Source organism: Panicum hallii, chromosome 3 (assembly GCF_002211085.1).
Source record: "Panicum hallii strain FIL2 chromosome 3, PHallii_v3.1, whole genome shotgun sequence".
In the NCBI taxonomy this organism is placed as follows: domain Eukaryota; kingdom Viridiplantae; phylum Streptophyta; class Magnoliopsida; order Poales; family Poaceae; genus Panicum; species Panicum hallii.
In genome coordinates, this window is record NC_038044.1 from 6,271,601 (window position 1) to 6,530,824 (window position 259,224).

The window sequence follows — 259,224 nt, forward strand, 5'->3', positions numbered from 1 at the left end:
GTCTGACCTGTGACATTGGCATTATATTTACGTGATTTATATCCTACTACTTGGTTTCTCAACAGATAACGTAAATTGTTTGACACAAACAATGGTGGGTTCAGTGCAGGCAACAAGCCTAAGGTTCATTACCAATACGCTCATGCTAATTCTCCCGACATAGGGAAGTTAGCATCATTCTTATAAGGGCGCGGCGAAGCGCGCTGTTCATCCTAGTTTTCTTCATGGTGCTAGAAATTGGCTATTGAGTGCATGTTCAAATGTCACTGCCAGCGGTAGAAGGAAAAAAAATGTATAGCTCGATGTGTGCTACTTTTTAGTTTTAAGAAGTAATATATATTTACATATAAAACTGTGCATACTTAGTCGATATAAAACGCTGACTGAAGTGCGTTCTGTTCTTTTTTTTTAACGAACAGCACACGTGCGTTTCTATTGATATAGCAGAAAAGAATAAAACTATAACCCTAGAAGGCCATAATTAGGAAAAATAAAGAGAAACTAAAGAAAAACAACTAACAATCAGCTGGTCGGATTGGGACATCAACACTGCACCACACAGACAACCCTAAAAGGTTGGATTGGGGCAGCACACCACCGAAACCACTTCACGTCGCCATCGCTCGAGCACGAGCACCAGAAACGCACCACCATCACCAGGCGAAGGCCCTCAGAAACGCACCACGAATCACCAGAGCAAAGGCCCTCGGAGGATAAACTATTGTCACCTTATCCCACGCTGGACTAGCTACTGTCATACAAGATTAGCCGCCGTGATCCGCTGCAAGCTACGTAGCTACCAGGCCATCGAGTTCGCTTGCGCCTCTGCTTCACCCCCCGCATCGCTCCCGCATGGGCGACACGGGCGGGCATCCCGCTGCCGCCGCCACCCCCTCCCTCTTCTCTTCCCTTCGCCGCGCCGCAGCTCGAGCCGATCGCTGGAAGTCCATGCGGCCCACAAGGATGGCGGCGGCGGGGCAGCCCTGTTCCCCTTCGCGTTCAGGCGGGCGCGGCCACTTCGGTCGCCGGAGGGCCACGGCTCGTGGCGTCACCGGCGGGGAAGGCCGGATCCGGTACCGACGAGTGTGGATCTGGTGTCGCCGCGACCGGATCCGCCGGCGGTGGCTGCTCCTAGGCGCGGGGGCGATGGCACGGCGCGGGATCGACGCCCGGCGATGAGTGAGTGGCGGCGGCTTCGACGCGATGGCGGCTTCGGCGTGACCGCGCAGCGAGTGGTGGTTGCGTGTGGAGGTGGTGTGACGGCGCAGAGAGTGGAGGCGGCTTGGCAGCGTGAGAGGCTGCGCGGTGTTTGCGGGCGCTGGCGCAGCAGGGCTGACCGGTGAGGCGGCCTGCCGGCCTCGCGCCAGCGCGGCTGGGCTGGCCATGCGCTCTCGGCGGCGGCAGCCGCCGCGGTAAGGCGGGTGTGGAGCTTGCAGGGAGCAGAGGCCGTGTGCGGGGCGTGGAGGTGGTCACGTGGCAGCAGTGTGGGGTGCATGTGGGGCGTGCGGGTCGCTCGGTGATGCCTGCGTGGCGGCGGCGACAGGCAGTCCGGGAGGCGAGGTTGGTGGTGGTGGTGGCCATGGTTGGCAGTGAGATGGGCTTGTGGCGGCTGCGGACAGGTGGTGCCGGGAGAAATCCTGCTCGGTGGTACGCTGAGCTGACAACGGCGACGCCTTGGTCAATCTTAAAAACACGTAATAAAGCACATCTCTGGCAAAAAATTTTCGATTGCAGTTGATTTAAAGCCATTCATTTTCAGAATAAAATAGTTGATTTAAAGACATTTATTTTCGTATCAATCTCAGTTACTACTGAATAGATAGTGAGCTACTGATTTAATATATTAATACCAAACGAATAGTTATAACGTGAAAGAATCAAAGTTTACAAAAGTTCTCTAGCCAGTCTTGGGTTTGGGAGAAGAATTTTTTGTTTGCACGATGGATAACCAGTGAACATTCTTTCTTGAAGATAGCTTCACAAAAGCTTCACAACTCTGTGTTGGGGGTGCCTTGTTCCTGACAAAAAAAAATAGTTTCTTTGTGATCCAGATGCTCCAACACATTAGCATAATGATTTCCATGAAGAGTGGCACTCCCAGGCTGGTTCTGAAACTTTCTAAGAACTCAAAGGGCGTTGCATTTAGCATTTAGAATTTAGAAGGGCGTTCCTTTCTCTTATCATGTCAGCATTAGTCGTGGTTCTTGAATTGGGGAGATTTCATCGATGCTGATGAGCAGGAAGAAGACTTAAGGCAAACCAAATTTAGATGATAAACGGCACCATTTATATATGCAAGCATCCTGTCCATGTATATGTACTTCGACTACAGGAAGTTGATCAACAACGGTATGATTGGACGTGACCTGGGTGAAGCTCATTACTTGGACACGCCAACCTGGAAAGCCATGCTGCTTCTTCTTCCTGGACTCAGGAGACATACATCTGTGCGGCTGGGCAATGGTGTCATGACTTCTTTCTAGCAAGACCATTGGTTGGGATCAACATATCTTGCAGACCTTATGCCAGCACTCTTCTCAAATGCTCAACGTCCGAATATGTCCGTTAACTTAAATCAGCTGCACAGGCGCAACAGTGGGACTTATGCTTGGCGCCGAGACTCTCCTCGGTGGCGGAAGAACAGCTCCAGTTTCTCTACATGCTCTACAGACTGTCCACCTCAATGAGACCATTGCTGATCGACGTGGTATGAGGACGACCCTTGCGCCTTTCTCCACTGCGAGCTTGTACCGGGCCATGTCGCCGGCAGCGCCTGCCGAAGCTTTTGCGGTTACACTCTGGGACAGCTATGCTACACCCCAAGCCAAGCAATTCCTCTGGCTCGTCCACAGGCAGCGGCTACCCTCCAGAGCTCTCCTCTTTTACCGCAACATTACTGACTCTGCGGAATGTGCTTTCTGTCAACATGAAGAAGACCAAGCTCACATCTTCTTCCTTTGTCCTAAGGCTGCTCTATGCTGGAGTTTTCTGTGTCCCGGGCAGGATTTCTCCGATTCTCAGGTTGGCAGTCTGTGGGGTCATGAGTTTCTGGAAGGCATGGAAGACAAGATCAAAACCACTGTCATTACCTGTGTTCTCTGGAACCTTTGGAAGAGCAGAAATGCATACTCCTTCGAGGGGCAAGACCTGCCACCTGCCGTCACCTTGCGCCGGGTTGTGGCTAATCTTTTCAGTGGTCACACAGAGCGGCCCGGGTATAGGGTTTAGGGTGATCACGGATCGATCATGTTTAATCTGTAATAGGCTAGTTTGGTGTTTCACCCTTCGAAATCCTTATATGCCCCGCACATTTGCATATTAATACATCAGTTCAGGTCGGCAATTTGCCTGCCGTAGTTCCTCTCAAAAAAAAAAACAACGGTATGATGTGACTGAACCTGCATTTCCTGTTGCTTCTGAAAGTTGCATCTTTCAGTACCACTTGGTGATCTTGATTTGCTGCACCCATGAGATTAAAGTATTAAACACAACTTTCAGCCTTGACAACACAGGAAAGAAATCGCAGAATTTTTTAAGGCCAGAGCATGATCACAACACAGGTGGTGCAAGAGATCAGATGGACTTCAATTTGAGAAGTTTGGCCTGCAGAGGCCATGAGTTATCCTAGTTTTTTATGTTATGTTTCCAGCTTTCAGAGTTTGAGTTTGTTAAGTTTGTATGTAGTATTAAATTTATAAGATATTGCATTCTTCTCCTACTTATATGACATAGCAGTGCTCCTACTTTTACCTTTAAAAAAAAACTTTCAGGCTTCACACATTGAATGGCCTTGCATTCCCTCCACCGGTCGACCCCTCGCGTAAGGACTGAAGCTGATATGAAACAGACTATAAGCAGGAACCGAGACTGATATGCACACATGCATGTTGACAGGGTCAGATTAAAGGAGATCAATGGATGGAGTCATGGTAACGATGAAAATGGGAAGGTTTCATCGGACACATACTAGCAGTGAAACCTGATAATCTGAAGCACTGAAGAAAATGCGCCTCGGCATCCTAACGTTGCAGACAATCACGTGCCTCTACCCTCGCGTTCGCAGCCGCGCACGTTCTTGGGGGAAGACGAACCCGATGTGCGAACCATGGCCGCCATGGCGCCCATGCCCAGCCAGTGCTTGCACAAGCGCGCAGCCCGGACACGCGAGCCTCTGGTAGTCTGGTGTCGGGTAGTTGCGGGAGCAGAAGAGTGGAAGTCGGCGATTGGTGGGCGGGATAGGGCCTTGTGATTCCGGCGGGAACGGAGGGCGGGGCCGACGGCAGTGGCGGCGGGCAGGGCACGACGGGCGGGAGGGAGGAAGGAGAAGCCGGGGGTTTTTATCCCATTTGCGAACGGCTAAAAACATGTCGTCAGTTTGTATCCCATATATATTTGAGAACGTTTTAACGCATATATTTCATTTACAGGAATCAGCACAATGGGTGCGCATAACTGCAGGCCCCAAGAAAATTTACAGGATTATATACGCATGGCCAGCTCACAAGTTTCACTCGTAAGAGATCGAGGAGGAACATGTCCCAGAAGAAATTTCGAGCCCACGAGCACATGCCGACGTGCCGAGCAACACCAGCAGTGACCAGGACCTCACACAGCCAAGGGTCCCACGATCCAGAGACTACTTCGAGTCCTGCCACTTCGTCTCCACTACCACCCACCAGCTACTCTCTTGTGCGGCCAGCTAAGCACAGGAATCTGCGTTCACCTTCGTCCGGTTTAGAGATGGCTCACCGGCAACAGCAAATGCAGGTACCGGACATTGACCTTCATGACATTTTTCCCCCTTGGCTTTCATTTCTTCCTGAGTTCTGATATCTCTCGTCACTTTCTTGTCCTGCAAAGAGCGTGCTAACGATCAAGGACCACCGGTATCAGAAAGGCATTCAGATCGATTAGTTCAGTTAATGTAGGGAAGGTGAACTCACACAGAAGACGAGCGCGGGTTACCCGGCTGAAGAACTCTTGAGCTGAAAGTGGCAGGAACAGGATGCTGCAGCGGGCGGCGAGCAATGCCTATTCGTGGTGGTGGGCAAGCCATGTCCGCACCAAGCAGTCCAAATGGCTCGACAACAACCTCAAAGGTTTGGCTTCCTTGAGCACACCATCCAATCCATTTACATACAAGCACAACACAGTAACACCTGGGTCAAATTGCTCTGTCTTTTTTTAGCAAGACAATGCATACTGATTCATGAGCAAATTTACCTTCATTGTGGTGTTACGGGTGTGACCAGGGAGAGAGCGATTTATCTCAACCGTTTCTTTTCTTGGTCAAAACTTGCCTAATTTTTTCTGCAAAAGATGCCAAATATATGAAAAATACAATGTATGTTATCTGCACCAGGATTCTACCAAGAACATCTGGTTTCTAGTAAATACACATACCCTAGTCCAGGTGATTATGCAATTCATGAATGTATCAACTCACTTGCCAAAGAAAAATGTATAACGATGTCTGGACACACAGAGCAAAAGATTCTATGCATTTCATGCTAGTTTGGTTAGTGTCGGCCTAGTAGTGATATATGCTATGCACATCATTCTGCACGAATAGAATGACCACAAACTTCAAGGCAGCTAAGTCCATCAAAAGAATGAACTGAAACCTCTGTTCCATATGAACCCCATATCATTTACAACTGCTTAAGTCTACACATTTTTTTTTACAGGGAGTACAATGCAAAATCCTTCAAGATGTATTTATGCAATCCTGCCAATTTAGATAGTGATTTTTTAGCTTTTTCCCCCAAACATTCAGCATCTCCACAGGTTTCATTTGTGCTTCGGTTTTTCGATCATTAAGAGATTGCAGTCTGTGCAGATATGGAAGACAGGGTTAAGTGCATTCTCTTCCTCCTTGGGGAGGAAGCTGATTCTTTCGCTAAGAGGGCGGAAATGTATTACAAGCGACGACCAGAGGTGATCAGTTCAGTGGAAGAAGCATACCGGGCATACAGGGCCCTTGCTGAACGCTATGACCATATGTCAGGGGAGTTACACAAAGCAAACCATACCATTGCAGCTGCCTTCCCTGACCAGATTCAGTATTCATTGTTAGAAGAGGATGATGACAATCTCCCGAAGGCCTTTACCACAGTTGATCCTCGCAAAATCCACAAGTCAACAGTGGAGGGACTAATGAAGAAGAAGCATGCGGACAAATCAGGACTGAAGGATAGAGGCAAGAAATCTGCAGCTCCAGTCAACAAGGATAATGCACAAGCCGAGATTGGCAGGCTGCAGAAAGAAATATTAGTCCTTCAGACTGAGAAAGAGTTCATAAAAAGCTCTTACGAGAGTGGAATTGCAAAGTACTGGGATCTTGAAAAGCGAATTAATGATATGCAGGAACAAGTTTGCTACTTCCAAGATCAGTTCAATGAAAGTGCAGCGATAGAGGATGATGAAGCCCGGGCTTTGATGACAGCAACTGCTCTTAAATCTTGTGAAGACGCCATTATCAAAATGAAGGAGCAACAGAAGTCATTTTTCAGCCAAGCAACGGTTGAGTCCGAAAGAGTCGAGGTTTCCAGGGAGAAGCTGAAGGGTATCATGAGAGGACATGGTAAATCCCTATCATATTCAGAAAATTCCTCAGATGAGAATGTTAATACTGATGCCAGTGCTAGGAAAGATGAATTGTTCTCCATGGAGCTGGAGAAAATTGAACCACAAGAACTAGTAGAAAAGATCAAGGGATACTTTAAGATGAACTCTGATCTTTCTGTGGTAGAGATTGCAGAGAAAATTGATGAGCTAGCCAACAAAGTTGTGGATTTGGAGCTCTTGATTTCAACACAGACTTCACAGATAAATAGGCTGTGTCTAGAAAACAATGAGCTGGAGAAGTCACTACAGAATTTGGAGGAAGAGAAGACAGAACAAAGTGACTCGGTTGAACTAAATGACAAGCTCAAGGAGGCAGAAGAGGAGCTTATTAGAGTGCATAAACTTGAGAGATCCTACCATGCCGAAGAAAGAATAGTCTATACAAATTTCACCGAAACAATAAATAGTTTCTGTGATATTTCATGCATGCTGACTGACGAAGCAACATCATCCACTGACACTGAACCATCAGGTGAGCATGGCAAAACAAACCCATCAGATGATCCTGGGATGTATGAAGCTGCAAGGAAGCCACACGGTGGGGATGGATTTATTGATCAGTCCGATACACCAGAGCCATCTATCTTCATCGATGACAGTCAGTCATCTAGTGGTCACCATGAGACTAAAGCAGAGAAGCAATGTCATGTAGATAAAACAGAGGATTTGTGGTGTTGTGAGTTTGATGGCAATTTCAGTGCAGCTGCATCAATGGACGTGGGAACAACAGAAACTGCAGGTCATACTTTGTCTGATGATAATAACAAAGGAGGATCAGAACATGTTCATGAATTCGTCAGTAACACTGAAAGCAGTGATTCATTAGAAGTCCTGCATCACGTTTCCTCCAATAGTCCAGGAGAAAATTTGAAACAAGAGGACAATGTGATTTTCTCAACCCCATGTGAAAGCATTTCAGAAAGCAGTTCAGAACAGGAGACGGAGATGAACAAAGCAGAAGATTCACATATCACCAGAAGTCCTACTCCTACTAGTGGAGAAGTTGCTGATGTTGGAGACCAAGAGGATGGCATGATTAATCTGCAGCAGTTGCTTATGAATGATCTCCAAGATAAGGAAAAGGTATTACTAGCCGAATATACTTCCATCCTCCGGAACTACAAAAATATAAAGCGAAGGCTTACAGAAGTGGAGACAAAGAACCAGGAATGCTTGAATGAGATGAGAGCCATGATAAGCGAACTAGAGTGTGCCAATGGAATGAAAGATGCAGAGATTCAGTCACTTCGTAGGTTCTTGAACTCTTTAACTTATAAAGATGCATCACACAGTGGTCATCGCATGAATTCAACCATGTCACTAAGTGAGAAGAATGGAGCTGTTAGGGGCCACCGAAGGACTCCAAGCTTTTTTCCAGTTCATCAAAGGGCACAAAGTGTTTCCTCTATCCCCAGGAGAATAAAACATAGTCCTAGCCTGAAAAATAACCTAAGTATGGATTCCGATAAGGAACCTGATGCATCAAACGATGCCGTTACCAGTCCAGAAGCCACTATTCCGGAAGACCTCACATCAACAAATGTTGTCGAGATGGAGAAAGCATCACCACTTGAAGAAAAGTTCAGAAGAGACATTGATGCGCTTCTGGAGGATAACCTAGCGTTCTTAATGAAGTTCAGCATGTCATTACAACAGATAGAAGGATTTCAAACTAAGTATAATCTGCTACAATCTGAGGTCGGCAAGCTAACAAATGAGGACAGGTTAAAGCCAAACAAGGATCATACAAATGAGCACCCTGCAAAATGGGAAATGGAAGCAACAGAGAAAAGACTAAGAGAACTCAAGATTGAACTGCGAGTATGGTTGGAACAGAATGCAATGTTCAAAGGGGAACTCCAGTATAAATTTGATTCCCTATGCGACATACAAGCGGAAATCGAAGGAGGCATGGAGATGGATGCAGGCATGGAGGACGGAGCTAGATTCACTTCATATCAGGTTGCAAAATTCCAGGGGGAGATTATGAACATGAAGCAGGAGAACAACAAAGTTGCTGATGAACTGCAGGCTGGTTTGGATCATGTGAAACGACTCCAAACAGAAATTGAAAAGGTTTTGGCAAAGATACTCAAGAGCACTAGCTTATCTGGGCCCAAATCTAGCAGCACCTGGAGGAATGCACCCTCTAAATCAAGAGTACCGCTCCGGATGTTCCTCTTTCCAGCCAAGAAAAAGAAGGCATCACTGTTTGCGTGTGTAAATCCAGCACATCTTTCAAAGCAGAATAGCGATATGGCATTCTTCACTAAGATGAGCTAGGTATGCATGAATGTTTGCCCGAATGCCGAAACTTTCAGCTATGTTAGTGTTGTGATTTGGCATAACATGTTATTATGATGATCAGGTCTTCCAGATGGAGCCAAATTCATCATCGAGCCAGCAAAGTAGCAAACAGAATGCTAATATAGGTTTTGTCCTGATGCCAGAATGCTATGTTCGGCGTATGTTAAGGTTCTTGCAATGTACTCATTGGGATTAATTAGCGTATGTTAACCAGCTGAGTCTATTCAAATGGGATATGCATACTCTGTAATTTTGACATCTATAGCTTGTCAAATACCTTAGAAAATAGAAATTTTTAAATTGAAGAGCAGTGCACTTGTGCTCTGAAATAAATGATTATTTTGTACTATTGGCAGTTTGTATCACATGACGAATTCCACCTGTGTCATTCATTGAGGAGCAAAAGTAGATGCACTATGACAGTAGGTGGTAAATGATAGGTACCTTGTAATATTTGAGACCACATACGCTTGATCACTAAACTGGGGGAGGGGAGAGCGAAAGTACTTCACACTGAACAACCCAGCCGAATTCAGGCTTCCTGCATGGCACGAGCAGACTAAGCAGAGTACAAGAAGACAGAAGAGCATTCAACAAGCTCAGTCATACGAAAATTTGCAAGCAAGACACGAAGGTCTTGATCCTGGTAGACCCGCACGCACCTGAGGGGAAGAACCTGAAGCTGAAGGTGGTGTCGAATTGACGCCGCATTCCATCGAACGGATAGCCGGCACATCAGCATCTGCCCTTAGCGTCGTGGCCAAGGAAGGTCCAGGGGAATAGGGTATCGCCTTCCCAGGGCAAGGGCAATCCTTGCAACATTCTCGTGCGAGCTCGCCATCTTCTCTCTCACTCCGAACAACTTGTGCGGTTAATTTGGAGCCCGTTTGGCAGAGTTTCGACCGCGTCCGATTTCTCCTGACAAAACACTGTTCCCTAAAGCCTGTTTCCACTCTTCCCAGGAGGAGGGGAGGGGAGACAAGCTCTTGATCTTTACCGGCGGGATGGTAGATGGCGGACTGCGGTGGGCCAGCCAGGCCATCAACACATACAGGCGGGCTAACATGACCAAAAAATAAAATCCTCCTTCACCATGCGAGGTCAGGTCTGAACGGCTGGTCGACTAGCGCGCCGGGAGGTGGAGGACGGCCGGCGAACGGAGTGAGACGCTCGGATCCATTGGGGCTAACATGCAAAAAACTGGACCCGGACAGGGGGTAATGTCTAAAAATATCGGATCGCGATTATTAATCGCGATCCAGGAGGTTATATGAAAAAATTATTTAGATTACTTTTATATAATCCTTAAATTAGATCGTGATTAATAATTACGATCCAAACTAGGAGGTCACGTGCAAAATTAGTTCTTGATTATTTCCACTTGACTCTAAGATCGGATCACGATTAATATTCACGATCTAAAAGAGGGGGTCAAGTGAAAAAACCCAGGGACTCCGGCGAAGCCCCTGGGTGCGCCTCCTTCAATAGCGGCGTCGGCGGCGCTCCGGCGAGGCCCCGCTGCGGCGGACACGGATCGGAGAATGATCCTGGAGCGTCTTCCGGGACGAGCGTCGCTGGTCTCTCCGCGGAACTGCGGGAGGAGCTCCGTGAGGGCTTGGTCGCCGAACAGCGATGATTCAATTGAAGTCTGGAGCGGGAAGGGAACTGAAGAATGCATGGAGATGGATGCAGGCAGGTTTGGATCACATGAAGGGGGATCCAAGAAGAATTCGAGAAGGTTATGAACAGGAAATCGAGAAGGCAATCCGGAGGAATGCACCCTCCAAATCAAGGTTTCAGGCTTTGAAGCTCCGAATGCTCCAAATTGGTACCCATCCTATCTGAACGATTACTGAACTTTCAGCTATCTTCCTGTGATGACTGTCTTTTAGATGGAGTATTGGAGTGGACACAATGCGCAAAGCAAACAACGCTTCAGATTCGGTCTGCGCCAGCTTGATTCTGAAGGTTCGTGCAGTGGCAGGCTTGCCGCGCACCCGCTGGGACAGAAAGTGTTTAGCGTCTGTTAACCAGGTGATTCTATTCAAAGACGATGGATATATTGCATATTTTGTGCTCGTTGACATCTGTGGCTATAACTGCTCACTGGTTTGGAAAAAAAGAAACAGGATGTTTTCAGTTAGCATGGCGGTGTAACTTGTGCGATCAACAGAATGGTTCTTTGATTATCTGGCAGTACTGCATGAAGGGGGGAAATCAGCTTGCGTTGTCCAGTAAGGATCAAAATGCGTGCAACCTGGCCTAGGAAACCTTTTTGCTTCATTTGTACCGCGAAGCTTCAAAGGTTACTTCGGTGTGTGTTTCTAGTCCTTTGCTCTCTTTTTTTTTTTGAGGGAATTCTAGTCCTTTTGCTGAATGCTGATAAGCAGGCAGTTCAGGAAAACAGAGGGCAGCGGGCTCATTGGCAGGCAAAGCAGAGCGAGCAACAAACGAGGCCCATCTCGGCCCATCTGAGCTCTCCTGCCGAGCCTTGCCGCCTTCACGAGCCGAATGGGTCCAAACGGGCCAGATGGGCCGTCGACCGCCTCTCCACGCGTCGGCGCGGCGTGGATCGCACGCAAATATCTGCGTCCGCTCGCTGACCCGAGTCACTGCCCGGTGGGACCGGTTGGTGGTGGGGATTCGATTCCTTCGTCGCGTTGCTTTCCTCCCACCGTCCTCCTTCCCTCTCCGCGAGACCACACCACGACGCGCTTGCTACGCGCACGCCTCCCTCGCTGCCTCGCGGGTCGCAACCGAAGACGTGAGCTCCGGGCCCGCATGGCAGCGACGTGGCGGCCCGGGGTCAAACCCTATCCATCCACGGCGGGCGCACCTGCCCCGCGAATAACTGCGCCTCTGGCCCCCACGCGTCAGTGAGACCCCGCGCTGGCGGCACGCGTTTCCTTGCCGAATCCTGCGAGTACCTTTCGCCGTGTTGCGTCCTCGGGTATATAGCCGGGGAAGGGGGCGCGGCCAAACCATCACGCGTCGCCCACAGAAACATCGCCTGAGATCGGCTGCTTGTGTTTGCTGATCGCCGGAGTTCTCGTTGTCGTTCGGTATGCCGCCGAATCTCTCAGCCTTGAATTTGTCTTCTCCTTATCTCTACCTGTGCGCGATTCCGTAGTTTTTTTGTTCCACGATTTCTGGGGCGCATGTGGTGGTGGTGTTGCGTGTTGTGCTCTGCTTTGTCATACCTTTTCAACTCGTCATTGATGGCGGTTTCGGTGAACTGGGGCGTGGATGGTGAGATCCGTCGATCTACGGAGCGGGGTTGTGATGATCCTGGAAACCCCCTCTGTTTGGTGGAGTTGGATTGGAGGTGGGGATTTTTTTGGGTTGTGGGGGTGCGATGATCAGGATGGGGAGTTCGGAGTGTTTTGTTTATTTCTCGCAATACTTTACAAGTTGAATTTGAATTTGGGCAACCAGTAACACCTAGTATTAAATTGGAGATCTCTGCTAGTTTGCACAAAAATAAAGCCTCGAATTGAATTTCCTGCTTGATCATAGTTCATCTTATAGCAAACAAGATCTATTCGGTTAAGTAGTTGGCCGCTCTTGATACAGTAGCATGCTGAACTAATGCGCGGTACCAAATTGGAGATGACAGATACTTAGATTGTTTTTGTAGGGCTGGTAGTCGATCTTTGTTTTGTTAGGAATTGATTGTGCAAACGCAGAGTTGCATGTTGTAAGGCACGGTTACATCTTGAAGGCATCATATTTTTACCAATTACGTATCATTGTTTCCCTGTGGAACATGTAAAGGTTGATCAGAAGTTGTGTGACGAATGGGGAACAGACCACTCGTTTCACTTTTGACAACGCATCCAAAATGAAGCTAGCCACTTTGGTCCCTGTGTTGTCTCTTCGTTGAATGCAGTTTGTGGATATCAAATGTTCCTACTAGTATACCTTCCATCCTGTTCAAATTTATGCTGTTTGATGTTCTCCGTAGATCACACTAGCTCATTGTCTGACACCGCATCCAAAGGGAAGCCACTCCCCTGTTGTCCCTGCACCACCTGCTTGCCGCAGCACATTTTTGTGAATATGTTGAAGATCTGCTTAGTGCAATTTTCTTGTTTCATTCTGCAACATTCAGATTCAGTTGGCTCACAGTTTGCCTTTGCATCTTCTTTCTTCAGGTGGCTTGGGGGGACAATGGGAGGAGGCAAGGACAAGCATGGCGAGGGTGACAAGGGGCTCTTCTCAAACATAATGCATGGCGTTGCCGGTGGTCATGGGTACCCGCATCAGGGATACCCTCCGCAAGGCTACCCACCACCGCCTGGGGCGTACCCGCCTCCCCCTGGGGCATATCCTCCTCCACCAGGGGCTTACCCCCCTGCACCGGGGGCATACCCGCCACAGCATGGGTACCCTCAACCGGGTGGTTACCCGCCACAGCATGGTGGCTATCCCCCTGCTGGTTATCCCGGCTCATCTCACCAGGGTATGAATTGCTCTTACATTCTATGCTTATTAGCTTTTAAAAGTACAGAGCCATCAAAACAGCTATCAAGCATTCCTACTGAAATCCATCAAGTGATTGTGCTTTTTTTTCCCAAAAAATTCCAAATAAAAAATGTATTTGCTCATTTTATATTACATTAAGTTTTAGATCGGCTGGATTGTTTCTTGTTCTTAACTATGCTGTGCTGCAAGATATAATTTAGCTTATCAGTACCACATCTCCTATACCTGCATCAATGCTGGTCTGATGAAATTGTTCTAGTTCTATATTATGTTGAATTGCGCTTTGTTCCTAATTACATTGTGCTGCAACATACATTTAATTGTTCAGTACTTCTCTCCAACAGTTGCATCAGCTTATCTGAGAAGCAGGTAGTCCTATTGTGTCAAGTCGGCCAAATGGTGGTTCGTGCTCATGGGATCTTGTGGTTGCAGGTCATGGCAGCAGCCATGGTGGCATGGGGATGGGGACGGTTCTAGCCGGAGGCGCCGCCGCAGCTGCAGCTGCTTATGGAGCACACAAGCTCTCTCATGGGCATAGCGGACACGGTGGACATGGGGTCTTTGGAGGCTACGGCCACGGTTACGGCCACGGCTACGGCGGTCACGGCAAGTTCAAGCATGGTCACGGCCACCACGGCAAGTTCAAGCACGGCCACGGCAAATTCAAGCATGGCAAGCATGGGCACGGCATGTTCGGCGGCAAGTTCAAGAAGTGGAAGTGATGTGCACCCAATGGCTTGATCATACTAAACTCCTATGCAGGCTTCCAGAACTTCTGTTGTCGGGAATGCCTCTGCGATGTATTTAGCAGGGTGATCGTTCATCCTTCCTCTATATGTTTGGCTACTGTAGCCTGTGCGCGAGTGACAAGATGGTTTGCCAATAAGTAACTGAATAACCTTGTCGATTCCCTGCGATGATGCTGTATTTTTTGTGCATAGCTGTTCTCTGAAGATTATTTCTCTAGTGGAGTGATGCTGATACCCTGCGTTTATATGGTCCACTGAAATTCTTCTCCTGATGTGAATTGATTCCGGCATTGCGTATTCCTGCCGCAATTTAAACTTTTCTGGAGATTATTCTCTGATCAGATTGCTTCGAATATTAAGCAATCATGGGAAAGTAATACACAGAGATTCTATGAGGACCAATTTTTGGACATCACTGCAATGCAATCTTGCGGTATTTTTTCTTCCTTCCTCCTTCCTTCTCACAATGAAGTTGTAGAAACGCCCACGATTACTATGCAACGCTTCATAGTCACTCGTCAGCAAAGACTTCCTCTTTAAGCTGGAAGGCCTTGGTGAAGGAGGTCCAGCAGAGATAGGAGGAGACGATGCTGCTGACGGTGTTGGCGGCCATGACCATGTTCTTCACGACGATCTGCAGCTGGATGGCCTCCAGCGGCGACGCGCTGCCCATGATGAGCCCCATCATGGCGCCGGGCAGCGCGATCTGCCCCACCGTCTTGGCGTTGTCGATGACGGGGGCCAGCGCGATCCCCAGCGACCTCCTCACCTGCTGCAACGTCGCCTCCCGCGGCGTCACGCCCAGAGCCAGGGCGGTCTCCACCTGCACAGCAGCAGAAACATGAGAAGCTGATGGTGAATCTTTTGTTATATTGAACTCTAGTAGTTGCCAAAGAAATTTACAAAGTTTCTAACATCAAATGGTTAAGTTCTTAATGAAATGCAACCAAGCTTTTTTGTGCGTTCCTGAAAAATATCTATTGACTCCTTTCCTTGTCAAAAAGAAGGTTGAAGTCCGAACACCCTTCCAGCATTATCTAAAAAAAAAAGATGATGACCATGATGATTATTGCTCAAATTCTGCATTTTTTAGGACTCCAGTGTCTTTTGACTGTGTTATACTATGTGCATTGTGATTTTTTTTTTAGCCAAGCAGAGATGGTTCTGATGTAACAGCAGCTGACTTTTTCTTTCTTGAACATTTTCTTTTTGATATATACTGTTGGAATAAGAAATAATAAGCAAGGGAGAAAATAAATAAGCCTTAAGAAACTAAAGTTGGGAGGGTACGGGATTGGTCGATTGGAGCTGAGAGCTGACTGACCATGTTCCTCTGAATCTTGACGTCCTCCTGGAGCTTCTTCATGGTGACCCCAGTGACCGTCATGGCGCAGCCGGCCAGCATGCCGGCGACGGGGATGATGTACCGCGGCGTGAAGGGGAAGACCTTGAGCGCCACGATCACGAGCATGGTGACGGCCGTGCCGACCAGGATGGACACGAAGGCGATGTACCTGCCGCGGGGGACGTGCTTCGCGCGCTGCCCCGCCGTGTAGCCGGCGACCGTCACCTGTTCGATGGCGGGCCAGATCAAGAACAGCAACTAATTATATACGTCAATGACCAGAGAGTGGCTGGCTGTGTGAATTACCATGAAGAGGTATGCGAGGAGGATCCAGAGCGCGTTCTTCTGGGTGAAGCTGAGCGCCACGGCCATGGCGACCACGGCAGTGGCGGTCACCGGCTTGAGCATGCCCAGGACGAAGTCCCGCCAGAACCTGCTCCAGCAACGCCGACGCGTGCTCCATCGGTCGTCAGCTGCCACTGGAGGGCTTCCGTCAGACGTGCGCCGCCGATCGCTGCCTTTGCATTGGTCAACGCCGATGAAGTTAGCAACTCGCAGGTCGCAGCTCGCCTGCAGTTCTCCTGCAGAAATGTTTTTGTATGGCGCGTGCGAGTTTTTTTAGAGAGAGAAAGGGTTGCATTTTATTGATACAAGTCTATTACATCCAGCCCCCTAACAGGGCACTTCTGAGTAAAAGAGAAAACACAAATAAGTCCTTGAACGGAGCACCCACTACGCGTCGCCGCTGCCGACCGTCGTTGCCGCAGTCCGGTCCTCCTCCACCTCCCGCAATGAAGAAGTAAAACCAGAATGAAGCTCACGGCAGATACCTAGTTCGACGAAGAAACAAATTTCAAGCCCATGAGTAACACACTGGAAGCGTGTTTTTTGTCCGTTGAACGTCCCGGGCAATCCCTGTACACCGGAATCTGACACCGGTCGCTTCACCGGCCAACTCCAGTCAACAAGCAGCAAACCCGCAAGAGGAACAAAATACCACCAGCCCGTACATACGAGCAGATGGTAAACTTAACCTCACAAGGTAGCAGCAGACTACGGATCCACCTTGGAGGGACATAACAATCCTCCAGCCTTCAGCGACCATGTCTTTGGTAGCGAAGCCAGCATCTCTACCGATGCGGCGGGCACAGCTAGCAAAGATAGACGCACGGAGAAATCGAGTACCGACGCAAAAGAAAGCAACAGAAAAAACCTCGTCGATGCCGAATCCTCCGCATAAAACTCCGGCGTCATGCTCCGCACACCTCTCGAGCACCACCAGACTCCACTCACCGCCGACAGCACCGTCATCCAAAGAGCCATGGAGGAAACAAAAAACTCCAGGCGAAACGCTCACCGGAAGAAGATCCAACCCTAAACCTAACCTATTAGTAGGGCAGGGGATATAGACAATCTCCACCGTATCCACGCCTCCCCCAGCTCTCCAGCGACACAGAAGCCGCCGAAGGCCGAGGGAAGACGGTGGATCCAGCAGGGGAACGGAGGTCGTCTGGAAATCGCCCGCTCGCTAGTCGCTACTGTTGGGAAGAGTCGGGAAAGGAGGAGGGCTAATAGCGAGGCCTGTTGGATGATACTTGGCGCGTGCGAGTTATTTTTTTATTTTCAGGGAATGGGCCGGGTGGCGCGTGGGCTTACTTCCTGAGCCCACTAGTAGGCTCCTTATTATGGCCCATACGTCTATTGTTTCTTGTTCAATAGGCCCGCCTGTACAAGTTCTTTTGTCGGGCCTAGAAATGTAACCAACACGTGGGCCTGTGTTATGCTAATTTTCTTCATCAAACATTTGTCATGTTAGTGCTCTAACCACTAATTAATGTTGAACAGTAAATACAAAAAAAATCAATTATTTAGAAAATAATGCTTATATTCTTTAAGGTGGAATCTGCGTATCCTAGTTCAAACCTCCGACTAAATACGATGCTTGTATTTCTGGATAATTATTTTTTCAGCAGTAGATGTGTTTGGAGAAAATGTCTAAACCACCAATTCTTTCTCTCTAAAAAAAGTGTTTATAAAAGGTAGAGTATGGATGTCTACGTTCACACAGAGGGTGAGTGGCCTTCATGTCCAAGGGTTGAGGTGGGAGGGTCGGGGAGTCCCGACAAAGGCTATTAGGAGTCCCACGTGTGACTGGCAACTAAAGTGTGGTACGGTTATATTTTTTAAAATCGTATATCCAAATTAAAATCCGGTTGTGTCACCGTGTTCCTTGCGACAAAATCTTCAAAACAAGATCACACTTGAATAATCTTTTTGTGGAATATTGTTTTTGAATGTGGAATAATTTTTTTGTTGCTGGAACAATTGTTCCAGCGGTATAAAAAAATATTCCGCATATGTGTAATAGTTTGACTGCGAGTCACAGTATTTCCGGTCCTCACACTACTGCTCCAGGTCAAGGTCAAGCATAATCACAAAACAACAGCGGCGTCGCTGTCCACCTCCTACCTGCTGAGAGAGTCAGTCATATTCTTCACCGGCGGCAGATTAGAAAGGAGAAAGAGAATATCTTTATTTCATTATGTTGAGAGATTTCTGTTCGGTTGGACTGCATTTTTATTGGCCGGTCGAACTTTATCTTTTCTGGTATCTAATCCCGTTACTATATTATATTATATATATGAACACCAAACAGAATACTCCATGCAATAATTAGCTCCACCGATGACCCCGTTGTAATCTGAACTCTTTTCCATTTACATTAGGGCCCATTAACCAAACTCCACCGGCCTGTGTGCGTGCTGAAGCGGCCGATAAGAAATTAAATTTCTCTTGTGCATTGACGCTGACACTAAGTACTGATGCCCCCAAAAATAAAAAAGTTTGTGAGTTGGTGGATGCTGGTGCTGTGCATTGAGTGTTGGATTGCTGAAAGATCATTAATTCGTCATAGTTCATAGGTGTAGGAATACATGTTCACACGCAAGTCTCTAGTCGAAATTTGATCATTTCAAAGATGAAGTTTCAAATCTTAGGTGCAATAGTACTATATGACATCGAAATTTATCTATTTTGCATCTTTTTAATGGCAGGCCATTGGGCAAGAAACGTATTCGATCTAATCCATGCCTTCCGATGTATCATACACGTTTCACATAACTAGAACTAACCATTCCTTCCAAAGGAATGACGATTCCTTAGGTAACCAGCGACCCAGCAAGACTTGACCACAGCAGCCAGAGCATCTCCAACAGGAGTTCTAAATTGGGTCCTATCTTAAAATATAGGGATTAAAAGAAAAAAATAGCCTCCAACAGGAGTTCTATTTTACAAAAAACTGGCAAATCAATTTAGAACTCAGTCTCCCAGGTCCTAGATACAGAACTCAATTGGTTGGATCCTATCTCCTTTTTGCCACAAAATCTAACTGACAGAGATTTCTTTCCCCAATGCCTCCGCTCCAATCTTTCCCCAATTAGTTGTAAATGACATGATTTGAGACCCCGCTGTTGGAGTATAAGCTTTTTTTTTTGACCCTAAACACATCAAATATATCCCTAGTACAAATTATAGAATCCAAATATAGGATTCATGTTTGGAGATGCTCATAGATAGGAAAGAACCATAACGGTATCATTTGGTAGTAATCCGAGAAGGGAATCCACTAAGAAAAAAGAAGCGACACCGTGAAGCACGGATGCAACACAAAGTGTTTGCTACCAGCAACTGCAAGCATCTGAGAAATCTGTTCTTTTTTTCCACAACAAACATCTCTAAGCACCTACCTGTCCAGGCCCGCATGTCACTTGGGCCCGAAGGACACATCTACCCAGTCGTCCGAATACTATCGAATCCAACTAAAGGAATATTTGTTGCGAATATTATTACTTATTGCCTTGAGTTGCGATGCCTGCTCACGAGTATTTCTATATACTCCATTTCTTCTCATGGAAGAGAATTCGGAGCCAACGGACACGTTAGCCGAATAATAGATACTTGTTGCCTTGAGGTGTGATGCCTCCTCACGTGTATTATTATATACACGTTAGCAAATCCAACCCAGTAAGGGATTATTACTAGTCTTCATGGAGATTCAACGCTAGCTAATATAGTTTCCATCTTTTCTAGCACATACTTCCTCAGTTCTAAATCGTAAATATAATTATCCTGGCTTTGATCTAAGTTGAATATGTGAAATTAGCTCAATAATTAATCCTTCTAATTACTTAGCTTCCTCCGTTTCAAACTGCAAGTCGTTTTAATATTTCTAGATATAAAATTTTTACTATATATCTAGATATATCGCACGTAAATAAAGCTATGCATGTCTCGGTGAAGCACAAGCATGACTGGTCGTAAGTTTTCACTTTAGCCGGAGGTCTCCGGTTGGCTTTGCTTTGTGTTAGTCCTTGGGACAGGAATGATGCGTGGTTTGTTCTCATGCATGGTCGACGTGATTTTTCGGTTTAACTTCCCGGTGCAGGTCTCGATCTCGATGCTCTGCTCGTATTCGGTCATCGTCTTCGTCGGTCGAGATTATATTCTAGTCTATCCATCCAATATATATAGCAGGCAGGTAAAATCTTTACACTTGTCTGAGGCCGCGTGAGGCGTCGTCGATGGATTGCATGGACGGACCCGTCGCCGGCCTCCTCGCTCGCTCGCCTATATATAGCAAGCCAGTCCGTCCTCCATGGCACACCACCACACCACAGCATCGCCAACATCCAGAGACGTGGGGTCGGCTAGCTGCAGCCTATCTTGTTCCTCCAAAGCCCAAAGAAGTGAGGAACGCTTCCTCGCTCCCTCGACCGGTATGATGCCTTGATACTGCTGCATCATGCATGCAGCTAGCTGCATCATGGTTCTTATGGTTTTATGCATGATTTTATTGTTATCAACATTATGGTACTGCATGGGAGAAAACATTATTATGCATGGTTATGCTTTATATACATGTTTAGCATACAACATCCAAGGATAAATACATACGCATGTTGTTTAGTCTCTTTGCATTGGTCGGGACGACAGAGATGCCCAAGGAGAAGGATGTCTACTTGGCCGGGAACATCGGGAACTACTGCACTGGCCAGGGCAAGCAGGATATGCGCAAGCAGCAGATGAATAATGGCCAAAATGGTCAGCTTCCACCGGTGGAGCACTACACCGAGTACTCATCATCAAATTCATCGTACACCACCGCTGCAGCATACCCACACCGCCCTCCTCCACCATACCCACCGTACCCTCCTCGGAAGCCGCCGGCGGCGTACGGGTACCCTCAGCCTCAGCCGGGCTGGGACGACGGCTACCCTCCTCCTGATTTGCCCCCTCCACCGGAGCCGTACGGTTACCCTCCTCAGCCAGGTTGGGGTGGCTACTACGGCGGCGGCGGCTACCCGCCACACCCAGGTCTGTGCTACTACTAGCTGTTCGTTCACCAAATATATATAGGATGAGCGAGATTATTCGGACTAACGAACTGGGGCATCTTGTACGTGGTACTAGCAGGAGGTCACTGGGGCGGCCACGGCCACGGCCACGGAAGGCACATGGGGTGGATAGCAGCCGGAGCCGCCGCCGCCGGAGCTGGCGCTTATGGAGTGTACAACCACCTCCACAACCACCACGGCCATGGTAGAGGCTATGCTGGGTACGGCCATGGCCATGGCCACCATGGCAAGTTCAAGCAGGGGCACCAGGGCAAGTTTAAGCACTACGCTCACCACGATGGCAAGTTTAACAAGCGTGCTGGGCAAGGCAAGTTCGCTGCCAAGCCCCCCGTCACAGCGCTGGAGACATGAGGTCCAAGACCACCCTGATGGATATTGGCCTCTACTTGCTGAATATTAGGATAAATAAACTCCGATATGATCATCCTCTGGTGCAGCCTGCTGCTTCCCTTTCAGGACTGCCCGATCGATCATGTCAGGGAATTAAAGCCTCTGCCTTTGTGACGTGTTTTCTAGCTACTATTCCAAGCAGGGAGATCGTGTCTGCATGCTTTGTTTTGTTTTCGAGAATACGCAGGAAAACTGCGTGTGTGTATGTTTGTGTACCACTCTAGAGGTTTGTGTCTGGACCATCACATGGTTTGCTAATAAGCAGCACAGAACTGAGTAACGTTGTCTTGATGATACATCCACTTGCACCCTAAGCTAGTGTGTTTATCTCGAGATATTCTTTTATTTCCCCGACACGGTGCAGTGGGTGCTTAATCATGCTGCCTATAAGTAAATTTCTCAATAAATGTTATTCTCTTTGTTAGAGAATATATGGAAAGATCAACCCTTAAAATTTTTTTGGGGTGGCTGTTGGCTAGGTTGATCTCGACCACTACAACGAACTGAATCAGGGGCGGATGACATGGGTGTCCACATGTACATCCGATAATTTTTGCCAACAAATTTTTTTTTTGAAGTTTAGCAGGTAAATATATGGTCAAATCCCAATACAAATAGCATACATCAGGGCTTTGGGTGTTCTACTTCGCACAGCAAGAAGGGAAGGGAAGGGAATAAACGGGCGTACCTGTCGGATACTCGGATGCTCGTCGCCGGCGAAGACTTCTCCAAGAGTGGCCGCTCGCCCTGTCGCCGCCGGAAGAAAGGAAAGCAGCGGATTGCCGGACTAGCGGAGCGGAGGAAAGAAAAACAAAACTGGGCCGTCCTGGGCCGGAAGGCAGCGAAGGACTTATTTCTTTAGAAGTCAAGTCCATTTTGGACCGGAGTCTTGTCCACGTCAGCTCCCGAGCCCACGTCATGCCGTCATCTCTTCCCCACATCAGCTTGCGTCCCCGCCGGGCGCCGGCCATCCTCTCTCTCTGCCCTTCTCTTCCGATCTGTTCCATCATCCCCTTCGCCATCCTGTCCCGCGCTGCGCCGCCGTCTGGACGCCGCATCCTGGGCGCATGCGGGGAGCTGGGTTTATGGATTTGGAGCTCCGGGAGGGGGCCGGAACGCGCGCCCCAGGATGCCGTGATCGGCGGCATCCTCGACGTGTAGCCGGCGAATTCGGAGCTGCGCGCCTGATCCTGGTCGTAGACGAGGCGAGTGGCCGGGTCAGAGAGCAATGTGTAGACTTCGTTGAGGACGATTGCCATGTCGTGGTCCTCGGCGGCGCCGGCATCCGGGTGGAACCGCTGCTGCAGCGACCGGCCGGTACGCCGCCTTGATTTCCGACTGCGGCGAGGATCACTTCACGCCCAGCAGGTCGTAGTCGGAAAAGGAACAGTCATTTACAAATTCTACTAGCATCCACACAGGCGCTGGCAATCTCTAAACTGCAGTTACAGCTCAGTAATTCACCATCAACACTGACATTGAAAGTTACAGTTTTTTTCACACGAAAACGCAGGCATTTGATTGGCCTTAACCCACTTCTTGTCTTCTCCTTTCTCGGAAGAAAGAGACTTCATTCCCTAGTGTTCTGTTCTAGTCGGCAAAGACCTTCTCTTCGAGCTGGAAGGCCTTGGTGAAGAAGGCCGGCCAGCAGAGGTAGGTGGAGAGGATGCTGCTGACGGTGGAGGCGCCCATGAGCATGTTCATCACCACGATCTGCAGCTGGATGGCCTCCAGCGGCGACGCGCCGCCCATGATGAGCCCCGTCATGGCGCCCGGCAGCGCGATCAGACCCACCGTCTTGGCGTTGTCGATCACCGGCGACAGCGCGATCACCAGCGACCTCTTCACCTGCTGCAGTGTCGCCTGACGCGGCGTCGCACCCAGAGCAAGTGCCGTTTCCACCTGCAGACAAGAGGGGGGGAAAGGAAATACTAGTGAATCTTCAATCTCTAGTTGCAAACAGAATACTGTTAGACTCTAATCATCACCAGGCTAATGTAAGCTGATGGTGTTCATCACCCAATTAAAGTTACCGATTTTGTTAACTCATGCATAACACTCTATCGTGCCATTGTATCAGCCTATTAGACTATGTGCATTATGAGCCAGTCAGAGCTGTTCCTGATGCAACAGCTTCTGACTTTCTTGTCCTTGTAGTACAATCTTGGCGGTCTCGCGACGAAACAAGCAAATGGGTTAGAAAAAAAAACAGGAATTAAGCAGCAAACAAATGGGGAAGAGGCTGCAAATAAGGTCGGAGCTGACCAGATTCCTCTGGATCTTGACGTCCTCCCTGAGCTTCTTCATGGTGACGCCGGTGACGGTCATGGCGTTGCCGACCATCATACCGGCGACGGGGATGATGTAGCGGGGCGTGAAGGGGAAGACGTTGAGCACGACGAGCAGGAACATGGTGATGGCGGTGCCGACCAGGATGGAGACGCAGGCGATGTACTTCCCGCGGGGGACCTGCTTGGCGCGCTGACCCGCCGTGTAGCCCGCAACCGTCACCTGCACGGCGCGTTGATGAATTGTCAGGCAGGCATGTTGACGCACAGGGCTATGCTGATATGAGCAATTCCATTCCATGTGCCCATGCAGAAATGAATTTGAATTCAGGCCAAATGCAGAAATCATAGCGACCAATTGTTGAGACTGTAGCATGGAAAAATTGGTGAGCAAAGTGATGGCGTGTCTTGAATTGGGGAATGCATAGAAGAGGCGTCTTTAGCTGCTGGCAGTGGAATGGAAGAGCATGCCTGCTTCAAAATTCTCTGCTTGAGGCTTTGGTCGGTGTCAAATTGAATTGGATGGAATTGAGAGGATGCTCGACCATTTCTAATCGAGTGTGGATGAGATCAGTAACGGCACCAGCACGAAGAGGCGGCGATAGATGGGTTGGTTACCATGAAGAGGTAGGCGAGGAGGATCCAGAGCGCGTTCTTCTGGGTGAAGATGAACTGGAGGACGAAGCCGATGACGGAGAGCTGGAGGAAGGCGCGCGCGATGGCGTAGAGCATCTCCCCCTCGAGCCCCAGGCGCTGCGAGAAGCTGAGCGCGACGGCCATAGCGACCACGGCCGTGGCCGCCACCGGCTTGAGCATGCCCACCAGGAAGTCTCGCCAGAACCCCGGCGCGCCAGGGTCCACCTGCTTCGCCACCATCTCCAGGAACGCGCCCGCGTGCTCCATCGCCGGGCCCCGGTGGGGTTGATCCTGGGAACGGACGGCGCTGCCTGTTGAGCTTCCTCCGCCGACGCGTCGCAGGCGGTCGCGGTGGCGGTTGTCAGGCGAGCGAGCAGGCGGCCGCGGTGGCGCTGTGGGGTCTTGAGTAGGAGGTGGCGGCGGCGGGGAGGGGGCAAGTGAGGCAGGCGGCGGTGCGGTGGAGGTGGAGGCTGGTGAGGCGCGGGACCGTACGGCTTTGTACCGTGGTCCAGCACGCGCTGCCCCGGGCAAAGTCTCCCTTCCCGGCGCTACGTGGGGAAGGCTGGGGATCCCGAGAGATACGGGCCTACTACGCCCTACGACGGATGTCCGCTTCGGCCCCACATGGCGGCCTGATACCAGATACTCCTACCGTCCGGTCCGGTCGGGGGGTCTGGTCCAAGTGAAGGTCAACTCGGCGTCGCCGGCGAGCCGCGCCGGCCGGAGGCAGGCGACGATGGACACGTGCCACCACGTGTCCTGACCGGGAGGCGCAGTGTCCACGCAACAAGGGGACCTGGCTGCCTCGGTGCCTGCGTGCGTCAGGCCGCCGGTGGCTTTTTTCCCGTGCAGAAAGCTGATCGATCCATTCAATCAACCATCTCAAGCTTTGGCGTCAAAAAACCATCTCAAGCTTCAGTGGAGGTCACGATAAAAAAGGCACTCAAGCAAGCAGGCCAAAAGGACAAGCTGAGAATCTCAGATGCCTCTGGCCAGTGGCAACTTGCAAAGAATCCTCACCACAATATGTGGGATACCCACTTTCCTAGCATCTGATCTGACTCAGGGGCACAAATAGACAAAACTTGGAAAACAAATCAATCAGTCCTGGACATCCCCGGTGGCCCTGTTTAGTTCCCAGGCCATAAACGCAAAAAAAACTGTAAACGCAAAATTTTTAAAGAAATCTTAAATGAAGTCTATTTATAAAACTTTTTGCATGAATGGGCTGTAAATCGCGAGACGAATCTAATGAACCTGCTTAATCCATATTTTGCAACAGTGATGCTACAGTAACCATCCGCTAATTATTGCTTAATCATGGATTAATTAGCATCATTAGATTCGTCTCGTGATTTACAACCTATCTGTGCAAAAAGTTTTATAAATAGACTTCATTTAGTACTTCAAATTGGTAAGATTCTTTTGCAAAAATTTTTTTAGATTTACACGCAACGAACTAAACAGGTCCAATATCATAAAACCTTTGATGTGCACAGCCCCAGCACAGGTCAAGAACCCTCTTCTGGTTGAGGTTACGTCTGCCGTCAAGCTTTTCAATGCTCCTGCACATGCAGCCGCAAATCCAGGCTCATGGGCTCCACTTTCCTTTTTAAAATAGCAAAGACGCAAGACAGCAGCCATCATCAGATGGGACACTTACATTAGACTAATCACGATGCAGTCAGTGCCTCCCTAGTTAAGCCAGCATGGATCATGACACTTTCATATTTCATAATCCAGGTGACGCCCCTTGCAGCTCGTGTCCAGCTGCATCACCTCAAAATCTGTACTGCCAATAGACAGGATCAAGCTGGGGAAAGAGCATTATACGTGAGATGCACTTACAGTATGAGATTTTCCTCTCTTCTAAAACAAGTAGACAAAAGGTATCCCGAATCGAGTTACTATCCCTCAAACAAGAACCCAAATACTCTTTCAACAGTTAGCCTGCTAAGCCGGGTGGTTTCCTAGACATGATGGAGTTTGATGCTATTTGCTATCCTTGTTCTTGTCGTTGCCAGGCTTCTTGTACGATTCTTCAAGTTTCTTCCCCCTGTCCATCATCTCCATTACGAGTTTCTTTATGTTTGGGACGTTGTAGTTCTGAGCGATGTAGATGCCGCAGCCGGTGCCAATCAGCAGCGACAAAGTGCTTTGCAGGAACCCCATCGGGACTGACCTGCAAAGGGGAATAAAGAAAGGGTTGTAAATCAAATAAGCAACTATGAGATACTGAGAGCGCAATCTTAACTTGAATAATCAATACGGAACATCAAGGACTCCCTAAATACATAAAATAGCTCTGAGAATAGTTAGGATTAGGAGTTAAGCCTGTATACACACTCAATTAGCAAACTCAAAATAGTGCGCATCAGCGCATGTGAGTACCATGGGCGGACCTAGGGGTGGGCCGAGTGGGCCGCGGCCCACCCTAAGATCCAGCCCAAACAACTCTACCCCTGTGTATTTTCATCCCAAGCAGGCAGCCAGCAACTTTTAACATCCACGATGATTGCTTCGCAAAAGAAAAAAATTCATGTATATTGGACCAACCTAACATTAAATTCTGGATTCACCACTGGTGAGTACTATTTCAGAATAAATAGCATGACGTGTAACCAATAAAATTTCGTAAAAAGCAATATTTTGTTATTTTGCTCCTATTATTAAAATTTTCCATACAGTTAAATAGTTCGACACAAACAAGACGTTTATGCACATGACAACATATTGTCTTGAAAATAAAAGCAAAACTAATCAAACATAAGTTAGACTGTTAGAAATTGATCGCTCTGATCATACATATTAAGTTTCAGAGTCAACTAAAACTTATCATCATAACTATAAAGGCTAGAATTTTAAAGATGCAATCTTAGCAGCAAAAATATTGTTCTGACAGAACAGATGAATCAAACACAAACAGTAGGACGTACATGCTCACATAATAGCAACTATGTGCTTCAACCATATATATGAGAAATCATGAAAAGGCCTGCCTGAATTCTTCACACTCTATGTTAAGGCCTTGTAACATCTCAAAATTCACCTTATAACAGACCAGGGACAAACAATGCATGACAGAAAGCCAGGAGGCAACCAAACTAAATTAATGTCTCTCCCTGCCTTCCCCATGTTAAAAACTCCATGAGAATCTGGATAGGTTCCCTTCTTCACTGGTATATACGTAGGGATATTTCAGTACGTCAATCAAAAAGTAAGATGCAAGTAAACTGAACCAGGTTCAAAGAACCTCCTAATCAAATCAACTTCATTAACTTGAGCAATAAATGCCTGACAAACGTAGCGCCTCAAAATTTCAATGTGAACCAGTATGCATCTGTTGACTCCCAGTCACAGGCTTATACATCTATTCCTTACTGTGAACCAAACTAACAGAAACACTCAGGCATCCATGAATACCAGTTTAACTACGCTGAAGCTCAAATACCCCCATCTTTGAAATCGATTTCACATTCTCAAACCAGATCTACACACACCAAAGGACCGATAGCCCATGATCAGGATTAATCTGCAATATTCTAATCCGCATTACTCCTTGCAAGAACAAACAAGACGTAATCTACATTGCAGAACTGAACAGAACAAGTGCCCAAAGTACTAGGGCAAAGCTAGCAGATGACAGTCAGCTAGGAAGGAACTGTTTGGGAGCTCCTGGGCCACAGCCTGCAGAACTGTTTGCTAGATTTGCACTAACGGCTCACCAGATCAGTTAAATCATGGTGCATAATGGCAAAATAAGTTCTATGCAAGTTGAAGGAGCCCACACAGTGTCTCACAAAAAAAAGGTGAGCCCAAACAGTAAAAGCACCAAAGTAAAGCAGGATCAGGGTATGCGTAGAAGTTGTAATTTGTGTTACTCATTAATAAAAGAGACTAATCTGACAACAATCAGCTAGGCTGTGCGCTCCTATACCACATCCTGCACAGATTTTCCCAGGCCTCTATAAATCTATCGCTTATGGTGAATCAAACTAACAGAAAAATTCAGGCATCCATGAATACCCGGTTTAACTAGGGTGAAGCCGAAACCGATATACCCCCATCTGTTAAATCGATTTCACATTCGCATACCAGATCTAAACAAGCTGACAGATCTTAAAAACCAAAGGACCAACAGCCAAGATCAGGATTATTCTGCAACGTTCTAGTCCGTGTTACTCCTCACACAAACCCAAGTGAAACGCCAAAAACAAAACACGAGGGTTATTATGCATAGAAGTCCTAATCTGCGTTACTCCTCCAAAAAGAGGACTAATCTACATTGCATCACCGAACAACAGAATTGCCAAAGGGACTAAGTAGGACTAACTGGCTAAGCTGCCAGCCAGACAACAATCCGGGTGCTCCTACACTACATCCTGAACATGTTTTAACTAGATTTGGACAAATCGCTCGCCGCATCGGCTAAATCGCACGAAGGACAACTGATTGACTTAGAAATCAGCAGCTGAAGCTGAGCGCACCAAAAATCGAGTTCCGCCTCGGATCAATTAACATCTACGAGCGCCCCCCCGGCCCTACAAGGGGAGGAAAGGGGTGAGGTTTACCTGGGGGTGAGGAAGAAACCGGCCGCCCCGGCGTGCGGCGGAAGCGGGGGCGGAGGGATCGGTCGACGAGCGCGATCGAGGACGAGGAACGGCAGCGGATTGCGCTAGGCAAGGAGGAGAAGAAAGAGGAGGAAAGGGGGAAGGGGGGGTTTGGTGGTGTTTTTATCTGTTGGAGCCCGGCGGCCATCTGCCTTGTCAGTTGTCACCATACAAACAACCTCCTACAACAACATGGGCTGTAACCGGGCTTGGGTTGGATTGGCTCCCTCATGGGCCACGATTTGCGTTCAGGTGGGCCGAATCGACTCGTGGCCTTATTCATTGCTGCAGCTGTTTGTCTGACTTATATTTTCCTCCTCTCTCAGAAGTCAGAACAAGACAAGCTGTATTTTCGTTTTAAAAGTGAAAAGCTGTAATTTTTTGACTTTGGCAGTCCCCCTAAGACTAAAAATTATTTTCCCAGTAATATCTGTTCGAAAACATGGAAACTTTATTTAGATTGAAATGAAGCTCCGAACAATCCCAACCAGCCAAACATGTCGTCCGTGATGATGAAGCTCCGAACAATCCCAACCAGCCGAACATGTCGTCCCATCGGTCGCTGCTATTCGAAATGCATGCATGGCCCTGGATTAATTGGAGGCATCCTACAGCAGCCGCACATCTTCTGTGTACGTAGTAGTATAAGAACAATTCCTTTTTTGAAGATCTGTACGTACGCGAGAACATGCACGCATGGATATGCCATGGTACGCGCGTACGCACGTACGTACGTACGGTGCGAAATGGCGCGAAATGCTACGATGCCCGTTGCACGACATGACTCCGCCGGCGCTGTCGTGTCGTCGTCGGGTGTATACACGCACGTACTCGGCCCGGCCGGAGACGGATGCCGGATATGCGTGCGTGCTCGCTTTTATATATTACCCAGGATATTTGCCTACGGGCTGCATAAAAAATGATTCGTAGCAACGTCCCAACATTTCTTTTTTTTCAGGAACGGATTAAAAAGTAACCCATTCTTACAAATGGAGCACGGTTAGCATCCGATCTGTTCCTAAAATAGTACTTTTAGATGCGGGTGATGATGTCACCCGCCCCAAGAAATGCCACCATTTTCAGGGACAAGTAACAGCGTCACCTGCCTCTTAAAATAGTATTTTTAGGGGTGGATTATGCCACTGTCCACCCCTAAAAATAGTGGCCATTTGTAGCGGCTCGTCACCCGCCTCTAAAAATATATTTTTAGAGGCAGGTGATGGTATCACCCGCCCCTAAAAATGCAATTTTGATATAATCTCGGATAAAGTTAAACTTTATACCAAAGTTGTAGAGGTTGATGTGATCTAAAACTTTATAGTTGATAAGTTTTTCATTTAAGATCATTTAAGAGTTCAAAATGTTATTATAAATTCTTATATGTCTATGACTATATAGTATCTCATACAACTAGAGTCATACTTTGAGGTTTGCATAATCTTAATTTTTATATACAGTGAAATATACTTAGTATATTTTTTTATTTTATAGTTCACAATAATCATAGTGTAGAAGTTTTACCTTTTTATTTGTTTTGCTATATGTAAAGATTTAAATGAATTTTCGAAATAAAATAGAAAAATATTTTTAGGGTCTGGTGGTAGCGTCACCCGCCCTTAATAATGGATTTCTAGGGACGGGTGATGGCATGACTCGCCCTTGAAATCAATTTCAGAGTTAATATAAAAAAATAGCATACCCCGTAGTGTCACAAGTGCAGTGTGGTGGAGAGAAGGGTACACGCGAGGCTGGAGGTTAGCGGTTCGAACCCGGTTTACGTAAGTGTGCATATTCTATCAAAAGAATTATACCTCGGTAGTAGCGGTAGTAGCTGGTTGGCGGGGATATTTTTTTATTTTGCTGTTTTTGATTTTTTCCATTTTTTAATATTGTGGATATTGATTTGCAGGGGCGGGTCATGCCCTAACCCGCCCCTACAAATTGATTTCTATTGGCGAGTGACGCCGTGACCTGCTCTTAGAAATCGATTTCCAAGAGCATGCGCATTACCCGTCCCTACAAATAGCTATTTTTAGCTGCGAAAAATAGGGACGGTTATCGCACCCGCCCCTAAAAATACCCGCCTCTAAAAACCTTTTTTAGTAGTGGGTATATATTTTTTAGATTAAGGAAAAAATCCAATCTTGAACAATCATAAGTGACTGTCTATGATCATAAGCAAAGTCAGACGATACACGAGCACTTAGATACTGAGCCTCAAATATTTTTTCTCGAATACGTAGGAGAGCGCGGAGCAAGAGCTCACGTCAAGACACAAGAGCACCTTCCAGGTGCAAATGAGAACAGCACAAAAATGCCCAAAAGGGCCAACCCTACCGTGTACTACTCCCGTTTTAAACAACCTAGACGACTAGCTCCCGCCTCGATCCAAAGCTTGATGTCGAGCTTGATCCGGTCTTGGAGCTCCTGCACGGTGGATTCTTGCCGCTGAAACAAGCGGTTGTTTCGTTCTTTCCAAAGCGCCCAGATGATCAACATGAAAAGAGTGTCAAAACCCCTCCTTTTCTCTTGCGCTTGAAGCTTTCGGAGATGATCCCACCAAGTGTGCAGCTGCAAGGATTCCTGGGTGAACGAGCAGGGACAGTCCATCCAGGACAGCAGGTTCCACCAAATGATCTTGGCAAAGCTGCAGTTGCAGTTCACCAGCAGGTGATCGGCCGTCTCAGGGTCTTTGGTCGCAAAGCCAGCAGACATCGTGTGCATCAAGGCCATGTCCAAGCCTCAAACTGAGGAACACAAAAACAAGAAAGAATGCTAATTATATATACAGGAGGTAGCCTGCGGGTATATATATACAAAAAATATTGGGGTGTAAAGTACATCGCGTACCACGTACATGTACATGTATTGGTATAATATATACTAATGCTAATTAAGATGGCAGGAAAAAATGACAAAAGCTAGCTAGCAAAAGTATAAATGTAGCCTAGCCTAATTTGCAGGAATATATCGTCGTGGTCATCGTCATTTTAGCTACCTATAGAGCAGAGCAGAGATCACGCGGCATACCGTTGCGCACCTCTCCGCCTCTATCTCGCCGCAGTCACCGGTGTTCAGCCCATCGAACTTCCCACCACCCGCGCGGGATGGCCGCCGCCAGCAACGGGGGATGGTTCCCGGCCGGTGCACAGCGCGCCGGGCGAGCCAGGGCCTCCGAGAGGCCGCACGGCGTCCCAAGAAGCGGCGGTCGCTGGACTGTGGCTACCGCCCCCGCGGTGGCGCCGGTGGAGCCGCGGCGGTGCCGGCTGGAGAGGCGGCGCCGGAGGGAGAGGCGGGACGGCGCCATCGGTGTTTGATGGTCATTCGTGTTTGATGGCCGTGTCGCCGTCTAGATCCGTGGTGGATCGTTTGATGAAGCTAGCTAGTTAATCTTTCTGAGCATACTAACGAATCTTATGTTTTGGTGCTACTTTGTTTTAGTCCAAAAATATGTTAATTAACTTCTGAATAATAGCATAAATGCATAATTTTAGCCATAAATATCTAGCTGCACATATAAGAATTAGCTGGTAGATATTTGAAACAGAGTTCATGATGAAACGAAGGAGAAACATGCCTGGAATTGAAGCATACGACTTATCGCTAAAGGGCCCTAATTACTCAACAAGCAAATCCGTATGAGGTTGATTGTACAATGTGAACTTAAAACAAAAGTCAACACACACACACACACACAGAACTGTAGATGGTACGGAGTTGGAGGTTGGGAGTTGGGGGGACCATGGCAAGGAACATTCCATTCATCATACACACTAGTTTGATCTCCATCTCCCACCAGTTAATGAGCTCTGCAAAGCCTAGCGAGGAGCTACCCTGCTAAAAGCTCCACAAGCTGCAGCATCTCATACCGCATGCCTAGCTACACACGTACGTACGGTCACATTCCATAACTCACTAAGCAATCAATGCACATCATATCCCGGCCTCTTCTACTCTAGCGGCTACTATCCAGTCCAGTAGACATGCACTAATCTCTAAGTACATCCTCTAATCAAACTCATAAGAAAGAACAAGAAGAAGAAGACGTCGACGACAACATAGCTAAGGAGATGGAGACGAGCTAATGAAGAAGATCATGTCAGTGTACTACTGCATGACATGACAGATTAATTATATTGACTAAGGTCGCTAGCTTGATCGCCGCCGCTAATGCTTGATCAGGCCACGTCGTGCTGCTCTTCCTTGAGCCCGCCGGGGAAGAGGTCCAGCGTCTTGAGCGGGCGGCAGAAGGCCGCCGGCGGCGGCGCCACCTCGAACCCCGGCGGCCCCATGTCGACGGCGGCGGCGGAGCTCATCACCACATCGTCAAGCGCCACGCCGAAGTTGTCCAGCTTCCCCAGCGAGTACTCCGGCCGGCCGAGCGCCTCCACCGGCGCGATCCCTCCGCCTCCGGCCTGTACGTTGTAAAAGACATCGTCGTTGCATGGGCGGGTCAGGTAAAGATCGAAGCTTTATTTGAACTCCAACCTGACTACCTGAGCTGTCACAGGATAGTACCTGATAGTGGAACAGTTGGGTGGGCGACGGGGGAGTGGCCGCGCCGGCGCACCTGCTCGCTGGAGCAGCAGCGAAGGCCGCCGTGGCGGGGTAGTAATAACCGTAGGCCGCAGCCGCCGCCGCCGCCGCAGCGGCAGCGGCTGGGGTGGGCGACGTCGGGGAGAGCAGCTGGCTGGCGGCGGCCTGGTCGAAGACGCTGCAGCCGTAGGGCGCGGCCGGCGGCGCGGCGAGGAAGCCGTGGCCGTGGCCGTGGTGCGCCGCCGCGTAGTACTGCGCGCAGGAGAGGAGGTGGTGGCTCATGCAGAGCCTGCGGCGGAGCTTCTGGCGGTCCCGGGCCTTGTGGTTCTGGAACCAGTAGAAGACGTTCTTGCCCTCGATGCGGCCGTAGCAGGCGAGGTGCGCCGTTATCTGCTGGATCTGCGACGCGCTGGGCGTGCGCAGGCCGCCCCGGTACATCTCCTCCAGGATCATGAGCTGCTCCGGCGTCGGGCACCACCGCGTCGACCCCGCCACCACCGGCTGCTGCGGCTGGTCCTGCTGCGACGGCATGTCGTCGTCTACCTCTAGCCAACTACTATACTTGGCTCTAGCTACTATACTAGGAATCTTGCTGTGGCTTTGACTATTGGTGGTGTGATCGATCAGTTTGGCTTGTTGCTGTTAAGCTCGTGGTTGGTTGGCTGGGCGTGGAGAGACAAAAGGGGTACTAGGAGGGAGGAGAAGAAGCAGATCGGCGGGTGGAGAGAGTTTGTTGGTAGCTGCTGCAGCTTGAGGACTGAGGAAGAGGGTGAAACGAGCGAAGCATATAATGGAGGGCCATTGCTTCCTTCCTGTCTGCGATATATATATAATGGATGCCGACACTATACATACACTTACACATGCACACCACCACCACCACCGAGTTCAGACTTCAGACATGCATGAGAGAGAGAGAGGGAGAGAACAGTACTAGCAGTGGCTGTTTATTTGGGGGGGGGGGAGAGAGAGAGATGTGGTGGCGATGGCATATGCAAAGCGAAGCGACCTGTGTGCTGCGGTACTGTTCATAGGTAGCTCGCGAGTCTTCTCCCTCTGTCTCTGCATGCCCACAGACACAGAACACAGAGCAGCAGCCAGCTAGGCAGCTACTACTGTGTCGTAATCAGGAGTGAATAATGTGTACTGTTGTGTGGTGGATCTCCTAATCCTGATGGATTAACACTAGGATTTAACACCACATCCAAGATATTTGTACCGGCCGGCGATCATCTAGGCATCGACCGTTGCGATGATGATCGAGTGTGCATGCGTTCAGAATGTGTCTGTTGATGTCTCTGAAAGTCTGAATGCAAGTGAGAGGAAACACAGCAGTTGGATCATCAGTTTTCTTGCTGTATTTATGGCTAGGCTACACGTACACGTACGCTGTGTCGTTCTTGATTTCCTGCTTGAACGCGAGCGGTGGTACGTACTCGCGTGTGCAGAGTTATTTGGTCACTCGTGGTACTCAATCCTCATCTACGATCGTCACGCGTCAGTACAAGCTAAGTAGCTATACACTAGTATACATTATGCAGAGCTTGCTCTTCTACATATATGTTGCTAGTATATAGCACGGATTTTTTAGTTGAACTAATTCTATGTCATGTTGGTCAGGAGATAATAGGAGTAGCATCTACAGTTACGAAGGTAACTTCAGTGTGGTTAAATAGTTGTTGCAACATGAACTGAATCACAGATGGTGATTATTCAACTAGGTACAGGGATTAGGTACCTCAAAGTAAGCCAGGTGATGGTGCATGATATTAGGGACTACTCCCAATGCACCGAGTACCTATTTGTCTTTGGTAAGTTATGGGCGTCCTAGTACTGTACATTCCTCTTTAGAAAATGTCTGATTTCCAATACTGCCTGCGAACGCCATGAATGGTTCCTAATGGCGATTTATTTAGCACGTCGAGTCTTCTGCACCCGTCTGCAACTGATCTTTCAGAGAGCTAGCCCGATCAGTGGTGGCTCTGGCTCAGAGAGAGATGCAAAGCAAGAGAGAGAAGTCGGGGTCGTGCATGCGTGCATTTAAGGATGGAATTACACGTCGGATTGTGGAGATCTGTCTAGGATTTCGGATTGAGTGGCCAGAGAGGAGAGAGCTTGTGCTGCAGTGGGAAACTGGGAATTATGAGGTGATGATGGCCCCGGCCCTGCATCTGCGTACACTTGCACTGCATCGTGATGCGTGCTCCTCTCCCTCTCTCTCTCCACTCTAGCTCTATGTGTCCTTGCAAAGTTGCAAGGCTGACTAGCTAAATGGCGCTTTTGGGCCTAGGGCGCCTCTGGACTCGGATCCAAGCCTACCGATGTAGGGAACTGTAGAGGATCAACAGATTTCAGTGAGTAATTACTTCTATCCTTTTTGTATTTCCTGCATCCCTACCTATACCTAGTTGGCTACTCCCTCCTATACATTTAGACATGGTGGGGATGTACATCATTTACTATGTTTGCTTTTTAATCCCGTCCTAGCTGCAGTACTCCTACAAATAAAGAAAGAATTGGTCGTAGTATACTGTAGGAGTACAGCACAATTGAGATTGCTTAAATTTTCGTCTTTTGATTAGTAGTAAAAGACTTAATAAACTGTTAGAGCGTCTACAATGTTAGACTTAAACTGTTTAGCTCTGCTAACATGATATTTTAGAGAAAATGATCCTGTGAAGTGATTTTTTAGATGAAATAAAGGTCTAAGAGCTAAAAGAACTAGAGCTTCTCCTGATTTGTTTTCCCGTACATAATCACATCCTCCTTAAAATTCAACTTAGATATTAGAAACAGAAGAAACTCCACCGTAATGGCCTTAAAGTCAACTTATCTAACATTCTACCTGTAAGATCGTCTCTTTATTATTATTATTAACGCTTGCATATAGTAATGCTTGCATATACTCCCTATATCCAACGATCGTATAGTTCTACCTGTAATGGTCTTGTTGGCGTTAGTTGGGAAGCCCCCTATATCCAACGATCTGAACATTTGCAACGATTATACACTTATACCTTTCTTGGGCCCTCTCCAACAGGTAGCTCTAAGCCAGCTGAGAGAGTTTTTTAATTGATAAACAGTAAAAAAACTGATGAGCTAGCGCTCCGCTCGTCGTCTGGCTCAAAAACTTCCCTATGCATCTCCCACTCACAGGCGCGTTTCCTCTAGCACCTGCTTGGTGCTTGGCCTGTGTGCTACTGTGCCCGTGCTGGCTTAGAACTATTGCTGGCTCTAACCGTTGGACGCGGCCTAGGACCATCATTGGCCCAAAACTAGCAACAATTACATATACTAACCTATCAACTCGTGCTCATGCACGGACTAACTAGAATTAATATAAAAATAAGAATTAGAGCTAATAATTGTAATAATCTATATCATACCCTCTTTCATCTATTAAATATTCTAACACATACTCTAAAATATACATTTATCATTATTTAGTTGCGATAGATTTCATTTTGTATCACACCTCTATGTGTGTTTGATATATATTTAATTGCACCATTTGTTTGTGAATTGGTATTCTTATCTCTTTCATCATACATGAATAAATGGCGACACATATCGTGGGTAGTAGTTTATATAAATAATAACATAAATAATATATTAATAATGATAGAAATAGTAATTTAGAATTCTATATTGGTGCACTTTAATATTTTATTATAAATATAATTTAGATTCAGATTTAAGGGTTACTTTAACTTTTAATAATGACATAATTGGATAATTTATATACAAATTTAGGAGGTTATTTGCATTATTTTTATAACACCATAGGTGAGTAATTTACACGAAGATTAGTGTGTTACTTTATAATGGTAGAGGTGAGTAATTTATTAAGAAAGATAACAAATCCATTGACTATTATGATTAGCGTTGCCGGATTGATGGCCGGATGTTACTGATTTTTGTGAGAATTTTTAGAATTTCTCTATATTTTTAGAGTGTCCACCTATGATCCTAGGTGGCTTCTGAAGCCTCCAATTAGTAATACTAAGATACTTTTTCTATCTCAAGCCTGGTTTCTCTCATCATAACAACACTTGAGTGTGCGTTTCAATTGATATAGCATAAAGTATTTGTGCAATTATACACTTCTGCTAGCTTGTACAGATGCATTGAAAGAGTATATAGTTTGTTGATCCCCACCATGCATGGTTTGATAGATACATGCGTGTGGTACCATTTGGTGCTACAATTGCACAAGATTACGTTGGCCTTAGCCCCAGAAGCTCTTCATTTGCATTCACTCCCCGCAGATATGCGCGACACGTACAGTGACCACAGCCACAGTGCATGGTGCCGCACGCCGTAGCGGCACACCGCCGGGAAATGTGGCAAACAATCAAGGGTCGATCGGTCGGTCGATCATACGCGGTTCAGGATCGGATGCGAGAGTACTCGATCATCAGGATACAATGCAATGCATGGCCCACTGCAATTACTGAACGCTGTCCGCGTGTTTAGCTAGCCATTCATTCATTCGTTGCGTACTTAAACTTTGGAAGAACGAATTAATAAGCTATAAGGTATGTGAATCTAGCTTAATGATCGATGAGCCAGTCGCCGATCGATCCGGCCTGTGTGTGCCCTACAGGTAGAAAGGCTGTGTGTACTTGCAAACACGGCAGCTGATTGCAGAGGCCAGGACGCAGAATCAATATACATCCGGTGAGTAAATGTGTGCAAGAATGTGCGCCAATCGTAGCTAGCTAGGTGGGCGCTGCTTGCAGGAATAAATCAAGTATGGGCAAAATGTGATGTATGGATGGATCTAGCTTAGTTGATAGTTATTAGTTCCCTTTTTTAAAAGGAAGTTTAAAACACTACGGTAGCAGCTATATGATATGGCATTTTACAAGAAGGAGGCGTGATGCCTATTAGTTCGAGCTTGGGCGTAAGAGTGGCAAAATGGACTATGGCGCTAAGACCCCTTCACAATCCAACTCAACTCCTAATCGTATTCTTACCTAAAAAATATATAAAATATAAACCTAGCCCTTTTTAAGTCTGATCCTTGTACTCCTATTGTCCATATATCGTGGAGTTACTTTCTCCTGTGGCAAATACACAGTTGTTTTAGGTTTGTTCTAACTCAAAAAAAAAATCTTTGACCATGCATCATTGCTTTAAAATCCAATAGCTTTGCGACATAAGGTTGATGCAATCAGATCCATAAAGAAAAAGCAATTTTATAAAAAAATATATAAATCTTTCTATTTGAACTACACAGTTCTATCGGTTCAAAGGAAACTTAAGTCAAAGGGCTCTTTTGGCCCTACTATGGCTAACCCTTTGTAAACGAGCAGTGGATTCAAAGTTGATGTGACGGGATGAGCAGACAAGAAAACCGGGCGATCGACACAGGGCCGGAGCTAGAAAGCGTATCGGGGCAACGGTGCTGAGGAGTAAATAGCTAGGAATGGACGGCCGGCCGGCCCGCCGTCCGGCCTGCAAGAAATGTTAGACACGGAATCCAATTACTCAGGAATTCAGAGCATGGCTGCACGAGCTCGAGGTAAATACTACTACATACATGGCATAGGCCTGCACTGCAAAGTCTGCTAGGTCCACGTTAATATATATGCTCCTGCTGGCTGCCGTTAATATATATGTGCCTGTGCGTGCGTAGTACATGTAGCTCAAGGCAACTCAGGCAAGGCACATGAACGCATGCTGCTGCCACGCGCGCATACGTCCATTCCATCGATCGAAATGCGACGTGCTGTCTCGCCTGGCCTGGCCCTGAACCCTGAACTGAACGGAGAAGCACAGCAGCAGGCCGGGCAGCCGATGCGCGACGTCGCCGGCCGGCCGGCCGCGGCCGATCGACTAGTCTTGTTGCAAAGTCAGCCAGCAGTCTGGGCGGCCAGCGCGCGCCCAGCAGCCGGCGTCACACACACACACACACACACACTACTCCACTCCACACAAACTGGCCGCAGCTGCGGGTGGTGTGAGACAGAGGGAGGGGATGGGTCGATCGGAGAGCTAGCTAGGTTTTGACAAGGACGTAGGACGCGATGCTTCTGGGCTGCGAGAGTGACCCGGCCGGCTGAATGCCTTGTCCTCTCTTGATGCGTATGTGTCCATCCATCCATGCATCTTACCACTGCTGCTCCGATCCCTGCAGGCACGTACGGTGCTGCATGGCATGTGTGTACGCAGATCGATTTGCGAAATTCTTCATAAATTCGTTTGTGCGTTGCTAGTTATATCTGCATGCTGCTGCCTGGAATGGACGATCTCCCTTTTCGCCACATTCCTTTGCTAGCAGCTAGTAAATGGGTATAGCTACTCATTGGTACATCATTGCTCCATCCTTCTGGCCTGCTTGCCTGCCTGCGTAGCAAACTTGAGATTGCCGTGCTGGACACTTTTGCATATTATCATTGTGTGCAGTTTTACTTCAGCTTCAATACTCTATGAATATACAGTTGGCATATTCTAGGTAAAAAAAATATCCTGAAAATTTATAAATCAACAAGAATTTTTGAACCAGAGAGAGAGAGAGCGCGCACTTGCTCAATTTATTAGTTGTTTGCATGCACTTAAGCTAGCTACTAGTTTGATCATGGTGGATAGAACATGCACTACATGCGTGTACCTCAAACTTAGATCTCTGTTTGGAGTCGACATTACAAAACGGCGCGGTATGTACTGGCCTCTAGAGGATCCTATGCGCTTACTTGCGAGATTTGCACCACCGCAGGTTGATCATCGTGCCTCAGATAGCCAAAATGGTACCACGACCCTAGCTACTGCGCTTTGATTCATGAGATTTATTTCCAAATAAAATGGTTGGATCAGTGCTCCTGTTTAGAGTAACGTACACACGTTAGCTGCTAGGCATGCCCGTTTTAAATTAAAATAATACGGTACCGCACGCATCTCATTACTGTGTCGAGAATTAAGAAGACTCAGAGAGATTCATATATACCCGCTCACTAATGCACATAATGCGTGTACCGCCATGTAGGTTTTATGTCGATCCCAAATCCATGGGTCACGTCCAGACACATTAGTTGCAGCGTGCGTGTTGTCACCACAAAAACAGGACCAGCAATCCAGCATGCAATACAAATACATGTAGTAAACGTATGCAGGATGACGCAATACGTGTGTACGTATACGAGAGAGTTCATCAGGGAAGACGCCGGCCGGGGTAACTCCGGCCGGCCGGCCGGTGCTGGGCCTGAGGCACCGAGCAGGCATGGATACCGTGTGGGCATGGCATGCATGCAGCTGCAGCCGCACAGTGCGTGCATGTCTGTGATGTGTCGTCGCTGCGGCTTCTTCGTTTCATACATCCATCTACTACATACGGCCGGGCGCGTGTACCTAGCGATTCGGCCCTTATATGTAATCGGAGGCCTGCAGATTTGATAGATCACAAGCCGAGTTGACCGAGATGCCACCATACATTTATATATATATATATATATATATATATATATATATATATATATGCATATATGTATACATGCATGTAGTTGCAGCTAGATCCTACGCACGCTGCTGGCCTCCTCCTCCTCCTGCTACGGCTGCAAAGGGATTTATTGTTTGCCTGGTGCAGCAGCGGTGGAAGAAGCATCTCTCTCTCTCTCTCTCTCTCTCTCTCTCTGGGGTTTCTAGATGTCTGGGTCTCGGGAATACGATCCATGTACAGCAGCGGCAGCAGTACTGGCTGGGCCGCTGCTACGGTCTACAGTAGCAAGCGAGCAGGACGCCGGTGTCACACGCAGCTAGAGGCGAACGTCATGCTGCATGCTCCCTTTCAATTCGGCCTTTTTACGCGGAGACAATAATTCTATTCGTTCTTTTCTGCCTTCCTTGGCTCGACAAAGTTGACAAAGTTATTGCCTGTCAGAGACTGTTTTTCTTCCACCTCCGATCCACCTTTTCCATCTCTTTCTTCCCGCTTGTCTTCTTGTTCCTCCCTCTTCAAGCAGCCCATCTCCTTGCTCTTGCAAATGTTCATCGATCAGCTGGATGGTTTTCCTTTAACATGATCATTATATAGCATCATGCTAGCTGCTACTATATATGAACTGAACCTAAATACTATATACCGGCATAACAGAGATGCCATTGACATTAACAATACCAGTACTATCTTGTAGCGCAACCCCATTAAGCTAGGAGATGAAGCTGCGAGAAATGAAGATGAGCAGAGACAATTTCGAGGTTTCAGAAAGTACAGCAGCAGAGAGGAAGATTGAACAGTAGCTAATGGAGAAGTTAAGCATGGCGCAGGCCTCCACGTGACGATCGAGAATCTCCAGCCGGACGCGCACTGATCTTACCGTAATTTTATGCTGCTGCTGCACTAAGAGCTAGCCGAATCAAAATTAAACGTTCCTGCGCGCAGCATTAATCTGATCTGACGGATGATTCATCTCGAAGAATATTATAGTATACCGCGTACACTAGCTGTAGCACAGCTCCGATCGAGAGCAGGCTCGCAATTGCATTGCGGCATCAATTCCTGCCCAGAGCAATTGCAACACCAAGGACCAAAGGACACACTCGCGCACAGTACTGTGGTACTGCTGCTAAAAAGGTTTGAAATGTTAAGAACAGTACATGCATTGCATGCACCGTCTATCTATCTATCTATCATTCTACCCAAAGCGCGCTCTCTCTCTCTCTCTCTCTCGGTTTCTCTGTCTACTATCTGACCAAAGGAAAGCTGGCTGGCCTGCAGCCTGCATGCGTCTGCGTGCAGTAACTCCACACAACACAACACAGCGTCTCCTACAAAAGACATATACTACAGTGTGCCACTAGCAAGCTATGGTACGTAGCTGATGCTAGCTAGTGCATGCAATAACTTGACAAGAACAAAACATGGTAGTGTGGATCGGATCAGTAGCCGCTGCTGCTGCTGCTGCTGCTTGTTCTCCTCCATGAATCCTCTCGCGCTGTATGCTCCTGCACTCCTAATAACTAGGCAGGCATTGATCTCTGCCTCGCCATATGCATACACAACCCTTTATTTCTTCGAGAATTCAGCAGTACTCCTACTGATCAGATCAGTGGCCGGAGTGACGACTGGGTGAGACTGTGAGAGTGAGTAAGCGTATTGACTCACTCACTGGCCATCTATCTACAATTCAAAACAGACTCTTTTATGGCCGGCCCGGTCCTGCGACTGCGAGCGTGCTGCTGCTGCTGCTAGTAGAGCTGCTAGCTAGCTGTGCGTTTGCATGTATATTCAAGTCATCTGCATGTGAAATAAACATCTTGTCCCTCTCGATCCATCTCTCTCAACACATTCAATTCATTGTGCCCCTTGCGCTTTCTTTTGTGCATTTCATTCATGCTAGTAGTATGCTACTGGTTTAATATATATACAAATATGTAGCTTTGCATGGCTTGGCATGCAGAAGCTGCAGCCCTACGCTCCCCATTGTCCAGTTTGTGATGGCGCAATTGCTAGTAATATGTACATGCATGCCCACAGCTAGTTTTCTGATCGGTTGATGCACGTACGTGTAGCTAGGTATTAGATGCACAACATAGCCTTTTGGTTTTGTATATATACATATATGTAAGTAGTGTACAGACTACAGAGAGCGCAGTTGCCTGTTTCTCGGAAAGAGGTCTGCAGCTACCCCCTGCCGTGAGAGGGACTGAGATCTTGCATCAAAGTTTCTAAAAGAAAACAGGGACGGCCGCATGCTGCTGGTTGCTGGCCACTGACTTGAATGAGATTCCATCTACACCGTGCGCATAGTAGACCATAGAGAGGCAGCAGCAGTTAGGCCGGTGCGTACCACTGCTGAATTTCCTTTCAGTTTTACTCGTAACGGTGGTGTCTGTCAGTCCCTTCCATCTACAGATCAACTGGTGGCATGCATCCGTGCGTTCTTAATTCCCGGTCCAAAGTGACAAAGATGTGCCGCTGGTCAATAACTCAATCTATAGCACACCCTAAACCAAGTTCAAAACCAGTGTCATCGCTGTCTGTTGATGAAGCAGTAGTTGAGGTTTTATAGATCTTGTGACTGGACAACACAAGAGTTATTGCCAATGCATTGCACGCCATGCGTGGAAAAGAGAGAGCCCAGGCAGCAGCCATGGACACACCGGATAAAAAAACTTAGAGAGGGAGGGAGGGAGAGATCGAGGAGGGACAGAGATGTCAGTGGAAGGTGACGGTACAGGCCAGCCAAGGAGAGTAGAAGGGAACCGAAGCCCCAAAAGCTGCACAACAATTTGCACATATATATACATACATACCCATATTGTTGGTGGTTTACATGTACAATAACGCACGTGACGTGTTGTACTTGCTACTACTACATATATGTAGGTGTGCGCATGGCGACTTATATGGCCACGCATGCCTGCCTGCCTGCCTGTGCGCGCGTCGTCGCCGCATGCACGCTGCAACTGCAACGCCGCTGCGTGCATGCGCATGCGGACGTAGGCGCGGATCGATCCTGCACAGCGCAGCTAGCAGCTAGCGGCTGAGCTGCGGCATCGATCGGTCGATCCGATCCTCTGATGTACTGATGCGTGGTGATGTGACCACTCCCTCATCATCTCTTAAATCATACCCATCTCATTCCTCTCTCTGCTGGTCCTGTTCCTCTTCTCTTCTCCCTCACGCCACACAGAGGCCGGCCCGGCCGGCAGCATCTCTCTCCCTCTCTCCCCCTCTGTCTGTCTCTCTCTCTGAATGGAGGGAGGGAGGCAGAGGGAGGCCGGCAGAAGAGAGCCTGGCTGTGGCATGGCGCGCCGAGTAGTTCAATGCCAAACCTACTGCACGGCTCTGTACATGTATCATGTATGTGTGTGTGTGTATCTGCATGCATGTGTCTGTGTACGCGACGCATGGCTGCCTCCTGCCTCCACTGCACGCGCGCAGAAGAGAGGAAGAAGAGAAGGGTAGAGAGAGAGAGAAGTTGAAGGACCACTCTGCCCCTGCGGCTGCATGTATGGACGACACTGCTGCTGCGGACGCAATCTTTAATGTTTTGTCTTTACCCATAACATTCCAAGTGTTGTCATCTCCCTCTTACACGCGCAGGCGTGGTGTGTGGGCCCGCACCGGCCGATCTCTTCCATGAAGGTCGTCAGGCAGCAGGCCTACTCGTCGAGCGACGACGATCGAGCCTCGCTCGTCTGGCTCCACTGACCGATATATGAAGCGAGAATTATTAACAATACTGTCACGCATTGACTTGGGCTTGGATCGATCGAAGGCAGCTGTAGCTCAGTTAAGTGTGACCATCCGATCCAGCTAATGCAACACGCCTACCAATCAGTGGGGCACACGGATTGTACAATGAAGCACAAGCGGCAGGGTACAGTAATACAATTAAACAGTGGAATAGATGCTGCCATAACAATGTGTACCAAATTCCTTAGATGTTTTCAGTCCCTGCGTGCATGGCACCACATTATTGCTACGAACGCCATAATGATAAAGGTAATTAACGAGACATATCACGAGATAGTAACGAATACAAGCCAGCTGTGAGAGCATCTCCAACAGATTACTCATACCTTACATCCAAAACACACACTCTCTCCACTACCGATAACTACTTTTGTATTTTTGGTAATGGTTGCTGCAGCAGACTACCTAAATTCAATCACCAAGAATAGAATAGAGGGATGAATCCCTTCATTTAGGTGGGTGGGAGGTGTGTTTTGGTGATTATTAAAAAAAAGGTACTGGGGATTGGATTGGTAATCTGCTGGAGCACCTCTAATCACCAAAATATCAATTTTTTAGTATTAGAGAGAGCGATAAGTAATATATTGGAGATGCTCTGATTAATATATCATGACCATGGTCCTCTCAAATTACTGTTTTTCACTAGTGTGTGAGCTGCCACCATCGTCGTTTCGGTTGCGTGGGTGTTGTTGTCATCATTCTTCTCCAACAAATGTCAAGGAGGACGGGGACGATCCTTGATGAATCAGTGTCTACATTGCTTGCCCGCCGTAGTTTCCCTAAAAAAAAATCAGTGTCTACATTCGTCCAATAACTCCATTAGGCTAGGCTCGACCTTAGGCTGGGCCGTCCAGCCTTTAAGGGTTAAAGCAATTGATTTAATTATTTCAGCTGCCTCTATTTTTCTTCAGGCGATCAAAATTAGCATAATCCCGGATCTAAACCAACGTAGGGTCGAGCTCGGCCTACGGGGCTCGATCCTAGCCTATTTTGCCCAAGTCTAGAATTCATCCTTCGAGAGGATGACCTTGGTAATGGAGGAGAATTGAGATCGGGAAGAAGAGGACGACAGACGAAGCATTGGGCCTTACCATGCAAGAACAGGCTGTTGCCAAACGAAGCATTGGGCCTTACATGGATTCTGTAAGGGCTCGGTCCCTAATTGGGCTGATATGAACCATGGGCTTGTTTTTGTGGCCCTTTGATCCGGCAGACTGGGAAAAAAGGATCTTTTTTAAAAAAAGGGTTAAAAAAATTTAAATTCGAAAAAAGGTGCCGGTTTGGAACAATTCGGAAAATGGGTACCTCCCGCTCGTTGATCGGGCGGGAGGCGTGGAGCCGAGGACCTCCCGCCCCACCAGCGGGCGGGAGGTTCGAAAAATATTTCGAGGCCCCTCCCGAGGGTCTCTTCGCGAATAAGAAAAGTTTCTTATTCGTGAAGAGGTCCCTCAGGCAGGCATCCCGCCCGGCCAGCGGGCGGGAGGCTTTCCGCCCGGCCAGCGGGCGGGAGGCCTCCAGCACGGCCAGTGGGCGGGAGGTCCCCCTGCTGCTTATTATTTTTGTTATATTTTATTGGAATTGTTATGTTGTGTTGGAATTTATGGTTTACAAACTATTTGAAATTCAGAAATTTTTCAAATACAATATTTATTCGCCATACTCTTTTGTATACATATAAAATTTTAATTCAATTTTACGAAGAAGAGTACTGTATCCCTCGTATGAAGATGATTAAACGATAACGTTTTGCAACGTAGAGTCCAAATATTACCATAGTACGATACGTCAACCAATTAAAAAGAAAATAGTATCATACAAAAATAGTTTAAATATAAAAAGTCCACCGCATCAGGAGTATCTACCCCGCCTGTCCCGGACCTCGCGCTCTCTTCGTCCTCCCCCCTAGTCCTAGCCCGTCGGCGTATGTGGTCCTCCGAGTACGTAAATGCATCTGGAGCACGGTGAGGACGAGGCGCAGGAGGTGCAGGTGTGAACGGGTCATCCTGGGACTGTGCACCTGGAGCGTCATACGTCTGGGAGGGACCAATGATGTCAGGCCCGGCGCCGCCGCCCACCAACTCCGACCAAGTGGCGGAGCCGCCCTCCCAGTCGTCCCAGTCCGGCACACCCAATGGACCACCGTGTGCAGAAGCTCCCATCGACCATACATGCTGAGTATAGTCCTGAGAGTACGGAGCAGCTGGCGTCGAACCCGACGGGAGAGACGTTCCTGGAGCATAGGCGCCAAACGTCTGAGGCTCCATTCTTGCAGGAGGAGGTCCCAATGCTCTCGAGTGCATGACTATAGAAACAAACGAAATTAGTCGTGTAAATTAAAGGTGATCGAAATAGCAATTATAAAGGACTTACAGCTTGAACTAGCGGCAGTACCGCTGGACGCTGCGTGCGGTGCTGCAGAGGTCGACGGGCCAGCTGTGTACACGTGGGCAGACGCATGAGATGAATTGGAGGCCCCCACGTCGTCTCTGCCGCGACACGTCAGTGTACGTAACGCTCGCGTCAAATTGTCTTGAATCTTACGCAAGCTGTCTTTGTACTGTGCCTCCGGCACACGTACTCCACGTTCAAGCAACGTGATCTGAGATGAAGCTTCGACCTTCGCGAAGTTGATCAGATCGATCTGCATACGTAATGGGAAGCAGAGTAATATTGTTATCGATCTTTTATAAAAAAAATTTAATAATTCAATTTGCGAAAGACGTACCGCGCCACGCTGTGCCTGGTCACGGTATGAGGGATACGTGTCCGAGATGGTCGGCTGGTGCTGATGCTCGGCGTCATCAATACGTGAAAGAGTACCGTACGGACGCGTGCGAAGGAGGTACCAGCTGAGGTATGCGCTGTATGACACCTCCGTGTGTGGCTGCGGCTCGTCCCACACATCGTCACGTGCGTCAAGCCACCCTTCTACGTACTCCTGCAGCTTGACGACCCAGTTGACCTTGTTAGCATGATATCCCCTGCGCGAATATCTGTTGCAAACATTTGAAAGACAATATTACTTTATGATAACGATTACATAATTAATACAAAACGAGTTATCACAAACTTACTTGTGTACGTTGCGCGGCACGGCCTGGAACGCTCGAGGTAGGAGAGGGAAGTGCTGTCGTCGCCCGAACTGCCTCATCACTCGCTCGACGCACCTCATCACTCGCTCGACGCAGTACGGCTCGACGATAATATCGAACACTAGGTTTGCCTTTGTGAGCCAGTACGCCTCGTCACGCGTGCAGAGAGAGGACAACCCGTGCGGCGCACGTGTCTTGATAGCCGCAGCGGTGTACGGGGTCCAGATGACATCCTGTGGCCGCATCCGATCAAATTCGGACACGAACTGCGGGTATGCTTTTCGGACCTGCCGATGTGCCCAGCTCATCTGCAAAATTACACAACTGCATCGGTACTTTGCATATACAGAAACGTACAACAGTTAATTAAAGAGCTTACCCGTCGATCGGTCCAAAGCGAACCCATCGTGGGGCTATCCTCGTGCCACATCCCATACATCTTGGGCGGATAAGGCTCCTCGCTGATTAGGAGGCATGCTATGGCGAATCGCTCGTACGACCATAGCTGCAGCAGAAGTGGGCAGCTTGTGATGACGGCGGTCCTCTCCGTCTTGAAACACGCCTGGCAAAGGCCTCGGTACGTGGCAGCAAGCACTGCCGATCCCTAGCTCCACGCAGGTACCTGGCCCGGCTCCGCATCCGCAATCGCGCGCGCGTACTGGATGAGAACCTTATCCACATAATTCCCGCTAGAGTTGCAGAAAAAAGTCCAGCTGAACAACTACAACAGATATGCCTCCAGGCAGCGCGACACCTCGTACTGCCCAGCCAGAGGGTGGAGATCCTGAGCCTGAAATATATTTGTTCAATGCTTAGAGGTAGTCACATATGATTCAATTAAATTAATTAAAAAATATTTGTACTCACCCTAAATTGTATTACCCAACTGTTGGCGGGGCCGGGCGCGACCGGTACGTTCACAAAAAGTGGCGGGTTCACTGGACCAAACCGCTCCTGAAGCTCCGCCATCCAGAAAGGTGGCACGACAATCGGGCCAACAGCTTCACCCGCAATGGGAAGCCCGAGCAGGTATGACACGTCCTGCAACGTGGGGGCCATCTCCCCGCACGGCAAGTGGAACGTGTGCGTCTCCGGACGCCACCTGTCCGCCAATGCCGCAAGTAGAGAGCGGTCGAGCTGCATCCGCTTCTTGGCGCCACCGTCTTGGCCGTCGCCGACCTGAAGCATACGTGCGAGTGGCAGCAAACCAGCCTCACGTAACCTGTATATTTTGCATTGTATATTTTGCATTGTTGTTACAATTGTCGTACAAGCTATACATTAGTTCCGTAAAAAAATACAAAGTATCACCTGTCAAGCCACCGGTCGTCCAGGTGCAACAACTCCTTTGCTACACGAGGGCGCAACTCGTGAAGCTCCTGCCCCTCCACCGCTGCCAGGTACGATATGTGCCGTTCGTCGGTGTTCGCGTCAAGGAGCTCCGGTGTCTACGCCATATCTACATGAAAAATATAAGTACCGTAACACATATTCGTACAAACAATTGAAAATACTAAAAACTATTCGAAATATAACTATCCTAACAAATATATCTAAAAACAATTGAATTACTAAAAACTATTCAAAATATAACTACCCTAAGAAATATTCCTAAAAGCTATTGAAAATACTAAAAACTATTCAAAATATAACTACCCTAAGAAATATATCTAAAAACTATTGAATTACTAAAAACTATTCAAAATATAACTACCCTGAGAAATATTCCTAAAAACTATTGAAAATACTAAAAACTATTCAAAACACAACTACCCTAAGAAATGTATATAAAAACTATTAAAATTACTAAAAACTATTCAAAATATAACTACCCTAACAAATATTTCTAAAAGCTATTGAAAATACTGAAAACTATTCAAAATATAACTACACTAAGAAATATATTTGAAAACTACTGAAACTATAAAAACTATTCAAAATATAACTACCATAAGAAATATATCTACAAACTATTGAAAATACTAAGAACTATTTAAAATAGAACTACACTAACAAATATTTCTAAAAAATAAATATTTCTAAAAGCTATTGAAAATACTGAAAACTATTCTACGTATAACTACCCTAACAAATATTCGTAAAAACAATTGATAATTATACGACTATAACGAGAATATACCTCCAAACTGATGTGTCGACAGGGCTTCGCCGCTTCCTCTCCTCTCTTTCTCTCCTCCCTTTCTATTTTTGTTGATTTTTGCTGAATATTATGAGAATTAGGGGTGGGTGGGGAGCTTAAATAGTGGGGGGGGGGGGGGGGGACGTCCCGCCCGTTGGGAAGGCGGGATGCCCCTCGGGGGAACCTCCCGCCCGTTGGGAGGGCGGGATGCCTCCCTCCCGCCCGTTGGACGGGCGGGATGCCGCGTCAGGGGCCTCTTCGCGAATAAGAAAAGATTTCTTTCGCGAAGAGACCCCTCCCCTGGGGCCTGTTCGCTTTTTTTCGACCCCCGCCCGTTGCCCGTCCAACGGGCGGACGGCACCTATTTTTCGAATTCTTCCAAACCGGCACCCCTTTTTCGAATTTAAATTTTTTTAACCCTTTTTTTAAAAAAAACTCGGGAAAAAAGGTACAGATGCAACCGTAACCAACATTGGGCTAGGGCTCCCATGAAGCTGCCAGCCGGTTTCTACATCAGGTTGTCAGCTTGGAGAATGAGTATGTTTCCACTATACAGGCAATCAGTTGAAATGATATGCTTACAAGTGTGTGGATCCTTCGTAATCTGGCTCAGTAAACCATTGCCGCAACAGCTTCACTTTCCAGCATCCAGTAACTGGCGAGAGCGAGATAAGTTCCTAGTGATTACAATATCGCTCAAAATGTTTACATGTGTACTTAGATATCATAATATCAGTATTTCTAGCAGTTGAACCAAGAAAAAAGATTTCATGTTGGTTCCTATACATATATAAAGTATAAATCACTTGCCATGCCTGACAGTACTGTAAGAAGACACAAATGATGGAAGCAGGGGGGGGGGGGGGGGGGGAGCAACACTGATCGAGAACAAGTGCAAGGTTTTATGTCTCAACTCTGCAGATCAGTATCCTAAATGGCATGAGATCCTACACTCCATGCAACCCAAAATATGATCTGGAAAAAAAATCGCTGAGAACAGGTGCAAATTTCTTTTCTTTTTCCAACAGGAGCAGCTGATAGGATTTAACACTAAGACAGTACATGTCCTGAAACATTCGGACAGGTAGGAGTAGCAGAGTACCCTTTCCGAAAAACAAGTCTGCAAACGGCACTGATATCTTAACTCTTAACCCTCATCACAGAGGGTTTTACATCCGAAGAAGAAAAGAAGCTGGTCCCAGCCGGCACTCGGCAGTTGTCTTTTGAAAGTTCATCCAGTAGCTTGAGCTCTAACTGATGTAAACTTTACTTCATATTTTGCATCAGCCCGCTTTCAGATAGATTTTTAGCGGCTTTCAGTTGATTAACAGTACTCAACTTTGCCAGGAGTAAGGGTCTTCCTGTTAAATTTTTCCCTGACTCTAATAACATAGGTAGTGTTGTTGCCTTGAAAAAGAACCCGCATTGTCATCTACCAATACTGTTTGCCTACATGGCCATTTAGCCCGTGTACACATCGTGTAAACGCTACATGCTAACTACCGTGTCCATTTAATCTGTCGTTTAGTCCGTTTAATGACCGTTTAACCTGTTTAAATGGCCGTTTAGCCCGAATAAATAGCTAAATAGTAGGTTACATAATAATAAAACCGAAATTCAGATACTGTCAAAATGTAACTTTTAGATCTTGATCACTGCTAGAAAATTGTGGCACAACTCCGAACCTGATGCTAAGCTTTAGTCTACTGGTGATCCAACTCAATCTCTGCCTCTAAATTCTAATAATACATCACTACAATTCAAGCTCTCCAGCTAGTTATTTTAAAAACAGTAAAATAGAAGTGCCTATGGTGTTCCTTGAATATCTGAGCAGAATGAAAATAGCAGTCAATATGCAACTTTGCATCCACTAGAGAACCACATATAGTTGATAAAAATTGAATTTAAACCTTGATCAACATTGCACCCGATCAAGCAAAACACAACATACAGGTTCACAATTGCTCCATGAAGGCATGGACAGAGCTTTGGAACTTATCTCCTTCCACCAGCAATGCAGGCGGCCAAGTCGACGTCGTCGTCCACCTCGAAAAAATGCCAGCTCGTCTCGTTGAACGCGCGGGCGAACCAATCCTCGTCATCCAAATCCCCAGTCTCGCCGACCCGCTCCCCCCACGCGAACCGGCTGGCCGCGAGGACATGCGCTGCCTTGGCGGCGGGGGCCGAGCGGTTGTCCTCGGTCTGCAGTGCGTACCGCCGGAAGCTGTTGCCGAGCACGCAGACGCGGCGGAGCTGAGCGGGTGACTCCCAGTTGGCGGCGAGGAGCGCGTCGTAGAGCGACGCCTCGCAGTGGGGCATGTAGAAGAGCGTGGGCTCCTCCACGCGGCGTCGGCACCCGTCATCGAGGCTCGGGACGGAGAACCCGAGCTCGGCGGCGGCCGCGCACTCGACGGCGGAGAGGACGGGATCGAAGAGGTCCGCGGAGGCGGCGTCAGGGAGGAAGTCCCTGCGGAGGAGTGCGGCGAGCGCGAGCTGGAGGCGCGCGGCGGGGGAGGACTCGAAGCTGCCGACCCCGAGGAGGGAGAGGCGGGCGGGGGCGAGGAGGGCGAGGCGGCGCCGGAGCGGGGAATCCGGGAGGAGGAGGCGGCGGTACAGGCGGGAGTCGGCGACGCGGGAGATGGCGGCGTGGGCGCGTGCGACGAGACGGGAGACGCGCGCGGGGTCGAGGGAGGGGTCGGAGGGGACCCAGGGAATTGGGGTCACGGGGAGAGGCGGAGGAGCGTCGGGCTGGCAAGCGGTGGGTGGGGCCTCGCCTCGTCGGCGGCCTCGGCGGCGGACGACGGTCCAGTCGCCGCCGGCAGTGGGGGTAGCGACGGCGACGGCGGGGGCGACGGCGGCGGCGGCGGCGGACATGGATTGGATCGAGACGGAGAATTGGGATGGTCTGAGGCGGAGACGGGGTATGGAGACCGTCTGATACGAAAGCTCAACGGTCCAGATTTGGCGCGAAGGATTAGTTGGTGGTTTAGGGGAGAGGTACATGCATTTATTCAGCTACTAGCCTACGACACAAAACGGTCTTCATCATTGCCTTAATGTCTTATGTATCTCAAGTAATATAATAGAGAGCATTTCGCTCTAGTGCCATAGAATATTTACCATAGGAACAAAATAAACTCATTAGATAACTAATTAAAATCAGCAAGATATTCTCAACACAAAAATTTCAATTAAAACATCGCAAGATATGCTCAACATAACAGTTTTAATTAAAAAAACTTTTTCGGTTATCTTTAAAAAATAAAATGCTATAATTTACAAATCATATTTTTTTTAAGTGTTTGGGATCCACCGAGCTTTAGCCATGACATGCTCAATTATCTTATTCTATCCCTACACAAAATTTACGTAGGAAAGGTCGTGTTAATTTTCTTCACCTATGAAAATGGTTTTGGGTACAACCGTTTGTTTTTAAGCAAATGGGACATATACGACGAAGAAAGAAGATAATCGAGGTTTAAATTGAAGTCATGTAATAGTTTGATATGAGAATATAAGATAAATAGCAGAAGGATGAGCAACTAGAGTGATTTAGAAAAACCAAACAAATTCAGTGTCTTATACACCTTTTGAGGTACAAAACCATAATGGCACTCACTCGAGATAACTAAACGTTTGTTTCGCGTTGATCTGCTTGCTGGCTCCGTGTCAACCGTAGTTCCCAAATTACCATCAACCAAAGCAGTAGCACGCGATGCTTAAGTTCCCGCGCAAACCCGGGAACCCGGTAGGATGGTCATCGGGTCCCACCTGCCAGCCTACCCGGGCTACCGGGCCCTGCGCCCGCTCGCCGGCTGGCGGGCTTCCCCTTCCTCTCGGTCGGCTCCCTCTCCTCTTCCTCCCCTCCGTCTCCTCCTCCGCAGCGGACCGACTAAAACACACGAGGACACTTTTGCGGCCCGCCCCCTGCCCCCGCGCCCTATTCCCACCCGCCGCCACCCCCACCCCGCGGCGGCTCCCCCCCGATCCGACGGCCCCCGCGCGCGCCACGTCGCCGTCGTCTTCCTCCCCCACCCCACTATTTACCCTCCGCCCCACGCGGCCGGTCGCCCCACCTCCCCCCTTTCCTTCCCGTCCCCTCCGAATCGGCGCGCTAGGGTTAGGGTTTCGCTGCATCCGCGTACACGCGTGTTCCGCCTAGGCCCGGGTGGTTCCGGTGAGTTTTCTCTCTCTCCTGCTCGGTTCTTGCGCTCCGCTCGTTTCCTTCCTGCTGCTTCTTGGCAATGGAGTGGATTGGGGGCTAGGGTTTTAACTGTTTGGCTTTGTGGCGGTGTCTTTTTGGTGTGGAGGCGTAGGTGGGAAGCCCTATGGCGATCGTGAGGACCGGCGCCGGCGTCCGGCTCCCGAGGCTTGACGGCGGCGGGGAGGGCTCGCCGGAGGCCACGGAGGACGACGAGGAGTCGCGGGCCACGCCGTCGCAGGAGTCCGGGGCCGACGGCTTCTCCGGCGGCGAGGAGGAGGAGGGGGAGGAGGAGGAGGAGGAGAATGGCGGCGGAGGTGAGGAACCAGAGGAGGCGGAGGATGAGTTAGGCGAGGAGGAGTTGGAGCTGGAGGAGGAGGAAGAGGAGGGGGACTCGGGGATGGGTTCCGACGAGCTGGAGGTCACGGAGCTCGGGGAGCCTGGCGCCGAGATGTGCCAGGTTGGGGACCAGAGCGTTGCCGTGCCGCTGGAGCTCTACGACCTCGCCGGCCTCAGTGATGTGCTTTCGCTCGACGCCTGGAACACCCTCCTTAGCGAGGACGAGCGAATCCGTCTCGCCGCCTTGCTGCCCGACATGGACCAGGAGACCTTTGCCCGCACCCTAGTTGAGCTCCTCTCAGGACAGAACTTCCACTTTGGGAGCCCCCTCGCCGCCCTCTTCAAGCAGCTCAAAGGGGGGCTGTGCGACCCCAGGGTCAACCTGTACCGCCGTGGCACCCGCTTTGCGGAGCGGCGCAAGCATTACTACTGGCTGCAGAGCTACCACAACTCAATGGTGCGGGGTCTGTGGGAGATCAAGGATTGCTGGAAGGGCCGTGAGGGGTACAGCCTTGATGAGAGGCTGAGGATGTTGGATGCTTTGAAGGCAAAGCAGCAGCAGAGAAAAGCTTTGGCTTTGGCTTGGCGATCTGGGTCAGAGACTGATTCGGGGAGCAGGGAGTCTGGGAAACAGGTCTTAAATCAGCTGAAGCTAGATAAGATTGGACAGAAGAAGGCAGGGAAGTTAGCGAAGGAGAGGTCTAAAGGCTTGCTGCGGGTGAATATGCTGAAAGGAGTTGATGAAGAGTATGGGGAAGGGTCTGGCCGTGATGCTGCAGTAGCGCTTTCTCGTCAAGACAATGTGTATGGATATGATTCGGGCACACATAGAGGGAAGCTTCATAGGAGCATAGATGGCCTTTACTCGGAGGAGCTAGGATATGAACGGGATTCGTCCAGAACTCGGTTTCCGAGGCTGCTGCCGAAGCCAGTAAAGAAGAAGGAATTGACTACGAGCTATGATGGCAATCTGTACGGAAACAACTACCATGATAACAATAATGCTTCTCCATACTACTATGGCAGGAATCCCGGTCCTAATCAGGGAGTCACTCTAGCAGCAGCATATGATCCTCCATATTTTGACACCAGAAGGAATGCAAGGTACTCGGAGAGGGACTGGGTACAGGGTGGAAAAGGTGTGCAGAGTAAAGCACTAACAGGGGATGAAATGCACTGGACTGCTAGTACCCACACTGGCCAAGTAGATGACTGGCAAAAAGGGAAGTTGGCAGGTGATTACAGGAGCAGGAAAGATCAAGCTGGCTATGGTCTGAAGGTTAAGTCCTATAAAAGCATCGAGCAACAGACTAATGATGCTCGCATTGGGTCAGACCCTAGAAGCAAGATATCACAGGTGAAGATGGCAGGTAAATCCAGTAGCCAATTTGATAGGATTAGCCAGAAACACTCCAGGGGCAATGCTGCCTATTCTCAAAGTGAGGAGACAGAATCTGATTCATCAGAACAGTTTGAAGATAGTGGGGACGTGCATTTTCTTGAACGGAAGCCAGAGCATCACCATTCTGGATTTCATAGACAAGCACATGGTGTCAAAAAGTCAAAAAAACTTTCTAAAGTGGTCAAAATGAACTATCCTACTGCTGGTGCAGATTTAGAACCCTCTCGGAGCAAAGGATTCAAAGGAAAGGTTTCAGAGGCTGGTTATTTACGTGATGTGGATGTGAAGATGACGGAACAGATTAGTGATGTCATGAAACCTCCAGCAGCCAGTGGTGAAAGGAAGCGGAAAGGGATGGCAAATTTGGAAACACATGTTCATGATAACTCCGAACTGCATGAAATCAATGAAAATGCCAATGATTCATTCAGGCTAACAGAAAGTGAAAGGCTTGCCAGTAAATCAGGCCATGCAATCCAAGATTCTAATGGTGATTTTGGTGGTACTGAAAGAGTAAGTGGTAGCTCTGGGTCCAAAAAAACAAAAGGAAGAGTTGAAGTTCCTAGCCTGGATGAGCACAGTGAGCATGTGCCATCTGGTCCAAAAATGGCCGACAACATCAGTGGCTCGAAGAAGAAAAGCAAAAAGAAGCCAGAGAGCACCACAGACGCAGTTACTGTAGCAGAACCAGCTGCTGATGTGCCGGAAGATAATGTAGTAGCAGTAGAGCCTGAGAAGATTGAGAAGCCCAAGAAGAAGTATGTACCAATATCACCAACTATCCATACCGGCTTTTCATTCTCCGTTGTACATCTTTTAACTGCTGTAAAGAAGGCTATGGTCTCTCCTGCTGAGGATACTCCAGCAGCAGCGAAGCAACCTGATGGAGAGGACGGCAAAAAATGGTTCAACAATGAAGAGCAAAACAAAACGCCTCAAGAACAAAGTATGACAGAACAAGCTCAACAGGTTCTTGATGGTGCAGATGCCAGTGCCGCAGAGCAGAATGTACCAAGCAATTCACTAGCACTTACTGTTCAAGAGATCGTCAATCGAATTAGATCAAATCCTGGAGATCCTAGGATACTTGAAACCCAGGAGCCCCTCCAGGATTTAGTTCGAGGAGTATTGAAGGTACTGTCATCTAGAACAGCTCCTCTAGGTGCAAAGAGCTGGAAAGCACTAGTTGCCTATGAAAAGTCAAACAAAAGTTGGTTCTGGGTTGGTCCAGTACCTTCTGTTTCATCATATGATGATCCTGATGAAGAAACTTCTGCAGAAGCATGGTGTATACCGCACAAGATGCTTGTGAAGTTGGTTGATGCATTTTCTAATTGGCTGAAAAGTGGTCAGGAAACCCTCAAGCAGATAGGATCCCTTCCACCACCTCCACCACCAAATCCTGCAAACTTGGATTTGAAGGAAAGATTCAAGGAGCTTAGAGCCCAGAAAAGTCTTAACACAATAAGCCCAAGCTCAGACGAAGCAAGGGCATATTTCCAGCGTGAGGAATTTTTGAGGTACTCCATACCTGATAGAGCCTTTTGCTATACTGCTGCTGATGGGGAGAAGTCTATAGTTGCTCCCTTGAGAAGAGGAGGTGGAAAGCCCACTGCTAAAGCTAGGGGTCACCCCATGCTCTTACCTGATCGTCCGCCACATGTTACTATCCTCTGTCTTGTAAGAGATGCTGCTTCTAGGTTGCCTGCAAGAACTGGAACTAGAGCTGATGTCTGCACACTACTCAGAGATTCACAATACCTAAACCATGAAGAAGCCAATAAAGAGGCTGCTATTAATCAAGTCGTCAGCGGTGCTCTTGATCGCTTGCACTATGAACGTGATCCTTGCGTACTGTATGATAATGACAAAAAATTGTGGACCTATCTACACAGGGGTAGGGAGGAGGAAGATTTTGAGGATGATGGCACGTCATCTACGAAAAAATGGAAGAGACCGAGGAAAGATCCCTCTGATCCGGCAGAGCCAGGTGCAGCAAACGATGATTTTGATGATGATGGCACTGGCACCCCTTTGGCGAACAATGCAAAAAAGCAAAAGACAGACCATGGCGATCCTACAGTATCAGGAGAAGCTAACGATGAGGGAGATAATGCAACTCAGAATCCATCTTGTGGTGGCCTCGAGGGTGATCCTGATCTTAATGTTCCATCATCAAAAAATTACGAAGAATCAGTTGGAGTTGTTTACATTGATGCAAGACCAGATGATGCTGGTTCGAATTCAGTAGATGCAAAACCAGGCAGCAGGGCTGATGATAACCCAGCAAGTTGGCAGTCAGTCCCAGAACAGAATAAAAACAGCACGGCACTTCCTGAGAACACCAGCATGGATGCTACCCTGTCATGAATAATAATAACATCATGGCTCAGTGAGCAGCACATGTGTTGAAGCGTCAGCATAGGTAATTTCTGCAGAAATCACATTTCACCTGTGCCATCTATTCTTAGTGCTTCAGTTGGCTATTATTATGAGAATTTGTTTCGTTGTTACTGTTGTTTCTCTCTCTTTACACTGCAGTAATGTAAACTAGAAATGCTTAGATGGTTTTATGCTACCCTATTTTTCTCCTAGCACAGCTCAGTCTGTTTTATAGTGAAATTGTTATACTTTCTGCTGGATATCATCTTATAATTCAGTGCTTTGTGTCCAAACAGATTTTCTAACACTACTTTGGTCCGTAGCTATCATAGTTGGGCCTGTACTTATAACGATTGTTGTGAAATAGGCAACATTCTTTTCAGATATTGGTTACAGTTTTTTCAGTGAAAGAGGGAGACTATTCTATCGATATGTTACTTGAATTGTATTATTTCCTACATAAAGTTAGCATTGAAGTGATATCTCCTATGTCGTAATTATATGTTTGATGCACTATTGTGCAGGCCACACTTAGTTATAGTCAGGATGTGGTAGTCCTGCTTCATTCTGAGATCTCTATTCTCCAGTTCATTAGTTAGTGTTGCTTGGAGCAGTTTAAGATCATGTAGTTCCCTGCAAATATATGTTTATGTAGTTCACATGATGATTACAAATAGCTCGTGCAAATATCAAGTGGGGGAAGGACTTCTCTGATTGCATCCATCCTCATTCTGCTCACTGTCATTTGAATAGATTTTTATTTTTTTTTCATTTGGTTGGACTCTTTACCTACTTAATTGTTTCCGAAAATATTCTGAAAACTGCACGTGTCTTTTAACCATGAGACTATATAAACCCTGCTGCCCATGTGACAGCTTCTTTTGTTTTGCAGGGTAGAAACTAGAAAGCAGTGTTCATCTTGTTGCTATATGTTTGGACATGGACACCATAGCAAGCATCATTATATGAGGCCTCAGACTCCGCCAGAATCAATCTTTTGTAGTTGAGATAGCCTGTACATTCTTGTCATAATTTAAATGAGTTTCTGTAGTTTATTACTCTCTTTTTTCTAGTGGTCTTGTGCAGCTGCTATGCCGCAATTCTAATGTGAAGTTGTTAGGCATCTCATGTACTTTGTGTGTTCATGTTCGGATGAAATGATATAGAAAGTTCAGTAGTGCACATACGAATGGCGCTGTCATGAAAAACCGAGGTAATGTTAACTACTGCTGAGAGCAGCAGCTGTCACAAATTATGTATACTTTGTTACCATGCTGCCTCGATGCCCTTGGGAAGAGCAGCCAGCGAAGCGACCGTTACCGTCTGATGACATTTCTTCTCTAGCTTACACACTGTAAGACACGAGTGCCAATTTATGAGGTCGATAACAAGTGTTAGTTTGAACAAATAAATTGTGAAGTCTATAGTTATGGAAATATTAGAGATGAATGTAGCATTTTTATGTGTCACAAATTCACACATTTTTATGACGGCAACCATATGAATGACTTGATGCCATCTAGAACTAACACGTAACCACTGACAAAGAACTGACGACACCTGATGAACTCTCGCATATGTTACATCAGATATTCAGATTCAACGATGCGATAGCAGGTATATGCCACACTATACATGCAAGCCACCCTAAGAACAAAAAGCTCGACCACCAACAGCAGCAGTTAATCCAATACCACTATCAACAGCAATATGGGAAAAAGGTAATCTAAACAAATGCCTTTCTTTTTTTTTTGTACAAACTTTTCATAAATCTAATTTCTTCCTATAAGAGGTTCCAGCGCTGCCTCTGGCAAATGTCTGCTGCCTCCATTTGCCTGCTTCCAGGTACCTCTCGACTCCCGGAACGATTTCAGAAGCTCATCGTAGTCCGGGGTCCGCAGCTCCTCTATCGACTCCACACTTGGCAGGTCGATCTGCCTTTTCCTCGGTGTCGAACACGACGGCTCATCCACCTGTCATTTTTCAAGGTACAGTGGCAATTTCATCAGTTGGAGATCAGGAGCACATGCATTTTCCTAACTACCTGTTGCTTTTCATGACTGCTCACCAGATACTCTTCCTCCAGGCATTTCCCGGCGTTTTCACTGATCTCCACAACCTTGTGGTGATGTTCCCCCTTCAGCTCCCTCATTTCCCCGTGGCACGGGGTAAGAATCGCACCAATGTTTGCGCATGCATCATGGTCAAGCTTTAATGAGCCTGAGGGCAGGAATTTGTCATAAGAAAAAGGGAATCGTTCCTGCTATGCTATGCACTTTAGTAGGCAAAGTTAGTGTGGTCTTACTGTCGATGGAAGAAAGGAGCGCCTTGTTTGCAACATCAATATCTTCAAGAGTTGACGATACTGCAGATGACAATTTGGAACGTAGCAATTGGTTGGCTTCTATTCCGGTCCTGTCAACATACACACAGCACTTCAACACATTCTGGTTGCCTACCATTGAATTCAAATTCAAGAGACAAATTTGAGATACCCCTTGTCAGTTATTATTCTGAAACCTCATACCTGACTATAGAATCTACAGACTCCACATTTCCTTTGCCAAGGCTGAAAAGAGAATCCTCTGCATTCTTCCACTGTTGTGCGCCCATGGTCGTCTTCGCCTTGCTGCAACAAATTTCCAAGTGAATGTAAAATTTCAAAACATCCACAATTTAAAGCACAACGAACCACCATCACATGATGATGCCGTACTGACCATTCTACAAGCACTTCGGCCAAGCAAGACCTTCCACTATCAACTGCAGTGGTGTCCTCAATGTAATTCTTCTCGGTTTCTTCCATGTAAAAGCCCCACTTTTCCCGCACTGATGAGGTGAAGTCCTGGGCCGTCGAAATTTCTTTCTGCAGGTGACTTGTCCTGTTTACAGCACTCTCTCGAAGGCTACTTACGGCTGTTTGGACCTGCAAAGCATGCCCATGATCAATAGTGTGTAGCAGTGGTGTGATAGTTAAGGCTATCCATCCATCAGAACACTCCTTTTCATGCACATCAGACACTAGATTATGTTAATCCGATGGGCAGAAAACAAGGGAAGCAATGGATAATCCTCACCAGCTTCTTCTTCCGTGCGTTGGAACTTGCAAGCATCTCCGCCACCTTCTCTAGAAGCTGTTTTTCTTCATTAGCAGCACACTCCTGTTAAAAAGAATAAAATTATATTATGTTGCAAAATCATATCCTCCGATGAACTGCATACGGTCAGTGCAATTATCACCTCAAATTTCTTTTCAAGGTCAACAAGTTGTTGATCTTGCACACTTTGTGTGTCTTCCAAAATATTGGTGAGCTTAGATGCATGAACATCTAGCGAGTGGAAGAAACCAGCAGTGATCTTAGAGATGGACCGTGATGCCTCCACAGCTCTCAGGTGTCCCTGTGCCCAATAACAGAAGTTACAACAGAAAGTGGCTTAGGAGAACAGCAAATGATTCCACGCTTCCACAAGATACAGACCTCCCTCTGCTTATTTGCAAAATAGGCCAGTCTTTCTTCTTGTTTCGCTAGGCTGCACTGAAGCTCATTTAATAAGTTATCTGCTTCTGAAGCAATTCCTCCAAAACACTGTGAACAGATAGAACAATCAGAAATGTTGCAAAATCCACTGCATTCTCATTAGGATGAATGAAATGAACTTACTTTTTCTAGGGCTGACGTGCGTGATTGTACTTGTGAATTTAGTCTCTCGAATGTTGTCCGAGAATTCATGTCAATTTCACCTGCTAAACCATCCAAAGCAGTAATACCCGAACCATGCAGGACTTTGAGTTTTTGAACTCTCTCCCTGAGCCCTTGTGCTGCCTAAAAATGGGTAATTGATGCATATCAATAAATACTCTTGCATAGAGTTCCATACACAACTAATTAGGCAGTGAAAAATATACCAAGGGACTGAAGTACCTCATCTTTCGAAGACACAAAGGATTGCATATCATGTTCCATTTCTTTAAGGTGGTCCTCCTGTTGCATGACAGAATTGGAGACGGTTTTATGCAAGGCATCTAGCTGATGGGTGAGTTGAGCCCTAAATCTCTGCACGAGCGATCTGTTCCCATCTTCTATCTTGTCTTTATGTTCTACAAGTAGTCAAGAATAATGTCCATAACAGTCAGAAAGCTGGGTTGATCAGGTAGATCCCTGGCCTAAAAAATTAGTTAAGGTCCCCAACCTATTTTTGAGAATAGTCCAGAAACATCTGCTGCTGCATTTTCTAATTCCGCACGAAGGTTATATGCACAGTCTACAAGCGATTTTTCTGCAGAAAAAAAAGGGTTATTGAATGATTGTAAAAGAAGTAAGCACATAACTGTTTAATTGAAACCAAGCATGGAGGAACCATGAAACCCTTGAAAGGTTGTAAATTGAATATCAGTTGCATACATAAACTTGCCAAAAAGTCTCAACAAAACAAATGAGCAGAACAAAATAAGACATGATCTCAAGAAACCTGATTTTAGAAGATTGAATATAACATATTCCTTTTCTTTAATAGTAGACTTTGCTTCATTGTATTTTTCTTCTAGATCATGCAGAGCACTCTTGGTGTCCTCCAGGTCTTTCTACAATCAAGAGACGTCGGAAGTGATAAGAAACATATTTGCTAAGATAATGTGAAACCATATGACTGAGACTAGAAAGGTACCTGAGTCTTTCCAAGTTTTTCACCCAACTCTGCACTCAAAAGTTGTTCAGCATCATAAAGCTCTTTTAGTTCAACCAATTGCTGGTCATAGATTTTGCAGAAATATTCTCATTTCAGTCATTAGTAACATAACTGTTTGTTTCCATATGCTAAGAAAACTAACCTTATCCCTAGCTTCTAAATCAGCTCCCAGTCGTTCAATTTTCTCTGTCATGGCCTAAGTGACAAAGGTAATTTGAAAAAGATGAGATGATGATGTATAAAATAAAGCTAGGTTCAGTTTATCTGAAGAAATCCAAATACAGGTTTAATTGGAAAATCAAGAAAAACCTTTTTCTCAGCTTCCTCTTGGAGGTAGCGCTCTCTTGGAATGTATATACCATTCTTCTCTCTTGCAGCAAACACCTCTGAAGACATATAGGAGACCGAATGAATGGATGATGTATGATACTTATCACTTCAAGATATAAAAAAACTTGCAAGAAGAAGAACCTTGTTTGAGACGGTCAATTTCATAGTACAAGTCCTTTATCATAGCAGACTTCATCATCCTTTGGTTTATCTGATTTTAACAGTAAGCACAAGTTAGACTACAACATCAATTGTGAAGTTTTTACTGTCTGAAACAATGAAGCACAAATAGGACTGACTTATCGAAAAAAAGGGAGATGAAAACCTCAGGTTTGTTCTTGATATTTTTTGCGCGGTGTGCATAATCAAGTGTGCTCAGTGTCTCTTCTAAGCAATATACTGAAGGTGATATTGTAGCAATAATGCAAGTCTTTGTTTTCCCTCCCAATGAATCTCTCAGTAATCTTGTCAGTTTACTATCTCTGAAACGAATAGATATAAATATAAGTTCGCTTTAGGAATATGTTACTAAAGTTAAAACTGTCAGGGGATTTCTTTACAATTACCTGTATGGGACATGTCCAGAGTGCTCAACGAGAGCATTTATAACACGACCAAGCGTAAGCAAACTCTTGTTGATTTCTCCAGCCTCTCTCGCTCTGCCCTGCAATGCAAATTCATTCTCAAAAGTGCTTCGTTGAATTTGAAAGATCAGGGGATGTATTTGATTATTTTTAGTTTATGATGAAATCCAAAAGTTACTCACATCTCTAGCACCTGAGCGCGATATATTTTCTGAACCAGCTAGATCGACAAGATTAAGCTTCCCAATTTTGATCATCTCCTCACCCTCATGAGTCAGTTCCTTAATATGAATTGTGATTGAGAATATGGAGTGCGACCTACTGCTTTGCTTGTTCAGCAATGTCTCTGCAGTGCGCCTCTTTGCAGAGCCCTTGTCAAGAATCTTGTAGATTTCGCCAGCGGAGTACACAACTTCTTCTTCAAGCCCTCTTACAAAAACAAACCCCTTGCCATCTTCCATAAGGGCAATAGGTTTTTTCGTCTTGTCCTCAGGAACAGGGAATTTCGGTTCCTCAGGTGCTAACAAGTCAGTGATTTCTTCATTGTAAAGCTCAAGAAAGGTGACTTTCATGCTATACTCTGCGCATTGAGCCTCAAGAATGTCAAAGATTTGCCTTACAGCCCTTGGGATAACTCCAGCATCAGTCGGAAGTTCACCATTCTAGATGTTAGAAGAACTAGTTAATGATAAAAAATATGCACATCAAAGCTACAACTTTGAATTATATGAATAACGAAATATTTACCTTGACCTTTCTTGTTCCACCTCCCTCCATTGTGTATGTTTTCCCGGTACCAGTTTGTCCATAAGCAAAAATAGTGCAATTATAGCCCTCAAGGACCTCATTTACTATTGGTGAGATGGATTGTTCAAATAAGTCTTTCTGCCTGGATGATGGGCCAAACACCTAATCAAAATCAAAGAGATCACTCAATTTGAGTCAAAACTTGCAAACATGAAGTTAAGAACACTAGGTAAATTCAAAGTGTCAAATAACTAAGCACTCGGGTAATTTCCTAGCAAAGTGATACTAGAAAGGTGATCTAGTACCTTATCGAAGGCAAATGTTCGATCAATCTGCTTATTGGCGATAATTTGAGTGGCAGCAACCTCCCGACGGCGCTCATTGCACGAAATCACCACTGGAGTATTTGACTTGGTCTCTTCATCACTCAAGGGCCTGAATGCATCAAACTATACATTGTGAGAACAAAAGTAAAATTACAAGGAACTTCTAATTAGAACCATTGAACCCTCTTCACCTGCATCTAAGGATGACTTGCACATTGACACCCTTCTCCTTATCACCTTTCGGGATAGTGTTAGTATTGGTATTTGCGCTGCCATTGGCCTCCCCGGATCTCAATTCTCTTCCGGACTTCTCAGTCGACCTTGGTGATGGTGATGGAGGGCAATTCCTCTTCTCCATCTCCAATTCCTCTGAACAATAGCCCGGCCACTTTCAAATTCTGCACGGGAGGTTCGTCGGAAAAAAATCTGCACGGAAGCTTAATTTCTTGAAATGCAGTTGCCAATTGCTCGAACAATTGAACTAAAAAAATCTAACAACTGTTGTTCAGAGAGCCAAAAGACAGTGACAGCAAGGGACTGGTTGTCAAAATTTGTCCCAGATCAGGGGAGCAGCACGAAGAGCCAAAGAAATGCCGGCCACTAGAGCAAATGCAGAAAAAGACAACAGCATCGAGACAGACGCTATGCAGATGCAAATCTTGGAGAAAAAACGCCGTGAGATCTTTACTGGAGTAGACCGAAACCAATTAAGATGCAATTGCAGCTGTTTAGCAGATCAAAACAAAATCTTTCCGACTTTCTCACTCTACGAAAGGGGAAAAACTATGCCCAGAAGATTGAAACACCGAACAGATAATCAGAAACAAGGACGCAAAACGATAAATGAATAGATAATCTGCGAGTACTCCAGAAATCCAATAAGAGCGGATACTTGAAGAAAAATGCCCAGGAGTATCTGCCGCTGCTTAATTAGCTGCCGAAATCAAGCTAAAATAACTCGCTCGGACCATCAAAATGAGATCTTTCTCTCAGGAAGCCGCACCAAACCACTCCGTCAATCAACACCAGATGAAGAAACAAAAGCAGTGGCTCTAGAAACACAATCACAGAAACGAATCATGAGACAGGGGGTACTCACACTGTCCCACACGCAGACGGGAAATCCACGAAGCAATGCGATCCAAAACTCCTGCAGGACTAGGGGTGTAGGAGCAGGAGCAGTAGGTAGGGGGCAGCGGCAATGGCAATGGCGAGATCCAGGGAGCAGGTCCCCCTGAGCTGCGGCGCGGTGACTTCTAGAACAGCTCGTGGTCTCTATCAATGGCCTCCCTCTCTCTGCTCTCTCTCTCTCTCTCTCTAGCTTTTCCCTTTTATCTTTGCCTTTTGTTTGGAGGCAGCTCAAATTCGTAATACTGACGCGCTCAAGCTGTTTGCCATGTCTAAGCAGGCAGTGACCCGTCAGGACAGAAAAGTTTACGTTGGATGGTGACACCAATTTTACTACCGATAAAAGATTGTAATTTTTCATCAGTTGATTGCACTGCTATAATGCCCAATTAAAACTCGGTTTTCTCTATGTAGCGTTTTCTTTCTTCCATTTATTTTGGATTTCAATAAGCCAGTAACAGAAGTAAAAATAATAATCAGCAGTAATAATCGTTGTTGCAATTTTGAATGGATTTTTTTTAAAAAAAGGGCTAACATTTTGGCTCAATGTCTTCGAATCAGTATGATTTCAATTTTTATCCCAGGACTATATTAGTCTATTCGTGTTCCTTTTGGCAGGTGTTGATTGGATTTGATTATTGCGTTGAGTACGCTAGAGGAGATCTATCCAAATGTACATGTCTTTATTGATCAGTGGAGTAGATTAGTGTACCGACTCTTCCCGATGAGCTGTTAACGATCAATCTCAGCCTCGCTTTTGACCCGGTTTTGATGTGTTTGACCAGTCAAGAATTCAGATACCATCAAGAAGCTTACTAGGTGGTAGTTCGTCAGAGAAAAGAAAGCTTAAGAGGTAGTAGTAACTATTCAAATTTGATGAGTGTCCAAAATAATGAACTTGATTGGTAGTAGGTGAACTAATAACTTTTAGAAAAAGGTATTTACATTGTAATATTCTTTGCGCACTAAATAAACATTACCAGTTGCGTACTTTTCTGCTGTCAGCACAGTAGATGGTTCCTTCCCTCTGCAAATCATAACTTGTCGGTTGAAAGCTGCTTTTTTTTTTTGTTGCAAGTCAAAACTGCTGTTTTTTTACAGGACCTAATATTAGAAACTATGATTTCTTTTAACTTTATATTTAAGGGAAAATTGTTGCTTCATCCTTGCAAAAGAAGGGGAAAAGGTAAGTTAGATGGATGGTTATTAAATCACCGATTAGTAACCATGGATGGTAAATTGATGAATTATGGTACCTAGTCACACTCAATGGTGGAAATGTAATATCCATGGTCCATGCCTTTTTGGTTTACAGAAAAGAACAAGTTTGCTGTTGATTTTGACAGAAATGCAGGATTCATGGGTCCTTTTCAAGTCCCTACTCTTCTAGGCCAATGGTTGCTTTCTCCTTGAAACTTTTTTAAAAGTCTTTATAGAAAAGTAATTACTCAGTAAAAAAGAAGTGTCAACCCATCTCTTGGTTCTTGAATGAATCTCACCTTGATGGGCCCAAACCCCCAAGTGAAATGCTGCATCTTGGATAGGGTGCGCGCCAAAAACAATACTCTGATAATACGTACAAGCTCACATCTCACGAGCTGACGATCCAGTTATTTAAGCCTTAGCTAGTTCGTTTCCTTTCCTAGGGTCTAAAGTTTAGATCCGTCACATCAAAAAGAATCTTATCATTTAGAAGTATTAAATAAAGTTTAATTATAAAACTAATTGCAGAACCCCAGGGCTAATTCGCGAGACGAATCTAATGAGGTGTATTAGTCCATGATTAGCGGATGATTACTGTAGTATCACCGTGGCAAATTATGGATTAATTAGGCTCATTAAATTTGTCTCGCAAATTAGCACCCATCTGTGCAAAAAGTTTTGTAATTAAACTTTATTTAATACTTCTAAATGATAAGATTCTTTTTGATGTGACGGGTCTAAACTTTAGACCCTAGGAAACGAACGCACCCTTAAACCCCCTGTATTTGTGCAAGCTTCAGTCCTAAAAAAGTTACCTGCTGTGATGGTAGTTAGATGACTATTCCCATCCAGCAATAATCGTAAGTCTAGTCTCTGAAAATTACAGGCTGGTGGTGAGAGTTCTTTTCTTGTGCTGCCTAAAACTTTATGAGGAGAGGGGCACATGAGTCATGGCCTGATGAAAACGCAGTAGGTGGCAGCCACGTGAAGCTTGCATCCCGCTGCACTCTTGCTGCCTTTGTTTTATATATGTTACAGGCATGTCCAGGTCCAAAATGTATGTGTGTACATGTATCATGATGCTAATTTGCCGCCTGCACCCTCCATGCGGATAGATGATCCCTCTGAGGCTCTGACTGATCCCTTTTACATTTTTTTTCCCATGCAAACATTCAGAGACTGCATACATCCTAACGCTTTACATCTTTACCCCCTCGTATGCTCCCTTCTTTATCCTTGGAGAATGGTCGGTGGAAATGCTAACTGTACTTGTATTTTTCTAAACTAGTAATTTAGCTCTTGTCTTGTGTGCTGCAAAAAGGTGCTGCTGCCGTGCTGCGTGCATGTTTGTTTTGTTCGGGAAGCTTTTCAGTCACTGCAAGGGAATCTAGTTGTCCAGCACATATAGTATGTTGCACATAATATTCTACTACTTGACACCGTAGAGTAAAATTTGCACTTATTATGTGTCATGACTAGTGGAGCACTAGAAGATCGATGAGAATCTTTCACGAAAGACAGTAACCAACTTTTTTCCAGAGTCTCTGCAGATGAGAGACGAATCATGTACCGTCCACGTACCAGCGACAACAGTTATCAGCTGCCTTTGCTTGAGATCAAAGTAAGAGCATAGCGATCAGATCAGGCTGGATGGAGCTGCATCTATCCAGTCCCATAGTTTGTTGCCACTGTCCTCCGTACCAATAGTAGCTCACCAACTTCAACTGTTTCCGTTTCTCCGGCGAGCTGATGCTTCGGACAACCTTATGCGGCCTATCTCTGTGATCTCTGTACAAGGTTGCTCTCTCCGTCCTATGAAAAGTGCAATCCTATATTTGAAAAAAAATCCTACAAAAAATGCACTTCTACAAAAAATACCTTAATTAAGTAGTCAGATTTGATTTGCATGCCAAAATTGGCATATGGCAAACAAATAAGGGTACGAGAGTCTTTTCACGGCACCACTAATCTGTTCGAAAAAAATTAGAATCGCACTTTTCATAGGATGGAGGGAGTAGTTGTAGATTCGCCAAAGAAGAAAAATATTCTGGCCGACAAATAAAATAAATAAAAATCGTAGAGATTTGGTTGAAGGAAACAAGATATGGTTGTTTGTATACAAAATTTGACCATATAAATCAGAGGGAAGTTCCCATAATAACGACCCGTCCGCCTGTCCCCTTTTTGAATTTTTCGGATTGGGCCCCGCTGATACCGGTACGTGCTGCCAGATAGGAGTACGTGAGATGGGCATGTGGAAATCATCCTCGGACTGTCCTTCGAGCCCCCAACTGTCGTCGTCACCGTTTACTGCAAGTACCAACCGGAGATGCGGAAGAAGAGCAGAAACGTGTGGAGATTTTACTGGCAGCCAACAGCTGCCGCGGTTGCCCGCCATTCCTGCTTCAAACTTGCTGCTCGCCTAGTATATATAGCACAGCACACGACACGTGGCGTACGAGCGATTCAAATTCAGTCAATTTCTTCGACCACTAGGTCACACGATTTGCTGAAACGATCTACGATTTGAAATGGATGGAGTCGTTTTGCAGATGCTTCATTAAAAATGCAGCTGAGGGAACATATATCCCTCGCTTTAGTACCACTATCCGGAAAACACATCATTGCTCCCTTTTGTTATAAATACACATATGTGTGTGAGGACGAAATGATGTGATGGCATTAATTAAGATCGATGGGTGCATGTATGATCGATCCATTTCACGCAGACTAGCTCAGAGCTAGCGCACATGCATGCGAGAGGTCGTACCGAGTGGGTGAGCAGCTGAGATAGAGCAACTAAAATTCAGAGCATGCAGCCTCATCATCAGATGAATGTGCATATGCACGGCTTGTTTTGTTTGCACATAATTGGCCTCCTGCGCATGGACACGACCGCCACAGCAATAATGCAAGCACTTGATATCGGTAGTTGACTGGGCCGGCCGGCCGCCACCGCCACATAGCCCATATATACATAGGCCCGCGCATGCACCATCACTTCGATCGATCTTTCTCAAGGGGCCGTGGATGCACAAGAGATGCTGGTTGGTTAGCTTGTCCAGTGTGCTATATGCCGCATGAGTGCAATTTGACAATTTTTGCTGAACGAACTTGCTGCTAGGCACGTACCGGGTGGTCCATTTTCCACTCACACTCTACATAAAACCACGTATGAGGTGGGGGGAAAAAGAGGGCAGGGCGGGTGCACATGCATACATATATTTTCTGGTTGCCGATGTTATCAGCCCAGAATCCGTTGTAGTCTAGCTGGTTAGGATACTCGGCTCTCACCCGAGAGACCCGGGTTCGAGTCCCGGCAACGGAATTTTTGTTTCTTTTTGTCTCAGTCGACGACTCGACGTGCTATGAATGGGCCGCGAACAAGCCTAAAGGCCGGCTGTGACCTTACCGGGCGTTCCTCGCAATCCAGGCCCCCTCCACAACTTTGCCTTTCCCTCTTCCTTTTTTCCCCTGTGAAAATTCTGAGATTGCGTTTGTAACAGCTTCTCCCCAGTATAAGCTCCGTATAACAACGTACATGTATCGCCCACCAGCAATTGTTCCTCAACATGCGGAGAATGACACTTGGCCTTTTCAGCGAGACGTGAGCACCGTTGGCTTCACGCAACAAACGCCGTGCCGTCGAGGGCTCGAGGCGTTGACGCAGCAGCCACGCAGGCCAGCCGGCCGCCGGATCGTAGCCTGCGTCCCCATGATATGCACGCGCTGCCTGTGCCCGTTGTGCTGAGCGATGCGCGTGCCCCGGGCATCAACGTCTCAAACACTACCGTACTACTCTTCTGTTCGGAATTATTAATCATTTTATCTTTTCTAGATGTATAATTCTTATTATACTATCCAGAGACATTTAGATAATGTATAAGTAAATTTTATGTATCCAAACAATTCAAAAATTTTAATAATTTGGGACGTAGAAAATAGCAGAGAACAACGAGCAACGAGGACGCTGAGAGCCAACGCTACTCAACTTGCGCAGAGGTCCTCCGACCAAAATGCACACGTCTATACTGATCTCTGACGTCCCCGATCCTCGTTTGGTGAACACTCGGCCTACAACCAGATCTGAACTTCTATTTTTTTTCCCCTTCTTCAATGTCAAAATTGCTTCGCCTCGAAATCAAATCTGCAGTAACAAACAAACAGACAAAACAACCCAAATCCAAGATCGTAACAGGGCGCAACCAATCAACCATCGTCTCTCTTCTCTTCCTCTCTCGTGCAGCAGACGAGATAAAGGGCGCCAAAATAAATAAATACTACTACTACCTAACCAACTCGCCGTGCGCCCGTGCCTTGCAATCCATCCCTGCCCAACTAATTGTCTCGTTCCTTCCTCTCCCCCCTCCGCTGGCGGCGGCGAGGCGAGGCGGCTGACCACCGATCGGGCCCTCTCCGGCGACCGCCGCACCCCGGCTTCAGGTAACGTTCCCCTCCACGCCCGCCCCTTCCGCCAGGAGCCCTACCCTACCCACCTGCTGGGGCGGACCGGATGCATTTCGCGTTTTTGTTCTTCTTGCTTCCGTAGGGTTTTCGCTGCGATGGATCAGTGCCAAGTCTTTCGTTTCCTCCCGGGTCTTCTCTCCATTCCGTCTAGTCTGCTGCGAATCTGTTTCGTTTCGAGGAGCAGTTGCGTCCGGGATTGCTGCGGGGTTTCAGCTGCAGTGGAAGTGAGCCCCCACGCGGGCCGTGCCGAGTCCGCACCCCGCCTCCCTTTCCCCCCGATTTCTTCTTCTGCTTGGGGACGGATGGAAACTGACTAACTGAATCTGTTAGTCTTCTTGGATGGTAATTCACCAGGAAGTGGCTGTGGTGTAGTAGTTGACTTTTTGATGGAGTCCATGCTTGATTCATGTGTCGATCCGTGGGCTACATTTTCCCCAATCTGATTTCTGGCCTGGAACATCATTCTGAGAAGGGGGTAGACAATGTTTCCCTGCTTCACTAGAGGAAAAATAGTTACTACTTTTTTATAAAAAAAATCGCGTCTTGTGATTTCCTTACTTGATGGAATTGGGCTATGTCACCATCGTCAAAATAAATAAACGGATTACTTGGTACCCCCGGAGTTAGCTAGATTGTGCGGGAGGAGTCTGCGATGCTGCTGCATTGTTGGCACACACTTGTCTCCTTCTCTGTTCCATTATTTAGGCTACTGGTTTTGTTGATCTCAATGTGCCATTTGTTTGTCCTGCAGGAGCAATGGCTCTATCTTCGCCGATACGGATTTCTCTCATTGTTTCCTTCTTCGGGATTCTGGCGTTCGTGCTTGGTGTTATCGCGGAAAACAAAAAGGTCAGGCTTTTCCCCTGTTATGACTTATGAGCACTGATTGTTGTGCTTTTTTTTCCTTCCTTGTGAAGGATGATGAATTCAGCACAACACCAACCATTATCGTTATTATGAATTTCCTCTAAACATGCTTGTAAATTTTATATTGTCTTTGTTGCAGCCCGCTGCTGGGACTCCTATCCCAGGAAAGGATGTCGTCATCTGCAAGTTTCCAAGTGATCCGACTCTTGCAATGGGAAGCCTGTCCCTTGTGGCGCTTGTGGTAGCTGCCATTGTAGGGCATGTTGCTATCTTTTTTCCGTACTCGGGCAAGTCGGTTCCTCATGGAGCACTCTTTCAAAGCACCAGCTTGACTGTGTTCTTCATTGTTGCTGAGTGAGTGCCCTTTCAGCTATATAACTACAAATCTCATGTGGTCCGGAAACAATATGCCTTCTGTGTTTATATTACTTATTTTATGTGGCTCGCTTGTTGGGTCCTCCTGCCATTTGGTGATATTGAACTGCAAACTGATCCATCCAAGGTTTGCATTCCAGAATTGTCTTCCCTGACCCTGAAGTCATTTTATTGTGTTCTGATTGGTATAATAATTCTAATCAATGCTAAAAGTGTAGAATTGCCCATCTAGAAGGTAATTCAACTAAATATTGCATCATGCAATCTTCTGCACTGATGATTCGGATTTTCAGCATGCAGGCTATTAACGTTTTATTTCCATTACCACCATTGTATGACTTGAACTGTGCATCATGCTGTTTCCTGCACTTAAATCTATTTCGAGTAACGAATGTGCGCGTTGTTGATTCTGTTTGCTTTATGTGAAATCAGGCTTGTCTCAGCCCTGGCTATTGCAATGTTGCTCTGGGCAACTGTGACCGAGGGCCTTCACCGCAGCAATACCATCCATCACGACATGAATTACCAGTGCCCTACTGCAAAGACCGGACTGTTTGGTGGTGCCGCTTTCCTTGCCCTAGACGCTGCTCTCTTCTGGCTTGTTTGCCAGATGCTGGCCCTCAATGCAAGGGCTGACTACCTGGATGAGGATGACAACAAGGGCGAATATGGCCAGGTTTACGCTGCTGAAGTTGATGCCTCGAAGGTCTGAGCCCATGTGGTCATCGCTCATCAGGGTTTTATGATTAGCGCCACTTAACTATAGTACGCCATCAACAAAGTCGCTTTTAGCTCCCTTAAATCTGTATATAGTGTTATGCTGGTTGCAAAGTCATAAGTAAGGCTGTTACTTATTCTACATTTTCAGATTTCAGTGTGAACAATAAACTGCATTCTCAATGCAATTGGTTTGCTACTTCCCTAAGTGAATCTAACCTTGTGCTATACTGCTCTGTTTTATGCTGTGACTGTAACCCAAATATCAGAATTCCTTTATCTGAGGGGGCACTATGCTGGAGAGGCTGAATTTCAGAATATTCTAGATATACTGCATGCATAGGGAATAAATTCATTTGACACCTCAGGTCAGAAGCATTAGCTACAAGGATGAAATATAATGATAAAAATTCATATTGTTGTAATGTATTAAGCTGGAGCATACTATTGTTTGAGTTACACTGTAAATTGTAGCTCATTGCCCATCATGTTCAGAATGTACTCTATGTGCTAGCTTAACAAGCAACAGACATTACAAGGACAGGATTCCTATGTTTTCGCCCTGCAGTCTTCGATTGGCAACCACCCAAAACCTTTTGGTTCAGAACCAAGGTGATGGAACTTCCAGATCAGGATCAGGCACCAATGTCATGTCCTGATCGCATCTGTCATTCTATACTGAGGTCACATACTCACAGCTGTCAGCTGAACTGCTTCCAAGTCACCTAAGTAGTGGAGGCTACCACTAGTGCAGCATGGGTGTTATGCGAATTGCAGATGTCTTCAAGGCCTCCTAATTCCAAACATGAACAGTGTATGACGTACGCTGCATCATGGGAAAAGAACAGTTTGGATGTAAGTGCCAGTGTATGTAGAAACAGAAAAAAGATTTCCATTCTGCAAAGCCTGATTAAGAGGAATGTAGGATAATTCCTTGGGACCCTTTTCTCACAATTCATGACATGAATATTCAACGAAAATTTAAAAAACACACGACATGAATGATGCACCATTTAAGAAATAACTACTGGATTTGAATGAAATGAGAACTACATATGGATCTGAAGTCTGAACATCTCAAAAGAAAACGGATGGATCTGATGATCCGAAAACACAGGGGAGAAAAGGCAGAAAAGAAATTCAGTAGAACTATGAGCAATGATAATTTACCTAAGTCCTTGTCAGTTTCAAACATGGTTGATACTTGGCATGATTCTTGCTCACTGCAATTAGAGCAGTGATGTTTAAAGGACAGTATAGAATCTACATCTGGAATGTGATAAGACAAAAAAAATGTTTGTTGTGGGTATTTGCAATCCAATGCTTTACATGAGGTGATGCAGGGGTTTCAGCATGACGATGGTTCAAATTTGATAAAAAGCAGGGGCCTGCTAAGCCATGGCAATGATATTCAACCCTAACACGAGCTCAAGCTGAACCACCTTGAGAAGCTTCCTTACTTTTGTTAAGCTCAAAATTCCAGAACAACATGTATGAGCGCAAACTAACACAAAACTGCACTTAAGCTTTCACAGAGCTGCACAAAGCTTGGCGAGGTTATCACAAAAGTACACTCTTTAGGTAATCCTGTTACCAACAGCATCTGACCAGATCAACGGGGCAAACCTTGTGGAGGCAATACAGGCACCATGACTTGTGTAGCTAACCTGTGGAACTGGATGGTTTCATGGTCAGATCCTATTAAACAAATGGGAGCCCCTAGAGAGCCCAATCTTGTGGCAGCCTTGGCAATCAGTATATTTCCTCATTATTGGTGGCTCTTAAGTTTACCTCCAATGTAGAAAATAAAGAGGCTATTTAAGCTATTTAAATGAACAAAGGCACAAGGCATTTAGCTGAGAATACATATATGGGTTACAAGATATTCTGTCTGGTTGGATTTTTAATACAAGTAGTAAGTTTTGTGAAAAAGGGCATGTTTTTACCTGGCTTCTAAGTGTTCATTATCATTTCTTTCATAGCTTGACTATCTGTCAGAAAATGCAACAAGCTGATCCATTCCTTTTACCTGCGCGGGTCGTTGCATCTGTCTACTTGTCCCCCTCCTCTTTTGATGCTTTCCTAAGACTTAATATGACACCTCCGCTAAGACAGGTGGTAACAATAGCAAGTGAAGCTTCTGTTGGAATATGATAACCTGCCATAAGTAGAAACCCATAATTAAATGAGACGAAAAAAAGTTAAAAGCCAGCAATATCCGGAGAGATTAAAACATTTGGTGAACAATGAATATTAAAGTAAGAAAATAAGAGCTAGTTGATGGTTCTAATTGCTTACCAAAAAAGTCAAAGATCATCTTTGTCCCTATGAAGCCCAAAACGACACCAATAGCAGGCTGCAGAGCAAATTGCCAATAGCAGTAAGTGGTACATTCAGATAATAGAGTAATATATGAACCTGTTTATTCATCGACCACTCACAATTACAAATAATACAGGAGGTTCAAAAGTTAATAACAATAATCCAATACCATCAGTTACCACTAGCATGGACCTAATTTTCACAATGGGTGATGTAAAATTAAATGATTTGTTTGTTCTACTGTAAGATAACAACAGAAGGAAATAAATAATATCTAATTACTCAAAATTAAAAGGGAAATAACACAAGAAACCTTGCAATATTCACCTGTAGATACTCCAACTCGGCCATGCTTTCAGAAATGAGCACGTACAGTGACCGCAAACCTACATGGTAATTGTTCCATAGGTTAACTCTCGACATTGTATGGAAGTGCAGAAAAAATGAAATATTCACAAGATTTCTACCAAGCTATGAATGCTAATAGTTGTATACCAAAAGCAAACAGACTGGATTTTTACCAGAAATAGCAAAAATATTTGATGATAGTATTATAAGTGGATCCCTTGTGACGCCGAAGACTGCTGGTATTGAGTCAATCTGTGGAACACAAGTGTTAATCCCTACACTTGGAGGTTATAAAATAGAAAATAAAGTGCATGAAATAGCACGGGAAGGAACCTACAGCGAAAGCAATATCACTCAGCTCAATCACTGCCAAAGTCAAGAGTAATGGTGTGGCCTGCAGATATTAACCAAAAGAAGTAACACATCTTCAGGAACATACATAACCTCAATACCTTATGAAGAATTGGATATAAAAAAATTCCATGAAATTATCCATCCAACTAAGCATCTATGTTGTTGTAAACAGAAGCTTAACCATGGATGCTGAAATAGTAACACACTAAAACAATGGGGAATGCATAAAAGTTCCATATTTCCATATAGCTTTAGTAAATTATCCATCTTAAACTGGACAACACTTACTTTCCATAAGCCATCTTGACTAGTGAAAAACTGGTCATCATCATAATAATCTGAAAAGAGAGACAGAGGAATGAGTTCATGTTCATCAACACACCATGCAAGTGAATAATCTTGACTAGTGAAAATATGATGTAGTTCCAATTTCTAAGATATCTGATTCAAGAATTTGGGTGAGAAGCTAATCATTATGGATTTATGTCTATAATCTGGAGTGGACAGTGGAGCATTTTAATAACCTAAATAGCAGAATGGTAAGGAACACTGAAAATCGTACCAGTGACTGGAATGAACTTTCGGCATGTTTTCACAATGAAGTTATCGGATAGATCAGATTCTTCTTCTTCTTCAGCAAATAGCTGCCATTATGTTAATACTACAGTATCAGTGTCATGGCCCTTATTTAATATCTCGAAGCTACTTAATGAAATTTTGTATGACTGTCTTGAAGAGCCTTTCCAACATCCATTGAAACAGGACTTTGCTTTTTCCACAAAGGGTAACTTTACAGGAAACAAGCAATTTACGAGCTTAGCAGTCTCATGAAGTTAACAGCGCATGCTAACCACTATTATGTTAATCGTAAAAACAAGGGAAAATAACCAAAGTTATACAAAAGGGGTTAGTGTGGCCCATCAATTTTCATGAAATGAACAGTCTTACCTTGTAAGAAGTGAATAGTAGGATCAAAGCCAACAGCAGGTTCACCGCCTCAAATTTCTACAGAACATGAGAATATTGTAACAGCTAATATAATACAAAAAACAAAAATATAAATGAGAGAACAATCAACCTGAATGGTAGCTACTCCAAGGACAATCATCACAGCCCGAAAGACCACTGCTCCAGCAATACCATAAGAAAGTACTCGGTTCTTGTTTCAGATATCAGAAATGGTGAGAAAAGGTACAAAGTACACTTGAACCTTAACTGTCACAATAGCTATTAAGCATACCTGGTATTCCTTTGGCACTTTGAAATACTTGAAAACCAGAACAAAAACAAAGAGATTGTCCACCGACAAACTCTGTTCCAATAAGTACCTGTTACATAACAGGACAAGATTATATTGTTGTGTATAGAGTTCAGGGAATGCATTTCCATGATCGACGTTGTTAAAATCGTGATCCTGAAACAGATATTCGGATGGGAATTCGAATGGTAGGATCGCAAGTTGTAAGATCATAACTACCTAGTATCGTAAAATCATGGATTCTACTGAATAAAATCGTAGAATCAACCGAATAAAATAAGATAGAATCGAGATTTTGACAACTATGGTCATGATTGATCTTTTTATATAAAATTTGATACAATGGAAAACACATCTTCAAATATACAAACCAGTAGTGTTTAAAAGAGTGATATTGGAATATGGAAACAGCAATATGCCTAGATGTATAATTAGTTCAGAAGTAACTAACTAAACTAACTTGCACAAAATAATGTAGGATCCATTCCATAGCAAACTCAAGTTAAAGCTAATATGCAGTGTTGCATGCTTCTCAAAAATGGGCTGTTATTCATATATGATCCTGAAATCCTAACGCAAAAGGGAGCAAAACTTATAACTATCTTGTAAAACAGTGTTGATGTTAACGATCACAAGATACACATATCACACACCCAGCAAAATACTCCGATGCCTTTTCAGCTCCATCCCTCAAAGCAATGCTAATTCCAAAAAGCACTGCAGCGAGAATCTGCACCAACCCAATATATCAACTCCATGTTCAGAATTAACTTTATCAGGAATATTATGGACAGACGAAACTCACCACTAGTGTGACCCTTCTAATGGCCGAACCTTTCCCGGTCGTGCTGGACTCCAGTACAGGCTCCGTGCCCTTGGTTTGAGCACCTGGAGTATGATTTACTGTCTCCTTTTCTGCATACGTATCCATGGTCAGCCATCAGAGAGGAATTTCATGAAACCACCACAAATAAACTCAGCAGGCAGCTTCTTCTGGACTACGACCACTGTAAAATCGACTTCTGAAGAACCCGACTTCATAAGGTTCTCAAATTTTCCAGGAGTAATCGCGCATTTCTAATGTTCCAACCGAAGTATGCGCCCCTGGCTGGCTGGCTCACAGAGGCCGAGGGAAGTGATTGAGCAGCGAGAAGGGGAAGGCTGGGGAGCGCCTCACCGGAGCTGAGTGAAACGCCTTCCTCCTGCTCCGCACCCCTGGCGCGCCGCCTCCGCGTCCTCCCCCGCCCCCCGCCTTCCCCATCCCCAGGGCGCCGCGACGCGGCGGCCACCGTGACCGCGAGAGACCGCCATGGGAGCGGAGACGGAAGGAGCGTCACGCGCGCGCGACGGAGCCACGTGGCCGGGAGATGCGGGAGGAACCGCGTGGCGGTTGAAGCGGCCACCGCGGAAGCCATCGCCGGCGACGAGGTCGGTCGGGCGGGGTGAGACGGGTAGAGCTCGGAAGCGTACGGTCGCGAGCTCAGCCACAGCGGGTGGGAAGTCAGCCACCGAAACGGAGCGCACGTGCGCGCCCGGAATGTGACCCGTAACCCGTTAACGAACCCGAACCCATTAAGCCTCTGTTGCCTGTTGGCCTCGCTTCCTACTGGAGCGCATCCGCGAACCGAGGGTTTCTCTTGTCTTGCGTAGCTGCCTCTCGACGCCGCGATCCTGCTGATTCCGGGGTTTCCTACGCGATTCGAGGTTGGTTTCCTCCGATTCATGTTGCGCGAGGCGTTAATCCTCCGAATTTCTGCAGATTTTCCATTTATTTCGGTGTGATTTTTGGGGTTAGTCAGATGGGGGATGGGGAAGAGACTGGCTGCGGTGATGGCGCGACCACCGCGGCGAGGGCGGGGGCGCCGCTGAGGGATATACGTCGGTACAAGTGCGAGTTCTGCGGCGTGGTTCGGTCCAAGAAGAGTTTGATCCGCGCCCATGTCCTCCAGAACCATAAGGTAGTGGTGCTGCTCATGGCATCCAGATGTGTGTTTCCTTTGTGATTGGAGTAATACTTCTGCTCTGTAGGATGAAGTGGATGGTCTGGAGGATTACCAGGAAGGTGGAGATGGTGCTTCGCGCAAGGTCAGCCATGACTGCAAGGAGTGTGGCATGAGGTTCAAGAAGCCATCCCATCTGAAGCAGCATATGCAGAGCCATTCACTCGAGGTATCTGGCTTATGTTGAGTTGTAGTATATGCTCAATGGATGCTTCGGCTAGTAATGTTCGTCTGATTCATTATCCAAATGAATATCCTCTATAATAGAAGGCCAAAATGAAAACTACAGGCCTGTTTTAACAGTTGGTTCTGTGGATGTCTTGGTAGTTTCCATTTGGTTCTGTATGGTGCCTTGTTGGGTTGTGGTGTATGGTAGTTTGTTCCGTAATTATTAATTTATGCTGATTTTTGCAGTCTATTTGTTCAGACATGGATGTGTGAAGCATTGGATCCCAAAGAACTCCAAAATGCGAGAAGGGCTTGAATGGACTAGTACCGGGATGGGGAGACCCTCCTGAGAAGCTCCATCAAGAGTGCCTCTTTCACGCTGTTCGTCAGGTTGTTGTCTCTTCTGTTCTGAGCTGCTTGCTGTTTGTTCCTTCTGTTGCTATTGCACGGATATGCTAAAGGTCCAGTCTCAGCATGGAATGTATTTTTCAAGGAGTCATGTGTCTACCTTATTAGTTATATTTGATAATTGACAGGTTGACGCTGCAATCCCATTTGAATATATCTAGCCATCACCACTCTATGGTCTTCTCACAATCAAATTGTAAAACAAATAGGGCAACACAATTTCTTGTGTGAAGCCAATATATGCTGAACTTTAGTTATATGTGTTTACTGAAACAATCCGATCTCAATGTCCTTCAGTGGAAATGATATATTTCATCCTAGATCCAAATTAATTATCACTTGAAGTTGAGGTGTTTGGATAAGTAGTAGTTGCCATTCGGCTCTGCTTTTGGTTGGATTGTTGTATGGCATTTGATTCTCTGATTTCTGCAGACTACCAAGTGAGATATAAAAGCGTGAAGCATTGGATCCCAAAGAACTCCAAAATGTGATAAGGCCTTGAATGGACTAGTATCAGGATCGGGAGACTGTCCTGAGAAGCTCCATCAAGAGTGCCTTTATCCACACGCTTCTTCAGGTTTGCTTGTTTGTTTCGGCCTGCTTATTCTAAGATCTTCCATTTTCCCTTTTGTGCTTGCTGTTGTTATTTACATGTGCTTTATAACTGTACTTTCTATGTATTTCAAGCTACTTAAAGATCCTGTCGTAGCATGCCCCTCTGTGGTACCGTTTGCAGCTCTATTACATTATTTCTAGTAAACCTTACTTTGGGTACTATATTGATGTATGCATTCTGAAACCTATTGCAGAGACCCTTTGCTTGCCATGTCGATGGTTGCCCCTTAAGTTATAGCAGGAAGGACCATTTGAACAGACATCTACTTACTCATCAAGGGAAACTATTTGTGTGCCCCATCGAAGGATGCGACCGTAAGTTCAATATTAAGGGTAATATGCAGAGACATGTTCAGGAAATGCATAAAGATGGTTCTCCTTGTGAAAGCAAGAAGGAATTCATTTGTCCGGAGGTTAACTGTGGGAAGACTTTCAAATATGCTTCCAAGTTAAAAAAGCACGAAGAATCACATGGTGAGAAACTCACTTTACAGTTTACAACCATTTCCATATTTCTGATACGACTCTAAATAGCACACTTTTGCAATGCCCAATGAAATTTTATAGTTTATTGATTTTACTTGGATTGGATGTAGGAAGTTATAGTCTATTCCATCCCTTTGAGCCAACTTTACCAATGTGAACTCTTTGTAATCGCTAATTACCAAAGTTTTCTTTGTTGTGATGAACTTTTGGTACATGTGGTGCAGTCAAGCTGGACTACACAGAGGTTATCTGCTGCGAACCAGGCTGCATGAAAACTTTTACAGATGTGGAATGCCTCAAAGCACATAACCAATCCTGCCATCAACATGTTCAGTGTGATGTCTGTGGCACTAAGCAACTAAAGCGGAATTTTAAGCGCCATCGCCAAATGCATGAAGGCTCCTGCATTACTGAAAGGGTCAAATGCCGCTTTGAGGACTGCAAATGTTCATTTTCAAAGGTCTGGTTGTAATCTAGCACTGTTTGATTCTCTTATGATTTGTTCTCTCGAATTTATTGGCAAAAGTACTTTGTTATTCATTCTTGGTGAACTTGGAACTGCAGAAATCCAATTTGGAGAAGCATGTTAAGGCGGTCCACGAGCAGCGCCGACCTTTCGTGTGCCAATTCTCTGGGTGTGGCAAGAAGTTTTCTTACAAGCATGTAAGGGACATCCATGAGAAGTCTAGTGCTCATGTGCACACTGAGGTAACACAGATAGCCAATAACAATTTTGAAAAAAAAATTATGCACTTCCCCTTTGGAAATGCAGCTTGCCTGGGGATGTTTATGATTCCCCACCAATTGTTTGCAGGGTGATTTTGTTGAGGCGGATGAGCAGCGACCGCGTTCAGCAGGGGGGCGGAAGAGGAAACCCGTATCTGTCGAGACTTTCATGCGGAAGAGGGTAGCTGCTCCTGATGATGCACCTGCTCATGTTGATGGAACTGAGTATCTGAGATGGCTTCTCTCCGGTTGATCCGTCCAGGACCCGAAGGGAGAAGAGACGCAAGATACCGTTGGACGTTCAAGCACACTTTTGTAAATTGAAATATCTGTAATTTACTTTGCATGTATAGGAAGAGGAAAGCAACATCTTAGGTATTTATATACGGTTTCAGACATGGTAGGGATTGTTAGATCCTCAGTATAAATACAATATGTGATACTACATCTTGAGGTGCAAGCGTAGCAGATATCTTGTGTCTTGAAATGCTTCATGCGCACAATTTCCTTTCCGGTAGGCTCCCAATTCCAACAGGATCCTTCGCAACTTCATTCCAGCAAATGCAGCGTACCCCCTCTGCATTACGGAAAGCACTGAAAGCTCTAGCATACAACACTGGTGCATACTGAATAGCACAGAACTGCACATGACACTTTTTGAGGCTGGTTTCTGAACCAGCAATGGCAATTCAGCATCACTCACTCCAATTCCAAAATCAAGTTCACGAACATGACAATGCATCAGAGCAATGTGCCGTTATGATTTATCAGTTTTCTACCACATGTATTCCAGACCGAGGACAAATTTTAGCAGCACAAACACAAAAGGAGCTTCTTTTAAGCCAAAGCCGCGGCTGTAACATACAAGAATGCAGAGGCAGAGTGAGACAAAACGCCAAGAAACCTTGTCGACGGATCATTTCTCCGCCGGTTCCGGCGCCGGCGCGGCCGGCTCTCCCTCCGCCGGGGGCTTATCGGCCTGCGCCAGCATAGCCTCCTGCCGCGCGCGGAGCACGGCGAGGAGGTTGACGGCGGGCATCTGGAGGCAGCCGAGGAGGTACTGATAGGACTGCGCCCTGGTGGGCATGGCCTCGAGCTGCGCGAAGTCGTCGGGCCCGTAGAGGCGGCCCTCGTAGACGGCGCCGGTGAAGTCGTTGAGCTGCAGCTTCCACTCCTTCTGGAAGTCGCGGTAGGGCTTGAGCGCCGGCGGGATCTCGTCGGACCGCACGAAGAGCCACGCGTTCATGCCCCGCGCGCAGGGCTTGAGCGCCTCCCACCGCGTCCCCGCCACGGCGGCCGCCATGTCGGAGTTCTTCGTCACCAGCAGCCGCGCCGTGGGCGGGAGCGACGCGCGGATGCTGCGCAGCTGCGCCACCGTGAGCCCGTGGCACCAGATGCCCGCGAGCAGCTGGCACCCGTCCAGCTCGCGCCGGAGCGCCTCCTGGCGGACCAGCTCCGCCGCCCCGCGGATCGACGGGACCAGGGACGCGGCGGAGCTGCGCACGGACGTCATCGGCGGCGGCGAGGGTTCTCTGTCTGGATGCGAGAGTGGGGCGCGTGCGATCTCTAGCCTTCGAGGACACAGATGGGTCGGGTTACGGGCTTCCTTTCTACTGCTATGATTGATTAATGAAAGCCCAATAAACGTAGTAATGGGCTAAGAAGATTAAAGCCCGTTAACTAAATAATCATTTCTACTTGGATGGAGAGGCTTGCTGCTGGATCCTCCTTTATTGGATTGCCCGGGCCTTTTGCAAGCCCAAAAAGTTTCTTCTCCGATCTGCGAGCTGGGCCTTAGGTTGGATACACTGATGGCCTAAATTTGATATCCTGGCTGGTGTTGGATCAGTTTACCACACAGCACTATTTTTGTCTGACATCCTTTTTTTAGTTTTTTCTTAAATGAAAGAGTAGCGTTTAATCCGTCTGTGCACAAGTCATGCTCTCAACCATCTATTATTACAGTCTTATTCATAAGTTATTTATGATGTAAACACATAATAGTGTTCAATGGTGTCGACAAAACTGATATATATGTGAACTGAGCGTAGCTCACAGATGGTAGCATTTGTTGCGGTGAAACCTACCTTTTCACATTCGAGCTCGACTCTGTACGGTTACTCATATTTTTCTAAATTTACTTCGAGATAATCGGCGCTAAGTAAATGTAAATGGTAATGTCCCATGGATCACTATAACATCTAGCTAAGTAAACTGAAGAAAAACATCATTAAATTTGATCAAAAGTACTTTAATCATGTCATATATTTATGCCTTTTTACACAATGTTGAATAGTAAAATAAAAAATGTCAATTATTTTGAAACGGATGTTAATATCTGTCACTCATGCGTGCGGGTAATGTGTAAAAAAACGGGGTGCAGCTAGCAGTGTCCAATCATTTTTTTCCTTGAAATATTCTGTATTTCTAGCATATATGCATGCCTTTTTTTCTAAAAAAAAATCATGTCTAGGATCTTCTAGTCTGATTTTCCAGGATTTGGTCCCGCCTGCAAACTTCCAAAAATCTGAAGAAATTCCATCCGGATAATATCACTCGACCACACGTACAGTGCTACACGTGTGAATCCAATGACGACACACACACATATAACATATATATATGTATATATATATATATATATGTGCGTGTGTGTGTGTGTGTAGCAGAGCTAGCAATTTTGAGAGTGACAGCAGGCGAGGCGATGCCGACGGATGGATTGTGCATCACGAGCCCAGCCCACTGTTGGTGCTGCGTCTCCGTCAACTGAAAATGCTAGTTGGAGGTTTCTGCTGGATTGATTGATGTATCGTCTTCTCATCGGACAAATAAAGGTTAACAAGGATTAAGGATGTATGCATGCATGTCCAATCAAATGACCCACAACTAAGACGGTGATTTATTACGTACTTTTTAGCTGCTGGGTGGTGGAGCTAGTCGTGGGTGCAGCATGATGTTCCGCATCGGGATTCAAATCCTAGCGTCCACGTATTTAGACAGCAGTTTAATGGCTAGATGAATTAATGCACATCCCTAGTTATGGTACTTCACCTAAAATTTTCCATGCATCACTATTGTATATGCAGATGCAGTGTAGTAAGAGGAGCTCAACTATTTGGCCAAAATTTGTTGCTAGCAGCCACTCGATCTATATATGATCGTCATGCTTAATTTGGGTATGTCACCAAACTGAGTTACTGATAATTAGCATCTTAAATTGAATTCTCTATATATGGCCGGCCAGTCCTGATCTAGTATTGTACAACTTAAGTTATACTACAACTGGCATTAATCTGTCACCATCAACTGGATCAGAAAATTTTAAAAAAATGAGAGTTTAAAACCAAAAGAATCAGCATCAGATCACCATTCGAGCTAGACATTAAGAAAGGCACAAGCTGGTTCAGCTTACATCTGTCATCTGACGCTCTGCATGTATTTTATGTTAGCTTTGCAGCTTGGTTGAGCAGGTTGATCCATGGACGCCTTACTACAACCGATTAGTGTATGTAGTTTGGCAGGAAATTAATATGCATGCATGGTCGATGTGGTGGAGTACAAAGTTTAAGACCATCCATCACACATATGACCAAAGGTGCTAATCATGCTGTTTAGAAAAGTATAGCAGCATACTAAAAGAAGCAGTAGACTACATGTGTAGTGTGCATACACTGCTCTTTTCACAGAGTAGAAAACATTATCTCCAACCAACAAAGAGCGTTAGTTCAAACAATATATATACAGGGCTAGCTACTTTTAAAAAGGAGCTCAACTGATCCTTCGAGTACACCTAATACAAGGAATCAATCACACCAACAGAAGATAAACAAACGCCATTAGGGCTGGGCTAATATAGTACCAGCAGCAGTACCTGTCTGATTTGTTTTATGTTGGTCCATGATACATGTCATGCAATAAGGTTGTGTTAGATTATTACTATCCGATTGGGAATTAACGTAAGCAGTGACGTAATTCGGGGGGTGCACGTAAAATAGCAATATATTTCCTCTCGGAGGGGGAATGGAATCATGCCAAAAGGAGAGAGAGACCCACATCACATGGAGGAAAACAAGGACACCTCCAATCCTTAAAAAATCCTAATAGGGCGTTGTCAGTTTTCTTCTCATTATATATTGCTATGGGTACTAACAATTCTCTTTGAATTCGAAAGCGCGCAGGCACTAACTAACATCAAAGGCCCACAAAAAAAAAGTTAAAAGCATTTTCAACTCGCTAAGTGTGGGCATTGGATTGGCCACATTTTCTCATCTCATTTCACTAGATAGCTCATGTATATAGATCAGTTTATATGTTGGTCGATTTTGTTTTTGCTCTCTTTTCGGACACGAAGGATATAGGGTCAAGCTGATGGAAATAATTTTCATTAATCTAAAAAGGACATATACAACTTAGGGTTACTATCTGTGTCCATCTCGATCGGTGTTGCAAACAACGACGGGTGGTTGTACTCTCAACTTTGTGGCTATTTTTTCGATGGTACCTGATGGTCGTTTGTCGGTGATCTAATGGATGAGCTGTTCTTTAAAATATTTGTATGGGTCCTTTCTAGGAGGGAATAATGAAGGGACAGACTTACAGGTATCAACAGACTACTTCTCGATCGCTTAATTAGCTATTATTTATTCGATGCTTCAGAGAATCCCTGTGGTTAACCCTTTATTACTGACAAGTCGCTTGGACCACTGATATAACCAAAGGTTCACACATATTATATATACCTCATTGCTCAAAATAAGCAGGAAAATTATATGAAGATGAAGATTTGGAACTATATATTAGCTAGGAATATACTCCCTCTGTTCCAAAATTAGGTTTTTTAGATTTTTAGATTCATTATATTTGCTATGTATCTAGACATATATAATATATGTCTACATGCATAGCAAAATCTATAAATTTAGAAAAGATAAAATGACCTATATTTTGGAACGGAGGGAGTTGAACTAGAAAAATCAGAAGCTTTGATCGGGCTCTTCATTTTTTTTTGTTAAAAGAAAGGCACGATTTGTTAAAATATCTTGCACTTGACATTTCTCTATGGATCAGATGAGATCTCGTATATATAAATGTTGCTTAATTCCTTAGTAAAGTTGATGCCGTTCTCCTTCCTCCCCATGAAAACAACAAGAAGTATAATAGCCAACTTGTGTGCCGCGATCACCGTACGCCTTCAGAGGCACATGGAGACAAGTAAACAAGAGATCGAAGGCAGCCATGGAATTGGCCCTAGTGCTACACATGCCACCATACCACATGGATGCACTGCACCTATGTTGGTGTGCATTTTTATCATCGACAATTCCGGCATTGAGACCGTGATCGAGAAGGAATGAATGAATCGATGAACAAGCTGCAGCGCTCGAATCTCGATGCGCCCTCGAGTTTGAAAGGGAATCTATCAAGTAATCTAGTACGCATCTAGTGGGCGTCAAAAAAATTGTGCCCTAGCACATGGCAGATTCCTTCGCTTTTCGCCGACAGTAGCTGTCGGCATTTCTCGCGATCATTATTTCCTTGACAAAAGTTATTAGGGATGACGGCAGGGTCAGCAACATATGTTTGTTCAAGGTAAAAAGTTGGACATTTCTAGCGGATTCTCATTTCTAAGTTAGACTTCAATGACCAAAGTTAAAAGAAAAATTGCAGTGTCCTGTATGATTTCTAATACAGACACAAGCAAGGATATTAATGCGTCACCGTCCATTGACTCCGTTCGAGCTAGTAAATCTGGTAACTCTGCAAGAACGAACAACGACTTGACGAGACAGTAGGCAATTGGCTCCAAAGCAAGGACAAGAACCGAATTGACAGCCAAGAAAGAAACTGGAATATTAATGTTCCTGAACTTTGTCCAGAAGTAGAGGACATGGCTTATGATACCTATACTTCTGTATGTTAATAGTTCAGCAATGATTCTCTACACAATGTATATATAGATCAATCTCAGATGTTGAAGTTAGTCAATCTCCAGCAGCAGCAACTCCCAGAGCAGCATGCAGAGTGTGTATGTAAAGAGAGAACCATTTCACTTGGGCAGTATGAAAATACAGTCACGAATCCAATCCACTACAAGAAACCACCCCGGCGCAAAACCGAAAAAGTTGCAACGCCCAGAGGAGGAAAAAAATGCCATCTTCCCGGCAAATTTACAGCGTGGCTTCTTGATCTTCAGCGTTGATGGCTCGACGACGACGGCGGGTCGAACCGGAGGGAGGCCGATGGGGTGGCAAGGGCAGCTGTCGTGGCGGTATTGGAGAATCCTGATGATGCTGCAGCGGACGACGACGACGACGAGAAGAGCGGCAATGGCAAGGTGGGAGGAGGGGCTGTCACCTTCCACGCCCAGCTGGGAACACCCCCTGTCCCCCCCTCTGCTGGCCTCCTGTTAAGATGTCTTGATGCACTCTGCATAATGCAACAACAGTTTACTCAGCAGGCATGCTTACTGATATACTAGGATGAGTTCAAGAACAAATTGAACAGTTAAATCCTAATGCTTTCTGATGGAAGCTTGTTCCTAATTAGTCTCTCCATCAGTTCAGTTGGACAGAACGACGAGCTTGAAACATCAAGCTCAAACTTTCCGTCCAATAGAATCGGAAAGCGACACATGTGAGCCTGACCGCCTGACCTTAAAGTTTAGGAGGCTAGGACCTGAAAGGTTCGAGAGTTCAAGTTGACCAAACTCTCTAGTTGAATAGTAAAAACATGTTTGTTGAAACAACCGGCAAATTTAGTACTCCTATTCTATAATCGCATTACAAGAATATGTTTATTTTGTTCTCACGGAAGGTTTGAACAATAGTCACACTTCTATAACAGGCAAGGAACCGTTTCAAAGGTTATTGGCCGCAGGCAGGAGTAGTTGACGATGATTTGAGTAGCCTAATGTTGAATTGTCGTCAGTCTAGGATGTTCCTTTTGAGGGGAAAAAAATACAAACGTATGTCTATTCATAAGGCTGCTAGTACTATTATTCTCAGATAAGGCCAACCCAAAATATTCAATCCTATATGAAACATTGTGCTGTGCATTAATATCTCCGAAACCGACAGGGAACAGGTGGACTCTAGAATTCAAGAAAATGAAGCGTTGATGTAAGACTAGAACCAAATTGATGGCCGCACAAGAAATGCAATTGGATGGAACTAACTAAAAATCTATATCTGAAAGTACACCTTCAGGCTGTGCATAATCTGCATGCTCATCAGATGGTCAAGATCACACGCCAGATCTGTGAACTACGGACAACTTGACTCAATCATCTGTTTCTCAGACAATCCTTGCAACTATAAGATCTAATTTTAACTGTCTGTATTTCAGTAATTTAGTTTCACCAAACCTCATGATTTGTAAAGAAGGGGTGAGATTGAGCAGGCCAGATCGGTGGATGCTCAGTCATAACAGGGAACCGATGAGGGCGGCCCGCCAGTTCAGGGGGAGTATCAACCTGCATCAGAAGCAATACATTTTCAGTTGAATAATCAAGAACTACATATTTGTCCACGCTCTATAATTCCTTAAACAATTCATTTTGAAAGGAAACAAGATGTTCTGCTCAACTGTCATGATCATTCTGAAAAGAGAAACTTGTTCCTACGCGATAAAACTATTTCCCTACTGATTCCGACTTGTCAGGGCAGTCAAATGTAAATTGGACAACAGCTGTAGAAATTAAATTGGATCTCCTACGTAAACTATGAAAAAGACTTGATCCATAAGAGGCATGGTAGTTACGTCATTAGCATGGTGAGAGCGAAACTTGGGTTATTTTGCGCATAGTGCATCAGGTAGCCACTAGAATTCAACAAGAAAATTTTACTGCTTTTGATACATGTCAAAGGCGTTAGCACTTGCCTTTGTTCTTTTCAACTCGGCGCCCTCAAATGATCCATGGTGGATTTGCAGACCGAGGGAGTTCTTATCTCTTTTCGGACTCTGAGATGCCGGTTGAGATATGCTCAAGTTCAGATCAACATCAGCACCCGCTGAAAAACAAAACAAAATTCGAGTTTATTCAATAACTCGGCTCAAACAAGTTCATCAGCTAATAACTTTATCTGAAATTATGAGAAGAGTTTCTACCTTCAGTTCCAACCTCGGACAGCAGCTCCCCGTCATATGTGCTTGGCTCGAAGTTCGTCACGGCCTCTCTACCATTACATTTGATCGCGGCCTTGTCATAAGCCCTGAATTTTGTAACGGAAAGAAGAGAAACAAAAGAGGAGAATCGAGTCGGTACTCAACCCTTTGGAAATCAAAAGACAAGGTAAAAAAATATTTTTTGGGCATCAATGGCAGAATCCAAGATGAACAACCTTGCAGCCTCTACTTCGCTGTCGAATAGCCCAAGATATATGTACCTGCACCCAAGCATGGCGTTCCAACCGATGAGGACTTAGGAATTCCCTATCCACCTACCTTTTTCTTTAATTTCTTTTGTTGAAACAACCATTAAGCTACATGCATCTAGCCTCTACTACTACTGAACTATAAACTTGTACTAAATCTTAGGAGTTCATCTGCTAGAAGCTCATGGTTATAGCATGAGACTAACATAGGAACATCACAAGGATTCACAGTAGAGCAACATCTAGGAAAATCTGATGATTCAGGCTGTGAAGTTTTCTTACTTCTTGCCGAGGAACTGCCCCATGCGCGCCTCCCAGCGGCCGCACTTGTGCAGGGTGACGCCTCTGTACTTGGAGCTGCCACGCGAGAACCCCGTGCTCTGCCGTCGCAGGACGTGCACGAACTCCTCCTTGGACAGGCTCTTCATCTGGTGCACCAAAGAGGACAGGACAGGCCATATCATGAGTTATGTCATGCATATTCAGCTGCAGATGCTTCACTGAATGTTGCAGGAACATGGATTGCCGGTTCCTCACCTGCTTCATGTCGTCTTCGTAGTCACTGAGATTGAAATTTATGTCCGCGTCGACGCCGCGGAACTTGATCGCCGCTCGATCGTACGCCCTGCAAGTTCCAGTATTAGTCCGGGGTGAAACAAAAGTGGACATGATGGATTCAGTACAGTACAGGGTTCAGAGCACAATTCTGTGCATACCTTGCAGCAGCATGGGCAGTGTCAAATCCACCTGTGTCAGTCAGATCGCTCAATCAGTTAGACCATGGGTGATTACGGATCGGAAAGAGAGGAATTTTAACAGATTATTAGTTGGCAATCTGCTCACCTAAGTACACTTGCTTGCCGCAATCCCTGCATTTCCGGTCGAGGAACAAGAAGACGAAAACGTTCGTGTTAGAAGTGATTGGTTAGCAGCTGAAACAAGGAGAAGGTGGCTGGTGTACTGACCAGATATGGGACTCCCAGCGGCCGGTGCGGCGGTAGAAGGTGACGCCGCGGTACTGCGAGCTGCGGGAACGCGGCCCGCGGCGGCTCTTCTTGGCCGCCTGTGGCTGCACGGGCGGCGGCGCCGGCGGCGTGGCGTGCGGGTGCGGCAGGATCCTGATGTCCGGCTGCGGGCGCGGCGGCTCGGCGCGGAAGAAGCCGAGGTCGGCCCAATGCTGCGGCTGCGGGCGCGGCGGTCCCGCGGCGGGCGGAAAGAGCTCCCGGGTGATGAGCTGCGGCTGCTGCTGCTGGTGGTGGTGCGGTGGCGACGGCGTGGCGTCGTCGTCGTCGTCGGCGCCGGCCGCGTCGCTCTCGCTCCTGAGGATGCTGAACTCGAGCACGGCGGGCGGCGGGGGAGTCGAGCTGGAGCCCTCCTCCGCCGGCGCCGCCCCGCCGCCGGACGCCTCCGCGTTCAGCACCGACGACTCCGATGAGCCGGAGTCGCTCGCGGCCATCGCCGCCGTCTTCTCCGGCGCCACCTCGGCCACGTTCAGATCCAGCTCCATCTCCTCCCTCCTTCTCCAAGCACCTTGTGATTCTTGCCGGAGCAAACAACCAGGAAAGAATCACCTCAGCCTCACACGGACCAAACAACGAGACAGCGATCGATCTCAATCGCAGTCGAGTTGCTCTCGCTGGGCCGGGCTGGTCTATTTCAAGAAGAAGAACCAGAGGAGGAAGAGGTAGAAGCAGGAGAGTGCCGAGTCGTTCTTGCGGTACATTTAGCCTCCACGACTGCGTTGAGCTGCCTCCTCACTCCCAATCTTTGACGACCATACTGCACGCAACCCTCAGGCGGCGCGAGCACGATCCTACTGTACGGTCGCTTCACGAATCAAGAACGCCCCACCAATCAACTAGCAAGCTAGTACGGAGCAGGCGAGGTCAGCTGGCTCGAGAAAGGAAGGTGGGATCTTGGCAGGAAAGGCCGGCGGGACCTTTCCGAGCTCGGACGGCCAGCGCCGGCGAGCGGTGGCGGTGGCCGACGGAGTCGAGGAAGAAGGATGAGATCAGAGGCGAGACGGGTGCGAAGGGAGGGAGAAAAAGAGGCGGGTAATATATAGAGGAGGTGCCGTCGAGAAGAAGGGTCACGGGCAGTAGCCGGTGGCAGCCGGTTAACCTTAAAATCCTTCCTGATTTGGGCACCCTGTGCTCGGCCCTGCGTCGTCCGATTTGGTGGGTGGCTGCGGGCCTGGATTTGTCCAACAATAACAACACGAGGGAGGGAGCAAAAGAAAGAGAAGTGCTAAGGTGGCAGATGATGCTATGGCTTCGAGAAAATATCTTCTTTCTGTTTGGGGCAGATGCTTCTTGCTCGGCTTTTCCTGCCTGCATCGCAGCATGGGCAGTCTCTACCGTTAGACTTGAGCTGAGGGTTTTCTTAATTTTTTAATCTACTTTTAGGAAATTAATTAAGCAATTTTGTAGGTCCTAGGCTGTCGAGACCAAGGTTAGAAATAGGATTTCATGTAAAAATACTACGGAACAAACAATTATGGTGGCGATGTTGTATGGCACCTATTCTATGTAGTTATCTTAGTAATTGGCCAACAGAAAAAGCCTCGATGTTGGCTCCGATGGTCAAGAAATTATCATATTAATTAGAAGAGAAAGAAAGATAAAATTACTTACTATTGTTGTTTAAAAAGATTAATTTTCTTCTGAGCACTAATATTCTCTGAAATTTGTCGTGCAACACTAATTTTTTTCTCTCATTTATTTGTAGTAAAACAATGTCAAGTATCTTGTAACGAATAATTTTTTGACAGTCTACCATGGCTATAAAAAGTTTGACAGTTTGCTTTAGCAAAATTGGCCTATGGAAAACTAGCTCAAGATACCTCTATACTTCTATACATGCTTCATTGTTACCCACGTCGACCATCATTAAAAAATACAGTCAAGCAAGTGATGCAAAAAAGAAGCCGTCATAATTTAATTAATCGATAAGCTTGTTTACATTATATGCATTTATGAGATCAAAATTGCAGCTTCAAATGATATTTTCATGTAAAATTTACTAATAAAATACAAATATAGCTAGGAGGTAAAAAGAGAATGACAATGACAATATATATCGTGTGCGCCAAAAGGAAAAAAGAATGTAACCAAGGGAATGAGCGATGTGTTGGGTAGCAAGATGCATTGATACTAATTATGTCTGTCGAATTGGGAGATGAGCTTGGACCACATAGCCAATGGTGGATAAGTAAGGTGGATGCAACAAAAGGAGAAAGCCAACCATCCACCATATCTGATCCAAGGCGAATGCAAAGAAAAGGAGAAGTTTAGTTATCACCACCGGGATTGAAAATGTAACTGCGTGTACGGCGGGGGTAACATTTTTTTTTTGAAGAAATACGGTTATGTAACATTAGCTGTCTATAAGAGGGATTTTGTCTGACATGGAGAGGAGAAAAAGTTACCATCTATTATTAATTAGGGAAAACTCTTATAGATAGCATTTTAACCATTGTAGTGGCATTATTTATTATTTGTAGCCACATACCACTTAATCATTAGGTATCATTTCTTATCGACGATACACAATGACATGTCTAATTTATTGATTACTCCTTTCATTCCAAATTGGAAGTCGCTTTGATTTTTCTAGAAACAAACTTTTTACTATGTATTTAGATATAATCTAGATGCACAATAAAAATTATAAATTAGAAAAGTCAAATAACTTACAATTTAGAACCGATCAAGGGAGTACAAAAAATGATAAGATGGAGGTGTATTTGGCCATCCGAGCCACTGTCCACGCTCTAATACCTTTCACCTCCTTCTATTCCCAACGCAGGCTGGTTTGCCCATACCGTCTGAATATATTTTTCATGTTGCCAGTGATGATGAGGCAAGTGGTAAAACAAATGGAAACCGTACCGAAGAACTACTGTGCTCTGACGAGATCAAGGAAGCAAACCGAGGAGAGATCGATCGTTAAACCGGCAGATTTATGTACTAGTATAAGTTATAACACAGGTTGTCAGAAAGAATATGGTCATGTGTCCGCGACTGACGTGGCCCTCTGTGAGCTACGTGTTTTCGCGTATTTTAATGGCCTCCTGATGCATGAAGGGTGAGGCGTCGTTGCCCGTCCCAAATTGTAATGGACCACGAGGAGCACGCACCTCGTCGATCGCACGGGTCACATGCCATGCCATGGCACCCTCTCGTCTTCGATCTGTACGCGTGCGTGCAGAGCCCTCTCTACTACTCCATTTGCTGCAGCTACGGATGAATACTCTCCTGGTCCCGGTGCATCTAGCTGTAGACCTGTAGTGTTGGAGCTCCAGATGTCGAGAGGATCGAAGCGATGCAGCAGCTAGCTGCGTCAAGTTGTGCGGCCACTTGCCACTGGACAGCTAGCTAGGCTACGCTCTGCCCACCCCATCATACCCACCGGTCCAACGTCGGACACTGTCGGAGTTATCTATGCCTAGGTTTCTCACCGCCGGATGGATCCATGCTGCATCCGTCATCATTGTAAGTCCCATGTATTTATGGTGTGGTACCAGTAATGCCTTCTCTTTCGTGGTGACCGGTAATATATAATTTGTTTTCAAACACACATGCATTAATGCATGGTTTATTTTACGCTCACCCATGTACTCCGTTGCGTCGCAATAATTAATAGTTCCTCCCAAAAATTTTAGCTTAAATCATGATATAAAAATTGGATGTTTTGTTCATAATATCGTAATTTGTCAAATATTATAAACTATGGTGTGGAGTAGAAGGTAATAGTCAAGTTCGACCTTGAACACCGCAAATAGTCAACAACCTCGAATACCACAAGTTATTGGCACGTCTTCACGGTATTTTTAAAATTATAGCCACAAGATATGAAGTCGAGTAAGCAAGTTTTACCGCAAGAAACCTAACCAACTGAGCCACGCACATTTAGTAATGAAGTGGATCATATCAAATTGCGACAAATGACCAGTGCACAGGACACAATACATAGAATGCGAAATGCCAGCAACAATCGGTCACATATTGCTTTCAACCTTGCCTAGCCAGCTAGAAATTAATTCGAGCAAGCAATATCGTGCGGGTTGCAATATTGACCACAGAAATTTAAACAATAAGGTAACAACATTTATTGGGCTCAGCACGAGCTCATAATGGACAAAATCGATAATTTTCACAATTGCACGCTGCGCATAGAACTCAAATTAGTTACAACTAGCCTATCAACTTGTGCTCCCTCTCGAGCTAATTAGAATTAATATAAAAATAAAGACCAACTAGAATTAATATAAAAATAAGGTGTATAGCTAATATTTATAATTGTTTATCTCACACCCCTCTTTTATTATATTATATTCTAACACATACTCTATATGTGTTTGATATATATTTAATTGAACTATTTGTTCGTGAATTGATATTCTTATCTCTTCTATCACGCATGAATACATGGTAACACATATCGTGGATAGTATTTTTATATAATAATAATATAAGCAATATATTAATAATAATATAAATAGTAATTTAGAATATTATATTATTTCACTTTAATATCTTTATCTCTACTATTTCTAAAGCAAGCAATGATTCCTTGGTACGTCAATCAGAATCCTAATTGGAACTCGGACAAATCATTCGGAATCGTAACCGGAACCTAGACAAATCAATCAGAATCCCAATCCGAACCCAGACAATCAATACCTCACGTGGTCACAGCACGGTCTGTACATGGACTGAAAGAGCACAAAGTTGGTGGTTTCATATAGGTTCGGGTAAAATTTATATTACCCGTAGCAACGCACGGGCACTGTGCTAGTTTTGTTATAATTATATAATTTAGATTTAGTTTTAGAGGTTAATTTAAATTTTAATAATGATATGATTGGATAATTTATGTGCAAATGTAGGGATTATTTGCATTATTTTTATAATGGCATAGGTGGGTAATTTACATGAAGATTAGAGGGTTACTTCAGATTTTTTTATAATGGTAGAGGTGGTAATTTAAATACATGTTTAGATGGTTACTTTAGGCTATTTTTATTATAGCACATGTGGGTAATTTATTAGAAAAGATAACAGATCCAATGATTATTACGATTAGAGTTGTCGAATTGATGGCCGGATGTTTCTGATTTTTGTAAGAATTTCTAGAATTTCTTTATTTTTGTAGAGTGTCCACTTAGGATCCTACGTGGCTTCACCTAGAGGCTTCAAAAGAAACCTCCAATTAATAATAGTAAGATATAAGGGCAGTCTCAACCAAGAAACTTAGTCGTAGCTACCAAGTATGCAAACACTGTGACTAATATATATCTATGTGCATTCGGCTCTTGTGGTCAATTAATTCGATTTCAAGGCTTGTTTGGAAAGACTACGGAGTACAGTATGCTTATACATAATTTATACCAAATGTGAATTCGAACCAAAATCGAGTGGGTTTTGTGCATGTATATATAGCAAAAAAAAATCCATATAGAGATCAAGAATCACTTATCGCGACCGAAAACGTCGCCATCCGCGAGAAAAGCGTGTTTTGCTGATTGATTTGGTACCAAAATAGAACGTGTGTACCTGCGCAAGTGTACGTGGACTTGGAAGCCACTAGGAAATAAACTAAACAAGGGATTATCTATATAATCCTATGTATAGGAGAGCAGCAGTGGCATTTGTGGGTATGAACAGTTTGATGGAACAGGAACGGTGGGTGCGTGCGGCTGCTTTCTTTCGGTCCGGATGGGCACGGATTTTAACGCGATAGCACTACCGAAAACGGAAGGTCAACGTGCAAGCGCGCTGCACAGCGCACCACGGTTGACGGAGGGGGCGAAATGGATGGACGGATGCGTGCACCCACCGCCCAAATTTGACCAAAATTTAGTTCCTTTGAACAAGACATTTTCTCCGGAGAATACTAGGGCTTGATCTGCATATATGAATTAAGTAAAACTCCATGATATGTATAGCGCGTTGCCTGGTTTCTTTCATTGAACTGCAGTTTGCTGGCTACAGTTTACAAACGTAGATGCGCACGTACACCCTCTATAGATGAAGAGTGAACACGTACGAATCATGTGTATATGAAGAGGTGAAATAAAAACACTTCAAAACTGGCCGTGAGGAGAAAGGGGAAGTAGCTAGCCACTGTTGATCTATCCTTGTGGCGTGTCGTGGTTCCGATGGTTGGTTGGTGAGATACGTAGAGGAGGTAGGGCGAGTACATTACTGCACGTCAGCAGTCTTATAGGCCATCTTATGCAAGTTCATATAGTATTTTTAATTAGGTGGTGGAGAGAGAGAAGGGAGAGAACAGGGTGCTTGTTTCGCGAGACAGCAGTCTTATAGACTAAAATTTAGAACTATAACATCATTTTATCACCATTGTACGAGTTGTTGCTGCCATGCAACTCACAATATTTTCTTTTTCTATGCATAAATTATGAAATTATTTATTTACTCTAAGACAACTTATAAGACAATCTATTATATGTATTATTTATTATATTATCTTAAGATGACGTGGCAGTGCATGAGACCGCCTATTATTAGACTAGATCGACGTAGTACCCTTAGGCTAAGATCGTATCGGTACCGAACGATAGCAAACGTCGTACGTGTATGCGAGCAGTTGCGTGTCACAAAATCTCGTACGTTTTGATTGGCTGCGTGCATGCACCGTACTACTTATCCATCGACTACAAAGGATTCATTGCGCAGCCTGGCCTTGGCCTGGATCGATGACCCATCCATATCCATCCATCACGCGTCGCTCACAACTCATCACTACTCATTCATGAGGTGATGGAGATATTCCGCCTCTCCTCGATGGATCGATCGACCCCCAGCAATCGCCGAGCAAGAAGGAACACGCGCAGAACGAAGGAGGGGCTGGGACTGGAGCATCATACGACGAGATGTGAAAGCGTGCGTGTGCTCGAGAAATCTTATTGTGTTCATGCGTGTGTGCCCGCACGGATTGATTCATCGTTTGGGTGATGATTTAGCATGAAACTGGTAGGTTGGATTTGTGGGGGAACTAAGCTACCGTATGACTCATCTTATTGTTTAGTAAGATCTATGCATGGACGATCTCCTAACTAATAAGTGTGTCACTATATATTATTGTGTTGGTCTGGTCCACGACTCTTAACCATTCGTATACACACACGATATAGATAGGTTTTGTTGTTGTTATCTCTTGGGTACTTTATTTATTTGCTGGGACTGGGAAGTTGTAGTAGGCGTACGGCACGTGTGGTTTTACTCTATTCGCTGCGATTTCTCCCCGCATGGGCCCAGCCGCCCATGCAAGGAAAAGCTTTCAGCGACTCCACGGGACGCTGTGAGGGTAGTAGTCTTTGTCGCTCATTGAAACGTGATTGCAACAGGAGGATTGATTCGCGTTTCATCTCAATGCAAGTTCCCAACTAACTGCTGCGTATTATTACGTCCAAGATTAATGATGAAAGGAACCTAGTTATCTCAAACTAATGATATGAGAGGATCCCGGCCAATCATCTACTGGCAGCCATATATATATGCATGCTACAGATAGAGAGATCGCCGAATTCCCCATTACATACACAAAACAAAACAGAAAAGACAAGCGCGAGCGTCTAGCCATAGACAGACAGCAGCCGCTGCAGGAGGATTGAGTGAGCACTGAGCAGAGGATCTCGTGGTGCTGCAGTGATCGCGAAGTAAAGAAGAAAGAGAGATCCTTTCAAAAAAAAAGAAGAAGAAGAAAGATAGAGAGGGAGAGATGCGAACGGCTCGTGCACTGCATGCTGGCCTTGCAGGTCGAGCAGAGGCATCAGAGTGCCCTCCGATGGAGAGGGTGCGCACCACATCACTGCACTGTGGCTAGCCGTGCGCTGCAGCCTGCAGAGTGCCCCCGCCGCCAAGTATTGAGGAGACAGCCAGGCACGCAGGGCCAGAAGTGGTCCTGGCTCGCTATTCCCCACATTGCCATTTCGGGGTTTCAGTCGCTCTGCTGCCTGCCCCCAAAGGCCAAAGCTCAACCCACCGGCCATCACTTCCTCCTGTACAAGTAGTGTACAACGCTAGTACGAGCTAACAAGCATCACCTGGGAAGTAGACACATGACTAGCTAGCTCCTCCTACTCATTGCCATCTGCACCCCTACTTTTTTCCAGTGAGGTTCTAGTACCGGCAGCATTTGTTTAGACGCACAGATTACACATTCTTTTTTTTTTCAAAGTAAAGCACCACAATTTTTTTTACAACCTCTATATATGACTTTTGTCTTAGGAATATCCTGCTTGTGTGTAGCGTAGCCCAAGTGCACTGCATATACCTTTGAGATGGCTGTGCCCCACTACGCCAGATTCCTACAAGGAAAACGAGCGCCGGCCGGCACAGGGCCCAGCAGCGGCAGCAGCGAAAACGAGGCGCATCGAGTGCCCACATGGAGATGAGTGCGCCCGGGGGAACCAACCCCGTGGCTCCTTCATCGGCTCCTTCCAATTCGGGCATCTCTTCGGTAAATCAAAGCGGGGGCGTGTGATCCTCGGCGGCCGTAGCAAAAGGGAAGAAGGTGCGGTGCGGGGGTGGACATGAGTGGATCTACGCATCCATTCCTCAAGCTTTCTAACGATATGGATGGAGTAAAATGCACCGCTGGTTTTCGAATTTGGCTCGGAATGTTATCCTGGTCGTATCCTATGAAGTCCAAATCATCATTTTTAAGTTATAAAGTAGAATTGTTTAATTTATGTGGAGCTTACATGTGGGTCTAAATTTTATTTTTAAATTTTCTGCTCAACTCTTATATTTTTCTAATTTTTTCCTAAAATTTTATTTCAAAATTTTATGCTGAATATTTTCTTTTTCAATATTGCCTCCAAAATTTGTCCTTTTATTTTCTTTTTTTACAAATTTAATCATATGATTTTCTTAGTTTACATTTTTTATACAGATCTTTTATATTTGAATATATTTATACAATTGGTATGAATTATTTTGGTGCATATATAATTTTTTTATTTGAGCAAACTTTATAACTTTCAATTTAGTTTAAACAACTGTGATTTAGACCTCACATGATATGATTAGCAAGTTATGGATTTGAATGTGCATTTTGAAAGTTTAAGGATTAGGATGACACCTAGAGTCAAGTTCGAGGACGGACAATGCATTTTACTCGATATGGATGCTAGCATCCAAGCATGCATATAGCATTGCTGTTGCATGAAATATGATCGGCAGCTCTTTTTTTCTTCTCTGCTTGCTTGCTTTCATTGGGCGAAACAGAGGTGTACGTGCCATGCAAAGCATACATGATGTCCTTGGCAGTTAATCGTACGTGCGTTGATTGCACTTCTGCCCGGTCCGAGTACACGTATCGTGAAGTATGTTCCTTTGGATCCATGCATGCATGTTACAATATGGACTTTAGTGTCTTTTCTTTTTTAAAAGAAAGGGAAGAAAGAGAAAGCTGTGGAAGTAGCGTTGTCGTTCAGTGAACAAGCCGACGGGCAAGTCCTTAATTAGCTCAAAGGAAGGAAAAAGGTTCGTGGAACCCTCTACAGACCGGTCCTGTACACGCTCGGTCTCTACTCCATACCATCTTCCATGGGATAAGGCACGGTAAAGTGGCGCCCGATCCCTTTTTCAACTGTCATGAATCGGAGAAGAATTTTGTTGGGAAAATGGAAGGGAAATCAAATGCACAAGCGCACACACAAATGTTGCTCCTGTTTATCCTCGTGCTTGATCGTTTCCTTTTACGTGTCTCTCCCATAATCCCAAAGAGGGAAGGAAATTAAGTACGCTCAAGTACGGTGCGCGCATTCACTCGGGCTCTCACCATCACGGAGCTGTACAGCTCGCGCCAGTCTCCTCTGATCCGCTGTTTTCTCATCGCAGAGTCGCCGTGCACGCACGGTTAGCTGCAGCTGCAAAGTCCTGCGTGTACCTATCGTTCATTTCCTCTCTCTCTCTCTCTCTCTCTCTCTCTCTCTCTCTCTCTCTCTCTCTCTCTCTCTTCATGTATCTGTACTAGTATCCTGGCAATTTCATGGGCCCACGGTCCCCACAGCCGGCCCGTTGAAACGACGTGCATGCCCCCGCGCGGACGCCAATCCGGAATCGACAGGTCACCGCCCGGGACGCGGGCCCACGGACCGTGTCACGGCTGATTTGGACAGTCTAAACAAACAATAAACCACCACTTGCATGCTAGTACTGGACGTACTGGCGGTAGCACGAAGATCCTGGAGAACGTAGCCATACACATAAATGTTTCCTTCAAACAAAGCCCAGAAAAAATGAATACAAACTTCTCTTGTACGTCTATAAAAAGGGAAAAAAAGTCAAAAAGAAATCCGACGGACGAGGAAGGTTTCGAAGAGAAACCTCAGACCACGTGGCCGGGTCCGGGGCCTTGATAATTTCTCCGTCGCCGCAAGCAGGCAGCCGGCCGGCTAAACGCGGGCGTTCTTATCGCTGCAGATCCGGCCGGGCCGGCCCTTGAGGGGCGCCAAGAGGCATCATGCATGCAAGCAGAGTGGGGTCCGCCGGGCGGGGAGGTTAGATGGTCGACGACGGGGCACGCGGGGCCCACCCGGTCTGGCTGGAAATCATGCGCGCGGATGCCTTGTAAGAACGACCAGAGCCGCCAGCCCAGCCGGACAAGGTAGCCAGGGATTTGGATTGGATTGCAGCCAGTAGCCGATCATAGATGCCGGCGCGCGTACGGCGTAAGCCGGCCGGCCGGCGGGTTCAGGCGTGCGTACGCCATGTCTCCATGCATGGTACTTTGTACGTACTCGCATGCCTGGCGCTTCTCGTAGTGAAAGATTCAGATTGATGGCCAAAGGGACCGAACGGGGTGAAACAAGTGTAAAGCCAACATACGAAGCAGCGGTCCTCGACGTTCGTTAGATTTAAATCCTAAGGGCGATCCGATCCCAATCCAAAATACTATTGTTAGTTTTTATATTTACCATATCGTATAGACACCGTCCGTCGACAGATAAAATTCCTTTCTTCTCCCTACACCCTCTCTTCTTTTTCATGATTTTAACTTGAACATGATTTCTTACATGAGAAACGTTCTACATCTTTTCTCCTCGTTAACTCTCCCGACACTTCAACTTTTTTTTCTAAAAACCAGCTGAGATGGAAGGTTAGAACTGCTCTAGCTGGTCCAAACGGAATAGCTTGTAGTCTAACTACTCATTAGGCTAGTCTCAATGCATGGTTTCATTAACAGTTACCAAGACTAAAAATTTAATAACCGAGCCGGATGAGTATCGTGGAGGTGAAACTCCTCTCTCATCCCATGAAACTCTTCCTTCCCTCTTTTTATAATAATCCTGCCACGTCACACAACCGCCCAACTTTTACTGATCCTAGAAGGTGGCTTCCTCGTGCTACTTTCAGATAATTAATTGATTGACTTTTTATTTCTACTACTTGTCTATTTTCGACTGTACACACATGCATGCCTTTTATTTCTCCGATCGGGCGGGGGAACGAAATAAGGAGGTCCAGGCTTTTTCGAACATTCAAAGGCGTCGTCCTCGCACTCGCGCCCACCGCGCGCCGGTGCCGCGGCCGGACCACCGCGGCGCGCCGTCCCAGGCGCGTCAGGTTTTTATGGCCCGACCGATGACGGCCGGCTGGCCAGGCCGGCCGCGCGGGGCCCGCCACCCTGGAAATGGAAACACGCCCCACTACTACTTCAGGAATAGGGGTGGTACCACCGAATACCGATACGCGCGCGTGTTTCATGTTTGCTCGTGTACTTGCCCTCCTCGATCCCGACGCGCCAACTACCGCCGGCCACGTACACGTATGTGAACGATCCAGAGAATTGAAACCACCGCAGTTACTTTAATTTCCAACGGTAAACAGTAACAGTCAATGACTTAGCAGAATCAACTCCGCATGCTTCATCTCAATCAACCAAAGCACGCACAGAATCGCAGACACGTAACGGTCATGGTACAGGTACAGTCCGGTACGGTATAGGTAGGAAATAGTGCCTTTCGCAAGGGGCACGCTACAGTTGCCACTGTGCGTGCATGCATGCAGGCTCTCGATCGAAATAAAATTAAAAAGTATGCGCATGTTTATCTAGAAATTCCGTGAAGAAAAAGCACAATGTGCAGGCACTCGCCATGACACGCGGGACTTTTATAAGGTGCTACTATATTATATGTACTCATGTTTCTAGAACCTCATGAAGAAAATAATAAAAGAACTGAAAAAAAGTTAGGGAGGGAGGGGAGGAACAGTTAGTTGAACTCGACGGACGTGATAGCCATGGATGAATGAACAGGCCGGCCGGCCGTCGATCGATCTGATCTCGATTGGGAAAAGGAAATCATTAAAGGCGAGAGAAAGAAAGAAAGGGTTGAATAGTTGGTGGCTGTAGACACAGCAGGATGTGCGTGTCCTGCTTAACGTTAGTTATACGTTTTCACGATCCAATTTGATCTTTTTTTTATCCGGCTTTTGAATTATCTAGGTTAAAATTTGAGACTCCACGTGTACGTAGCAAAGATTTATATGTATGTATACATTGACCATGCATTTTGATCGTGAGCAAAGGGTGTACTTTACTCGTACCGTACGCGTACCAGATACGAGATTAAATTCAAGAGCCGACTATCCTGATCACCAGCCCTAGATGGTTTTCCACTAAGCACAGTACCCCTATCCGTACACGCTTGGCGCGTGGGCGCACAGTATTGGTCGGCAGCGTACTTACCAGCAGGATTGATGAGTGAGGAAGGTACAGATAGGTGCACACGCAGAGCATCATTTTTTTCTTCCAATGATGCAATACGGGCCTCATTTAGCTGTATAGGGGTATACTACGAAAATAGCAAAACTGATGTGAGGGCATAGAATAGTATGCTATTGTTATCCGATCCAGCAGATCGAACTGGGGTTCGTCCGATTTGACCAAAGGCCTAGTAGACTTGTGCTGCGAGCGAGCGAAGCATGATCGAGCATCCCCGTTGTGCGTGGAAAAAGGTGGCGACTTTGCGTGCAGCGCGTCGGGACGGCCCCCCGCGCCAATCATTGGGCGCAACTTGGGGGTGGCCATGGCATCATATCCTAGGTCACCGTGTGCACTTGCCGGATCGGAGGAGCAGGCTCCAAGCAAACCCCACAGTGCTTTATCAGAATCAACTGCTGGCTGTACCATGTATGGTAACCACTTGCACTTGGGGAGTTTAAGGTTCTATATAAGCCCTCTTGTTACATAAGACTACTTCAAAACAAAGACATGTATGTTTGACTGGACTCAGCTACTCAAGTTTTTCTTTTTTTGATAATAAGCTACTCAAGTTCGAGAGAGAGAGAGAGAGAGAGAGAGAGAGAGACTCTGGTGCAACGTCCAATAAAACATGGAAAACCCCCTTCACTAGTACGAGTACTAGTGTGTGGACAGCAAGGCAGGCAGCAAGATAAACATGAATCTGTCGACAGCAGAGCAAAGAGCCAAAGACAAGCAAGGGCGGGCGGTAGAAAGAGAGAAAACCAACTGGCCGGGCCGCCTTCCCTGACAGCCCAAACACGACAGCTGCGGGTGAGAGCGAGACCCAATCCCGGCCGTGCCCGCGCCCCTCCCCTCCTCCCAGCACCGGGGATCCAATGGGAGCGGACACGGGTGCACGCGGCCCCCCGCTAACCCGAAACGAAACCCACGACCCGAGCCGAGAGTCCGAGAGAGAGAGGGCTCGCAGGTTTCGGAAAAGAAAAGGAGGTTTGGCCCGATCGGGTAAACCTCCCGTCCGGCTGGCGGATCCTCGTATGCGCCTCCTTCCGGCTCCGGAAAGCCTGAGTACCACCGGCTACTCCCGGTGGTGGAGGGAGGCTGGCTACGGGACAGAGACGCCACTGTGGGTGGGCCCGCGCGGCGCGCAATTATTCGCGGGGAGTGGCCTGGACCAATGGCGGCCAGCACCGGAGGGGCCCGCCGTACTTGTGTTCTTTAATGATTTCTCTCTCATTGTCCGTCGTCGTCCTCGTCGTCACCCGGCGTGTGGACGGGGTTCCGCGCCGATCCGCAACGTGCGGGGGGCGCCCCTCCCCTCCGTTTGTTTGCTTTACTGTTGCGTCCAAATCCATTTGTTTGGTGTGTTTATTAATCTTTGGTTCCACTTCACCGTCCATTATGTGAGGAGAGGATTGCTCGATTAAATTCTCTTTCGAAGGCAATTTGAGGGTACTGAGAGTGAAAGAGATTTTGATCCGCAGGCGATTTAATTTTCTACAATCCTTTCCAATCTTCTTCATCAAACCAGAGAGGCCTACTAGGTTTTATCTTTTTCTTTAACCCTCTGCCTCTAACCTTTCTTTCTCCCTCTCACAGGGGCGAAGCCAGAATGTGGAACCACCGGGAGGTAGTATAAATAAGGACAGGTCAGTAACACTATTAATATCAATGAACAGTGTTTTTCTATTGAAATCTTCCAAAGTCGTCGGGGTCGGCGGACCCCAACGGCAAGCTTGAGCTCCCTCCCTCCCCTCTCGTATCAAAGGTCGGAACCAATCTAAGGATGCATTTACGCACGAGATAGTAATAGCAAACATAGTATGATTATTTCGCATAGACCTACGCGGTCTAAACTCTCGACGAACCTCCGATCTATATATATTACCTTCATTTTGACATGACACTCACGAAACACGAACCCTTTCTTCTAGAAGGAATGGATTTCGTTCAAAGCGCAAAAAATACACCTTGCCATATCTATGATGAGCCCGCAAAGTGTGGCAACGGGAGGAAGAAGTAGTGGTGAAGGTGGGGGCACAGAGGCTATCTTACACCGCAAATGCCTTCACGAACCAGCCAACATGCATGGAGCTTAACTCACTCCGTCTTAGGCTTGCAGCTAACACAATATACAACACACTTGCAGGGATGCAGCTCTAGATTCAACTCACTTAACGTTGGGGTTTAGAATAACCTCATAGGGATCGAGGATCACGCATGAGCATGGCCTCTTTTGCCCCCGTGCCCATCCCCCAATGAGTCCGTGACTCCTCTATCTCGGCCACACGTACAACAAGGCTTCAATTCCCTTCCCATCAGGTAGACTCATCAGCCCAGGCAACTTGCAGCTGATCTCGAACGCAACCGTGTAGAGTATGCTGCTGCTAATAACCACCCAACGCAAGGGATACTCTACATTGGAGACCCAGCTACCAGTACTAAACAAATAAACAAGTGCACATACGGGCTGCAGATCATTATTGCCTCCATCGCCTGTCTCTATAGTATTCGTTCTGCAGAGCATGTGCATATTAAAAAAAAGGAAAAAAAAGGGCTAGGGACAGGTCGTCCTACGTTGCTGGCAGGCGAGGCGAGGCGAGGCGAGGCAGTGTAGTCCCGTGGTCAAATTGGCCGCAGAGCAGCTGGTCTCCTGAGCAGCTGAGCTGAGCATCTCTGCTGTGGTGGCGTGGTACAAGGATCATTGCCGCCACCGATCTTCTATGAAACCGAGGATTTCTTTAGCCTGCAAGTTGCGCACAAGTTGCCAATAACATACAATCCAGCGTGGGCCCGGGATCGCGGCTAGGAATATACATATATACATGTATATACGCGCGCGCACGGCGCCCAGCAGCACGCAACGATATATATATATATATATATATCTCACAGAAGAGGGTGGGCGTGCAGCATGAGACAAGGAGCAAGCCAAAGCGACGCAATAGGAAATGCCCACTTGCCACTCTGGGGAGGGAGGGAGCTGGCTGCTGCACTTGGAAAACCTAGGAGCTCGCCGCCATGGTTTCCGTGGCGCCCACCATCGTTCCCCGCTCCGTCTCGGCTGCTCGTTACTATCTTAATCGGTAAATAAACGCAGGCGGAAGAAAACTTTGAGATCGCTTTCAGGTTCTCTTTCTTTTTTTTTTCTTCCAAACCGCGGCACACGGGTCCGTTGGTCCAGGCGGCCCTTGGGGCGAATCAGGAGGCGGCCCCGGCGAGTTGGGGCCAGACAGGGCGACCTGTCGCGTGGCCCACCGGCAGTGACCGATGCGCCTACAATGATGGCCTGCGGGCGCAGCTTCGGACGGGCCAACAACCTATGACTGCGAGACAGCTCAGCGGCGGCATCGGCGCCGATCCGCCGCCGTGCTGTACCGCGGAGCTCGATCTCCGGTGGAGATCGCCGTGCTACCGGTACCATGATGATGATGCTGCAGCTCGCAGCTATAGCATCTCTCTCTCTTTTTTTAAAAAAAAAGAAAAAAGAAAAATAGAACTTCTGACCAGATCATCGTACTGCTTTTACCCCCCTAACGTGCCGTCCGCCGACAAGCTGACATGACAAACCCGGAAAACCGTGGGGGCGGCCGCAAGCTGCAACTGCAACTGTGATCAACTCGGGTCGTTGATTGCGGCGGCCTAGCTAGGTCGCAAAGATCCCACGGGAGGAAATTGGAAAACAGCACCAAAAGCTCACGGGAAAGCGTGACTAATTTCCACGGGTGAAAATGCAATGCATGAGACTACGTGCGCCCTGTACACAGGTAGGGAAGGATGGTTCTAGTGTAGCAGTGATCGACGACGGTGATCGGAACGAGCTATATGGAGGAGTGGTGGAGAGGACATGATGAGTGGCAGAAAAGAGGAGGCACATCAGATCCGGTTCCGATCCGCTGCCGTCCCATCCACGCGGCGCACGCACACGACACCGTTTGACCCCAGATGCGGTGATCATGATTATGCGAGAAAAGGAAACCCAACGAATCTCCCTCGAAGAAAATGCTCTCAGCTTCTCAAGACGTTGTACTAGAATCCGTATTAAGCCGCCACGGCCGACGTTTTTCTTCTTCAAATAAAATCAAACAAAAGAGGAGCGTTGCCAGGCCGAGACGCTAGCTAGCAGTCTCAAGGAGCCCGGCCCGGGCAGGGTACGGCCAGCGTGATCTTATCACGAGGGCATATGGTCCCAAGCACGGCATGGCACAGAACAAGGACATCCAGAAGAAGTATCATGGTGATGTGTGCTGGTGTGTCATATGATTTTTCCTGGGGGCCATGGTGTGGTCTTGTTTTCGCCGCCGGCGGGACGTGGACGAAGCGGTCACCGGGAGCCAGGAACGGCAGTGAGTGCCGACACAGTAGGATGCAGAGACAAAGCGCAAGTGGTGGGGGTGGCAACCACTAATGTGGATGCCTGTGGCCTGGCCTGCCCGGCCTTTCCATCCCAACCTATCCCAGATTAGATAGGAGGAAGCCGTCAAGGTCGACGGGAAGGGGGGACGAGGAAGAGACGCTTTTGGAATAGCCCACACGCGCCACATCAATCACGTACTTTCCCCACCCCCTCTACCTTTACCACGCCCAAATAAGAACAGCTGACTAAACAAAGAAACCTTATATGTGCCACTTGCCCAACCAATCGGAAAACTATGGTTTTGTTTGTGGACATTATGGTTTGCAGGTCACCTCACCCCCTGCCCATCCGGCCACTAAACAACCATTAATAGTTTAATTCCGTGCGCTTTATCTACCTCCATGTAATTGATTGATGAGCTCGATTGAGTAAGACGCTCTGGAAACGACCTTGGAGCGATTATAAATATTATTAGACACGGGAGATGCTGCTGCGGCTGTTGCCTGTACTTTAGCATCTGTCCACACCTGCCCAAAATAGTAGGTGCAGTGTAGCTTCATGCAATGCAAACCCAGCAGGGTCAGGTGGTTAAAGGTAATGGCTTGAGCTTGGCCCCAGCAAAGGCAACAACAATCCAACACCATGGTGCTGCAACTTGCTCATGGCAATCAGGTTACCGGGGTGGGGGGTTGCAACTTGCAGCCGGTTGCTTTGCCCTTAGGGATGGAGGAGGAGGTGGGGGGTCGGTCCCCAGCTGCGCGAACGCCCCGCCGCCCGGAGCTGTCAACGGGGCCGCACGGATAAGGCGAGGCAAGCGACCGGGAGATGCAACTGATGAGCCGTATCATCCATCATGCGACAGTGTGCGCTTGTGAACAACTACTCTTGTGGAAAAAAGGAGTTCACCTATGGATGGTCCTAGAATAGACAGATAGGGGAGGGCGCCCGCGCCTCCTATTCAACAACCGCCCAATCTAATTGGTTCACATTTCGCTCTCAGCCACACATGTAACTACTAGTAGGCTCTTCTGGCGGCCATACGAACCTTGGACCCGGCGACTAGTAGCCAATGCCAGGCTGCCAAACAACTGGGGGCGCGCCCATGTTTGACTCCTAGGTTAGAACCTTGGTAACACTTTTCTCCTTTATTCTTTTGTACTACCACACGTACTATGTTTAGGTCTGCGAGAGCAAGACAACCCAACCGAAAGGTTAGCTTTGGGTTAGCTGACTCGACGCTGAAGCAATCGACGCAAGTGGTTCAGGGGGCCTACAGCCGGATGCTAATAAAATGTTAAAAGTAAAAGCTGCGTCATCAGACATAGGAACATGGTCAAATACCTAACTCTACAGCAGGCCCTAGTTGGTGTTTCCGATGGGACGATGCGCCATTACGAGAATCAGCTGCGCCGGGGAACAAAGTTGTTTCTAGGCAGAATCCAGTCTTCATGCATCCTGATGTTCTTTAGATGCCCGGGTAAAGCTTATGTCCCCAAATAGCAGCGACCGGGGCTATATTATTATGATACCGTATCCCCAAATGAGGAAACGCACTAGCAAATATGGTGAATATTTTCTGCCTTTTCAGGGCATGTGGGGGAATAAGTGGTTAGGCATTTGCAATTGCAAGTGCACACTGTTTCTCCTGGTGCTCTAAAAAAAGATGGCACGTCAATAATGAGTTCCATGAACAAATATGTTGCTTCTAGAGACATACCCCTTTCGTCCAAATCGCAAAAAAGTGACCCTGATAGCATTCCATCAAGATCGCACGAAAGGAAGGGTTGGACTTTTAGTTTAATTGCCAAGCAATCAACACCCGGTAAAGTGATTCTTCCTGTCTACTAACAAGACAGTTCAGTTGCTTCGCCTCAATTGGTTCCCCTAGAACCTAGTTCTGTTTCTTTAAGCTCCCAAAAGCAAACACTGTCCCTTCGGTAAAACACTAACCTCCAGGCATATGCTATCCATATTAGTGGCGCGATGCGCGCAAAAGTTTCCCAGGTGAGCAGCTTCTTTTTCAGGAGATTAGTTAGGGTGCCCATTCCAGCTAGCAAGGGCGAATAGACGAGAAGGGCAACTCCTAGATTGAATAAACAAAAGCCAGGCGAGAAGGATTCAAAGAATTCGTATGATTTGGTGATTGTTGAATTTAAGAAGGAAAAGGAGCCCATAAGGCGGCAACTGTGGGCTGTGGCTCCTGTTCTTTTCTGTGGGTGGAAACAGAAAGCGGCATGATGTGGCGCACACACCATACGAGGTTATCGAGGTATAAAAAATGCTATCGCAAGACGTGGAGGATTGGTATCCATTCTTAGAAAGTCCACTAGCCCAAACCAAACACACAGGTCAGACCATTATTTCCACTAAATTTCATGGTTCCGTGTCTAATATTAAATGTCCAATCAGGGATTCTAAAAGATTTTATACATTATCTAATAGTAATGGATCAGGCAGCAGAGTCGCGTATGAAAGCACAGACTGTTAAATTTTCTGCAATCAAGATAACTCAAAGCTCATGAGTAAATTGTTGTACCTTGCATTGATTCTGACGACCAATGGCGACTGCTGATCTCATCAGGTACAGGTAGGGTGAAACCTAGAATTCAGAGTTCATGCAAAAGCAAGTTAGTTAATTCAGTAAAAATTACGACTTTGGCCTTCTACAAGAGTTACACAAAACTGTATCGTGGTGATTTTTCTCTTGTACATGATTGCCATTTTTCTTCTAACCATTGACCATGATATCATAGTTTACTAGCGTTCTTCATATAGCGTTTAACTCCATCTTATTATGCCCGTAAGACAGTTCAGGATTCCGAAAATAAAAGGTTAGTTTCTGAGATCGTTGAGCTAATGGTTGGAGGCAAATACATGACGTTTTGGAACAGAAGTATTTACCTTGTTATGAATGACCTTCCTGAACAACAATTCCTACAGAAGGCCATGTCTGATCTTCTCCCCTTAATGGTATCACTTTATGCTGTCCATGCTATGTTACAAACATAAATGATATTTGGAAAGAAACCTCACCTGCAGGATACCAGCCTTGTAGCAGGACTTACAAAAGGATACAGACCTGCAAAATTCCAAAATTCAGAAAAAGTTTCTTCACAAGAATTGATCTTTACAAAGTAATAGGACAACTGCGGAGGGTTCACAGAATCATAAGGGGAAAAGATAGAATAACTGCCATTTTTTTATGCACAATAAAGTAGACAGCAGCAGGAATCCCCTCCCACTAACTGAACAGAACACCCACAAACCAGATCTGACATATCAATCAAATTATCTCGAATAGACATCAATCAATTTGACCTGCACAGGTGAACCTTATTCCTATACAGCCCGTAGTATTGCCAAAACCGAATCATCACTGGAGTTAATCATGTTGCTACCATAATTATACAGTACTGGAATGATACCTACAGGTGACAGTTGCAACACAAAAGAAACTAGGATCGAGATATTTAACTATTTAAGACCATGATAATTATTTGTTACCACTTTTGGATAGTCACGTACAGAGTGACAACGATTGAATATTGCCTGCCTGTACAACTGGACAGATGAGTAGTTGAGTTCTGAAAGTCAGAAAAATAAACAAATTAGGATCAATCAGTGAATAGTTCAAGCAAAACTGTGAACTTATCATGCCTTCGGCAAATTGGCATCAGTTTTCTGCAAGCTACAAAAATAATACATGACCTCACAGTTCACAGTTCATGCCTTGTAAGTGGTAAGACAAATCTTACATAAGGAGTCCTTTCAGACATCCCAATGAATCTCTTATTCCTTGTGGTTGTGGTTAACAAGATGCAGCATTCCAATTTCCATCACCTTAACCTCTTTCTTCATTGTTCATCTAGCCAGTGGTCCTGGCAATTTGTGGACATTCAGTTGAACTTGAACCTTAACCTACCAATTCTTGGCATGTTCATTAAAGGCAAAGATTTAGAAATGCTGTTTGCAGAGAAATACTCCCTGTGGCTTGCCGATCCATCTGGTGTCTAGAAACAGAAAAATTTTCTATGGGGGTATCCTTTCTCTAACAAGATGGAAGAGAGAATTCGAAGTTGAATTTGCTCGGGATATACTTAGGGCAAAACCTTCAGATAAACATTTGCTTAGTGATTGACTGAGTAGCTTCTCTTGATGTTTCTTTCCTTTTCCTTTTTGCACTTCCAGGCTGTGTAACTCCCTTGTACATACGTTTGTTTCTATTATTTAGTGAGAAAAGAATATGCTGCAGATAACTCCCCCACAGTCTCAGGTCCGAAAACATCCATCACCTTAAGTTCATGAATCCATACAAGATTGCCACAGCCAATCAATCGAAAAGCCTTTCTACGAAGAGAAAACAGGATACACAAGCAGGACTACTTATGAACTTGAAGGAGAGTGCGTTGAAATTAATAAAATCTATTCATAGTCATTAGACAACAAGAAACGCAAGATTACACCTGTTCAATATAGTAGCATTCAAATGGTTTATCGAGACAGAATATTTTGCCCTGGAGAAATATCTGAGTTAGAAGGATTTATAGCAGGAAGAATGTGAGCTTAAGTCCATGATCTGCAAAGCAAAATATAGATTGTACCTTGACAACGAATTGAGGTTATCTCGGGACCAGTCACATCAATGCCTTCATCACTTAGCAATGTAATGCCTGATGACTCAACAGCAAATGGAAATGCTACTGCCGGAGACATAGGTGATTTGGCCACCTTGATGAATCTGTGGCCTATGGAGAACGCAATTTATATAGTTATTTCATCTAATATTATGCAATGATAAATGTGAAAATGCTATGTGATTCGTAAAATCTCAAGTGAAGAAGACTAAACATAATATCAAAAGGGGAGTATTTTAGTAACCAATATGACTTCTTCAGTAATTTTATAAAGATTTTGTGGTCAGAGAAAGCCTCCTTAGCATAGTTGTGATTATCTTGCGTCGCTATGTGTATTCATATCATACCATTTTTACCAAGTGATGTCAATTTTTCCATATTATTATGCAGCACTACATGTTGCCGACTGCTGTAGTTCTATTTTATAAGGTAAAAAAGGCAATGCATTTTTAGAAGTTCCTACTGTTTAGTTGTGCTTCTGTGCACTTCAACCACACATCAAAACTGAAGTCTCAAGTTCTAAGGTAAAAATAACATGATAGACATAACTAAACAATGTTTTGCAATTGAAGTTGTGTGTCATTTTCTCGTTACAAGACATGCAGCATATCAAAAAGATCAAACCATGAAAAAGTATCAAGCATTCCTATGATCTTAATAGGTACTAATCTGACACGAATTCAAAAGTTATGTATGAGTCCTGTGATCCATCAATGGTGGATGAACAGAGGACATAAGTTCCCTTCTTTATTTAGGAAAATATCAAGACAAACCTGAATGAGACTCAAAGACTAGGCGGACAGTTACAGCATGAGCCCACTGAATCCCTAGAGCAGCAATAAGATGAGAATCAAACCTTTCAGCGCAGTTATTACCATCCTTCCTGTCCACTGCAGATGATTTTGTACAAATATTTCAGTCCAGTTCAGCAAATTGTCTAAAACGTTGAGCTTATAGGAATACAGTCCAAACCTTCAAAGGAAAAATGGTAACCATCATCATTACTTTGGCTGCGTACTTGGTTTGTAACGACAACTGGAATTCTTGAGAACTCTGCGATAGACCTGCACGAGAAAAAAAAGAAGACAAAGAAAGAAAGGAAGGAAACCAAAGGTATTTCAGTGGGGTTAGTATTGGTAAACTAGAAACAACATATAGAAAATGATGTGAACTTTAAGAGACTGGGAAACCCACTTAAGAAAAGAAAGGGTCCATCTTAAAGGATGTTGTCTGAAACCTGCTGTAGCTTTCTCATTTCCCCTGTTACAGACAGGATGCAATAAAGGTTAGTTTTCTATCAAATCATGGCATAACTATTCAAGAACTTAATTGAGCTGATGTAAAAACCTAAAGCCTAAACACAACAAGCATTGGAGGTGTAGAGTGTGGCTTCAACTCTAGCACTAGCAGCATGAGAAGGCACAGAAGCTAGCCATTACATAGCAACCATGGCCCTTGTTTTGCTACAGCGATAGCTAATAGTTGCATTAGCTGATTGATATTGAAAACTTCTCCTAATTAATCAGTACGTGTTGGACATGATGGTATTACATGGTCAAACATACTTCAGTTGAAATTGGATATTTTTAATGACCTGGTAGCCAGCAGAAGAAGATATGCACAAGAGTGTCTAGTGTCTACAAGAATACACTTCAACCTTTTAAAATAGACAGCAGGTTATTTGAAAACTAGACTAACAAATTTCGTGTTCATAGCTTACAATGACATAAGAGCAGCCATGCTATCAACAATGAGTAACTTCACATCATGCTGAAGAAGAGTCACCTTCATCTGTTCCAAACTGTTGAAAGACAGTAAAATATTGAGAGAGAGAGAGAGAGAAACAGTGTTAGTTCAACATGTTGAATTTCATGAGCAGAAACCTAAAACACAAGATCTAAATTATGACTGCACGAGATTGAGCAGACAACAAGCATTTAAAATTTTCAACAGCATGGTACTAGAATCCTGAAGATATTTTGGGAAATTCCAACACTTCAGGTGCCTAAGAACTAAAAGCACTAAAAGTATCTGTCAATTAGCAGTATATTTTGGAAATAAAGGAGGAATTAGGCAGTTTTAATTAAGAAAAAATAGGCACCCAATACGAGCTGAAGAGGACTCGAACATGGGTGGTTAGGATGCACAACCACACCTTCCACCCAAACCAGTTGATCTAGGCTCGCTTCCTAAATAAAGGAAAGAATGTTGGCAACGAAGCTCATTGATTTCAAGAACAGTTATACCTCTTGGTGAAATCAGCTAAAGATGCTGGTCGCATCACTAGGATCCTCCCAGCCATCTGCAAAAGATAAACAATGATATGAAACAACAGTCAAAAAATATCAAGATTGTGAACAGAAGTACAAGAAATGAAAGATATCTTAACAAGGCTCCCTATCTCTTTTTTTTAATGAGGAAGAAGGTTCCCAAGCATAAGCATAGCAGAATATGGATTATAGAATATAGAGTATGAGGACCTTTTGCGCCAAGCCTTCTTGTCGAAATATTTGGGGAAAGTTTTTCTGACCAATCTCAATCATCCTACAACATATTAACGGTATCGTGAGAAGGTTGGCTAAAGATTGATTCATAAAGAACATACTTGGGAGTAGTAAACAGTAATCAGAAACTTCAGCTACCTCCGTGAAGAGAACTTGGATTCCGTGTCAATATACACAACTCTACCATCCAAACCTCCGTAGTATTCTGGTAATGCTGCTAACAAGGCAAGCTTCAGGCAAAACTGCAGTGTGCAAAACCATAAGGAAAAGTTCAATAAACATACAGCATGAGCAACAGAATTAGATAACATACAATTAAGCTAGCACAAGATTGGATCCATCAATTTAACATGCTTGAGATTCTCTCCAGATGAAACAGTGTAAAAACAATTGGCACTTATACATACATCAATCAACCCAATAGGTGCATTTGGATGATAAACACAGCAAATGCTAATGAACGCACAAGGCAAGTATATATGCAATAAATGGTCATTGATCAGTGGCCTCGATCAAGAGGCCTAGGTCACTGGAATTGGAGTTACGACATGTGCAAGCTCACAATGCAGCGCCACATGAAGCCTATAAGCAAGGTACATTCCCTTAATTCCTTCTCAATTATGTATTGCATATCAAGTTCATGCAGGCGCATATTCACAAACACTTGGCGCCCACATGGGTACACGGTAACTCCGTACATCCACCGCACCACTAACACCACGCAGTTAGCAAATTAAGTGCAAAATCCCGAAATCAGCGGTTCACCTGCGTTTTGCCGATTCCCGAGGGCCCAACTACCTCGGTGAGCTTTCCCATGGGGATTCCTCCGCCCAACGCCTCGTCCAACCCGCAGAGCGTGGTGGCCAGCCGCCCGCCTCCCCCAAGCCTGACGCGCTCCTCCAGAAGCGCAAGCGCCTGGCAAGCCGACCACGCAACCGAAATCCGAAACCTTAAATCGACCACACTCCGCCGAGAGACCCCGAATCCGCGGCGCGGGAAACAGAGTGTAGGACGGTAGGAGGGAGCGGTACCGTCTGGCAGGGCGGGCAGGCGGCCTCGCTGACGTGGGCGACGGCGGCGCGGGCGGTTGGGACGCCGGCGTCGAGGACGGCCATGAGCTCCACCTCCGGCAGCGACAACACGTCCTGCATCGAGAAAGTCGCCGGCGGCCGGCTCCACGGTCAGAGGAGGTGGGGTTTCGGTGGAGAAAAGTGGGGAGGCGGTGGGGGCTGACCTTGGCGGTGTCGAGGCGGCGCGCGGCGAGGAGGTACGCGAGGTGCGGAGGGAGACGCATCTCCGAGACCGGCATGTTCGCCATCGCGATCGCCGAGGAAGGTGAGGAGGGGTTTTGTTTTGGGGGGGGGGGGGGGGGGGGGGTGTTGGGGATTCGAAATGCTTTTGTTTGCGCGCTTATTCTTCTGCCGCCGTTTCTATCCTCCCCCTCCTTTTCTCTGAGGAAGCTGCAAGGACGGAAAAAAACAAATGGAAGTCCATTGGGCCCATTTGACGAGCCCACCCACCAAGGTCTACTTGGTGGGCTGGACAGGTGGGCACCATGTCGCGGAAAAAAGATTCTGATACACTGAGCAAGGCCTTCTTCGCCGGCGACTAGCATGCACCAGGTACACCTTTCCCTTCCCTTCCCTTCCTGCCGTGCGAAGCCCAAACACCTCAAACCCTGTATAAAGCTATATGTATTTGTATCTGGCCCAATTACATACACACCCACTGACTTCATTTTTTGCAAAAAGTTGTCGGTTGTACTCAACCTGAAAATGCTTTGTGACTGAACACTGAATTCATGATGTCAGCATGTAATTGCCTACAAGTTATTATGCAATCGATTTTTATGCACACCACTGGATCCAATTTTTAGTTTGAAGTTGATCTATTACTAATATGGACCATTATTTGAGTTATTAAGCTCATGTTTCTTCTAGTTCTACCATCAATTGGTTTATGCCTGGATCGTTTGATTGTTTCTCAGGTTGTGCCTCCCAACTAACTTGTCTCTTGCTGCATTGTGCTTGGAATGGCAGCACCAAGCCCATTTCTCAGCTTATTTCCCATGCCATTCTTGATTTGGATGGCATCCTCTTAAACACAAGTGACTGAAAGAAAACTTGGAAACACTTATAGCCGATTTTTTTAAAGGTTGATAGAGTGTACTAAATTCACTTGTCTGAGCCAACTTTAATTGTCTTGGATGTACTACTTGGCAGATTCTGCTGTAAGGTGGTAAAGCCATTTCTTGTCAAAGATGGGAAAACGTGGGACAGCAAAAGAAAGCTCACAAGCTAATTGCGAAGACACCTTGTGAAGCAGCAGCTGTTGTTTCGGAAGACTATGGACTCCCTTACTCTATGGAAGAGCCCCTCTCAATTATTACTGCAATTTTAAGTGAGCAGTAATGCCATTGGAACTTCCTACTATATGGTTTATTGGCCAGTCAGTTCTCACCTCTCCGGTTCCTGCACAACGAAACCACCTTGCCATGTCACTCACGCACAAGAGGCCCGATTCAACTTCCATTTGCAATGCAAGAGAAGTTTCAGCCGGTATTCCCGCTGCATCTGCGTGTGTCGAACTGTCGATCCTGAAATCATTGAGCAAATAAGGAAGTGTTCTATTGTTAGGCAACACTGATTCATTCTAACGAAAAAAAAAGTCATGCTGGAGTCGTCGAAATTTGGCATGACATTCTCACACTTTGTTTGCTAGAAACAAAAATAGCATGTGCATGCTCACTGTGGAGCATCCGAGCATGTATGTATATATACTGCACCAATTGGAAAGGAGATGGGAGCCATTTGAAATTACACCTCCATCTCATGCCTTGCCTGCTTTATTTACTATGCCGTTTAGGTACCTTGTTTCTTCCTGATTGAATGTAGCAGATCCAGTTGAGATGTTGGAGTAGACCAAGCCTAATGAAATTGAGAGCTAGAGCCAGAGCAGATAGGTAATCTCTGCTTGTTGTGTGCTGCGAAGTTGCACGGCATGTCTGTCGCATGCTTTTCGGAGTTTGTCAAGCCAGAGGTGCTTGACACCATCAGCGCAGCCCTGGAAAACAACACGGCCATCGCCAGCTCGTGGTCACGGTCCCAGCCACCTGACAACTCCTCAAATCCATCATCCTGCGGACCCTTCCTTAATCCATGCCGCGTGGAAGCCCAGCGCGTCTGACGAACCTGCTCGAGCGATCGCTCCTCCACCTGGAAAAAGCTGAGCTCGGCTCTGACAGAGTCTAAGCTCAGGCGTCGCAGGATTGCATGAACGACTGGAGGACGCTTGGCTCAAGCTCGAGATTTACTAATCCTAGATTTCAGTCCAAATGTTTCTGGTAGAACGGAGTATAGTCTAGCTGAAAGTAGATTGACATGCTTCATCACTCGTAAAGTTCAAAGTTAGGATTCGTCAGATTAGATTGTCACCCGCACATCCAAACATTAAACATACAAACATATTACGTCAGTCGTGTGTCAATTGAAACATAGGGAATGGTGAATTATGAAAATCACGAAGAATAGAGGATGAACATGAACTGACGTGACCTGCTTTCCAGCTTCCACGTGTTTCAGCATATCCTGCACGCCGCAGCGGCATCACGCCACCACCCTCCTAAGCGGGGGACGCTGCGCAATGCATAGCCACGCACGAGCACAGCCGTCAGCCGCACCGCACATGCGAGAGATAGCATCGCATCGTAGGACCTTTGTCTCGACCACCGGCGAGGGCTATGAGAAGGGAAGGCTACACTACAGCACGCACAGTGGCTTCATGATCGTGCTCTTCTTCGGGTCTGGCGGTGCAGAGGACGCGCGACTAGATGCGGTCGGGATCGCAGCGCGCGGGCGGCAGCAGGCCGGGGAGAGGAGGGAGATCAAGGCGGGCGACCGGACTAGCGCCTGGCTTGGCGAGGGAGGGAAGCGCAGGCGCGCGCCACAGGCTGCGGCGGCGGCGCCGAAGACGACTTCATCACCGTCGTGCACGTCATGCCGCGTTCCTTGCGATCTTGCGCCGGGGACGATCACAGATAGCTGTGGCGCTAGCGCGGCGCGCTCTCTCCGGGCATTGCTGCCCAAGAGGATGCGGCGGCCGGCGTCGCTGGTCGTGGGCGCCACTTGTTCGTGTCTTGGCTTCTTGTAGATGGTTGCCGGGCAGTACGATCTATCTTCCTTGTTGCCTTTGTTGCGTTGAACTGGCCTGTAAACCGTGTTACAGCGTGCGCATTGTTACACGAAGGGAGTGGCTGCCTACCTGAGAGCCTTAGCTCTCCTCCCCTCCCCGGAGATGATCACCTCAACATGTGGAGTGATATTTGCATCGTCAGGGTGCATGTGCATGGGCGATGCATCATGGTACATCGTATGTTCCAACCTGCAGTCCTTGTTGAACAGCTGCATCAGTTCTGATCAAATCAGAAACATTTTGCTGAAGCAACGCTGGCGGGACAAAATTCACCGCCATCAACGTTGCTTCATCAGGGCACTCAAGCACACGCCTTGTACGGATTTATCTGACGACTGTGTTAGAATAATCTGGTCTTTGTAACAGATATATTCGGAACTAGATGTGATAGATTGTATCATACTCGGTTTGTTAAGCTCTTAGATATAGACATAGATTGATTTTGTACAAGCCAAACCGAGTCCGTAACTGCTACCGTATCGTTGTAAAACTCTTGGCAATTGACAAAACATCCATAACCTTGTCGAAGTGCTCCATGGCGTCGTCATCTTCAGCTTCGCCAACACCAGCGCAACTCGGCTCTGTCTCAGAGAAGTTAACTCGGGACAACTATCTGCTATGGAAGGCGCAATTTCTTCCTGCAGTACGGGGTGCTCAGCTCATGGGAATCCTAGATGGTTCAGACCATGAGCCGCCAAAGACCATCGAGTTGGTCGACAAGGACGGCAAGCACGTAGTCGTCTGCAATCCTGAGTATGACTCATGGATTGCCAAGGATCAGCAGCTACTAAGCTACCTGCTGAATTCTCTCACCAAAGATGCATTAGCACCGGTGGCTACGGTGACTACATCTGCAGAAGCATGGAAGACGCTGTCAACAATGTTTTCAGCACACTCCAAGGCTCGGGTCACGAACCTGCGCGTGCAGCTTGCCACGCTCAAGAAGGGTGGCATGTCAACTACACCATACTTCACCAAGATGTGTGCCTTCAAGGACGAGCTTGCTACCATCGGCAAGCCCATCGACGATGATGAGATGGTACACTTCATTCTTACTGGGTTAGATTTTGATTATAACCCCTTTGTATCTTCAGTTCTTGGTCGTGTTGGATCAATCTCCTTGAGTGATTTGTACTCCGAGCTACTTTCCTATGATCAGAGGTTGGAGATGTACCAAGAGAGTGGTCAGTACCAATCCTCGGCTAACATGGCTGGTCGAGGGCGTGGTAACAGAGGTCGAGGCCGTGGTAACAATCGTGGTCGTGGCCGTGGCAATTCTGGTCGCAACAACGGAAACAACACCTCCAGCTCCAACAATACTCCCAGACAGGGAGGGCGCAACACCAAGCCGGTGTGTCAGATATGCAAGAAGGAAGGACATGAAGCCCCAAGATGCTGGTATCGGTATGATGATGATGATGATGATCAACAAAACCAGAAGACAGCAGGGGCAGCTACAACTGGATACGGCTATGACTCAAATTGGTACGTTGACAGTGGAGCTTCAGATCATGTCACTTCAGAGTTGGAGAAATTAACCATCCGCGACAAGTATACAGGACGAGATCAAGTCCATGTCGCCAATGGATCAGGTATGAAAATTAATAACATTGGCTCTACAACTTTACATACCCCTAGCAAAGATCTGCTTCTAAATAATGTTCTTCATGTTCCTAGTGCTAGCAAAAATCTTGTTCTGTTCATAAGCTAGCACGCGATAATGATGCCTTTCTAGAGTTTCATCCCAACTTCTTTCTTATTAAGGATCAGGGAACAAGAAAATCCCGCATCAAGGTAGATCTCGAGGTGGCCTATATCCTCTAGGACCACACCCTTCTAAAGGAGTACCCAGCAAACAAGCTTTTGGAGTCAACAAGCCATCCAGCTCTAGATGGCATAGTAGACTTGGTCATCCAGTTTTTCCTATTGTAGAGAGAGTTCTTAGTCAGAATAGTCTTCCGTGTGATAGTAATAAGAAATCAGAGTCTATTTGTGATGCTTGTCAAATGGCCAAGAGCCATCAACTTCCTTATTCAATTTCAAATGGTACCTCTGATTCTCCTTTGGATCTAATCTATTCTGACGTATGGGGGCCTGCTCCTATCTCAGCTGGTCGGCATACATATTATGTGAGTTTTATAGATGATTTCAGCAAATACACTTGGATCTACCTACTCAAGAAAAAATCTGATGTCCTCTTAGTTTTTCAAAACTTCCAGCAACTTGTAGAAAGGAAGTTTAACAAGAAAATAAAATCCATGCAGTCTGATTAGGGAGGAGAGTATGAAAAATTAAATTCCTTCTTTCAGCGCATTGGAATCTCTCATAGGGTTTCTTGCCCTCATGCTCACCAACAAAACGGTGCAGCTGAACGGAAGCATCGTCACATTGTTGAAGTTGGCCTTGCCCTTTTAGCCGATGCCTCTATGCCCCTAAAATATTGGGATCATGCTTTCCTCACAGCCACATATCTTATTAACTTGCTTCCCAGCAAAGTTATTGATTATGAAACACCCACTGAACGTCTGTTTCAAGAGAAACCAGATTACACATCCCTAAGAATCTTTGGTTGTGCGTGTTGGCCCAACTTGCGACCATATAATTCTAGAAAACTTGCTTTCCGCTCTACCCGCTGTGCTTTCCTAGGCTACAGTCCCATTCACAAAGGCTTTAAGTGCCTTGACATCTCTAGTGGTCGCATATACATATCTAGGGATGTTGTTTTTTATGAAGGATTTTTCCCTTTTGCTCACGTTCATCCCAATGCTGGTGCTCAGCTTCGAAAAGAAATAATCCTTCTTCCTACTCATTTGCTTGGGGGTGTAAGTTGTGCTACTGATGTTACTAATGATCCTGGTGATAGTGCTTGTGATGGACAGGAAAATTCTGCTGAAAACTCGGCACAAATTGATGACAGCATCAATCCAGGAGGTGGGAATTCATCTGTTGTTCCATTTGGCAGCGATCGCGGTGTTGCTGCACCTGACGTGGTGTCCGCTCCGGTGCCGCATTCAGCCAATCCCGGCGTGGCGTGGGGGGGGGGGGCAGTGGATTCTCCCACGCACGCACCCATCTCGTCCTCTCCGGTTCGACCAACAAATGTTGAAGAGGATCAGCCTGCGGGATCACCTGTGCCATTAGCAAATGTTGAAGAGGATCAGCCTGCGGGATCATGTGCCATCAACAAATGTTGAAGCTCCTTCTCCTCCACGCCGACGCACAAGGATGCAACATGGGATTGTTAAGCCCAAGAAATTTACAGATGGGACCATCAGGTATGGAAATTTCTATGCTACAGGAGAGCCTGAAAATTTACAAGAAGCTTTAGATGATCCTCGATGGAAGAAAGCCATGGAAGAAGAGTATACAGCATTGAAGAGAAATCAAACATGGCATCTTGTGGAAGCAAAACTGGGTAACAATTTGATTGACTGCAAATGGGTCTATAAGATTAAGAAGAAGGCAGATGGTTCGGTTGACAGGTACAAAGCTCGTCTAGTAGCCAAGGGATTCAGACAATGCTATGGCATTGATTATGAGGATACTTTTAGTCCAGTTGTTAAAATTGCTACAGTTAGACTAGTTCTGCCTCTTGCTATTTCTAGAGGATGGTGCCTTAGACAGTTGGATGTTCAGAACGCGTTCTTACATGGTGTTCTGGAAGAGGAGGTTTATATGAAATAACCACCTGGTTTTGAAGATGACAATGCTCCACATCTTGTTTGCAGACTTGATAAAGCTATCTACGGGCTAAAGCAGGCTCCAAGGGCTTGGTATGCAAGATTAGGTTCTAAACTTATTGATCTTGGTTTTAAGGCTTCTAAGTCAGATACTTCTCTGTTTATATATCAAAGATCAGGAATTGTCATTTATATGCTCATATATGTTGATGATATTATTGTCCCAAGTTCATCTAGTGAAGCCGTGACAGCTCTATTACATGATCTAAGGAAGGATTTTGCACTAAAGGATCTTGGCAATCTACATTATTTCTTGGGCATCGAAGTTCAAATAGACAAACAAGAGCTGCTACTGTCTCAAGAAAACTATGCTCAAGAAATATTGTCTCGTGTTGGCATGATCAAATGCAAAGCTGCTCCAACACCCTTGTCAACTTCAGAAAAACTCTCTAGTCATGAGGGAGAATTGTTGGGACCAGAAGATAGTACAAGATATAGGAGTATAGTGGGTGCATTGCAACATCTTACTCTCACCAGCTTATTCAGTTAATAAGGTGTGTCAGTTCTTACATGCACAAACCACTGAACATTGGTCAGCTGTGAACAGAATTCTTCGCTATTTGCAAAATACTTTGAATGTTGGTTTGAAAATTGAAAAGTCAAGCTCAATGTTACTAAGTGCTTTCTCTGATGCTGATTGGGCTGGAAGTGTTAATGATAGAAAGTCAACAGGCGGTTTTGCGATATTCTTTGGGTCAAATCTTATTTCTTGGAGTGCTAGGAAGCAAGCTACTGTCTCAAGATCAAGTACAGAAGCAGAGTATAAGGTAATGGCAAATGCGACGGCTGAGTTGATTTGGCTTGAGTCTTTGTTAGTTGAGCTTGGAGTTCAGTTAGCACAACCGCCAATTCTGTGGTGTGATAACTTGGGAGCTACGTATCTTTCAGCTAATCCAGTCTTTCATGCGCGAGCAAAGCACATAGAAATCGATTTTCATTTTGTCAGAGAACGTGTGGTCAAGAAGCAGCTGCAAGTAAGATTAATTCCTTCCAAGGATTCGGTTGCTGACGGCTTCACCAAAGCATTACCAGTCAGGAAACTTGAAGAGTTCAAGAACAATCTAAATCTTAAGAGGAAGCGAAGTTTAGATTGAGGGAGGATGTTAGAATAATCTGGTCTTTGTAACAGATATGTTCGGAACTAGATGTGGTACATTGTATCATACTCGGTTTGTTAAGCTCTTAGATGTAGACATAGATTGATTTTGTACAAGCCAAACCGAGTCTGTAACTGCTACCGTATCGTTGTAAAACTCTTGGCAATTGCCATATACAAACATGCACCCGTGGCTAGCCAAGATAGGTAACCACGTTTCCTTCAAATCTTACAGACTGAACTCAGCGCCATGTTCTGCTCCTGCAAGGCTGCAACCATCCTAATCCGCCGTCAAACAACAAGCTAGCCACCAACAGCAAGGTCCCTGAATGACCATGCTCCCAGCTGACGGCGGTCATGCCAGGCACGGAATGCAAATTGAACAGTCAAACATTCCCTCCGACCGTACGTCTAAGTTCCGACGCCATGGTCGCCACCCTTTGATGCTCCTCAGCCCCCACGCTGCATGACTGGGAAGCTCCCATCGGAGGGTACGAGAGCCTTGTCCCGCTGACCGCTGGTGTATCTAGCCACAAGCACCACCGCGCGTCCGCCTCCCGCCTGCCGGGGAGCTCAGGGCATCGTCGTGGGGGAACTGGCGGTCGAGCACTCGAGCGGAGGGAGAGGAAGGGAGGTGCGCTGGGCCCCTGAGCAAATACGAACGCTAATCCTGGCCTCACATATCCGATCCGACGGATAAAATGGACCCAAGGGGTGGACGGTATTTCATTTACCGTCCACACCCCGGGTGGCTGCGCCGCCGCGTTCCGGCCGTTCCCTGCGTTCTCCTCTCCCGTTCCCCGTTCCGTAGGCGTCGGGGAGCTCCGCGCGTACGCCGGCGTGCGCCGATCCCCCTGTCCCCGGTCGTGCTCCATCCCCCGACGGCGCGGCGCCAAGGGCTGAGGGCGGCAGAGGACCGCCGCTGCCCGTACGTCGCCGAGGGGACCTCTTCTTCTCGGACGCCGATGAGCAAGCGCTACGACCATCCTTCAGATCCTGCAAATCGTACCTCGCGTGCGCGTATACCGAGAGGACGGTGCGCTTTTCATCCAAAAAGAGGGCGGTGCGCTCCGTGCCTGGCAGTGGCAACACGCAGCGCTGGCGTGGCGTGGCTCGCGCCCTGGCGTGTGCCTCCTGTAGTTATTAAGCTCATGTTTCTTCTAGTTTTACCATCAATTGGTTTATGCCTGAATCGTTTGATTATTTCTCAGGCTGTGCCTGCCAAATAACTTGTCTCTTGCTGCATTGTGCTTGGAATGGCAGCACCCAAGCCCATTCCTCAGCTTATTTCCCATGCCATTCATGATTGGGATGGCACCCTCTTAAACACAGGTGACTGAAAACTTGGAAACGCTTGGTCGATGTTTCTTTGAGGTTTATAGGGTACTAAATTCACTTGTCTGAACGAACTATAATCGTCTTAGTTGTACTACTTGGCAGATTCCGGTGTAAGTAAGGTGGTGAAGCCATTTCTTGTCGAAGATGAGAAAACTTGGGATAGCAAGAAAGCTCACAAGCTAGTTGGGAAGACACTTTATGAAGCTGCAGCTGTTATTTTGGAAGACTATGGACTCCGATCCCTTACTCTATAGAAGAGCTCCTCTCAATTACTACTCCAATTCTCAGTGAGCAGTAATGCCATTGGAACTTATATGTTTTATTGCCAGTCGGTTCTCACCTCTCCAGTTTTTGCACAACGAAACCACCTTTGTCATGCACAAGAGGCCCGATTCAACTTCCCTTTGCAATAGAAGAGAAGTTTCAGCCCCATCTATGTCTATTCAGGTTAATACGGTCTTCCCACTGCATCCACGTGTGTCGATCCCTCCTCAAATCATTCAGCAAATAAGAAAAGTGTACTATCGTTGAGCAAAACTGACTCATTCTAACAAAAAAAAAAGGTCATGCTGGATTCGTAGAAAATTGGCATGACATTCTCACGCTTTGTTTGCTAGAAACAAAAATAGCATGCGTGTGCTCACTTTGGAGCAGGTACGTGGGTGTGTCTATATATATATTCTTATAGGAAAAATCTATTCTACACGCACTTGTAGCTACTCCTACATATGTATCTCATGATGTAGGGGGTATTTTACCTAACGAAAGGTATGTATGAGGTTTATGTGATCATACTAGACCATCTGTAATGGTATATACTTTAAGTATGTAATCATACATGAAGTATTATGGACATACTCATTTTTATATACTAGTACTAATATATAATCATGATATATTTAAAAAATAAGGACGCTTTTGAAATTTTTCGTACATATCCCTTTAAAGTATCTTAGAATTAGTATATAAACATACTCAAAGTGATAAATAAGTATGTGGACATACGCACGGTAGTATACTGATGATGAGAGTAGCTACACGTGAGCGTAGAAAAAGCTCATGCTTTCCTTATATACACACACACCACACCAATTGGGGAAGGAGATGAAGGAGCCATTTGAAATTACGCCTCCATCTCACGCCTTCTCTGCTTTATTTCCTATGCCGTTTAGGAACCTTGTTTGTTCCTGATTGAATATATAGCACATCCAATTGAGACGTTGGAGTACACCAAGCTCAATGAATTTCCGAGGTTGTGAAGCTAGAGGCGCTTGACACGATCAGCGCAGCGCTGTCCACCAACACCGCCAACGCCCGGCTGCTCTCACAGCCATCTGACAAGCTATTGTCCATGATCCATGACCCCTATAATGGCTGCTGACGGTGCCGTTTTATTGCAAGGCGCGCGCCGGAGATCACCGCCATCGCCGGCTCTGAAACCTTGTCATCCGCTGCCTTGGCCTCAAGCCCTGGTGCGGTGGCAACGAGATCCGGCATCCCTGCGCGGCGCTCGGCTCCGCCTTCAAGGAACTTCGGCTGCATGCGTCGACTGTACCGGCGGCTATGGCGGAGGAGGGGTCAAGGTAGACGGCCTTGACGTGTACTCTTTTGGCCTTGTTTGCGGAGAACACGATGACAGCGTCGTGCGCACCGTACAGCACGGCCCATACGGTCAGGTCGGGTTGGTTTTTTTCGGTGGGTCGGTTCCGGTTCCTCGGGTGGGATGGTCCCCCCGGGTCGCTGCGCGTCGCCTCAGCGCCGACGCGTTCCCGCCGCCCCCTGTGTTCCCCCCTCTCGTTCACCTTGCTGGAGGGCCTCCGGGAGATCCGGATGTGCTCCGGTGAAGTCTGTTGTCACGGTGAACCCATCCCCGACCTACAGCATGTACCGTGGCGCCATGAATGTGCTCCTCAAGATGCCGCCGCCGCGCGCGCTTCTAGTCCGGCGTCGCAGAGGACGCGTGACGAGGTGCGGCTCGGGATCGCCGCGTGCTGGATGCTGATGGCCCGGGAGGGGACAGGGGGGGATCAAGGCGGGATACCGGCGCCTGGCCTGGCGAGAGGGAGGGAAGCGCAGGCAGGCCCAACGGGCTGCGTCGGCGGTCATCGACGAGGACGTCATCTCCGCCTGCACGTCGTGCACGCCACGCCGTGCTCCTTGCGCCGGAAGACCACAGATCGCCGTGGCTCGCACGCTGTGCCGTTGCTGCCCAAGAGGCCAAGAGGATACGCGGCGGCCGGCGGCCGGCGGCCGAGTTCCAACGCCATGCGCCAGTCTTTGATGCTTCTCTGCCCCCACGCTGCTGCCTTGGAAGCTCCCATCGGAGGGGACGAGAGCCTAGTCCCGCCGGCCACAAGCACCAACAATCCTCTGTGCCGCGCGTCCGCCTCCCGCCTGCCGCGGAGCTCAGGGCCATCGTCGAGGGGCAACCGGCAGTCCAGCACTGGAGCGGAGGGAGAGGAAGGGAGCCGCCCTTCCTAGCCTCACATTTCCGATCCGACGGATATGATGGACCCAGGGGCCGTCCACACCCCCCCCCCCCCCAAACCAAGGGTGGCTGCGCCGCCGCGTTCCGGCCGTTCCCTGCGTTCTCCTCCCTCGTTCCCCGTTCCGGAGGCGTCGCCGCGTCGGGAGCTCCACGCGGACGCCGGCGGTGCGGCGAGCCCCTCTCTGGTCGCGCTCCTCCCCCCCGGCGGCGCGCCAACGGCTAACGTGGACAGAGGGGCCGCCGCTGCCAGTACGTCGCCGAGAGGACCTCTTCTTCTCGGACGCCGATGAGCAAGCGCTACGACCATCCTTGGAGGACGGTGCGCTCTTCATCAAGAAAGAGGGAGGTGCGCTCCGTGCCTGGCAGTGGCAGCGCGCGGCGCTGGCGTGGCTTGGCTCGCGCCGTGGCGTGCATCACTGCCTCCTGTAGTCATGCTGACTATGGAGCGCATGGCTCTATCTTGCCCAGAGCTGTCTCTTTATTTTGACAGCATCAGTTCCAAATTCCAATAGCTGCACGGAGAAGCACAATGGCGATGCCTTCGGTGTTTCTTGGGCCAGCTCTTCTGCCGCTGGGATGGAGATTGGAGAAGTCCGCCGCGGATTCTCTGACATGGATCGGAGGACTAAATTAAGTGGAGAACACCGCACTTCTTTTAATTTCCTCGGCGTCGATGTACATGCACTGGAGTTTGAATCTATACATATGAACTGCTGATACAAACTCCTTTTCATAAAGAAGAAAAACGGCGGGATCTTTGCCAATTTACAGTAAGAAGTTCATACCACAACGTTTGTCACAAGAGCAACAGAGAGAGGGCGCTGGGGCCAAAAGAGGCTACCAGCAAGCATCAACAACGAGCATACCAGGTGCTGACAAACAGGAATGGAAGAACAACACCCAGTACAGGAACAAACAATGTCTATATAACTCTATATCCCTTGAAGGCCACTTTCAGGCATAACTGGATAGCTAATGTGGAGTGCATGAGCTGTGATGAAAGCAAAGCAATGGGTTCAATGTGGAACAACCTTCCACTAGGAATAACATGATCATCATGATGTCTGTATTCTCTCCGGTAAGCACCAATAAGCTGTACAAACAGTTGGTTGTACATCTGGAATGTACACAAACACTGTTACAGGGATAAATACATCTCAATGACACGAGCCAAATGCCAAGTTAACCACATCCCAGTTTCCTACAGTTTAGCCGCTCAAATTGCGATTCTGGAGCATGCAAAAACAGGGACCTATGTGCTAGTCTTTTGTCATATCATCACCATGAATCCATCAGAGCAACTCAGGCCACTGGTGCAAAATGTAGAGGCACAAAATGTAGCTTAGCATCTCCAGGTGCGAAGGAGCTGATGCAGAAGAGGCAGCAGCTTCTCACCAGGCTGGGCCGTCACTTGCTCCTTTTCTTGGCCTCGCCATACAGAACAACGCCGGCAACTGTAATCCCGTAGCCTAGCATCCCCATGAATGTTACCGGGTTCCTGAATATCAGGATGGAGACCACAACAGCGACAGCGCCCTTCGCATTCCCAAGAACCTGAAATGAGGAAAGGGGTCAACACTCAGCAGTTTGCATCGCTTGTAATGTACCTCGGTTTTCCAGCAAATATGAATTTTTCAAAGCTCATGAGCAAGCTAATAGTCTACAGTGCAGAATGCAGAACAATGCAGGAAGGGGGAGGACCGAATCACCTGAAGAGTGAGTGGGCTGGTGTGCTTGGTGACCAGGAAGTTGGTCAGGTTCACAAAGTAGGCCATGGAGGAGTTGCAGAGCAGGATCCAGATGAAATTGGGGTCCTCCTGTGCTAGGGTGGCCACTACGCCAAATGCTTCACGTTCCATGATCAATGTTGCTGGAACCAGCAGGATGACAGCCACCGGAGACATGTAACGAAGGAGGTCCATGGAGTTCATCTTCTCCCTGAAGGTGTATAAAGGGGAACGAAACGAATTGAAGCCTGATTCTGACAGATCGAGAAATCCCTGAAGACAGACAGCATTATCAATAAATTACTCTTCTGATGATAGCAAGATCCCCTGCAGCACAGTCTTGAGCGCCCTCCCGGCCGTGGCTCCAACGCACATGATGAATCCGAAGAGATGGAAGCTTGGCTCGCCCTGAAACACAATGCATGTTGCAGAGAGATGTGAAACTGTCGGAGAGAGTTCATAGCAATTTAAATTTGGCAGTGGTACTGTCTAATAGTCCATCAACATCTGGTTTCCTAGTTAGTATTGATCGAATTGCATGTCATTGGCAATGATCATGTAATAATCGACAATGGCTGTATGCATCGTATGATGCAAACGGTCGGAACTTTATCGTTTTTCTAAAAAAAAATGATCGAACTGCATCGGCATTGTACAGTTTGGGGAAGACAAACAGCTCAGAAGGGAATAGATCGAAGAAGATCGAGGCGGCTTTACCCCCGTGGCGATGACGACGCCGGCGATGACGGGGATGAGCGCGGCGTAGGTGGCGCATGCCTCCCGTCGCGCGGCGACGGCGTAGGCGAGGATGGCGGTGAAGAAGGGCGTGGTGGCGCCGACGGCCTGGTTGAAGGAGACGGGGAGGTAGCGGAGGGAGACGTTCCCCGCGACGACGGAGGCGCAGAAGACGGTGCCGAGCACGGCGACCCTGGCGAGCTGCCCCCGCGAGCGGCGGCGGGCGGGGGCGCCCGCGGCGTAGGCGTGGGCGAGGCTGGAGAGGAGGGCGCAGGCGGACATGTGGCAGGCGGTGAGGAAGACGGGGTAGCGGAAGCCGTAGACGGAGAGGAGGTACTTGTTGAGGAGGAGCACCCCGATGTTGGAGGCGTACCACGCCGCCACCAGCCCCGCCGTGAAGAGCCTGGAGGAGGCCGCCGGGGCGGCGGCGGCGTCCGCGGCGGCGGCGGACGTGGGGAGCGCGTGGTGGTGGTGGGCCTCCTGCCCCATCTCGGAACGGACCCGGGCGCGGCGGCGGCGGGGGCGGGGGCGGGGGCGGGGGAGACGGGTGGGAGGCGCTGGCGCCGCGGGCTTTGGGAAGGGGTTACGCGTGACTGCGGATTACTAGTAGTTGGCGCCGCGCTAATGGCGTGTCGGGGCCGAGACCTAGCAAGGGCGGCGACGGGGACACGTGGCGCGCCGCGCCGTGCTGGTGCCGCGCCGTTGAACAGGGGATCCGACAGCGTCGCCCGCCCGGCGCCGTGCCTCTTTTCTTTTGGTTTATTCTCACCGGGCTATGCGCCTGTGGCAGCTCAGATTCTCACCTGGAGATGAAGGGTGTGTTCGTTTACTGGGATTTAAAGTTTAGAGGGGTCACATCAAAAAAAATCTTGTCATTTAGAATTATTAAATAAAGTCTAATTATAAAACTAATTGCAGAACCCAGTGCTAATTCGCGAGACGAATCTAATGAGGTATATTAGTCCATAATTAGCGGATGATACTGTAGCATCACTGTGGCAAATTATGGGTTAATTAGGCTCATTAAATTTGTCTCGCGAATTAGCACCCAGCTGTGCAAAAAGTTTTATAAATAGATTTTATTTAATACTTCTAAATAATAGATTCTTTTTGATGTGATGGGTCTAAAGTTTAGAGAGTAGAAAACGTTTCGGTTAAGCTCAGGTTGACCAATCGATCCGTCCCTAGCGTTGATACGTTTGGTTAAGCTCAGGGAAGGGGTTAACATTTTTTTTCTTGGGTCGAGCAGGAAGAACATTGGCACGGTCAGCTTTTGGTTTCGGCGTACCGTGCGCCGTGAGCAGGTGATCGAGCAACCCAACCAGGCCTGAACCCAAGGGAGGAACGAACGGGTCCACGCCGTGCACTGACGTGCTCCCGTACGGACTTTTGCGGCCAGGGGCCTGGTAGACACGACACGGTGGCACTGGGATCGGAATTGATTTAGCAGTCGTGGATTCGGGGGGTGACAGTGACAAGCAAGGCACGCAGCGGCACGACCTGCTGCAAAACTTTATTTACTTATTTAAGTTTGGGTTTGTATTCGTATAGTTTGAGGGACTACGATGGGGGCAGGAGGATGGCAGCGGGTTCACGGCGTGCACGTCTACGTCATGAACAATGCCCTGGGGAGAAAAGTCAGTTCCTTCTAGAAGGAGGAATAATCATTCGTATTCTGCGGACCGTATGGGTCGAGTACGAAGTAGACGCCAATACATTAGATAATGGCCGGGCCTTCGGGCGCGTTCGGAGGTTGTTGGGCTGGGCCAACATCAAACTTGGGCTACCGCGCTCGTTACTTATGGTGTGCGGGCGGTGTGCCGCGTGCAGCAGCGAGAGAGAGAGATTTGGTGGCCTACCTTTTTTTTTCCTTGGCGAGACGAAGTTGCTACTCCAAGGGGATTTGCACGTCGTGCCACCGGATCGCAGATTTGAGATTTCGTACACACTGTGAGCTCCAAAATTCGCTTGCTACGGTCATCGGCATACGCAGCCACGAAGGAATGTTATGGTAGTGCACCGTCAGCACGTCACGACAGCGTCCGATCGTCCGGGCCCACCAGACGGTCGCCGTCGGCCGAGAGCGCGGCCGCGGCGCGCCAAGCCGTACGGTACGAGTACGACCCGGACCCAGCTGGGCTGGGACGCACCGCGCCCGCGACACGTGTCGCCTCGCCGCGGCGTCCATCCGGTGGGGGCGCCGCCGCGCCGGGACCCGCCCGCCCCCATGGCTCCCTCCGCGTGGACCCGCCGACGTGGCACGCGCCCGGTCGGTCTCCGACTCGGACGCGGCGAGCGAGCTGCGACTGCGAACCAGTAGTACCGCGCGGAGTTGGAGGCCGTGACCCGGCGACGTCACGGGCGCCGGGGCGTGGGCGTGTCGCGGTCGGACTCGTAGTCCCCTGTGGCGTGGCAGGCGGATCCGACCAGGACACCGGCTCGCGTCGGAGTCCGGGTCCGCCGCCCTTCTCCCTCCCGCCGCCGAGACATAAGCCCTCGCGCGCGCCGCCGGGATACCCTACCCACACCAACCAACTAACCAACGCCACGAGCCGCGCGCGAGCCGGCGGGGGCGCAACCGATCGCAACGACCCCACCGACCTCGCCACGCCTCGCCGGCCGACCAGGCGCTCGTGCCCTAGTCCAGCTCTCCAGCAGCCAGCGGCTCGGCGGCAGCGGAAGCTAGTGCAGCTTATCACCAGGCGCACCCCTCATGGAGGTGGCCGAGGAGGCTGGGGAGGCGGTGCTGGCCTACGCGCTGGCGGCGATCGCCGACGAGGGCGCGGGGGCCGGGGAGACGGCGGCCGCGCTCGCCGCGCTCTGCGAAGTGCTCGCGCTCTCGGGGCCGGACCTCATCCTCGCCATCCCCTCCGCGCGGCTCGCCAAGCGCCTCCCGAAGCTCGTCGCCGCCTCCGCCGCAGGGGATGGGGACGGCGACGTGCCGCTGCTCGCCGCGCGCGCCATGGCCGAGGCGTGCGAGGGCGCGCCGCCGTGGGCCGCGCGCTTCGCGCAGCACGGCGCCGTCGAGGCGCTCCGCGATAGGCTGCTCGCCGTCGACTGCATCGAGCTCGCCGAGGAGGTTGGTGCGCTCCTCCCCTCGTACCGAAAGCCCCATCATCAACACGCTCCCTAAACCTAAACCCCTCTGCTTAAACCCTGTCTGCTTGTCTTGATCATTGGCTGGTGGACTCTCTTAATTTAGTTTCCTCGTCTAAATTAGTCGTACCAATCTGTTAATGCTAGTGTCCCCGGCTGTAATCAATCTGTTGCCGGGCGAATTGTGATGAGGTTGATTTGGTAAGTTTCAAACCGCGTGCGGTCCTGCTACGGCCTTGCTCCCCTGCAGCTGCACCTCTGAGCCTTTCCTTGTTTATACAAAGTGGAGACTGCAATTAATATTAACAGGATGACTGGATGAGTGTCAAGGTCGTAGTGTAGTGGTTGTACAGTGGTCAAATTTGGAATTAAAATTGACTGGAAGGTAGTTTATGCATATTCCAGTTCGCTAACCGCATGGTGAAATTGCTATACATAGCAGATTCGTCGTGTGCCTAAACTGGATGCAGTTAGGTCTTAGGTGTGACTAGTCTATGAGAAAGCAGGGTAGTCTTTGTACTGCGATGCGTGTATATACTTGTTTAATCCATTGATTTGATAATTCGTGCCTATAATTCAACTGCGTGTGATCATGTGAGGTATACTAATAAGGGGTCAAGCTATTTGTTTTCCTTCCCCTTCGGTTGCTGTTCATATGTTGCAAGCTGGTGCTAAAACAGGCATCCCTTGTTTTGGCAGTGCTTGCGAGCTCTGGACACCATATCTACAGAATGCCCCGACGAGTGCCTCAAACGGGGGGTAGCAGCAGCTGTGCTACAGTTCTTCGACTTCTTTTCGACGAACAAGCAGGTAAGGCACAAGAGCGTATGCTTTGCGGCTTGCTCTGGTTCTGCATTGTCCGTTCTCTGTCTGTGCATGTCCCATGCTCACCAACTGTTTGCGGAAATGCCTACAGAAAGTGGCACTCCAGATCGTCTCGAATATCTTCAATGATTACGATGAAGAGGATGTGCCAACGGTCATGGAGGCTGTGCCTGCTCTGTGCAACCTCCTGCAGTCTTCTGATAAGACGGTATGACTGTTGAGGAGGATATATATGATGCAAAGGATTGAGTTTGGTTTGTTTGTTCGTTCTTGTTTCTTCTTCCATGGCAACTATATTGATGGGCTGTTGATCATTGTGGATGTTAGATTCTTGAATCCGCTATTTCTTGCTTGGCATTGGTCGCGGCTGGCGCTTCCGAAAATGCTGAACACATGGGTAAGCTCTGTGAAGCGAATGCGGTTGAGGCAACGATGAGCTTGATGGGTAACGAGGGGTGGAAGACCCTCAGTGATGACATCTTAACTGTATGTTGCATCATCCTTCCTACCTTGGTCATTACCATCTTTGCCATTGTTTAGCTTTAGCACTTGAGGACTCATGTCTGAATTGGACATGTTTGACAGGGCATTCTTGGGCTGCTTAAAAATCTTGCGTCTATCTCCGAAAAGGCTGTGGAGTCTCTTTTCAAGTTAGATTTTTGTGAATTGTTCAAGCAGATGGTAACTTACTACAGTTCCTCGAACCGTGATAACGATAAGGTACCACACTTCTTCTATTTGCATTACTTAGCATGTGGAATTTTTTGGAGTTCCACGCATGAATGTTAACATCATGTGTCACATATTTCTTTTCGATAAAATCAGAGTATAGTTTCATATACTTTTAGAGAGTTCAAAAAAGAAACCATGTACATTAAGTTTATCAATGTACAGTATTTATGTATGTGGCTGTGCTACCAGTATATCACAAGACAGTAGTTATGTGGATGCCAAGTACTTGCAAGCATCTTGGTGAATCTCTTCACATTATTCAATCCCCACCTGCAGGTGCAGATGCTTGTGGAGCTCATTTACCAGCTTATGCTGCCTCTTGGTGCATCTGAGCAACATGCTAAACTAGTCACTGCAAAGAAGAATGTCATCATGGCACAAAGTACATACATGAACCAGCTTGCCAGCATTTTTTCCCTTATGGTACAGGTATGTGTTATCTTTCCAGGTCCTCTAACTGGAGGAGTTGTCTACAGAACTTTCCTTGACATTCTTACTTGTCCAATGTAGGTTGCAAAATGTGCTGCACTATCATCAATTTGCTACAACTGTATCGCTGTCATCAGCAACATTGTTGAATTAAGCACACCTGATTTCCTGATGGAGTTACAGAATACTGTAAATCTCTCAAGGTGAAATTTTCTCAAATTTATTTTCTTTATTAAGATCTTGACCTTTGAAATATGCTTCCTTTTCACCATGCATGCTGTTCATGTTTATCTCTTGTCCTTGTGGCAGCTTTCTTAATTTTTTGTTGGCCCGGAAAAATTGCCACATCATATTGCAAGCACTCAAGATTTCAAGGATCCTCCTGGAGAAATGCCAACAGTTTTTCCTCGAGACCTTTACCAAGGAGGGTGTTAAGCATTCAATTGATTCCATAGTATCACATGAAAAAAACTCGAGTCACCAGTCAAAAAGAAAGAACAACATGAATGAAAGTTGCCTTTGCTTTGACCTGGAGTCTTCCTCCACTGGCGAGGTATGTAGGGTTGAGAACAATGCTGTCATGAAACTAGCAGAAGATATAAAGAAAAGCTTCTTCTCGGTGAAAGGAAGTAAAAGATCTCCACATAGGCTTGGATTTGCTCTTAAAAGTTTCAGGGACTTTTTTGTTAGGTTGAATGTTCATGCCACAACACCCCCCACTGAAAATCCAGATAGCTGCAAACAATTGACTGATCTTTCAAGGAGACTATTGTCAGATGAACTGCCAGTTACTTCTACTTTTGAGTTTGTACAGAGTGGATCGATAAAATGTTTGTCAGTTTATCTCTCAAACGGGGCATACGGCAATGCAGGTATCAGTGATGGACAGGATCTACTGGGGCATCTTAGTGAGGTGCAGAGTCGGCTGCAGAAATTTGCTTCTTTGGCTCTCACTGTGCCCAATGACAGCTCAGCTAATCCTCTTGAGATTTTGGTGGAGAAGCTACTAGACACCTTGCAGATGTGCTATGACAGTTTTCCCGTAATGCTATCTGATGAACAGAGTACACATGAGAGCATGATGATTCCGCTGAGATATCCTGAGACCCAGGAACTAAAGTCATTGGAATTAAAATTCCGGAGGTCACAGAGGGAGAAGGAATTGCGCAACTACAATGATGTTCTGAGTGTCGATCTTTTCTCAACACCTGATGCCATTGAACCAGTTCTATTTCCTGAAATTTGCAGAAGAACTGATCAGGAACCTGCACCCAAGGTATCACAGTGTTGCTCAAACTATCATTTCCTCAACGTTAATGCAAAAAAAACATTTGGGGTTAATTCTCTTGAATTATTCGTTTTTAGATTGCCTCTTGAACTATTCTTTTTTAGAATGCCTCTTGAATTATTCTTATCGCACCAATGCAGTTACATGCAGATGATCATATCGGTTAGGGATAGATCTTGCATATTTTCGCTTATATACTTTCCTATACAACTTTTAATAATTCCCTCTTGTTGCTATGATTACAGAATTCAAATCGGGAGAATGAAGCAAGTGGGAGCACAAAATTAGGTGAGTCCAAAAATGGAACAAATCTCTCTCTTTCATGTCAAATTTCCTCGACGTATGCAGATCTAAAGTGCAACAACTTTGGTTACTTTATTGTTGATTATGATATGGTAACAATATAAATAAAATAACACCTGTTTCTTATCCAGATGACGGTAATAGATCCTCAAAACTGAGATTCTTGTACAATGGCGTTATACTTCAACCATCTACTACATTTTTTGAGTCAATCCTCCGTTTGATGAACAAGGGACAATCGGATCTCTTGATTGACCCATCTTTCTGGGATGAAGAACACTATATAACCTATCGGAAGAGAAACAAAAGCAAGGAAATATCTTCAGAGAGTTCCCATAATATTCAGCTATCCCACGTGCAAGAAAACCTTCAGCAAGCATGGTTAAAGGACCCTTTTTTCACTGCCCTACTTCTTGGCAAACTACCTGGTGATCTGGATGGGTCTGATCCATCATACGATCTCTTGTTCATGCTGAAACTTCTTGAAGGGTTGAATCGTTTTTCGTATCAACTGTTGATGGGTGAGCAGATAAGTAAATTTGCTGAAGGAACTCTACAAGATATTGATGATCTTAAGGTGGCAATTTATCCAGTCCCACAGCATCAGTTCATGAGCAGCATTTTGACGAATAAGCTAGAGCTGCAAATGCAAGATAGTTTGTTTGAGGGTGGCCTCATACCCTCGTGGTGTGTCTATCTGATTGAGACCTGCCCGTTCCTATTGTCCTTCGACACACGGTGGAAGTATTTTTGCCTGACTGCACATCGCTCATTCATGACTGACCAGGTTAACAATTTTCCAGATCAGGTTAATAATATTTTTGACCAAGTTAGCGGTCACTCAGACCAGGTTAAGTGTCCTCCACAGACTAAAAAATATAGAGTAAGCCGAAGTGCTATCCTTGAAGGCGCTGTATCAATGATGACCAACCATGGTCCAAGCAGCAGAATCGTTGAGGTGGAATTCGAAGGTGAGGTTGGGACTGGGCGAGGTCCAACATTCGAATTCTACACTGCAGTTAGCCATGAACTTCAAAGAGCCGGGCTTGGAATGTGGAGAGGAGACAACTGTGAAGATGGATTCATTCATGCCTCTTTTGGGCTATTTCCAAAGCCGTGGTCGCCATCAGGCATGCCAGGGATTGATTTTTCTAATGTGTTACAGAAATTCAAGCTTCTGGGGCATCTTGTTGTGAGGGCAGTCCTGGATGGAAGGATCCTGGACATTCCACTTTCTAAAGCATTTTACAAGATCATGCTTGAGCAGGTAATTCTTTCAGCAATCACCCATGACTCTTCCCTCTTCTATGACCCACATTTTCCGTCTCCATTTTTCTGATCATGGTGTTATTGTTTTTAGGAGCTCGATATGTATGACATCCCATCGTTTGATCCAGAGCTGGGCAAGACATTAATAGAGTTTCAAGCACTTGTTAACAAGAAGAAATTTCTAGAAACATCTTCAACAACATCTAAACATACTGCTGTTCTGTCCTATAAAAACGTGAAATTGGAGGATTTGTGCCTTGACTTCACTCTTCCTGGAAGTCCTGAATATGAACTTATTCCTGGAGGCTCGCAAAAGATGGTGACCCTTGACAGTTTAGAGGAATATGTATATTTGGTTGTTGATGCAACACTGAAGAGCGGGATTGCCAAGCAGATAGAGGCTTTCAAATCTGGAATTAACGAGGTCTGATTCTCATGGAACGGAGCTAGATAAACTCCTCTCTCCTTCTCCATAGACAACAAGTACTGATTTACACCTACCACTTGCAGGTTTTCGCCCTTAAGACACTCAAAATGTTTACTGAGGAGGAAATGGAACGCATACTATGTGGTGAACAGGATTCTTGGGCTGTACGTGCCTTTCTGCACTCCATTAAGTTGTGCACTAGAATCTGAGATTGTTCTAATTTTGATTTCTTCATGCAGTTAAAGAACCTTGAGGATCACATGGAGTTTGAGCATGGCTATGACATGAGCAGTCCGTCAATTATTACTGTAAGTAATACAGATACGCCAATGCCTATCAAACTTTATATTTCTTGAACTCTAACCAACTAGTTAAGGACTCAATTGTAAACAATTGCAGTTCCTGGAGATATTGCGGGAGTTTGGAAGAGAGGAGCAGCGGGCTTTCATACAATTCACTACTGGAACGCCTCAACTCCCGCTTGGTGGCCTAGCTTTGCTTGAACCCAAGCTCACTGTCGTGCGCAAGGTTTGTATTTCTTTTTAGCATACAAACTATATCACTAGGGCACAAACCTGACCTTTCAATGAATACTTATCTGACATGCATCTTGCTCGACAGCAATGTGATGGCAATGTAGACGATGAATTGCCAAGTGTCAATACCTGCCGGCACTTTATCAAGCTCCCTCCTTACTCATCGAAGGTACTGTAAAAGAACATAATGATTTTGAGAGTTTCGTTTTTGTCAACCTGAAAAACTGAGAACTATTTCCTGGTGGTATCTGTTTCTTGACGGCAGGAGATAATGAGAGAGAAGCTCAAATATGCTATTACAGAGGGTTTAGGCTCCTTCCACTTGTCATGACTCATGATAATAAAAGGCATAAAGGTACAAGATGATGGAAGAGCAATGTACATTCTAGACTGCATGGGTAGATGTAGATAGCCATTGATTATTGGTGATTTATAAAGAATCATGTATACCGACTTGATGTAAATAGCCACTATCAGAATTCTGATATAGATTTTTCTGATTGGGGATTAGTTGCTAGAGATGTAACTCAAATGCTCTCCCCTCTCGGATAATTATGTTATTTAGTTGTATGTACATAACTACTGCACCCAATGCTCTTGGGTTTGCATTGCTGCTATTTAATGATTGACTGTCAAAGAATACGCAAACAGTTTCTTCTGAATCTAAATTTATCGTTTATAGTGACACTGGCTGGCGTATAAAACCTGCATGGTAAGTATGTATTCTGCCAGATTTCAGATGCCGAAATGAAGATAGCACGCCATCAGACATTCTAACAAACAAACAGACGATCTGGCTTATAATCAGAACTCTAATCCAACAGGCAAAAGGACACCACTAAGAGGCCACAACATTGAGTCCAGATATATAACCTTAGAAGCATAAAACATCAGCACTTTTATGTTTTTACATCATCTGTAGCATATAATTTAAATGTCACGGTGTAGACAACAGCCAAAAAAGGATGATAGTCTGTGAAAACAGAAACGATTCAACTTGATTGACTACTTCCTAGGATCCTGAGAATTTCCTCAAACAAACTACCATCACCTAGCAACTCCAAAAAACCTTGATGTATGGATGAATGAGCAACCTCTTCACGGCCTCTTCGACTCCTCGCATCCATCAACTGAAAATATGATTGCAATTACTGACCAAGTACAGTAATACATGAAGTGCTAAGCAAACTACATTCTCATATATGAACAGAAGAAATTACCTGAGTAAATAGCTACTGAAGAGCTTCAACAGGCGGGGGATCCAGCAACATGCTTTGTACAGGATCAAATGGTGCAGCTGGAAGCGAATAGGTGAGGCGAAAGCTGATGAGGGACGCGCTGATGGATCTGATCTTGGCGGTGTCTGAGAACGCCTCATCAGCATACTCACCCTTCTTGAAGATCACCAGAGCAGTCGAGTTCTCTGCCCTGACTTCCTCGACAGGCCCGAACCGGCTGAAGATCATGATCAGGTGACTTGTCGAAGGCACAGCGCTTGCACTGCTGAAGTTCAGCACTAGCCCAACCTGCGCGTGATGCTCCATTTCTGCAGCAGGCCGCCTATCACTCACCAGCAATGCACCATCAGAGGGGTCACCATTGTTCATTGGAGGAAGCTCATCTGCAACTCTTGCACACCTTGCCATGTTTGGCATTGCCGGAGGCGGAGCATTACCATTGGCCCTGACCCTGAGGATCATCGGTGAGAGCGACATCTGCTGCGCCGCACGGTTCCTGAGCTTCCCAATCTTTGTAGACATCTGGTGAGGCGTGGGCTGTGGGAAATCCTCCAATTCCAGGGCTTCATAGTCTCCACCATCACGGGCTGCATTACCTTTGGCGCTGCTCCTTGACATCCTCCGTTTGCCAGAACCACCACCATAGCCTCCTCCCGTTGGCGATCTTCCCCTCTTAGCTCTCCCAGGGGCAGCACCATCGATGCCGTGGACGACCGAGTACTCGGGGAGGCCCCTCGTCGAGCCCCTCCAACGGTCGAACGCCTTGAGCTGCGCCGTGGCGATGGTGAGGTCGACCCTGTCGGCCCCGGCCAGCGGCGCGGTGGCCAGCGCGGAGATGTACCCGACGAACGCCTCGCCGCTGAGCGCGCCCCGCGCGAAGGCCGCGTCCACCGCCGCCCCGTACGCGCCCTCACGGACGCCAGCGTTGTCGATCACCTGCCTGTTAGCGGCGTCCTCGTCCTTGCCGCCCCCGGCGCCGCAGCAGCACGAGAGGCCGGCCTCCACACGGCGCGCAACCTCATCCAGCGCGGTGTCCACGGCGGCGGCGAACGGGATCATCCCTTTCTGGGAGGAGAGGCGCGCGAACCCGGCGCGGAACGGGCGGAGCGTGGCCTTCTCGTTCCACGCGAAGGTCTTGTCCCAGAAGTAGGCGACGAGGACGGCGCGGCGCGGCCTGCGGTGCGCCAGCGCGAGCGCCGACGCGTCCGCCGCGTCGAACACCTGGCCGGGCCACCATGGGTGCTGCCGCACCTTGCCCCACACCAGGCGGCCGGGCGCCGCGATGCCGGCCCCGCGCGCCCCGTCCTCATCGTCCTCGAACGCGCACCCGTACCGCGGGCGCTCGGCCACCGCCTCCTGCCCCGGCGCCGGCTTCTTCGCTTGCCGCGCGAGGCGGCGCGGGCTCCGTAGGAACTCCGCCACGTGGGGGTGCATGACGCGGAGCCTCACCGGGAGCCGCACCGTGCTCCCCTCCCCGAAAGCAGCGTTCTTGGGGGAAACCTCGACGCGCAGCGCCGCTTCGCCCTCCGCCACGACCGGCGACGGCGCCATGTCGTGCGATCCGCCTGGAGACAACGAATCGAACGACCGATCAGCGCGCGTGGCGCGAGTTCCTCTCCGGCCGCCTCTTCTCGGGACTCGGGACATGGTTGGGAGGGAAATGTACGGACGGTTGAGTGAAACAGAAAGAACGGTGCTTACCGAGCGGCGGGGCCGGTGCTGCGCGAGCGGGCGCCCGGGGCGAGAGGACGCCGGGACGGCGGACGGCGGACGGCGGAAGCCAGCGAGGGAGTGGGGGAGGATGAGGGGTTTGGTGTTGTTGGGGGTTTGGGAGGCGGAGGCGGATGGAAATGCAAGCAGTAGCAGGGGAGGAGAAGAGCGGTGGTGGTGGTGGGTGGAGTGTGTGATTGTGGGTAGGCTTGGGGGGTTTGGCGAAAAAGGATTCTTGCATGAGCACCGTCTGTCGCTCCCCTGTAATCTGCTGTGCAGATAGTACTTCTTCCTTTTCTGCCTTTCGAGTGGTAGTTTTCTTTTTGGAAAATAGGCTTTTTCAAGTAGTGTAGACTCTGCAGTTTGGTTGCGATAAGAATGCAAGATATTTCGAAAGCAAAATGCAAGAACTATGCAATTGGTGTGATATTGTTTTTGGGATGAAATGTTTTGTTGAACTTTGTATCAACATACATGTTGGTTGATGCATAGCATGAACTCAAGTGTTTCGTGCCCACGTGCATATTTCGAATTCAAAGAAACATCCAGCTTTTGCTTGAATTTGGCTGCATCTTCGTCTCTCTGGCTCTGTCCTCGTACTCAAGGAGCAAGAGAGAGATTGACGTCCAAGAACCGGCAGCCTCTCTCTCTTGATGAAGAAAAGGAGGTGGAAGAAGAAGGATCGAGAGGAGGGAGGAAGAAGAAGGAGAAATAAAGGCCCCTCAAGTTGAATTCTTGATCCGCCAGTGCCTCTGTTTCTCCTCTATTGTTGTTCAAGGATGCCAAGGAATGGGGCCAAACACATTACTTGCTGATGGCACATCAACATACAAATGTGGTTTGTTTCCCCTTTCTTGGTTGCTTTATGTACGTATAAACACGCTTCAGTTAAAAAAAATAAGGGCAGCGATGTACAAACGGTTTAGTGCACATGTTACTGATTGGGAAACATTTTCTCGTAAACGGCTGCTGGCGACTGAATTCTTGTAGCAGTTCATATGATAGCTACGCCGCTGTTGCTCAGCAGCGGAGGATGCATTCTCGGTTGCAGACCGCTTTATTAAAAGCTGAAAATTGACGTATAAGACGAATTAAGTTTATTCGTGTGAGATATAATCCTGGTTATTTTGAGAAGCCGGGGCATTTGGCGTAGCGGCAAGATTCATGGCCCGTGTGCAGGCGGACAAGGCTGTGTATGGGCCGCCGGCGAGGGTCGTCGTCGTCCCTCGTGCTGGCGTCTCCCACACTACAACCTCAAGCACGCCGCCGGCCATGTCCGCCAGCAAGGTGGTCTGCCTCACCGTCGAGCACGGAGCCCGTTCGAAGCAGAGCCGGAGAATCAGCAGCATCCCGGCCGCGGCGTTGCGTCGAACACCGGGGGACGGAACGGATGTCGCCGTCGGGGATTGTTGTACTTGCAGCCGACGAGCCTTCACGACGGTGCCATGGTGGTGGAGGTGCGAGCACCACCGGAAGAGGAGAGGTAGGAGATGCGGCGGCGGAGGATCCGCGGCAGTTCTGGGCGTTCCGCGGAGGCGCGATTATTTTGCGACTGGGTCCTCGGTCCAGAGGCGGCGACGGCTGAGCCGGGAAAAATATCCTTTATGTCCGCGACTATTTTGGAAAAAAGACTCCAAGTAGTTGAGAATATGTTTAAATGCATCTCCAAATCGAATCGTGACTATTGGTCGTGATGCAATCTGGAAGGATTTTAAACTGTCGGATCGAGGATGTGAGGAGCACAACGGCGCGGGCCAAATTGGCCAGCGGCTATTTTGCAAAATAGTTCCTAGTATTTGGTCATCTCTTCGGACCGTGATTAATCGTCGCGATCCGATTTTGGGGTGGGTTTGAGCCGTTGGATGGCTACTACACGGCCCAGATCGAGGAGAGCAGAAACAGCGGGGGGATTTTACAGAAACGACCCTCTATCGACGAGGCGGGTGAAGCGGGGAGGTGAAATGGCAGAGCGCTCGCGGCGGCTGGCCGTCCGTCATGGGTCGCCACCCCCGCCGCCGCTCCATTCGGGTCTGGCCCGGAAAGATCACTAACGCTGCAAGGCGCGGGAGGGAACCTCCGTCCCCTGCGCTTGAGGGTGGTCTCTGTTGTCTGGTGTCGCCGCCTCGCACTAAGTTCCCCATCGAGTACGCCGCCGGCCTCGATCGCGTGTTCACCGGCAAGCTGTTCCGCCTCATCGTCGAACGCGTCTGCGGAGCGCCACGACCTCATCAACCCTATGCTCGTCCATGAAGATGGTAAGCCAGAGCTGTGGGACCCTGTTTCAGAGAAGACGAAACCGAACGTTTCTTCTCCATGAAGAACCATCCATGGCCTCGCCCCTCAAATCACAAGCTCGTTCCCATGGGGTCTCTGCTGCCGATGCATTCCTCTCGTGTTTTTGGGTCTTGGGTTCCACTTCTTCATGCTCTTGTTCAGCTTTGCAATCTCCCGCCGGAGCTATTTCACCGTGGGATGAAAACGCATGGGACGCAATTTCACTGACACGCATTTTTGTGTAATTTTTAATGTAGCATTTGCTGTGACAAAACTGGGATTTCATTACGGCATCAGTAATTGCACAAGGCGGAGAAGCTATTTGGCATTTTGCCACTGATTTGGAAATATTCTGCTTGTGGATTCTATCTATGTGTACTTATTATATGTGCACCGATGGAATGGAAACCTTGTTAAGACAGTAATTACGAATAGCGGAGGGACTTCTGAGCAAAAAAAAGGAGAGTAAAGGATGGATCAAGAGGGAGAGCTGAAGAGATAAGCACCTCCGTAACCGAAACTGCCTGCCATCTCTGCCTGTCAGAGCTGGCGGTTGGCAAAGCACTCACGCAGACGCAGTCACGCCGCCCTCGTCTCCATCTCCACTCCAAGCTTGCAACAACCATGGCAGCGCCAATCTCCGGATTACAGGCGAGCCAATGGCAATGCATGCTTGATGCTTCAGTGAGAGACGACAGGTGACGCCTTCTGAACATTAGCGGCTGCTCTGATGATTCACTGGCGAGGCCAACGAGAGGGTGATGGTGTTTCAGCGAGAGCCTCTTCGCATTCATGGCCCTGGCTGCGTATCACCTGCGAATCACAACATGCACACCAGAAGAAGATAACTTACGTGCAAACTTTTTAACCTGAATGGTTTTTGCACGGGCATCGTCCTGCTTTTCTAAGAAGAGAACAGACCTGCTTGAACAGATGAACATTCAAATTGCCAAAGTGGGCGATAAAAAGATTAGATAAGTTCAGGAGGAGATTTCTTTGGAAAGGTGAAGCTGAGGTTAAAGATGGACATTGTCTTGTGAAGTGGGTCAAAACTATGAGGCCAAAGACGTTTGGGGGACTTGGGATCCTTGATCTTGATTTGTTCAGCAGGGCTCTTCGGCTAAGGTGGCTGTGGTTACAATGGGCAGCACCTGATCGCCCGTGGGTCGGCACTGAACCACCAGTGAATGATGTTGATTGGCAGTTGTTTCGAGCAAGTACAGTGGTCACATTGGTATGGAGAGAACGCTAGCTTTTGGCAATCTCCTTGAATGATGTTGATTGGCAGTTGTTTCGAGCAATTACAGTGGTCACATTGGTATGGAGAGAAAGCTAGCTTTTGGCAATCTCCTTGGATGCATGGGCAGGCGCCAATGGACAATGGACAGTTATCCTGAGCTATTTAAGTGGGCTTGGAGGAAAAACAAATCAGTGAAGGAAGAATTGCAGAATCAGAATTGGACAAGAGGCCTTTGGAGAATGCAAACAGTAGAAGAGATGGCAAGCTTTGTTGAGTTATGGGATCTTGTCCAGGGAGTGCAGCTAACAGAAGATCAAGACCAAATTACTTGGCGTTGGACATATGATGGGAACTATACAGCAAAATCTACGTACAATGCGCAATTCCATGGGTCTTACAACACTTTTAGAGGGGAGAATATCTGGCAAGCAGAGGTTGAAGGGAAACATAAGTTTTTTGGTGGCTTCTGATCCAATGCAAGATCTTGACAGCGGATAATTTACTGGCCAGGCATTGGCCTTGCAATCCAATTTGCACACTTTGCAATCAAGAACAGGAGTCAACGTCGCATTTGATCTTGCACTGCACTTTTGCTCAGCAAGTTTGGGAACGGATGGAAGCTTGGACACAGTCTGCCATCAAGAAGCCAGCTCAGGGATTGGAAGTAATGGACTGGTGGGAGAAGGAATTGGCAAATCTGTCAAGAAAGGATCGACGCTTAAAGGCGGCTCTCATGATCTACGCTGGGTGGAATATTTGGAAGGCGAGAAACAAGAAGGTCTTCGAGCAAAGAACAATGGCACCAGGGGAGGTGATGCAGGAAATTAAAGCTGAGATGGAATTCTGAACACTGCTCTTTTCTATCTCCTTAAATGACAAAGCGGAGCTCCCGCAAGTTCTTAAAAAAAAACAGATGAACATTATTATTATTATTTTTGAAATTGATGAACAATGGAACATTATTGTGGCCTGCATCTTGGCCTGGTTTGGGGTCTGGCTGCCTGGCTGGCACTGGCACCAGAGCTGCTGCCCCATGCTGTACTTGGAGATCACATCTCGCACGGCAAGGAAGAAAGCAACTGCAGTGCAGGATTCCTGCATCGTTGCATTGGCGTCCTAGTACGGGATTGCAGTGCAGGCAGCGCTTGCTTTTGATTTTGCTGCGGCGGAGATCAGAGAGGCAGCTACTTTCTTGTGCTGCAGCCTGCAGGTCGCAGCAGCATCTTCTTTATGCAACCAACACAGAAACACCCAATGAAGAATTGACGATGATTGCTGCCTCTCTCATAGTCTCGTCTCATCTCTTTGTTTAAGTTTCTGTAACCGTATTATACTTGGTATGTATCGCAGTGCAAAAATCGAAGGCAAATTTTGCAAGGCTGGGCTACTTGGACCTTTTCAACTTGGGCCTATTGCAGTTGCGGAGACGGAACGGGTGGGCTTATGGGCCTGAATTTTACCATGCTCTCGAGTCTCCTAGAAATGGAATTTCTGGAGGTGGTGTGGTGGGTTGGGTCTGGCTTGTTCAACTGTATTGCGATCGGCCCATAAAATGATCCACGTGATCTTTGACTAACCAGGCCCAGTAATTCACATGCCGTCCGTTCTGAAGGTTACCCACCCCCATCACAAATGCAGTTTCCAAGTTCTTCTGACATAACACAGGAACATTTCAAATAGCTCATGAACCGGCAAAGTCCCGCAACATCTCCAGTTCCCTTACGTCTCAAGAAAAAAACTAACAACATTTTTGTTCCTTTTTTCATATAAAAAGAAGACCAAATAATTCCTTACTGTTTAGGAGGCAGAGTTGATTGATGATGTATACTTGATGACCCATGATTTCAGGAACCTTGCCTGTCATCCTCCACTGGCTGCTAAACAACCAATCACCCAACGGCCCGGTTAAAAGTCAGCACTAATACAGTGTTCCAATGTGTGCTGCTGCCTGCTGCTAATAAGCTCAACCCCTTTTGCTGCTAGATGCTATGCTTAGCCGCAAGTCCTCTGAATAAATCAACAACCACGAGGAATGGATTGTTGCTTTCATTAAACACCAAGGACCCCAATCTAAACAAAGCAATAACCCAGTCTTTTCTGTTCCGAAACAAGGACCAAAGCAGGACATTTCATAGGCTATGGCATCTGCACGCTTCCTCTAGTGGGCCCCACTCCCCCCTTGTCTCAACTCCCAAGGAATCAGCTACCGCTGCAGGGTTTCAAGGTTCTTTATGTTAGGTTAAACATGACCTCTAGAAGTAGATCAAGTGCGTTCTTGTATTATCAGCGAGACAAAGTTTAGGTCTAAGTTACACCAATAGAGAGAGATAGAGGGAGAGAGAGGGGATGAATAACCATCGGACTTAGTGGAGGAGCTCGCTATAACGACGGTATCGATGTTGTGGAGGCGAGAGCAATGTCGGTGGTCGAGGATGCCAACGTCGAGAGCGTAGAGGTGGCGGTGCCGTCGTGGATGACGGTGGTGGCGCAGTGCAGAAGGTGGTGACCTTCCCGCCGCTTCAAAGCTCCCCAGCAGATTGATTAGAGTTTTATCGGTAGGATTTTGGGACAGGACGAATCTTGATATGCGTGCCCCCGCGGCCGCATCTCCTCTGCGTAGCGCTGCGACGGGGGATATTCATTCTCCGAAGAAAGAACACACCATACAATGCAAGCACTCCTACAGGCTACAGAGAAACGAATTACTTCATTTCTTTTCGTTTGGTCGCACGAACTACAGGGCAGTGGCGATAGATACCCGTTTGACTGGGCAGTTCTTGTCGGGAGCGGACCCCACGTGGGCCGCACCAGGCACTCTTCGTGAGCAACAACTGATAAGTGGGGCCTGGGTCTAGTATGCCCCACCTGCCAGTACCACATCAGGTGCTTGGGGCGGACCCGCCCCCGGCTTGGTGGACGAAAGAAGCAGCGGCAGCAAAGCCCTCGAGACCAGGGCCCAAGGAAGCTGACCGGTGAGCCAGGCCCCCGTCGCTGCCACGTGGGCCCGGAGGCCGCGGGGTTCCCGCACGCCCGAGACACGTGCCCCGCGGCGGCATCGTGCGGCGGGCCACGCCCGCGACACAGGAAGGCGCACAGCCGCAGCGGCCGCAGCATCCGCTCCACCTCCACGCCCACCCCAGTACCCCACCCACATAGGCCATTGAGGCAAGCGAAAGCAAACCGGGAAGCGTGGGTGGGAGACCTGTCCTCACCTTCAGTCGAAGCAGAAGGGGAGACGCTGCTCACTTGCTCAGCAGCAGCAGCAGGAGCAGGAGGATAAGCCCAAGAAGGGACGCGAGAGAGGACGACGAAGCCTTGGAGGACGCAGAGGTGAGCACCTCGCAATGCTGCTTCCGCCTGCCTTTGATCCATCCATTTCTTTCTGGTGCAGGAATGCATCTTCTTGGTTTTGCTCGCATCATAGATTTGTGGCCCGAGAGGAAGAGAGAGACTTCGATGTTGTTTGATTTTGGTAGTTTGGTGCGGTATGGAAATGGCGAAACGCAGTAGGAAGGCGAATGGGAACCGGGAGGAGAGGCTTTGGGTGTGCTAGTTTGGACGACCAGCAAAGGCTGCTGCTTTTGCATCCTTGCTTTCGTTCACCCCTTTCTAGCTTTGTTTGTCTAAATAGTTTGATATCCGTGATTGTTTTCCCTGTTCAACTCCATCCCTCTTTCTTTCTCCTCCGCTCTGTTCTTGCTGGGCACAAACGGCTGGAACAAGCAAGTGGGGTAGGATTTCTTCTCTGCAACTGAAACCATTGCTAATTAAGTCTCTCTTAGTACTGCCGGTACAGTAGAAATACCGATGCTTTAATCCGCAAACAATGCGTTAGGCATGCAGATAACGCCTCTTTCTTAGTACTGTTCGTACAGTGTTAATAGTGCTTTAATCCGCAAAAAGATGCGTTACAGGAAACGCACACAGTGCTTGAGACCTTCATCAGTTCAAATTCTCCGTCCTTTTGGCCTTCTCTTTGTGTCCCCCGCGTCTTGCATCGCATTGCTTGCATCTGCCGGTGACTCCCATTTGCACTCAACTTCTCCGGTGGTTCGTGCCCTTCAATGAATGCATTTCTCCACTCCACAACCACACAAATATGAGGGCAGGCCCAGTTCAGGATCTATAATAATATCCTTCTTCTGTGGGGTTTTTATTGGAGACAGTAACTGTGCGAGTTTTACAGCGCCTTCTCCCTTCGAAATTTCGACACCCCTTTCTGTTACTTTGTGCCACTCCATGTAAGGCTGCTATTATTGTTCTCCTCCTGGAGAGAATCCCCAGTTTGGCCCTCACTGCTATATCTGCTAGGCTGGTGGAATCAAGGGCAGTTTGGTATACTCGCAATATTTTATAGTTTGTTGTGGAAGTGGGTTCCTGCTCTTTCCAGGATTCCCTCCACCAGAGTCCTTGGATTGGGGTCCTTGTATTCAACTTGGTGGCACTGTTACCTCGGCCTGAGGCTATAGGGTGCGGACCCTGTGCATTTTTTAATTTGATGTGAAGGAGGGCAGAGGCAGATATTGAATGAGGGTTTAGGGGTGCACCACGTCCATTTCCTTTTGACCTATTTTGGTACTGAAGTTTTCAGGTTATTTTTCAGAAGAAAGATTTCAGCTTATTCAACGATGATATGCCACTTAGCGCTATAAATTTTTGTTTTTAAGGATGTCATATTCATGTTATGAGTTGCAGCCTATATGCAATTTTTTACTCACTTATCAGTATTCTTTTGTTTGTTCCAGCATTCCGTTGCAGAAGGATTTGGTGAGAAATCTCATCATGCAGACTTCAAAAACAAGGTTAGCTCTAGATGCGCTGGAACTTTCTTAGGTTATTTATTTCTCTCTTTCTTGGTTGCCCAGGAACAACTGCAGTTCTGCACATGCATGTGCATTTCTGGGTCGCACTGTTTACTAGCACAGTAGACAGTGAGCATCCAAGGATTAATACCTGGTTTGTATTTAAAGGGTCTATTTGCACTGGGGCCAATGCAGTCTAGGCAGACGAAATTATTTTTAGGGGCACCACAGGTCAAAAACTAGTACATTTTTCTTTATTTCTGTTGCTAATCCAATCAGTATTTTGCAACTGTACCACTTTTGGAAATTGGAAAATAAATTACCAATTTTAGTGTTAAGTCTCATATTGCCTGGATGTCTTGTTCTTTACCTTGGTTTGGTGAAGCCATGGAGCTAGAATTTGAGGGCAACATGGTTATACTCATATATATGTATGTGAAGCTAGGTACTTAGGTACCATTTTCCTTTAGAGTTGAATTACTGACCTACCAAGCGAGCAGATTTGTTGAATGTACTGACTAGTACTACATTGTATTTATGTTACATTGGTTCTTGCATACAATGCATACAAGCGAGTTCAGGGTCGTCTGCACAAATACTCCAGATTTTTTCCTCGAACAGTGATCTATGCAAACCCTATATTGAAGTATAGATATATTAGAGGCATCCATCCTTTTATTTGACTTCTATCCTAGTGTCATAGAACTGTTTAATTAGTTCTTTGGGCAGCTCATTTGGTTAATAACTGAACTGTATGCATGTCTTTGCACAAAACCGCATGCTTCTTACCATTCACTGTCCAAAACAGTAGACGGTCTTTTACTTCAATTGTTTTCCTTCATGTCATTGCATGTTTGTGTGAATCTGCTGATATAAATTGTCTTATTAAGAGTGAAACAGTTGAGCTTCAGTACACTTGCAGTTCAACAAAAAGAAATATATAATGGTGTCTTGTCATGCTCAGTATACATTGGTTATTTCCTGAATTGATGGTTCCTTCAGTGCATTAAGGGCCTGCAACAGATTTTAGTGTTTATATTATCTGGATTTAGTTTTCTGTGAACCTGTTGAAGTTCGAGGTCCTCACATTCCAGATTCCAAGATAAGTTATATGGCCTGGTAAATCTGAAGGTGTTTAATTGTAGCTGGACTTTGGTACTAGACGATTCGTTGTGGTGAAACGTTGCCATTAACATAACAAAAAAAAATCAAAGATTTACACAGATAACTGTAGATACTAGGATCGTAGATATCTTGATGTTTACATGTCTCCCAGTAGCCATATTTTTGCCATATGCACTCATTTTGATTTGTATATTTAGGAGCTTTCACTACGTGTGACAATACTTGTAACTGATAAAAGCTTTGGCTTCTCTCTCAGTGTTTGTAAAGTATTTTTACCCTATTTTAGGTCGTTAATTTCTTTAGATGCTTTTTTGATCATGACTGGATGCTAGGAATTCACATTTGAGATCTGCAGGAATGGGCCCTCAGATGCCCCGCAGAAGACTTCTCCAAGGACACCACGGGCATCTCGTGTGGCCAAAACTGGAGGGAATGAAACTGATTCAACAGGAGTCACCCCGACAAGAACACCTACAGACAGGAGTCTTAAGGTCACTGAGCGGCGCTCTCCACGAAGCCCAATTACTGAGGTAGTGATATGTCTTGCAACCAGCACATTCTCTTCACTATGTTTTTAACATTATCGTTCTATTTATTTTGAGAAAATGGCTGTATTTTGATTGATTATTCCAACATGTGTATATTGTTCATCATAGAAACTACAGATTGTTCATCATAGAAACTACAGAATTGTCTGTAGTATGCTTCGTTTTGAATTATTCAGTCGCATAATTTGCTCTCTGTTTCAGAAGAAGCGCCCAAGTAGGCTATCTGAACTGGAATCTAAAGTCAGCCATCTGCAAGATGAACTGAAGAAGGCCAAGGAGCAGCTTAGCTCATCGGAGGCACGAAGGCGCCACGCACAGCAGGAGGCTGAGGAAGCAAAAAAGCAAGAGCAGGCTGCAACCACGAAGCTGGAGGACTTGCAAAACCAGCTTGATGAGTCCTCAACAGCAGAGGAATCCTGTCTCCAGGAGCTGCGCAAGATCTCACAGGAGCGTGACCGTGCCTGGGAGTCAGAGCTTGAGGCTGTGCAGAAGCAGCACTCAGTAGATGCCGCTGCACTCAGCTCAGCCATGTCTGAGATTCAGAGGCTGAAGCAGCAGCTGGAAGCCACATCAGAGTCTGACGCGGCCCGTGCGAAGCAATGCGAGTATGCAGAAACTGAGATTGAGGGCTTAAAGCAGGAGATGGAGATCCGCCTAGCGACTATCGAAGGCCTGAAGGTAAATATCGGTGAGAGCGACAAGGCTGCAGCTGAGGCAAATGCCATAGCAAATGAGGCCAAGCAGCAGCTGGAGACAGCAAAAGCTACCATTGACTCGTTCATAGCTGAGGGTTTCCACATGCAAGACCGCCTGAGAGCAAGGGACATGGAACTCAATGAGTCTAAGGCTCGCATAGCGTTGCTTGTGGAAGATCTGAAGAAGGCACAGGACATGGCCAATACCAATGTCAGCTTTGGCAACCCTGAGCCTGAATCTCTGAAGAATGTGGTGACCACTGCTGATGCCGATGGGTTCTGTGAAAGTTCTGACCAGGAGATCGAGCACTTGCGTACTGCACTTGAGGTGGCTGAGATAAGGTACCAGGAGGAGCAAACTCGGATGACTATTGAGACGAAGACGGCATACGAGATGCTGGAGAATATGAAGGCCGAGTACATGCGCAGAGTGGGTGAGCTTGAGCTCGAGCTGAAGAACAAGAACGATGCACTCATGGAAGCAATGGCAGCAGCCTGTGCAGCAGGCAAAACGCAGCAGGACCCTCACAAGCCAGACGCCATTCAGCCTGAGCTGGAGGCGAAGCTGATGTGGTCGATCACGGACAACGCGGAACTGAAGGCAAGCCTGATGGACAAGGAGAACGCGCTGCAGAGCTTGGCAGAGGAGAACGAGACCCTCAAGCTGCAGGCTGGCAGGACAGAGGCGGAGCTGCAGCAGAAGTACGAGGCGGTGGTGGCGGAGCTGGAGCTGGCCAAGGCGGCGGAGCAGGACGTGCGGATGCGGCTGGGCCTGGTCACCGAGGAGGCTGACAAGAGCAGCCGGCGCGCTGCGCGGGCCTCCGAGCAGCTGGACGCGGTGCAGGCTGCGAGCGGGGAGATGGAGGCGGAGCTGCGCCGGCTGCGCGTGCAGTCCGACCAGTGGCGCAAGGCTGCTGAGGCGGCCGCGGCTGCTCTGTCAGGCGGCAGCGGTGGTGGGGATAACAACGGCATCGGGAGGACCGTGGAGCGGACTGGGTCACTGGAGCCAGAGTACAATAACTCCATTGGCGGGAAGCTGATGAGCTCGCCATTCTCGGATGATGTGGACGAGGAGTCCCCCAAGCGGCGTAACAGCGGCGTGCTGCGGAGGATGAGCGGGCTCTGGAAGAAGAGCCCCAAGTGAGGCGGGTCAGCCGGTCAGGTTATGTAGGGTAGGGTGAAGGTGCTGCTGCAGCAGGTAGAAGCAAGATGAGATGTTACAGCAGCCAGAACGAGGTATACTGATCAGCAGAGAGGTTGTTAGCTACCGATGCTTGTAGTGCTACTAATCCGGATGCTGTAACAGTAGTAGTATGCTGATGAATGCACCAGGGATGATGATGCTTTTGCAGAACGTGGTTAGTTGATTGTGACATGATCATCCTGTGTTGGCTGCTGCAAGTCAACTTGAAAGAACGTTGGGTGGTTGGGTTTTTAGGGAGCAGCTGCTTCGGGCTGCCTATGCTGTAATGTATGGATTCTCAGTCAGAATCAGAATCTCTGGGTGTTTTCTTTCCCCTTTGGGTCTGCAATCTGGATTTGTCGCATCGTACGGTCGTACCGTTTTCATGTGCCGCTGATAAGGCGATTCAGCAATTAATCGAGATGAATAGGCTACAGCGAGGATCTGTAGGCAGGCTTAATAAAAACGGAAACTTGTGTTTAGCAGGACTCGATTTTAGAGTGTTTCCTCGCGTTTTACTCCCTCCGTCATGCATCTCAAGGAGTCATGCAATTTCAAATTTGATCAAATTTATATAAAAATTTACTAATATCTTTAAATAAATTTAGTATAAAAATATATTATATAATTAATCTAATAATTATTATTTTGTAATATAAATATTAATACTATTTTATATAAATTTAATTTAATTTGAAATAGTTTGACTGTCAAATTTATATGAAAAATTACTAATATCTCTAAATAAATTTAGTATAAAAATATATTACATGATTAATCTAATAATTCTTATTCTATAATATAAATATTAATACTATTTTGTATAAATTTAATTAAATTTGAAATAGTTTGACCCCGTTGCAATATTTTTAGGACGCAGGAAGGGAGTAGTCAAAACGAAAAGGAGAACCATTTTGGATTCGAATTTTCTCAACTCCTCGTGCACTCTGTCGGTAATAAATAAATTTGGTAAATTATCAAACGCAACCGCTCGCAAGGTCCGCCCAACGCGAACGCGCCACCCAACGTTTTTCCTTTCTGGGCCGTCGTCCGACAGATGGCAGGCCGGCCTTCCTCTAGTCTAGGAATAGTGTGGGCCCTAGATGGGCCAGGCGAAAAGGTTGAACACTCGAACAGAACACGCGGCGCCAGCGAGTGAGATAAAAACTGACGGCGATTTTTCCACTATTGCAGTGAACATTTAGCTCGATTGATTCATCCATGACGCAAGCAAACGCTGCACTGCATGTCTTTACATCATCAGGACTTCAGGAGCAGTACAGAGTACACTACTACAAAATACAGATCCATGTCTGAAATAAGACCACCAGAGACTTAAAATGTGGCTTGTACATTCATCAAGCTTTGCCACTTTCCCAAATGGATTGGGTCAGGGGACAAGAGAAGCAGCAGCTAATACTATACAAAGTCCACAGGCGGCTCCGTATGTGGTGGTGGATGGACCAGAGCGGCGGTGCCGGTCGCCGCCGGGCGGCCTGAATCCGCTCATCGTCGTCATCAGGCGACGAGGACGTAGACGGCGTAGATGATGCCGGGGATGTAGCCCAGGATGGTGAGCAGCAGGCAGATCCAGAACTCCACCTGCGACCAAAGATTAGAAGCGAGGGAATTGAAAGGCAAGAAGCTAGCGACCGTGCTGCATCAAGAAACAACATTAAGGAGTAATACCGACCCCGATGCCGTAGCGGAGGAAGACGCCGAGCGGCGGCAGCAGGATGGCCAGCAGGATCTCCAGGAACGTCTCCGACCCCATCGCTGTTGTGCTTGCGGTGCAGAAGCCGAGCAAGATCAAGTTCCTCGCTCCGCTGAGCTCACAGCTAAAGGCCGGGGGACCTTATCAGAAAACGGAGCCAAACTGCCAGCAGGGAGAAGACGTGGCAGCGCGGAGCTTCACGGGCGCGACACCTGGGCTCGCCTGCTGGACACGTGCCCATCTGCCAAAAGACCATGCCTGCACGCTCATTCTTCTTGCTTCTAATCTGCACACGATTTACCTTCCTGGCTAATCCAATTCCTACCTGATGACCACAAGATTAGGCACTGCACGTACGCGTTTGCAACTTGCAAATACAGTATCATTCAGCATATACCGCCGCCGCTACGAACCCTTCGTGAGAGGTCTATCGCCATATGTAGCATCTCTAGCTAGGGATGCTGCTTTCCACTGATGCACCGTATACTTGCCGACCTTTATTTTTCCAGCTCAAACTTTTCTAGAGAGCGAGAGAGAGTTGCATTGGTTTCCCGTGCTGCGCGTCAGAAACACGCAGGGTATATGTATAGCCTTTTGCGCAGCTAGCCGCCTAGCTCAAACTTGTAACCCTTGACGACCCTTCCTTTACATCCACCGAGCTTTTTCTTTCTTTCTTTTCACTGCGGATTTTATAGTTGGTTGATGCTGACGCCGCATACGAATTCAGAATTCATGCCTATCAGATATTCAGATAGTGCAAGTGAACTCGGAAAGGTCCGTGCATGAAATGTGTTACGGCCGGTGCCTGAAATGTACTCGTGTTGTGCTTTTCCTCCCTGAACTGTTAGCTCTAACCCGAGTTCTCCGTCATGTAAGTGGCTTGCTCCTGTAGCTAGCCTTCTCCCCAACGCGGCTGCCGCGGAGACTTGCACCCTGAGTCCCTAACCGGTGACCTTGCGCACCGACCACGGAGACATGCATTACTGCAGAATCTCTGTGTAGTACTGCACTCGTACTCGTACACCTGCCGTGATGGATCATCGATACGCGCATGCACGGGGCCATGCCATGCCGGCGCCATCCAAGGTCAACTCCTCACTGCTGGTCCGTGCTGCTAGCAGTACAGCTGCCTCAGCTCTTTTTCTTTTTTTTCTTTTTCTTTTGAGGGCTGAGGGCAGTTCTTCTTCTTTTCTTTACCAAGATCGGTGGTCACCTGAATCCAGTCACAAATTTAGCGCAAGTGCTCCCATCTTTTTAAACTTATTGTCATATAAGAAAAGTAGAAAACCAACCATCTGTAGTACATGCATCCATGCCGACAGTAACCGCCCTCGCGCACGAGCAGTCAAGGCAGCCGGCGGTGACCATGCCTCTGTGCAAAGACGGGATCTTTGAATAAATGAATGTGCGCGTGACGCCACAATCTGTATGCACACTCTCTCCACGGACAACTGAGATGGAACGGAACGGATTGGCACAGCCGTTTTCCTTTCTTTACGTGCCACGGTAACGGATGGAGAGCTCACCACCTGCAGGGGCGTTCCGGTCAACCTGTGTCGTCCCAATGTGTAGCTAGATCGACACGTGGCTCTGTCGGCCGGCTGCTGCAAGGCAGCTGCCAAGTTGTACACTACTACTGCGCCTGCGATGATGTAGGCAGGCGCGTCGCCGTGTCGTCCAATGGGTGGCACGTCACGCTGCTCCATTGGAACCCAGAGTGTAGAGAGCAACTTCCCATTAAGCAACCACATGCATGTATCAGTGGTTTGGATTTGGATTACCCCGCTAACCTCGCTCGTCACCTGCGATCATTGTTACTTGCCTGTACCACTGCCAAACAAAAATGTTAGGAACCACTAATTTTACAGCTAATCTGGTCTCTTAAAATCTCAGTTTGGACAGAGAAATCTCCTCCAGATCGAGAGAATCCCACTGACCCTACCAAAGATCGACATGGCATGGATGTTTCAGCAAATGGCCAAATGCATAGCACTACATGTCACCGTAATATTGTTTTCATTTCATCTATGTTTGTCCCCACTGTAATTTGAAATCCAAAGAAAGCCCACCGTTCCCTTCTTTTGAGCTTTGTTCCTATTTTAAACCGTCCTTATCACCTGTGTGAGTCATATGCTCGGACTTATATATTCTGTACCATCAATAAGCTGGATATTTTTGCATTAAGACGACTCCGGTGGCCATCAACGGGGTCCACTGTGATGTGGACGTAGGGAGATGTAGCATGTACCACCAGCTCATCTTTTTGGTGCCCATGTTGCACTGCACACCGCAGCAGGCAGCGGCAATCCTAACCATAGTGTCTATAGTAGTGTTTATATTGCCACGTCGTCAAGATACCATCTTTAAAAATTGCACTCTGCAATTCGTTAATATTTTGGTGTGGATTCCTATTAAACTCACTCTTTTTTCTCCACCTATCATATTTGCTTTACTTTTATTGAGAAGATACCACTTTACTCCTAATGTATAACTTGTAGTGTCTAGCGTATTGGTTTACGTGTTGACACTAAATTTTGTATGAGATCTGGTTTCTTCCTCTCTCTCATTTGTTATATTTTACATAGTGGTTTAATTAATGTTATGGAAACTACAGAGGGTTGGGATACCCTAAGCAGTAACCGATACCAACACACGGTTAATCAATTTAATCCAGTGATTGTTTTCCTAGTGACTCGAGGAACTTCTCTAACGTTTCCTCGTCGACAGTTCGATGCCAACTGTTTCAACGCGAACTGAAGACGCAGGCCCTGTTTAGTTCCGGACACGTAAAGAAAAAAAAAATTTGCAAAGAAATCTTACCAATTTGAAGTACTAAATAAAGTCTATTTATAAAACTTTTTGCATGGATGGGTTGTAAATCGCGAGACGAATCTAATGATGCTAATTAATCCATGTTTAAGTAATAATTAGCGGATGGTTACTGTAGCATCACTGTTGCAAATCATGGATTAAGTAGGCTCATTAGATTCGTCTCGCGATTTACCGCCCATCCATGCAAAAAATTTTATAAATAGATTTCATTTAGTACTTCAAATTAATAAGATTCCTTTAAAAATTTTGCGTTTACGGTTTTTTTAGGTTTAAGAGTGGGAAACAGGGCCGCAATTGCCTGGACATGTACGTTGCTCTGAATCTCTTCTGCTTCTGTCTGTCAGTCGACTGCACATGCAGGCCCGTCTTCCTTCTCCGTCATTTCCAGGTAAAGCAGTTAGCTGGTCGATGCTTAATCCAAGTTGCATGGTTTTGGTTTCTGAACCAGGCGCACCCATCTCGTAATGGTGTGAAAGGAGATTAAGGAATCGTGGCCACATGGGGCGGTTGCTTATCCAGAGATATTTCACGAAACGAGGAGGGCGTCATGTCAGCAGCAGCCATCAGGGACGGTCAGGTCAGGCGGCAACAAGGAGCAGCGCTACAGTTACCTAAACAAGCAGGACGGAGACTTTTAACGATCCATCAAGAGAATGCTGCTGCAGATCGGATGAGAGAGCTTCCTTTGTTGGAACGGGACGGGTTTTCGGGAGGCGAAACACGCAAGCTGATCTCCAGGAAGTTGGATCCGGCACCGGAATCTGTTGCATAGATTTATGTTCTTGTTTCCAATGGAAGTGCAGATTTTTCATGTTCAGTTTGCTTGCTCATGCTGCTGCAAGCCTTCCTGGCAATGCCCTGGCTGATGATCCAGCTTATCCAACCATGTCGTCAGTTCAGTTCGTTCATCAGCAACGGAAAAGTTGGAGAACCGAGCGTCACATCAAAGCCGGCCAAAGCATGGTCCATCGAGACGTGCAGCTGCAATGGTCGTTCGATTCCACAGCAGAATGGACGAGTTAGATCATGATCACTCTACGGATGGAAAGAAATCATGTGGCTATACTATGGCTTATGGCTTCGGCTTTTGCCAAACCCGCTTTAGCGCTCGTCAAATCCGAAAGAATCCCCTCTCCAACTCCAACCTGCCGCGGCTCCCTGCTTAGGGTATCTCCAGAAGGGTTGGTAAAACATTATCTAAATTTACAGATTTTAACTTCTACATCCTAAAATACTAGTCTATCCAATAGACTGGGTATTATCTTGACTCCACGTTCAAAATCTTTCACATCCGTTCCTATCCTTTTCTTTTCCCCCAAAACACCGAGCTCCGGGGAGGACCCGAATAGCAATGCCAGCTCGGCGATCTTGGACAGCACCTCCCACGCCTCCGTCAGCTGGTCCATGGCCACCGCCTCCACGCACCGGAGCAGGAGGCTGAGCAGCCGCAGACCCCGTGTCTCCGGCCCTTCCTTCGCTGCCGCGGCGGAGTAGAGCCCAAGCAGCTGCTGCCACTCCCCCCGCGCCGGGCGCCCTTCCCATTATCCTCTTCGTCGGGGCCTCCGGGGACGCTGGCGCCCGCTTGGCCTTCATCGCAGCTGCTTCCGGCTGCGGGGACGGGCTGCGCCGGCGGGGAGGGAGCGGCGGGACGGGCCGCGCCGGCAGGGAGGGAGCGCGCGGGGACAAGCCACGTGGGCAGGGAGCGTGCGGACCGCGTGGGAGGAGGGGTTGGTGAGGCGATGGGGCTTGGCAAAGATGACTAGCGGGACGCCGCGGATGGCCAGCGACTGCGTGGGAGGAGGAGATGGCGAGGTGACAGGACTCGGGAAAGATGACTAGCGGGGCGCCGCGGATGGCCAGCGAGATAGGGAGGATCTAGAAATAGAGAGGCTATTGGATCTTTTTTACTCCAATTTAATTATTTTTACTTCAATTTAACAATTTTTAGTTATCCAACTCCGTTATACAGAGCCCGTCGGAGATGTTGTTACTCGGTTACTCCCCCCGTACAGCTCGCCAGCCAGCCAGCCTCCTCGAGCTCGCTAAAAGCCAGCCCACTCTCTCGTCTCTCTCCCCACTCTCTCTCCACACCCCCCCCCCTCTCCCACGCGCAAGGTACAACACAAGGCAGGCAACGGCACATCACTTGGTGGAGCAACCAGCCAGTTAGGAAGAGAGAAAGAGGAGCAGAGCAGGAGGAAGAAGAAGAGGGAGGAGAAGGGCGGCAGCCAAGAAGAGGGGCAAGATGCTGCGCGGCGGCACGAGCGTGCTGGGGATCGTCAACTTCATCACCTTCCTGATCTCGATCCCCATCCTGGGCGGCGGCATCTGGCTGGCGTCCCGGGCCAACTCCACCGACTGCATCCGCTTCCTGCAGTGGCCCATCATCGTCGTGGGGCTCGTCCTCATGGTCATCTCCCTCATGGGCTTCGCCGGCGCCTGCTACCGCCAGACCTGGCTCCTCCGCCTCTACCTCTTCGCCATGTTCTTCGTCGTCCTCGCGCTCCTCTTCTTCATCGTCTTCGCCTTCGCCGTCACCGACCGCGGCGACGGCCAGGTCGTCATGAACCGCCGGTTCCTCGAGTACCAGCTCTCCGACTACAGCGGCTGGCTCCGCGAGCGCGTCGCCGACCCCCAGTACTGGGCCACCATCAGCGCCTGCCTCCGCGACGGCCACGCCTGTTCCGGCATGCGGCGATTGGCGCGCGACCCCAACACCGGCATGCTCGTGCCGGAGACGCCGGGCATGTTCTACGTCCGCAACCTCTCCCCCATTCAGGTAACCGCCTTTTCTTGTTCTCTCTCTTTCCCCCCAATTCGTCGCCTTCTTTCTTTCTTTCTTTCTTTCTTTCTCCCCAGAAAAGATTCGCCGGTTCTTGCCAGCCTTGCTTTCCATGTGATTTGAGGCCGGAAAGTTCGCGGCTTTGTTCCACGTTAATGCTCTGGCGGGGAGAGTTTGGATCTTTTATAAGTTCTAGAGCATAAAACTTAGGATTTTGTGATGATTCGGCGATTTAGTTCCATTATTCACTCCAGCTGCTCTATGTAATTTAGGGGAAACGAAGACTGCATTTTTGTGTGCAAAGACTGTTGATTTTTAATTCACATAAATATTTGAGGAGGGTTAACAGTCTACTCCAGGTTCTTCCTGAACCTGTGATTGCTTCTTGCAAAGGTTGCGTAGGATATTCCAGTTACTTCTACTCGGCACCAGTGTGGATCTCGAGATGAACTTTGCTTGCCCCTTTTATCAGCAGCCCCCTTTCTCTTAGCAAGTCATGGCCTTCAGTATTTATTTGTTCACGCACCAGCCTGCACCTTTCAGAAATTATTAATTCGGCAGGCCTTTTGCTTGTTCCTGATTTGGGGCAAAGCAGCTAGAAGGGCCACTGACTTTGGCAGCCCCTTCGGTTCCAGCATATACCTTTCTTCAAAAGCAATCCTTTTATTCGCTTTACATCACGGAAAGTAATTGCGTCGATAATTCTGTAGCAGGTGCCCTTAAGTACAGAAACTTTTGGTTGATTGGACTCAACCTCATGGATGAGGAAACAAGTTTATCATCCATACTAACCATTATGGGGATAATTTTTTCGCTAAATGTGAACAATATGCCTAAAAGACAGCATCCTTTTCTCATCGAACAAATCTGTACCTCTGAACTGTACATCTAAGACATTTAGCCAGTAAATATCCCCTTGAATTATTGGCCAATTTGAGTCGTGTACTCGTGTTCTATGTCAGTTATTTCCTCCTTCCGTCACCACTGCAGTGCAAAGAACGAGCAGCACTAGGAGAGTAGGAGTTCATGCTATTGCAGTGGTAAGTAGAATCTGGTGTCTGGTGGTGAGGCTGAGGATATTGATAATGTAATTTTCCTAGCTTTTTCCTCATCTTTTCGGATACCAGACGACAAGGAGGACCACAATATTTGTATGATTGAGGAATCAGGGCCTCTCTCAGCGTCCTACCAAAAGCCAGTTGCTAGGTGTCACATTTCAAAGTTGGAATTGGACCATGGAAGCCAGTTGCTAGCTGTCACATTTCGGAGTCTCACAATATTTGTATTCTCTATGCTGTCTTCTCTAACTGTCCAGTTTGTTGTTTTTCTTTTCCTGGTTTACAGCTTCAAAAATTACTTGCAAATATCCATTGTCTTTGGCCTTTTAGCTGTTTGATTGTTTCTGTAGAGATGACACTCTCCATTATGTGTTGTGTTTATAGTGAGACCCAGAATATCTATTGTCCATGTCAGATAACTATTGTATGAGATGAGTAGGCCAGTGGATTCAGTGCGAGGGCTTGTGATAATCGTTTAATAGATATCCATTGCAGTGGGCAGGCACCCACCAAGTGTTTGTTAAACTAGCCTATCAACCCGTGCTCCTGCACAGACTAATTAGAATTAATATAAAAATAAGGCTTATAGCTAATAATTATAATTATCTATCTCACGCCCTCTTTCATCTATTAAATATTCTAACACATACTCTAAAATACATATTTATCATTATCTAGTTGCAATAGATTTCATTTTCCATCACACCTGCATGTGTGTTTGATATATATTTAATTGAACCATTTGTTTGTGAATTGGTATTCTTATCTCTTCCATCATATATGAATACATGGTGACACATATCGTGGGTAGTATTTTTATATAAACAATAACATAAATAATGTATTAATAATGATAGAAATAGTAATTTAGAATTTTATATTGGTGCACTTTGATATTTTGTTATAATTATATAATTTAGATTCAGATTTAAGGGTTATTTTAACTTTTAATAATGACATAATTGGATAATTTATATGCAAATTTAGGGGGTTATTTGCATTATTTTTATAATGGCATAGGTGGGTAATTTACACGAAGGTTAGGGGGTTACTTTAGATTTTTTTTATAATGGTAGAGGTGGGTTATTTAGATGCATGTTTAGGGGGTTACTTTAGTCTATTTTTATAATGGCAGAGGTGGGTAATTTATTAGGAAAGATAATAGATCCAATGACTATTATGATTAGAGTTGTCGGATTGATGGCCGGATGTTTCTGATTTTTGTGAGAATTTTTAGGATTTCTCTGTTTTTTTAGAGTGTCCACCTAAGATCCTAGGTGGCTTCACGTGGAGGCTTAAAAGAGCCTCCAATTAGTAATAGTAAGATGGTTGGTTCTGCTGCGTTGTTAGTTTGTCTTTTCTTGTGCATGCACACATATATGGACATTTAGTAGGTTCTTCAAGGCTTGGACAGATTTTAAAAGTTTAATTGGCCGTAAGAGTTTTTGAGTTCAGAGGCCTAGTATTTAAGGACAATGAGCTGGCGTCAAGCTCTTAAACAGCATAATCCTTTCATGCTACGCTTTCGTTTAGTTAGTAAAACTAGTTATGGATTTACAGAATAACATATTGTTGTGTGATTTCTCAGGATATGTAGGTGTTCATTTCAACTGTTGTTTGATGTAAATTTGCTTGAAGATACACTATTTTTTATGTCTAAATTTTAAATGATCTATTGCCTGCCAGATTTTGGGTTGAGAGGCCGAGTGTTTCTTGTTAATGAGCTGTATTCAGGCTCATAATTGGTAAAAGTAGTTTCTGTGTTTTCATGGTTGAGTTCTTTTTCTCTCAGAGCAACTGATTAGCTGTGTGATTTCTCAGAATACTAATATCATTTTATGATTGACTACTGCAGTCTGGATGCTGCAAACCACCATCATCATGTGGGTTCACCTACATTAACGAGACATACTGGACGCCAAACCCCGGTGTCCCGGTGATCAGCGATGCAGACTGCAACAGGTGGAGCAACGACCAGCACACGCTCTGCTTCCAGTGTGACTCGTGCAAGGCGGGTGTCCTGGCGGGCATCAAGAAGAGCTGGCGCAAGGTGGCCATCCTAAACATTGTGGTGCTGATCATCCTGGTTATTGTCTACGTTGCTGGCTGCGCTGCGTTCCGCAACGCCAAGAGGATCGAGAACGACGAGCCGATCGGCATGGCGCGGATGACCAAGTCCCAGCCGAGCAGGTTCCAGTTCTAGGCTACCGTGGCGGGTTCGGAAGCTTTTGCCTTGTACAAATGACCACACTGGATGGTGCTACGGCTTGGCCTTTGTTAGATCTTACTGAAATGCAGGGTCAACTACATTTGGGTGGTGAACAGGGAAGGAGTTCGCTTATCAAAAAGTTGAGTGTGGTTTAATTTTGTGCTTGCCTTAGTGTTTAGGGTAGGTCTATTATGTATTGGGTGCAAAAAAGATGGGATCCGCAAGAAACAAGAGTACTTCACTTAGGAATGTATTGTTCTGTATGGGAGATTTTTATGTCGTCTTTCCAAGAAGAATTTGTCATCATCTGCATTCTAGAAGATTGTATGGCAACACTGGAGCTCTCAGTATGACAGGGTCGCTAAATCTCAATGTTTCAGTCGCTTCAGGACCAGGAGCATATGTTTTGTGTCAATTTTAAGATTTTGTTTTCTATGAAACTTCACAAGCCTCGACAGTGGATGCACGATACAAGATGGTTTCTACTTTCTGGCTTTCTGCGCGGTTGCCATTTGAGCCCGCAAAACTTCTTTTGTTTCCATGAGGGAGCCTACAAAACCTTTTGTTCACTTGATATGGCGAATACTGGAGCTCACAGTATGATGCTTCACAAAATGCTCACTGCTCATGCTGCTGCCGGCTCGTGTTCTATTTGAGCTTTGTGAGACGTTTTCTAAGAATTTCCTCAAGATTTCTGCATAGTATTTGATGGCTGTTGCAAATTGTCAGTGAGTGTGGACTATGTGGGCCTTCATTTCAGCCGACGAAACCATTTGAGTGCAATCAAACAAATCCACGAGCAAAACAATTTCTGGCCCATAATCTAAAAAAACAATTTCTGGCCCATAAAGCTAGGCCATTGCCATATCCAGATATCTTGTCCTCCACTCACGGCAAGCGAGCAGGTTGCCGCCCGGCAGCCGCAGCGCAACCTCCACCATCCATTTCCGCCTTGAGACTGCGCCGCGCCGCCGCGGCATTGAGCTCCGGTCAGGAATCAGGATCACGTCACCACAAAACGCGGCAGGAGCACACCAAGCCCCGATGCTGCCATGCCATCCGCTGCTCCGACGGACCGGCGAGCCTCACACAACAAACCAGCGCAGCGCGGCGGACCGGCGAGCCGTATCCGTAGCTCCACCGATCGGAATGAGCCCGGCTTCCCGCTTGCTCGCTCTCGTCCCTAACAGCAGGAGCGGAGGACCACCGATTATGGATGCATTGGCGGTTGGCCCTTCCGCTTGCATCGGGCGGAAGCTGCGGCGGCCGACGCCGACGGAGGAGAACCTGTCTAACTAAAGGAGAGCGGGGGCTTATTTGTAAAATAACATGGTCCTTTATACAAAATATCGGATCGTGATCCATAATCACGATCCAAATAAGAAAGGGTATGTGTAAATAATTGGATCACGATTATTGATCGCGATCCAATGATGCAAAATTTCCAGGCCGTCGAGATTGAGGCCCGCCGCCGCCGTCGCGATGCATCCCGCGGCTCCATCCGTCAGAAGAGCGCATGCAGAAGAGGCTCAGGCGGTCCTTCCCCCCCGTCCCGCTGCCTCCGTCGCAATCTCGCCGCACACCGCCTTCGACAGGAGCCGCCATGACAAGCAGAAGCCAAGAGGAGCAATGCAAGCTGTCTGCTCCATCAATGGCTTCCGCATAAGAGGAGCCTGTTGCTTCGATTCCTGTCGGTTCGGAGGGAGACCTCAATCTTTAGTTCAAAGCTGGTGAACCCATCACTTTCACACTCACTTACTGTACATCTGATAGGGAAGAAAGAGAAGGGAATTCTGACGAAATGCTGATCCAATATAATTCTCGAGCGATTCGGCTGATGCCCCGAGTGCCGTAGTTTTATCCGACTGACCACGACCGTATAAGATTAGCGACGACGGTGAGGTCCAGCAGTGCAGATAAGAGGATCAAGGAATCGTCATCCTCACCAGATGAACATAAACTTCAATGCTGCTAGTCTTTTATATGATCCGCAGCCAAATTTCACACAGTCGGAGTTCTGTCAACAAGAAGTCTTCACTGTAAAGCTTGACTGCTTAAACCACTCTAGAAAAGGATTCTAGAGAAAGCATCTCACTTTACCTTTACGCCCATCCAAAAACTTCTGAAAGGGTTAACAAAAACGTCAACCAAACATGCATGACAGTGAGAATGCGGTGACTAGGGATGCAAGTTATATTTATTTTGGGTCATTGATCAACCAAAAAACTTGATAAAATGAACTAGGATGGTATCGTGCGTAATTAACTTAGGAGGAGAAATGAATTAGGATGGCATACCATCGTAATTATTTAGTTGATCCATAAAATACCATTGAGTATCCACTTGCATCTAGCGGTGACCGACTGATTTGATCAGGCAGCAGAAAAGCAGATCATTAGCATGTTCCCATCCCTGGTAAACCATTCAAACCACATGAGCTGTGTATGATTCCAGGTAAAGATGAGGAGTGGATCAAAGACAGGGACTGTCCCATGTGAATGTGCAAGAAACTAAAGTGGCGTTCACTTGACATGGGTCACAACCAAGCAGGCTAGCAATAGCATTTCTGGCACGATTGTCAGAGGGAGAGGCGACTCCTTTCTCCAGCTCAAACGCGTCACTTTGATCTCATGCAGAAAAACCGGGCACCCTCATGATCCGCGCTGCTTTGTTCTCTAGCTGGGAGTCAAAGGCTTGGAGAAGATGCTGACATTTCCGCTGACGATGTTCAGCCGATGCTGGACGAATTGCTCATGTCCGGCTGTCCCCTGATTGAGAGCAGAGCTCCTAGAATTTTGGGGAAATATCTGAACTGAATGCCATGGTTGCGGCGCGTGCACGCGGTACTTTCCAGGCCAGTTTGATTGATCGCGCGGCTCATGTCATGTGGATTGGCGGGGAGTTTGGCAATGGATTTGGAGGCATTTGCATGCATGCATGTGTTCTCTCCAGCTGGTTAAGGTAGTACAGTATTCCATTCCATGTCAGTTTAGTTAGGTTGTCTGTTCTTTGCTTTCTTCCTTACCACATATGAACCAGCTATTATGATTAGACATCATGACTGAAAACCAGCTTCTGAGTAGCTAGGCGATCTGTTTTCAGTAAACGAGCTACGGCTACGTTTAAAAATTAGTCCAAAGTACCTGATGTAGGATTTTAAGTTACTCATTTCTATTAGGATAGGACAACCAGATCCGGTAGTTTTGAACTTGCCAGTTGTGCTTTAGTGCTTGGACAAATTTGTATGTACCACCTCATCATCTAGCTAGGATGAACCTAGGTTAGGTACGGTCAATGTACAACGCATCTCTGCTAGGTGCTAAGTTAGCTCATGCTGTCATGCATGTGGTTGATACCCAATTACCTAGGTCAGTCCTAGTATTAATCTATCATCCCAATTGCCCTTTTCCCCCTGTTTTTCAAACATACGGTCTAAATAACTGCTCTAGTGTTGGGCAGTGCAGAGAAAGATCAATAAATTCTAAGTTAAGTAGTGAGAATGTTTGCGCACTAATTTCGTCAGCAGCATCAGCAGCACTCTATTGGGCACGTTCTGATCACATTTCAACAGGCCGTATGACCTCAACTGAGCAAGTCAATCAACTAGGGAATTATTCTGATACCGCTGTGAATTATACATAATTGCTGGGACCCGGAAATCTCATGATTTTCAAAAATGCAGCCCTTTCTAGTACGTTCTGCTTCTGCCAATCCTGAACGGGTTTCGAGTATGTGAACTGGGTTCTTCGTGTACACCTGAGTTTCACTCCGACTGCACCTGCATGGCAAACGTCCATTAAGCAGATGATTCAGACTTCTGTTCAGGGTAAGTGTACTACTAGATACCAACTCTTTGAACGCTAGTTTGGATGTAAACAAAGCAAAAAAAAAATCATCTCATTCTTGTCAACATCGTTTTGAACTTTTGATGTTTGATCTTATGCTGAAACCTGAGTGACCTCCGTCCACATGAGGAGCAGTGCTTTGTTCGGCCGGAGCATGACCTCTCAGGTCAGAGCCTCGGCGAAGTTCCTATGAACAGACATGCGCCGACCCTGCATTTGGGCATTTATTCTTGTCGACGCTCATCAGCTGCCAAATTAAAATGTTCAGATACCTGTATATGTCTCCTGGAAGAGGACAAACCGATCTCCACCAACTTTTTGTAGATGTGTGAACCGAAAAATCACGAACGGCGGCACGCATGGGCGCCATGCAAACCTGCTTCTCGGCTTCCATGCCGACAGTCGCATGTCGACCATGAACGTAGCTTGGCAGCTGCAGATGAAGCCAAGACAGGTTTCAAGTGTCAGCTTGGGCATGCAGAGAGAAGCTTCGGATCCTCCCGTGCAGCAGGCTCAAGCCTGAAAACGCACAGGAATGTTGACAGTCACTCCAGCTATAGCTGTACCTGTCTTGACATTTCATCGCACGAACGCAACCAATTTGCTGCTACGTCCAGCTGCTGTCATAATCCATAAGCCATGACAAGGACTCAGATCAAATGGCCAGGCCAAACAGTCCTAGCTAGTCTCTCTCATCCCAGCCAATGCACAGACCACTGAAATACTTCTACCAGCCTCAGCAGATGAACTTGCTGCAATACAGTACAGTACAGTACAGTACATTTCCAATTAGGTACAAATCTAGAAGTTGACCAACTAGGATTTATCTTCATCTTGCATATGGTTATGGTACACCTCTTAGATGAGCATCACTTCACTGGATCATGTGCCACGCACGTGCTCTAGTTTGGCACTGGACTTGGAACCATCTGCTGCATGTGGTCTAGTCCAGATAAGGCCGTTAGTTAGGTTAACTTGTTTTGTAATTTACTTTGTTTTCCCTTGTCTACCCATTGTCCTACTATATGATTAGACGTAACTGAAAGAGGTTAAGGACTGTAAATTGGACTTGCATGAGACCTAGTAACTAATTAGCAGCTAGGAGGCCTATTTTCAGCAGGGACAAAGGATAGGTCCCTGTAGATTAACTTCCCACTTGTGCTGGAAGAGTTATTTTTTTTGTACATTTGTTTATAGTCTAAAATCTTAATCAAGTAAGTTAGGTCAGTGTACAACGCATGCGTTCTGCTATCTACTAGTAGTAGCTAGTATTAATTAAGCTACATTGCTACAAGTTCATTCACGTTTACTAATGTGGTAATCTGTTACTAGCTACGTAGCTTAATTTCTAACCCATTTAGATTATAGTAGTGGCATACGTCGTACACTTTGTTTTGACCAATTAATGCATGATGTAAACTGCATTATTGCTCCTTTTGCTTGAGACCGATGGTGTGTGCATGTTGAGTTGTTTGACAGTATTGTTCATCAGCCGTCAGGGACGGGCCAAACACAGCAATAACTAATGCAAGGCCAGGTATATGTCTGAAGAAAGCGCGCGTTTTCACTGAAAATATGGTTGATCTGTACTACATGCAGCATGTGGCATGCTAGCTCGTATATTTCAGCACACTCGGATGAGCAGTTGAGCACAGCTAGCTGAGCGAGTCAACCAACTCGGGATTAATTTGATTCCATTTCAAACTGCTGGTGGCCGCAATCTCTCACATTTTTCAACGGTTAATCGTTTAGTACGTCGGGCTAATGATGAGCAGGTTTAAAATATTTGTGTGTACCTTCAGTTCTGCACAAGAGAACATATTGTGAACTAAGGTAATCAGATACAATATAGGAGTAGATATAGAATAGTAGTCTTCTTAGGTAGTAGTCCTTCAATTCGGATATAAAACAATTGTTTGGAATTTGGAATCATTCCGTAGCCTAGAAACAAAAATGTTAAACAAGCAACAACACCTGTCCTAATGATTGGCAAATCGAACTTTTACAAGTTCAGCAGACGTCTGAATCTTTGTTTGTTTTCAAAAACCAATTATCGTACAGTTGCTATAGCTAGCTATTAGCTAGTAGTAATTAACAAATTCTTCACAATTGGGAACCAAATCTTGATGTTAAGAGTAGTGGTAGTGTCATACACGGTACAGGAGTACAGGAAAGTTTCAGATCAAACGAAAGCTCATTCAGATTCAGGGGGTTGTGAAATTGCTTCGAACCCCAACCACGTTAACCCTTTGGTTAACTTTGGAATTATGACATGGAGTAAATCATACACCCGTACACATATTGACTCTATATGTAACTGTATACGTATGCATATACGGAGGATCAGCTAGATTAACTATACTTGGACATTCGATCGAACACCCTGCGCTCGCGCGCGCGCTCGGCGTGATGACCTCTCATGTCCAGAGCGGCTCGTCGGCCCAGCTGACGGGGCTGGACTGCAGCTGCAGGCCGCTGCCGCTGCCGCCGTCGATGACGTACAGCGCGTCTGCCTGCGCCGCGGGGGCGGCCGCCGCGAGCTGCGCGGAGGGGTAGTCAACGGCGCAGTAGGCGGGGGAGGACGCGGCGGCGACCTCGACGCAGAGCAGCGCGAGGAGGTGCGCGTGCTGCGCGCGGGCGCCGGCGAGCTCGGCGTGGGCGCGCGCCAGTTGCGCCTTGAGGTCGTTGACCTGCTTCTGCAGCTGGCAGATGGCGCCGGCGCAGCCGTAGACGGGGTCGCGGATGCGCGCGCTCGCCTCGTACACCATGCTGCTCACCGCGTCGGCGCGGTGCTCCTCCGGCAGCTCCTGCTCGTCAGTCATTCGATGGGCGTCAATAATGGCTTCGCTCTCAGTCAGCACAAGGGATTTCAATGGCGTGAGAGTCAGAGAGTGAGAGATCGACGGGCTGACCTGGAGGAGCTTGATGATGTTGCTGGCGCCGAAGACGCGGTGCGCGGTGGCGAACTTGTGGGGCTCGGTGGGCGGGAAGTAGGGCGCCAGCACGCAGCGGTCGACGCAGCGGCGCCGGAGGATCTTGCACGCGGCGCAGGGGCTCAGCACCACCGCCGGCTGCTGCGGCTGCGGCGACGTGGGAGGCGTCGAGGCCCCGCCGGGCGGCAGCGCGGCGGTGGCAGCTGTGTCGCTCGAGGAGGAGTCCATTTCGATTCGTGTGAGCGACACTGAGGTAGAGGGAGATGCCTTTGAAGTTTGGCGGCAACCTGTGTATATATAGAGGGACTGAGCAAGCTTGAGCTAGCTACGAGCTGAGCTGAGCTGAGCAGGAGGGTGATGACTCATCGGCCTGCCAGCTAGGCACCGAGGATTCGGCCACGTACACCGGGGTCTTGCAGAGTCCAAAGTCCAAACACTGTGCATTCTCCTCCTACTTTTAAGTCTCGAGGCTATATATCGTTGAAACTTGGAATTAATGCAAGGAATTTTTAGACTTCCATGACAATTCTTGTTCGGTACTTAATCACATTGTTATGGCCCAAATCACCTGGAATGCAAGGAATATGGTCCAATTCTCTCCAAGTCCACCTCAATTCGTAACAATTCATACATGTCAAACAGAACAAAATCCGAATGTGATTGCATAATAGCTTGCTTACCCTACGAACGGAGGTTGGTCAGCAGGACCTCAGTTGAACCCGGCCTAAGAGGTTGCAGGTTCGACTTCCGATAGGAACGAATTCTGATGTATTTTTCAGAATTTATTCCTAGATGGCACACACGTGCGCGTTCTGTGGTATTGTGCGTTTTCCGTGCACTGAGGTCTTCTCCAGCGTGTGTATGCGGTGAGCGTGATTATGTACTGTATGTCCTATGTTTGTACCCCTCAAAGAAACTTGCTTACCCTCGGAGTCTCGGAGCTATCACTACGGTAGTCCGGTTCACTTCGGACGCGACGTGAGCCATGCACGGATGGGTGCATGATGTCACAATGACGTTCGCACGTGCCGTCTTGCATGCCGTGTGCCCGTGCTGCCGGCCCTTCGGTTCGTGACAGCTAGCTTCTCCATCCATGCATGACCTTTAATTTCGGGCGGCCTGTTGCTCGAGGGATCTTCTAGAATCCATACAAACCATCGAAAATTTTCAGTGCTACCTTTTTCTTAAATATATGAAGTTTAGACTAAACTTAAAATTTTCAAAGTGTACTTGAAAATAAAGCACCAAGATTTGTATTCCCTCCTTGGTTGTAATATCCCTCCTTGGTTGCTAATTTATGTGTAAATTAAGCACCAAGGACTTTGAGGCGGCGATCTCACTCTTGTATGGTATTGTAACCAATTGTTCTTCTATACTACAAAGACACGTAGCTCTCCTACGTCTTCGAGGAAAAATGGGGATATGTTTTAGCAATTCTTTGTTACAGCTTAAAAACTAGCAAGGTAACCCGCGCTAGTAGCGCGGCTAGTCTGATTTCAGCTATTATAGTGATAAGTAAACAACATTCATTTTTTTCTCTAGGTAGTATTTTATTTTTCTCATAGTGATGAGGTACATGTGTAGATTCTTTTGACTTGTTCATCTACCGTTGTCTTCTTGAGCCAATTTTCTTTCTTGCACCTTGAGGAAGCCAATTTTCTCATCGATCATCAAGATCTTGGTGCACATCTGGTTGATGAACATCAAAGAATAGACCTATGCTCTTTTATATTCTCCTACACGTTTTTTAGCATGATTTGCTCTACTATGTGGACATCCTGATCTGAAACGACTTCATACTCTCCTACTATTTCTTTAAATCTATCAACCGAAATTACGTCCGCTTGTTTAGCATCATCGTGCGCCTGCATTTCAAGCAATAATAGGATGAGTGTCACACCCTTCCCGTCCTTCTTCATGGTTATGCTCTTGTTGACATGCATCCCAGCGCCTTGGATCACAATGTATGATCTCCGTCTATCTAGTTCGACCGATCTCCTCCTGTCTTGTTCGAATTTAGCTCCTTGAAATAATCTCACTAAGGATGCTTTCATAATAAAGAATCAGGCAAAAGCATTGAAGACGTGAGGCGAATAGAGGCGGTGATTCACTAAAATGCCTCGGATTGGTGATTATCGATCTCCACATGCCTAGTTCGACTTTGGCTTCTCGAGCCATTCTCACCAAGGATGCTTTCTCAATAAAAAATCAGGCAAACAAACCGAAGACATGTGATTCATAAAAAATGTAGGACACTCCATGGTTGGTTTGATTGACACATACATATATATTTGCCCTCCTTTTCTCTTTCAAAACTAATATGTTACCGAGTAGATTTGTAATGTTTAAGTCATGTGAGGGCTGCACATTCCAAGAAATGTGACTTCGGATTGATGTGCACAAACGTCGGATTTGTTAGCCCTAAACTCTCTCCCTTCCTCTACTACTTTTCATGATTTGCACCCTATATAAATATGTTGTTTATTTTGACCCAGGTCAATTCGGCCAATCAGTTAAAGGTGGGACGTTTGCCTCTTGTTGTGTCCTTATAAAAAGAAAAACGAATGAAGTGCTAATTTTCCATTTTTACTGGTAAATATCTTTCTGGAAAGAACAGATGAGAAATTAGTAAAGAGTTGTTTATTTACCTTATCACTTGTATATTCTTTTTCCTTTCCTATATTTTATTATATGTATACTCTTTTCTTTTCTAACAATAAGCTAATATTTTGATCGTAATTGATATGGACTCTTTGGATTGATCTAAAACCATTAGATCTTTATAAAATCGGATGGTGCAAATCATTCTCTTTTTTACATTAACGTGAGAATTTCTAGATCCTCTCGGTGAATGTGATGGCTTCTTTTAACACTTCCTTATTAATATAATAGATAAGGAGATTGAAAGAGACGAGAAGACTACGTGAGGAAGATGGAGCAAAAGAGTAAGTAAATCTTACTATTGGAGTAATTACTAACCAAAATTCGGGTGCATGGGGACTTAGCATATAGGCTGGCCTTGTTTCAGTTTATACATTTCCTTTTCCAAAGTAAAAGAAAAAAATATATAACTAAGGGCTACACAGCACAATAGAAATGCAATGATAGCGGTGGCACGACGCGTGTACTTGCTTGTTGGCGCATATACTACCCGGCATTGCACTAGCTGCACTGTTGTGCGCGGGGGTGGTCGTTGCGGTTGGAGCCCACCACGTAGGAGCGGGAAACGAGTCAAGGATTAACGGATTCCTCCTTGACATTCATGCACGCTTACTGGCAGCAACGTGCAGCGTATCCAATACAATGCCACACAAAATAGTTGTAGTAATATAAAATGCACGAGTAACCCTCCTACAATACAAATTCTGTTTATGTTAAAAAATTATAAATAAATAAATAAATTAGGTATCATAAACTATAGTTAACAAAACAAAAACAAAAGCGTTAATGATGAAGTAAATGGATCGTCACTAGGAAAAAGCGAGAGAGTACTTCCGAGAAAACAAAAAAAAAAAACAGAAAGGTTGAAGTCTTGAAGGTGATGAAATGGAAAAGAAGAACCAGCGGCCGATATTTCAGAACGCATACAATGCAAGGTACGGTAGGTGTAGTGGACGTGGAATTCCGCTGCCTGCGCCGGCAGTATAGCAGAACAGCACTACCACAGACCACATTCCACGGTACACACTCCTGTATTTGTCCGGTATACATAGAAAGAAATTATTCCAGTATTTGTTCCTGCGGCTTCGCATTTCTAAAGCCCACATAATTGTATTCGCATTCCGTGTGGACTTTACGGCCGGCACCAGCTGCTACTTCAACAATATATAATGCGCTTTTAGACTCCATCATTGACGATGGATTGCCACCTGAAATTTCAGAAAGAAGAGTGTACGATCAACTCAGACCTGAATTAACCGAACAAAGCACTTACTTATGCTGCTGCAACCTTTTTTTACTACTTTGTCAGTCAAACCCGAATCACCAAAAGGGGGATAATTGCAATCGTGCCGACATGCCAAGCATATTGCGACGACCAGCACAATTTCTTCGGTGTCACTTCCACACTGACCGGATGGCTCCTAGCTAGTAGCCTGCTACCAAGTAAATTGCCTGTGGGGCGCTGTGACTGAACTCTGAACATCTGCGACGTACTGAAAAAAAAAAATCAGAGACATCTGCAACATTCAGAAGCGATGGAATTGGGGGTGGCTGGAGCGCACATTGTGGCGCCCCAGTTGATCCCAACCTGGAAGGCTTAGCTGCTCGCTACGACAGTTAGGTATGGTGATCAGGCCACAGTACAACACAGAACGAAGACTCGCCCGACACATGGATCGAGCTAGTTTCAGTTATCGTCAGGTGTGAACTGGGTTACTATACATCATGCAGATGCAGGAGATCGGAGGCGCAGTAGGTGGTAGCGGAAGCAGCAGGCGTTGTGCTCGCGCCAGTTCATCTGTTGTACTATGCGCTCAATGCCACTACGCGCTGATCTTTTTCTTCTCGATCGGCCTCGTCCTGCTGCAAGCCTGCAACTGTGTTTCTGTCATCAGCTGATGCATGAATGCCTTTTTCCTGGAGCAAGCGAGCGAATGCATGGTGGCAGCGTACCGAACTCCACGACTCGGCGCGGACGCGGAAACTGATGATGGAATTGGAATTCTGGAGGGGATAGCTTCTGAATCCTGCAGCTAAGCGCAGAAAATAAAGGCGTCCGGGGATACTGTAGTGCTGGCGTCGTAGACGTGTATATCCACACACACAGAGGCGCGGCAGGGACAGAGGCGCATGTGCATGACTTTGCTTGCTCCGCCTGTTTCCTGCACAGGAATTATTAGGCGATTGACGCTAGCTCTCCTGCATGATTTGCTCTTCTGCTGGATTCGTGCTTGGTGCATTGCCAGTTTGTTTGCTTGCCTCTTGGTAATAATTCGAAGCACTACTTGATGGAACACTCGTTTGTGGCGCTCACTGCTCACTGAAAGGCGGGGGATCTTCGCCTCCGCCTCATCTCTCCCTGACCCATGGGCTCCACATTCTCTTTTCAGCCTAAACTGGCTCCCAATCTTCTTCCTCACCACTTCTCCACATGGCGCTCAGGTTAGGATTCGGGATTTTGAGGGCTCGAGATGGAACTCACCAAGGTTAAAAGGATACCCTCGGCAATAATCGGCTTGGCAGCAGTTGGTCGAGCATGGGTGGTGACTGGTGTAGGACAGTAGGAGCACTAGTAGAAGTGGTAGCTCTTGCTGCATTCTGTGGTCAAGGAAATAATGGGGCCCACCACAGATATCCGTGGAAAACGTATACAGACACAGTGTCAAGGAAATGGAGGGAGGTCATACTTCGCTTTCAATTTCAACAAAAGCTTAAGAGTAGTAAGTAAATCTTGTTGCTAAAAAGGAAAATATAAGGGACAGGCCAGTCGACGTGAGAGTGTACTTGGCCCAACAAGAGTGTTGGGCCCCAGCAAGGCCATGCGAGACAGTAGAAACAATGGATCGAGTCCGTGGACCAGATCGAAATCTATGGGCTATAATAAATAAGCAGGGGAGGCGTTCCATTCTCTGGCACAGGGCCAACCAACTAGCCCGTTGCTCTCTCTCTCTCTCTCTCTCTCTATCTCTCTCTCTCTCTCTCTCTCTCTCTCCCTCCCTCCCTCCCTCCCTCCCTCCCTCTCTCAAACAAAAAGCCCATTACTATTGTTCACGAATTTATTTTTGGCAACGGAAGAAAAAGGAAAGAGAAATTCAGATCTCTATCTAATTTCTGTCAATTATTTATCGCTTTAAAAATATCGATAGTATGTTGTCAAGTGGCACATGTGTTCTAGATTTGCTTATTTTGAAAGAGAAGAAGCAAAATGTGTTTCAGAATAACTTCATGGTTTTACATGCCCCGTTTTTTCCTCCCCCCCCCCCCCCCCCTCTCTCTCTGTTTTTGGCGAATTTTCAGGATAATATGACCGCCATGCCATAAGAGTTTCCAGGTGAACACAAGTTGATCTGTCATAAAACGACCGGAAGACAAGGACACGCATGCGCGCGTCGACAGTGACACGAACTGTGCGCCTGAGCTCTCAATGACTGACTTTGAGAAGCCGGACTTTTCAGAGGCGCCATTCCATTCCTTCCCGGAAACGAGCTGAATTCTGCAATCTAAAAGCTGAACGAGAGAGGGGGAGGGAAGGGGCAAAAAAAAAAAAAGAACAATCTTTTCGTACAGATCAGATGCCAACTGCTTCCCAAAGTACAGGAACCTGGGGCCATGGCCAGTAAATGTTACGCTGACACAGCCAGTAATTGATTGCGCTGTCCACGTCGGCCATCTCCTCTCACGGGCTGGACGCAGCCATCCGCCCATCCCTGCGTGCAGTTCTTCTACCCCTTTCCTGGCAGCCATTGCTGTAGCTTTCTTGGCTCGCTCTGGGCCTGACTTCCAGTTACGGCCAGTGCGTTGGCCGGATGCAACAGGCTGGCGTCCTGCATGTGCCGTTTGCCCGCCCGGTCAGGTCCGGCATAGTTTATCTGTCTGTGCAGGCCCTGTCTCGTGTCTGCAACTTTGGTTGAGCTCCGGTAGCTTCAGACGGATGCCACGCCGCCATGCTTCGGACAGTTTGGCATTCCCTTTGACAGTCCAGCCTCGCGGCACTGCCGCTGCCAATGAGGCTGTCCATTCAGGTCTCTCATCCCTCTAATGCAAGATTGCATTGTCTGAAGATTATCCTTTTCTTTTCCTGCTCATGGGATTAGATACAAACTGTTCCGGCCTCTAGATAGGTCACACTTCACATGCATGCTAGTAGCTCCATGTCAAGGGTGGGTCGGCCGTTTAGAATTTAGATCATCCCATTGCCCAACAGCTCTTACCGACCATTTCATTCCATCTGCTAACCATATGCCCATCGGTCAAGGCAAATATTATGAAAAGCTGCATGGCGACCAACAACGGCAGTGGGTTACTTGTTTCCGCCATGTTTTGCTCGCTTCTCTGCAGCTGAAAGCAAGCTGAATTTCATTAAAAAAAAACTTAAAGCAAGATGAATTTTATAAAAAAAAAACTGAAAGCAAGACGAAGCGAGCCGTTACCCCAGATTACCAGGAACGAGGAACACCACGAGTATTGAATAGCCTACGACCAAGAGCTCCTCGCGCCGGGTACCAGGAGATCGAAGCCATCGTCGTCGCATTGCTTGTCTGTTGCGCACAGAGCTTTTGCCGGAGCTTTCTTGGGGCACCTCCAGCCGGGCTAAGTACTATCCACCACCGGTTTGTGCAGCAACATGTCTCGCGCTTGCAATTGACACGTGTGGCCCTCGCTAGGGTTTGGTCTTCGGTGCCCGTCGTCTTGTTTGGAGTCCGGCTCGGCTTTTAAGAACCAGCCGGGCTCTGGCTGTTGCTTAGCCCTAAAAATTTATTCTTGCATTAGGCTTACGCAGGAGCACTTTGTCGTTAAACAAACATTTGCCCGCGTTTGAAGCGATGGCCGCCTTTTAAGGTAACTGTGATCCATGTGGTCTTGCTTTGCCCCACGTGTTCCATATGTTTGCTACTAGCTTTATTTCTACTGCTCCACATGCTAGCCATTTCTACTGCTTCTTGTTTAATCTGAACTGTATATACCATGGATGATGGGAAGTAGTAGGTCGTCAAAGTCCAAAACGCTTTCGAATTCTTATGGTTAGGTTCCATATGAAATAAACCTTTGCTAGTTGAATTAATTTTGGCCACTGGTAGCCGCTCGCCTGTAGTTTTCGTGCACGCCAGACGTCTCCTTCATTCAGCACTTGAAAGATACTTCCCGTTTCTTAAGAAAAGAAAAGGCTGTAGACCAGATCACGTATTCTCTCTCTCGTAATGATGAGCCGCGTCGAAGGAACCGGCGAAATAGGTTTTATGTTTCGGCTGATGTTCTCTTGTGCTTGATATATATATATATATATATATATATATATATATATATATATATATATATATATATATATATATATATATGATCGACAAGGTCTCGAGACACAAATGACAAGAAAGTAGTTACGTTGATGTTGGTAATTCTTTTTTAACCGAGCATAGCATTGCTCCATCCATCTTGTAATATAAAATATTCTAGCAATTATAGGACAGATCAAGGGATTGAACAAAAAACGTACGTACCCTCATTTACCAACTATAATTAAAGTTATTTCTAAGATTAAGCAGGGTAGGAAGGAATAGAAAAGGTAAGCATGCATCTAAGAGACAAGGAGAATTAAATGACTTTCTTTAAAATTTATCTAAAACTATCTAAAAGTTCTCGAATATCTTATATTGAAGTACAAATTTTGAACCTTTTAATACTTTATATTTTATGGCGAAGAGAGTATATTATTATGGGACGGTAGACGCTGTGTCTGAACGTAGTGTACAAATTATGCACTGGCATTTTGGTTTGCATCCGCCCTTTGATCACCTTTAATTTCGGTGAAGAGACTGATGCATACCTCTCTGAGCTGCAGTAACGTGCCGTGTGCTTGATGGCCGGGACAGCAGGACCAGAAGTAGCGATCTTAGAGATGGTCGCAGTTTTTTCTGTAATTAACCGCGTGATCGTACTATTTTCACGCTCAATTTCGCTTATAAACCGCGCGAGTCGCAGGAATCTCATCCGTGGATTGTACGGAACATCCGCGTGATCCACGGCGGCTGATCGGACGGCCAGGAGGCGCGGCCGTGGCACGTGCAGGTGCAGGCAGCTGGCGCAGCAGACGCGGAGAGCCTGGTCTGGCCTGGCGAGCAGCAGCCTAGCTAGTTGTGCGGCCCACCCCAACCATAAAAGGATCCGCCACCGACCTTTTTGTCGATGCCGCCGCCCGTATGGATGGATCTCAACTCAACCCAATGCCAAAGCCCAACAAAATCCACGTACCGACGTACGTGTGGTGACAGCAGTAGTGGATCCATCATCCATAGATCGGTGTGATGGAGAGCTCCGTGCCACAAACCACCACACCACTCCAGCTCCAGCTCGGCGTCCCAGCGCATGCAACCGCGACGGACGACGAGCAAGCATCCATCCCAGGAACGAAATCCAGAGGAGAAGTAAGGATCTACGTACGGCGAGGGGCAAGGCGAGACAGCTCACACGCACATACGGCCAACACCGCGACCGACGGCCGCCGTCGTCGCCGCGCGGGCGCCCCTGGTCAGACGCGCGCCTCCTTGCGCAGGCGGAACCTTCCGTCCCGGTGGCGGTGGAGCCGGCGGCGGCGACTGAGCTCGACTGAAGCCGGACCGAGGGCGACGGAAGCCCAACAAGCACTCCGTCCCCCCCGCCGTATTAGATGAAATCATTAGCTTCTGCTACAACTTCAATTTATTTTTTTGGAAAAAAAACCTTCGATCTGATTCCTTTTTTTTTATAGGAAATACTGTACTAATCCTGTACTGTACAGTAGCCATTGCGTGCACACCACGACTGTAGCATGTACTGTCCAAGATAGGACCCGAGGTAGCCATTGCGTTTCACCAAGTTCCCCAAGGAAGTGAGTATTAGGTCTCGCGTTTGTACGCAGTGGTCATCAAAATCTGGCATCTGTGCATACAAAACAGATGCAACTGGACTGCATTACATAGGTGCTGTTCGGATCCATATAGCAAAAGAGCAAAAGGCTAAAATTTTTGCCATTCGCTAAAAGTGGCAAAAATTTTGCCCTTAGAGGTGTTCGGATCCTCCAGCAAAAAATTTGCCTTTTGCTATATGCATCCCCCGAATCCCCCAATCTCCAAAACTGTTGCGTTCCAAGAATCATCCGTCTTCCACCACCGCCGCACCGCCTCGCCGCGCCAAGAATCCGACAGGGCTTTCCTCGTGGCCATGGCGGCGGCGGCGACGCGCAAGCGCCCGGCGCCCGACGGCACGCACGCCGCCACTGCGGCCGGCGGCGAGAGCAAGCTGGCGCGGATCACGCTTGGGAGCATCTACGACTACGAGAAGCTGGAGGTGCTCGGGGAGGGCAGCTTCGGCGTGGTGGTCAAGGCGCGCCACCGCGCGACGGGCGAGGCGGTGGCCGTCAAGCGGGCCAGGGCCTCCGACCTCCGCGCGGTCCTCCGCGAGGCCGGCTGCCTGGCCGCGTGCCGCGGCCATCCCTCGGTCGTGGGCATCCGCGACGTCGTCGAGGACGCCGCCACCGGGGACGTGTTCCTCGTCATGGAGTTCGTCGGCGCCAGCCTGCGCCGCCTGCAGCGGGCGGAGGCGCGGCCGCGGCTCCCCGAAGCCGGGACCCGCGCGCTAATGCGGCAGCTCCTGCGCGGCGCGGAGCGGATGCACCGCGCCCGGATCATCCACCGGGACATCAAGCCGGACAACATCCTCGTGGGCCCCGGCGGCGCGGTCAAGATCTGCGACCTGGGGCTCGCCACGCCGGCGAGGCCCGAGGGGGCGGCGGGCGGCGGGCGGCGGGGGGCGGAGGCCGGGCGGCGGGCGGCGGAGGCCGGGCGGCGGCGGAGGGGGGGGGCGGAGGCCGGGCGGCGGGGGGGGGGGGGCGGAGGCGGGGGCCGAGGCGCGGGGTCGGTTGCTATTTCGCTACCTCGTCTCGCTCTTTCCCTTTCAACGGATGGTGTTCGGGTGCAAATGGAAAAAAAAACAGCAAATATTTTCCCTTTTGCTCTTTTGGGGTTGGATCCGAACAGGGCCATATACTCCCTCCGCTTGATATTAAACCAGGAAGGAAAGCTGAAAAAAGTATAGAACTGATCCTGCCTGGTTCGTTTCAAAAAGAGAAGAGAAGTATATAATTAATCGGGCCAAGGAACGAACGCGTAGGTGCGTGGAGAACAAATATTCCCCGACTACTTGGTGAGCGGAGGTTGGATTGTATATTGATAGATAGATACTGGGCTAACATGCATCGGTGGCGAAGAAGTTGGTTGGGCATGCACAATCCATCCGTCACATGGCCCGGGGCCTCTATCTCCTCCCGTCTCCTGGTGAACCGGGACAGGAAGAACAGGAACGAGAATGAGCGGAAGAAAGAGATCCGAGAGAATGCAGGAAGGAATCCCCCAGTGGACAGGGAGAGGCGCGCTGTCTTGATCCACCCACGCGCATCCCTGCCCCTTCCTCCACAAAGCACCACTCATTCTTTAATTTTTATTTTTGTTTCGGAGACAATGTCATCATCAAATAATTTATACTTTTAGGCGAAGGCTAGCCTAGTGGTTATAATAATCTTAGTAGCACCTTAGGTTCTGGGTTCGACTTCATGTGGGAGCGATTTTTTTAGAATTTAACGGCGTTACGCTTCCAGTGGTAGACGATGTAGTCTTCGAATATGCTTGTAGGTGTAGAATTTGCGTACGTGTGTTCATAGGGGTGAGCATGCCGTGTAATTAAAAAAATAGACTTTTAGATTCTTTTATCATGGTATTCAGAAAGGTACCGTAACTACAACAAAATGTTAAAGGCCTTTACAAACCATACATTAGTTTCTTTTTTTAGGATCATTGATCTTATGCCTGGAAAGCTGATAATCCTCTTGTGCATTTGCAAACAAGTTGGTGCGCCATCACAAAGATACCCGCACCTTCCATGCCACTTCCATTTTGGAAACTGGACTACTTTTTTTTTTTTGGATCGTCAATTAGTAGGTTCCATGTTCCAATCCCAACCAAATCGGAAATGGCCGCCTCAACATCCACCTCACATCGCCTACCTTTGGCTTCAAGGGAGATCAGAGGTGTATTATACAAGTGAGGGCAAAAGCTGCATCCCACCTAATATTCTCTTCTGGGCTCATAGTCTGAAGACGCCTCTTGCAATGCTGCAACATTTACCCAATAAGCTAATCATCTGCTGGTAGAAAAAGAATATCTTACTCCATTATTCCGTGGTGGAGGTATTATATGTCGAATTGATGTACTTGAAATGGCGTTAAAAATTCTATAAGCTCTGTGTGGACTCATAAGATTTTACACATTACCTTATTGCTACACCTGGCGACGTGCTTGGCCTGCTGCTCTGGTTTTGCGGGTGTTTGCTTCTCCACAATGGATGGAATCATGAAAACCAGGCACCGTCGGTGTCTTTGTTTTCGTTCTCGCCAGTCAATTCAAGCCAACTGCAGTAGGTAACAGTTTTAGGGACACCAGATGATCACCATTTTTAACAAGTGTACATGCTTGGGAAAAGATGGCAAAGCAAGTGGATCAGACGCCACCAAACACAATCTACAGCGCTGGCAGGGCAGGTGACAAAAATACACAGCAGAGCAGTGGTGGCAAAAGTGTTCACCCCACGGAAATGGGCACCGGATCTATCAGTATATCACTGCCTAGCCAGTTCATCCGAAAAGCCCAACCGAAGCATTGCTCACGATTAGTTCTCAGAAAAAAAAACAAAAAATATTGTTCGCAGAAATCTTACATACTTTGGCTCAGTTTCTACAAATTTGGATAAAAGTAATTCCTAGTTTATCCAGTGAGTAAGCATCCACACAATTTTTAGCAAGGAATGAATGCTACCATTTCATCGAAAGCAAAGCATGTCTCTTGCCCAAGCTATGCAAAGATGGAGGAGTATGTTTTGGAGCAGCATCGCTTTCAGCTATATTTTCAGCTACTCGGCTTGCTCAGTACATTCACTGGCGACCGACGGGCGAGTGAAACCTGTAGCCGTTGAGAAAGGCAAGTATCACCTCTCACCGCACTCCTCCCGCCCTCACCAACCATCCTCCTCGTCTTCATTTTTCACCTCGCCGATTCACCACCGCCTCCACGCCGTATTCATTCCCTTCCCCCCACCTCCCGACCTCCCTCCCCACCCTACTCCTGCCGCTGCTGCATCTTGATTGATCTTCCCACCTCTCTCCTCCTCATTGCCCCCATCTCCATTCCCCAACATTCCTCCTCCAGTCCTGGCTACAGCCCGGTGATGATCCACTGATGGCGAGTTCTTGGTATTAATGGCCGCTTGGTAGCCAGCGCTCTTCAATCCCCCTTAACTCCCCCACCTCTTATCTCCCTGCACCTTGAGCTGAGCTCCGGCTCCCCTCCGCATTGACCATCGCACTTCGTCGGGTCGGTTCTTGCCGCGTCCAATCCTGATCTGGAAGCTTCGCGTGCCGTGATCTGAGAGCGTCCGGGGCCATGGGGACCGGGGCGGTGGCGGTGGTGGCGCCGGACCGGGCCAAGCAGCGCCGGGGCGGCCACCTCTGGAAGAAGGCGCTGCTCCACTTCTCGCTCTGCTTCGTCATGGGCTTCTTCACGGGGTTCGCGCCCTCCTCGTCGTCCTGGAGGGCCGCCACCCAGCACCCGCCGCACCGGGCCGGGGACCACCTCGCCGCCTCCCGCGTCGCCGTCGACGCGCGCGTCAACCTGGTGCCGTCGCCGCCCGACACGGCTGGCGAGGTGGGGCTCGTCGGGGCCGGCGGCGGCGGCGGCGGGGCGACGGTTGACGTGGGCGACGACGACGAGGAGGCCGGCCCGCGGCGGCTGCTGATTGTGGTCACCACCACGCGGTCGGGCGCCGGCGAGCGGCGGCGGCGCAGGGCCGAGCTGCTGCGCCTGGCGCACACCCTGCGGCTCGTGCGCCCGCCCGTCGTGTGGGTGGTCGTGGAGCCGGTCGCCGACGCGCCCGCCACGGCCGAGGTGCTGCGGGGTACAGGCGTGATGTACAGGCACATCGCGTTCAAGCCCGAGGAGAACTTCACCACGGCCGCCGCCGAGGCGCACGCACAGCGGAACGCCGCGCTCGCCCACGTCGAGAAGCACCGCCTCGCCGGCGTCCTCCACTTCGCCGACGCCGCCGGCGTCTACGACACCGGCTTCTTCGACCAGATCCGCCAGATCGAGTGAGTACATGCCATTGCGTCGCTCACCTTGCATCTTGCTCCCTACATCATTCGTTATCTTGCTTGGTTCGTCTTCATACTGAAACCCGTACAGTAAGATGCAAATTAGAATGTCTTAACTTTCAAGCGAGGTTCTTAATTGTTTCCCCAATTGTTGATTTCCAAACTCAAAGATTCGAGCTTTACTCGTTCCTCCTCTTCAATTCGAACTCTAATTGATCTCCGTTTTAGCATGCTTATTTATTTGCTGTTCTTCCAGGCGCTGTTTGAATCTTAATTTCAATGCCTGAAATTGCTATTCTAGCTCATCAATTTCAGATTTTTTTTAATGCCCGCCCACTGCGACTAGGGTTCCTGATAACTAATCACCTCTTCTTAACTTAGTACCACTAATTTACTCGTCTAATAAATGTTTTAGAAGCCGTATAGTTTGGTGAGCAAATAATTGAAGGCTGTCATTAGTGGGGGAATAAGGGTGGGGCAACACGTCCTGTTCATGTGCTCTTGTCATGGACAGTACAGATGCTTAGAACACTTTTAACTATTCTCTCTCCATTTCTCTGATGCAAGGAGTCAATAATTGGATCTAGCTTATCACTTTTTTGAGTCCCTTTCGCCCCAACAAACAATGCTTCTTTTCTGCAGATTTAAATGTTTCACTTTTGCTCATCCCAACGAGCAAATGTGTTCATGCCAACCACTCCAATTAGTTTAATTAAGACTTTAAGCGCGGCTCCTGAGCAAAGCAAACTTATAAAAGGCAGCAGGAATAATTATTTAATATGGTAGTGGTAGCACTAGCTGTTAGTCACTGACAAATGGGCCTGTAACAGTGTCGGTGGCACCTAACAAAATTGAGATTAAATGAAGATATAGCATGCTTGAATTGACCCCTGAAATGCTGTTACTCCTAAAATAGGGAAGCTAATATGCTGGGAAATATTAGCTACAAAAGATAGCAGGTAGAAAATAATAGTAGTAACCGTTATGTCATGGCCATTGTAACTGATTGAGCTTCAATAGAGTAGACACCATCCACACCAGTAGTTGCTTCCCCGATCCCATGAATGGCCATCTGATATACAGACAGAAAGTTGCCACAGATTTGGTGCAAGTTTTCTACACTGGTGTGCACCTGTGATTTAGATCTGCTGCAGGCTGTAAAAAAATATTTCCTTTTTACAAAACCCTGTACGAAACTTCAATTCTATGCAGACCACCAGTTGTCCTTGGAATTTTTCTCATGAGGAATTGGACACAGGTTGTGGCTTTGTGCACTTGGCTGAGCTAGATCTTCCCCTTTGGCATGAAAACCGCCTATTGAAATCTTGCAAAGAAGATAATTCACATTTTTCATTTGTCAGTGACTAACATCTAGTGCTACCACTAGAACACACATATCCTGAAACATTTGACTTGCCTTTCGCATTCACTTTTCTGATGGTAGCATTCTAACATTGATGAGTGCTTGCGTTCGTAAAGAGGGGGAATCACACCTTGGTTCAGTACATGGTACTATGATCACTACTACTCATGCCATGTGAGAGCACAGTGGCAATGTTCCCTGGAAGAACAATCTTTTTCGCTGAGGGGAACATGATGGGATGCAGCCCTCTTTGCCTCAAGCAAGGTTTACCTGCTGCTTTTCGGCAACAACACACTGTTTTTTATTTTACTTTCTCTTTTTATTTCGTTTTTAGTTTCTACAGTCCTCGTGATGCGTGCACATCTGCACTTGTGGCCCCTGATGCTTTGTGGGCTCTCCAGCAGATCAGCATAAATACAACAGAGTCAAGGGCATCCATTATGCTTTGTCGCGCGTATGGTCTAGCATGCCTGTTATAGAGGCCAGAACTTTACCAGTTACTAGAAACAAAGAAGTGCAGGTGCACAATATAGTGAGTTAGTGACACTACGTGCAGTTTACTAAACAGGAGGGGCTTGACCGTGGTTAATATCTCTTGTGTCAAGTTGAAATTCAGCATTAGGTTCTTTTAAGCCTAGGAGCCTAAAATATGTTTACAGTTTACCCAGGTGTTTAAATAACTTCGCATGTTCAAGTTGAATTTTACTATTCCAAGTTGTGTTTGACTGCATATTGGAAACACGTGTGCTCACTAAAGTTTCTATTGCTCATCAACCATTGCATCATCCCATAGTATTGTTTGATCCTGATTTGTCAAGGCTCTTCAAACTTTGGAATTGGTAATGGATCAATTTAAGCATCTGCATGTGCAGGCAAGTAGAGAGGAGGGTGTAGTGTAGTCTATGTCCACATATGGGACTATGGGAGGGCAGTTGCATGGAATAACTCAGCCTATGTCTAGTGTCAAGTGATTGGGATGAGTGATCAAAAGTGCAGTATAACTTTTATGATGATATCAACAAGGCAGCATGTGGAAGATGTGTCAATGGAGCTATCTCCTATAATATCTTGTTTTGAATTGAGAAAATCAGAAGCCTACATTTTTTTTTGGTTCAAATTGAGCTCAATTGGCTGATGTCTGCTTAGTGTCGATGGAGTCTCATTCTAGTCAAGGTTTGTGGCACAATGCTTTTTAGTTCCCGAATTCTACTGACCAATCAAGATGTGGTATATAGATCACAGCCATTTGCTGGTGAATGTTGCATACTTGTTGAATTGCATTTTATGATGTGGGCACCTTTAGTTGTTTTTTCTAACATTCCGAATGACAGGGCGTTTGGCACATGGCCTGTGGCAACAATGTCGGCAGGCGAGAAGAAAGTGGTAGTGGAAGGTCCATTATGCAGTGCCTCAAAGGTCATCGGCTGGTTCTCAAGGGACTTCAACGATGGGACTACCCGTGCAGTGACATATAACACAGAAACTGACTTGAATCCTGCTGGTGTTGCTGGTACACGAATCCACACAATCGATGTCTCAGGGTTCGCGTTCAACAGTTCTATTTTGTGGGATCCTGAGCGGTGGGGACGGCCAACGTCATTACCAGATACTTCACAGGTTAGTCCACCCCTGCCTTCTGAATGTTAGTAACCAAGCAAGTCTAATTTTATTATTTTTTCCTCATAAAACAAAGTACTTAGCAAGCTAATTGACTCAATGAAGGGGCTGAATCTGAGATAAATGCAGTCTTGGGCTATCCATTTCTTGGTGATGTCATATAAAAATTGCAGACCTCCTAAAATAGAGGATCCATTAGAACCCTCAGAATTGTGGAGTGCATGTCTAGCTTAAATAAGAAATGTTAAGCACTGAAATTAGCAGTTTGAAATATTATCTGAAGGAATCGTACAAATTGTTTCGTACTCTATGGATTGTTTTCCTTTTGGTTCTCCGGAAAATGAAGTCACCAATTTCTAATGTAATAGTGTTCGTGTGTTAAGTGTGGGCTGGCATTGTGGTCATTGTCATGCACTGTAAGGTCATGTGAACTCCCTTCTCATAACAAAAAAAGGTGCTAAGCAAGTTCTCGAATGAAAAAGACAAGTGGTTGAATGCTGACTTTGTTAATGGTTTAAGCCAATCACTGTAAGTCAAGCATGGCCACTCACTGTTCCTTCCGAACAAGATTAAATTGTCACACTGGATAAATCATCTGAATTCAATTCACTGTAATTTTTTTTAATCCAGAGTAATCACAGTACAACATTAGTCATTTCGATCCAAATGAAGTAGTTTGCACCAAGCATTCTACAGACCCTTGTCCTCTCTTGTTAGACCTTACCTGATCTTGTTGAACTGTCCCTGTTGCACACATTACCAACTAAGATTTGTGAATTGATGTGACTACCCTAGAGTTACACAATGGTCAAATTCCCTTTCAATGGAATATGGCGGGGAACAGATGGCACCCATATCACTTTCGTGCATTCCTTTTAAATTTTTTAATCTGGCTTTGTTTTTATATTACCTACCAACCTACTTTACCAATCCTTGAGCTATGGCCACTAATGATACTGAAAGCTGTGTGTGGCCCTAAACCATGATACTGATTGCTGATCGAAGCGAGGTAATCACGCACTTTGATCCCTCACCAAACTCCTCGGTCCTAACTCTCCTATCCGGCCACCCAACATGGTAGTTGCATCAGGAAAGTCCTAATTTATAACCCACCCAATGGGACAAGCAATCCCTTACAAACCAATACGTGCAAGGAACATGTAGATACAGGAATACAAGCCTATGGGCTTCATTCTGAACTATGAGCTGATACTGATTGCATTCAATTTCTTTTTCTACTTGTCTTTTGCAAGCAATAAACTATCAACACTTAGTTGATGGAGACTCTTGTTACTTAGCCTTCCTACACCTGCTTACCAATGCTACTCTCCTATCAGGTCACCTGATTTTCTACTGTCAACTCATAATGATGAGTTATTCACGATTTGGTTTGCAGGATTCGATCAAGTTTGTTCAAGAAGTGGTACTGGAAGACCGAGCTAAGCTGAAGGGGATCCCCTCTGATTGCTCCCAGATCATGGTGTGGCAGTATGGCGCGCCCAGCTCACAATAGACGTAGTAAGAGGCTGGCATGCAGGAAGGGAAAATTGGCGGGGATCGGAGTTGATGTAAATGTGGCGATAACAAAAAAGGAAAGGAAGAAGGTCGATTACTAAGTTTTCTTGTTTCTCTTTGGGGTTCCCTTTTTCTTTCTCTCATTTTTGGGTTTTCAAGTTCGGAGGGGCCATGATGAATTGTCCGCGGGAAATCTGCCCCCCGACCGGGGGAAAAAAAGCGATAGTATTTATTCAGATTTATTTGTGATTCTTTAACTTGACCCTGTTGTGTTCGCGAGGCGCTGTTGCCTCTCGAATCCCCCGTGGATTGCAATAAAAACCATGTGGAGGAGGAAGGAATGGACTTGGGGAGGAAAATGCCAACGGTGTGAGGAAGAAGAGCGTGTGTTAGCTGTGTCATGAATTCCAGCAATTACCATATCAAGGGAAAAAAAAATCATATGCACCAAAAAGAACATACTGTTTCATCTTTCCTTTTGGGACACAGTTGTGGTAGAAAGATGAGGAAAACATGTGTTTCCCAACTGTTGTGTGTAGCAAAAAAATGAATTTTGAGCCTCGAGCCAGGGGGTGGTAAAAGGTCTTGTAAGGGCCGAACTCTAATCCAATTTTATACAGTTTTAAATTAAAATATATGTAAAAACCAAATCGGATTGTGAGAGGACTGTTACCAACCCTACTCGAGCCTATCTTTTTTTTAAAGATAAAGGCCCTATTTGGCACAGCTGAAACTTATTCAGAAGCCAGCTGATGGCTAGCTGGCAAGAGAAGCAGCTGGTCACAGGCCCTGTTTTGCACAGCTGAAACTTGTTTATAAATTATTAACAATTAATATATCATAAAATTAATCATAGATTACTGTCAAGCAAGATAATGATACAATTAATCATGCAATTAGGAGCCAGAGGCCGGCGCAGGGCGGGTGGGGGCCGGCGCAGACCGGCGCCGGGGGCGGGGGCTGGGGACCGGCGCCGGGGGCGGAGGCCGGCGCGGGGCACGGGGGGCGGGGGCCGGCGCCGGGCGCGGGGAGCGGGGGCAGAGGCCGGGGGCGGAGGCGAGCGCGGGGAGCGGAGGCCGGCGCGGGGGAGCTGCGCAAGGGCCGCCGGCGCGGGGGAGCGGCGCCGGGGCTGGCGCGGGGGCGGCGCAGGGGCCGCCGCGGGGGGCGGGGGGAGGCGGGGGCCAGCGCGGGGAAGCGGGGGCCGGCGCGCGGGGGGAGGCGGGGGCCGGCGCGTGGGGCGGGGGAGGGGCCGCCGGCGCGGGGGGAGGCGGGGGAGCGGCGCAGGGGCCGCCGCGGGGCGCGGGGGGAGGCGGGGGCCGGCGCGTGGGGCGGGGGAGGGGCCGCCGGCGCGGGGGGAGGCGGGGGTCGGCGCGCGGGGGAGGCGGGGGCCGGCGCGGGGAGGCAGGGGCCGGCGCGGGGAAGCGGCCTAGAAGCTGGTCCGCTCCAGCTGCTCGTTACCCGCGTTTCTGAACGAGGTCGGGGAAGCGCTGGCGGGGGAAGCGCTTCAAGAAGCGAAGCGTTTGGCCGGGTAGCGGCTTAAAATTGTTAAGAAGCGGGACTGGAAGCGGAGCCAAACAGGGCCAGAAACTCCTCTCCAAATCTGGGCACCTGCATCCAGTCCTCTGCATCGATCGTAGCAGCACAGATGGAAGGAGCAAGGAAGCTACGATGAAGCTCGAGGTGGCGCTTCATCCCCTGTAACTGCTGCGAAGGCAGATTTGAGCGACAGGCCGCCACTGCGCCTGCGGATAGTGCAAGTACACAGGAAAGGCGCATCGGTCGTTGCGTGCCTGCCGCTGGCAGTAGCACGCCGTGCTGCTGATGTGCTGTAATGATGGGTTGACCGATACGGGCGCGAGGATTTGGCAATTGATGGTGTGTTTGTAGGAGGAGAGACACAGTCAGACTGACAGAGGAGGTACGCCCGGTAGGTCGTCGTCGTGCGTGCTGTGCACAGCTACGAGCCCACGATCCCCTTGCTGTTGCATTATGCAGCAGGCTTGGGCCGGCGGCACGTGCAGTCGGGGCCTGTCAACAAGGAAATTAGGTCCCTTGCTGGATCGTCGGAGGAGGGAGACCTTACTTGGGCCAACGCGCAAACTTGGTCGGCCGGGCTAGTCACAGGCTCTCTTTGAGCCCGTTAACGTTGCACCCGCACACCTCCTGTCTGCGTGACTGGCATCTGCCCGTCGGTGACGTGAATGTGACGCCGGCGTTGGCAGTGCCTGCGGCTTGACGGGAGGGGTGAACCGACGTGGCAGGAAAAAGCCAAGCATTAACGCCACCTCGTGCACGCCTCGTGATCGACCGACGACGGCCGTCGATCGGCGTGCGTACATCGACCGATTTTATTTACGCTGCTACAGCTGCGACCTGTGAACACGCGCTCCCTGCAAGGCAGCAATAGCTGCTGCGGCCGCCACGCTCGCATGCCACGCGCGTCCAAGGCCAGCTTCATTAACCAGCAGATTTTTTCCTCCAAATATCTCCGCCATGGTCGGGTCGGAGGATCGGAGCGTCCTTGCTCATGGCCCGGCTGAGCTGGCAGGCGGGAGCGGCCGGCCGGTCCGTTCGTTGCTGCTCCGTGTGCATGTGACGAGGCACGGGCAGTGGATGGTCCCTAATAAATAAATAAACAACATACGAATTAGCTTAGGCGGATCCCCGAGATCATCATCAGATGCGCCTTCTTCCACTGCTTCCTCCTGCATCTGCTTGGTTTTTTGACATGGGAGAGGATATGATATTGGGGAGGGAGAGAGAGAGAGAGAGATGTGTTTGTGCCTTTCGTCTGCAGCGAAAAAGCAGAGAAAGAGGAAAAGGGGCAGATAATAGCTAGCTAAAACAAGCTTACCGAGCTAGCCGGTCAGTCACCTAATCGTGCATCCTTTTATCAAAGGAGAAAACGCCATCCTACCTACACGTAGCATCTTTTTCTGAAACAAAACCTACACATACCATCCGAAGATCAGTCAGTCAATGTTACTATCAAACCACCTTCTTCTCCTCCTCCTCCTCCTCCTCCTCCTCTCTCTCTCTCTCTCTCTCTCTCTCTCTCTCTCTCTCTCTCTCTCTCTCTCTCTCTCTCTCTTCCACATGCCTTCCTGCAACTGAAATGTCGACCCTCAATGTGTAAATTAGTCGGCTTTCATGATATCATTACGTGTTTCTTGTGTTCTTTTTCTTTCTTTCTTTCTTTCTTTCTTTCTTTTTTTTGCCGAAAACAATTTACACGAGTTAGCTCTAGGATGGAATTAGGAGTTTGTGGACCTACTTGCAATGCAAGTGGCACGCTAGGAAGAAATGCATACATGGTACGATCTTTACATGCGAGTCTGACAAAGTACTATATAATCCGAGACACTGAGAGCAGATAGATGATTAAAGTAGGAGCGCGCGTTAGGCTGTCGCTTTGCAACTCGTGACATTTTTAAACATCCGACGGGAGACACTATGAATGAGACTCTGGATTGTTATATCGGTTGCTCGTCCATGATATGCGTCGCCCATTAGTGTTTCTTTGACCATGTTTTTGCTACCCCTTGACCTCTAATATCGTGTAAGATTGTATATTCAAAATGGTGTACTGCTATTCGAAATGGTGCACCAAATGACGCTGACGAGTGGGTCTAGGTGCTAAGAGACAGGAAGAGGCAAAATGTGATTGATGAGAAGGGAACTTAAAGTTGCGGTAGTTCTGCGAAAAGTGCTAGCTTTGTACCATTCAGGATAATAATGTGATAATAGTTTTGTGACTCGACACCTTGTACTTCGGATTTACTCATTAACTGACAGAAAGATTTTTTTTTAAAAAACAAATAAAGAATGAATTGTGTGAGATGACAATGGAGAAGCCGACAGAGTTATACAAGGGAAAAAGAAGAAGAAATGAGATTTAGTTGGTCTACATGAATCAGTGTTTTGATTAATATAGTTTTGCCAGCGCAACACGCTTAAATATGGGCCGGAGGCAGACATGACAGAGAAACACAGACAGGCTTCTGGTGAGTTGGCATACGATTGAGCATCAACCACCAAATAATTTTTGCCACCTAGGTACAATGTATACACTTGTATCATAGCCTTTCTTGAGTTCATTGATCATTAGTAGCATTTTGTTCTCTCTTATCTCCTTTTTACTCCCGGATACAGATTGCGCTGTTGGCACTCGCGTACTGCAGAACAGTGGCTGCTGTCCTGCAATGTGGTACTAATTTATTTGTATGCATGGTACATCAAGTACGTTGAGATCATGAAATTTATATGCTATCTGGCAGAGGTTGCAATTGCATGTACCCTACTGCGTTGTCTATTGATGCAGGATTCAGCGTTCACCCACTTTGTTACATATACCAAATAACAAATTAGTTTTGAGTTTACCCATATTAGTTGATGTGCATTTTTTTGGTCTCATTTACCACACGCATGCATTTGGATGAAGGAAAAGTCTCAACTACTACTGACTACTACACCGTGCTACCGTCCATGCAGGTCCTGAATGCCAGATCCTGCAACAGCTTGCTGCGTCGCTCCATGCTTGATACTGAAGAATTCTGTTAGTTATGCGATAGTATGTCAGTAGTTAGCTTCACTCCTTCAGTGTCACAGACAGCTGATCCTGTTAACTTCTTCAGTTTAGGATTATAAAGTTTTGATTTTTTTAACTATACTCGCAACAACACAGGGTGCCGAGACTGAAGGATATGATCAGTGGAGATTCCAATACCATCCCCTCCCTCCTCATCTGCTGTCTCCAAGCTGTCCCAACTCCTCTTTCCCCTGATCCCCTCTAAAATCTCCCCAGCGAGAGAGAGAAGAGAGAGGAGGAGCGCATCGTGGCAACAGGCACCAAGGTAACGTACACACGCTTCCCTCCAGCTCCTTCTCTCCCTCATCACTCTCGCCACTTCCCCCAGCTGTTGCGACCTCCGAACATCCAAGGCTCCTGCACCCCTGTCACTCTGTCAGTCCTAGCTCCAGCCAAAAATCGTTGGCTTCCGCTGCCTGCTCCTCCGCCTTGCACCTCCCATGACCTTCCACGCGACATGATTGCATTGCAGCCCCCTGCGGAGCTCAGCTGTCCTCCCACGCCGCTGACGCCTTCTTGTTGCCTCCCCGCCGCTGCGCTCAACCGAAAGGGCCTTCCTCTCTTTGCTTCCGCGGAAAGATTTGGCGATTTATTCATCTACTAAAGTTGTATCTCTCTTGTGCGTGTTTGCCGCCGTGGTCTCGTTATCATCGTCCAGCGTTGGGTCTGATAGATATAGATCTGAACCATCTGGTGACTTGCTTGTTCCTCTTCAGGGTGATTTTTTTTTTCGGGGAGTGTGGAGTGGAGCCATGGGGAAGAAGGGCAAGTGGTTCGGCGCGGTCAAGAAGGTGTTCAGCCCTGAATCCAAGGAGAAGAAGGAGGAGGTAATACTTCTCCCTCGGAATCCTCTCGCTTTTTATATGTTTTATTTTGGATTTCTCTTGCGGTTTGTACTCGGATCTGAGTAAATTTGGGGTTTCCTTCCCCGCATCGTGAATAATTCAGTAGCTTGAGTTCAAAGTATTCATGCTAAGAATGGCATATTGTATTCGTAGTCCTGGTTTTGATTGGGCTTTCGTGTTCTTGGAAAAGAAGATGAATTTTTTATTTGGCATTCAGGAATTCCAGAAGCATTCTTGTCAAGATGGCATTTCCCCCCTTTACAACTGTCTTCCAGATCTGTGATAAAAACATCGCCTTTTCTTTTTCTCTTGCATTTGTTTTCTCACTTTAGTTCGAACTGAATTCTGATCGCAAACCAAACTTTGTCCATGAAATGAACAGAGGCAGAGGAGAAAATCAGCAGCTAGCAACCCTACTCCTCTAGATCTGACCCCGTCGACCTCCTTGGAAGTCAATGTTTCGGTGCCACCCCCTCCAGCTCCTCCGGCTCTCCACCAGATTGAGGAGATCAGGGTCCCCGAAGCTGAGCAGGAGCAGAGCAAGCACGTCACCGTAGAGGAGGCCCCTGTGGCCCCTGCACAGGCGTCGGTGCTGCCACCTGGTGTGCCAAGTGAAGAGCTTGCCGCAATCAAGATCCAGACTGCCTTCCGAGGTTACCTGGTAATGTGAAACCAGTTCTGAATTCACCTGTCTGGTGCCATTTGGAGAGATGCATGCCTGGTTTTCCACCTTTTTTTTCCCTGAAATGTTTAGATAACAACAATTGTGACAGTTGGAAGTTGGCTTATATAGATGGTCACATTAAGGAAGTGTTCGTTTCTAGTAGCTGGCCAATTAGGCCTTTGATATTTTGAGGTTAGGAAAACGGCTATTTGTTTCTTTTTCATGATTTTGTTTCCACATCAACATGACTGAACATGCAAGCAAATGTCTGCTATTGGCTTACCCTGCAGATTTTCTCTTATCATTTTCTAACTTTTAGGTGTCGGCAGCTTGCCAACCTTGCAAGTGGTAGTTGGCCAGTTGCTGTTACTGTAATTTGGAGGATACCTTTTAGCTGAATGGTTTAGCTATTTTATGTCCTTTTTTGTTCAACAAGTTTTGTGTGGTAAATGAGAATTTATTGTTAAAGAAGTAGATTTTCTTGCTTCAGTTGAACCTCAGGTAACTGTTAATTTCTAGCTTAATTCCTCTCCTTTTGACTAGTTGTTACAGTTTTTAGGTTTATTGTACTGTCTATGTGGATGTACATTTTTTTTTGAAAGGGCCTACAAATCATTCTTGCTCTTGTTAGAAAAATAATTCTGAACAACTGGCAGTTGGTGGCAACCACCTTTCATCACTCATCTTGATGTTCTTTTCATTTTTTTTTGATACTGATGGCCTGTCTGTCTTGCTTTTGATCTATTATTTAGATAGCAATTAGTGGCTGTAACTTTTGTTCCTTGGGAAATATGGCTTCTTGAAAATTTGACGTGTTTGACAGTAAAACAGAATCTTACTTTTGTGATCAGTATTATACTGACTGACTGAGAGTATCTCATCTTTGTTATATTCTAGGCAAGGAGGGCACTGCGAGCACTGCGGGGCCTTGTTCGATTGAAGTCATTGGTTGAGGGTGATTCAGTTAGGCGTCAATCTGCAAGCACTCTGCGCTGTATGCAGACTCTATCGCGGGTGCAGTCACAAATACGTTCTAGGAGAGCAAAGATGTCTGAGGAGAACCAGGCCCTCCAGCGCCAGCTCCTACTGAAGCAGGAACTGGAGAATTTCAGGGTATGCAAACCATCTCAATGCTTCACAGTAAAAAATTTCTTGTGCTTGTGCTGTTCAACTAACCTCATTAGTATTGTTTTCTCCTTTGCTCTAAGCCTTGAGATAATCACAAAATATTATTAAGAGCATTGAACATATTTCGTTTGTGAATAATGCTATATCAGATGGGTGAGAACTGGGATGACAGCACTCAATCCAAAGAGCAAATCGAGGCGAGCCTAATAAGCAGGCAAGAGGCAGCGATTAGAAGAGAAAGAGCGCTTGCATATGCATTTTCACATCAGGTAGGAATTTTTTGTTCTCAGAACAGATGCCAATCTATGTATACTTCATTTCATTCTATGATGGCAAGCTTAAAATGAAATGCGTTATTTGCAGTGGAAGAGCACTTCGAGATCTGTCAACCCAATGTTTGTAGACCCAAACAACTTGCAGTGGGGCTGGAGCTGGTTGGAGCGCTGGATGGCCGCAAAACCTTGGGAGGGCCGCAATGGGGCTGATAAGGAGAGCAACATTGACCGTGGATCCGTTAAGAGCATGAGCTTGAACCTTGGAGAGGGTGAGATCACAAAAGCTTTCAACCGTCGGGACTCAAAGCCAGAAAAGCCATCACCACCAACTCCAAAACCGACCCGTCCAGCCTCCAGGCAATCCCCTTCGACGCCCTCTTCTAAAGTAGCGCCAATACCCGCGAGGAGAAAATCCGCCACGCCAAAGAATGGGCTTTCACATGTGGATGACGATGCGAGAAGTGTGTTCAGCGTGCAGTCTGAGCGACCAAGGAGGCACAGTATAGCCACCTCGACTGTGCGGGATGATGAGAGTCTCGCAAGCTCCCCATCACTCCCAAGTTACATGGTTCCCACAGAATCTGCAAGGGCGAAGTCTCGTCTCCAGGGATCAGCATTGACTAATGGTGCAGAGACACCGGAGAAAGGAAGCTCTGCTGGACCGGTCAAGAAAAGGTTGTCCTTTCAAGGTGGAACTGCGGCTGCCTCACCAATGCGACGGCATTCTGGTCCTCCCAAGGTGGACAGTGCCCCACCACAGCCAGAGGCCTTGGTGATCAATGGTGGAAGCAAGTGACTCATGACAAGCACAAGGAATGGAAAGCGGATTATGAATATATATTTTTTCCATGAAGAAAGGTTAACGTGATATCAGCTCTATGAGTGATTTGAATTGTTTTCCAGTTACGACCACATTGTTTGCTCTATAAGATTCACAGTACCTGCCAGTTGATTCCATTCGTTGTTTCTGTAAAACAAGTATCGGTTCGTCACTAGAATCAATGATGTTTGTATGTAAACAGGTCTTCTATTTATGTGAGCTATATATTTCTTCTTCTGAAAATCCCTCTGAAATATGCTACCCTTGCAGTCTCTTTACTTGTATCTTGCTAGAGAAGCATCCTACCCGTATCTGTCTATAGACCATTATCTCAATCCCAGACAAGAGGTAAACATTTAAAATCACAATGCCCTAACAATCCACTAACCCAAATTCAACTCCCACAAAAGAATATTCCATAAAGTGGTTTCTTCATTACAATATGTACAAGAAGTCAACATGAACAGAATTCTGTTGCCAATCAATAATATGCGAGTTACAAAGCTGCATATGGAGGAAAATAACAAGTGGGTTACATTTCTTTATCCAAGAAGAAAAAAAGAACAAATAAAAGAATGAATGTAAGGCATTTCAAATATTCAAATTCATCAACACTATTTTGGTTCTTCAGCTCTGTCAAATATTTCACCAAGCTCCAATCAAATCTGAGCATTTTTTTTGTTAGTGTGGAAGCTATCATCGGGCATTTTGACGCAAATTTGCAGAAACTGCATTTCCACCTGTCCTCTTCAGTGACAAATTTAGGTTCCCGTGATCCTTGCCAAAAGCTTAGGACTTCCTGGATTTGATCCTTGAACCACCTAGCATCATAAGTGAACTGGTATTCATCAAGCAGGGAATCATCTGCCTGTAATTCATATCTGCTCAAGAAAAGCATAAGGGAATCGCGCTTTATATCTGCCATGTCACATCTGCGAATAGTCCAACAAACAGTGATTCGCCATTCAGTAGTGTACTCTGTACAGCAGGCCACTGATGAGCCTGTAACTCATATTTACCTCAGGAGCAGTTGTTCTCGAGACCGCAAACACCCCAGAGAATGGCAGGTAATCTTGAAATATTTCAATACATCTTCAAAGGTCTGCAAACAGAAATCATGTCACAACTCACAAGGATTATAAAATACGTTATAAGCGGTAGCATGAATATCCTAACCGATAGTCAGTAAACAAGTCTAGTATCTTTCAGGATTTGTGCAGTTTCACAGCACATGGAATTGAACAATTTCCCATCAGGAAACTGGTAGGTCAAAATCACCAGTAAATTGCCCGAGAACTCTTAGAAAAAGAATACAAAGTTAGCACCTTTGCATTGAATCCCAGTGAGTTAATGTACCACTTGACATCATCCGATAACAAGTAGTCAGGGTCCAGGTCAAAATAGCTAAAGAAATTTTCTGCTGGAAATTTCTTGGCAATCAAACTGTCCCATAGATATTTTAACACATCAGCTGGAGCCTGTCACTAAGACTATCATTCTACCATCTTTTAAGAGTATATTACCATCTTATGTGATGCAAAATATTGAAAACTTGTAGGCAACTACAAATACTAAGTATATGAATTTTGTTATGGTTGGGTCATGTTTATATGTTGTAAAACAGGCACAAATGTGATTTATATATAGGGTGTGGGTGTGTGGTGTCTGTACGACTCTTTTCTTCTTTTAACTCCTACATGCTTAGGGGGAAAAAAGAATTTTTGTTTGCTAAACAGTAACAGTCACCAATGACCTCATAAAGATCTTGTATAAATAAGATGCATTTTTAATGGCACAATACAATGGAAATACATGTGGTACAATCTTTTGTGAAACGTGATCTTGCCAAGCAACATCAACTTGAAGTAATTTAAGCAGCACTCTGCATTTGTATACTGAATGATTGACCTAAGAGTTATTCCTTAAAACAAGACTAACAAAATACCATAACCTGCAACAGTAGGATCCTTGGGTAAACCGAGCTATCGCACAGTCCAAATCTTAAGTAGACCAGCACCCTCAGCAACAAATAATCTTCCTTTTGCTTTAAGGGAACATTATTGCCAATGGCACGACACACTTTGCCATTCTCTACATTAAATGGTTAGAAAAGCAACAGTAAAGGGCAAACCTTCCATTTCTTTTTTGTGCTTCCGAGGGAATTGTTGGCCTGACACGTGTCTTTGTATCTACCAGGATGGGTTGAACTGAAATGCCATCCATGTGCATTCGGATTTCATCAATAATCCCTACCACCCATGAACCTTCAACGACTCCAAACCTGCAGTGATATAATTTACAATCAGATCTACTACGAAGAATGTTTCCTATAAGATAGAAAGCTTCATATCCACTCAGGAAACCGACAAAATAGCAGAGCATTTCCATCAGTACATAGTATCGGTTTGCAGTTGCACAGAGAAGAGAGAAATTTATAGTGCTTACACTGGAATTTCCCGTGTGACATCCTTGAGCATTAACCGGTTTGTTCATACAACGAAGCTCACGAATTTGACTGCCCGTAATTCTTCCACAGATCTAGTAGCGATATCCACTCTTTGAAAAACCTTCTCCAAAATGAAAAAAGTCGAAATGAGATACAGAGAAATTCTCCTTGGCAATGTCATTAATAATAGGACGCATTTCAAGATAGAACCCATGTCCCCGGGGCTGGCACCGGGAGGCTCCTCTGCTAGCCTTCCTTCTGAAAAAAAAGAAGAAGATAGAACCCATGTACATGAAGCAGCATTCTGCTTGGAAGAACCAGAAATGTAGGTCTCACCTCATCCTCGAGCTGCGCATGGCGGTCCGAACCTGCCTTCATGGCCTCGGTCCTCTCCGGCTTGCCGTGTTTGAGCCCGGACTCCATCTGTTTCTCGCACCATTCCTGCCGCGAAACGGACGCTCGCCATCAGAACCACTGGATGCGAGCAGATATGATCTGCCCTACCAGGAGACAAGGAATCCGGAAGGCGCAAGCTTGGGTGATGGCGTTACCGTCGCAGTGATGTCGGTGACAGCGAGCGCGCGGCGCTCCCGGAACTGCGCGAGAGGCGACCTTCGCGGCAGAGGGGAGTCCTCAATGTCGCCGGCGGCGGGACCGGCGGCCGAGTAGGCCGCGTAGGAGAGCGAGGCAGCGGTGCGGCGGGCGGCGGAGGAGAGAAGGGGGCGGGCTCCCGCTGCAGCGGCGGCGATAAGCGCCATCGCCCGACGAGGCGACGACCTCCACGGAGCTCCTCTGTCCCAGGTCGCGGTGCGGCGGAGGGGAAGGAGCGCATTGGAGGAATCGGCTAGTTCGTTCGCGGATCGCGGCTCACGCAACGGCACGGGCGCACGGCAGCGCGCTACCCAACAACCACTGACGAGTGGGGCCGTAAAATTTCGCATGGCCCCAGTCCTGCGCCTGCCAGACTGCCAGTTGATTTCATTTGTTGTTTATGTAAACCAAATATCAATTCGTCACTGCAATCCATGATTTTTGTTTCTATAAACAGGTCTCAATTTATGTGAGCCATATATTTCTTCTGAAGATCCCTCTGAAGTGTGCTACCCTTGCAGTCTCTGTACTTGTATCTCGCAAAAGAAGCATCCTACCCCTACCTGTCTATAATACCCCTACCTGTCTATAAATCTTTATCTCCATTCCAGACAAGAGGTGAAGTAAATCACAATGCACTAATAATCCATTAATCCAAATTCAAATCCCTCAAAATAAAATTCCAGAAAGTGATTTCTTCGTTTCATATGTACAACAAGTCACCAAGAACAGAATTCTATCGCCAATCAATAATATGTGAAACAAAGTCACATTTCTTAATCCGAGAAGAAAAAAGAACAAACAAAAGAATGTGCAAGGCATTTCAAGTATTCATTCAACAGTACTACTTTTGGTCCTTCAGCTCAGTGTCAAATAATTCACCAAGCTCCAACCAAATCTGAGCATTTTTTGGTTAGTGTCAACACCTTGATGTGGAAGCGATCATCGGGCATTTTGACGCAAATTTGCAGAAACTGCATTTCCACCTCTCCTCTTCAGTGACAAATTTAGTTTCCCGTGATCCTTGCCAAAAGCTTAGGACTTGCTGGATTTGATCCTTGAACCAACTAGCATCATAAGTGAACTGGTATTCTTCAAGCAGAGAATGGTCTGACTGTAGTTCATATCTGCACCAGTAAATAAAGCATTAAGAAATTACACTATGGGCCTGTTTAGATCAGTTTGCAAAAACGCAAATTTTTTTTTTGCAAAGGAATCTTACCAATTTGAAGTACTAAATGAAGTCTATTTGCAAAACTTTTTGCATGGATGGGTTGTAAATCACGAGATGAATCTAATGATGCTAATTAATCCATGATTAAGCAATAATTAGCGGATGGTTACTGTAGCATCACTGTTGCAAACATGGATTAAGTAGGCTCATTAGATTCGTCTCGCGATTTACAACCCATCCATGCAAAAAGTTTTGTAAATAGACTTCATTTAGTACTTCAAATTAGCAAGATTCCTTTGGCATCTTTGCGTTTACAGCTTTTTTGCGTTTTTGCAAACTGATCTAAACAGGCCCTATATATCTGCCACGGTCTAAAGAATACTGATTTGACATCCCGCAGTATGTACAACAGGTTACTGATGTTTAGGCTGTACATATTTACCTCAAGAGCAGCGATTCTCCAGACCGCGGTAGAGTATGGCAGGTAGCCTTGAAATATTTCAACACATCTTCAAAGGTCTGCAAGCAGAAACCATGTCAAAAGTTACAATTCACAAGGATTATATAATATGTTGTAGATGGTAGCATGAATATCCAAATAGACAGTCAGAAAACAAGTCTAGCGTACACTTCCTGGATTTCTGCAGCACTGCAGTTTCCTAGCACATTGAATTGAATGATTTTCCATGAATAAACTGGTTGGCATCAACAGTAAATTGCCTGAGAACTATTAGGAAAAAACACACACAAAGTTTAAAGGTGAGACATAGCACCTTTGCATTGAATCCTAGTGAGCTAATGTACTGCCTGATATCATCTGACAACAAGTAGTTGGGGTCCAGGTCAAAATAGCTGAAGAAATTCTCTGCTGGAAATTTCTCAGCAATCAAATTGTCCCACAGATATTTGTAACACATCAGCTGGAGCCTGACATAAAGACATTGAGCAGATAATCATTGTATTGTACAAATTTCATATAATCTTACTGTGAGGCAAAACATTAAATGGAATTGAAACGAAATGGATAGGAAAGAAACAGTAAGGGGTAAACCTTCCATTTCTTTTTTGTGCTTCTGAGGGAATTGTTGGCCTGACACGTGTCTTTGTATCTACCAGAATGGGTTGAAGTGAAATGCCATCAATGGGCATTCGGATTTCATCAATAATCCCTATCATCCATGAACCTTCAACAACCCCAATCCTGCAGTGATATGATTCACAATCAGATCTACAAAGTAGAATGTTTCCTAAATAGAAAGCTTCATATCCGCTCTGGAAACTGTTATTATAGCAGAGCATGTCCACCAGTACGAAGTATTGGTTATTTCAAAGAAAAAAAGAAATGCACAGGTTTGCAGTTGCAGAGAGAAGAGATAAATTTCTGCTTACACTGGAATTTCCCTTGTGATGCCCTTGAACATTAACTGGTTTGTTCCCATTATGAAGTTCATGAATTTTACTGTCCATAATTCTTCCTCAGACCTAATGGCGACTTCCACTCTTTCAACAACCTGTTAAAAAATGAAACAAGTCGTGAGATACGTTCAGAGAAATTCTTCAGGGCAAAGTCGTGGTGAAAAAGCATAGATTATTGTGTTAGCATTAGTAACGGGCATTTCAAGTAGAACCCATGTAATGAAGAAGCATTCGGCTTGGGAGAACCAGAAATGTAGGACTCACCTCTTGCTCGAGCTGCGCATGGCGTTCCAAACCTGCCTTCATGGCCTCGGTCCTCTCCGGCTTGCCGTGTTCGAGCATGAACTCCATCTGTTTCTCGCACCATTCCTGCCGCAAGATGGGCTCTCACCATCAGAACCACTCGATGCGAGCACGTCTAACCTCCCCTGCCCAGGAGACAAGGAAATGCGAAAGACGCGAGCTTTGGGCGTGGGCGACGTCGTTACCGTTGCAGTAATGTCGGTGACGGCGAGCGCGCGGCGCTCCCGGAATCGGGCGAGAAGCGACCTCCGCGGCACAGGGGAGTCCTCAATATCGCCACCGGCGGCGGAGTGGGCCGCGCAGGAGAGCTGGGCGGCGGCGCGGCGGGCGGTTGAGGAGACGAGGGGGCGGCCCCCCGCGGCGGCGGCGGCGAGCGCAGCGTCGATGAACGCCATCTCCTCGTCGCTGACGATCTCCACGGGGAGCTCCTGGCGCGGCGTGGCGGAGGGGGAGGAATGCATCGGAGCCGGAGAAGCATGAGGAGGGGGCTGTGGGCCCGGTCTGCCAGGCGAGAAGATGAGCGGGGGAGAGAGAGATATAGCAGATAGGAAAAAAACGAACAAACCCCTACATCATCGATACAAACGGACGCGAAGAGAAAGAGCCGCCGCCACCGCCGCCACGCGCGGCTGCTGTCCCTCCCTCCCGCTCTCAATTCGAGGCCCCGATCGCCGGATCTCCTCGCCGGCGCCGCTGCCGGCATCCCGGACCCCCCACCGATCGGACCCTCCCCATGCCCTTGCCCCTCAGCGGGTTTCCTCGCGCGGGAGCAGGCGGGTGGCGGCCATGGCGGACTGCAAGGTAGGCCCGCCCGCGCCAATTCGCCCCCGGTCTCCGCCGATTCCCCGCGAATTCCTCTTGAGTTTACGGGATTTTTCGCCGCCGCCTCCGTGGCTAATTCCTTGCCGAGGTTTAGAGGGACGGACGGACGGATTGTGTCAGCTCCGTGCCTAGTTCCAGCTCTTTTGGTTACCAGTGGCACCTCGTGGTTTCACAAAAAAAAAATGTGGAATTGCTTACCCTGCGGTTTAGCTTGTTAGTCCACCGCCCGCAATAGTTCAGTCCTTAGCCTTGGCCCCTGGAGCTATTTGTGTTCTCAGGATTGTGATTGGTAGGCTACATTGGATCCATCTGTTGCATGATGCAGTACTTCATTCAGCTTCTCCTCGCTTTCTTATGCACCAAAATCACTGTTCTTTTCAACTAATATGTGATACTAGAGTTGATAGTTCACTTGTAGTTTTCGGCCCATGGATCAAACATAAGGAGTCTGGTAGTGTATTTCATGCACACATCATGCTGATGGATTACTCTTGATTCTTGAAGCTTTGATATCGATCATTTCCTTGTCTGTTGCAGGATAAACTTGCGTACTTTAGAATAAAGGAGCTCAAAGATATCTTAAATCAGCTGGGGTTGCCGAAGCAGGGAAAGAAGCAGGTCAGCAAATGTTTTCCTTTTTTATTTCCAGTTTTTCTTCCAACACTTTGTTTCAGTTTCCCGAATTTCTACTGATGGATGCATGGTATACGAGCCTCCGGGGAGGACTCGCGGTCTTGTAATAAATCGTTGTAGGGCTTGTATGCTGTGTACAACTCACTTTGGTTGTAATGATGGGTTTGCAGAAGGAACTTGAATTCAGTATTGCTATTTCGGAACCTCATATTTACTGTACTTGCCGCAACTTTGTTTTTTATGGTATCTAATCCACTTTTTTAATTGTTGATTACAGGACCTAGTTGACAGGGTATTGGCGCTATTATCAGATGAGGAAGGTATGCCTGTCTTTTCTGCATATGCCTCTATATCTTTGCCTTAAACTACTGTGTTTTTTAATGTTCAAAATTGGATAGCCATGCTTTTCAGTTGTGCTCAAGTCATTAGGTTTGATATCCACATCTGTTCCATAGTTCAGTACAGATCATTTCTATATCTGTTGTTGATCAAGAAAAAAAAGGTCTCTTCTTTATTAGAACATCAGCCAATTCGCATTTTTGTCATCTGAATTTTAAGTTTGTTTTTTCAACAAAATCCGGTTCTTAGGCTCTATTTGCTTGTTGCAGGTCAACGCCATCATGGATGGGGAAGGAAAAATGCTCTTACAAGGGAGGCCGTGGCAAAAGTTGTTGATGATACATACAGGTAAGAATCCACATGTTTGCCAAATTGTCAGGAGAAACTACATAACAGATGGTTGATTATGTCAGATGAAGTTGTTGACTTAGTTTCTTTTGATGCCTTGATGGTTCCATTAGCAGGAAAATGCAAGTTCAATGTGCTCCTGACCTAGCCTCTAGGAGCCACAGCGGATCAGATTTCAGTCATTTCAGGCCCAAAGAGGAAGCCACTGACTATTACCATGTGGAGACTAAGGTCTGCTGCCTTTGTAGTAGCACCATGCTAAATGAGGATATGATCAAGGTATCATATCCTTTCATATATTGTTTCCTTCCATTTGAAAGGCATGTTTTACGTGAAATTATTTCTTTAACTACGACCAGATTCATTTGATGCTTTTATCCCTTTTAATCTTTTATCTTGCATCTTGTTTTCTGCAGTGTGAAGATGCCAAATGCCAAGTGTGGCAGCACATGACTTGCGTACTCATTCCAGATAAGCCCACAGAGGGTGTTAGCCCTGAAGTTCCGCCTCATTTTTATTGTGAATTGTGCCGGCTGAACCGGGCAGACCCGTATGTTCTACTATGACTTCTTTGGTTTACTTTGTTTCCTTTTATTTTTCACAAGAGCAGCTGTTGGGATGCCCACCTGTAGCTAAAATATAGTAAATCAACTTTGCTATGGTTTTCTTTCTTGTATGGTTTCTGTGATTTTAGAATATGGTCTTTTTCGCCCACCCCGGGTTTTCGTAGAACCCCCATTTTGTTCTACTAATTTATCCACATGTGATAGTATTTGATCCCATAGCCTCTTGTTCAACAACCCAGGCTACTACCTCGAGGCTAGTGCTTGCTTGGTTGCCTGATTGGCTGTTCTTAGTTTGATATGATATATGTTGGTACCCAGACGAATGGTATTGAATTTGCAATTTTATTTAACTGGAGCAGCTATGCACCAGACCTTTATAGATGTGTTTATTGTTTTATTTATGTATTATGTGAAATGGAAACACTCATTCCTTAGGTTAAGTAACACTGTCATGTCTTTGTTTGAGTTTATAATGTGCCTAATAAGCGCCTTCTTCTCTTTGATTGGGTTGAACATGTTAATGATTCATTTCCTTTAGTAACAAATATGACATGTAAATGAAATAGTTTGTTTATTGAACACTAAACTTTTGGCTTGTCTAGGTTTTTGTGCAATTGAAGTTGCTATGCCTTTTTGTGCAATTGAAATTAATATGCCTTTTGGTCAGTACCTCAAATGTATATGACCAAGTTAGCTATGCACTTGAGCAGCTTTACTTAAAATTTCTCTTTGTTTACTACTGGGAATTGCAATTCTCGTTCTTGTTGATTACAACACACTTTGAATTTGCAGGTTTTGGGTGACTACAGGAAATCCATTACCCCCTGTGAAATTCATGTCATCTGGTGTTGGAAATGATGGGTGGGTATATGCTGGAACTTGTTGTAATGGCAGTATTATAATTTTCAATCACCGTCTTACTGAATGTGCAATGTGCCTTTTCTCCCCAGAGGTTGTCAATACAAGCACTTGCCCTGCTATGCATAAATATATGCTTGTTTTTCAATTAACAGATGCTAATATCTCCAACACAATCCCATAGGGGGTTATTTCAGTTCTGGATTTTTGGTTAGTCATTTAGATTTGATAATCCTCCCAGTCTTGTTAATTGTTAATGCAAGCATAAAACCGTTACAACAACAACAACAACTTAGCCTTTTGTCCCAAGCAAGTTGGGGTAGACTAGAGATGAAACCAATAGAAAACAGGGGTAGACTAGAGATGAAACCAATAGAAAACAAGAATAAGAAACATAAAAAGGGCACAAGCCAAAGGAAGAGTTAGGGTTAAACAAAAAGTAACAAAGGTCACGGTTCAGGTACGTTAATTGCTAATCTCCAAGCGCTCCTATCCATAGCTAATTCCTTAGCTATATTCCACTCCTTAAGGTCTCTCTTAGCCGTCTCGTCCCAAGTTAGTCTATGTCTACCTCTACCTCTCTTTACATTATGGCCCCGCTTTAAAACTCCACTACGCACCGGCGCCTCGGGAGGCCTCCGTTGTACATGTCCAAACCATCTCAACCGATGTTGAATCAACTTCTCCTCGATAGGTGCCATCCCGACCCTATCTCGAATCTCTTCGTTCCGGACTCTATCCCTTCTTGTATGCCGCAGAACCAACGCAGCATACGCATCTCTGCTACACTCAGTTGCTGGACATGTCGTCTTTTTGTAGGCCAACATTCAGCACCGTATAGCATCGCCGGGCGAATCGCCGTCCTATAGAACTTACCTTTTAGCCTTTGTGGCACCTTCTTGTCACAGAGGACGCCAGAAGCCTGCCGCCACTTCAGCCAACCGGTTGAAATTCTATGTCTGACATCTTCATCAATGTCTCCATCTTTCTAAAGCATTGATCCTAGATACCGAAAAGTATCCTTCTTGGCCACCACTTGACCTTCGAGGCTAACGTCCCCATCCTCATGCCTAGTCGAGCTAAAGTCGCACATCATATACTCGGTCTTGGTCCTACTCAATCTGAACCCCCTCGACTCTAACGTGTGTCTCCACAGCTCAACTTCATATTAATCCCTGCCCTACTCTCGTCAACTAGCACCACATCATCAGCAAAGAGCATACACCAAGGGATATCACCCTGTATGTCCCTTGTGACCTCATCCATCACCAAAGCAAATAGATAAGAGCTCAATGCTGACCCCTGATGTAGTCCTATTTTAATTGGAAAGTCACTGGTATCACCATCACATGTTTGAACACAAGTCTTCGCATCCTTGTACATATCCTTGATGAGGGTAATATACTTAGTTGGGACTTTGTGTTTTTCCAAGGCCCACCACATGACGTCTCTCGGTACTTTGTCATACGCCTTCTCTAGATCAATAAAGACCATGTGTAAGTCCTTCTTGTCCTCTCTATATCTCCCCATCAACTGTCGTACTAAGAAAATCGCCTCCATGGTCGACCTCCCAGGCATGAACCCAAACTGGTTTTGGGTCACCCTTGTCAATCCTCTTAGGCGATGCTCGATAACCCTCTCCCAAAGTTTCATCGTATGGCTCATCAGCTTAATCCCCCGGTAGTTAGTACAACTTTGAACATCTCCCTTGTTCTTGAAGATCGGTACTAATATACTTCTCCTCCATTCCTCCGGCATCTTGTTTGACCAGAAAATTAGGTTAAAAAGCTTAGTTAACCGTACTACCGCCCTCTCGCCTAGGCATCTCCACACCTCAATGAGGATGCCATCAGGACCCATCACTTTACCTCCCTTCATACTCTTCGAAGCCTCCCCGATCTCTGCCTTCTGAATCCTCCTCACAAAGCGTTTGTTGGTATCATCAAATGAGTCGTCCAACTCGAAGGTAGGACCCTCATTTTGCCCATTAAACAACTTGTCGAAGTATTCTCGCCATCTGTCCTTGATCTCCTCATCCTTCACCAGAAGTCGATTTGTCCCATCCTTGATGCATTTGATTTGGTTTATGTCCCTTGTCTTCCTCTCGCGGGTCTTAGCGATCCTATAAATGTCCTTCTCTCCTTCCTTCGTACCTAGCCGTTGATAAAGGTCATCAAAAGCCTGACCTTTCGCTACACTTACAGCTCGCTTTGCAGACCTCTTCGCTAATCTATAACCCTCGATGTTGGTTGCGCTCTTGTCGAGGTGAAGGCGTTTGAAACACTCCTTCTTCTCCTTAATAGCCCCTTGCACCTCGTCATTCCACCACCAAGTCTCTTTCACTTCCTGCTTGCCTCCCCTACTCACACCAAACACTTCTGAGGCCACCTTCCTAACACATGTCGTCATCTTTAGCCACATATCATCTACATCTGTTCCTTCTTCCCAAGGCCCTTCGCAGCATCCTCTCCTTAAACGTTTGCGCCTCTTCCCCTCTAAGCTTCCACCACTTTGTTCTCGCAATCTTGGCACGTTTGTCCCGGTGGGTACGTACCCGAAAACGAAAATCCGCCGCCACAAGCTTGTGTTGGGGGACAACACACTCCCCAGGTATCACCTTACAATCTAAGCAGGCACGTCTATCCTCTCTCCTAGCAAGGATAAAGTCGATTTGGCTCGAGTATTGTCCACTATGGAAGGTCACTAGATGGGGCTCCTTCTTCCTAAAGAGGGTATTCGCTAACAGCAGGTCGTAGGCCAACGCAAAATTCAAAACATCCTCCCCCCCCTCGTTCCTACTACCATACCCGAAACCCCCGTGTACTCGCTCATATCCTACATTAGTCGCACCCACATAGCCATTGAGGTCTCCTCCTATGAATAGCTTCTCACTGATAGGCACGGTACTAACCATGCTATCAAGGTCTTCCCAAAACTGACTCTTGGAGCTCTCACTAAGACCTACCTGAGGGGCATAGGCACTGATCACATTCAGAACCAGATCTCCAATGACCAACCGCACTAGGGTAATCCGGTTGCCTTGCCTCCTAACATCTACAACTCCATCCTTAAGGCTCTTATCGATCAAGATGCTTACACCATTCCTATCCGAAGTTGTCCCCGTGTACCAAAGCTTGAAGCCAGAACCCTCCACCTCCTTCGCCTTCTGGCCCTTCCATTTAGTCTCCTGCACGCATAGAATATTTACACGCCTCCTAATTGCTACATCGACTAGTTCTCTTAACTTACCTGTTAGAGACCCTACGTTCCAACTACCTAGACGAATCCTAGTTGGCTCGGCTAGCTTCCTTACCCTTCGCACCCGTCGAGAGAAATGCGTTAAAATGGTTAGCACTAGTGCTCATTTGTCTATAACTAAAATAATGTTTTATTGTCTTTGCTTCTTAATTATTAAGCTTCATTATTAATGCGACACGGCATACAAATATATGGGGATTAAGGTTGTCTATAGTTGTGTTTTTGCACATCTATTGGATGAGAGCATGCCATTTGAGTAGACTTTTGTTCAGCTATTTAATTTGTTTTCTGGACTGATGTTGTTTGGTTACTTATGCATAAATGTGTTCTTATGAAACCTTTTATATCGCTAGAACAAGTGTATCTCAAAGTGTGGAGAAGACCTTCCACCTTTCTCGAGCAGATAGAGAAACAGTTCAGAAACCAGAATATGGGCTTCAGGTTTGCTCTCTCCTCCGCAAACTGAAGTTAACTTGCCTAGATCCTGATAAATATTGCACACTTTAATTATGTTCTTTCTGCAACTATGAGTTATATTTCACATCGTTGCAAACTGTGTACCATATAGCACTGCACATTGAGAACATCTGCTTCTGTTAAAATATCTTGATTTCGTGGATTAAGATTTATCATGTCGTAGAATAAAGGAAGACACTTGAACACACTGACTGGTTCTATTATCCTATCTTGTTAACTAGAGATTGTGTTGTGGGTCTGATGGACAGGTTTGGTGCATTCTTATAAATGACAAAGTCCAATTCAGGATGCAATGGCCTCAATATGCAGAATTGCAAGTGAATGGTAATGTCGAGTTTTCTTGTATAACTTTGATTTATTGAAATGCACTCAGACCCAATTTTTGGCCTATATATTGTACAGCTATAGTTGAGACGCATACGATTAATTTACATTTGTATTTTATGAAACTAAGGGATTTTCAGTTTGATATTTAGTTCTATTTGGTCAGGTATTCCTGTACGAGTAGTGACCAGACCTGGTTCTCAGTTATTAGGGATAAATGGACGGGATGATGGGCCACTGGTGAGTTAATTCTTAATTTGTGCCATTGTTAGGATCTAGCCTCAGTAGGCAATTTGTTTCTTTGGGGGATGTTTTTAACCAGCATTTACACCATCTTTTGACCATCGGGGTTTGTTCTGTGTTCTGTTTGGTTCACTCACACCTTTAAAACGGATCCCCACTAGAACAGAATATAAGCTTGTTTCTCATCTCTTTCAAGTATGCTTTGCGTTACACTTCTGGTTGCTGCTGTTTTGAGGTCTCCTATGTCTTATAGCATTCTTTATAACTCTATGACACGCATAACAATTTCTGAGCATACTGGTATTTTGTGTACGGGTGATAATCCTCTCGAGGCTTTTAGCTACATGTATTTTGACATGATACAGATTTCACTTAGTTTTCTTGTGCCTTCCTGAAGCCTGGAGTTATAGGGCTCAAAAACAAGCCTTTTGTTTTTAAATAAAATAGTACAAGTTCATGGTTCACAATGTAGATCTACTCATGGAATAGTTTTATGGGAATCAGAAAATTCAAAATGTGGACCGCTATATAAACTACTTGCTAAGATACTAGAGCACAAGTTCACGTTGATCAGTAAAACGTTGGGACCCTGAGTAGAATTGAGACTAGGTCACATTTACAAAAGCAGCATGCTGTATCAATTTGTTAGGCAACTCTTCGTTTGCTGAGTTGGCTTGCTCATTATTATTTAGGTCAGATGCCCACATTTTGGTCAAACAGTCTACAGATATCAATGGAGAAGTTATGATATAGTACTGCTTCTTTGTTTCCTGTTGCCTCACACACTAGTTGCCAGCTCGAATCCTGCTTTTTTCTACACAATGTCTGACATTAACTAGAGAAGGACATGGGTTACCTCTACATGAGGCTGGGTGTATCATGTCATTCAGGAGTGATCTGCTGCATGTGAGTGTGACAATGTGAGGTTTATGGCCCAAAGATAACTGTATTTTTGGCAGAAAGTGTCTCGCCTTGAATTTGCTGGGCTCACAAGTTTATCGATCATGGTACCCTGCATCATAGGAGTAGTAGGATTGTAAACCTGATGAATACCATTTGAAAAAGTGAAATAACTTTGAAATAGTACCAAGAGAAAATAAACCATTACTATAGAGAATCGGATATGCAGTCAACAGCATCATGTTCCACACAAGTATTTAACACCATTTTGATGGCATTATGAGAAGATATCATTTTCACCAAAGACGTAATAGCATGTAGCCCTGTGTTTTGATGTGAGGCAAGTCCTTGATGCAATGGCCACTTTCAGGTTTTACCAAGAAACTTGTAGTGCTGATATATAAAACATGCAATAAGGCAAGATTTAAGCTAGCACTCTTCTATCTATATCTGACATTCAGAGATAGGAAGCAATTGGGTGCACATTTCTAGTGGATGAGGTAAAGTTAGACTTCCGTAGTTTATATGATAGTTTGATCACAACATTGTTTTACTTTGAAATTCGTTCCCAAATTCTCTGTTCATGGGTTCAACTTGTCATTCTTGTGTTTGCTTATTTGCAGGTAACAACATGCAGTAGAGAAGGAATCAATAAAATTAGCTTATCAAGAGTTGATACTCGATCCTTTTTCTTTGGAGTCCGAATTATTAGGAAGAGGACTGTTGCTCAGGTTTTGTTCATTTGATTTGCTAGTTTTCATGCAGCTGAATGATTTATAGTATTACTTAATTTCCTGTTTTATATGCCTATGTATTGCCAATTTTTAGCTTGTTCATGTTTAATATTATGTTTCAACCTTGAGTAGTGTAAATTATGTTAACAATATGTTATGGACGAGTTAACCAAATGGGTGGAAGTTTCAAGCATCACAGTATCAGCAACAGTTTGTTAATAATTCTTGTTAAAGGCCGTGCTTTTTTTATAATTTTTTCCTGTTATGTCTCAGAACAAATAGAATTATCCCTACAAGGAAAAACTTGAAGCGCTATGGCTAGATTGTTTATGTTCCAGGTATAACCCCCTCCTCTCTTCTCTGATACTATTGTTTATGTTCCAGGTATTAAACTTGATCCGAAAAGAAGGTGAAGGAGAGTCTTTTGTGGATGCTCTTGCTCGTGTCCGGCGCTGTCTTGGAGGTGGAGGTGCTACAGATAATGCTGATAGTGACAGCGATTTGGAAGTGGTTACTGAATCTGTTACAGTCAACCTTCGTTGTCCTGTGAGCCTTCTTCTGCACATATTCCTTTTGTGGTGTTATTTTTTAAGAAAGGTGTTATTATTTCACCGATGGTCATGTTTTTATTTCCTGTTATGTTTTTATTCATAGCAGTGGCGGAGGACCAGCATGGCAAGGTATGGCCATTGCCATACCTTGTTTTTTGATAAATACACTACATATTTATCTATCTACCTTATTTTTCTATACTCTAATGGATAATACGTGCTCAAATTTGTTGCCCGCCATACCTCAAATTTAATTCGTCCTCCGCTACTGATTCATAGGTAGTAGCAACCAGATATGTTCTCAGAGTGGTTCTTTTGTACTCAGCTAGCTGAGTAGTATTAGGAAAGAGTTGCTAACTATTATGTACTCAGAAACAAATATAAGCCTTGTGATAGGTGTTCTCCTTAACATATATTTTCTAGTGGGCTATAGCTGGCATGTTGAGCTAGCTGAGTAGTATTAGGAAAGAGTTGCTAACTATATTTTGTGCTCAGAAACAAACATAAGCGGTGTGATAGGTGTTCTCCTTGCCAACATATATTTTCTGGTGGGCTATAACTGGAATGTTGAGCTAAGCCCATCTGATGCTTTTTATTGGTGTGGTTTGCAGTACTGGAATTTTATCTAACTTTTTTCTCAAACATTTTATTTTTCAGAATAGTGGATCCAGAATGAGGATTGCTGGAAGGTTCAAGCCTTGTGTTCACATGGGTTGTTTTGATCTTGAAACTTTTGTGGAATTGAATCAACGCTCCCGCAAGGTCAGAATTTTTGCCTGCAGAAGCACATCTAAATGTAGATGTGCATTAGGCCTGTTTGAGCATTTGTCTCTAGCAGGGCTTTGGCCCAGGCCTGAGTGCCTGACCTAATTTCTTCTTGCGCAACTTAGTCAGAAATGCCCCAAGATGCTATTAATTTGTATTATTTTCTGGTACTAGATACATTGGATTAAGGGAAAAAAAAGTTCTATTGATGATTCTATGGGCATGATCAGGCCATGCTTGGGATTGCATGCAAAGCTGGCCAAACTACACACTATTCAGGAGCAGTTCTAATGTCCATGAATGGAATAGGGAGGGGTTTATTTGCTCTTTTGTCAGTGTGGTACTAGGGATGAGGGACCATCCTTACCGTATAATTGCCTTTTTATGTTCTGCCACCTTTGATGTTTAAAGATATCATGTTTTCTTTCACATGGTTTCACATTCTGTATCCTACCTCCTTGATTGATCTGTTCTTACTTTTGTGCAGTGGCAATGTCCAATATGTTTAAAGAATTACTCTCTTGAGAACTTGATGATTGATCCTTATTTCAATCTGATTACCTCTTTGGTAGGTCCTCGCCACACATTTTCTTATGCCTTTTCCTAGAATTTTTTATGTTTGTTGATTCTTTTTTTTAATTTTGGATGTAGTTGAGCAATTGCAGTGAAGATGTTAATGAGCTTGATGTTAAACCTGATGGCTCATGGCGTGTGAAGGGTGATGCTGCCACCAGAGAGCTATCCCAGTGGCATATGCCTGATGGCACACTTTGTGACTCAAAGGAAGATACAAACCATAGTGTGGAAAATCTGAATGAAGTCAAGAGTGAGGGTACTTCTGATGGACATAGAAGTTTGAAACTTGGAATCAAGAGAAATCCTAATGGCATATGGCAAGTTAGCAGCAAGCCAGATGATAAGAAACCTTCTGTGGTTGGAAATCATATCCAGAACAACACTGGATTTCTAGCACCAAACACTGTGCCTATGATCAGTAGCCCCACTGGGAGTTGCAGAGATGGAGAAGACGCAAGTGTGAACCAAGAAGAGATTGACAGTTTGGCCCGGAATTTTTGTCAGACAGACAATACAGAGGATAGACAGCAGCAGCAGCAACAAAATGCTGCAGATGTCATTGTTCTTAGTGATTCTGATGAAGAAAACAATGTTATTGTTCTTAGTGATTCTGATGAAAACGATACTATTGTTCAACCGCCCGCTGTCAAGAAGCAGCGGTTAGAAGAGAAAGAGCGTTTGCCTATGCATTTTCACATCACGTAGAAAGTCTTTATTCTCAGAACAGATGCCAATCTATATATACTTCATCTCGTTCAATGATGGCAAGCTTAAAATCCTGACTGTGTTGCTTGGCGTGGAAGAGCATTTTGAGATGTGTCATCCCAATGTCTGTAGACCCAAACAACTTGCAGTGGGGCTGGAGCTGGTTGGAGCGCTGGATGGCTGCAAAACCTTGGGAGGGCTGTAATGGCGCTGATAAGGAGCAACATTGACCGTGGATCAGTTAAGAGCATGAGCTTGAACCTTGGAGAGGATGAGATCACAAAAGCTTTCAACCGCCGAGACTCAAAGCCAGAAAAGCCATCACCACCAACTCCAAAACCGACCCATCCAGCCTCCAGGCAATCCCCTTCGACGCCCTCTGCTAAATAGCGCCAATACCTGCGAGGAGAAAATCCGCCAAGCCAAAGAATGGGCTTTCGCATGTGGACGACCTGCCAGTCATTTGGATTGTTTTCCAGTTAGATCACATTGTTTGCTCTATAAGATTCACAGTACCTGCCAGTTGATTCCATTCGTTGTTTCTGTAAAACAAGTATCAGTTCGTCATGTTTATATGTAAACAGGTCTTCTATTAATGTGAGCCATATAGTTCTTCTAAGATCCCTGTGAAATGTGCTACCCTTGCAGTCTCTTTACTTGTATCTCGCAAAAGAAGCATCCTACTCGTATCTGTCCATAAACCATTATCTCCATTCCAGGCAAGAGGTGAAGTAAATCACAATGCGCTACAAATCCATTAACCTAGTTTTCAAAAAAGAAAAATCCATTAACCCGAATTCGAATCCCACAGCAGAATATTCCAGAAAGTGATTTCTTCGTTACATATGTACACCAAGTCACGAAGAACATAATTGTATTGCCAATCAATAATATGTGAGAGACAGTTATATTTCTTCCCTGAGAAGAAAAATAAACAAACGAAAGAATAAACGAAAGGCATTACAAATATTCATTCAACTATACTATTTTGGTTCTTCAGCTCAGTGTCAAAATTCCACCAAGCTCCAACCAAATCTGAGCATTTTTTGGTTAGTGTCAACACCTTGATGTGGAAGCTATCATCGGATATTTTGACGCAAATTTGCAGAAACTGTATTTCCACTTCTCCTCTTCAGTGACAAATTTAAGTTCCCGTGATCCTCGCCACAAGTTTAGGACTTCCTAGATCTGATCCTTGAACCATATAGCGTCATAAGTGAACCGGTATTCTTCAAGTAGGGAATGGTCCGACTGCAATGTTTAAAATAGCGAGCTATAGGATTTAGGCAGGATCCTCGAAACGCTATTAGTGCCACTATAGCGCGCTATTTTCTACTGGTCATAGCGTCAATTTCGTGAAACCTCGGTAGCGCCGCTTTAGCCTGCTATTTAAAATATTATTTGACTGTAGTTCATATCTGCACCGGTAAACAAAGCACTAGGAAATTACACTGTATATCTGCCGTGGTCTAAAGAATACTGATTTGCCATTCCGCAGTATGTACAACAGGTTTCTGAAGTTTAGGCTACAAGCCTGTCACTCATATTTACCTCAAGAGCAGCGATTGATTGACCTTGACCCTTTTTCACCTTCTGATTGATGGATTAGCTTACGAACGGATGGTGCCCATACATTGCCACACTTTATCTTACAATACTTCCCGTACAAATTTGAGTCCTGAATATTTGTTCAAGGTCGGCTTGGTTTGCAGATGCTTTGCAAAAGTTGGCACTATCCGAGAGAATGGAGCAACAAGATCCGATCAAAAAAACAAAAACTGAACATGCTGCAGATATTGCCTTTTCTTTTCGCTCTGGGCTAGAGTCGTGTCCAGCGAGGCTTCTTGAATGTCAGCCCAGCCCATCCGAGGTGAGCCTGCCTGGCCCACGGTGACGTCCCGGGTGAAGTCATGTGAGCGAGCATGCAAGCACAAGCGGCGCGGGTACCACCCTTAACGGAGGGAAGGGGAGTGAAGGCGTAAAGCGCGGGCACGGCACGACGACCAACCCCCACGCCGGCTGGGTCGGTCGCGGACTCGTACGGCCCCGCAAAAAACCGGATTTGATAGCGGCCGATACGTCCGCCGCGGCGGCTGAATAGGAGAGAGAAACTCCCCTCCCCCGACGAGGCGACGACGAACCCGTCCCACAAGCACGCGCGACGCGAGAAGACGAGGCGAGAGAGATAGATAGCAGAGAGGAAAAAGGAAAAAAAACAACCCCCCCCCCCCCCAAGCCATCGTCGATACAAACGGAGGCGACGAGGCAGAGGTGTCGCCGCCGCCGCAGCCGCGCGCTGCCGCCGTCTCTCCCTCGCTCCCGCTCCCGCTCCCAATTCGGCGCCCCGATCGCCGGATCTCCTCGCCGGCGCCGCTGCCGGCAGCCCGCCCCCCCCACCGATCGGCCCCTCCCCATGCCCTTGCCCCTCCGCTGGTTTCCTCGCGCGGGAGCAGGCGGGTGGCGGCCATGGCGGACCTCGCTTCGACCTGCAAGGTAGGCGCCCGCGCGCCAATTCGCCCCCCGATCTCCGCCGATTCCCCGCGAATTCCGCTTGGGTTTACGGGATTTTTCGCCCCCGCCCCCGCCGCCGCAGCCGCCTCCGTGGTTGATTCTGTGCCGAGTTTTAGAGGGGCGGATGGATTGGGGGAGCTCCGTGCCTAGTTCCAGCTCTTTCGGTACCAGTGTCACCTCGTGGTTTCCCACAAAAAAAAATATGTGTAATTGCTTAACCTTCGGCTTAGCTTGTTAGTCCACTGCCCGCAGTAGTTCAGTCCTTACTCTTGGAGCAATATGTATTCTCAGGGGTGGTTCTGTACCGATTCAGCCTGCCAGTTAATTGCTCATGAATTGTGATTGGTAGGCTAGATTAGATCCCGCTGTTGCATGATGCAGTACTTCCTTCAGCAGCCCCTAGCTTGCTTCAGCACCAAAATCACTGTTCTTTTTAACGCATATGTGGTTCTAGAGTTGATAGTTCACTTGTAATTTTTGGCCCATGGATCGAACATGAGGAGTCTGGTAGTGTACTTCATGCACACATCATACTGATGGATTACTCTTGAAGCTTTGATATTGATCCTTTCCTTGTCTGCTGCAGGATAAACTTGCGTTCTTTAGAATAAAGGAGCTCAAAGATATCTTAAATCAGCTGGGGTTGCCGAAGCAGGGAAAGAAGCAGGTCAGCAAATGTTTTCCTTTTTTTTATTTCCAGTTTTTTGCAACACTTTGTTTCACTTCCCTGGACGTGCAATTTCTACTGAATGGAGGCATGCTATACGAGCCTTTGGGGCGGACTCGCCATCCTGTAACATATCCTTGTTGGGCTCGTATGCTGTTTACAACTCACTTTGGTGGTAACGATGGGTTTGCAGAAAGAACTTGAAATCAGTATTGCCAGTTCAGAACCTCCTATTTACTGTACTTGCCTCAACTTTGTTTTTTATGGTATCTAATCCATTTTCTTAATTGTTGATTACAGGACCTAGTCGACAGGGTATTGGCGCTGTTATCAGATGAGCAAGGTATGCCTGTCTTTTCTGCATATGCCTCTATATCTTTGCCTTAAACTACTGCATTTTCCAATGTTCAATATTGGATAGCCATGCTTTTCAGTTGTGCTCAAGTCATTAGGTTTGTTATCCACATCTGTGCCATGCAGTACGGATCATTTCTATATCTGTTGTTTATCAAGAAAAAAAGGTCTCTTCTTTATTAGAACATCAGCCAATTCGCATTTTCGTCATCTGATTTTTAAGTTTGTTTTCTCAACAAAATCCGGTTCTTAGGCTCTATTTGCTTGTTGCAGGTCAACGCCATCATGGATGGGGAAGGAAAAATGCTCTTACAAGGGAGGCCGTGGCAAAAGTTGTTGATGATACATACAGGTAAGAATCCACATGTTTGCCAAATTGTCAGGAGAAACTACATAACAGATGGTTGATTATGTCAGATGAAGTTGTTGACTTAGTTTCTTTTGATGCCTTGATGGCTCCATTAGCAGGAAAATGCAAGTTCAATGTGCTCCTGACCTAGCCTCTAGGAGCCACAGCGGATCAGATTTCAGTCATTTCAGGCCCAAAGAGGAAGCCACTGACTATTATCATGTGGAGACTAAGGTCCGCTGCCTTTGTAGTAGCACCATGCTAAATGACAATATGATCAAGGTATCATATCCTTTCATTATTTTTCCTTCAATTTGAAAGGCATGTTTTATGTGAAACTATTCCTTTAACTGCAACCGGTTTCTTTTGGTGTCCTGTCCCTTTTAATTTTTTTATCTTGCATCTTGTTTTCTGCAGTGTGAAGATGCCAAATGCCAAGTGTGGCAGCACATGACTTGCGTACTCATTCCAGATAAGCCCACAGAGGGTGTTAGCCCTGAAGTTCCGCCTCATTTTTATTGTGAATTGTGCCGGCTGAACCGGGCAGACCCGTATGTTCTACTATGACTTCTTTGGTTTACTTTGTTTCCTTTTATTTTTCACAAGAGCAGCTGTTGGGATGCCCACCTGTAGCTAAAATATAGTAAATCAACTTTGCTATGGTTTTCTTTCTTGTATGGTTTACTGTGATTTTAGAATATGGTCTTTTTCATCCACCCTTGGTTTTCTTAGAACCCCCTTTTGTTCTACTAGTTTCTTCACTTGTGATATAGTAATCGATCCAATAGCCTCTTATTTAACAACCTAGGCTACTACCACGAGGCTAGTGCTTGCTTGGTTGCCTGATTGACTGTTCTTAGTTTTGTATATTTTATGTTGGTACCCAGATGAATAGTATCAAATTTGCCATTTTATTAACTGGAGATGCTATGCACCAGACATTTTTAGATGCATTTAATGTTTTATTTATATATTATGTGAAATGGAAACACTCATTCCTTAGGTAAGTAAAACTGCTGTTTGTCTTTGTTTGAGTTTATAGTGTGCCTAGTAAGCGACTTGTTCTCTTTGATTGGGTTGAACACGTTAATGATTCATTTCCTTTAGCAACAAATATGTCATGTAAATGAAATAGTTTGTTTATTGAACGCTAAAGTTCTAGGTGTGTCTAGTCTTTTGTGCAATTGAAGCCATATGTCTTTTGGTCAGTACCTCAAATGTATATGACCAAAAGTCAGGTGAAACTTTGTAAATCTATTTATGCTCTCTTAAGTTGGCAATGCACTTGAGCAGCTTTACTTCAAATTTCTCACTGTTTACCACTGGGAATTGCAATTCTTGTTCACGTTTTTTTTCACACTTTGAATTTGCAGGTTTTGGGTAAATACAGGAAATCCTTTACCCCCCGTGAAATTCATGTCATCTGGTGTTGGAAATGATGGGTGGGTATATATTGTAGATGTTGTTGTAATATTATATCTTACAATCACTGTCTTAACGAATTTGCAATGTTCCTTTTCTTTCGGAGGTTGTCTAGACAAGTACTTTTATGTTTATCATAATCATTTTAATTTTAACTTTGAGGGTGGAAGTTAATGCTGTATTGTTTTCAGGAATTATGTTTTGACCTTATGGATATATATTATGCTGTTGCTGCCCTGTGATGCATAAATATATGCTTGATTTTCAATTAACAAGTGCTAATATCTCCAACACAGTCCTATATAGGGTTGTTACTTCATTTCTGGATCTTTGGTTAGTCATTAAGATTTGATGATCCTCCCAGTATTGTTAATTGTTAATGCAAGCATAAAACCGTCCATTGATATAAATGTCTTCAAATGGTGAGCATTATTGCTCATTTGTATATAACTAAAATATGTTGAATTGGTATCTGAACTTTCCACATCTTTGAAAGTACAATATTTATTGTCTTTGATTCTTATATAATTGTTAAAGATTCATTATTAATGTGACACGACATCCAAATATATGTGGACTAAGGTTGTCTATAGTTGTGTTTTGGCATATCTATTGAATAATAGCGTGCCATTTTATTAGACTTTTGTTCAGCTATTTAATTTGTTTTCTGGACTGATGTTGTTTGGTTACTTATACATAAATGTGTTCTTATGAAACCTTTTATATCTCTAGAACAAGTGTATCTCAAAGTGTGGAGAAGACCTTCCAGCTTTCTCGAGCAGATAGAGAAACAGTTCAGAGACCAGAATATGAGCTTCAGGTTTGCTCTCTCCTCGGCAAACTGAAGTTCACTTGCCTAGATACTTATAAAATATTGCACACTTTAATTATGTTCTTTCTGCAACATGGAATTTCTTTGATTTCTCATGTACCCCAACTATGTGTGATATTTCACATCATTGCTAACTGTGTACCATATAGCATTGCACATTGAGAACATTTGCTTCTGATAAAATATCTTGATTCCGTGGATTAAGGTTTATCATGTCGTAGAATAAAGGAAGACACTTGAACACACTGACTGGTTCTATTATCCTATCGTGTTAACTAGAGATTGTTTTGTGGGTCTGATGGACAGGTTTGGTGCATTCTTATAAATGACAAAGTCCAATTCAGGATGCAATGGCCTCAATATGCAGAATTGCAAGTGAATGGTAATGTTGAGTTTTCTTGTATAACTTGGATTTATTGAAATGCACTCAGACCCAAAACTTGGTTTATATGTTGTACAGCTATCCTTGAGACGCATACAATTAATTTACATTGATGTTTGATGAAATTAAGGGATTTTCAGTGTGATATTTAGTTCCATTTGTTCAGGTATTCCTGTACGAGTAGTGACCAGACCTGGTTCTCAGTTACTAGGGATAAATGGACGGGATGATGGGCCACTGGTGAGTTAATTCTTACTTTGTGCCATTGTTAGGTCTCCTCAGTAGGCCATTTGTTTCTTTGTGGGATGTTTTTAACCAGCATTTCCACCATCTTTTGACCATCAGGGTTTGTTCTATGTTCTGTTTGGTTCACTTACACCTTTAAAGTGGATCCCCGCTAGAACAGAATATAAGCTTGTTTCTCATCTCTTTCAAGTATGCTTTGCATTACACTTCTGGTCTCTGCTGTTTTAAGGTTTCATGTGTCTTGTTGCATTCTTTATAACTATTTTACCAAGAAACTTGTACTGCTGATATAAAACATGCAATAAGGCAAGATTTAAGCTAGCACTCTTCTATTTATATCTGACATTCAGAGATAGGAAGCAATTGGGTGCACATTTCTAGTGGATGAGGCAAAGTTAGACTTCCATAATTTATATGATAATTTGATCACAACATTGTTTTACTTTGAAATTCGTTCCCAAATTCTCTGTTCATGATTCAACTTGTCATGTTTGTGTTTGCTCATTTGCAGGTAACAACGTGCAGTAGAGAAGGAATCAATAAAATTAGCTTATCAAGAGTTGATACTCGAACATTTTGCTTTGGAGTCCGAATTGTTAGGAGGAGGACTGTTGCTCAGGTTTTGTTCATTTGATTTGCTACTTATCATACTGCTGAAATAATTTATAATATTATTTGATTTCCCGTTTTATAATTAGTGCCTATGTATTGCCAATTTTTAGCTTGTTCATCTTTATTATTATGTTTCAACCTTGAGTAGTGTAAATTATGTTAATGATGTGTTATGGACGAGTGTCAGCAATAGTTCATTAATAATTATTGTAAAGACCATGCTGTTTTTTTTCCAAAATTTTCCGTTTATGTCTCGGAACAAATAGAATTATCCCTACAAGGAAAATCGAGAAGTGCTATGGCTAGATTATACCTACCCCTCCTCTCTTCTCTTCCCTGACACTATTATTTATGTTCCAGGTATTAAACTTGATCCCAAAAGAAGGTGAAGGGGAGTCTTTTGTGGATGCTCTTGCTCGTGTCCGGCGCTGTCTTGGAGGTGGAGGTGCTACAGATAATGCTGATAGTGACAGCGATTTGGAAGTGGTTACTGAATCTGTTACAGTCAACCTTCGTTGTCCTGTGAGTTATCTTCTGCACATATTCTTTTTTGTGATGATGTTAATTTATTTTAAAAAAGGTTTTATTACTTCACTCATGCTCACGTTTTCATTTGGCTTGATCATATATGTCAGTACCATATGCCCTTTTCAGTTTTTCTTCCTAGGTAGTTGTAACCAGCTATGTTCTCAGAATGCTTTTTTGTGCTCAGCTAGCTGAGTAGTATTAGGAAAGAGTTGCTAACTATTATGTACTCAGAAGCAAACATAAGCATTGTAATAGGTATTCTCCTTGCCAACATATGTTTTCTGGTGGGCTATAGGTGGCATGTTGAGCTAAACCTATCTGATGCTTTTTACTGGTGTGGTTTGCAGTATTTGAATTTTGTCTAACTTTTTTTCTCAAATATTTTATTTTTCAGAATAGTGGATCCAGAATGAGGATTGCTGGAAGGTTCAAGCCTTGCGTTCACATGGGTTGTTTTGATCTTGAAACCTTTGTGGAATTGAATCAACGCTCCCGCAAGGTCAGAATTTTTGCCTGCAGAAGCACATCTAAATGTAGATATGCATTAGGCCTGTTTTGACCTCGTGTTATAGTTGGGGTTTGGTCCAGGCCAGGCCTAATTTCTGCTTGCACAACTTAGTCAGAAATGCCCCAAGATGCTATTAATTTGTGTTATTTTCTAGTAGGAGATACAGTGGATTAAGAAAAAAAATGTTCTATTAATAATCTCGTGGGCATGATCAGGCCATGCTTGAGATGCCTGCAAGTATCCATGAATGGAATAGGGAGGGGTTTGTTTGTTCATGAACAGTTCTAGTATCCATGAATGGAATAGGGAGGGGTTTGTTTGTTCTTATGTCAGTGTTGTACTAGGGATGAGGGGCCATCCTTACCGTATAATTGCCTTTTTATATTCTGCCAGCTTTGATGATTAAAGATATCATGTTTTTCGTTTCACATGATATCATATTTTGCATGCTACCTCTTTGATTGATCTGTTCTTACTTTTGTGCAGTGGCAATGTCCAATATGTTTAAAGAATTACTCTCTTGAGAACTTGATGATTGATCCTTATTTCAATCGGATTACTTCTTTGGTAGGTCTTCGCCACACATTTTCATACGGCTTTTGCTAGAATTTGTTATGTTTGTTGATTCCTTTTTTTCATTTTGGATGTAGTTGCGCAATTGCAGTGAAGATGTGAATGAACTTGATGTTAAACCTGATGGGTCATGGCGTGTGAAGGGTGATGCTTCCACCAGAGAGCTATCTCAGTGGCATATGCCTGATGGCACACTTTGTGACTCAAAGGAAGATACAAACCCTGGTGCGGAAAATCTGAATGAAGTCAAGATAGAGGGTACTTCTGATGGACATAGAAGTTTGAAACTTGGAATCAAGAGAAATCCTAATGGCATATGGCAAGTTAGCAGTAAGGCAGATGACAAGAAACCTTCTATGGTTGGAAATCACATCCAGAACAACACTGGGTTTCCAGCACCAAACACTGTGCCTATGATCAGTAGCCCCACTGGGAGTTACAGAGATGGAGAAGACGCAAGTGTGAACCAAGAAGGGGGTGGTACTCAATTTGATATATCATTGAACCAAGAGTTTGACAGTTTTGCCCGTAACTTTGGTCAGACATACAATACAGAGGATAGACAGCAGCAGCAGCAGCAGCATAATGCTGCAGATGTCATTGTTCTTAGTGATTCTGATGAAGAAAACGATCCGATTGTTCAACCGCCAGCTGTCTTTGGCAATGCTGCTACAGATGGCAACAATTTTCCTTTCGCCACTAGTGGTGCTGGATCTGGATATCCTGAAAGATACCAGGAGGATAATGGCGTTGGCACAAGTGGCCTTGGTTTATTAAGCAACAATGCTGGTGATTTTGAGATAAATAACTGGCAAATGCATTCTTATCCACAACCAGAGCAAGGATTCCAGTTTTTTGGGACTGATACTGATGTTGCCAATCCTTTTGGTGCTTCACATAATTCCTTTAATATTGCACCAGATGACTATTCTCTTGATTGTAATGTTGGCATAGAGGAACCCTCGGCAGCTCACGGTATTTCAATTTGCCGGAACAGTAATGACATGCATGGAAGCTTGGTTGATAACCCATTGGCATTAGCTGGCGATGATCCATCTTTGCAAATTTTGTTTCCAAGTCAACCTTCCACTGTTCCCCTTCAGGAAGAATTGAATGAGCGTGCTAATGCTCCAAATGGTGTCCACCCTGATGATTGGAGGATCTCTCTTACACTAGCGGCAGGTGGAGGTGGTAATGAAGAGTCTGCAAATGTTGATGGTCTACAATCACAGCCAAAACTGCCATCAAAAGAGGCAGGGGTCGAACCTTTAATTGATTCTGGTCTGTCTCACTTTTATGAATTTAATTGTTTCCTTTTGTGATTGTTTTGTTCCTAAAGATAACGGTTTACTGCACTTCTTTTTGGTAGCCCGACAACCATTTTCAGGATCATCATGGTCAACTTTTGAAGGCAGACATCTTAGGTCGTATTTTTTTCCTAGAAGATGTGCAAAGTCTGATATTTTAAAAAAATCCCGGGAATATATTTAATTCCCTGGTCACTAATTTTACCAACTTATGTTGAGTGCCCTGCCCCCCCCCCCCCCCCCCCCCCGCGGCGTACTCAGCATGACCCTGAACTGAAATTTAGATATACTGAATTTCTGAAGATTTTGTATTTGTTACCAACTTATAGTTATTTAGCATGTGGGCCTGTATCATCTGTTGGCTGCAGAACTTTAGAGTTTGCTATGCTTGCATTTAAAATAGGTTTAATGATTCAATAATGACTAGAATAGAAAGAGCAATCTAGCTTTAATGGGCATAAGCTGATTTTGCGGTATAAATTGAACATGATATTTTGAGTTTTTGACCTTCTAGCTTTTAGCTGTCTGTGTTCTCACCTTTACCAGTATACATGACACAGCCATCAACAAACTATTCATGTAATTCGTTTGCTGGTTGATGTTATTGTTGAAACAGTTTTTGTTCTCGATTGCAGCTTCTGCTCTCCCAAGCACGAACAATGACAGATGCAATGGAGCGAATCTAAATCCAAGAAGGATTGAAAATATATTTTCTCATCCTCGGCAACCGCGGTCTGTTAGGCCTCGCCTGTGTTTATCATTAGATACTGATTCGGAGTAGCTCGGGCATCACATTGGAATCGCCGAGTTTTTTATTATTTGGCAAAGCTGGCAGAATCTTGATTTTTTACTTTTGAGGGCTATCAGGTTGGTTGATACAAGGAGACACCAGTGTGGATGCTTTGTTGCTTCAACCTGGTGTGATCCAAGTGTTTTGTATGATCCAAGTGGGATCTGCATAGAGTTCATCTGATGGTAAGGATAGATGATCACCAATGAATCATCATGACCTAGGCTATCAATCTAACAACACTTATAGTACTTGTTATATCCTTGTTGGTTGCCTCGAGTTGGTTTTTATCACTACACAACCTGCTTGGGACTAAAAAGGATTTATTATTACCGCCCCCCGCCCCCCCCCCCCCCCCCCACCCAACACACACACACACCGTCCCCCTCTCTTCCTCCTCCTCCCTCCATAGCTCAACATGAAGCAGTCAATCTGTTCTTTTATGCTTTGTTTTGTGCACCTTCCCTTAAGATTTATAAGGCTTAGTTGGATTGTCAAAACTCATGTTTTGACCAATAATATGTGTGTTGTGTCACAAAATTGGTACCATTAGATTCTTTTAAGAACCAGGTAATGGTTATGATTTTGTAACTATTAATAAAAACACAATCAATATAATTTACTGTCAAAGATCAATCTTGCACGGTCAAACTACGCCCTGTAAAAATGAACAGAGTATTATTTTTTATTCTGAACTCCCATAAAGATATCCTGGCTGCGATTCCTGTAATTTTTCAAAGTGTAATGCAAAATTGATTTGTAAATACAGAAGGCATTGATTGCGATTCCATCGTCTTGGGCTATTCCAATGTAATTACGAATAGACTGCATTTCTTGATTGGTGGCTATGATATATAAAAGAAAGCATTTTGTGCATTATTACAATATTGGTGTTAGCTGTGCCTGCTCATCTGCCTTAGTGGCACAGTTTTGTTGTGCCTGCCTTGATTTAGCTAAGCAGTAGGGTTAACTTCTTATGTGAAATATGTCTATTGAAAGAGTTCTGATTGATTATTTAGGATAAACTGAACCAAATGAATGAGGATGCCTGTGGTTTGTTTTCCTTTTTTGAGTTCAAGTGATGAAACCATGTGATAACTGGTGTATTTTCTTTATGTCAGGTTGGTACAGGATATTTTCTAACTGGGAGTGAAGGCTTAATGTGGCTAGCGGAGCAGGTTGTACATTTTTCCTGACATTTACTGGGTATAAGGAATAGGGAGGCCATCACTTGGCTAAAGACAAATACATGTGAATGTTTGTGTGTACCATCATTGTATTTAGGGTTTGGGTGCTAATTTAGATTGTTTATTACCCTGATGTTTGATGGAAAATAAATTATTCCTTGAAGTGGCGGTTAATAAACAGAGCCCTTCACTTTTGACATGGAGCAGCTGACCATTCATATGTTTTGTGTTGAAGTGGTGGCTTTTGTTCAGCTTGAGAGCTTCCGTGGAAGGACAAACCAAAAGCCATGGTTGGCAGAGGAATCAGCTCGCTGTGACACGAGCCAATTGATGGGTTTTTTTCTTTACCTATCCCGCATGGTAAGATTTGGCTTTACATCTTGCACAGGTAAACAAAATGTGATTGTTGGTGCTCATTTGTCGGTATGGCAATCTTTTCATTGGTGAAACTCAGTTTACTTGGTGGGTAGTGCTGTTGCGCAGCTTGTGAAGTTACTGAGGTTGGTTTTACACAGCACTAGCAGTCTGGGGCATCTTCTGCCACTGCTATCGCTTACTGCGCTTATTTGTAGTTGGTATTTGTGGGATCATGATTATTTTTCCTGTATGCCATTGTCGATCGTAAGCTTTGTCAGCCTATGATGGGAAGGTGCTGGTTTCTTTCAGAACATGATATAGAGCCATGGATTATATTGCTTCCAGCCATAGACGAAAGTACGTGCATCTCTTTGATATCAGTTGAATTTGATCGGTCGGTGGACAGGCCGACCTCACCGGATGGAATGAACTTGCCTTTCCCGTCCCTTCAGCCAGAGCCATCCTACAAGGCGTCAAGGCAGCATGGCGTTCAGTTTCATAGCGCGTGCATGGAGGCCAAGCTGTCCAGGGGCCTGGTCATGGCGGCGGGTAAGGAACCACCAGCCGGCGCATCATCAACGGCGCCGAGGGTGGACTACAACGCCTCGCCATGCGAGCACGCCCAGACACTGAAGATGTGCCTGCTCGACGCCATCCGCGGCCTGTACGGCCCCATGGACCCCGTGTCCGCGACGTCTTCCTCAGCACCGTCTGGTACGACGTCGCCTTCCTCCCTGGGGGCTGGGGCCAGCCGGCGGCGAGCCTGAGGTTGTAGAATCCGACATCTTTGGCCTGGTACGAGACATGGCCACATGGGCCGCTAATACTGGGGTCGCTTCTGTGGTACAAGACATGATGAGTTCAGGACAAAGCAAGAACTCGATCACTAACACACTATAAATCCGTACGCGCCGACTCGATGTCGATGGGGACGACGCCAAGCGAGGTTCATCCGACTTGGCCGGCCCCTCCGTGAACCACTAACTCCGTTTGGATTTACAGTCCAAAGGCCCAGGCCCAGCGAACGAAAGAGGATTTACAGTTCCACGCCCACTGGCCCACTACCACAAGTTTGATTGCTTGATTTTTATACGATTTTTTGAGCGATCGCGTGGGTTTGCCGCAGAGCTCTCCATCTATCCAACGCCGCCGGCATTTCGCATCCCCTCCCCACATCCAACGGGTGAGTGGTGGTGGCGCGGATGAGTGGGTTTCAGATGAAAGCGTTGGGGGCAGGGGGAGGCCAAGAAGGCGAGCGCGAAGCATCCCGTGGAAGAGTTGGCGCCTTGGCAGAGTTGAGATTGGCAGCGAAGTCGGGCGGGGGGAGAGGCCCGAGGTAACGGTGAGGGCGTGGTGGCAGAGGTCCTGGCGCACGGAAGCGTCGAGCGCGGACTGCCGGCGGGAGCACGAACATCCGGGGAGCGCGACAAGGAGCAAGAGCAGCCTGGCGGCGAGACAACCGCGCGGGAGAACCACGGGCTCTCCTCGAGCTCTGGTGGCCGGGGCAGCCGGAGGTGAGCAGAGCGAGGAGGACGGGGCGTGCGGATGCGTTTTCCCCTAACCTTCTCGAGACACCGGCCTGCAGCGGGAGCTCTGCCTCTAGGGGTAGCGTCGCCGGCTCCCGGATATTTTGCAGAGCAGTCCCTAATATTTTCAAATACCCCCCTATTTTTGATCGCGATAATATTTGCATATAGCCCCAGTATATTTACAAATAACACCCTATTTGAGATCGCGATTATGGATTGCGATCCGATTATTTACAAAGACCCTTACATTTTTTACAAATTGCCCCACGGCATCTGCCAGGCCTACGCCTATAAACCAGAGCGACCGCCGACGCGGAGGTGGACATGCGCTCGGCAGCACGGTTTACGGCACTCGGCAGCATACGCTCTCTCGCGCCCGCCTGTAAGGTGTTCGGCATAATGCTGGCGAGGTTCATCCGACTTGACCGCCCCCTCCCTGACGGGCGCGGGTTCGCCGCGGGCCTCTCCATCCAACGCCGCTGGCACTCTATGTGTTGGAGTGTGCTCAGCGGTGCTGCTGTTTAGTACTCGTTCGTGGATGGCTCCGATCCAGAGACCCGCTAGGCCTAACATCCGAGTCTCTGTGAGTTAGCCCGCCTCCTTCCAATTCTCCCCTGCTGACAGAGTATTGATTTGGTGTTAATTTTGTTTTGCGGGATCAAAGTTGTAGTAGTTAATTATTGGGCTGCATATTCAAAAAGACGGGGCAATTCACCCAAAAGTCTTGAAGTAATGGAGAAAGACGAGCACCTCCTTCGGCAGTAGTGGCTCTCGCAACAGCAAGCCTATGATCCTATCATGGTATGTAATGGACCAAATTGGTTAGCATTCCTTGTTGTCACTTCCCCTGTTTGCTTCAAGACGAACACGTCTGAATACATAGCTTTTCAAAAATCATGTCGATAGCTAGCTGGTGATGTAGTGTCTAAAATTCCCTCATCTTTCAGGCATGCATCATAGCCTGAAATGATATTCTGAGTTACGGATTTTGTACTTGTGAGTCTTTCCTGATGATCAAATTTTTTACGGTGTTCTCAAATTCTGACGCCCGTTTTTTCTTTTTCCTTATCCTGAACAGGTCGTCTCTCTTACTGTGAAACTGAAGCAAATTGGATTGCACGTGCATCCACCATTCGGAGGTCATTCCGGGAGCTATATCGATTGCTCCATGCGTGCGTACAGTTCTGCTAAGAGAAGTGTGTCATGGTTGGCTCGGGAGGCTATCCGGAGTCAGGCTTGAATTTAAGTCGTCGATGGTGACAGAGATATTAGCCCTGCCCTGCTAGATTGTGAGTGGCTAACTATCAAGAGTACAATACGCCTGCGATGCCTCTCTTCTCCGACGCCATGCATGCATGCATGAAGCCCTCCTGAAGAAGCCCATGCATTTCCTCATCCGACTAATGCCAAACTAAAACTAATAATTTTGTGCTAGAGTAAAAACGGCTTGTCTGGTCATCTCCATGGCAACTACTAGATCAAGCATCGTTCGGAGTAGTAGCTAGGCACGGTCAATGAACGTTGCATGCATAGTACTAGTACAACTTTGACTGCCGATCCGGCCACTGTCAACGTTGTACTATACATACAACTTCACATAAAGCAGTTCCCAATGCCAATCGGTCTTCCAGCCTAACTGACTCTACTCCTCCTCCTTCCGTGCGTGCATGGACTCGAGGCGCACGTTTAACTCCGCCGCCGGTCTATTTATACATCCTTCCGCCCTTCCCTTTCCTCCTACACAACGTAGCCGCTCTCTAGTCTCTACTCTCATTCCTTGCCTTGGTCAGTTAATTGAGGTTAGAGCTAAGTAAGTTTTTCTCCATATCGCGGCAAGATCGGCGACAACTTTTGAGGCCATGGCTTACTCTCAGAAGCGAGCTGCTGCTATGGCGGCGATCGTGTCCATCTTGCTCTTCGTAGTAGCCGGAGTCGTCGCCGGCGATCCTCCGCCATCATCATCCTCCGCGGCGAAGGACGACAAGACGCCAGCAGCGCACGCCCGCAAGCTGCTCATCAACACGAGTAAGATACTACTAGCTACTTCAATACTCCGTGTCTCCATCCATTATATATATAGTTGCTGATGACGAGCTGCTGACATGCATGACATACAGCGGCAGCTGCTGCTGTGCAGGCGGTGGCGGCGGCGAAGAAGCGGCGGGGGTCGACGGCGCCGAGCGAGTGCTCCCAGGACGCCGTGGTGGTGTCGCAGGCCGAGGTGGTGCGGCGGCCGGGCGGCGTGCCGTGCTACAGCGTGACGATCACCAACACCTGCCTGTCCTGCAGCGTGCGCAACCTCCACGTCTCCTGCGGCGAGTTCGGGTCCGCGAGGCTCGTCGACCCCAGCGACTTCCGGCGCCTGGCCGTCGGCGACTGCCTCGTCAGGGGCGGCGGCGCCGTGCGGCCCGGCGAGACCATCACCTTCGAGTACTCCAACCAGTTCCAGTACGACCTCCACGTCGCCTCGGCCGCCTGCACCTGCGGCTAGCTGCTAGTTCGTTCTAGTTGGGACTTATTGAGACGATACTGGATGTGGTGCCTGGCGAATAAATGATCGGTGTGCTTTATAAGGGTTAGGATCTCAGTATCAGTACCTCATAAATCATGTCTATCTTCTTCTGTTTAGTCGTACGTAATGCTTCAAGGTCATTGGAAGTTCATGGAGTATGTGTTAAAGATGCTAGCTATAGCTAGATGCATGTGCATGCATGCTATCAGTCGGATCGGAATCAAGTTCCATCATGCAATGTTCTCGTTCATCTACCGAAATTTCTGTCGCACCCTTACCCTGCAAAATGAGGGATCTCGAGTGCGTTTTGCTATCATTTTTTCTGTTTGCTTCAGTAGAAAAGCTAAGCACGGGGTGCATTTCCACTGTTTACGAAAGCATGCGTGTCGTAGATAAGTGCGTGGAGAAAAGTAGAAAACAAAGACGATGACGGAAATAATCACAATCTTGATGGAGTAAGTAACTGAATCTGCGCCGTCGTTATAGCCGCGGCAAAGCAGGGTTCCAATTTCTCATCTGGTCCTCGGGAGGACGCAAATAAATGATGATGGTTTTTGTTTTCGGTATTTGAACACAAATCACACTCGTTGCATTTGACGGCCATGCATGCATGCGGCCGGACTGCCATCCGATGGCCGGCTTCCTCTTTGACCGCATGCACGCGGCATCAGTTGTATTGTATTCATTCCCAAACAACAAACACGTACGCTTTGTGGTCAAATGTATGAGCTCAGATTCCCAAACCGACGTACGAACAGGGGTACCTCCTGCTAGGGTGTCCAGACCCTTAGTATCTCGCTATCTGTAGCCTCCTCCTCGTCCTCTGGGTGACGTGGCATACGGTCCGGGCCTGACAGCTGGGTTCATGGTCTCCAGACCGCCCCCGCTGTGCCCATGAGGGCAGGGGTGCTCTCGGATGGCCCCCGCGGACCCGGACTCCCCAGGGAGGTCCGGGGCCGCGACGTGTGGGGGCCAGACCTCCGCGGGCCTGACCGCTCCAACCGGCCTCGGGGGGCCCGGACCCCTCTCCCCCGGGAAGAGATCCGGTGCCGCCACGTGCCGCCTCCGTGGCGGGAGCGGGGCTGGCCTGCCACGTGCCCGTGGCTGAAGGCCCTTCGCGGGACTCCAGCCCAACTACCGCATTAAATGCGGGTAGGTGGGCTGGGTGCGCCGAAGTCAAAAGTATGGCCTGCCACTGACACACAGGGCAGGTAGGCTGACACCACGGTAAGCCCGTCTGTTTCCAAGGCGGCGCGTCGTATCACCGTATACTGTGCGCAAGCGGCGTACAGTCTCGTCGCGGCGCCGCGCGCGTGCGTGATGATGGCCTGCAACAGGCGTGCCAAGGCGTGCACTGCAACAGTGCGCGCGGAGGCAACGGCGCGGCGGGTCAACACTGCTCCTTCGCCTGACAGAAGGTTCTGACCCAACAGTGGCAGCATGGCTACACTGTTGGGTAACACTGGCAGCCGTCACTGTGCAGGCAAGGTTGCACACGGCCGTATCCTGGCTGTGGATACGCACATCAACTTCCCGATCGAGAGGACTACAGAGAGAAGCTGAAGACGAGAATCTCCATATCACCCATAGAATAGGCTCCTGTTGGCCGGGCCCACCTGTCGGGGCCCCGCGCAGTGTAAGCGCCTCCCTTGGATTATAAAAGGGAGCGTGCACTCGTTAGAAGCTCAATCTCAAGCTGGCAAGGTCCAACCTTACATCCCAGGCTTAGGCTCAATCCAGACTTCTATAGTCAATACACAACCAAAGTGGACGTAGGGTATTACGCTCCGGCGGCCCGAACCACTCTAAATCCTTGTGTCTTTCCCGCGTTCATCTGTCCACCGATCAAGCGCTCCTAAGTCTCCTCCAAACCCATCCTTAACTAGGATTAGGCAGGTGCATTCCGCCACCCGGCTGGAGATTTCCTCCGACATTTGGCGCGCCAGGTAGGGGACTTAGATTTGGTTTGCACTTGGTTGAAGCTCAAGACCGCAATGGCGCAGGAAAACGGTCATCACGCCCTCCTGTTGGGTGAGGAAGTGGCATCCTCGACGCCGCACGCCTCACACCGTCCCCCACCTAGGGGGGCCGCGCGTGCCGCTCCGCAGCGTCCTGTGGAGCGGGCTTCCGTGGCCCAATCGGTGCCTCCACCGAATGGGCCGCTCATGGCAGCCAGGGAGTTGCTTCGCAACCCTCCTGGTGAGGCAGCCTCGCCCGACGCCCAAAGGCAATGGCGTGACGATGTCGACCGTCTCCTCAACCTAACGCAGGCTTCCCCATGCTCAGCGGGGGGTCTGTCTCCAAGCAGCGCCGTCGTCAGGTCGGCGCATCTGGTTCTGTGCACTCACCATCAGTGAGGAGTGCACGCACTGAAGACCTCCGGGCAGAGCTCAATCGCAGACGTGCGGGAAAGGACGCCCGTGTCTCCATTGAGCGGGCGCGTGGCCGCCGGCTCAACATCGAGGGTCGTGACCTTGATGCCAAACTCGCTGCGGTGGCTCCGGCGCCGCAGGGACCTGTCCAGGCTTAGGTGTCTGGGTTGGGCTGCGCAGCGGTCGCAGACCACCTTTGCGCGGTCGCCTGGCCGTCCAAGTTTCGGCCGCACCTGCCGGAAAAGTATGATGGGTCCACCAACCCGTCAGAATTCCTGCAGGTCTACATCACCGCCATCACGGCGGCCGAAGGTAACGATGCTGTCATGGCAAGTTACTTTCATGTAGCCTTGACCGGGCCAGTCTGGACCTGGCTCATGAACCTTACTCCGAGATCCATCCAATCCTGGGGTGAGCTTTGCGCACAGTTTACGGCAAATTTTGCTAGTGCGTACCAGCAGCATGGTGTGGAGGCCCACCTTCACGCCGTGAGGCAACAACCCGGAGAAACCCTCCGGGCCTTCATCTCCCACTTCACCAAGGTACGTGGAACTATTCCGCGTATCTCCGACGCGTCTATCATCACGGCCTTCCGCCAGGGGGTCCGTGATGAGAAGATGCTGGAGAAGCTGGCGACTCATCAGGTGGAAACCGTCACCACCTTGTTCGCCTTGGTGGACAAATGCGCCAGGGCTGCAGAAGGCCGTGCATGGCACTCTGCGACCCAGGCAGGACCCACTCAGACGAGCGGGCCTAGTGTCGCTGCCCCTGGCAGCGGCAAGAAAAAGAACAAGAAGAAACGTGGGTTTGACAAGTCACGGATCAGGGGTCCGGTCGTTGCTGCTGCGACGACCGGGGGCCAGAACTCCCGAGGCAAGCGCCCACAACAACAGCGCACCGACCCCGGGTCGTGCTCTGTTCATCCTGGGGCTCGCCACAGCGCCACCGAGTGCCGCGAGATCCAGAAGCTCGCGGAGCGCCTTAGCAAGAGGCGCGACCAAGCCTCCAGGGAAGGCTCCTCCCCTCCGCGGTGGTCCGGTAAGGAGAAAGCCTCCGATGTCGATGCAGCCACAACAGAGAGGGAGTTGGGGTATCAAACCCCCAACAAGGACCTCAAGGGTCTCTTCCACCAGTCCGACTCTTAGTCCGGTGGTGACGAGCGCCGCAAGAAGCTGTACGTCATGTACGGTGGCAGTTCGGAGCTCGTCTCCCGGCGGGACGTCAAGACCCTTCACCGAGAGGTCCTCTCGGCGAAGCCAGGGACGCCGAAGGTGGCGCCCCACCAGCGGTGGAAGAACACCACCATCTCCTTTGGGCCATCCGACTGCCTGGAGAACATGGCGGGCGCTGGTGTGCTGCCGCTTGTCACGGCACCCACCATCGCCAACGTCCGCCTCCACCATGTGCTGATTGATGGAGACGCAGGCCTCAGCGTTATCAGCTATGCAGCGTTCAAGCACCTGCAGATCCCGGAGTCCAAGTTGGCTCCGTCGCACCCATTCTCCGGAGTAGGACCGAATCCCGTGTACCCGGTGGGGACCATCACCCTGCCGGTCACTTTCGGGACGGAGGACAACTTCCGCACGGAGAACATGCAGTTCGAAGTTGCGGAAGTTAACCTCCCCTTCAACGCCATCATTGGCAGACCGGCCCTGTACCGGTTCATGGCCGTTGCCCACTACGGGTACCTGGTCCTGAAAATGCCTTCTCCGGCAGGCGTCCTCACCGCCCAGAGCGACCGGGCCGTTGCCGTCGTGGCGGTTGAAAAACTCCACACGCTGGCAACAGGACTTGCCCCCGCAGTTGGCGCCGAGGGGTCCGACCCCTCATCCTCGCGTGCTAAGGCTCCGGCCAAGGCACCCAAGGTCCGTCCGTCTGATACGGACGATGTACCTGTGAAGACCATCCAGGTCGGAGCGGAGACCTCCCAGACCACCCGTATCGGTGGGAATCTGGGAGAGAAATAGGAAAGCGCGCTCATCGCCTTCCTCCGAGCAAATGTGGATGTGTTCGCCTGGGAACCGTCACAGATGCCCGGGATCGCTAGGGAGGTGATTGAGCACCATCTGAAGATCCGGCCCGACGCCAGGCCGGTCCAGCAGAAGCCACGCAAGCAGTCCATCGAGCGGCAAAACTTCATCCGTGAAGAGGTCCGCAAGCTGCTCCAGGCTGGCTTCATCGAGGAGGTCTACCATCCAGTGTGGTTGGCCAATCCGATCGTGGTCCCGAAGGCTAACGGGAAGCTTCGGATGTGCATCGACTACACCAATCTCAATAAGGCATGTCCAAAAGACCCTTATCCCCTTCCGCGAATAGATCAGATTGTAGACTCCACCTCTCGGTGTGATTCGTTGTCCTTCATAGATGCCTATTCTAGTTTTCACCAAATCAAAATAGCCAAGGATGATAGGAACTATACTGCTTTTGTAACAGTGGATGGTCTTTATTGTTATATAGTGATGCCTTATGGATTGCTTAATGCTCTACCCACCTTTACTCGTGCAATGAACATCACTCTAGGTGATCTGGTTAGAGATATAGTTGAGGTGTATGTTGATGACATCGTTGTCAAGACTAGAGAATCAAATTCCTTCCTAGAAAATTTAGCTCAAGTCTTTGACAAACTATGTGCGATTTCCACCAAGCTTAACCTCAACAAATGCGTCTTTGGCGTTTCGGCGGGAAAGCTTCTTGTGTAAGGATCGATGGACCAAGATGGGGGGTGAATTGGGCCTTTTTCAATTTGTAAAACAAAGTAAAGCAACCTTAACCTATGCAATGCTAGTAAGGCACCAATTCACCAACCGGATGACTAAGCTACCTACACAAGCTAAGAGAGATAAAAAGAGGAGTAAAGTCTAGCAAGGTAGAGCAAAGTTATGATCTCTAAGTCAAGCACATGAATAAATTGAATGAAAGAAAATGCTTGAATAAAGAGAGTGGACAAGAGACGACCGGATTTTTTCCCGTGGTATCGATGTATTGGCACACACCCCTAATCCACGTTGTGACACTCACAAAGAGTCTTGTCACCTCCCAAGTCACCGAGACGAGGGCGCTCACTAAGAGTCTCCGTTCACCATCCTGGCGTGGTGGAGATCAAGCCACGTACAATCTTCTTCTCCGGGCTCCCACAATCCTTGGCAAGCTCCGCGAGAAACACCTCGATCACCAAGATCGCCTAGGTGATGCCAATCACCAAGAGTAACAAGCAAAAGCCTTCACTTGAGCAAGAACCGATCACCAAGAACGGATGCACACAAGCTTCTCTCTACTCAAGTCCTTAATCTTGCTTCTTGATTGATTGAATGAACAAGTATGTGAAATGATGAAGCTCAAGGTGGCTCTTGACTATAGTATGAGTGTTTGGATGTTGTCTGGTGTCAAGAAGTGCAAAATGACCCATTGGAGGGGTATATATAGGCAGCTCACACGAATAGAGCCTGTCGGTACATACAGACAGGGGTACCTCCTGCTAGAGTGTCCAGGCCCTTGGCGTCTCATAATCCATAATCTCCCCCTCGCCTTCTGGGTGGCGAGGCACATTACCCGGGCCTGACAGCTGGGACCACCGTCTCCGGTGTGGCAGAACCGTCTGAATTATTCCGGTTCAAGTGCATTAATCATCATTTACAAAGACCCGCTGATCTCAAATGCACTTCAAACGGAACAACCCATGGGTCTGTCGGGTCACCGCCCGATACAACCACGGTTACACAGGATCGGAGTAGGTTATACTCATACAAGAAGAATTCCAGGTATATAACAACGCAAGCTTTATTACAGAGTAAGCAGTATTATTACAAACCAGTTTTTCTCCAGCTCTGTCTGGAGCAAAATAAACAAAGGGTTATTTAAAAACCATGGATAAACACCCGTTGACCAAAGTTATAGCAAAAAGACAACGCGACTAACAACGTCGCCATCAGCAGCACCATGCGTAGCCCAGTCGATGGTGTCACTCCGAGGGGTCAATGCTGGCCGGGGACGGATCCCATTCCACGGACCAACCAGGCGGAACAACAAAGGGGCAGGACGCACTATCAACCTGATTCTCAACCGGCATACCTGAAAGCAGTTTTAGCAAGACTGAGTATACTAATACTCAGCAAGACTTACCCGGGTTTGGGTATACTTAAGCCCTTAACTAGACTCATGAAGGTGTGGTAAGGTTCTGGGTTTATTTTCCAGCTGAAAAGCAACAAAGAGTATGAACTAATTTCAAGTTTTAGCTTTCATCTTCTAGTTGAGTATTTATTCTAGATTAGCACCTACACTAAGCAAGCAAGGTAGTGATTATCATCCATCCAGATTATCCATCATTAGTTCCACTTCTTACTCAATGTGGTAAAAGGGATAAGCAATCTCAATACTCGTGAGAGGCGGACGATCCGGACCGAATTTTAACCTTGCAAGGTAAACCTAACACACACGCTTGGAACATCCAACGATGATTCTGAAGCAACCGTTTGCCTTTCATTCCGGGTCGTGGAACAGGGCCACCACAAGCGACTGCAGGACCATAAGCACACCCAATATGTGCAGGACGTACGGCTGTAGCGCGACTACAAACCCGTACTCCTGGTTGCCCTTGCAACACATATTCCCACACATCGAATCGAGTAACAAGAAAAACCAAAATACGAGTGGTGGGAGGTATGTCCACTTGCCGGGCCGATCGGTTACTAGGCTTACCGCTTACCATATTTCACGGCATGTGGCTAGTACTTTCAAAAGCTTAGCCACCACTACCACACCTTTCGACCTTAAAGCTTTTATCAAAACAGACAGGGTAAACTTCCAGGTCATGATACAACACATGACCCTGTCCGTCATCCTTATAGTGGCTGCAGAATTGTAAACAAGCAACTCCTATATCGCGCGAGTGACAGGAAATCACTCGACTTTTACCGGTTCTATTTAGCAGGGCATCTAAGCGATAAGGACTTGGGTACAACACATTGGTTTCCTACGATATCATGCAACTAGGGTTTCATCTCAACTCCTAGACGTAATGCAAAATATATAACATAATACTGAATTTGTAATAGCTTGAAAATATTGGGATGTGCACCGAGGCTTGCCTTCGGAAGTGAAGTTAGGGTTAGACGAGTTAAAAACTTCCGAACGTCGGTTCGGGGCTTCAGTCACTTCTTCAGTAACTTGGACGGAGTCTTCAGATAGCCCGGGTTCGGGTTCCAAGATCAACTCGTAGTCTCCGTCTTCGAGTGTCGGCGAGTCTACATGATATGCAAAGATTGATTTTTAGTGCCAAATATATTAGATCTTTCCTTCATGATAAAGTTGTATTTTTACAAATCAACATACACCCAACATCACAACAAATGACAACCTCATCAAACAACTAAGTATTTGTCCTTTAACAAGTATCATAAACTAAGGCAAATTATTCCTAAACATAAGTTTAAACATATTTAGCATTTATTATACTCAAATCTTAGTTGTTTTGAACTTATTTTATCCAATCCTGAAATTACTTAATTTACAAACTTGTACTGGTCTTGGACAATTCCTACAGAATTAACACTACTTAAACTAACTAATGACCAAGAATTGCAGGAAATAAACTTAAATCACATAAGTTATAAACAAAAGATCCCTTTTTGAAAACATTTAAATAACTGCAAAACTAATTGATTTCAAACTATACTTTAGTAACCAAAGTTGTAGATCTTATTTTTATGAACACAACAGAACTGGTTTTGCCATTTTTGGATTTTTCTACACTTTCCTATGAATTTTTAAAACTAGCTGGACGGAAAAATGAAAAAGGCACTGATTCTTCACAAAGAGACCCCTGGAAAGTTTTGAAACTAAGCAATCAGGTCCCTGGCCGGTTTTCCTCTCGGGGACAGATCAACGGCGAGCGATTCCGGCGAGATAGCTCGCCGGCGGTGAGGGGAAAGGGAGGGGAAATGCTTAGGGGCTTACAAGGGACTCAGGGGTGACCGGAGTTGGGCCGGGGAGGAGCTGTAACGGCGGCGCGACGATGGACAGAGGCGGCGGCGGCGGCTGGAATCTAGGCGGCGGCGTTCCGGTGGTTGGAGGACCGGGGAGTAGTCGAGGAGTACCTAGAGAGCTTCGTGAGGTTGATGTGGTGCTGTTGCTCCACTTGGCAGGGGTTAGGGGGCGGCGGAGCAGTGGGACGGCGATGGGGCCGAGCTGCGGCGGCGGAGGAGCGGCGGTGTGCTCATGGGCAGGCGTCTCCGGTGGGGGAATTGGAAAATGGCTGGCACGATGAGCTTCAGGAGGATGAGGTGGTGCTGGTGGAGGTCAGGGTCGAGCGTGGGAGGCTCTGGAGGAGGCTGCCGATGGCGAGGCCGAATGGCGGCGTAATGGCGGACGGTGGCGAGGCACGGGAGAAGGAAGCCGGGGTGGAGTTGGGCTCGAGGAAGTGGTAAAAGAACTCGAGCAGGAGGCCACGGAGCTACTTATGCACTTGGGAAGGCTTTGGAGGGCGGCGAGCAGGAGCTGGACGCCGGCGACGTCGTGGCGGTCATGGCGCGTTCGAGGGCGGCGTGGCGGCTCGGGAAATGGCCACCAGGGCCTGGCAAGCGGCGGGGCAGTCGTGCTGGAGGTGGAGGTGGCACTGGCGAGCGGCGCGGGGGCAGGTGGCGGCTGGGGCGGCTAGCCGGAGTTAAGCGGCGGTGGCAGCAGCGCGCGGCAGAACAGAGCAGAGCAGAGCAGCTGGAGGTGGACGACAGGGACCCGGTTGCAATTATTCAAAAGTTCAGGGGCTCACTGTAAAGCTTGAGTAACTTTTAAACTAGAGCTCAAATGAAAATGATCCAAAAACTAAAAGTGTAGAGAATAAAAAGTTCTACACTTTTGCTTTAGGGTTCACCTTCAGAAGAGTTGAGGTTTCAAAGTTAATTTAAAAACTATACAATTAGTCAAATTTCTTTTAAAACCTATTTAAAATTTTACATTTCAAACAACTCCTTGATTTGTTTTCACTCTTTACAGTGGTTTAAAAGTAAAAACATCATTTGCAAAACAGCCCTTCCTATATTTCAAAATTATCCACTCCCACACACATTTTGCACATTAAACCCTATATTTTTCTAGAATTACAGAAATCACCCTAAAATCTTGTCCTTAAACAACACACAAGAGTACATCCTACAAGCAATGCACTAAGTCTGGCTCCCATATACCTGAGGTGTCACATCCGGACCCACCCGGAGCTCTAAGAGGTCCGGGGCCTCTGCGCACCCAGGAGGGCAGGAGGGCTCTCGGGTTGCCCCCGCGGACCCGGACTCCCCAGGGGGTCCGGGGCCGCTACGTGTGATGGCCGGACCATTACGGGCCAGACTGCTACAACCGGCCTCGGAGGGCCCGGACCCCCCTTCCCCCCGGGGAAGGGGACCGGTGCCGCCACGTGCCGTCCTATAGAGGGAGCGGGGCTGGCCCTGCCATGTGCCTGCGGCTGAAGGCCCTTCGCGGGTCTCCAACCCACCTACCAGCATTTAATGCGGTAGCTGGGCCGGGCGCGCCCAAGTCAAAAAGAGCGGCCTGCCACCACGGTAAGCCTGCCTGATCTGAAGGCGGCGCGTCGTATCACCGTGCACAGTGCGCGGACTGTGTACAGTCCCGTCACGGCGCTGCGCGCGTGATGATGGTCTGTAATAGGCAAAGCCAAGGCGTGCGCTGTAACAGTGCACACGCAACGGGTCAGCGCTGCTTCACCGCCTGACGGGAGGTCCCATCCTAACAGTGACAGCACGGCTTCACTGTTATGCAACGCTGACGCCGGACACTGTACAAGGCAAGGCTGTACACGGCCATATCCTGGCTAAAGATACGCACATCAACTTCTCGATCGAGAAGACTACGGAGAGGAGCTCGAGGAGATGACCTCCATACCTCTCATAGAACAGCTCCTGTTGGCCGGGCCCACATGTCGGGGCCCCGCTCAGTGTAAGCACTCCCCTTGGACTATAAAAGAGAGAGTGCACTCGTTAGAACACAGGGGTGAGATACACAAGCACAAGTCCAGACTAAATTCTACCCAAGGCTCTCACAGTCAAGACAATACCATAGTGGACGTAGGGTATTACGCTCCGGCGGCCCGAACCACTCTAAAATCCTCGTGTCCCTCCTGTGTTCATCTGTCCACCGATCGAGCGCTCCTAAGTCCCCTCCAAACCCATCCTTAACTAGGATTAGGCGGGTGCTTTCCGCCACCCGGCTGGAGAATTCCTCCAACAGAGCCGTTGGAAAAAAAAAGCTGCCAGAAAGCTGCGTAGCGCCGGTTAATCCGACGTACCTCCAATAGTCATCGTCAGTTTAACCGATGAATGTAAGCTGACCCTTCTGAAAACTAGCCGTTACAACTTGGGCAGATTAACCGACGTAACATCGGTTTAACCGGTGAGAGTAGTTGTCCACTGATCAACTGAAAAACCAATTCTCTGGACAACTGCACCGACGTCGTCGGTTTAACCGCTGAGTACAATTTCTGAAATCCTTGGAAAAACCATCTTACTGGTCAATTGCACCGACGTCCCATTTCAAACACGTCGGTTTAACCGGTGTATTGACTTGTCCAGACTCTGCTGACTTCGTTTAACCGACGTATAGAAAATTGAGAGCGTCGGTTAAACCGGTGTTAAAGATTTTTCTAATTTTGCCTTTTCTGATTTGAGTCTTGAATCCAAATATTCTTGAGATATAAGTTGAGAACCACTTATTTGAACTTCTAGAAACCTGAGTGACCATCGTGTGCATCCATTTTCAAATGACCATGTCCATGCTCAAGTTACTTAGCCTTAACCCCTCTTAATAGTGCGATCACTACAAAACTATAAAACCTATACTAACCTAAGTGTCCTTCTCAACCTTATGACACTTAGGACTAGAAAGATTCTTAGTCTTGACATATAATTGAGTTGAATGCCGAGATCGCCTTTTTGAATAACGAAAATTAGGGGCCTGTTTTGATATATGACCAAATGAACGATAATGATCTATTAAGCTGCACAAACTCATTAGTCACAATAATGGTTGTCATTAATCACCGAAACATACCTTGAGGGCCTAGATGCTAACACCTTGGTTTCTTGGTCTCCCACCAGGGGATCGAGGCCAACCCGGACAAGGTTCGGGCGATCGAGGCAATGAGACCCCCTGCGCGCCTCAAGGATGTGCAGAGGTTGACGGGGTCCCTTGCAGCCCTCAGCCGCTTCATTTTGAGGCTGGTAGAGAGGGCACTTCCCTTCTTCAAGCTGATGAGGGGGTCCGGTCCATTCACATGGACTGAAGAGGCAGAACGAACCTTCTAGGAGATGAAGCAGTACCTCACCTCCTTGCCGGTCCTGGTCGCTCCGGACCCCGATGAGATACTGTTTCGTTACCTTGCAGCGACGGCCGAAGTAATCAGCATGGTGCTGGTCACGGAGAGGTTCGAGCATCTCCCGCAGAGGGCCCCTGTGGATCCTTCTACAGGGGAAGGAGGTCGGGCCTCCACCAGTCTAACAACCGGCCCTGTTTTGGAGGGTCCGACCGGGTCCCGACCCGAGGAAACACCAAGCGACCTGGGGTCCGGCGAGTCCCCAGCTCAAACAAAAGGATCCAGTCCGGCTGGCAGGGTCAGGACCGTCCAGAAGCCGGTCTACTACGTCAGCGAGGTCCTTCATGAAGCAAAGGCCAGGTATCTTGAGATGCATAAGCTCCTTTATGCCATACTCGTTGCGTACAGAAAACTCCATCACTATTTCCAGGCCCACAATATTGTGGTGGTGACCTCCTACCCATTGAGGGTCATCCTCCACAATTCCAACGCCACAGGCAACATAGCCTCGGCTCTGTCGGTGGTGGTGGCGTCGCTGGGCGCCGCGTCGTCGGTGGCGGCAGAGGAATCTGCTGCTCCGGAGAAGGCCGTCGCGCCTCCTCTGGCCTCCCCTCCGGCTGCTGGCGTTGCGGCGGAGGCGATGGAGCTCTGCTCTGTCTCTCCGCCTCCGCCGTCTTCTGGCATTTGGGGGCCGGCTCCCCGACGAAGGAGCCGTCACCACGCTGGAGCCTCCGGGACTTGCTCCCCTCTGCTTGGCTGCTCCGCGCGAGGGCCGCCCCCTGGGCTCCGTCGTCCCTCTGGGTCGGGGCGGCACCCGCATTGTCCTTGTGGCGGTGCTCCGGCACCGGCACCTTATCCTTTTCCTTCCCGGTGGGGGCTGGACCTCCCCCGGGACTTTGGCTGGCGCGCTGCTGGCGGTCGGGTGAGGCGCCGGGGATGTGGATCCCGCGATTGGGGTCGCCTCCCAGCTGCCAAACCGCCAGGCGACCCTCATCCAGGGTTGGCATCGACGTCAGGACTGATGCCCGCAACGCCTGGTCCTCGCACAGGGCCTTCACTCCGCTCGGGAGGACCAGGGACTCCGGGCTGAACGCGTCGCCGGTCATTCCCTGGATCACGACCTCCAGCTCCGCCCTGGTGAAGTCGGTGCCAGGCCCGCGCGCGATCCTGCAGCAGTCATTTGACCCCGTGTACATGTAGGCCATCCTGGTCCGCTGCTGCAGGGGAGCGATTCGCCGCTTCAGGAAATCGCCCAGCACCATCAGGGACGTTAGGCCACTCCTGGAGAAATTCTTGACCCGATCAAGCACCGGGCCGAGCTCCTCCGGTATCGACGGTTTGGCCTTCCAGGTGCTCCGGTCGCTCTGAGGCCCCTCTGTTGGCAACTCCAGGCGGTCGTGGGGATCGGCCTCGGCGATGACCCAGCCTTCACGCCAGTCCTCCCACTTGGAGCTGGAGAAGGCGCTGATGTAGGAGTTCACCATCCCGTGTCGAAGCTGGAAGTAGTAGGCGCCGACCTCACGCTTGCTCCTCCCTGTCCCGACCAAGGCATAAAAATGCCTGAAGATGGTGGTGCAGGGGCGGACCCCCACGAACATCTCCATGAAGTGGGCGAAGACCGCCATGAGGAGGACGGAGTGGGGGTGAGGTGATGAAGTTGAAGGCCGAACTCCTCCAAAAGCAGGAGGAAGAAGGAGGAGATCGGAGGCACCAACCCACATATAGCGTACGAGTTGACGAGAACGAACTCCCCCGCGGCAAGGTCGCGGAGGGGGATTTTGCTGGCCCTAATCTTCCCAGCGTGCTCCGGCGCGGTCCATCCCAGAAGGCGGCGCACCAAGTCCAGCTGGGTCTGACCGCTCCAATCGGCCTCGGGGGGCCCGGACCCCTCTCCCCCGGGAAGAGGTCCGGTGCCGCCACGTGCCGCCTCCGCGGCGGGAGCGGGGCTGGCCTGCCACGTGCCCGTGGCTGAAGGCCCTTCGCGGGACTCCAGCCCAACTACCGCATTAAATGCGGGTAGGTGGGCTGGGTGCGCCGAAGTCAAAAGTATGGCCTGCCACTGACACACAGGGCAGATAGGCTGACACCACGGTAAGCCCGCCTGTTTCCAAGGCGGCGCGTCGTATCACCGTATACTGTGCGCAAGCGGCGTACAATCCCGTCGCGGCGCCGCGCGCGTGCGTGATGATGGCCTGCAACACGCGTGCCAAGGCATGCACTGCAACAGTGCGCGCGGAGGCAACGGCGCGGCAGGTCAACACTGCTCCTTCGCCTGACAGAAGGTTCTGACCCAACAGTGGCAGCACGGCTACACTGTTGGGTAACACTGACAGCCGTCACTGTGCAGGCAAGTTTGCACACGGCCGTATCCTGGCTGTGGATACGCACATCAACTTCCCGATCGAGAGAACTATAGAGAGGAGCTGGAGATGAGGATCTCCATATCACCCATAGAATAGGCTCCTGTTGGCCGGGCCCACCTATCGGGGCCCCGCGCAGTGTAAGCGCCTCCCTTGGACTATAAAAGGAAGCGTGCACTCGTTAGAAGCTCAATCTCAAGCTGGCAAGGTCCAACCTTACATCCCAAGCTTAGGCTCAATCCAGACTTCTACAGTCAATACACAACCAAAGTGGACGTAGGGTATTACGCTCCGGCGGCCCGAACCACTCTAAATTCTTGTGTCTTTCCCGCATTCATCTGTCCACCGATCAACCGCTCCTAAGTCTCCTCCAAACCCATCCTTAACTAGCAGTAGGCGGGTGCATTCCGCCACCCAGCTGGAGATTTCCTCCAACAGACACCATGGGGCTCCTGCCGATCGGCGAGGGAGGACTTGCCCCTACCGATGGTGACAGATATATGCACGGAGAATGATCAAGGCATCAAGCCTGCGGCATCTGCCTCTTCTATGGGAAACAGTGATCGTAGAATTAGGTTTCCGAGATTTTCTTATCTTAGCGCGAGAAATTTAGTTTTTTTGCCCCAACAGTTTGGAGATGCAGTGTTTGCCAAAATCATGATTCTCAATAAATTGGATAACATCTCTTGTAAGTGAGGTTGCGATCATAGAATTTTAAAAATACAACATCATCGATTCTCCCTTTATCTAGGTTGTAAAGTCATACAGCGTCACCAAGATTCTGAAACCATGGTTCAGACACTAAACTCGAACTGTTAAAGTTTATAAATAAACAAAAAAATTGGTGTATATATATGGATCCTGTTAAGAGAACAAAAAAAAAATATTAATCTCACCTAAACGTTTTGCAAGCCTCAAATCTGAACTTTAGAGATTAAGTTGTGCTTCAGTGATGGTGAGTATATACGAGATAAGAACTTTTATTTACAATAACTTAGTTACTCAGGTAGATTGAAATATATTTTGCACGAGTTGCAATCACCCTTTAGTGTATATTTGTTTAGCAAAATTACTCTAGGTATTAAAGTATCAAGAACTCCTGCAAGACTCAAATGTCCTAGAAATGTTTATAATAAAGGTTTGGAAAAATAAACACAATAGACCCATCCCACCCTCGCGAGTGGCTTCCTGCCATATTGGCATGGAAGTGGTTGTTCTTGGTTCCTCTCGACTCGTGGCCCGTTGCATAGGAAATGTGCATGGACCACACACAGACCTAGGTGAGATGGGCCCTATTATATTGTTGTGTTTATATTGTAATAGATGCTTCCATATACCCCTTCTTGCTTTTTGTAAGGTGTATTAGAATTAAGAAAAAAGTTTTGCAAGCAAACTTTGATTATCTATTTCCTTTACATTATATCATCAACTGCTATAAAGTTCATACATCGGATGAAAGATTCATGAAATACATATTCGTGGATATGGATATCGGTACTTCGTATTAGTGATATATTTTTCACCCCTTTGGAAACTAATGTAGAAGTTTGAATAGGATAGGATGATTGTAAGCATCTAGGCCCTCAAGGTATGTTTCGGTGATTAATGACAACCATTATTGTGACTAATGAGTTTGTGCAGCTTAATAGATCATTATCGCTCATTTGGTCATAAGTCAAAAGAGGCCCCTAATTTTCGTTACTCAAAAAGGCGATCTCGGCATTCAACTCAATTATATGTCAAGACAAAGGATCTTTCTAGTCCTAAGTGTCATAAGGTTGAGAAGGACACTTAGGTTAGTATAGGTTTTATAGTTTTGTAGTGATCGCACTGTTAAGAGGGGTTAAGGCTAAGTAACTTGAGCATGGACTTGGTCATTTGAAAATGGATGCACACAATGGTCACTCAGATTTCTAAAAAGCTCAAACAAGTAGTTCTCAACTCATATCTCAAGAATATTTGGATTTCATTCAAGACTCAAATCAGAAAAGGCAAAATCAGGAAAAATTCTTAACACAGGTTTAACCGACGCTCTCTATTTTCTATACGTCGGTTAAACGAAGTCAGCAGAGTTTGGACAAATCTATACACCGGTTAAACCGACGTGTTTAAATTTAACGTCGGTGCATTAGTCCAGAGTTGGTTTTTCCAGGGTATTTCAAGCTCTATACACCGGTTAAACCGGCGATGTTTGAAATGAGACGTCGGTGCAGTTGTCCAGAGACTTGGTTTTTCAGTTGATCAGTGGACAACTATACTCACCGGTTAAACCGATGATACGTCAGTTAATCTGCCCAAGTTGTAACGGCTAGTTTTCAGAAGGTGGCAGTTTACATTCACGGTTAAACCGACGATGATTATTGGACGTACGTCGGATTAACCGGCGCTACGCAGTTTTCTGGCAGCTTTTTCTCCAACGGCTCTATTCATGTGAGCTGCCTATATATACCCCTCCAATGGGTCATTTTACTCTTCTTGACGCTAGGCAACATCCAAATACTCATACCAAAGTGAAGAGCCACCTTGAGCTACATCATTTCACACACTTGTTCATTCAATCAATCAAGAAGCAAGATTAAGGACTTTAGTAGAGAGAAGCTTGTGTGCATCCGTTCTTGGTGATCGGTTCTTGCTCAAGTGAAGGTCTTAGCTTGTTACTCTTGGTGATTAGCATCACCTAGGCGATCTTGGTGATCGAGGTGTTTCTCTCGGAGCTTGCCAAGGATTGTGCGAGCCCGGAGAAGAAGATTGTACGTGGCTTGATCTCCACCACACCGGGATGGTGAACGGAGACTCTTAGTGAGCGCCCTCGTCTTCGTGACTTGGGAGGTGACAAGACTCTTTGTGAGTGTCACAACATGGATTAGGGGTGTGTGCCAACACATCGATACCACGGGAAAAAATCCGGTTGTCTCTTGTCCACTCTCTTTATTCAAGCATTTTTCTTTCATCCAATTTACTCATGTGCTTGACTTAGAGATCATATCTTTGCTCTACCTTGCTAGGATTTACTTCTCTTTTTATCTCTCCTAGCTTGTGTAGGTAGCTTAGTTATCCGGTTGGTGAATTGGTGCCCTACTATCATTGCATAGGTTAAGGTTGCTTTACTTTGTTTTAGAAATTGAAAAAGGCCCAATTCACCCCCCTCTTGGTCCATCGATCCTTACAATTGGTATCAGAGCCTCGTTGCTCATTTGGATCATTAGGCTTCACCGCCTAGAGCTATGGCCAAGATGGGTGGTTCGCCGCCTCACTTCGAGGGCAAGAACTTTGCTTATTGGAAAGTTCGCATGGCCGCATATCTTGATGCGATTGCCCCCGAAGTGTGGTTGGTGACTCAGACCGGGTTCACCGAACCTCCCACCACCGAACAATTAAAATGGAATGCAAGGCTAGAAATGCAATTTTCGAAGCCATTAGTGAGGAAGTCTTTGCTAGAGTTAATGGCATGGACTTAGCAAGTGATATTTGGAGGGAGCTCATTGAAATTCATGAAGGTTCCACTAAACTTCGTGAGCAAAAATATCACTTGTTTAGAGCTAAGTATGGTTCTTTTAAAATGCTAGCTCATGAAAATTGCAATGATATGTATTCTCGCTTGAATGTCATTGTCAAGGACATTAATGCACTTGAAATATCCAAAATTGACAGTGCCTCCATCAATCGCAAGATTCTCATGCTCCTCCCGAAGCCCAAGTATAACATCATCAATGCTATGCTTCAAAAGGAGAATCTTGACACAATGGAAGTAGGAGAGCTTGTGGGGGAAATTCGCGCTCATGAAATGAGTATTCTTGGTATGTCCGAAGAGCCAACTTCAAGCAAATCAATTGCTCTAAAGATCAAGGCAAACAAATCTCGCAAGCTCAAGATGATCAAGCAAGATTCAAGCTCAAGCAATGAAGGAGATGATCATCATGAAAGCTCATCCGATGTTAAAGAAGATGAAGAACTTGCTCTCATGATAAGAAAGTTCACACGCTTGAATGACAAGATCAATAAGAAGGGTTTCAACTTTGACTCTAAAAAGGGAATGTTCCGGCCAATGGATGTCAAGAATAAAATTTGCTACAATTGTGGAGAAAAAGGTCACATCCGTCCAAATTTCCCCAAGCCGGACAAAAGAAACAAGGATAACAAGAGCAAGCATCGCCATGATTGAAGCGATGATGATGAAGAAGAAAGGAAGAACAAAAACAAGAGATTTGGGAAGAAGAAGACCCATGACAAGAAGACCAAGCTCTTTCCAAAGAAGAAAGGGCACACCAAGAAAAGCTTCTTGGTGGAAAAACAAGAATGGGTGACCGATGTCGCATCAAGCGAAGATTCAAGTGATGAAGAAGACATCGTCACCATCGCCCTCACCAATGAAGAACCACCACTACCTCCGCCTCCTATGTGCCTCATGGCAAAAGGTAACACCAAGGTATGTGAGGTAGATAGTGAAGATGATAGTGATGAAGAGTTTGATCCTAATAAATTCACTAACCTCATTAATAAGTATACATCCGTCATCAAGAGGGAAAAGGGCAAAGTCAAAATTTTTGAGAGTACTCATGCCAAGTTAGAGCTTGCCCACTCCGACTTGCTTGGTGAGTACAATAACTTGCTCAAAAAGCACAATGAGTCACTTGTACTTGCTAAGCAAGTTGAAGAGAGCCACAAAAAGCTCAAACAAGAGCATAGAGAGTTGTCTCACAAGTATCAAGAACTTGAATTTGCCTATGAATCAATTGACCCAAGTCTTGAGAAATTTGCTCATGAAACTTTTGAAAAGGTCAATACTTCTACTTCATGTGATGACCTACTCATTAATGTTAATGCCACTAATATTGTGCCCGAGCTTGCTCCTTCTAGGGAAAAGAAATTGATGGATCAAGTGGCAAGTCTTAAGAGTAGTGTGGAGAAACTCTCAAGAGGAGAATACATCCACAAGGAAATTCTCTTCAACAATGCCCGTGACTTTGGCAAGAAAGGTCTTGGTTCATTTTCGGAGCCAAACATAGCTACTACTCTTTCTACGGAGATCAAGATTAGCTTCATCAAGGAAGTTGGTTCATATTGCCAACATTGCCAAGTCACCGGGCACCACACGAGGGAGTGCACTTTACCATCACGTCCTCTTCCTAATTTACCCAAGAATTACTCATCAATGTTTCAAAATAACCATTTTCTCTTGAGTAAAGTGAAGGGCAAGGTGAAGGCCAAGTTCATTGGCAAAATGGCTAAGGACTCAAAGAAGAAACTCCCCAAGCAACTTTGGGTGCCAAAAGCTCTTGTCACACATGTGCAAGGCCCAAAGCTTGTTTGGGTTCCTAAAACTCAAAAGTGAATTCTCATGTGTGTAGGTGAACTACAAAGCCGGTGAAAAATATTGGGTACTTGATAGCGGTTGCTCTCAACACATGACCGCAATGATAGCATGTTCACCTCTCTTGAAGACCCCGGCGATCATGAACATGTCACCTATGGTGATAACTCAAGGGGGAAAGTCTTAGGTTTGGATAGAATAGCAATTTCAAAAGATTTATCTATTTCAAATGTCTTGTTTGTAGAAGCACTTAGTTTCAATCTTATCTCTATTGCTCAATTATGTGATCTTGGACTAACGTGTGCATTTGACAAGAAAGGTGTTGTAGTAACTCATGAAAAAGATAAGTCATTGGTATTCACGGGGTTTAGGCATGGCAACATCTATTTAGTGGATTTCTCTTCAAAGCAAACAAGCAACATGCCTCTTCACCAAGTCGTCTCTTGGGTGGCTTTAGCATAGAAGAATTGCTCATATTGGCATGAGCAACCTCAAGAAAGCCCACAAGAAAAGGATGATCACTGGCATGAAGGACGTCACTTTTGACAAGAACAAGTTATGCAAAGCATGTCAAGCTGGGAAGCAAGTTGCAACACATCATCCCATCAATACGATGTTGTCTACCTCCAAGCCGCTCGAGCTACTACACATGGATCTCTTTGGTCCAACTACATACAAGAGCATTGGTGGTAACCTCTATTGCCTAGTAATCGTTGATGATTTTTCACGCTTCACTTGGGTTATGTTTCTAGGCGATAAGGGTGAAACTCCGGAGATCTTCAAGACATTTGCAAGAAAAGCTCAAAGGGAGTACAACTCCCCAATTGTGAAGATCCGGAGTGACAACGGCACCGAGTTCAAGAATGCGAAGAATGAAGAATGGTACGATGAAGAGGGAATCAAGCATGAGTTTTCCGCCACCTACACGCCTCAACAAAATGGAGTGGTGGAAAGAAAGAACAAGACACTCATCACCCTAGCAAGAGCAATGTTGGATGATTATGGCACGTCCGAGAAATTTTGGGCGGAAGCAATCAACACGGCGTGTCATGCATCCAACCGAGTGTATCCTCACCGACTCCTCAAGAAAACTCCATATGAGCTCATCACCGGGAGGAAACCAAATATATCCTACTTTCGAGTCTTTGGTTGCAAATGCTTCATCTATCAGAAGAAAAGGCTCGGTAAGTTTGAGAGTAGATGTGATGAAGGTTTCTTTCTTGGTTATGCATCAAACTCCAAAGCATATAGAGTATTCAATCAAACCTCCGGGTTAGTTGAAGAAACATGTGATGTGGAGTTTGATGAATCTAATGGCTCCCAAGAGGAGATTGTTGGCTATGAAAATGTAGGTGATGAAGAGATTGATGAAGCTTTGAAGAATATATCCATTGGGGATATCAAGCCGGAAGAAGTGCATGAAGGCAATGATCAAGGGGGAGGATCTTCCTCATCTACACCAAGCACCTCCACGGCACCCCAAGTGGATGAAGATCAAGAAAAAGTTGATCCACTATCTCAAGAAAATGTGTCAACGCCAACACCCCAAGTCCAAGAACAAGAAGAGCAAAATGTTCCACCACAAGCACAAGTCACCCATGATCCACCCCAACAAGCATCCATGCAAGTACCGCTAGTGAAGCATGGTCGCATCTCCAAGGATCATCCAATTGGTCAAATCATTGGTAGTCCTTCCAAAGGAGCAAGAACTCGATCTAAGCATGCTTCATTTTGCGAACATCATTCGTTTGTTTCTTGTATTGAACCTACTAGCATAGAGGAAGCGCTTGAGGACTCGGATTGGGTGATGGCCATGCAAGAAGAATTGAACAATTTCATCCGCAATGAAGTTTGGGTCCTTGAAGCACCTCCGAAAGACAAGAACATCATCGGCACAAAGTGGGTCTTTCAAAACAAGAAAGATGAACATGGGGTGGTGGTACGCAACAAAGCAAGACTTGTGGCAAAAGGGTTTTCTCAAGTCGAAAGTTTGGATTTTGGTGAAAGTTTTGCTCCGGTCGCAAGACTTGAAGCTATCCGCATCCTTCTTGCTTACTCTTCACATCATAACATTAAGCTATATCAAATGGATGTGAAGAGTGCATTCTTAAATGGCGTTATTAACGAACTTGTGTATGTTGAGCAACCTCCCGGGTTTGAAGATCCGAGGAATCCTAACCATGTTTATAGGTTGCACAAGGCACTCTATGGGCTTAAACAAACTCCAAGGGCTTGGTATGAGAGGCTTCGTGACTTCCTAATTATGCAAGGCTTCAAGATCGGGAGGGTGGACACCACTTTGTTCACAAAAGACGTCAACGGGGATCTTTTCATTTGTCAAATTTATGTTGACGATATTATCTTTGGCTCAACTAATGATTTACTAAGCCATGAGTTTGCTACCATGATGTCTAGGGAATTCGAGATGTCCATGATTGGCGAATTGACCTTCTTCCTTGGTTTTCAAGTCAAACAAATGAAGGAAGGGACATTAATCTATCAAGAAAAGTATACTAAAGATATTTTGAAAAAGTTCAAGATGGATGAGTGCAAGCCAATCAAGACACCCATGGCAACCAATGGGCATCTCGACTTGGATGTGGACGGTAAACCGGTTGATCAATCCCTCTATCGTTCTATGATAGGGTCTTTGTTTTACCTTACCGCATCTAAGCCCGATATAATGTTTAGTGTGTGCTTGTGTGCCCATTTTCAAGGTAACCCAAAGGAATCACATCTTTTGGCAGTGAATAGGATCCTTCGGTATCTCAAGCACACTCCTAGCATAGCTTGTGGTACCCCAAAGGCGCTAGCTTAGATCTCTTGGGATACTCGGATTCGGATTTTGCCGGAAGCCGTGTGGATCGCAAGAGTACCTCCGGGGGTTGTCACTTGCTTGGGCGTTCTCTAGTTTCTTGGTCAAGTAAGAAGATAAATTCCATGGCTTTGTCCACCGCGGAAGCGGAATATATAGCGGCCGGTGCATGTAGTGCCCAAATTCTATATATGAAGCAAACCCTTTTGGACTTTGGTGTGAAACTAGGTAGAATACTACTCCTTTGTGACAATGAAAGTGCCGTAAAAATTGCCAAGAATCCGGTTCAACACTCTCGCACAAAACACATTGATATTCGCCATCACTTCTTGCGTGATCACGAAGCCAAGGGGGACATTTCCCTTCAAGGTGTGAGATCCGATGAGCAATTGGCGGATATTTTCACAAAACCTTTAGACGAGAGTACCTTTGTTAGGCTAAGGAATGAGCTAAATGTGTTAGATGCGGCAAACGTCATGTAAGTTGACATGTCATATAGAAAAATGCATACATATAGGACACTTGTCTAACCATGGTAAGATAGTAATGAGCAAGGGTTTAGCTAGAGGTGGTGGTCCACTTGTTTTCCTCTAGGCTTGTAGAAAGGCTCATCGTGAAGAAGCTTCCCGTGGGTTCAAACCTTGACAAGTAGAATTTAAATTCTCGCTATGCATTTCTTGTCATATAGATGTGCACTTCATGTTTACCTTACTTTCGCATGTGGATGTTGCTTGCATTATCATTGCATGCGTAGGGGTCACAAAGGAGATCACTTGATGAAAATGAGACTTGCTTCATATACAAAATCTCAATTCATGAAAAGTGAAAATAGTAAAATGTTAGGTGCGTTATTGCCTAGTGAGCAATGTCATGATGAGTTTGAAGCTTTCTTTCTTCAATATTCCTATGACATGGCTCATACATTTTATTTGGTGCTTTGTCGCTCTTGCGGCTTTTCCTTGTGTTTGAAAAGAAAAATTATCTAAGCTAGTGAGCTATCCTATTTGCTTTGAGGGGTAAAGTCGCCTATGCAAGTCCATTATCTTGAGTTTATTCGAATTTTATAAGTTTATTGGACTTAGCATAGAAGAGTGAGCTGAGTGAGGGTTTTCGGCTTCACCGGTTAAACCGACATTCAAAGGATCTTCACCCATCGGTTTAACCGGCGTTACTAAGTTTCAGCTTCAGCTCAGTCAGTCCAGGCGTTCAACCGGTGTATACAATTTATGGAGCATCGGATCAACCGGTGAACATATCACAGATCTAACCTGAAAATCAACTGTCGTTTGTGCCGTTCAACTGGCGAGTGCATTTATAGGATCATCGGTTCAACCAGCGTTCAGATACAGATTTGGTAAAATCTCGGGTAAATTACACCGACGTAATCATCCGGCGTTCGAACCCTAAGCGTCGGATCAACCGGCGATAAGAAAATCTGCGGGGTCCACCTGTCATATAACTCTCTTGCCCGCTCGCTTTCACCCGCTCGTCTTCGCCGTTTGCCGTCTCCTCGCCTTCGTCGTCATCTCCGCCACCGCGCCGCATTGTGCCGCCCGTGCGCGCCGCCGTCCGCCGCCCGCGCCGTTTGCACCGCAACCGCGCCGCCACCGTCTGCCGCCGGCGCGCAACCGCGCCGCCGCCGCCTTGCGTCGCTCCGCGCGCCGCCTGCACTGCAACCGCGCCGCCGCCGTCCGCCGCCCGCGCGCCACCGCGCCCACGCCAGCGCCTTCTGCTCCGCACGCCTTGCACCTCCACCGTGCCGCCGCCCACGCGCCTTGCACCGCACTCACGCATTCACGCCGCGCACGCCAAGTGTTCGGTGTTTTGCCCAAACCATCACGCTCGCCCTAGCTCGCAGCGCCGCGTTCTTGTCACCCCCTGTTGTCGAGATGGGCCGTGAGAAGAGGAAGGGGAAGGAGATTGTGGTCGAGGAGCCCGCTCGCAAGCGGACTCGTGCAGCGAGAGAGGCCGAGAGGGCCGAGATGGTGGCTAAGGCTGCCGAGGAGCAGGCATCAGGCCGTGCTCGCCCCTTCGCGATCAGGGATCCGTCAGCCAGGGGCAGGGGCAGAGGTCGAGGCATGGGCAGAGTCAGAGGTGCCAGGACCACTAGAGCCATGACTGCGGCAGCAGCAGCAGAGTCAGATCAGTCACTTTCAGCTGCAGATTCAGATTCAGATACAGAGGCAGAGCAGTCTGAGCAGTCACAGGGGCAGAGCACACAATCACCGACTCTACGACGTTCTGGCCGCACCCGGCAGACGTCCCCCGCAGGAGACACTTCGCGAGCGACCGAGCGTCGCACCGGACCGAGGACGCGAGGAGGTCACCAGCCACAGGAGCCTCGCAGGTCCGCAGCAGCAGCAGCAGCTCGTAGAGCCGAGGCCCTAGCGGCCGAGCGCGCAGTGTTCCGTATGGACACTGTTGTGCGTCTGGAGCCAGGTGTGCTACTCCAGAACTTGACCAAGGCCAATGCGGCGAAGGTCAAGAGGCTCAGGTGGAGTGTTCAGGAGGACGAGTGGTTTCCCGTGACACGTGATAGCAGGGTCGACCGTAGATTCTGGACGCTTCTTCAGGCCAGTTTCTACGAGACCTACCAGAGGCGGGGCCACAGGATCTTCCCGCACAGAGTTCTTGACTGGGTGTCTCTGAGGACAGCCGCAGGGGGAGCAGATGTCAGAGAGCACTTTGCTCACTTCAGGGGACTGCCCAGGTTGCTTTCGATTGAGCGGAACAGATACATTGAGGACTAGGTTCGAGTTCTTTATGCCACAGCTTGGATAGCCCCAGAACGCAGAGCTGTACACTTCATGTTTGGAGGCCAGGTCTTTGGTCTGTCCAGGGCTACACTAGCAGGGATTCTTGGAGTTGACTTGGTTGATGTCTCCCTGCACGAGATGGTTTATGGTGATGCAGATCCACCGCGCAGAGCCATGATTGGCGGGATTGCACCTTCTCACGAGGCGATCTCTCAATGCTTCCGCCAGCCGTTTCCTGCCTCCTACGCCAGAGTTCCCAGCCTGCTGACCCCAGAGGCATACGCAGTACATATGGCACTCCGGAGGACTTTGCTACCGAGAAGTGGCTACCCAGAGGGGTTCACAGGACTGCAGCAGCTACTGCTTCTACACATCCTCACTCATGAGCCGTTTGACATTGTTTATTTCATCTTGGCTGAGATCGAGGATGTTATCACTGACGGGATGGGTGTTGTGCGTCAGTTTCCATATGCTCACTGGATCAGCTATATCTGTTCTATGATCGTGCCAGCTGAGTCACCCGTCAGTGCAGTCTACCGTCAGGACGAGGTTCCCTGGTTCCTAGTCTACCGTCCGACTGCACCACAGGACCGGAGGAGAGGCAGACATGCCGATAGAGCTGCTATGGCACAGTTGTCACCCGAGGCACAGGCCCGAGTGGCACAGGAGGATGAGGCACTGCTTGC

The 259,224-nt window shown here is 46.9% G+C and overlaps 30 protein-coding genes, 1 long non-coding RNA gene, 2 other non-coding genes and 1 pseudogene across 56 annotated transcripts; 18 read left to right on the forward strand and 16 right to left on the reverse strand.

Annotated features, from left to right (window-relative positions):
- Positions 1–4,964: 4,964 nt before the first annotated feature.
- Positions 4,965–9,307, forward strand: LOC112886939 (protein NETWORKED 2A-like). The gene is made up of 3 exons (XM_025952979.1): positions 4,965–5,099; positions 5,840–8,910; positions 8,996–9,307. The coding sequence occupies exons 1-2, from the start codon at positions 5,006–5,008 to the stop codon at positions 8,908–8,910; spliced, it is 3,165 nt and encodes a 1,054-aa protein (XP_025808764.1). The 5' UTR covers positions 4,965–5,005; the 3' UTR covers positions 8,996–9,307.
- On the reverse strand, positions 4,977–10,088 carry LOC112886940. Its single transcript, XR_003227461.1, has 4 exons — positions 9,597–10,088; positions 9,379–9,475; positions 5,224–5,310; positions 4,977–5,109 (listed from the first exon to the last, which is right to left on the reverse strand). It is a non-coding gene; the product is annotated as an uncharacterized LOC112886940 (long non-coding RNA).
- Positions 10,089–11,840: 1,752 nt separating this feature from the next.
- LOC112884372 (glycine-rich protein A3-like) lies at positions 11,841–14,359 on the forward strand. The gene is made up of 3 exons (XM_025949750.1): positions 11,841–11,996; positions 13,089–13,396; positions 13,852–14,359. The coding sequence occupies exons 2-3, from the start codon at positions 13,105–13,107 to the stop codon at positions 14,139–14,141; spliced, it is 582 nt and encodes a 193-aa protein (XP_025805535.1). The 5' UTR covers positions 11,841–11,996; positions 13,089–13,104; the 3' UTR covers positions 14,142–14,359.
- A 189-nt stretch (positions 14,360–14,548) lies between these two features.
- LOC112884370 (UPF0014 membrane protein STAR2-like) lies at positions 14,549–17,138 on the reverse strand. 2 transcript variants are annotated; one of them, XM_025949749.1, is made up of 4 exons: positions 16,727–17,138; positions 15,820–16,343; positions 15,493–15,738; positions 14,680–14,991 (listed from the first exon to the last, which is right to left on the reverse strand). In XM_025949749.1, the coding sequence occupies exons 2-4, from the start codon at positions 15,919–15,921 to the stop codon at positions 14,680–14,682; spliced, it is 660 nt and encodes a 219-aa protein (XP_025805534.1). In that variant the 5' UTR covers positions 15,922–16,343; positions 16,727–17,138. The 2 variants fall into 2 exon arrangements, with proteins under 2 accessions (XP_025805533.1, XP_025805534.1); XM_025949748.1 differs by having other exon boundaries at positions 14,549–14,991; positions 15,820–17,138.
- A 3,049-nt stretch (positions 17,139–20,187) lies between these two features.
- Positions 20,188–21,613, forward strand: LOC112884369 (transcriptional regulatory protein LGE1-like). The gene is made up of 3 exons (XM_025949747.1): positions 20,188–20,288; positions 20,506–20,886; positions 20,986–21,613. Exons 2-3 carry the CDS (start codon positions 20,508–20,510, stop codon positions 21,276–21,278), a joined length of 672 nt encoding a protein of 223 aa, XP_025805532.1. The 5' UTR covers positions 20,188–20,288; positions 20,506–20,507; the 3' UTR covers positions 21,279–21,613.
- A 1,079-nt stretch (positions 21,614–22,692) lies between these two features.
- LOC112884368 (UPF0014 membrane protein STAR2) lies at positions 22,693–24,809 on the reverse strand. Its single transcript, XM_025949746.1, has 3 exons — positions 24,224–24,809; positions 23,583–23,828; positions 22,693–23,219 (listed from the first exon to the last, which is right to left on the reverse strand). Exons 1-3 carry the CDS (start codon positions 24,506–24,508, stop codon positions 22,908–22,910), a joined length of 843 nt encoding a protein of 280 aa, XP_025805531.1. The 5' UTR covers positions 24,509–24,809; the 3' UTR covers positions 22,693–22,907.
- An 8,220-nt stretch (positions 24,810–33,029) lies between these two features.
- On the reverse strand, positions 33,030–33,918 carry LOC112887869 (putative WUSCHEL-related homeobox 2). The gene is made up of 2 exons (XM_025954152.1): positions 33,370–33,918; positions 33,030–33,266 (listed from the first exon to the last, which is right to left on the reverse strand). The coding sequence occupies exons 1-2, from the start codon at positions 33,916–33,918 to the stop codon at positions 33,030–33,032; spliced, it is 786 nt and encodes a 261-aa protein (XP_025809937.1).
- Positions 33,919–51,448: 17,530 nt separating this feature from the next.
- LOC112886766 (protein SENSITIVITY TO RED LIGHT REDUCED 1) lies at positions 51,449–52,832 on the reverse strand. Its single transcript, XM_025952754.1, has one exon. It carries the CDS (start codon positions 52,820–52,822, stop codon positions 51,815–51,817), a length of 1,008 nt encoding a protein of 335 aa, XP_025808539.1. The 5' UTR covers positions 52,823–52,832; the 3' UTR covers positions 51,449–51,814.
- Positions 52,833–53,762: 930 nt separating this feature from the next.
- On the forward strand, positions 53,763–59,468 carry LOC112887261. 2 transcript variants are annotated; one of them, XM_025953393.1, is made up of 3 exons: positions 53,763–53,996; positions 54,130–58,186; positions 59,036–59,468. In XM_025953393.1, exon 2 carries the CDS (start codon positions 54,148–54,150, stop codon positions 58,129–58,131), a length of 3,984 nt encoding a protein of 1,327 aa, XP_025809178.1. In that variant the 5' UTR covers positions 53,763–53,996; positions 54,130–54,147; the 3' UTR covers positions 58,132–58,186; positions 59,036–59,468. The 2 variants fall into 2 exon arrangements, with proteins under 2 accessions (XP_025809178.1, XP_025809177.1); XM_025953392.1 differs by having other exon boundaries at positions 54,136–58,186.
- Positions 59,469–59,661: 193 nt separating this feature from the next.
- Positions 59,662–66,144, reverse strand: LOC112887263 (kinesin-like protein KIN-5A). Its single transcript, XM_025953394.1, has 23 exons — positions 65,916–66,144; positions 65,008–65,242; positions 64,796–64,925; positions 64,491–64,652; positions 63,926–64,405; positions 63,726–63,823; positions 63,485–63,641; positions 63,301–63,370; positions 63,139–63,215; positions 62,972–63,025; positions 62,809–62,889; positions 62,614–62,725; positions 62,335–62,421; positions 62,067–62,242; positions 61,806–61,967; positions 61,623–61,730; positions 61,384–61,542; positions 61,221–61,304; positions 60,864–61,069; positions 60,671–60,772; positions 60,449–60,558; positions 60,212–60,363; positions 59,662–60,116 (listed from the first exon to the last, which is right to left on the reverse strand). Exons 2-23 carry the CDS (start codon positions 65,172–65,174, stop codon positions 59,916–59,918), a joined length of 3,135 nt encoding a protein of 1,044 aa, XP_025809179.1. The 5' UTR covers positions 65,175–65,242; positions 65,916–66,144; the 3' UTR covers positions 59,662–59,915.
- A 4,258-nt stretch (positions 66,145–70,402) lies between these two features.
- Positions 70,403–70,475, forward strand: TRNAE-CUC. Its single transcript has one exon. It is a non-coding gene; the product is annotated as a tRNA-Glu (tRNA).
- Positions 70,476–71,436: 961 nt separating this feature from the next.
- On the forward strand, positions 71,437–73,801 carry LOC112884158. The gene is made up of 4 exons (XM_025949512.1): positions 71,437–71,590; positions 72,366–72,463; positions 72,621–72,835; positions 73,289–73,801. Exons 2-4 carry the CDS (start codon positions 72,371–72,373, stop codon positions 73,566–73,568), a joined length of 588 nt encoding a protein of 195 aa, XP_025805297.1. The 5' UTR covers positions 71,437–71,590; positions 72,366–72,370; the 3' UTR covers positions 73,569–73,801.
- A 155-nt stretch (positions 73,802–73,956) lies between these two features.
- LOC112884155 (thylakoid membrane protein TERC, chloroplastic) lies at positions 73,957–79,410 on the reverse strand. 7 transcript variants are annotated; one of them, XR_003227042.1, is made up of 16 exons: positions 79,033–79,410; positions 78,661–78,770; positions 78,509–78,585; positions 77,838–77,925; positions 77,676–77,756; positions 77,546–77,602; positions 77,160–77,241; positions 76,886–76,935; positions 76,581–76,637; positions 76,417–76,495; positions 76,223–76,281; positions 75,872–75,929; positions 75,603–75,731; positions 75,200–75,240; positions 74,744–74,796; positions 73,957–74,399 (listed from the first exon to the last, which is right to left on the reverse strand). XR_003227042.1 is itself a non-coding variant. In XM_025949508.1 (14 exons), the coding sequence occupies exons 1-13, from the start codon at positions 79,268–79,270 to the stop codon at positions 75,625–75,627; spliced, it is 1,143 nt and encodes a 380-aa protein (XP_025805293.1). In that variant the 5' UTR covers positions 79,271–79,408; the 3' UTR covers positions 73,957–74,399; positions 75,603–75,624. The 7 variants fall into 7 exon arrangements, 1 of the variants encoding a protein (XP_025805293.1); XR_003227040.1 differs by having other exon boundaries at positions 75,200–75,248; XR_003227044.1 differs by lacking the exon at positions 74,744–74,796.
- Positions 79,411–79,423: 13 nt separating this feature from the next.
- Positions 79,424–82,728, forward strand: LOC112884156 (transcription factor IIIA-like). 2 transcript variants are annotated; one of them, XM_025949510.1, is made up of 7 exons: positions 79,424–79,559; positions 79,655–79,813; positions 79,884–80,024; positions 81,241–81,520; positions 81,757–81,992; positions 82,097–82,240; positions 82,347–82,728. In XM_025949510.1, exons 2-7 carry the CDS (start codon positions 79,655–79,657, stop codon positions 82,509–82,511), a joined length of 1,125 nt encoding a protein of 374 aa, XP_025805295.1. In that variant the 5' UTR covers positions 79,424–79,559; the 3' UTR covers positions 82,512–82,728. The 2 variants fall into 2 exon arrangements, with proteins under 2 accessions (XP_025805295.1, XP_025805294.1); XM_025949509.1 differs by having other exon boundaries at positions 79,435–79,559; positions 79,651–79,813.
- A 184-nt stretch (positions 82,729–82,912) lies between these two features.
- Positions 82,913–83,839, reverse strand: LOC112884157 (50S ribosomal protein L10, chloroplastic-like). Its single transcript, XM_025949511.1, has one exon. The coding sequence runs from the start codon at positions 83,769–83,771 to the stop codon at positions 83,175–83,177; it is 597 nt and encodes a 198-aa protein (XP_025805296.1). The 5' UTR covers positions 83,772–83,839; the 3' UTR covers positions 82,913–83,174.
- Positions 83,840–88,178: 4,339 nt separating this feature from the next.
- Positions 88,179–92,677, reverse strand: LOC112884982 (floral homeotic protein APETALA 2-like). 2 transcript variants are annotated; one of them, XM_025950643.1, is made up of 10 exons: positions 91,596–92,677; positions 91,474–91,499; positions 91,347–91,377; positions 91,168–91,255; positions 90,913–91,058; positions 90,598–90,642; positions 90,365–90,468; positions 90,137–90,267; positions 89,622–89,729; positions 88,179–88,684 (listed from the first exon to the last, which is right to left on the reverse strand). In XM_025950643.1, the coding sequence occupies exons 1-10, from the start codon at positions 92,135–92,137 to the stop codon at positions 88,448–88,450; spliced, it is 1,458 nt and encodes a 485-aa protein (XP_025806428.1). In that variant the 5' UTR covers positions 92,138–92,677; the 3' UTR covers positions 88,179–88,447. The 2 variants fall into 2 exon arrangements, with proteins under 2 accessions (XP_025806428.1, XP_025806429.1); XM_025950644.1 differs by lacking the exon at positions 90,598–90,642.
- Positions 92,678–110,729: 18,052 nt separating this feature from the next.
- Positions 110,730–117,223, reverse strand: LOC112884226 (DNA repair protein RAD51 homolog 2). Of its 5 annotated transcripts, XR_003227062.1 has the most exons (15): positions 117,097–117,223; positions 116,894–117,007; positions 116,628–116,777; positions 116,001–116,104; positions 115,839–115,902; positions 115,605–115,660; positions 115,079–115,159; positions 114,553–114,618; positions 114,331–114,422; positions 114,132–114,248; positions 113,326–113,469; positions 113,188–113,238; positions 112,250–112,308; positions 111,626–111,803; positions 110,730–111,323 (listed from the first exon to the last, which is right to left on the reverse strand). XR_003227062.1 is itself a non-coding variant. In XM_025949583.1 (12 exons), the coding sequence occupies exons 1-12, from the start codon at positions 117,178–117,180 to the stop codon at positions 113,216–113,218; spliced, it is 1,095 nt and encodes a 364-aa protein (XP_025805368.1). In that variant the 5' UTR covers positions 117,181–117,223; the 3' UTR covers positions 113,003–113,215. The 5 variants fall into 5 exon arrangements, 1 of the variants encoding a protein (XP_025805368.1); XR_003227061.1 differs by having other exon boundaries at positions 111,626–112,308; XR_003227060.1 differs by having other exon boundaries at positions 111,626–113,016.
- A 3,848-nt stretch (positions 117,224–121,071) lies between these two features.
- Positions 121,072–121,210, forward strand: LOC112888258. Its single transcript, XR_003227795.1, has one exon. It is a non-coding gene; the product is annotated as a small nucleolar RNA Z247 (small nucleolar RNA).
- Positions 121,211–129,693: 8,483 nt separating this feature from the next.
- LOC112883919 (probable sugar phosphate/phosphate translocator At3g11320) lies at positions 129,694–131,779 on the reverse strand. Its single transcript, XM_025949185.1, has 4 exons — positions 131,160–131,779; positions 130,747–130,850; positions 130,425–130,653; positions 129,694–130,269 (listed from the first exon to the last, which is right to left on the reverse strand). The coding sequence occupies exons 1-4, from the start codon at positions 131,664–131,666 to the stop codon at positions 130,123–130,125; spliced, it is 987 nt and encodes a 328-aa protein (XP_025804970.1). The 5' UTR covers positions 131,667–131,779; the 3' UTR covers positions 129,694–130,122.
- Positions 131,780–133,626: 1,847 nt separating this feature from the next.
- On the forward strand, positions 133,627–140,722 carry LOC112883775 (E3 ubiquitin-protein ligase UPL4-like). The gene is made up of 16 exons (XM_025948989.1): positions 133,627–134,256; positions 134,973–135,083; positions 135,190–135,306; positions 135,426–135,584; positions 135,684–135,818; positions 136,107–136,259; positions 136,341–136,462; positions 136,569–137,535; positions 137,793–137,835; positions 137,982–139,117; positions 139,211–139,543; positions 139,630–139,710; positions 139,786–139,854; positions 139,946–140,074; positions 140,168–140,251; positions 140,348–140,722. The coding sequence occupies exons 1-16, from the start codon at positions 133,891–133,893 to the stop codon at positions 140,411–140,413; spliced, it is 4,071 nt and encodes a 1,356-aa protein (XP_025804774.1). The 5' UTR covers positions 133,627–133,890; the 3' UTR covers positions 140,414–140,722.
- Positions 140,723–141,133: 411 nt separating this feature from the next.
- LOC112887813 lies at positions 141,134–143,127 on the reverse strand. The gene is made up of 3 exons (XM_025954081.1): positions 143,022–143,127; positions 141,303–142,885; positions 141,134–141,212 (listed from the first exon to the last, which is right to left on the reverse strand). The coding sequence occupies exon 2, from the start codon at positions 142,869–142,871 to the stop codon at positions 141,315–141,317; it is 1,557 nt and encodes a 518-aa protein (XP_025809866.1). The 5' UTR covers positions 142,872–142,885; positions 143,022–143,127; the 3' UTR covers positions 141,134–141,212; positions 141,303–141,314.
- Positions 143,128–149,732: 6,605 nt separating this feature from the next.
- On the forward strand, positions 149,733–155,246 carry LOC112886375 (interactor of constitutive active ROPs 2, chloroplastic). 2 transcript variants are annotated; one of them, XM_025952269.1, is made up of 4 exons: positions 149,733–149,874; positions 151,290–151,346; positions 152,827–153,001; positions 153,221–155,246. In XM_025952269.1, the coding sequence occupies exons 2-4, from the start codon at positions 151,327–151,329 to the stop codon at positions 154,856–154,858; spliced, it is 1,833 nt and encodes a 610-aa protein (XP_025808054.1). In that variant the 5' UTR covers positions 149,733–149,874; positions 151,290–151,326; the 3' UTR covers positions 154,859–155,246. The 2 variants fall into 2 exon arrangements, with proteins under 2 accessions (XP_025808054.1, XP_025808055.1); XM_025952270.1 differs by lacking the exon at positions 149,733–149,874 and adding an exon at positions 151,109–151,135.
- An 845-nt stretch (positions 155,247–156,091) lies between these two features.
- Positions 156,092–156,821, reverse strand: LOC112884401 (low temperature-induced protein lt101.2). Its single transcript, XM_025949783.1, has 2 exons — positions 156,591–156,821; positions 156,092–156,499 (listed from the first exon to the last, which is right to left on the reverse strand). Exons 1-2 carry the CDS (start codon positions 156,669–156,671, stop codon positions 156,416–156,418), a joined length of 165 nt encoding a protein of 54 aa, XP_025805568.1. The 5' UTR covers positions 156,672–156,821; the 3' UTR covers positions 156,092–156,415.
- Positions 156,822–160,735: 3,914 nt separating this feature from the next.
- Positions 160,736–165,907, forward strand: LOC112884400 (tetraspanin-3). The gene is made up of 2 exons (XM_025949781.1): positions 160,736–162,222; positions 165,139–165,907. The coding sequence occupies exons 1-2, from the start codon at positions 161,689–161,691 to the stop codon at positions 165,484–165,486; spliced, it is 882 nt and encodes a 293-aa protein (XP_025805566.1). The 5' UTR covers positions 160,736–161,688; the 3' UTR covers positions 165,487–165,907.
- A 5,556-nt stretch (positions 165,908–171,463) lies between these two features.
- On the reverse strand, positions 171,464–172,507 carry LOC112887227 (LOB domain-containing protein 1-like). Its single transcript, XM_025953354.1, has 2 exons — positions 172,250–172,507; positions 171,464–172,144 (listed from the first exon to the last, which is right to left on the reverse strand). The coding sequence occupies exons 1-2, from the start codon at positions 172,496–172,498 to the stop codon at positions 171,755–171,757; spliced, it is 639 nt and encodes a 212-aa protein (XP_025809139.1). The 5' UTR covers positions 172,499–172,507; the 3' UTR covers positions 171,464–171,754.
- A 9,540-nt stretch (positions 172,508–182,047) lies between these two features.
- Positions 182,048–183,597, forward strand: LOC112885081 (putative cyclin-dependent kinase F-2). Its single transcript, XM_025950760.1, has 2 exons — positions 182,048–182,692; positions 183,592–183,597. The coding sequence occupies exons 1-2, from the start codon at positions 182,126–182,128 to the stop codon at positions 183,595–183,597; spliced, it is 573 nt and encodes a 190-aa protein (XP_025806545.1). The 5' UTR covers positions 182,048–182,125.
- A 1,299-nt stretch (positions 183,598–184,896) lies between these two features.
- Positions 184,897–190,955, forward strand: LOC112887331 (probable glucuronosyltransferase Os05g0123100). Its single transcript, XM_025953473.1, has 3 exons — positions 184,897–186,098; positions 188,796–189,081; positions 190,478–190,955. The coding sequence occupies exons 1-3, from the start codon at positions 185,395–185,397 to the stop codon at positions 190,592–190,594; spliced, it is 1,107 nt and encodes a 368-aa protein (XP_025809258.1). The 5' UTR covers positions 184,897–185,394; the 3' UTR covers positions 190,595–190,955.
- Positions 190,956–195,299: 4,344 nt separating this feature from the next.
- Positions 195,300–199,159, forward strand: LOC112884962 (protein IQ-DOMAIN 1). Of its 2 annotated transcripts, none has more exons than XM_025950611.1 (6): positions 195,300–195,449; positions 195,901–196,011; positions 196,412–196,690; positions 197,591–197,806; positions 197,971–198,090; positions 198,185–198,892. In XM_025950611.1, the coding sequence occupies exons 2-6, from the start codon at positions 195,937–195,939 to the stop codon at positions 198,890–198,892; spliced, it is 1,398 nt and encodes a 465-aa protein (XP_025806396.1). In that variant the 5' UTR covers positions 195,300–195,449; positions 195,901–195,936. The 2 variants fall into 2 exon arrangements, with proteins under 2 accessions (XP_025806396.1, XP_025806397.1); XM_025950612.1 differs by lacking the exon at positions 195,300–195,449 and adding an exon at positions 195,473–195,803 and having other exon boundaries at positions 198,185–199,159.
- A 217-nt stretch (positions 199,160–199,376) lies between these two features.
- LOC112884963 lies at positions 199,377–202,215 on the reverse strand (annotated as a pseudogene).
- Positions 202,216–202,606: 391 nt separating this feature from the next.
- LOC112884920 (exonuclease V, chloroplastic-like) lies at positions 202,607–205,558 on the reverse strand. Its single transcript, XM_025950556.1, has 8 exons — positions 205,418–205,558; positions 205,032–205,347; positions 204,808–204,912; positions 204,517–204,638; positions 204,179–204,328; positions 203,901–204,054; positions 203,570–203,646; positions 202,607–203,080 (listed from the first exon to the last, which is right to left on the reverse strand). Exons 1-8 carry the CDS (start codon positions 205,420–205,422, stop codon positions 202,873–202,875), a joined length of 1,137 nt encoding a protein of 378 aa, XP_025806341.1. The 5' UTR covers positions 205,423–205,558; the 3' UTR covers positions 202,607–202,872.
- LOC112884919 (E3 SUMO-protein ligase SIZ1-like) lies at positions 205,343–217,564 on the forward strand. Of its 4 annotated transcripts, none has more exons than XM_025950554.1 (15): positions 205,343–205,647; positions 206,206–206,286; positions 206,579–206,621; positions 206,910–206,988; positions 207,102–207,219; positions 207,405–207,538; positions 208,347–208,415; positions 212,024–212,111; positions 212,396–212,471; positions 212,638–212,711; positions 214,238–214,345; positions 214,733–214,894; positions 215,557–215,661; positions 216,152–216,232; positions 216,316–217,564. In XM_025950554.1, exons 1-15 carry the CDS (start codon positions 205,363–205,365, stop codon positions 216,943–216,945), a joined length of 2,133 nt encoding a protein of 710 aa, XP_025806339.1. In that variant the 5' UTR covers positions 205,343–205,362; the 3' UTR covers positions 216,946–217,564. The 4 variants fall into 4 exon arrangements, with proteins under 4 accessions (XP_025806339.1, XP_025806340.1, XP_025806337.1 ...); XM_025950555.1 differs by having other exon boundaries at positions 207,105–207,219; XM_025950552.1 differs by having other exon boundaries at positions 205,344–205,647; positions 207,102–207,267.
- A 1,597-nt stretch (positions 217,565–219,161) lies between these two features.
- On the forward strand, positions 219,162–229,407 carry LOC112884140 (E3 SUMO-protein ligase SIZ1-like). Of its 5 annotated transcripts, XM_025949486.1 has the most exons (18): positions 219,162–219,438; positions 220,043–220,123; positions 220,424–220,466; positions 220,751–220,829; positions 220,943–221,108; positions 221,244–221,377; positions 222,200–222,268; positions 222,981–223,068; positions 223,387–223,462; positions 223,629–223,702; positions 224,220–224,327; positions 224,681–224,842; positions 225,243–225,347; positions 225,843–225,923; positions 226,007–227,210; positions 227,299–227,353; positions 227,872–228,211; positions 229,148–229,407. In XM_025949486.1, exons 1-17 carry the CDS (start codon positions 219,412–219,414, stop codon positions 227,897–227,899), a joined length of 2,580 nt encoding a protein of 859 aa, XP_025805271.1. In that variant the 5' UTR covers positions 219,162–219,411; the 3' UTR covers positions 227,900–228,211; positions 229,148–229,407. The 5 variants fall into 5 exon arrangements, with proteins under 5 accessions (XP_025805271.1, XP_025805274.1, XP_025805269.1 ...); XM_025949489.1 differs by lacking the exon at positions 227,299–227,353 and having other exon boundaries at positions 226,007–227,182; XM_025949484.1 differs by lacking the exon at positions 227,299–227,353 and having other exon boundaries at positions 219,163–219,438.
- LOC112884141 lies at positions 229,388–230,600 on the forward strand. The gene is made up of 2 exons (XM_025949491.1): positions 229,388–229,573; positions 229,840–230,600. Exons 1-2 carry the CDS (start codon positions 229,412–229,414, stop codon positions 230,335–230,337), a joined length of 660 nt encoding a protein of 219 aa, XP_025805276.1. The 5' UTR covers positions 229,388–229,411; the 3' UTR covers positions 230,338–230,600.
- A 165-nt stretch (positions 230,601–230,765) lies between these two features.
- LOC112887202 (TPD1 protein homolog 1B-like) lies at positions 230,766–233,756 on the forward strand. The gene is made up of 5 exons (XM_025953329.1): positions 230,766–231,084; positions 231,380–231,682; positions 231,770–231,900; positions 232,178–233,124; positions 233,217–233,756. The coding sequence occupies exons 4-5, from the start codon at positions 232,959–232,961 to the stop codon at positions 233,588–233,590; spliced, it is 540 nt and encodes a 179-aa protein (XP_025809114.1). The 5' UTR covers positions 230,766–231,084; positions 231,380–231,682; positions 231,770–231,900; positions 232,178–232,958; the 3' UTR covers positions 233,591–233,756.
- The last annotated feature ends 25,468 nt before the right edge of the window (positions 233,757–259,224 follow it).

Excerpts from the sequence above, each read along its gene's own strand:
- LOC112886939 (XM_025952979.1), top strand. The coding sequence starts at position 5,006 with ATGCTGCAGCGGGCGGCGAGCAATGCCTATTCGTGGTGGTGGGCAAGC. Across the intron at positions 5,100-5,839 it reads GCTCGACAACAACCTCAAAG|ATATGGAAGACAGGGTTAAG; the intron begins GTTTGGCTTCCT and ends CAGTCTGTGCAG.
- LOC112884372 (XM_025949750.1), top strand. The coding sequence starts at position 13,105 with ATGGGAGGAGGCAAGGACAAGCATGGCGAGGGTGACAAGGGGCTCTTC. Across the intron at positions 13,397-13,851 it reads TCCCGGCTCATCTCACCAGG|GTCATGGCAGCAGCCATGGT; the intron begins GTATGAATTGCT and ends TTGTGGTTGCAG.
- LOC112884370 (XM_025949748.1), bottom strand. The coding sequence starts at position 15,921 with ATGCTCAAGCCGGTGACCGCCACTGCCGTGGTCGCCATGGCCGTGGCG. Across the intron at positions 15,739-15,819 it reads TCCTCGCATACCTCTTCATG|GTGACGGTCGCCGGCTACAC; the intron begins GTAATTCACACA and ends GCCATCGAACAG. Across the intron at positions 14,992-15,492 it reads TCAAGATTCAGAGGAACATG|GTGGAGACCGCCCTGGCTCT; the intron begins GTCAGTCAGCTC and ends GCTGCTGTGCAG.
- LOC112884369 (XM_025949747.1), top strand. The coding sequence starts at position 20,508 with ATGCCCAAGGAGAAGGATGTCTACTTGGCCGGGAACATCGGGAACTAC. Across the intron at positions 20,887-20,985 it reads CGGCTACCCGCCACACCCAG|GAGGTCACTGGGGCGGCCAC; the intron begins GTCTGTGCTACT and ends TGGTACTAGCAG.
- LOC112884368 (XM_025949746.1), bottom strand. The coding sequence starts at position 24,508 with ATGGAGCACGCGGGCGCGTTCCTGGAGATGGTGGCGAAGCAGGTGGAC. Across the intron at positions 23,829-24,223 it reads TCCTCGCCTACCTCTTCATG|GTGACGGTTGCGGGCTACAC; the intron begins GTAACCAACCCA and ends CGCGCCGTGCAG. Across the intron at positions 23,220-23,582 it reads TCAAGATCCAGAGGAATCTG|GTGGAAACGGCACTTGCTCT; the intron begins GTCAGCTCCGAC and ends TCTTGTCTGCAG.
- LOC112887869 (XM_025954152.1), bottom strand. The coding sequence starts at position 33,918 with ATGCCGTCGCAGCAGGACCAGCCGCAGCAGCCGGTGGTGGCGGGGTCG. Across the intron at positions 33,267-33,369 it reads CCCAACTGTTCCACTATCAG|GCCGGAGGCGGAGGGATCGC; the intron begins GTACTATCCTGT and ends TACAACGTACAG.
- LOC112886766 (XM_025952754.1), bottom strand. The coding sequence starts at position 52,822 with ATGTACCTCTCCCCTAAACCACCAACTAATCCTTCGCGCCAAATCTGG.
- LOC112887261 (XM_025953393.1), top strand. The coding sequence starts at position 54,148 with ATGGCGATCGTGAGGACCGGCGCCGGCGTCCGGCTCCCGAGGCTTGAC.
- LOC112887263 (XM_025953394.1), bottom strand. The coding sequence starts at position 65,174 with ATGGAGAAGAGGAATTGCCCTCCATCACCATCACCAAGGTCGACTGAG. Across the intron at positions 63,824-63,925 it reads CGCGCTCAGGTGCTAGAGAT|GGCAGAGCGAGAGAGGCTGG; the intron begins GTGAGTAACTTT and ends TTTGCATTGCAG. Across the intron at positions 61,731-61,805 it reads GCACGTCAGCCCTAGAAAAA|TGTTTTGGAGGAATTGCTTC; the intron begins GTAAGTTCATTT and ends ATCTGTTCACAG.
- LOC112884158 (XM_025949512.1), top strand. The coding sequence starts at position 72,371 with ATGGCTCTATCTTCGCCGATACGGATTTCTCTCATTGTTTCCTTCTTC. Across the intron at positions 72,464-72,620 it reads TTATCGCGGAAAACAAAAAG|CCCGCTGCTGGGACTCCTAT; the intron begins GTCAGGCTTTTC and ends TCTTTGTTGCAG. Across the intron at positions 72,836-73,288 it reads GTGTTCTTCATTGTTGCTGA|GCTTGTCTCAGCCCTGGCTA; the intron begins GTGAGTGCCCTT and ends ATGTGAAATCAG.
- LOC112884155 (XM_025949508.1), bottom strand. The coding sequence starts at position 79,270 with ATGGCTTCCGCGGTGGCCGCTTCAACCGCCACGCGGTTCCTCCCGCAT. Across the intron at positions 78,771-79,032 it reads AGGCGTTTCACTCAGCTCCG|AAAAGGAGACAGTAAATCAT; the intron begins GTGAGGCGCTCC and ends ATACGTATGCAG. Across the intron at positions 76,638-76,885 it reads GTCAAGATGGCTTATGGAAA|GCCACACCATTACTCTTGAC; the intron begins GTAAGTGTTGTC and ends TAATATCTGCAG.
- LOC112884156 (XM_025949510.1), top strand. The coding sequence starts at position 79,655 with ATGGGGGATGGGGAAGAGACTGGCTGCGGTGATGGCGCGACCACCGCG. Across the intron at positions 79,814-79,883 it reads ATGTCCTCCAGAACCATAAG|GATGAAGTGGATGGTCTGGA; the intron begins GTAGTGGTGCTG and ends TCTGCTCTGTAG. Across the intron at positions 81,521-81,756 it reads AAAGCACGAAGAATCACATG|TCAAGCTGGACTACACAGAG; the intron begins GTGAGAAACTCA and ends CATGTGGTGCAG.
- LOC112884157 (XM_025949511.1), bottom strand. The coding sequence starts at position 83,771 with ATGACGTCCGTGCGCAGCTCCGCCGCGTCCCTGGTCCCGTCGATCCGC.
- LOC112884982 (XM_025950643.1), bottom strand. The coding sequence starts at position 92,137 with ATGGAGCTGGATCTGAACGTGGCCGAGGTGGCGCCGGAGAAGACGGCG. Across the intron at positions 91,059-91,167 it reads ACGAAGACGACATGAAGCAG|ATGAAGAGCCTGTCCAAGGA; the intron begins GTGAGGAACCGG and ends TTGGTGCACCAG. Across the intron at positions 90,268-90,364 it reads GTCCGAGGTTGGAACTGAAG|CGGGTGCTGATGTTGATCTG; the intron begins GTAGAAACTCTT and ends TTTGTTTTTCAG.
- LOC112884226 (XM_025949583.1), bottom strand. The coding sequence starts at position 117,180 with ATGGCGAACATGCCGGTCTCGGAGATGCGTCTCCCTCCGCACCTCGCG. Across the intron at positions 117,008-117,096 it reads GCCGCCTCGACACCGCCAAG|GACGTGTTGTCGCTGCCGGA; the intron begins GTCAGCCCCCAC and ends TTCTCGATGCAG. Across the intron at positions 113,239-113,325 it reads AACCTCAATTCGTTGTCAAG|GGCAAAATATTCTGTCTCGA; the intron begins GTACAATCTATA and ends ATATTTCTCCAG.
- LOC112883919 (XM_025949185.1), bottom strand. The coding sequence starts at position 131,666 with ATGGGGCAGGAGGCCCACCACCACCACGCGCTCCCCACGTCCGCCGCC. Across the intron at positions 130,851-131,159 it reads GCGTCGTCATCGCCACGGGG|GGCGAGCCAAGCTTCCATCT; the intron begins GTAAAGCCGCCT and ends ATTGTGTTTCAG. Across the intron at positions 130,654-130,746 it reads ATCTTGCTATCATCAGAAGA|GGAGAAGATGAACTCCATGG; the intron begins GTAATTTATTGA and ends ATACACCTTCAG.
- LOC112883775 (XM_025948989.1), top strand. The coding sequence starts at position 133,891 with ATGGAGGTGGCCGAGGAGGCTGGGGAGGCGGTGCTGGCCTACGCGCTG. Across the intron at positions 136,463-136,568 it reads AATACTGTAAATCTCTCAAG|CTTTCTTAATTTTTTGTTGG; the intron begins GTGAAATTTTCT and ends TCCTTGTGGCAG. Across the intron at positions 139,544-139,629 it reads TCAAATCTGGAATTAACGAG|GTTTTCGCCCTTAAGACACT; the intron begins GTCTGATTCTCA and ends TACCACTTGCAG.
- LOC112887813 (XM_025954081.1), bottom strand. The coding sequence starts at position 142,871 with ATGGCGCCGTCGCCGGTCGTGGCGGAGGGCGAAGCGGCGCTGCGCGTC.
- LOC112886375 (XM_025952269.1), top strand. The coding sequence starts at position 151,327 with ATGCAGACTTCAAAAACAAG. Across the intron at positions 151,347-152,826 it reads ATGCAGACTTCAAAAACAAG|GAATGGGCCCTCAGATGCCC; the intron begins GTTAGCTCTAGA and ends TGAGATCTGCAG. Across the intron at positions 153,002-153,220 it reads CACGAAGCCCAATTACTGAG|AAGAAGCGCCCAAGTAGGCT; the intron begins GTAGTGATATGT and ends TCTCTGTTTCAG.
- LOC112884401 (XM_025949783.1), bottom strand. The coding sequence starts at position 156,671 with ATGGGGTCGGAGACGTTCCTGGAGATCCTGCTGGCCATCCTGCTGCCG. Across the intron at positions 156,500-156,590 it reads TCCTCCGCTACGGCATCGGG|GTGGAGTTCTGGATCTGCCT; the intron begins GTCGGTATTACT and ends CTTTGGTCGCAG.
- LOC112884400 (XM_025949781.1), top strand. The coding sequence starts at position 161,689 with ATGCTGCGCGGCGGCACGAGCGTGCTGGGGATCGTCAACTTCATCACC. Across the intron at positions 162,223-165,138 it reads GCAACCTCTCCCCCATTCAG|TCTGGATGCTGCAAACCACC; the intron begins GTAACCGCCTTT and ends TGACTACTGCAG.
- LOC112887227 (XM_025953354.1), bottom strand. The coding sequence starts at position 172,498 with ATGGACTCCTCCTCGAGCGACACAGCTGCCACCGCCGCGCTGCCGCCC. Across the intron at positions 172,145-172,249 it reads ACATCATCAAGCTCCTCCAG|GAGCTGCCGGAGGAGCACCG; the intron begins GTCAGCCCGTCG and ends ACTGACGAGCAG.
- LOC112885081 (XM_025950760.1), top strand. The coding sequence starts at position 182,126 with ATGGCGGCGGCGGCGACGCGCAAGCGCCCGGCGCCCGACGGCACGCAC.
- LOC112887331 (XM_025953473.1), top strand. The coding sequence starts at position 185,395 with ATGGGGACCGGGGCGGTGGCGGTGGTGGCGCCGGACCGGGCCAAGCAG. Across the intron at positions 186,099-188,795 it reads GACCAGATCCGCCAGATCGA|GGCGTTTGGCACATGGCCTG; the intron begins GTGAGTACATGC and ends TCCGAATGACAG. Across the intron at positions 189,082-190,477 it reads CATTACCAGATACTTCACAG|GATTCGATCAAGTTTGTTCA; the intron begins GTTAGTCCACCC and ends TTTGGTTTGCAG.
- LOC112884962 (XM_025950611.1), top strand. The coding sequence starts at position 195,937 with ATGGGGAAGAAGGGCAAGTGGTTCGGCGCGGTCAAGAAGGTGTTCAGC. Across the intron at positions 196,691-197,590 it reads CTGCCTTCCGAGGTTACCTG|GCAAGGAGGGCACTGCGAGC; the intron begins GTAATGTGAAAC and ends GTTATATTCTAG. Across the intron at positions 198,091-198,184 it reads CATATGCATTTTCACATCAG|TGGAAGAGCACTTCGAGATC; the intron begins GTAGGAATTTTT and ends CGTTATTTGCAG.
- LOC112884919 (XM_025950552.1), top strand. The coding sequence starts at position 205,363 with ATGAGCGGGGGAGAGAGAGATATAGCAGATAGGAAAAAAACGAACAAA. Across the intron at positions 212,472-212,637 it reads TGCAGAATTGCAAGTGAATG|GTATTCCTGTACGAGTAGTG; the intron begins GTAATGTCGAGT and ends CTATTTGGTCAG. Across the intron at positions 214,346-214,732 it reads GGAAGAGGACTGTTGCTCAG|GTATTAAACTTGATCCGAAA; the intron begins GTTTTGTTCATT and ends TTTATGTTCCAG.
- LOC112884920 (XM_025950556.1), bottom strand. Across the intron at positions 204,639-204,807 it reads ATGCGCAGCTCGAGCAAGAG|GTTGTTGAAAGAGTGGAAGT; the intron begins GTGAGTCCTACA and ends ATTTTTTAACAG. Across the intron at positions 204,055-204,178 it reads GCACAAAAAAGAAATGGAAG|GCTCCAGCTGATGTGTTACA; the intron begins GTTTACCCCTTA and ends TCTTTATGTCAG.
- LOC112884140 (XM_025949484.1), top strand. The coding sequence starts at position 219,412 with ATGGCGGACCTCGCTTCGACCTGCAAG. Across the intron at positions 219,439-220,042 it reads ACCTCGCTTCGACCTGCAAG|GATAAACTTGCGTTCTTTAG; the intron begins GTAGGCGCCCGC and ends TGTCTGCTGCAG. Across the intron at positions 224,328-224,680 it reads GGAGGAGGACTGTTGCTCAG|GTATTAAACTTGATCCCAAA; the intron begins GTTTTGTTCATT and ends TTTATGTTCCAG.
- LOC112884141 (XM_025949491.1), top strand. The coding sequence starts at position 229,412 with ATGGAGCAGCTGACCATTCATATGTTTTGTGTTGAAGTGGTGGCTTTT. Across the intron at positions 229,574-229,839 it reads TTCTTTACCTATCCCGCATG|CTTTGTCAGCCTATGATGGG; the intron begins GTAAGATTTGGC and ends GTCGATCGTAAG.
- LOC112887202 (XM_025953329.1), top strand. The coding sequence starts at position 232,959 with ATGGCTTACTCTCAGAAGCGAGCTGCTGCTATGGCGGCGATCGTGTCC. Across the intron at positions 233,125-233,216 it reads CAAGCTGCTCATCAACACGA|CGGCAGCTGCTGCTGTGCAG; the intron begins GTAAGATACTAC and ends CATGACATACAG.